Genomic DNA, 225,306 nt, shown 5'->3' on the forward strand with positions numbered 1-225,306 from the left:
TTACTAGGATACTAACCGAAGTTCCCTCTGGGGAAAAAATAAATAAATGTAAATAAAGTTATTATATTCTGTACTATTATTTTCTATTCTATTCTATTCTATAATATTAAGCAGGGGCACAACTTTCACTGGGGAATGTCCCAATTTTGAAATTGCGTTTTTGTCCCCCCCAGTTTTATCATTGGAATGTGATACAAATCCGATTGAAAAAAATTAAATAATAATAATATTATGTCCCCCGCACTTCTAAAACCAAAGTTGAGCCCCTGATATTAAGGACAGATAGTATACATTATTATTATGCTGTAATAACTTGCACCAGTAGCTGAACTATATGTAGTGGTCTGCAAAACAGAATATTACAGACTGTTTGTTTTTTTAGTGCATTTTGCCTAATGGCAAATTCACTTATGCATATACCAGCAGACCATGCCCTACCTACACTGTCACTCATTATGTAAAGGCTGGTTCCCTTTCTAGGATTTGTAGATGTTTCTCTCGTAGATGGTCTGTCGCACCAATCAAATACACCTTTGGTGACATGTAACCACTAACAGATAGCAGAGGGCGGGTTCTAAAGGCATTCCAGACTGCTCTTTGCGCATGTTTGCTTGGATTACCAATTGGTACCAGTGAAATTGAGAGAATCCTGTGGACATTCTCACTCACTGGGATTAGGTTGAATGAGTTGGCTATAAAGAGTTTGGTTTACATAATAGCTAGTAGCCTAATTCAGTTAGAACTGTGAGCGCTAACTGTCTCATATGTATTGTGAAAACGAAATACATCATTTAAAATAGCCTACATTCTCGCATAGTGGAATATTTTATTTTTCTAATTGGAAAAGTGTCAAGTGTCAATCGTTACGGAAAATTGCACAAACTAACAGCTACACTCATTATGTCAGTAGTAGGTATTGATGTGGGTTTCCAAAATTGTTACATAGCTGTTGCCAGAAGCGGCGGCATTGAAACCATTGCCAATGAATACAGCGACAGATGTACGCCGTAAGTATACCATTGAAATCAATATATAGAATGTGATTTGGTACACAATGTTTGCGACTGGGGATCCGCGCTGTAACCTACCCTACCCTGATGGCGTAGAGAAAAAAAAGGCTCCAACAATGGATGTTTCTTGTGTTATGATGAATATCTTACATTGGATGACATTACATTGGATTGTATTTTTTCTTCCATGTAAATGCATAGTTTATTTATAGGAATATTTTGGTTATTACAACGTTATAACGTCTACATTCTCAGAAGTCTTTTTTGCATATTCATTTACCTAATGACCTCTCTTAGTAATTGCAGCCGTCTACGTAGTGCTTGGAATGTGGCCTTTTTAGTTTAATCTTACACTTTTCTATCATATTCTGTGAGACATGATTTTTAAGGCATCGTCATAGCCTATACCGAAATTTGAACAAGTTGTTCAGAATAAGAATGTATTGTACTATATCTCATGTCATATAGTTGATATTTTTTTTGAATATCCCTGCATTACTCTATTTTTCAAATAAGATTTGTTGTGTTGTCTTTTTCTCTCAAAGCAGGCCCATGCGATGTCAGCAAACTGTATCGTTCATTTTATTTCTTGCGAGCATCATTTGAATTTGCTGGGACTTGACTGCTGTCATAAAATTCTTGCTCTCAGACTTAAGAGTACTGTATGACAAATTGCCATATGATCTGAAAAATTGAAACAAATATAAATATAGGCTATAGATGAGCTGCTTGTAGTGCCTACTGTATGTAGCCTATGTGAATGTAATGATCATTCACAAATGTTATTACATTGGAATAGGTGACTGTGAATACAGTCGTGGTCAAACGTTTTGAGAATGACACAAGTATTGGTCTTCACAAAGTTCACTGCTTCAGTGTTATGAGATATTTTTGTCAGATGTTACCATGGTATACTGAAGTATAATTACAAGCATTCCATAAGTGTCAAAGGCTTTTATTGACAATTACATTACGTTTATGCAAAGAGTCAATATTTGCAGTGTTGACCCTTCTTTTTCAAGACCTCTGCAATCCGCCCTGGCATGCTGTCAATTAACTTCTGGGCCACATCCTGACTGATGGCAGCCCATTCTTGCATAATTAATGCTTGGAGTTTGTCAGAATTTGTGGGGTTTTGTTTGTTGAGGATCGACCACAAGTTCTCAATGGGATTAAGGTCTGTGGAGTTTCCTGGCCATGGACCCAAAATTTCGATGTTTTGTTCCCCGAGCCACTTAGTTATCACTTTTGCCTTATGGCAAGGTGCTCCATCATGCTGGAAAAGGCATTGGTCGTTACCAAACTGTTCTTGGATGGTTGGGAGAAGTTGCTCTCGGAGGATGTGTTGGTACCATTCTTTATTCATGGCTGTGTTCTTAGGCAAAATTGTGAGTGAGCCCACTCCCTTGGCTGAGAAGCAACCCCACACATGAATGGTTTCTGGATGCTTTACTGTTGGCATGACACAGGACTGATGGTAGCGGTCACCTTGTCTTCTCCGGACAAGCTTTTTTCCGGATGCCCCAAACAATCGGAAAGGGGATTCATCAGAGAAAATTACTTTACCCCAGTCCTCAGCAGTCCAATCCCTGTACCTTTTGCAGAATATCAGTCTATCCCTGATGTTTTTCCTGGAGAGAAGTGGCTTCCTCAATGCCCTTCTTGACACCAGGCCATCCTCCAAAAGTCTTTGCCTCACTGTGCGTGCAGATGCACTCACACCTGCCTGCTGCCATTCTTGAGCAAGCTCTGCACTGGTGGTGCCCCGATCCCGCAGCTGAATCAACTATAGGAGACGGTCCTGGCGCTTGCTGGACTTTCTTGGGCTCCCTGACGCCTTCTTCACAACAATTGAACCTCTCTCCTTGAAGTTCTTGATGATCCGATAAATGGTTGATTTAGGTGCAATCTTACTAGCAGCAATATCCTTGCCTGTGAAGCCCTTTTTGTGCAAAGCAATGATGACGGCACGTGTTTCCTTGCAGGTAACCATGGTTAACAGAGGAAGAACAATGATTTCAAGCACCACCCTCCCTTTAAAGCTTCCCGTCTGTTATTCTAACTCAATCAGCATGACAGAGTGATCTCCATCCTTGTCCTCGTCAACACTCTCACCTGTGTTAACAAGAGAATCACTGACATGATGGCAGCTGGTCCTTTTGTGGCAGGGCTGAAATGCAGTGGAAATGTTTTTTGGGGATTAAGTTCATTTTCATGGCAATGAGGGACTTTGCAATTAATTGCAATTCATCTGATCACTCTTCATGACATTCTGGAGTATATGCAAATTGCCATCATCAAAACTGAGGCAGCAGACTTTGTGAAAATTAGTATTTGTCTCATTCACAACTCATTTTCCAAATAACTTAACATCTGACATCAGACCAACGGCAGGCATCTTTTCCTATGCATAGCCCACAATCACATTGCCAATTGGGAATAACCTCAGACATAACATTGCAGTGTACAGCTCTCTTAAAATGAATTTATGATGAGGAGAAGGAGGAGGGGGAAGATGGGGAGGTGGAGCAGTGAGAACTTCAATGCCAGTTGATGGAATTGAGACTTTCATTCAAGGAACCTGGATCACTCTGTGTCAGCAAGACAATGAGCTGATGGAGGAAGTGAGTCAGTTAAATGAGTTTAAAAAGTGATATTTTAATTGTGGATCTTCCTTACTTTTTGAAGGTGAACTGTTCTGTTTTACTGTCCTAATTTGTAGTTTCTTCATAGACTCCGTTGTGAAATTCACTTAATAATCTGCAGATTCTCAACCTCCGTTGTTCTAAACTGGCATTCTTCTTTCTATGTCAATCCACCTTGTAGCCTACTATTAACCATTAGGCCTATATTTTCTTTTTAATGTGTTTATTTGTTTTGGTTCCCCAGGGCTTGGGTGTCTCTGGCCTCCAAAAACCGAACCATTGGAAATGCAGCCAAGGGTCAAGTAAAATGATCAAATGAGAACAGTTTTTATAATGTAGTATTATTATTGTGAAAATGTAATTTTGCAGATCAATAGTTTTTTGGAAATGGTCAAATTGGTCAGCATCAAATCCTATGACTAAAAAAACAATTTATTTCAGATTATAACAAACTTCAAAAACACAGTCCATGGCTTCAAGAAGTTCCATGGCAGAGCGTTTGACGACCCATATGTCCAGGGGGAGAAACCCAAGTTGCCTTACAGCTTGCACAAGCTGGCCAGTGGCAACACTGGAATCAAGGTAACACCATTGTAGACTTTTCCACTGTGTTCCTTTTTCACTGCACTCCATTTTGAATGTGTTCCCTTTAGCTCCATCACCCCAAGCTCCATTGTCATTATGTAAATTACCATTGTTATTTTGCTCAATTGTTTGTATTTTCCAATGTGTTTGACCTCCAAACCATCTTTTTTAAACAGCACTGACACCAACCCTCCTCTGGTTTCATCTGGTTTTGATATTGTCTAAATAGTCTCAACTAAAACTGTGTCTCATTCATAGGTCCGTTACCTGGATGAGGACAAAGTGTTCACAATTGAGCAGGTAACAGCAATGTTGCTGACCAAGCTGAAGGAAACTTCTGAGAGTGCCCTGAAGAAGCCAGTTGTGGACTGTGTGATTTCTGTGAGTGACAACAATATATATACTGTAATACACTGCAAATGAAACGAGTCAACGTAATATCAATATGCTACACGTGAGTATACCATGAAATTAGCCATAGTAATTTTTTCATCCCATTTCAAGTTTATCATTTTCTAACAAGAGTTTTGTTTCACAAGGTCCCAAGTTTTTTCACCGATGCAGAGAGGAGCTCTGTGATGGACTCCACCCAAATTGCAGGGTTGAACTGTCTGCGTCTGATCAATGACACCACGGCAGGTCAGTGATTCCCACAGAGTCATTAAGGTCATATTCTGTGGTCCTCTGTAGCTCAGCTGGTAGAGCACGGCGCTTGTAACGCCAAGGTAGTGGGTTCGATCCCCGGGACCACCCATACACAAAAAAAAATGTATGCACGCATGACTGTAAGTCGCTTTGGATAAAAGCGTCTGCTAAATGGCATATTATTATTATTCTGTGATGGATATGACTATAGTACAGGAGGTTGGTGGCACCTTAATTGGGGAGGACAGGCTCGTGGTAATAGCATCAAATGATTTCCATGTGTTTGATGCCATTCTGTTCCCTCCGTTCCAGCCATTATTTTGAGCCGTCTTCCCCTCAGCAGCCTCCACTGGTCAACACACATATTTTATAGGCCTACTAAGAATATAATGGAATATAACAGAATGAAATACAACATGTATTTTTTATAGGTGATTTGAAGGAGTCAGGCGCAGGAGGGTAAATCACAGAATACAGAGTTTATTCCATAGCACAGAGTTACGCTGGATAGCGTCAAACAGTCCAGTGCGCAAAACAGGCGCACTGGAACAAAACAAGCACACAGGGAAAATATACCCCGGCAATACAAAATACACGTAGCTCAACCGAGCTACTCTCTCCTCACAATAAACAATCACCCACAAGGACAAGGGGGGCAGAGGGAACACTTGTAAATGTACTAATGAGGGGATTTGAACCAGGTGTGTGTAATAGACAAGAAAAAACAAATGGAATGATGAGATATGGAGCGGCAGTGGCTAGAAGGCCAGTGATGATTAACGCCGAAGCCTGCCCGAACAAGGAGAGGAGGCAGCTTCGGAGGAAGTTGTGACACCATGTGTTTGATGCCATTCCATTTGCTCCGTTCCAGCCATTATTATGAGCCGTCCTCCCCTCAGCAGCCTCCACTGGTCTATAGATTTATTGGTGGTAGTTGTCTAAATCCTTAATGTGTATTTAATTGTTTCACAAAAAATGTTTTATTTCTACCAACAACTTTAGTTGTTTAGGGAATATCATTATCCCAAAATAAGCTGGGGATCCCTAGAGACAGCTGTTTTCAAGTCTTTGTTTTCTCACCTGTAATCAGCAGGCACTGATATTCACAGAGTGTACTTGAAAAGGCCTATAAACTGCACAAACATCATTGTATAAAAAAATATATTTTTTTGCAGTGAAATGTGTTGTTTTACAGGGTTAACCGTAGTAGTACGGCGCCTCTGGAGCAAATTAGGGTTAAGTGCCTTGCTCAAGGGCACATTGCCAAATTTTCCACCTTGACGGGTCGGGTATTCAAACCAGCGACCTTTCGATTACTGGCCGAACGCTCTAACCGCTAGGCAACCTATTATGTTATATTAGGTTTAGGGGACCAAAATGACTTGATAACACATACATTACTTCTAGTCATTTCCATCCACTAAGATGCTCTTATTCATAATATAATAATAATAATGCAGTGCTGTAGGGTTATTCATTAGAGCAGGGGTCCCCAATTACATTCAGTCGTGGGCCGATTTTTACACTGCAAATTGACTGCAAGAATCCCAAAAAGATATAGTAATAATTTCAAACCTTGTTTACATTGGGATACGATCACATATAATAATAATAATAATAATAATAATAATAATAATAAAATGAAAACATTTTGTTTGTATAGCGCTTTTCAGTACGGTGTTCTCAAAGCTCTACATAGGCAAAACATTATAATAATGATAGTAAAATAAAATTCAATAAAAACATCATACATTTAGAATCAAGGCAGGAAAAGCAATAGTAGGCTAGGTGCTAAAATTACTTTGCAGATTAGGACTATAAAATAGACAGTCTGTAGAAATGTGTTTCAAGACCCGTTTGAAAAGTTCAGATTGAGATGGTCAGGGAGAGCATTCCATAGAGGAGGGGCAAGGGAGTAGAAGGCTCAGTCCCCCATAGTACGAAGACGTGTCTTGCGGACTCTAAGTAGTATGCCTCTATTTATGCATGGGAATACTTGGGAAAAGATTTCCTCAATTAAAATCACTTTGCGCTCATTTCCTGGTGATTGTACAATCTTTTATGTCCAATATTGTTTTGTTTTTTTACTAAGTTTGCCGCCTATTGAGGAACCCTGCATTAGAGTGTCTGTCTCATATTGTTGTTTCTAAATGGCAGTGGCCCTGGCCTATGGGATCTACAAGCAGGACCTGCCCACCCCAGAGGAGAAGCCACGCAATGTGGTGTTCGTGGACCTGGGACATTCATCATTCCAGGTCTCCATATCAGCCTTCAACAAAGGCAAACTCAAGGTGGGTTCTTCTTCCTAAAGAAGCAGAAGCAGTCTATCACTATCTATCACTATTTATCACCTGTCTTTTTCTTTATCTCGCCCATACAGTATTTTACCCCTAATTGTTTGGTCAATTAACCAGGTACTGGCCACAGCTTTTGACCCCTACCTGGGTGGGCGTAACTTTGATGAGGTACTTGTGGAGCACTTCTGCAAGGAGTTCAAGGCAAGGTACAAGCTGAATGTGAGGGAGAACCCCAGGGCTATTCTGCGGCTGTCTCAGGAATGTGAGAAACTGAAGAAGTTGATGAGCGCCAACTGCTCTGACCTTCCCATTAACATTGAGTGCTTCATGAATGACATTGATGTGACAGGCAAGATGAACAGGTACACATATGGATTTGTGACTCCTTCGTTTAACTTCCTATAGAGATTTATATGCAATAATAATCATTCCACTTTCCCCCTTCTTTTTCATTATCAGAGTCCAGTTTGAAGAACTGTGTGCCCCATTCTTGATAAGAGTAGAGGCGCCATTGAAAGCAGTTATGGAACAATCAAGTATGTCATTTTTATCAAATCTAATTTGATTTAGTTGATGAACATTCAGTGATAGAGACAGTACATTTTCATTCAATGGTAAAACTGAAAATGTATTATTTGACCCTCTGTGTGTGTGTTTTGTGTCAGAGCTGAGCCGGGATGAGATCTATGCAGTGGAGGTGGTAGGAGGAGCCACCAGGATCCCTTCCATTAAAGAGAGAATCTCTAAGTTCTTTGGCAAAGATGTCAGCACCACACTCAACGCAGATGAGGCTGTGGCACGGGGCTGCGCTCTTCAGGTACTCACTCACCTCTTACAGTGATTGAAACTTCAGCCATCAATTTTATATGCAGCTGATGAACAATTTGCTGGAATATTCAGTGTGTAACAAAGTGATTGTGTGTTTGTCCTTGTTTGGGAGTGTGTTTGTTTATGTATGTGTGTAGTGTGCAATTCTGTCCCCAGCATTTAAGGTGCGTGAATTCTCCATTACTGATGTGGTTCCCTTTCCCATAACCCTACGCTGGAAGTCCCCCACAGAAGATGGAGTCGGGTAAGGGCACATACTCAGCTGGCTCTATAGAAATAAACATTAATTTGTGGGTACTGTGTTGTTTGTAATAAGATGAGCAGACATTACAACACAGTGATTGCCTTGACCTCATCCAACACCACTGTCTGTTCTACAGAGAATGTGAGGTGTACAGTAAGAACCATGCAGCGCCCTTCTCCAAAGTCATCACCTTCCACAAGAAGGAGCCCTTTGATTTGGAAGCATTCTACAGCCTCCCACAGGAGCTGCCTTACCCGGACATCAGGATAGGTACACCTGCTTATTCAACTAAGCCCTCTGCAGTTCATAGAGATCTTCTTTAATCTTTGATGTACCTGTTCAAGGAATTGGAAGGCGGTCTCACTGAACGTAAAATATTTAGCTGTAACACCCTGATGGCACTTAGCTATTCTGCCTTGAGATCCCCTTACAAGACAGCTACTATACAGTGGCTTGCAAAAGTATTCACCCCCCTTGGCATTTTTCCTATTTTGTTGCCTTACAACCTGGAATTAAAATGGATTTTTTGGGGGTTTGTATCATTTGATTTACACAACATGCCTACCAATTTGAAGATGCAAAATAATTTTTTGTATGTTTAGGGTCATTATCCTGCTGGAAGGTGAACCTCCGTCCCAGTCTTAAATCTCTGGAAGACTGAAACAGGTTTCCCTCAAGAATTTCCCTGTATTTTGTGGCATCCATCATTCCTTCAATTCTGACCAGTTTCCCAGTCCCTGCCGATGAAAAACATCCCCACCGCATGATGCTGCCACCACCATGCTTCACTGTGGGGATGGTGTTCTTGGGTGATGAGAGGTGTTGAGTTTGCGCCAGACATAGCGTTTTCCTTGATGGCCAAAAAGCTCAATTTTAGTCTCATCTGACCAGAGTACCTTCTTCCATATGTTTGGGGAGTCTCCCACATGCCTTTTGGCGAACACCAAACGTGTTTGCTTATTTTTTTCTTTAAGCAATGGCTTTTTTTCTGGCCACTCTTCTGTAAAGCCCAGCTCTGTGGAGTGTACGGCTTAAAGTGGTCCTATGGACAGATACTCCAATCTCCGCTGTGGAGCTTTGCAGCTCCTTCAGTGTTATCTTTGGTCTCTTTGTTGCCTCTGATTAATGCCCTCCTTGCCTGGTCCGTGAATTTTGGTGGGCGACCCTCTCTTGGCAGGTTTGTTGTGGTGCCATATTCTTTCCATTTTTTAATAATGGATTTAATGGTGCTCCGTGGGATGTTCAAAGTTTCGGATATTGTTTTACAACCCAACCCTGATCTGTACTTCTCCACAACTTTTTCCCTGACCTGTTTGGAGAGCTCCTTGCTCTTCATGGTGCCGCTTGCTTGGTGGTGCCCCTTGCTTAGGGGTGTTGCAGACTCTGGGGCCTTTCAGAATAGGTGTATATATACTGAGATCATGTGACAGATCATGTGACACTTAGATTGCACACAGGTGGACTTTATTCAACTAATTATGTGACTTCTGAAGGTAATTGGTTGCACCAGATCTTATTTAGGGGCTTCATAGCAAAGGGGGTGAATACTTATGCACGCACCACTTTTCCGTAATTTTTTTATTAGAATTTTTCATTTCACTTCACCAATTTGGACTATATTGTGTATGTCCATTACATGGAATCCAAATAAAAATCAATTTAAATTACAGGTTGTAATGCAACAAAATAGAAAAAACGCCAAGGGGGATGAATACTTTTGCAAGGCACTGTCTGTCCTGTGGTTGGCCATCTGCAATTGTTTCTTTTCTTTTTTGGGGTCTTTTTTTTGGGGGCGGGGTAGATCAGCTTTAATATTTCAGATAGATTGTAACTTCCATCAATGTAATTGTCTGCATCACTTCCAATCCCTCATATGTTTTTTTTCTCGCAAATATATAAATATATATACAGTGGGGAGAACAAGTATTTGATACACTGCCGATTTTGCAGGTTTTCCTACTTACAAAGCATGTAGAGTTCTGTAATCTTTATCATAGGTACACTTCAACTGTGAGAGACGGAATCTAAAACAAAAATCCAGAAAATCACATTGTATGATTTTTAGGTAATTAATTTGCATTTTATTGCATGATATAAGTATTTGATCACCTACCAACCAGTAAGAATTCCGGCTCTCACAGACCTGTTAGTTTTTCTTTAAGAAGCCCTCCTGTTCTCCACTCATTATCTGTACTAACTGCACCTGTTTGAACTCGTTACCTGTATAAAAGACACCTGTCCACACACTCAATCAAACAGACTCCAACCTCTCCACAATGGCCAAGACCAGAGAGCTGTGTAAGGACATCAGGGATAAAATTGTAGACCTGCACAAGGCTGGGATGGGCTACAGGACAACAGGCAAGCAGCTTGGTGAGAAGGCAACAACTGTTGGTGCAATTATTAGAAAATGGAAGAAGTTCAAGATGACGGTCAATCAGCCTCGGTCTGGGGCTCCATGCAAGATCTCACCTCGTGGGGCATCAATGATCATGAGGAAGGTGAGGGATCAGCCCAGAACTACACGGCAGGACCTGGTCAATGACCTGAAGAGAGCTGGGACCACAGTCTCAAATAAAACCATTAGTAACACACTACGCCATCATGGATTAAAATCCTGCAGCGCACGCAAGGTCCCCCTGCTCAAGCCAGCGCATGTCCAGGCCCGTCTGAAGTTTGCCAATGACCATCTGAATGATCCAGAGGAGGAATGGGAGAAGGTCATGTGGTCTGATGAGACAAAAATATAGCTTTTTGGTCTAAACTCCACTCGCCGTGTTTGGAGGAAGAAGAAGGATGAGTACAACCCCAAGAACACCATCCCAACCGTGAAGCATGGAGGTGGAAACATCATTCTTTGGGGATGCTTTTCTGCAAAGGGGACAGGACGAATGCACCGTATTGAGGGGAGGATGGATGGGGCCATGTATCGCGAGATCTTGGCCAACAACCTCCTTCCCTCAGTAAGAGCATTGAAGATGGGTCGTGGCTGGGTCTTCCAGCATGACAACGACCCGAAACACACAGCCAGGGCAACTAAGGAGTGGCTCCGTAAGAAGCATCTCAAGGTCCTGGAGTGGCCTAGCCAGTCTCCAGACCTGAACCCAATAGAACATATTTGGAGGGAGCTGAAAGTCCGTATTGCCCAGCGACAGCCCCGAAACCTGAAGGAACTGGAGAAGGTCTGTATGGAGGAGTGGGCCAAAATCCCTTCTGCAGTGTGTGCAAACCTGGTCAAGACCTACAGGAAACGTATGATCTCTGTAATTGCAAACAAAGGTTTCTGTACCAAATATTGAGTTCTGCTTTTCTGATGTATCAAATACTTATGTCATGCAATAAAATGCAAATTAATTACTTAAAAATCATACAATGTGATTTTCTGGATTTTTGTTTTAGATTCCGTCTCTCACAGTTGAAGTGTACCTATGATAACAATTACAGACCTCTACATGCTTTGTAAGTAGGAATACCTGCAAAATCGGCAGTGTATCAAATACTTGTTCTCCCCACTGTATATATATATATATATATATATATATATATCCTGGTCCCTTTGCAGAAAAAACAGCCCCAAAGCATGATGTTTCCACCCCCATGCTTCACAGTAGGTATGGTGTTCTTTGGATGCAACTCAGCATTCTTTGTCCTCCAAACACGACGAGTTGAGTTTTTACCAAAAAATTATATTTTGGTTTCATCTGACATTCTCCCAATCCTCTTCTGGATCATCCAAATGCACTCTAGCAAACTTCAGACGGGCCTGGACATGTACTGGCTTAAGCAGGGGGACACGTCTTGTACTGCAGGATTTGAGTCCCTGGCAGCGTAGTGTGTTACTGATGGTAGGCTTTGTTACTTTGGTCCCAGCTCTCTGCAGGTCATTCACTAGGTCCCCCTATGTGGTTCTGGGATTTTTGCTCACCGTTCTTGTGATCATTTTGACCCCACAGGGTGAGATCTTGCGTGGAACCCCAGATCGAGGGAGATTATCAGTGGTCTTGTATGTCTTCCATTTCCTAATAATTGCTCCCACAGTTGATTTCTTCAAACCAAGCTGCTTACCTATTGCAGATTCAGTCTTCCCAGCCTGGTGCAGGTCTACAATTTTGTTTCTGGTGTCCTTTGACAGCTCTTTGGTCTTGGCCATAGTGGAGTTTGGAGTGTGACTGTTTGAGGTTGTGAACAGGTGTCTTTTATACTGATAACAAGTTCAAACAGGTGCCATTAATACAGGTAACGAGTGGAGGACAGAGGAGCCTCTTAAAGAAGAAGTTACAGGTCTGTGAGAGCCAGAAATCTTGCTTGTTTGTAGGTGACCAAATACTTATTTTCCACCATAATTTGCAAATAAATTCATTAAAAATCCTACAATGTGATTTTCTGGAATTTTTTTTCTCATTTTGTCTGTCATAGTTGACGTGTACCTATGATGAAAATTACAGGCCTCTCTCATCTTTTTAAGTGGAAGAACTTGCACAATTGGTGGCTGACTAAATACTTTTTTTCCCCACTGTATATATATATATATATATATATATATATATATATATATATACATACACAGTTGAAGTCGGAAGTTTACACACATCTTAGCCAAATACATTTAAACTCAGTTTTTCACAATTCCTGACATTTAATCCTAGTAAAGATTCCCTGTCTTAGGTCAGTTAGGATCACCACTTTATTTTAAGAATGTGAAATGTCAGAATAATAGTAGAGAGAATGATTTATTTTAGCTTTTATTTCATTCATCACATTCCCAGTGGGTCAGAAGTTTACATACACTCAATTAGTATTTGGTAGCATTGCCTTTAAATTGTTTAACTTGGGTCAAACATTCCACAAGCTTCCCACAATTAGTTGGGTGAATTTTGGCCCATTCCTTCTGACAGAGCTGGTGTATCTGAGTCAGGTTTGTAGGCCTCCTTGCTCGCACACGCTTTTTCAGTTCTGCCCACAAATGTTCTATAGGATTGAGGTCAGGGCTTTGTGATGGCCACTCCAATACCTTGACTTTGTTATCCTTAAGCCATTTTGCCACAACTTTGGAAGTATGCTTGGGGTCATTGTCCATTTGGAAGACCCATTTGCGACCAAGCTTTAACTTCCTGACTGATGTCTTGAGATGTTGCTTCAATATATCCACATAATTTTCCTTCCTCATGATGCCATCTATTTTGTGAAGTGCACCAGTCCCTCCTGCAGCAAAGCACCCCCACAGCATGATGCTGCCACCCCTGTGCTTCACGGTTGGGATGGTGTTCTTCGGCTTGCAAGCCACCCCCTTTTTCCTTCAAACATAACGATGGTCATTATGGCCAAACAGTTCTATTTTTGTTTCATCAGACCAGAGGACATTTCTCCAAAACGTACAATCTTTGTCCCCATGTGCAGTTGCAAACCGTAGTCTGGCTTTTTTATGGCGGTTTTGGAGCAGTGGCTTCTTCCTTGCTGACCGGCCTTTCAGGTTATGTCGATATAGGACTCGTTTTACTGTGGATATATATACTTTTGTACCTGTTTCCTCCAGCATCTTCACAAGGTCCTTTGCTGTAGTTCTGGGATTGATTTGCACTTTTCGCACCAAAGCACGTTCATCTCCTTCCTGAGCGGTATGACGGCTGCGTGGTAACATGGTGTTTATACTTGCGTACTATTGTTTGTACAGATGAACGTGGTACCTTCAGGTGTTTGGAAATTGCTCCCAAGGATGAACCAGACGTGGAGGTCTACAATATCTTTTCTGAGGTCTTGGCTGAGTTCTTTTGATTTTCCCATGATGTCAAGCAAAGAGGCACTGAGTTTGAAGGTAGGGCTTGAAATACATCCACAGGTACACCTCCAATTGACTCAAATGATGTAAATTAGCCTATCAGAAGATTCTAAAGCCATTACATCATTTTCTGGAATTTTCCAAGCATTCAACTTAGTGTATGTAAACTTTTGACCCACTGGAATTGTGATACAGTGAATTATAAGTGAAATAATTTGTCTGTAAACAATTGTTGGAAAAATGACTTGTGTCATGCACAAAGTAGATGTCCTAACCGACTTGCCAAAACTATAGTTTGTTAACAAGACATTTGAGGAGTGGTTGAAAAACGAGTTTTAATGACTCCAACCTAAGTGTATGTAAACTTCTGACTTCAACTGTACATATATATATATATATTTTTTTAAAATTATTTCACCATTATTTAACCAGGTAAGCCAGTTGAGAACAAGTTCTCATTTACAACTGCGACCTGGCCAAGATAAAGCAAAGCAGTGCGAAAAAAACCAACAACAACACAGAGTTACATATGGAATAAACAAAATGTACAGTCAATAACACAATAGAAAATCTATATACAGTGTGTGCAAATGTAGTAAGTTATGGAGGTAAGGCAATAAATAGGCCATAGGCTTTGTTGCGAAATAGGAAGCCTATTCTAGATTTAACTTTGGATTGGAGATGCTTAATGTGAGTCTGGAAGGAGAGTTTACAGTCTAACCAGACACCTAGGTATTTGTAGTTGTCCACATATTCTAAGTCAGAGCCGCCGAGAGTAGTGATTCTAGTCAGGCAGGCGGGTGCAAGCAGCGTTCGATTGAAGAGCATGCATTTAGTTTTACTAGCGTTTAAGAGCAGTTGGAGGCCACGGAAGGAGTGTTGTATGGAATTGAAGCTTGTTTGGAGGTTTGTTAACACAGTGTCCAATGAAGGGCCAGATGTGTACAAAACGGTGTTGTCTGCGTAGAGGTGGATCTGAGAGTCACCAGCAGCAAGAGCGACATCATTGATATACACAGAGAATAGAGTCGGCCTGAGAATTGAACCCTGTGGCACCCCCGTAGAGACTGCCAGAGGTCCAGACAACAGGAAGCGTTGGGTAAAGATGAAAGAGATAGCATCACTGGAGGCATCGATTGAGCCGGTCTCCGTGTGTGTGGGGGGTGGGACAAAGGATCTATCTGAGACAGGTTGAGCAGGACTGGGGGCTCTACATTGAAAAAGTACAGTTCAAAATAACCGAAACAGCTATAGACAAGGCATATTGACATGGGAGATAGGCATAAAGCAGTCACAGGTGTTATTCGAGAGAGCTAAGACAACAGCTGGTAATGGCAACGAAAGTTTGAGCTGAGGCTAAACAGATCAACAGGATGGGGTAACGTATAAAGGAACAGTCCAGCAGGCATCAGCTGTGTAGCTGAGTGATCATAAGGTCCAGTGAACAGCAATAAGTAAGTCCGGGAGCAGTTCAGTGGCTGCTACGCTACAGGCGAGCTGGAGGCACGGCTGTTGATTGCGTGTGCTAGCGGGCCGGGGCTAGCAGATGGATCTTCGTGGTCGTCGCAACGGGAAGCCTGTTAAAACCACATCAGATGATTACATCGGCAGACCAGTGGTGATGGATCAGCGGGGCTCCGTGTCAACACTAGGAGGTCCCGTCCGGTTGACAGAGAGGTAGATAGCCGGGAGATGGGCCTGGCTCGAGGCTAGCTCAAGGCTAACTGGGGTTAGCTTCAGGACAGTGGTGATTAGCCAACAACGACAACAGCCATTTGGTTGCAGCTAGCTAGTTGCGATGATCCGGTGTTAAGGTCCAGTGATTCAGTGATTCCGGCAGAAAATCTGATATTCTCTGGCTCGATACCGCGATGTGCAGACTGTGCAGACTGGCCGATAATTGTCCAGGCTAGAGCTGGCTGGTAGGTAGTGCAGGCCATGGCCACGTTTCAGCCAGAGGTTCTGGATAAAAATGTATGAAGAAATAATAGAATCCGTTCCACATTGGGTGAGGTGGGTTGCAGGAAAGTATATTTAGTTAAAGGATGGAAAGTGAGATTGAGAAAACAAAAAACAGGCTATTTACATGAGGACACTACAGAAAACACGACCACACTGCTATGCCATCTTGGAACATATATCTATATATATATATATATACATACATATATACACATACACATATACACATACATACACAAACATACACACACATACAGTGGGGAGAACAAGTATTTGATACACTGCCGATTTTGCAGGTTTTCCTACTTACAAAGCATGTAGTGGTCTGTAATTTTTATCATAGGTACACTTCAACTGTGAGAGACGGAATCTAAAACAAAAATCCAGAAAAGCACATTGTATGATTTTTAAGTAATTAATGTGCATTTTATTGCATGACATAAGTATTTGATACGTCAGAAAAGCAGAACTTAATATTTGGTACAGAAACCTTTGTTTGCAATTACAGAGATCATACGTTTACTGTAGGTCTTGACCAGGTTTGCACACACTGCAGCAGGGATTTTGGCCCACTCCTCCATACAGACCTTCTCCAGATCCTTCAGGTTTCGGGGCTGTCGCTGGGCAATACGGACTTTCAGCTCCCTCCAAAGATTTCTATTGGGTTCAGGTCTGGAGACTGGCTAGGCCACTCCAGGACCTTGAGATGCTTCTTACGGAGCCACTCCTTAGTTGCCCTGGCTGTGTGTTTCGGGTCGTTGTCATGCTGGAAGACCCAGCCACGACCCATCTTCAATGCTCTTACTGAGGGAAGGAGGTTGTTGGCCAAGATCTCGCGATACATGGCCCCATCCATCCTCCCCTCAATACGGTGCAGTCGTCCTGTCCCCTTTGCAGAAAAGCATCCCCAAAGAATGATGTTTCCACCTCCATGCTTCATGGTTGGGATGGTGCTTCACGGTTGGGATGGTGTTCTTGGGGTTGTACTCATCCTTCTTCTTCCTCCAAACACGGCGAGTGGAGTTTAGACCAAAAAGCTCTATTTTTGTCTCATCAGACCACATGACCTTCTCCCATTCCTCCTCTGGATCATCCAGATGGTCATTGGCAAACTTCAGACGGGCCTGGACATGCGCTGGCTTGAGCAGGGGGACCTTGCGTGCGCTGCAGGATTTTAATCCATGACGGCGTAGTGTGTTACTAATGGTTTTCTTTGAGACTGTGGTCCCAGCTCTCTTCAGGTCATTGACCAGGTCCTGCCGTGTAGTTCTGGGCTGATCCCTCACCTTCCTCATGATCATTGATGCCCCACAGGGTGAGATCTTGCATTGAGCCCCAGACCGAGGTTGATTGACCGTCATCTTGAACTTCTTCCATTTTCTAATAATTGCGCCAACAGTTGTTGCCTTCTCACCAAGCTGCTTGCCTATTGTCCTGTAGCCCATCCCAGCCTTGTGCAGGTCTACAATTATATCACTGATGTCCTTACACAGCTCTCTGGTCTTGACCTTTGTGGAGAGGTTGGAGTCTGTTTGATTGAGTGTGTGGACAGGTGTCTTTTATACAGGTAACGAGTTCAAACAGGTGCAGTTAATACAGGTAATGAGTGGAGAACAGGAGGGCTTCTTAAAGAAAAACTAACAGGTCTGTGAGAGCCGGTATTCTTACTGGTTGGTAGGTGATCAAATACTTATGTCATGCAATAAAATGCAAATTAATTACTTAAAAATCATACAATGTGATTTTCTGGATTTTTGTTTTAGATTCCGTCTCTCACAGTTGAAGTGTACCTATGATAAAAATTACAGACCTCTACATGCTTTGGAAGTAGGAAAACCTGCAAAATCGGCAGTGTATCAAATACTTGTTCTCCCCACTGTACATCCATCCATACACACACACATATCCTTTTAAAAATTATATTTCCCTTCATTACTTTCCAACCCCACCACCCCTTCCCCAATTGGAGTAAACTAGTGAACAACAACGCTTAGGCCTCTAATTCCAGTCCATACATACTATATACATTTTATGGTAAAATGTAAATGTATGGACACAGTCAAATTATACAATTGTATTTTGTTTGTTTTTACACCTGAACTTCCTCCGATCATTTTCATGATGTCCATCTGGTTTGCTTCTATATGCCATATTTTTCTAACTGCTCTTTCACAAAAGCTCTCAACCTATAACCTATATACTTATTATGGACACAGTATGCTTTACTTTAGTTATTTTGTTGTTATTAGTTGTTGTTATTAGTCCCATCCTTCAGCTCCATTCAACACCTCCCATCTATCTCTTAACACCATCTATATTGGATTTGTATTTGCCATATATTTTTCAACAGTACTGTGATGTTTTACAAAAGTTCTGAACCTTTGTATTCTCATTGTTTCTACAGATCGTAAATTGAAAATAAACATTTTTGCTAAAAGTATTATTATATTATTGATCGATTGACTATGACTTTTCAGATCACCCAATTGTTTTTTGGTGGCCTACCTGATGATGAACATTTAAACCATATAGTGGGGGTCTCCCACCTGGCTGGTAATTAGGACAGGCTTAAATCTCCCATGGAACACTGCTTCCCTATGAGTCACATGAGTATTTACAGAGCAGAGCTGTGTGTGTGTGTGTGTGTGTGTGTGTGTGTGTGTGTGTGTGTGTGTGTGTGTTTGTGTGTGTGTGTGAGAGAGTGTGTGTGTATTATAAGGGGATCTCTCAGGTGGGATTTCAGTTTGGAAGAAGTGCAATGACTAATCAGACCTCATCCTCCTTCCCCTGTCTCTGATGGGCATGTCAATTCTCCAGTGTGTTTGTGTCATTTCATGTGACTCCATCAGGTGTGACATTTGAATGCCTCTCCACCTGCCTCCTTCTCTCTTGCTTTCTCAGGGCATTTTTCTGTTCAGAATGTGGTGCCCCAGCCTGATGGAGACAGCTCCAAAGTGAAGGTCAAAGTGCGCGTAAACGTGCACGGCATCTTCAGTGTTTCCAGCGCCTCCCTGATCGAGAAGCAGAAGGGTGAAGGAGATGATGTTCAGATGGACATGGAACCTACAGTGCAGAATGAAGGAAGGCCAGAGGACCAGGTAACAGAAAGAGAAGGAGTGAGAAGATTCACCTGAATTTCACATTGGTGAAGTTCGTTTTTCAGCCCCTTCACCCTATTTTAAGATTTAAGAACGCATGGCAAAGAAGCCATTGTTTAATCTTCCCATTTGAATGTTGTATGTCTAAGACTTAGAGCACTGATATGACTTCATGTCTATACCTGTGTGGTAAATTTTACTGAAGCCCATTTTCTCTCTATTCCTGGCTCTTGAAGCTCCACCCCTCTCCTCCCATTGAAGATGACATATATACAGTGCCTTGCAAAAGTATTCATCGCCCTTGGCATTTTTCCTATTTTGTTGCATTACAACCTGTAATTTAAATTGATTTTTATTTGTATTTCATGTAATGGACATACACAAAATAGTCCAAATTGGTGAAGTGAAATGAAAAAAATAACTTGTTTCAAAAAATTATAATAAATAAATAATGGAAAAGTGGTGCGTGCATATGTATTCACCCCCTTTGCTATGGAGTCCCTAAATAAGATCTGGTGCAACTAATTACCTTCAGAAGTCACATAATTAGTTAAATAAAGTGTCACATGATCTGTCACATGATCTCAGTATATATACACCTGTTCTGAAAGGCCCCAGAGTCTGCAACACCAGTAAGCAAGGAGCACCACAAAGCAAGCGGCACCATGAAGACCAAGGAGCTCTCCAAACAGATCAGGGACAAAGTTGTGGAGAAGTACAGGTCAAGGTTGGGTTATAAAAAAAAATATCAGAAACTTTCAACATCCCACGGAGCACCATTAAATCCATTATAAAAAAATGGAAAGAATATGGCACCACAACAAACCTGCCAAGAGAGGGCCACCCACCAAAATTCACGGACCAGGCAAGGAGGGCATTAATCAGAGAGGCAACAAAGAGACCAAAGATAACCCTGAAGGAGCTGCAAAGCTCCACAGCGGAGATTGGAGTATCTGTCCATAGGACTACTTTAAGCCATACACTCCACAGAGCTGGGCTTTACAGAAGAGTGGCCAGAAAAAAGCCATTGCTTAAAGAAAAAAATAAGCAAACACGTTTGATGTTTGACACCATCCCCACAGTGAAGCATGGTGGTGGCAGCATCATACTGTGGGGATGTTTTTCATCGGCAGGGACTGGGAAACTGGTCAGAATTGAAGGAATGATGGATGGCGCTAAATACAGGGAAATTCTTGAGGGAAACCTGTTTCAGTCTTCCAGAGATTTGAGACTGGGACGGAGGTTCACCTTCCAGCAGGACAATGACCCTAAGCATACTGCTAAAGCAACACTCGAGTGGTTTAAGGGGAAACATTTAAATGTCTTGGAATGGCCTAGTCAAAGCCCAGACCTCAATCCAAATGAGAATCTGTGGTATGACTTAAAGATTGCTGTACACCAGCGGAACCCATCCAACTTGAAGGAGCTGGAGCAGTTTTGCCTTGAAAAATGGGCAACAATCCCAGTCGCTAGATGTGCCAAACTTATAGAGACATACCCCAAGAGACTTGCAGCTGTAATTGCTGCAAAAGGTGGCTCTACAATGTATTGACTTTGGAGGGGTGAATAGTTATGCACGCTCAAGTTTTCAGTTTTTTTGTCTTATTTCTTGTTTGTTTCACAATAAAAAATATTTTGCATCTTCAAAGTGGTAGGCGTGTTGTGTAAATCAAATTATACAAACCCCCCAAAAATCAATTTTAATTCCAGGTTGTAAGGCAACAAAACAGGAAAAATGCCAAGGGGGTGAATCCTTTCACAAGCCACTGTAACTGTATTAACTATATATGAGGTTTTATGGTCACTATGTGTGATTAGCCCTCACTCCAATCCTTTTTCATACGCTACTTCCCCCTCTGTGATACAATTCTGGTCTCATCTGTGGAGCACTGGTCTCATTAAGGTTAATCACATTGAGCCTGGGAGAACGTGTGTGTTTGTATAACCGGGCTTGGCAGTGTGTGACGCAAGAGGATACATGGAGCCAGTGGAATAGCTATTAAGTTGAAAATGCTTTCCACATCTTCATAGCTCTATCCTTCACAGGCTGTGCTGTACCTGTGTCTGCTACAAAAAAAATAATTCTCCACTCCTTTGATATGATCAATATTTCAGTGTATTTTAATGTGTTACTCATACAGATTATAACATTCTAATTGGCATCCTTGAACAGTATATATTTTGATTAGGTTAACAGGAGGGGTGTGCAGCTTGAAGTAAGCTGGTTTATATAGACGTAGGTGTAACGTAATTAATTACACTACTAAGGTGTCAAAGCTACTGTAAGTAGAGCATGAGAGCAGCCAAGCGTTGATTGTAAGATTTAGGTGATGTGGTTGTGATGGTGTCCTACTGTCTCAGACTAAAATGCAGGTGGACCAGGAGGGTCAAGGCCAGGTGGACCAGCAGAATGAGGATGCCAGCTCCGGCAGTAAGGTGAGCATGTGAATCATAAGGAACTATAATTACATTTAAACTTTTATGTCTTGTGAAACACTGAGAACCAATATAATGGTTTTTTCCCCAACAAAGGACGGAGTCCCTGGGGAGAAGCAGGACCCAGCATCAGGGGGAAGCAAGCCTAAAGTAAAAGTGAAAAGCACTGACCTTCCCATCCTGGCCAACACCATCAGACAGCTGGACAGGGGGGTCCTCAATGAGTTTGTGGAGTATGAGGTGAGTCACTCTAAAGGCCCCGACTCCCCAGCAGCTGAGTCATATTCTCATCGAACCAAGAGAAAATACTTACTGTAAAGTAAAACTTACCTGCCTTGTTTAGTTCAAAGACATAAAACATGAGTAGTAAGGGTTTCTGTAGGAAGGTTAATTATCTGCAGCTTTGGAACTGTAAAGGCAATTTCTGCATTAGTTGTCTCATTCATGTTTGACCTATGTTGTACACTTCTACAAAACTGGCAGATGATGTAGCTCATGTGGCCTATATTTCTGTGGGTCTGGCTTCCATTGAGCCGCCTGGGAGTGGGTATTAGAGGAGGCGGAAGGCTGATTTTGGCTCTCAGTGTAGCCGACGTCAGTGTGCTGCTAACAGTTTAGCTTCCTCCACTGTCCCTTTCCCCATACCGGGCTCGAACCAGTGATCCTCTGCTCCGCAACACACGTGACAGCCCTCCTTGAAAACGTACCAACCGTTTGAGCTATACAAAAGGTACCAATTGGATAGCTCCATTGGCGACATTTCAAGCTAGCTGTGGTGTGAGCTTACGGCATGTTCTTAACTCTGTTACATGTCTCACTCTGTCTCTCCCTCTCTTTCTCTCTGTGTCCCTCAGGGCCAGATGATCATCCAGGACAAGCTGGAAAAAGAGAGGAATGATGCTAAGAATGCTGTGGAGGAGTATGTGTACGACCTGCGGGACAAACTGTGTGGCATCTATGAGAAGTACACCACTGAGGAGGTAAGAACCTAGATGAACAGATTCCTTTTAACTATGAAATAAATACTGCCACATTGAACAAAGAATAAGACTATGCAATACAGAATGTGTTTGCTGATACCTGTTTTGGCCTTTCTCACCTTTCAAAAAGGACAGTAATCGTCTGACGCTGATGCTCGAGGACACAGAGAACTGGCTTTATGAGGAGGGAGAGGACCAAGCCAAACAGGTCTATGTGGACAAGCTGGAAGATCTCAAGGTTAGTGTTTATTTAGCATAAAGGATTTCTATATCCAGCGTCTGCCTGCACCAGTCTGCTATTATGGCAATTCTGAAATCAGGAGAAAGAAACATGAATAATAAACAAATGTATTTGGGGCATTTAGGTGAACAGCCTGAAGGTTTAGGAATGTGACTTGATTTGAGTGATTTATTTGACTGATGTCCTTTTCCAGAGGTTTGGCCAGCCCATTCATGACAGGCACAGGGAGCAGGAAGACAGGCCGAGGGCATTTGAAGAGATTGGCAAGAAGATCCAACTCTATATGAAGGCTGTGGAGCTTTATAAACAGAAGGTAAAAACTGGAATATTTTTATGTTATAGTTCAGCATCCTTTCATCCTTGAGCGTCACTTAGTTTTTTCGATTGTACTACTGTCAGAAAAGGCATTGAGGGAGTTATTTTACGCAGTCCGGGTTGAACTGGGCAATGGCCCCTAATCGGGCGAAAGTGGGGAGGGAGGTGTGCCCTTCTCAAATCGAACAGTAATCTGCGCTGCTTGGTCATGTTGTCAACAAGGCAGCATGGTGCAACTTCCATAAATCTCTTTTCCATTAAATAAATGTTTGCATTTTCAAATTAGTTTTCATTGGGAAGCAGATAAACCGTTTTTATCAAAAGCAATCACTTTTGCATGGGAAAACAAAGAATCCTATTAATTACTGCACGTGCTTAATTACATCACCTTTTTTTTAAGCCGACTTCGCCGTCGGACAGAGCGGGGCACCTGGCTCGCGCCCAGGAGGCAGCCCGGTTCCAAATCGAAGGCAATGAACTTTCAGCCGGTGCATAACACATCTACCCTGGTGCCCTGGCGGGATTAATCGAACCCCCTCATTATCATGCTCTTGCGTGCTTGTTCCCTCCCACTTTAAAAACATTTAACCCTCAGTGGGAACATGGTTTCTGTGGAGTGATGAGACACTAAGAGCCAATTTATGCTTGATCCGAAAATGTGGTCAGAGGCGCCGTATGGTTGGTGTGACGCAATTGTGGAGCCTCCGGAGGCATGCAGAGGCCAAATTCAGCTCCGTACCGCATTGCCATGCACCTCTCAATTTTCTTTGCAATGCGGAGGGCTCCATATAGCTCCGCATTGACATGATTAGTTGACGGTAGGTGAGGGCGGGAGGTCCTGTATAAACACAAACTCACTTCCTTGACAACAGCTCTGCGCTGCTTGGCGAAGTGCAAGAAGTATGAATGCCCTGACTTCTGCAGAGGCCATATCACTGTAAATGCTGCACAGCCAATGCAGACGTCAGATTGACCATGCATCGCCTTTAAATCGGAGGGCCAGTTGTCTGGACCTCTGGCAGTCTCTATGGAGGTGCCACAGGGTTCAATTCTCGGGCCGACTCTATTCTCTGTGTATATCAATGATGTCGCTCTTGCTGCTGGTGACTCTCAGATCCACCTCTACGCAGACGACACCATTTTGTATACATCTGGCCCTTCATTGGACACTGTGTTAACAAACCTCCAAACGAGCTTCAATGCCATACAACACTCCTTCAGTAGCCTCCAACTGCTCTTAAACGCTAGTAAAACTAAATGCATGCTCTTCAGTCGAACACTGCTTGCACCCGACCGCCCGACTAGAATCACTACTCTCGGCGGGTCTGACTTAGAATATGTGAACAACTACAAATAGCTAGGTGTCTGGTTAGACCGTAAACTCTCCTTCCAGACTCACATTAAGCATCTCCAATCCAAAGTTAAATCTAGAATCGGCTTCCTATTTCGCAACAAAGCCTCCTTCACTCATGCTGCCGAACATGCCCTTGTAAAACTGACTATCCTACCAATCCTTGACTTCGGCAATGTCATTTACAAAATAGCCTCCAACACTCTACTCAGCAAATTGGATGTAGTCTTATCACAGTGCCATCCGTTTTTTCACCAAAGCCCCATATACTACCCACCATTGTGACATGTACGCTCTCGTTGGCTGGCCCTCACTACATATTTGACGCCAAACCCACTGGCTCCAGGTCATCTATAAGTCACTGCTAGGCAAATCCCCGCCTTATCTTAGCTCATTGGTCACCATAGCAAAACTCACCCGTAGTATGCGCTCCAGCGGGTATATCTCACTGGTCATCCCCAAAGCCAACACCTCCTTTGGCCGCCATTCCTTCCAGTTCTCTGCTGCCAATGACTGGAACGAACTGCAAAAATCTCTGAAGCTGGAGACTCTTATCTCCCTCACTAACTTTAAGCATCAGTTGTCAGAGCAGCTTACCGATCACTGCACCTGTACACAGCCCATCTGTAATTAGCCCACCCAACTACCTCATCCCCATATTGTTATTTATTTTGCTAATTTGCACCCCAGTATCTCTATTTGCACATCATCTTCTGCACATCTATCACTCCAGTGTTAATACTAAATTGTAATTATTTTGCACTATGGCCTATTTATTGCCTTAACTTACTACATTTGCACACACTGTATATAGATTTTCTATTGTGTTATTGACTGTACGTTTTGTTTATTCCATATGTAACTCTGTTGTTGTTTTTATCGCACTGCTTAGCTTTATCTTGGCCAGGTCGCAGTTGTAAATGAGAACTTGTTCTCAACTGGCTTACCTGGTTAAATAAAGGTGGATTTTTTTTTTTTACAAAAAATTAAAGCTCAGTGTGAGATGCAATGAAATTATGCTGAGCCCATTTACAATGCCTCTATTTCTCTGTGAACTACCACACCACTGCTCTGTTGGGATTGTGCTAGTTACTTTCCTTTTCCATATTCAGGACACTCCTCTGGGGCCTGTACACACTTTTCAAAGCTGGTTAGGTCATTGTCATAGTAATTTTATGAGCAGTTGTGACACTATTGTGACTTAATCTGTCTCTGGGTTTAACCCAGGATGTATGTAATAAACCATCTGTGACATTTTTATTAATTGATTTGTTTGTCCAGAGGCGGGGCTCCTAGTGGCTGGGGACTTTCATGCAGGGAAACTTAAATCCGTTTTACCTCATTTCTACCAGCATGTTAAATGTGCAAACAGAGGAAAATAAACTCTAGACCACCTTTACTCCACACACAGAGATGTGTACAAAGCTCTCCCTCGCCCTCCATTTGGCAAATCTGACCATAACTCTATCCTCCTGATTCCTGCTTACAAACAAAAACTAAAGCAGGAAGCACCAGTCACTCGGTCAATAAAGAAGTGGTCAGGTGACGCAGATGCTAAGCTACAGGACTGTTTGCTAGCACAGACTGGAATATGTTCCGGGATTCTTCCGATGGCATTGAGGAGTACACCACATCATTCAATGGCTTCATCAATAAGTGCATCGATGACGTCGTCCCCACAGTGACTGTACGTACATACCCCAACCAGAAGGCATGGATTACAGGCAACATCCACACTGAGCTAAAGGGTAGAGCTGCTGCTTTCAAGGAGCGGGACTCTAACCCGGACGCTTATAAGAAATCCCGCTATGCCCTCCGACGAACCATCAAACAGGCAAAGCGTCAATACAGGACTAAGATTGAATCGCACTACACCGGCTCCGACGCTCGTCGGATATGGCATGGCTTGCAAACTATTACAGACTACAAAGGGAAGCACAGCCGCGAGGTGCCCAGTGACACGAGCCTACCAGAAGAGCTAAATTACTTCTATGCTCGCTTCGAGGCAAGCAACACTGAAGCATGTATGAGCGCATCAGCTGTTCCAGACGACTGTGTGATCACGCTCTCCTTAGCCGATGTGAGTAAGCCCTTTAAACAGGTCAACATTCACAAGGCCGCAGGGCAAGACGGATTACCAGGACGTGTACTCCGAGCATGCGCTGACCAACTAGCAGTTGTCTTCAACCTGTCCCTAACTGTAATACCAACATGTTTCAAGCAGACCACCATAGTCCCTGTGCCCAAGAACACTAAGGTAACCTGCCTAAATGACTACCGACCCGTAGCGCTCACGTCTGTAGCCATGAAGTGCTTTAAAAACTGGTCATGGCTCACATCAACACCATTATCCCAGAAACCCTAGACCCACAACAATTTGCATACCGCCCCAACAGATCCACAAATGATGCAATTTCTATTTGCACTCCACACTGCCCTTTCCCACCTGGACAAAAGGGACACCTACGTGAGAATGCTATTCATTGACTACAGCTCAGCGTTCAACACCATAGTGCCCTCAATGCTCATCACTAAGCCAAGGACCCTGGGACTAAACACCTCACTCTGCAACTGGATCCTGGACTTCCTGATGGGCCGCCCCCAGGTGGTAAGGGTAGGTAACAACACATCTGCCATGCTGATCCTCAACACGGTGGCCCCTCAGGGGTGCGTGCTCAGTCCCCTCCTGTACTCCCTGTTCACCCATGACTGCATGGCCAGGCACGACTCCAACACCATCATTAAAAGTTTGCAGACGACACAACAGTGGTAGGCCTGATCACCGACAATGATGAGACAGCCTATAGGGTGGAGGTCAGAGACCTGGCCGTGTGGTGCCAGGATAACAACCTCTCCCTCAACGTGATCAAGACAAAGGTGATGATTGTGGACTACAGGAAAAAGAAGAGGACCGAGCATGCCCCCATTCTCATCGACGGGGCTGTAGTGGAGCAGGTTGAGGGCTTTAAGTTCCTTGGTGTCCACATCACTAACAAACTATCATGGTCCAAACACACCAAGACAGTCGTGAAGAGGGCATGACAAAGCCTATTCCCCCTCAGGAGACTGAAAAGATTTGGCATGGGTCCTCAGATCCTCATAAAAGTTCTACAGCTACACCATCGAGAGCATCCTGACTGGTTGCATCACTGCCTGGTATGGCAACTGCTCGGCCTCCGACCGCAAGGCACTACAGAGGGTAGTGCGTACGGCCCAGTACATCACTGGGGCCAAGCTTCCTGACATCCAGGACCTCTATACCAGGCGGTGTCAGAGGAAGGCCCTAAAAATTGTCAAAGACTCCAGCCACCCTAGTCATTGACTGTTCTCTCTGCTACTGCAAGCCAAGCGGTACCGGAGCGCCAAGTCTAGGTCCAAAAGGCTTCTTAACAGCTTTTTCCCCCAAGCCATAAGACTCCTGAACAGCTAATCAAATGGTTACCCGTTTATTTGCATATAATTTCTTTAAATCAATTTTTTACTTAACCCTTATTTTTCTTAAAACTGCATTGCTGGTTAAGGACTTGTAAGTAAGCATTTCACTGTAAGGTCTACACCTGTTGTATTCGGCAAATGTGACAAATAACATTTGATTTTATTTGATTTGTGAGGGCATAGATGAGGTGATTCACTTAATGAGATAGAGGTGTGCCATCTCTAATTGTTTTGTTTCCTATCTACACTCAGGATGAGCGTTACCAGCATCTGAATGCTGAGGAGATTAGCAACGTGGAGAAGTGTTTAAATGAAAGCATGGGCTGGATGAACAGCAAGATGAATGCCCAGAGCCAACTCACCATCGCCCAGGACCCAGTCGTGAAAGTAGCAGACATAATTTCCAAAATACAGGTGTGTGTGATAAGTGTGAATGATTCAATCATATGACATGCTATTGGCCCATCGTCACCAGGTACTGATTATTTTAATAATACTGCATCCTCCTATCTTCCACATATACCTATACTTTAGGAACTGGATGAAGTATGCAACCCAGTGGTCAACCGGCCGAATCCCAAAGCAGAGCATGTGTCAGAGGAGAATGACAAGAGCAATGGGGCTCATAACGGCGGGAGTGGCGCGGCAAACGGTAGCAACCAGACAAAGCCTCCTTCAGGAGAGATGGAGATTGACTGAGTCCCTCTGCCAAACAAGCTCTGCTACCAGCACTCTAGCTCCCATCAGACCATTTAGACAAGGTCTACCCAAACATACAGTACATAGTATATCTGGGACCATTTTTCCATGTCCACCACCACTCAATGGGCTGTTTTGTGCATTTGTATTCAGAGTCCCCCTGTTAGATTGTTTTCCTTTTGATATTTTTTGACTTTCCCTTGTATGTTACAATGGTGTGCTCCTCCCTCAGAGGTTAGACAATACCTTATATAGTCATTAACTGTAAGATTAGATATAGATGAAAACAATGCTGGCTCTCCCAAAAACAGTTTTTATACCTTACGTGTTTGCATTTCAAAAGTCCCATAAGCATCAGATCTCTAAGGTGACTCTTATTGCACATAACCTTGTAGTGGAACATAAGTAGAATTACTGTCTGAACAATCGCTATGGCTGATTAAACTATTAGTAAAATATGTATGCAATAATACATATTATATATATTTGTATTTAATATATGAACTTGAAAGGATGTCTGTATGCCTAGATTCTGTAAATATTATTTTAGTAATTTAAACTGGCCAGTGCCTATAGTTGTGTATATAGAGGATACATTCCTAGTGTTGTTAGCAAAGAGAGAAGAGCAATGGACTGGATGCCTATTTCTTTACTTGTTTTCATGCATTTCCATATTTTCAGTCATAAGATGTGTAGACGGCAAGTAATAAATGTATAAATAAATAAATGTATGCACTCACTACTGTAATTCGCTCTATATAAGAGCGTCTGCTAAATGACTAAAATGTAAATGTAAATGCATTATTTGTCTTTAAGATAAACATTGTACTATGTCATTCTTGATCTAAATGCATTTGACTAAAGTGCTAAAAAAGTGTATTCAAATTATCTTCATCTTATTGAAGGTCTATTATGCTACAAAGCAACTCTAAATGTCAAGTTACTAAATTAGAAAGTTGTTTACACAGAAGGACCCAATGTTATTTTAAGGCATCTAGTGCTTTTTGTTCCTGATAAGCTCCCCTTAGCTTGAGGAGCATTCGAAGTGGGTGTAGCTACATTTGCTTGTTGCCATATGACGTGTACAGTCACGTGACCACGAGGGTAACGGGCGGATATTTTCAAAATGGAAGAAATACCAAAGTTTTGGAGGGGCAACATTCATTTGTTGTATTTAAGGTCGTTTACGGCCGCTGATTAGTTTACCTGGATGAACATGTATTGAGTAATAATTTTGTATCGATTGGGAAGACAAATAAGAAGCAAGATGAGTGTTTCAATCGGCGATAAAATCGAGGTGAGTTGTCGACCTAGCTAACGTTAGCTAGTTAGCTGGCTAACCCGCAGCTAATACAATACAATTAGCTAGCTAAATAGCAAGCTTACGTCAGTTGTCTACAAACGTTACCCACTTAGCATAATTCGTAGTCAGCAAAGCAGACGAGTAACTTTAATTTAGCTAGCTGGTGGCTAAAACTAGTAGCGCTGGCTGCTGCAGCCGAGTTGTTGTTGACTGTTTTGACTGAGACATGCCCCCCTGCGATTTACCGCATCGGTTTATTGTTGCCAGGTGACAGGTACCGCAACGCCTGCTCATTAGCGGGAAGAGAGCCGGGATAATTAAAGGTTTTGGTTGGCCATATGACAGAGACAGATGTTTTGATGTTTTACTTCTGACGGTTGGCTAGCCATAACGACCAAATGGTAACGTTAACGTTAGCTACGGTTGTTGTAGTGTTGTACTCAATCACTGTCTGTCTAGCCAGCTACATGACACATATCAGAGGGAAGATGTTCGATAAAGTTCTAAATTATTTATTTCAAAACCTATCAACAAAATGCAAAGTCAGTGAAGATGAGGAGAGAATCTTGTCTACAGCTGGGGAGCTAAAGATTGAGGTATCACATCAGAATCATCCTCTATCAAAAACAACTGACAGGCAAATCTAGGACATTTTTAGGACATAGGCCTAGCTATAGGACATATTCTAGTCATATTTGTTGTAATGTAAATATTAGCTTATTGATTTTGGACTGATATATTGCATATGTGAAAATGTTTTCTTTCTCTTTATCAGGACTTCAAAGTTCTCACCCTCCTTGGGAAGGGCTCCTTTGCATGTGTTTACCGTGCAAAGTCAGTGAACACTGGCTTGGAGGTGGCGATCAAAATGGTAAGAACGTACAATTTTTTAAAGTTGCTATACAGTCCACATCCCAGTACTTTTATGGTGTAAGCTTGTTTCATGCTGTTCCTGTACCATGGGATAAAAACACATGTAAGAATTAATCAGTAAGAGCTCATCAGCACAAAGTGTTTATTGTCAAGTGCAAGCAGACAAATCACAGGTTTAGAAATGTTGACATAGCCTACACAGTGAATAATTATCCACTCATCATCCTCTCACTACCAGGTGGTGTTTAGCAGAGCCTTGTATTTTCCCTAAGCTCCACTCCCAGGGGTCCCCTGTGGACTGTTGGAAGTCCAGACAGTCTGTTCTGTTTCTGGATAGCTCTCAGACTCTCTTTGTGGAAGACCGATCGTTTGTTTACCACAAGACTAAAGCAGTGTATTATAAAGCTCACTGTGTAATTATCTCTATCGTTGCCTTCTCTGTGCAGATTGACAAAAAAGCCATGCACAAATCTGGTATGGTCCAGCGCGTGAGTAACGAAGTGGAGATTCAGTGTCGATTGAAGCATCCATCAATACTAGAGGTAAGCATGGTTGAACTTTGTTGGGCCTGTTATGGCTTATCTGATCATTGTAGTGCTGAAATTGGTGCTACTTTAATAAGGTCTTATTTACTAATTTACAGAACTGCGTTAACCCTGATATAACGTTTTGGCTTGTAATTTTGCTATTTTGCAGCTGTACAACTACTTTGAAGACAGTAACTATGTGTACTTGGTGTTGGAGATGTGCCATAATGGAGAGATGAGTCGATACCTGAAAGACAGGAAGATGCCCCTCTCAGAGGATGATGGTGAGTCTCATGGTTTAACTGAGAGTGCATTAGGCTTGGGCGATATACCATATACCGGGGTATTTCAAAATACCAACGGTATGATTTTCAATACCGTTTAAAAAATATAATTAAAAAATACACTACTATAGCCCTTTGTAGCTCAGTTGGTAGAGCATGGCGCTTGCAATGCCAGGGTTGTGAGTTCGATTCCCATGGGGGGCCAGTATGAAAATAAAATGTATGGATAAGAGCGTCTGCTAAATGACTAAAATGTAAAAAATGTAAAATGTAGGTCAAAAGTTTTAGAACACCTACTCATTCAAGGGTTTTTCTTAATTTTTACTATTTTCTACATTGTAGAATAATAGTGAAGACATCAAAACTATGAAATAACACTTATGGAATCATGTAGTAACCAAAAAAGTGTTAAACAAATCAAAATATATGTGAGATTCTTCAAATAGCCACCCTTTGCCTTGATGACAGCTTTGCACACTCTTGGCATTCTCTCAACCAGCTTCATGAGGTAGTCACCTGGAATGCATTTCAATTAACAGGTGTGCCTTCTTAAAAGTTAATTTGTGGAATTTCTTTCCTTCTTAATGCGTTTGAGCCAATCAGTTGTGTTGTGACAAGGTAGGGGGGGTATACAGAAGATAGCCCTATTTGGTAAAAGACCAAGTCCATATTATGTCAAGAACAGCTCAAATAAGCAAAGAGAAACGACAGTCCTTCATTACTTTAAGACATGAAGGTCAGTCAATACGGAACATTTCAAGAACTTTGAACGTTTCTTCAAGTGCCGTCGCAAAAACCATCAAGCGCTATGATGAAACTGGCTCTCATGAGGACCACCACAGGAATGGAAGACCCAGAGTTACCTCTGCTGCAGAGGATAAGTTCATTAGAGTTACCAGCCTCAGAAATTGCAGCCCAAATAAATGTTTCACAGAGTTCAAGTAACAGACACATCTCAACATCAACTGTTCAGAGGAGACTGTGTGAATCAGGCCTTCATGGTCAAATTGCTGCAAAGAAACCACTACTAAAGGACACCAGTAAGACGAAGAGACTTGCTTGAGCCAAGAAACACGAGCAATGGACATCAGACCGGTGGAAATGTGTCCTTTGGTCTGGAGTCCAAATGTGAGATTTTTGGTTCCAACCGCTGTGTCTTTGTGAGACGCAGTGTGGTGAACGGATGATCTTCTGCATGTGTATTTTGCTACCTTCAGCATGGAGGAGGTGGTGTTATTGTTTCTGGTGTCCTTTGACAGCTCTTTGGTCTTGGCCATAGTGGAGTTTGGAGTGTGACTGTTTGAGGTTGTGGACAGGTGTCTTTTATACTGATAGAAGTCCAAACAGGTGCCATTAATACAGGTAACGAGTGGAGGACAGAGGAGCCTCTTAAAGAAGAAGTTACAGGTCTGTGAGAGCCAGAAATCTTGCTTGTTTGTGGGTGACCAAATGCTTATTTTCCACCATGATTTGCAAATGAATTCATGGAAGATCCTACAATGTGATTTTCTGGAGTTTTTTTCCTCAGTTTGTCTGTCATAGTTGACGTGTACCTATGGTGGAAGTTGCGGGCCTCTCTCGTCTTTTTGGGTGGGAGAACTTGCACAGTTGGTGGCTGACTAAGTGCTTTTTCCCCCCACTGTATATATATATATTCCCCTTTATTACTTTCCAACCCTGCCACCCTTTCCCACTACTCCTGAGTGGCGCAGTGGTCTAAGGCACTGCAGGCTCTGTCGCAGCCGGCCGCGACCGGGAGACTCATGGGCGGCGCACAATTGGCCCAGCGTCGTCCAGGGTAGGGGAGGGAATGGCCGGCAGGGATGTAGCTCAGTTGATAGAGTGTGGCGTTTGCAACGCCAGGGTTGTGGGTACGATTCCCACGGGGGGCCAGTATAAAAAAAAGATGTATTCACTAACTGTAAGTCGCTCTGGATAAGAGCGTCTGCTAAATGACTAAAATGTAAAATGTAAATGTAATGGTGTGGGGGCGCTTTGCTGGTGACACTGTCAGTGATTTATTTAGAATTAAAGGCACACTTAACCAGCATGGCTACCACAGCATTCTGCAGCGATAAGCCATCCCATCTGGTTTGCGCTTAGTGGGACTATCATTTGTTTTTCAACAGGACAATGACCCAACACACCTCCAGGCTGTGTAAGGGCTATTTGACCAAGAAGGAGAGAGATGGAGTTCTGCATCAGATGACATGGCCTCCACAATCACCCGACCTCAAGTCAATTGAGATGGTTTGGGATGAGTTGGACCGCAGAGTGAAGGAAAAGCAGCCAACAAGTGCTCAGCATATGTGGGAACTCCTTCAAGATTGTTGGAAAAGCATTCCAGGTGAAGCTGGTTGAGAGAATGCCAAGAGTCTGCAAAGCTGTCATCAAGGCAAAAGGTGGCTATTTGAAGAATCTCAAATATAAAATATATCTTGATTTGTTTAACACTTTTTTGGTTACAACATGATTCCATATGTGTTATTTCATAGTTTTGATGTCTTCACTATTATTCTACAATGTAGAAAATAGTAAAAATGAAGAAAAACCCTTGAATGAGTAGGTGTTCTAAAACTTTTGACCGGTAGTGTATATACTTTTTTTTGTTGGGGACCGTGCATTAAGTATAACTATAAGAAATCTAAGATGTGTCAAATAAATTATATCCAGCTCAGGACTCCAGCTATGCATTTGGTTTGCTAGCTAAGTGGCTAGATGTCATGATCAAGCTTCTTGGTTACAGCAGAGACATTCAATCCCCTCCTGGATCAAGATCCCTGTTGCCTAAATTGTTTTATTTGTCAACGTATTTTTTTATTTTTTTTTACTTCGTTTTTTAAATTAGCGCCCCTTGTGTTCACATTCGGTAATACCCTATCCCCCGGTATAGGGCTGGGCGATACACTGCATTTAAAACAGTCAGCAATAATCTAATGAATTCAGAGCTTGTGAAATTGTACCTAAGCTGAATATTCCTTCCACAACCACAAGACCCACTAATAATTTAATTATTTTATCATAATAGTTGTACCTGTTTTTTTTTTTTGCAAGAATCATTGATCTGGCTTTCAGGTCTGTCTATAAAAATGCTATTTTTGTAACAAATTTAACCAAAACCATGCATAATGCACACTCACTAATAATGTAGCAGGCGTAATAGAAAATTAACACCAGTCTCATAAACAATCTCTCAAGCACAAGCCCACGTGCTAGTGAGTAGCCAGCTAATATTTATATTTCAAGTTTAGCCAACTTGGATCTAGGTATAATTTCACAAGCTCTGAATTCAGCTAACAAGGCGAAACAGTTGAATTGTTATGAACACAACCTTCTGTTTGTCTCCAACTGTTTGAACAGCATGCTCTTCTGTCCACTTTGTTCAGATGTTGAAATCAAGTGGCCTACCTTATTTCTCAGAATGAGAACGAGTTGCTAATTCCTTATATAATAGTTTTATGCTTATTGCACATTTATAAAACAGACTAAACAGCTAGTATAACAATATGTATTTGACTAAAATGCTGCTAGCAATACGTGGTACCGTAATGCGCGCGCGATAAACTGAGCATTAATTGTCCAGAATAAATGTTCATTGGTACATCCGTTTTAGTAGTATCTGCTCTGCTCGAAATTTGAGTAGTTGAAACATAAACAGGGTATGGTTCGAAAGGTTAACTTCTCCTATATTACAGTAAAATTGTATCTCTGTGTGTTTCGGTGTCCATATGACCGATTCTGTTCGACCAAACCTCAAATGCAAATAGCGAGTTGAAACCGTTTGTCAGAGAGGAAGAAGTGATCTCTCATCTTTGTTGTTGTTAGTGTTAGGGGGAGGGGCTTGGGAGAAAGAGGAGAAGCGAGAGGTTTCACTCTCTCCAAAATCTGTCAAAAATAAGCCAAGTGCGTTTCTATGCTCTTATTTTGAACCTAAGCTTGTCGCTTGCCTTCCCGCCTTTGGGACGACGACTCCCATTGTTAGGGTGGAGACATGAGCATCTCGTCATTATATACAGATCTCTGGTGTAAATGGGAAGACGCACAGCACAGAAGGAGCGAACGAGACGAGACCAAAAAGACAACATGAGAACAAGCGGACATAAACGCTCATAAAACCAAAAATATCAAAAACCTTGATTCTGCAATACAGGTATTTGGAATATCGCTCAAGAACATAAATTAGAATTAATCGAATTAATTCGATATATATTGCCCAGCCCTACCCCAGTATGGTACCGAAACGGTATGAAGGAATGAAAATCTGGATACCACCCAACCCTAGAGTGCATCAGTGATACTTCTCTTAACATGATATGAAATCTACGTTAACATGTCTTGACACCTGTCCTCATTTCCTTTTATAACTGTTGTTTTCATTTGGTTTTTTCACATTACAGCACAGCACTTCATGCATCAAATAGTGAAAGGTATGCTGTACTTGCATACACATGGCATCATGCATCGGGACCTGACCTTGTCCAACCTGCTGCTGACGAGCAATATGAACCTTAAAATAGCTGACTTTGGCCTGGCCACCCAGCTCAAGCTCCCCAGTGAGAAGCACTTCACCATGTGTGGCACACCCAACTATATCTCCCCAGAGGTGGCCACCCGCAGTGCCCACGGCCTGGAGTCTGATGTCTGGTCTCTGGGCTGCATGTTCTACGCCTTCCTGATGGGCCGGCCCCCGTTTGACACAGACACGGTGAAGCACACCCTTAACAAGGTGGTCCTGGGGGAGTATGACATGCCCAGCCACGTGTCCCAGGAGGCCCAGGACCTAATCCGCCAGCTGCTGAGGAAGGACCCTGCGCAGCGGCCCAGCCTGTCTGCCGTACTGGACCACCCCTTCATGACCCAAAGCCTGCTGGCCAGGACCAAGGAGCTGGGCCTTGGGGAGCCAGGCTCCATGGACAGCGGCATCGCCACCATCTCCACAGCCTGCACCTCATCCACCTCAGGCAGCAGCCGTCTCCAGAGGAGAGCCAGACATGTGATTGGACCTGCCCTACCCAACCGCATGGCACCTATCCCCACACTGCCCCGGCCGCCCAGCAGCGCCTGCTTTGAGGGGGTTGAGGAGTGGCAGCAGCACTCCGACAGAGTAGGCAGGAGCAGGGTAGTTCCGGGCGGGGAGAGTGGACGGCCCCACTCCAGGTACCTACGGAGGACTCACTCCTCAGACCGGTCTAGCTCCTCTGTCATTCCAGCCCAAGGGATGGGGCAGGCAGAGCTGGAGAGATGCCACTCTGAGGAGATGCTGACTGGGTCGGGGAGACTGGCCTTTCCCATGTCCTCCAGCTACAAGGACACTCCACAACCCTTCACAGAGCATGGAAGGCTCCCATCACTGCCTGTCAAACAGACAGCTAGGTAAGATGTGGTCCCAGTGTGATGTAATTAATAGAATGTGATTTTTATTAAGATGGCTGTGTCTGTCTGACTAACTGATACGTGTATGTACCCTTTATTTCCTCAGCTCAGGATGTTCATATTCCATACAGCCACCACATCCACTAAACGTGCAGTTACAAGAGTCAGAAGGTGTACAGAATTGGTTCACTAAAGAAGGTATAGTACACCTACTATTTTCTTTGCTGTATCTTAATCTTACATCCCAATGTAAAGATTTAAAAGCTCTAAAATAAAGATTTTCACACATGAGCTTGACCGTGTTTGTTTACCCTGCCTCACCAGGCCCGTTTCCGAGGCACACGGATGTCACCTCTCACAACAGCAGTGCCAGTTTCCATAGTGGCAGGGAGCCTCTAGGTGTACACAACTCCTGGAGTGACAAACCAGCAGGCAGAGGCACCAGTCCTCACCTCCACCACAACCAGCACCACCTCCACACCTCAAACACTGAGTCCTACAGGGAGAATGGGCAACCAGGTCATGGGGAAGAGCTGCAGAGTCTGTCCAAACCAAGTGTAGAAAAGGAGAAGAAGTCCCTGAGAAATGTGCTCCCTCCCTTGTGTGCCTCCAGACTGAAATCCATCAGACAGAAGACAAAAAATGCTGTGGTAAGACAGACATACACCCTAGTTATCCCCCTGTATATATTCATCTGATCTGCTTTCAATGACAGTGCTATGCATGCCTGCTCTACAGCTGCGGTTTCTGTCTCCTTCTCCCCAGGTGAGCATTCTGGATACAGGAGAGGTGTGTATGGAGCTGCTCAAGGGCCAGGGCCCACAGGAGAGGGGCAAAGAGGTCCTCAGGATATCCTGTGATGGTTTGATGGTGAGTTTCAGGAATAACACAACACTTCATAACCTTCAGAGAGGATGTATCATGGTATCTGTCTGTGAAATAATGGCAAAACACTAATGTCACCCTTTGACCATGCTCCTGTAGGTCACTATTTACCAGCCCAATGAGGGGAAGGGGTTTCCTGTGCTAGACTGTCCCCCTGCTCCTCCTGAGGATATCCTGATCTGCAGCTATGAGGACCTACCGGGTACACCTCAATACCAGACAGTGACGTCTCGCAGTGACATGATTTAAAAACCACAGTTTGATAAATATGTTGGAAATCTGATTTCAACTAACCTTTGTCTCCTCTGTCTTCAATAGAGAAGTACTGGAAGAAATACCAGTATGCCTCCAAGTTTGTGCAGCTGGTGAAATCCAAGACTCCCAAAGTCACCCTCTATACCAAGTATGCAAAGTGTATGCTGATGGAGAACTCCCCCAATGCAGACCTGGAGGTGTGCTTCTACGATGGTGAGGATCATTTAGAAAGCATCAATTCTATGAAACATAATGACCTTGAAGGATAAAGTGTATTTTCCTTCTGAGATTGAAATGTTATTGTTGCACAGTTAAACTAAATCATCCTGACCTGTGGTTCCCCTCTGTGCTGTGACAGGAGCAAAGACCCACAAGACGTCGGAGCTGGTCCGTGTGGTGGAGAAGAGTGGGAAGTCGTATACGGTGAAGGGAGAGGTGGGTCTGAGTGGCCTCAGCCCAGAGAGCAGGCTGTACGTGGAGCTGTCTGACGAGGGCCACAGCATCTGTCTGTCTCTAGAGGCGGCAATCACTGCAGAGGAGCAGCACTGTGCCATGAGCACTCACTTCTTCCCCATCACCATCGGCAGGTGAGCGAGACTATGTCTGTTGTCTGTGTTAATGCTGAAAATTGTCACGTTTGGAAGCACTTAAAGGGACATTTCAAAAAATGTCTACTTCATATTCAGAATTTATAGCACCACCCCAATATCAACATATGCAAAAATGGTGCGTGTCTATGTTTTGTAGTTTAAAAAAGTAGAAAATTAGTTGGCATGCCTTCTCATAATTGGTTAAAATCACATGACGCACACTGAGGATGTCATTGTAAACACTTATCTCCCTCTTATCTTTTTTTCCACAAAACATAGAAATGCGCCATTTTCACATGTTGATGTTGGGGTGGTGCTGGAGATTATAAATATGAAGTTGACATTTTTTTAAATGTTCATTTAAAGAAAGCACCATGTTGCAGAATGCAGACACTTACTATTTCAGTTATAATCAGTCAGTCATACTTTGCCTCCAAACAGTTTGTTGCGATATTCAGTCTCAGGTCAGTCCCAGTCCTTGTGTCACTAATCTTGCTCCTCTATTTGTCCCTCCCAGGAGACCTGCCAACCCAGCCTCCCCCTGCCCGTCGTTCCAGCCTGCCCCTACGGATGTGGCATCACCGCCCAAGCCCCCACACATTACTCCTTCTGTGAGTTTCTCCAGACGCAACATTTCACATTCTATCAAATAAGCTGTTTATTCCATCCATTTTTATTTAGGAAGTGTAAGATATTTCTGGTGTTTTGTTGAATATTTATTTTTTCTTCTCTAATCTTCAGATGATCTCCTATGATGGGTCTGACTTCACCTCGACTAGCGTGAACAAAAACTGCTCTCCGCTATCGGTCAAACAGGACCACACAACCAACACAGGGAAAGTGCTCAAGTCTGTCTTTGTGCCAAACATTGGTTGGGCATCACAGCTGACCAGTGGAGAGGTGTGGGTGCAGTTCAACGATGGCTCCCAGCTGGTGGTGCAGGCAGGGGTCTCTTGTATTACCTACACGTCCCCAGAGGGACAGACCACCAGGTACTGAACACTTACACAGCACCTATAACAAATACAATAAACTGACCCATGGCTTCACCACCCTTTCATACAGTCCTATGTCAATCTTTTGTCATTTTGATAATTTTCTGTATTTGAGGAATGGTAGTTGTCAACACCTTTTTGCTGACATGTTCCTGCTTGTGTTGCTCCAGGTACAAAGAGAATGAGAAGTTGCCAGAGCTTGTGAAGGAGAAGCTGCACTGTCTCTCCACCATCCTGGGCCTGTTGGCCAGTCCAGCAGCATGCCGCTAATCAAACAACCTCCGCAGCATTGCAACGTCCCAGTACAATGCTGTTGCAGGGAGGAGACACTTTTATAGGCTTTATACAGTGACATACATACATACCTCAAGTGTGCTTGTAAATATTGTTTTTTATGTACAGATGACAAATTATGAAAATATATATATTTTATAGTGCCCATGTTGTACAGTACCATCTTGTGTTGAAATGGTGTGCATGTAAACTTGAGTCTTTTGTAATTTTCTACACTGTCAGTTGTCAAACCATAATCTCCATGAAATGTCAGATGCATAAAAGCTGAAGCAATAAACATCTGCAGGCTGGGTAGAGTTCAGTCACACTTTGGTGTTCAGGGGGCTTTTGTTCTTTCTCACTTTTGCAACAGCATGAATGGGTAAAAGTAAATGTTTTGTTTGCATTCCTTACTGGTGTATGGTATAAAAATAAAACTAACACACTAACTGTAAGTCGCTCTGAATAAGAGCGTCTGCTAAATGACTAAAATGTAAATGGTATCGATATGCAGTACATGAACATGAGGTCTATCAAGTGTGAGAAACCCAATACACAACATTGGGGGAATTAATTTAAGAACTTCACAAATGTTCATGAATTTACATTCTCATTATCTGGGCTAAAGCACTAGAACAGTAATGGCAATTTCTCACGAAGGATATTGGTGACATTTACCACATTTTACCATTTTAAATATATATCTATTTTTTTAAAGGGGGTTTATTTTTTTGCCCAGTTGGTTTAGCATTTAATAACAAAGATCAAATTGTGGATTAGAATTAGTTTCTTTAAAGGACTGATACCAAACATATACAATAACATTTCCAAGTGAACATTCAGGTGGAAGCTGAAAGCACAATGACATTGTCAGGGTGGAGAAATGATAAAGGTAATATTTATTTCCCATTTAGAAGCACAATGAAGAACACAATGCAAGACACTGTATAGTTGTGTACAGAGATGTCAGTGTTTTCACAACATACTGGGCATGGCTTGGTTAAGACATCCTCTCCTTGGTCACGGTTCACCCACACAGGATTGAGGATCTGTGTTTTTCGCTAGGAAACGCTAGTCCTGGAGGGCTGCAGGTGGAATGCCTACACCGTTTAGATTGTCAGTCATTGTCACTAGGCCATTGGGGCTAAGTACCCTCTGTGTCGATTCAGTTTGCAAGCCTACTTACTCTACGTATATGCGGAATCTGATGCTTGCTCCTCCAGGACTAAGAGCCTGTGCTCAAGTAAATGCCCTATTCTTTTTACATTGAGTTGTCAGCCCTGCACTTCAACTGGATGCGTACTAAGGCCGAAGACAGTGGCATCTAAGCTGCTCTGGCTCCTTGAAGTTCTGAAGATAGTTTCATTTGCCAACCAACCATTTCACTACTCGTCTGACAAAAATCCATTGTTTGTTCGACTCACCCGCGCTTCTCCATCTTATAAAAAAATAATTCCCCCCCCCCATAAAATCTCAAAATAAATTGCTCTTAGGAAATCAGGACAAAGATGTTATCATTTACATTTTAGTCAAATAGAAGTGAAAAAAATATTTTTTATCCCTCTATTATTTTAACCTCATTTTGCGGCACCTCTAAAAGGACACAGCAGCTGGACAATAGGATGCTTACAGGGAGTTTGGCGTCTGTCGATACCAGCTATGCAAGAGCGCACCAGGTGGACTACAGGGTGTTTCACGGTTTAATAGGTGCCAGCAGTCTGCTTGCAATTATGTAATGTCAATAAGACTGAAAGTAAAAACGAAATAAAGAATCCTTAGCATTGTAATCAAGACATAACAATTAATTTAATGTTCACAAAAATAATTTGCCGATTTAGTGGGATGGATATATATATATATATATATATATAATCATTACATTTGAAATGAGTGGAGTAACAGTTTTCTGAACACAATACCAATTGAACACCGTTTTTAAAGAGGCCCAGAGGTTCCATTTAGTTTTGAATGAGTCGTAATGGAGGGAGAGAGTTTCCTATGCCCAGTCATTTAAAGTCTATAAAACAATACTGTCTGACAGTCAGGTTATTTTCACTAAAGCATTGGAATTCTTCTCGAAAACACACACATACACAAACGGAATGTGATCATCTTTCAGCTGGAGGAACGCAAATCAAGTTAAGAGAGGCAGGGACATGGACTTGTTAGTACTTGCATAAAACACCTGTATAAACCTCAACCACATCTGACATAAACACTCAAAAGGCCTTTATAAACAGTCCATATTTAACTTGGTCACATGAACAGAGGTTCATTTTTTTTCTTTTACTGCTGACAAATGTTTATAATCAGGTGTGATCAAAGGATTATTCAGGCATTTTCAGCCTTTCCTGCTACATATATCTTGATATAAATCAAATCTATTTTGTTTCTGCAGTTGTGAAGACTATGAAATCCACATGACAAGAGCCTTGCACTACTGTACACAGAGCACATTGTCAATAAGATGGCACACAGGAAAGTAAACAGCGTTCAATTTAATCGTCTCTAATGTAGGGCTGGGCGATTTGGCCAATACATATTATCACAATATTTTTCTCAATTTTGATGGTATGGCGGTATTTGGCTGCATTTTAGTTTCTGAATAATAAAAGTTCTAAATATGTTATGAGTAGTGCATGACCCTAGGATGGCAACAAATGAATTTTTCTCCATGCTGATTGTTTTATACTCAACTAAACTAGGACAACACTGACAGTGAAGTAGTCCAACTCTTCATTTATTTAGCACTGTATCAACATATCATTATAGACCAGGGGTGTCAAACTCATTCCACAGAGGGTAGTGTCTGCAGGTTTTTGTTTTTTCCTTTCAATTAAGACCTTGACAACCAGGTGAGGGGAGTTCCTTACTAATCACTGACTTTAATTCAACAATCAAGTACAAGGGTGGAGCAAAAACCTGCAGACACCAGCCCTCCATAGAATGAGTTTGACACGTGTTATAGACGGTATTGTAAAAATCCATACCGGTATACCTTAAAAGTCGATAGATATAGCCCAGCCCTAATCTAATGTCGACCAAGATCCCAAACTTTGGAAATGATAGTGGGCTCTTCTGCTTTAAGTCAGTTTACCCGAGTGTGATTAGCACAGGCAGCTGCTCCAAACCAGTGGAGGAGTGTTAGAATACCCAGACAATCCTCTAGCCATACATTCCTTCTACACTAACTCTACATATGAGAGTGGCATTCAAACACACATCACTGGTGAGTTTAAATGCAGGAAACTTGTGAATGTGCCTGTGTGTGTGTCTGGAGCATATGTTACATTACCCTTTTATTCACTGCTGCAGTCAAAGGTCAGACATGGCTATTCCCCCAACCACCTCATGTGGACCACTTGATTAGAGAGAGAAACTAAAATCAGCAATTAAGCAGAGTTCCCAAAAGTTCACATTACAGTACTGTAAGTCTTATTAAAGCAAACCAAAAAATCCAAAAGGCAGAAAATAAAAAAAGACCCAATCACCATCATCAAGATCTATATAGAAAAAAGTTGGTTTTAGATTACAGATATTATAATGAATATCATAATTATTATGACTTATTAATTATCGTCACCATCATCTGTTTTTGTTCGCGGTTAGAACAGGGTGGGGGCTAAGGGGGAAGAGGAGGGCAGTCATTGGGAGGAAGCCTTGGTGGCTATCGTGGACACACAGTGTTGCTGGAAGTTGGGGGACATGGCTGAGTTACAGCCCAGTCTCTGGCGGGGGCCCTTCAGGCTCCCATCCCCCTCCACAATCCAGGGGCTGCTGCTGGCCTCCTTCCCCAGCATGCTGCAGCAGCCTGGGGAGTCCGGGATCGGGGCTGTGGGCACCGTAGTGCTGGGGGTATGGCTGGATGCCAGGCCTTTGGGCTGCCCGCTGCCTGGGGGGCTGTCGGGGGCGTGAGCCTGGAGCACACTGGTGATGTGGGTCAGGAGGTCGTTGAAGAACTCCGGGACACCCTCGTAACCTGGAGACAGAAGAGGGTGAGCCTTGAGACATGGCTGACAGATGCTTATATCCCATCTCCAATACAGAAGGCAACTGATGGTAACAGTACAGTAGAGGTAAACGAGTGAGGACTTCTTGCTTGTATTTTGACTGCCTAGCTTCTGTCCTTGAGGCACAAAGGGTGAATGTTTGTGAGAGTAGGGATTAGCTCACTACCATTCTCCTCACACTCCAACCGTCAAAGGTGGCAACAGAGTGCAACCCGAGAACAGTGTTACCATAGCGACAGCACTTGTCAAGAGAGGCATGCTAGACTCGCCTCTGAGCATGCTCAATGCTCATTTAAGACTGTGCTGATGACAGATTTTGTTGAGCTTACTCTCTGAGACGCCTAGTCTCGGTCTCCAAGCAAGACCATGTCACGCAGACTATCTGCCCACTAGATTATATCAATGCCTAAAAGCAAATCTCTCAAAGATTTGAAATGACTTACTGGTAGAGATGGTAAAACTGAGTTGTATGGCTACACAGGTAGTATAAATGCCCATCCACCATAGACTTCAACAGAAACGCACATCTACTCCTATTCCGTACGGCAGAGGAACAAACCACTCACCAGGGAATGCATTGATGTCGATGACTGCGTGTTGGCCCGTGAGGTTGTTGATGATGACGTCGATGCCAAACAAGGACACGCCCAGCGCCTGTCGCAAGGACCTGGACAGCTCTCTGATGACATCATCACTGGGTGGCTGGGACACCCCCACCACGTTGTCCCTCTGTGGCAGGAAGAAAACTAAGTCTGAGTATACTGTACTAGGGGCATTTAATAACCCACTGGTTATGAACAGAAATAGGTGATATGATTTTTTAAAAGCATGTTAGTGTATTGAACTTACAGATGTCAGGTCTGAAGAGGACTCTGGCTTTGATACGTTGTGACTGTTGAAGAAAATTGCTTTTCTGTCTGTAATGGAGGAACCATGTACTTTAGTCAGATGAAGACGCATTACATTTCTCATCTACTGAACTATTTGTTATGAATGTACAGTTCTCATCTCTGGCACTAGGAGGTAGCAAAAACTAATTTGAGTGACAAATGTCCAGCAAAGTCCACTGGTTGATGGAAACAGAGGCACAAGAGCAGCCATAAACAATGAATGAGGTGTACCATTATCACATTCAAGTTCAAGTGCATTTATGGGAAGATACCGCTCAATAAAAAATTGACAGTGATGTTAACATAAAATAAATTCTAGGCTTGCGTATATTTACTGCCGTTGGCCTTGCGTGCATGTGTCCTTAAGATTACTTTACCAGAAATCCCAAGAATAATACACTGCTCAAAAAAATAAAGGGAACACTAAAATAACACATCCTAGATCTGAATGAATGAAATAATCTTATTAAATACTTTTTTCTTTACATAGTTGAATGTGCTGACAACAAAATCACACAAAAATTATCAATGGAAATCAAATGTATCAACCCATGGAGGTCTGGATTTGGAGTCACCCTCAAAATTAAAGTGGAAAATCACACTACAGGCTGATCCAACTTTGATGTGATGTCCTTAAAACAAGTCAAAATGAGGCTCAGTAGTGTGTGTGGCCTCCACGTGCCTGTATGACCTCCCTACAACGCCTGGGCATGCTCCTGATGAGGTGGCGGATGGTCTCCTGAGGGATCTCCTCCCAGACCTGGACTAAAGCATCCGCCAACTCCTGGACAGTCTGTGATGATGATGTCCCAGATGTGCTCAATTGGATTCAGGTCTGGGGAACGGGAGGGCCAGTCCATAGCATCAATGCCTTCCTCTTGCAGGAACTGCTGACACACTCCAGCCACATGAGGTCTAGCATTGTCTTGCATTAGGAGGAACCCAGGGCCAACCGCACCAGCATATGGTCTCACAAGGGGTCTGAGGATCTCATCTCGGTACCTAATGGCAGTCAGGCTACCTCTGGCGAGCACATGGAGGGCTGTGCGGCCCCCCAAAGAAATGCCACCCCACACCATGACTGACCCACCGCCAAACCGGTCATGCTGGAGGATGTTGCAGGCAGCAGAACGTTCTCCACGGCGTCTCCAGACTCTCACGTCTGTCACGTGCTCAGTGTGAACCTGCTTTCATCTGTGAAGAGCACAGGGCGCCAGTGGCGAATTTGCCAATCTTGGTGTTCCCTGGCAAATGCCAAACGTCCTGCACGGTGTTGGGCTGTAAGCTCAACCCCCACCTGTGGACGTCGGGCCCTCATACCACCCTCATGGAGTCTGTTTCTGACCGTTTGAGCAGACACATGCACATTTGTGGCCTGCTGGAGGTCATTTTGCAGGGCTCTGGCAGTGCTCCTCCTGCTCCTCCTTGCACAAAGGCGGAGGTAGCAGTCCTGCTGCTGGGTTGTTGCCCTCCTACGGCCTCCTCCACGTCTCCTGATGTACTGGCCTGTCTCCTGGTAGCGCCTCCATGCTCTGGACACTACGCTGACAGACACAGCAAACCTTCTTGCCACAGCTCGCATTGATGTGCCATCATGGATGAGCTGCACTACCTGAGCCACTTGTGTGGGTTGTAGACTCCGTCTCATGCTACCACTAGAGTGAAAGCACCGCCAGCATTCAAAAGTGACCAAAACATCAGCCAGGAAGCATAGGAACTGAGAAGTGGTCTGTGGTCACCACCTGCAGAACCACTTCTTTATTGGGGGTGTCTTGCTAATTGCCTATAATTTCCACCTGTTGTCTATTCCATTTGCACAACAGCATGTGAAATGTATTGTCAATCAGTGTTGCTTCCTAAGTGGACAGTTTGATTTCACAGAAGTGTGATTGACTTGGAGTTACATTGTGTTGTTTAAGTGTTCCCTTTATTTTTTTGAGCAGTGTATGCATTCCTCACATTGGTTGATAGACAGTGGCATATGTATTCACATGTGCTGCTCAATTATCTTAACCATCTCTAATGATAATAAAAACAAACTACAGCCAAAGTAAAGCCTCATGATGAAGAATTTGGATAATTTAACCCGAAAATAAACTCAACGTCTGGCAAAAAAAAGAAATATCTTACACACGCAACTCCTACTTGTAATGGTCATATATCACACCATATCAATGGCCTTCATACACGGAGTGTACAAAACATTAAGGGCACTTGCTCTTTCCATGACAGACTGATCCAGTGACAGCTATGATCCCTTATTGAGGTCACTTGTTAAATCCACTTCAGAATCAGTGAAGGGGAGGAGACAGGTTAAAGAAGGATTTTTAAGCCTTGAGACAATTGAGACATGGATTGTGTATGTGTGCCATTCAGAGGGTTAATGGGCAAGGCAAAATATTTAAGTGCCTTTGAACAGGGTTTGGTAGTAGGTGCCAGGCACATCGGTTTGAGTGTGTCAAGAACTGCAACGCTGCTGGGGTTTTCACGCTCAACAGTTTCCTGTGTGTATCAAGAATGGTCTAGCCAAATTCACACAACTGTAGGAAGAATTGGAGTCAACATGGGCCAGCATCCCTGTGGAATGCTTTCAACGTCGAATTGAGGCTGTTTCATTATTTATTTTAGACAGGTCTAAAGAAGCATGATATGAAGAAAATGTAGTCTATTTCAGAAGAAAATAATAGCATACTGATGGTTGTCCTTATGTGGCTATGCCAAATGTCTGTGGGCTACACTAGTTCATGTAGCAGACAAGATTTGCTTATACAATGAGGGAAAAAAGTATTTGATCCCCTGCTGATTTTGTACGTTTGCCCACTGACAAAGACATGATCAGTCTATAATTTTAATGGTAGGTTTATTTGAACAGTGAGAGAGAGAATAACAACAACAAAATCCAGAAAAACGCATGTCAAAAATGTTATAAATTGATTTGCATTTTAATGAGGGAAATAAGTATTTGACCCCTCTGCAAAACATGACTTAGTACTTGGTGGCAAAACCCTTGTTGGCAATCACAGAGGTCAGACGTTGCTTGTAGTTGGCCACCAGTTTTGCACACATCTCAGGAGGGATTTTGTCCCACTCCTCTTTGCAGATCTTCTCCAAGTCATTAAGGTTTCGAGGCTGACGTTTGGCAACTCGAACCTTCAGATCCCTCCACAGATTTTCTATGGGATTAAGGTCTGGAGACTGGCTAGGCCATTCCAGGACCTTAATGTGCTTCTTCTTGAGCCACTCCTTTGTTGCCTTGGCCGTGTGTTTTGGGTCATTGTCATGCTGGAATACCCATCCACGACCCATTTTCAATGCCCTGGCTGAGGGAAGGAGGTTCTCACCCAAGAGTTGACGGTACATGGCCCCGTCCATCGTCCCTTTGATGCGGTGAAGTTGTTCTGTCCCCTTAGCAGAAAAACACCCCCAAAGCATAATGTTTCCACCTCCATGTTTGACGGTGGGGATGGTGTTCTTGGGGTCATAGGCAGCATTCCTCCTCCTCCAAACACGGCGAGTTGAGTTGATGCCAAAGAGCTCAATTTTGGTCTCATCTGACCACAACACTTTCACCCAGTTCTCCTCTGAATCATTCAGATGTTCATTGGCAAACTTCAGACGGGCCTGTATATGTGCTTTCTTGAGCAGGGGGACCTTGTGGGCGCTGCAGGATTTCAGTCCTTCACGGCGTAGTGTGTTACCAATTGTTTTCTTGGTGACTATGGTCCCAGCTGCCTTGAGATCATTGACAAGATCCTCCCGTGTAGTTCTGGGCTGATTCCTAACCGTTCTCATGAGTTCTTTAGTGTTTCTTCCATTTGCAAATAATCGAACCAACTGTTGTCACCTTCTCACCAAGCTGCTTGGCGATGGTCTTGTAGCCCATTCCAGCCTTGTGTAAGTCTACAATCTTGTCCCTGACATCCTTGGAGAGCTCTTTGGTCTTGGCCATGGTGGAGAGTTTGGAATCTGATTGATTGATTACTTCTGTGGACAGGTGTCTTTTATAGAGGTAACAAGCTGAGATTAGGAGCACTCCCTTTAAGAGTGTGCTCCTAATCTCAGCTCGTTACCTGTATAAAAGACACCTGGGAGCCAGAAATCTTTGTGATTGAGAGGGGGTCAAATACTTATTTCCCTCATTAAAATGCAAATCAATTTATAACATTTTTGACATGGTTTTTTCTGGATTTTGTTGTTGTTTTTCTGTCTCTCACTGTTCAAATAAACCTACCATTAAAATTATAGACTGATCATTTCTCTGTCAGTGGGCAAACGTACAAAATCAGCAGGGGATCAAATACTTTTTTCCCTTCACTGTATCACCTCTGCTGGGAGCGTGGGCGGTGGGATGGGACCTTATCTTCTCCTGACACCAGGATCTCTTACACAACACTGAGGTCCTTAAACACCCAACCCCTCCCTCCTTACCTAACCCAGTCCTCCCTTCTCTACCACCCTTTGTCTGTTTATAATCCATTTAGTCTGCTCTATACATAGTGTGGGTTTATGTTTTAACTCCGGACAATGCCCTGGACGGCACTCTGTGTATACAGTAGTATAGGTGTGTTGCGTGTGTCAAGTTGGGGCACTTTACTGCATGTTTCATTGTGCTGGAGCACACAGGGATGACCCTAGTCTCTTTCATAAGGTAAAAGCAGACGATTCCGCTGAAGCCCAGACTGGTTTGCATGAGGGCTTTTACTGTAGTGGATGCAAATGGTGCAGCTTATCCTGTCAGGGCAAAGGGCCACATTCAGATTACTTCAGCCTATTCAATGTGCTGATTGCCTCATGATGTTTGTTATCGAAAACGACTGGTTGCCATACACAAGACAGGAATAAGCTATCAATCTGACTGTACACCATGCTTTTCCTCTAGAAAATGGAAAAAAATAAAAAAAATAAGTTGACCAACATTTATAAACAACCAAATCAACTGCACTCCGCTCCCTTTTTTAAAAGAGAGAGGGAGTACAGTTTCAAAGATGTTAAAAAGCCTTTATGGAGGTATTTTATTGGGCCTGTCAGGGGGACAAAAGTGCTATAGGCCTTCCTCAGCATGGCACACTGTGTGCCCATAAACAGACAGGGTCTCCTGGGTCCTCCTCACCTGCTGGTCCAGCGGGGAAGTTCTTGAGGGAGGGTCTCTCCACCAGTGTGTAGGACTCCCCCACCACAAACACCTTGTAGAGCACCGCGTTGTGGTTGATGAAGCTCTGGATCACACACGGAGGCTTAACATCCTTCAGGTCCTCCTCACTGAAGATGATGGCCATCTGTGGAGGGGGAGAAAAGGTCATCAATACATTTATCATTTAATCTAATTTCATCCATAAACTTGTCCATATACCATAACATCATCCAACCCGTTTCCACAGACTTGACTGGTTCAATGACATACACATACAGTGCATTCGGAAAGTATTCAGACCCCTTCACTTTTCCCACATTTTGTTACGTTATAGCCTTATTCTAAAATGGACAATTATTTTCCCCCCTCATCAATCTACTCACAACACCCCATAATGACAAAGTGAAAACAGGTTTAGAAAATTTAGCAATGTATTAAAAATAAAACAGAAATACCTTATTTACATAAGTATTCAGACCCTTTGCTATGAGACTCGAAATTGAGCTCAGGTGCATCCTGTTTCCATTGATCATCATTGAGATGTTTCTACAACTTGATTGGAGTCCACCTTTGGTCAATTCAATTGATTGGACATGATTTGGAAAAGGCACACACCTGTCTATATAGGGTCCCACAGTTGACAGTGCATGTCAGAGCAAAAACCAAGCCATGGAGGTCGAAGGAATTGTCCGTAGAGCCCCGAGACAGGATTGTGTCAAGGCACAGTAAAATACATGACAGCCTGCTTGGAGTTTGCCAAAAGGCACCTCAAACCATGAGAAACAAGACTCTCTGGTCTGATGAAACCAAGATTGAACTCTTTGGCCTGAATGCCAAACATCACGTCTGGAGGAAACCTGGCACCATCCCTACGGTGAAGCATGGTGGTGGCAGCATCATGATGTGGGGATGTTTTTCAGCGGCAGGGACTGAGGGACTAGTCAGGATCGAGGGAAAGATGAACGGAGCAAAGTACAGAGAGATCCTTGATGAAAACCTGCTCCAGACCTCAGACTGGGGCGAAGGTTCACCTTCCAACAGGACAACGACCCTAAGCACACAGCCAACACAATGCAGGAGTGGCTTCGGGACAAGTCTCTGAATGTCCTTGAGTGGCCCAGCCAGAGCCCGGACTTGAACCCGATCGAACATCTCTGGAGAGACCTGAAAATAGCTGTGCAACGCTCCCCATCCAACCTGACAGAGCTAGAGAGGATCTGCAGAGAAGAATGGGAGAAACTCCCCAAATACAGGTGTGCCAAGCTTGTAGTGTTATACCCAAGAAGACTCGAGGCTGTAATCGCTGCCAAAGGAGCTTCAACAAAGTACTGAGTAAAGGGTCTGAATACTAATGTAAATGTAATTTCATTCTTTTATTTTTTTTTTTTAAATCAGTTTTTGCTTTGTCATTATGGGGTGGTGTGTAGATTGATGAGGGAATACATTTAAAAAATATATATTTTAGATCAAGGCTGTAATGTAACAAAATGTGGAAAAAGTCAAGGGGTCTGAATACTTTCCGAATGCACTGTATATGAATGTTGACCATATGGGCTGACGGAGAAGCGGCTATTGATTGGGCTGATACAGTCAGAGTACTGTAGGCTGTTTGATGTAGTTAGGTGCAGTGTTAAATGATTATCTAGTTAGACACTGTAATGGATTACAGGGATTTAGCTAACGATCGAGGGTGTGATTAATCTGTGACCCTAAGCTCAGGTAGCCTAGCGGTTAAGAGCGTTGGGCCAGTAACCGAAAGGCCTAGTTCGAAACCCTGAGCAGGCAAGGTGGAATGAGCAAGGCAGTTAACCACTACAACAACTGCTCCCCAAGCGCTGATGACGTGGACGTCGATTAAGGCAGCCCCGCACACCTCTCTGATTCAGAGGGGTTGGGTTAAATGTGAAAGACACATTTCGGTTGAATGCATTGAGTTGTGCAACTGACTAAATGTCCCGCTTTCCCTTTCCCACCACGACCCTGGTGGCACTCTTACCTCGTGGGAGTTGGTTCCATGGGCTACTCTTGTTTTGCAAACTGAGAGATGGAGGGAGAGAAAGAAGAACAGGTTGAAAATGTTTGTGAGGAAACCACACTTCCCCAACGGCATCCGTGTTGAGAAAAAACATGACTGTCACAAGATGACAGCAGGTTATTTTTCACACTGACCACAACTTTCAAAACCCCCCTCCATTAATGGCTGTCTGCAGACAAGAAAGCTAGGTAAATTGGACATACAAGGTAGCTTAAAAGTAGCAGAGGGTTTGAAAATAATTATGCTAAAAATGAACTTCTCAGAAGTTAAACCAAGATAGTTATAGTTCAACACTGAAGAGTAATCATATCAGGATTAAACCACACCACACTCCTAAATAATAAACTAAATGCTGTGTAGCTAATATGTGTGGATACTAAAACCAGGTTTGTTTAGAGTGTTGGGCAGTTTCCCCCTCACCGTAAATTGTTTCCTAATGTCAACCCCTAAACAAAGCTAGGAGGAGGAAGGACCCTGTGTAATCATCTGGATCAAGTGACAATTCCTCTTTCTCTATCAAACAGGAAAGGGAGGGACTTACTAAATGGGAATGTGAGTCCATGCTTCTCAATCTGCTCCAGTGTGTCTGGACCACACTCTGTGTTCAGAACCATGAACGGGGGAGAGCAGATTCTCGCATCTAGTGAGAAAGGGAGATAAAGAGAGGGAGGGGGGACAGAGGAAGGAAAGGAGAGGAGTAAGAGAGTAGGAACTAGGAAGGAAAACCCCATCTTAATATCAGTGAATCTGTTGAAGGAAAAAAATCCCTAAGCATGTCATTCGGAAGTCTCTCACGCACACAGAAACTCAAACACACCGACTGATGTATTCTCTCAAAGATGGCTAGGTTACCTGTGACGCCAAACATACCCTATTCATACAGCCAAAACACTGACAAGAGAGCTACTTGTCATCTGATGACAGAGACAGAAGGCCATCCAATTTTAGACAAACATACATAAACACAACACACCACCTGTGTGCGTGTCAGTTCGCCAACGTCACTCCCTTCATACAGCTGGATTAGAGAACACCAAAACACACAGCCCCCACCTGAGGGAGGAGCAGAGGAGGTAGCGAGGAGCACAGTCTCCTGTTCAAATAAATAAACCAGGAAGCTGCCAACCCTGCCTGGCCTGTTCTGCCCAGAGAACACACAAGGAAACATCCCTTAACAGAGAGACACCACAGCACCAGCCAACACCCAGATCAGGACCAGACAGAAAACAACAGACTAATAAACAGACAGACATTATACACCAGACAAGTCCACAGCTCTTCCAAAACCGTGTACAGTACAAATACTCAGGATGGGAGTGTTTGTCACACAGACTGTAGCACTTTGGAGAATCGAATCAGAACTTAATTGTCATTGTTTACATTGTGGCCTGCATCGGTGGCTGTCAATCTCCTCTGATAAGACTTGATGTAAGAGGTTCTGCCACCCCAGGAAATAACTGACAAACATCCTGCAGCTAGAACACAGTAAATCTGCCCTCATTTGTAAGCCGATACAGGGCTCCAGACTAACGTTTTCCCCTGGTGGCACTGGTGCCACTAACTTTTTCAATTGGTGGCACCAGCCCATGATTTGGCCGCACCAAAAATGTTGTGGCGTAACGCAATAGAACAAATTAGTAATCATCTTATAAAAGTAATCTTTATTGAAAGAAAAAGACTACGGAGTGATTATGGTATGATTAAATATATATTTGTTTTATCAAACATGTCCAAGTAGGAATGCATGATTTTGATGTGCAACATAAACCAGTGATTGCCATGAATTTTGGGTTGACAATTAGGCTATTGTTGCTATATTTCTGTCCAAATAGGGCTCCAGAATTCTCTGATTTTGCAAATGGCCAATGTGCGCCTCGCGTGCTCCCATCTCAAAGATATACCAGAAACATACATATATATATATATTTTTTTTTTAAGGTGGCAATCGCCCATAATTGAGTTCATAACATTCATACCCCAAGAAAGTGGAAACCCTCCTATCTTCAGCTAGAAAACAGCATACCAGTTTTCAAAACTGTGTTTTAGTGTTTTACCTGCAAATGTTATTTTGAAATAACGCATTTCTCTCACCCTCTTAATAGAGTACACAGCTGGAGTGAGAGGGAGTGCCAGTGAGCCACAGAAGCCGGCCGGCCCCAGCGAAACGGGCACTGCAGGGGCAGGGAAGGCACTTTCATGGCAGAAATCAATGCTCTTTATTTTAGGTGTACTGTTTGACCAAATCATTGTTTTAGCCACCAACATTTTTTTACGTTTTGAGTGAGGCGACCAGCTAGAATTTGCAACTCATAATGATGCGACTAATTAAAAATCAAACTCGCACAACCAAGTCAAAGGGTCGCAAAATTCGACTAAATGGTCACAGTCTGGAGCCCTGCTATATTAAAGTTATGGGGCTGTGCAGTGATTTCCTGGCTATCGGAGTTAAGGCAGCTCGTCTGAGATATCGCCACAGGAAATCAGTGTCCGGGCCAAACCAAGCGCTGGCATATTGCTGCTGATGACAAAAACACAATAGAAACACTACAGTGTTTGTGTTGTGTGGGTAATGTGATGTCAGGGCTTCCAGTGAGTTGTGCTGAGGTTAGGAGAAACCCACAGGCCTTTATTACACTGGCTAGTGTCTACACCACTGACTGCTGCTGAGCTGTGGTCGCAGATAGGCTGCACAGACACACAGCTCAATGATCACATTGTGGAAGTGGGGAGCATACACCAAAGACGTAAGAGGTAGAGAGAAATCTCACTTTTTTCTGGGTAAGTCAATGAACCATTTTTTAATTCTATGGTAAATGTAAACATCTTCATTTATCCACCATCTTTGCATACACTACACAAGATGAATTGCGCTTCTGACCAGTCAGGGAGTGAAAGTCCAGGCACTCATGAGCAGCTGACTCAGGAGGGGAGGAGTGATTGGCGGAAGTAGGGGATCACCAAGGTGTCAAAGCCATGGGCCGCTTCCTGTTTTGCTGGTCCCGTTGTTCAGCATGTGATTGCCACTATATGTAATGTAGCCAATCACAATCCACTGATACCGATAGGGTTGGTTCTTATCAAAACAAACATTACACAGCCTGTCTTTTGTTAGAATAATCAACAAAAAAGGAAGCAATAAATCACCAACAGAACATTTAACAACAGAACGATCAACTCAAAGAATACAAGTTAAAATAAATATGTAAGTCTAGAATGCTATCAGACTGATTTTAAGGTAGCTAAACATACAACATAAAAAAAGAACCCAGGCACAACAAACATCACTTGATTGTTAATACAAGACAAATGTGATTGTGCTCTGTGCTCCTTAACTTGTATTTGTCTGCGGTGTTCCTGTTCTGTCAGTGGCTATCAACGGAGATGTGGCAGCAGCCTAGGAGTGTGGCGTGGTGAGTGAGAGAGGCCTGGAGGGTTTACCCATCACATCACCCCACTGAGCTGAGCTCTGAATTCACACTGCTATTGTGGGAGGGAGGGGATAGGAATGTCGGACTAACATTCAAAAACAACCCAAAGACCCAACACGTATTTGAATTGTGAGAATAAACAAAAACACACTGTAAATCCAAAAAGACCACCATCACATGTTCCCATACCCGTGGATCTCTCGTGACTTGAGCAAACAAAGACTAAAAAGGCCCAGTTGGAAGCCTCGGGCCCAGATAAAGAGACTGGAGGGGATATGATGATGGTGGTGATGGTGAGTGTAGCACACGGTCTGTGTGTTATGCGTTGCTGTCGTGCTTGGCCCTGGCCGTTTGGCTTTGAGTGCAGGGGATCAATCTCCTCCTCTGTCTAAACACTGTGTGCACTCAGCAGACGTTTACGGGATGTCAGTCCGACTCGAGGCAGCACAGCATACAGCACTGGCTGGCCTGACGCCGTGGAACCGCTCAGGGTTTAGGAATCCGGACTAGGACAGTACTATACCAGACCCAATACTACCATGACAAAACACCCAATTAAAATAAGAGATTCTCATCTTAAAAGGATGTCATCACTAGGGTTTGATCCATAAGGGACAGAGCAGGACAGTCTTAAGGAGCCCTGGCTGATTGGAATGTTCATACCGGGCACTGGTGAACTCTTTCCATTAAGGCAAGCAGCCATCAGTGAAACTGACCCTCACATTTCTTTGCAAAAGTTATTATCAGCATTATCAGATGATTACCAAGTAGGCCTATACTGGTGCAAGTCCAGTGTTGACAGTAGATTGAAATCTAAATGTTGCTATTCAGGGCTACATTCTTAGTAGCACCAGCCTCCTCATCTATACCCTTGCTTAGAGCAAACCAGGGATGTTTTCAATATTTCTAATTGAACTCCAAACTCTGTGTGCCCTGCAAGTAACCCCATAATTCTCCATATCCCGCTGTAAGGAGTTTACAGTCAAAATATAATTATATATATATATATATATATATATAAAAATACATTAATCTTTGTGAGAGAACAACCTCTTCAACTCGGCGTCGTAGAGCACCTCTGCTGATGTCTTGATTAACCTCCGCAGATCAATCGGACAGAACAGGTCCATAAAGGAACAGTGAACTTCTTTGAAGGCAGTCTTTATGTAAGCAAGGAAATCAATCATAGTCGTTTTTATTCAGCCCATGCTGACTGCCCTGTGCTGGGGATGGTTTAGGGCCTGGATGTGTCTGTGCGGTCCTCAGCAGTCACAGCTGTTTTTCTTTAATCTGATGAGCCTTTGTTTAAATATTGATTACTTGCATCAGCAGGACGTTTGTTATTGTTGGTTGAGTTTGAACCACAGAAACATAGGATTTATGTGGACACCAAATACTGCCCACATAACAAAGCACTACCATAATCCAGTTAAACAAATACCTCAAGAGTCTGGTTCAGTTTGATTCCACAAAAACATCTCTTCATTTAAGGGTGTCCTAGTCCCAGTCCCTTTCTTTTGAAGTGGAAAGGAAATACCAAGACAAAGAGCCCAGAATGAGATACTTCACATTATACAGCCTGACGACCGTTGCCATCTTTACAAACACCAAGTCAAACATCAAGGCAGCAAGGCTGACTTATAAATGGAAAAAAGTGGATTCCACCACCTAAAGTAAACAACTGCCCTGCCAAAACAGACTTCAACAACACTCTGGAAAGCTGATGACCGGAACAATGAGTCATGTGGTGGAGAGGAGACTAGTGGGGCCAGGAGGACTAACCCATGTGTAGTTAGACAACCCCTGTGTAGTTAGACAAACATTTCACAGGGCTGTCTACTGATCACCAAATTCTCCAGGTACAGTTATGGTAGTTTAAAATGTACCAGCTTACACACAAACAAGCACAAAGCTCTAGTGTCTCCTCCCATTGAGTACTACTCTCAGCCACTCAGGCAGCCCTCAGACCATAGCAGGCTCTCCACAGCCTCTGGTACTGGGCAGCCAGCACTGCACTGGGGGGGGGGCTACATGGTCTCCACTGATAAGGAGGAGGAAGTGGCCGTGCCAGAGTGTGCGCTTTGGACTTTCCACTCTCATTACAACACGACAGGAAGAGGAGAAGCGAGAGGTTTTACGCCGGAAAAAATCTGTCCGCGAAAATAAGACCACGAAGTGAGGAATTATTTGTAGAGGTCCATGAGAGTGTCAAATTTGGTCAACAATAAAATGTAATTGCTAATTTGCTACGTGAGGCTTATTTGATCGAACAGAAGTTCTGTAATGGTTAGATTGTTACGAATGCACTGATAAGTGGACGCACCGACTTTATATCGGAGTTGTGCCTGTTGTTCACATGCGTATCTGCCCTCTCATTGGCTAGAATGGTCCCACCTGATCTTGCCTCCACCGTCGAGGACATGTATTTCATTTCCATTGTTAGAGCGGTCACAACTATCTTGTCAACATAATAGAAAATCTTTGCTACAACACCCCTCCCCTCCATGCTCCCACTTCACTCCCTACCAGCACCAGCCACGGTTGTTGACTACTAGCGCTGAGTGATTTTAAGTCCGTTCGGTTTCGGCTTGATTATAAAAAAAATAATCACAGTTTTCTGCAATTTTTTTAGACATTAAATGCACTATGCATTATGTGGGTTAAATGTTGTAACACTGAATAAAACAATTAATAAAAGTCCCATGATGGTAGTGACTGCCCATTACTGCATAATTTATTCACATTACTTTAATAAAATTTGTTTTATTTACTTATTTAATCTCACCTCTATAGCGCTGCTGCCTATGCTGTCTGTCAATCACTACTTTAGTAGTTCTTCAAAGTAAATAAGGCATCCTTTTATGACTGCTGAATACCAACTATCAATCACTTAGCTCATATATTTTCAGGTTTGAAGCAACTGCTTTCTATCCCTCTCCATCAAGTGTTTGCTCTTCTCTCAGTGACTGTTCCTCACAGACTGGACAAGTTAAAGCAGGCGCGCAAAGCATTATGGTCATTGTAGTTAATTACCACTTTCTCTACACTAAACTATGTAGAATATCGGCCTATTAGAAACTACAACTCCCTACTACATCGCACAGTTCAGGCTTGATCTGATTTATCTCAAATAAACTGCACATCGAGCTCACAGAAAAAAATACGAACTAAATGGAATTCAAATAATTTAACTGACGTTGGTCAATTAGTTGTTAAAAAACACAAAAGAATAACCTACATTTCGGTTAATCGCTCAGCACTATTGACTACAGAAACGAACACTTTAATCCTCGATCACAAACAGTTATTTTCTTGTCATGGTGTGATGCGATCTAGGATGATGACGGTTTACATTTCATCATCCCAGTATCTTCTGGGAGAAAACCACAGCATCAGGAGCATTCAAAAGGTACACCACTTCAGTCACTCAATAGCAGATGCATCACATCCTTATAGCAGGCCCCTTATTCAACCATGTCTGATGAGTAAGCGCCAGCGTGCTCCCCCCACACACACACACACACACACACAGAGGCTTTCCTCAATTCAGACAGCTTACAGACCTTGATACATAACCACCAACATTTCTATTTGGAAACTGCAATTTTCTGTGTTCCATTTTAAGCCGCTGATGCCACTTTACATTGTGAGAAATCTCTGATCTATTCCTCTGACACAGGGCTACACTGAATCATTCCATGTACAGTGAGGGAAAAAAGTATTTGATCCCCTGCTGATTTTGTACGTTTGCCCACTGACAGAGAAATGATCAGTCTATAATTTTAATGGTAGGTTTATTTGAACAGTGAGAGAGAGTGGGGCGGCAGGTAGCTTAGTGGGTAAGAGCGTTGTGCCAGTAACCGAAAGGTCGCTGGTTCTAATCCCCGAGCCGACTAGGTGAAAAATCTGTCGCTGTGCCCTTAAGCAAGGCACTTAACCCTAATTGCTCCTGTAAGTCGCTCTGGATAAGAGCGTCTGCTAAATGACTAAAATGTAAAATGTAAAATGTAGAATAACAACAAAAAAATCCAGAAAAACGCATGTCCAAAATGTTATAAATTGATTTGCATTTTAATGAGGGAAATAAGTATTTGACCCCTCTGCAAAACATGACTTAGTACTTGGTGGCAAAACCCTTGTTGGCAATCACAGAGGTCAGATGTTTCTTGTAGTTGGCCACCAGGTTTGCACACATCTCAGGAGGGATTTTGTCCCACTCCTCTTTGCAGATCTTCTCCAAGTCATTAAGGTTTTGAGGCTGACGTTTGGCAACTCAAACCTTCAGCTCCCTCCACAGATTTTCTATGGGATTAAGGTCTGGAGACTGGCTAGGCCATTCCAGGACCTTAATGTGCTTCTTCTTGAGCCACTCCTTTGTTGCCTTGGCCGTGTGTTTTGGGTCGTTGTCATGCTGGAATACCCATCCACGACCCATTTTCAATGCCCTGGCTGAAGGAAGGAGGTTCTCACCCAAGATTTGACAGTACATGGCCCGTCCATCGTCCCTTTGATGCGGTGAAGTTGTCCTGTCCCCTTAGCAGAAAAACATCCCCAAAGCATAATGTTTCCACCTCCATGTTTGACGGTGGGGATGGTGTTCTTGGGGTCATAGGCAGCATTCCTCCTCCTCCAAACACGGCGAGTTGAGTTGATGCCAAAGAGCTCGATTTTGGTCTCATCTGACCACAACACTTTCACCCAGTTCTCCTCTGAATCTTTCAGATGTTCATTGGCAAACTTCAGACGGCCCTGTACATGTGCTTTCTTGAGCAGGGGGACCTTGCGGGCACTGCAGGATTTCAGTCCTTCACGGCGTAGTGTGTTACCAATTGTTTTCTTGTTGACTATGGTCCCAGCTGCCTTGAGATCATTGACAAGATCCTCCCGTGTAGTTCTGGGCTGATTCCTCACCATTCTCATGATCATTGCAACTCCACGAGGTGAAATCTTGCATGGAGCCCCAGGCCGAGGGAGACTGACAGTTATTTTGTGTTTCTTCCATTTGTGAATAATCGTACCAACTGTTGTCACCTTCTCACCAAGCTGCTTGGCGACGGTCTTGTAGCCCATTCCAGCCTTGTGTAGGTCTACAATCTTGTCCCTGACATCCTTGGAGAGCTCTTTGGTCTTGGCCATGGTGGAGAGTTTGGAATCTGATTGATTGATTGCTTCTGTGGACAGGTGTCTTTTATACAGCTAATAAACGGAGATTAGGAGCACTCCCTTTAAGAGTGTGCTCCTAATCTCAGCTCGTTACCTGTATAAAAGACACCTGGGAGCCAGAAATCTTTCTGATTGAGAGGGGGTCAAATACTTATTTCCCTCATTAAAATGCAAATCAATTTATTACATTTTTGACATGCGTTTTTCTGGATTTTTTTGTTGTTATTCTGTCTCTCATTGTTCAAATAAACCTACCATTAAAATTATAGATTGATCATTTAATAATATGCCATTTAGCAGACGCTTTTATCCAAAGTGACACTGTCATGCGTGCATAATTTTTTTTTTTGTGTATGGGTGGTCCCGGGGATCGAACCCACTACCTTGGCATTACAAGCGCCGTGCTCTACCAGCTGAGCTACAGAGGACCACAGGAATGTGCCATCATTCCATTTCTTTGTCAGTGGGCAAACGTACAAAATCAGCAGGGGATCAAATACTTTTTTCCCCTCACTGTAGCTGAACATGCCACCCACGAGCACTACACAACTACACACACACGCGAGTACAGTACGCATCACACACAAAAATGTGTACTCAAGTGGGCACACATGCGCACACACTCTTTCGGTCTCCGTCTCTCTCGCCACCTGTGTGGGGTGCGTGCGAGTACGGAAGGGTTTGCATGTAATGGCTCCAGGTTTATGTCCCATGCCATGTTCTCAGTAAATGAACAGCGGATGGGTCACGTGTGTTTACAGTAGAGAAAAGCTCTCCTGTTGTTAATGTGCCATCATTCCATTGCTCTGCTCCAGTCTCTGGACCCAGACAGACTACACAGCCAGGCCATTGGGGAGCATATGGTTCCTGTGACAGAAGATCTAGGTGCTGCTGGCCTGCTGGATGACAGCCTCTAGCTAATAGAGCTTTAGTCCATCACTGGATACAATACACACTCTGGCAGAGGCAGGAGCCAGGTTCACTAGGGGTTCACAGAGGGAAGAGAGGAGGAGGGATGGTGCTGTCATAGTGAGAGGAATACAATTATGGTGTTATGCTCCTCTAGTGCATGCATAAAGCATCTGGTAGGAAGCAGAACATGATATTATTGAACTACAGGGTGACACGATCCACCACTGAAATACGTCACACCACCACCTCCTGGATACTTTCTCAGAAACTAAACCAAAACGATCTGTTATCACAACCAATCCTTGACACAACAGATCACTCACTCAATAATTCCCACATACACACTCCTGTGGGATCTTTTGTGGTCTAGGACTGGCAGTGGCACTGGGGATATTGGGAGTTAAATCATACTTAGCCCAGTGCGTAACAGTGCCAGTGTTGTGTGAGTGGCTACCTTGCATGCAGTCCTCTATCCTGTGGATGAGCTGGTAGGACTTGCAGCGGTCCAGCAGGGTCCTGATGGCTGGGAGGGGATCCAGCACGATGGTCTCAGGGTGGGCATCAATGTAGTCCTGAAACAAGGCGCCACACACACACACGGGAGATTATGAGGGAGCACAAATATCACAGCTAATGTAGGCAGTTTGGACACTGTGCAACACTGACACGTCACAGTAGGACATGGATCATGTGCATTTCCATTTTGGTACCCTGCTCATTTCCTTCATGCCCACTGTGTTGTTGTGTGTCATCATCATGCTCGCAGGCCAGTGGGTTACATCACTGTGCCCTACATGGCAGGCTGTTAGGTCAGCTGATTTATATAACCACACCCCCATCTCTCTATCCTCCTCTCCCCTCCCTGTCTCTACACTCCAGTCTCCTCTCCAAGCCATCTTCATCCTCCATCTCCCAATCTCTCCATTTTCATTCTTCCTGCCAGCCTCTCATGTCAGTCTTTTAGCTGGCAGATGCTTTGGCCTACACATTATGCAAAGAGTCAACCCCTCCAACATCAGTGAAATCTCCATTTTCCATAAACACATTTTTAGACATAGGCAAAGAGGTCTAATGTAGCCTAACATAAACACACACACAAAAATGTTGCCTACACACACATTTTCCTTGAGACAGAACATCCATCTGTGGAGAGAGTTTGACTCCTGCCAGTGCTGATCAAAACAGTCGTGCGGTTACATAAGACAAACATGTTGCCATCAAAAACTAAAGCCAAACTAATCTTCCAGTGGTTTAAAATAACTTACAACTCCTCTGTATTTGGGCCATCAATTTGCTTTAAAAATATATATCTCCTACAAATATGTGTGAGAGAAAAAAAGGGTGTGACAGACAGTGGATCCTCCATGGGGATTTGAGTATTGGCAGAGTGTGCTAGGTAATAATGGAGACAGATGTCTACCTACAGGTAGCTGCCAAAATAAAGGAAACACTTTAGTAAATGAGGGTTCTGGCAGCTCTTTTATGGTGTGGGGTGCATTTTCCTGGCATGGTTTAGGTCCACTCACGGTTCGGAAGAGTTTGTGCATACATGACGACATTTTGTGATCTTTTTGTTCGTTTCGGATTTCAGTAAGGGTTTCTTCGGCTATTCGGGTACACATTTTTTTCAAGGCAAGCCAAAATCGGTAGCTGAAGTCTATGCCCCTTCGTCTGTGATTGGTCAACAGTAGGGATTCTTCATAAAAGTATTTGTCATTTAACGAGAGACGACTCGTTTTCATGCACATTTTTTCATTGAGAAATACTGCACCAAACATATATGCTAGATGTAAAATTGTGCGACTAAGATCTCCTAAGCAAAAAACTTCAAAATTAAATGATTTCTTGAGTCATCTTAGATCAATTCTGACTATTATAAGGAAGTGTATACTGTATACAAGCGAAGGTCTTTTAAGGGAGTATGCGAGCACACTCGCTAGGCGCCAGCCAAACTGAAGCATGCTGATGCCTTTAGAGGGCAAGGTAAACGCCAATAAATACACAGCCATTCTGAGGGATCACCTTCAACCTATGGTGAAGCATTTCTATTCTGATGGGATTGGTCTCTTCCAGGATGAAAATGCCCCCATCCACAGGGTACAAGCGGTCACTGAATGATTTGATGAGCATTTAAAACGATGTAAAGCATATGCCATGGACGCCCAAGCAACCAGATCTCAACCCAATTGAACACTTATAGGAGATTCTGGAGTGGCGCCTAAGACACCGTTTTCCACGACCATCAACAGAACACCAAATGATGGAATCTCTGGTGGAAAAATGGTGTTGCATCCCTTCAATAGAGTTCCAGACACTTGTAGACTCTATGGCATGGTGCATTGAAGCTGTTCTGGCTCATGGTGGCCCAACACCCTATTAAAACACTTTATGTTGGTGTTTCCTTTATTATGGCAGTTTCCTGTACATATGCAAATGAAATGGGCCAACATATTCATTACGTATAACCCAAATCATAGGCCTATACTTGATTTACAGAAGGCCACACAAGTCCAAGTGTTTATTTGTGGTATTCTTCCCAATACACAAGCACTACCAGTGGTTGCCTCTTTTGCAAAAGAAGGCTGTTGTGGTATTCCCTCTACAAGTCCTCTAAAGAAAATAATACCACATTCACCTAAATCCACAGGATATGGTTGGGTGCCGTTTAAGACTTAAACAAAGCCTTATACAGTTAGAGAAAATATAATTAAGTTATGGTCAAAAGGAAGTATGCAAACTATCAGGCAATGTTTGCACAATGAAGTCCTCATTCCCTAAACTACAGGATGCAGTGACAGTTCTGATCATTAATGCTGTTTGTTTCCATGCCAATGAATGACGGACTGACTGAATGCAAGACTATGTTGTGTTATGTTATATGCGACGTTCAGTGGCAGGGTCAAAGTTAAATTCTAATCTCCCTGAAAGAAAACCTGCCTGCTTGTTATATTGCTGTGTGGCGTTTCTGATAGCAATACTTACTAGCCCTTCACACAGCAAGATGGAGATATTCTGAGTCATAAAATACCGACAGGAGGGAGTTTACCAACCATCCCAGTCATCTACTGCCAAGATCTATATCATTTCAGGTGGAGTCCCTGACAGGTACAATAGGCTTGATCCCCACTCTTTTAAAATAGCATAAAAGAAAAGGAAAGGAACATTTCGTGCTGATGTGACATTAAGATGAATAGATTAAAATCTGAGAAGCATTTTGTTCTGTTGATTATCTGTCCCTTTTGAACATCCCCATCTTTCCTTTCCAAATAAGCAGTCAGCAGCGGCACAGTGTCAGTCCCTGGCAATGAGGATGGCGTGACTGAGTGACTCTGCACACGATAACAGCAGAGCCCTCTGAGTCATCCAGAGACAGAGGAGGAGGAGAGGGGGGGGTAAGAGAAGGAGGAGGGTATCGCATCTAACACCTTTTAAAGCACTGCCAGATCGATTTACACAAGAACAAACACACAGACAACCATCACCACACACACACCTGCATGTCCTCACATTTCAAAACACATTCATTTCAAACTGTTCCCTCTAAGATGAGACACAAAATGAGTGCACAACATTCACAACACTGGCTGTTCCTGTGAGATACAGAAATACATTACCACTTCCCCCTCTAATTAGCAAAACCACTAATTACCAGACGTGTTGTAGTGGTGAAATCTGTCTGTGGTATTGTGGAATCATAGTCTGTTGGCCGTTGTAACTCTGTTCCTCCCTCCCTCTTTCCACTTCCCTCCCTCCCTCACCTGCACTCTCTGCACCAGCAGGACTGACTGGGTGTCGTTCTGGTCGGCCTCCAGGATCAGGTCGGTCAGCTTGTGGATGATGACGTCCAGGGGACCTTGCTCCTCCAGGGGCTGGCTCAGGTCCAGCTGGGGATAGACACGTCAGGGGTTAGAGGTCAACAAGGTAATAAATAATAAACAAGGAAAGCTACTGTACCACCACTATAGCCATAACCAATGTATTTTTGTTTTGTATGTTTTAGGTAACACTCTTGGTAAACCATGTAGCGTGAGGCAGCAGGGTTGTTTCCTTCCTGTAGAGATAACTAGCTCCGCGTCAGCAGGCATAGAGTTATATGACAGGTCTGGCTGCTGTGGTCAACAGTGTACAGTAGGTCGATACTGATGTTGTGAAGCCACTGGGGGAGTTATGTGGGTCAGCACATAAACCCAGAGGACGGACACGCAAGCACACACACTCTCTAGAAGAGGAGACAGGCTTTGGGGCACAATGGTCACTCTTCTACTGGGGTACATGCTGTGTCCAAATCACAAGGAGCCTCTATTGTGATCTAAGCTGAATGGATCCACTGTGGTGTAAGAGGGAGGGAGTGGTCCAATGTGTGTGTATGAGTGTGAGAGAGTGTGCATGAGTGAGTGTGTATTCCGATTCACTCCATCTCTGGGTTTGTGCGCTTTAGACCGTACCCATTTCTAAGACCCTTTTGTCAGCATGTCTGAGTCCCCATTATGTTTGTATGCCTGCCTGCGCGCATGTGTGTGTGTGTGTGTGTGTGTCCGTCCTTCAGTAGGCTCGTCTCCAGCAGAGGGGCCATGCATTTCTTAACTGAAGAAATGGCTCACTGATAGTGAAGGGCTATTTTGAGACACACAAATCAGCAGAAAAAAAAAGAACTCAGACTGAGTCCAGAACTGTCTAATAGTGAAGGATACAGGAAGGCTCTTTCTTTCCTATGATTAACGATAGGCTTTCAGCAGACTCCAACAGCAATACTTTCTAAATGCAAAATAACATGCAAATAAATAGGAATACATGGTATGGAATGACCATTTGTTACACTTTATGAAACCTATTGGTACAGTAAAATGGGTGCTCTAGGCATTGGCCTTATACACACAGAATATATTTTCCCCAGGTACCGGACTGGTCGAGCAGGTAGCCTCTATCTTGATTCTGCACTAGACAAGAATATTGCCCGTCTTCTATATCTGCGTTTACACAGGTAGCCCATTTCTGATATTTTTTTCACATTGGTATTTTGACCAATCAGATCAGCTGTGAAAAATATCTGGATGACAAAAGATCTTATGTGATTGGCCAAAAGACCAAATAGTGGAAAACATATCAGAATTGGTCTGCCTGTGTAAAGGCAGCCAATGTAAAAATACAAAAAGAGCACTTTTGAAGGCATTGTGTGGATTGAAAGCATTAGGAGGGCTATACGTCTTTAAAAAGGAACGTTAGGCCATTAGCCATTGCTGCTGTGCACTCATTATCATCCACTTTATCAGTAACTGGAGATCTGTCAATAAAATACATTTAGCTAGCAGGGCTAGTCCAAGCAGCTTCGAGAGGCCCCATTGGTTCATCTGAGTAATTTGTGTTCAGTATGGGAGGAAAATACAGACACACCTTAACAGCACACAGTGGGTCAGACAGGACAGGTGAACAGTAACGTTCAGCACAGAGAGCTGCTGAACACTAGCATGGTCTGGCAGTGTAGGCTAGAGGACCGGGCTTAGCGCTGGGCAGAGCCAGTCAGTCAGAGTACAGGGCAGGCTGTTTAATCATTTTAGGAAAAGTGATGGATAGATGACTCATTAGCCTAACCTTGGTCCTGCTCTTGTAAATGTAAGTCGCTTTGGATAAAAGCGTCTGCTAAATGGCTTATTATTATTATTATTAAATGCTTAAAAAAATTAAAAATAAACACCATCTAAGAAAGACCAACCTGTACTGTATTAATCGAAACAAAATTATTCCATGCCTTTATCCAAGTTTGGTTCAAGATTCTGAACTAAATTTGTCAGTAACACTAACCAGTCAAGTAGTTTACTGTAAAGTATGTCATGTATGTAAAGGTGACACTCCTTTCCATTATGTTAGGGATTAACTTGAATCTCAGACAATACAATGTAGATCTACTGTATGCTGTATGTATGAGAACCTTTATGCAGAGCAGGGAACACTAATCTCTGTTAACCCAGAAGTAGAATCTAGCATAATTTGGTCAGCTACGTGATTAACTTCTGTGTTCATACATGTAAAGTCCTGTGTAGCTCAGTTGGTAAAGCATGGCGTTTGCAACGCCAGGGTTGTGGGTTCGATTCCCACGGGGGGCCAGTATGAAAATGTATGCACTCACTAACTGTAAGTCGCTCTGGATAAGAGTGTCTGCTAAATGACTAAAATGTAATGTTAGAAATTGACAGACCTGGCAAAAACGAAGTATCCACCCTCACAATAGGAAACTCAGCCAAAGCCCCCCTTCCAATCGACACACTGAAGCAGTTTAAGCACTGCCTTTGCCCAATCCTGATACGTCCAAATAACCAGTGATGAAAACCCCAAAAACTGTAACTAATGCTGCTCGTTAGCTCATGCATCCCATTCAGTCCTGGCAGATTATTCGGTCTGCATGCAGAATCTGCCCACGGGAGATTAAGGAAGGGTGCATGACACACACGCCTGGGTGTTCCTCTTATTTACAATTACATTTTAGTAATTTAGCAGACACTCTTATCCAGAGTGACTTACAGTTCGTGCACTCATCTTAAGATATAAAACATGGTTGTTCCACCTAGCTAACTGCCTTCCCCTCATGACCTCATTATCTTCCATAATTTTACATGCACTTCTCTTTACCTCACACCCCCCCCCCATTCATCTTAAAAGGGTTGAATAACATTGTAAAATGCCCCTGTGACACAAGGGGATATAGGCACTGTATATACACTATACTGCAACACAAACCATTACAGAGACAGGGCACACAACACTAAAGGAGTAGTCGAAGCACACAGGGACAAAGTTGTCAGTACCGAGACAGAGGTAGCTAGAGGTGAAGAGGACACACTGCTCCAAGGGCTCGCCCTCCAGCCTCAGTCTCCTTCTCTCGCTCGCCATCTCTGTAGAGTGGGGGTGGAGGGTGGAGAGCAGCCAGAGGGGATTTGGCTGTGCACCACTGAGGCGCAGCTCCTAATCTCCTACATCCACAACAGAGAGGTCCTGTCAACAGCCTGCCCCCGCCCCCCACACACACACTTCACACCATACACACACCAGAAAGGACATGGACGTCTGTCCCATGCTGCTACGCACGTCATAGCTGGAGCATGACCTCGCTCCAGAGCGTCCACAGAACTTGGTGCAAAGCCGTTGATGTTATGCTAAACAATGCTAAAATCAGAAACGGCAACTGACGTCTTTTGGAGCCCCCCAGGGACAGGAGTACTGGTGCTAGGCCATGCCTGTGACAGACATCACAGAAAATACCCACAACACTGCAGGCAGAACCATTCAAGGGCAGAATGTTTCGAGCTTTCATGCTCGTTCTACTGAGGGGATTTGTGTTGTGGATGCTTGAGTAATCGTCCACTGGATCATTGCATGTTCATCATATAAGCCTAGATGACCAATGTGCAGTTTGTCTCGTTTCATCATGGAGTCAGTTTACCCAAAGCATACAGTGACTCAGAATTGCATCAGCTGGCAGTCAGTCTCACCTGGCATCCCCTTGTTCTCCAGCCTGGCTCAGACAGAGACTTTCTGTGCAGACAGACGCATGATAAATGATTTATTTAGGCTACACTATGGCACCTGACACCCTGGCCTGCTGTAAGAGAACATGGGTGTGTAGGCCAAAGGGTGGCCGAGGGATACATCTTACACACAGAGGGAGACATCGGAAGAGGAGGGTGAGAATAAGGAGAGACTCCAGCCAAATTGTGAGTTGGGGGCAAAGTGGGAGCCAATGAAGCTAGCGCCAGGCTCCTGCACCTCCCTGGAGTACATTGGGTAATTAGACATGTCTCAGCAGTGTCTCTCGCCAGCCTCACAGGGAGTGTGGAGGCACCCAACCAGGCCATCTGCCTTGACCTCTCATCTTCTTTATGACAGACCATGTTTAGGTATGCACTGCTTTTTGAGTCCAGTACTCATTCCTCTTCACTGCAAGTTTGAGATCACTGAGTAGAGAGGATATGAACTCCATGGCGAAGTGAAGATGACAGCTGCTGAGCCTATGCTCCAGTGACTCTCCGAAAGCCTGGGAGAGAAAGAGAAAGTTAGGGAGACTACTGCTGCGCTGCTCTCTCATCTGAGGCTTCATTACTGAAGGCCTGCTGCTCCCAGCCTACTCTCACGCCAACTCCAGATGGCTGGGGTGATACCATGCTCTAGAGGTCCGAGAGATGAGCATCTCTGTCAGAGATATAGATAAAAGGCCAGAGTTTTTCCTCACCATGAGTCCCATTCAGGAAAAAGACTCTTAGCACTCCCAAGATCATCCTACAGAGGGATGGGACTGGGGGGAGGAACAGAGTAGAATGATCTTCCCTGAAGTGATGTAACACTTAATGTTCTGTGCTCATAAAATATCGATGAGCGCTGCAGCCTTACTCATTATGCATTCTTTATCTTGGCTTGGAGGTCGATTTGGATTTGGACATGATTAGGAAAGGCACACACCGGTCTATATAAGGTCCCACAGTTGACAGTGCATGTCAGAGCAAAAACCCAACCATGAGGTCAAAAGGAATTGTACGTACAGCTCCCGAGACAGGATTGTGTCGAGGCACAGATCTGGGGAAGGGTACCAAAAAATTTCTGCAGCATTGAAGGTCCCCAAGAACACAGCGGCCTCCATCATTCTTAAATGGAAGAAGTTTGGAACCACCAAGACTTTTCCTAGAGCTGGCCGCCAGGCCCAACCGAGCAATCGAGGGAGAAGGGCCTTGCTCAGGGAGGTGATCAAGAACCCGATCGTCACTTGGACAGAGCTCCTCTGTGGAGATGGGAGAAACTTCCAGAAGGACAACCATCTCTGCAGCACTCAACCAATCAGGCCTTTATGGGAGATTGGCCAGACGGAAGCCACTCCTCAGTAAAAAGGCACATGACAGCCCGCTTGGAGTTTGCCAAAAACGCACCTAAAGGACTCAGACCATGAGAAACAAGATTCTCTGGTCTGATGAAACCAAGATTGAACTCTTTGGCCTGAAAGCCAAGCGTCGTCTGGAGGAAACCTGGCACCATCCCTACGGTGAAGCATGGTGGTGGCAGTATCATGCTGTGGGGATGTTTTTCACCGGCAGGGAATGGGAGACTAGTCAGGATCGAGGGAAAGATTAACGGAGCAAAGTACAGAGATCCTTGATGAAAATCTGCTCCAGAGCGCTCAGGACCTCAGACTGGTGCGAAGGTTCACCTTCCAACAGGACAACGACCCTAAGCACACAGCCAAGACAACGCAGGAGTGGCTTCGGGACAAGTCTCTGAATGTCCTTGAGTGGCCCAGCCAGAGCCCGGACTTGAACCTGATCGAACATCTCTGGAGAGAAAATAGCTGTGCAGCGACGCTCCCCATCCAACCTGACAGAGATTGAGAGGCTCTGCAGAGAAGAATGGGAGAAAACTCCCCAAATACAGGTGTGCCAAGCTTGTAGCGTCATACCCAAGAAGAATTGAGGCTGTAATCGCTGCCAAAGGTGCTTCAACAAAGTACTGAGTAAAGGGTCTGAATACTTACGTAAATGTGATGTTTTTTTTGTTTGTTTTTTACATTTGCAAATATGTCTAAAAACCTGCTTTGTCATTATGGGGGTATTGTGTGTAGATTGATGATGGAAACAAACAATTGAATCAATTTTAGAAGAAGGCTGTAATGTAACAAAATGTGGAAAAAGTCAAGGATTCTGAATACATTTCTGCAGAGCTATCTGACTAAATCAATTGACTAGCCAATCAGAATTAGTTTTTCCCCCATAAAAGGGCTTTATTACAGACATAAATACTCCTCCCACCCCTAATCAGACCATCCTGCAGGTGAAGAAGCCGGATGTGGAAGTCCTGGGATGGCGTGGTAACACGTGGTCTGCGGTTGGGAGACCGGTTGGACGTACTGCCAAATTCTCTAATACGTTGGAGGTGGCTTATGGTAGAGAAATGAACATTAAATTCTCTGGTAACAGCTCTAGGGGACATTTTTGCAGTTGGCTCCCTCAAAATTTGAGACATTTGTCGCATTGTGTTGTGTGACAAAACTGCACATTTTAAAGTCGCCTTTTATTGTCCACAGCACAAGGTGCATCTGTGTAATTTTCATGCTGTTTATTCAGCTTCTTGATATGCCACACCTGTCAGGTGGATGGATTATCTTGGCAAAGGAGAAATGCTCACAAATAAATCACTAACAAGGATGTAAACAAATTTGTGCACAAAATGTGAGAGCAATAACCTTTTTGTGCGTATGGAACATTTCTGGGATCTTTTATTTCAACTCATGAAACATGGGACCAACACTTTACATGTTGTGTTTATATTTTTGTTCAGTGTAGGTTGAATATTTGCTTAATGAAAACTACAACTCCCTTCAGCTCAGCATCCCATACAGTTCTTGACTTAATTTCTCTTGTGAATTATTAGATTTCTCTCTAGAGAAACGGAGCATTGGGCTCACACAAAAAAACTAAACTAAATGGAATGCAAGTAATTGAACAGACGGTCAATTAGTTGTTTAATAACCCCCCCCCATCTTTTATTTTATATATAATCATAAATTGGTTAAATCGCTCAGCACTAGTAAACACCCAATGGGTGGGTTGAAGATACACTTTACAATATAAATTATCAATAAAATCGCTCCGACTCAGTATTCCAAATAACCCCACAGGTATTGTTTAATCACTGCAATAGGTATTAAACTGGTTGCGTCAAGTATGCAGTCGCTTAATCTCCTGAGTCAGGAGTCCCTGAATTAAGCTGCAAAATGAAATCGAAAAGATCTCTCCCATTAGATTTTGGATTCCTCTGGCTAGTAGCTACTCCCAATGGACTAGAGGAGCATTATCAATCTCGATGGGCTTCAATAAAAACGATCTGTGGGAGAGATACAGTAACAACCAGGAAATTAACTTGAAATTCCCTAGCACGCATTATAAAAATGTAACTACAATTTCCTGGACAGCAATGGCCATTTCCCTTGATCAGTTCCACTTGATAGCAGATAACATTGGCTTCCCCTAAGTCTAGTGGGTTAATTTGATCAGCTCTGAATAATAGACAGACAGACTAATGTATGGAGCTCTAGGAGGCGGCTGCTCTCTCATAAGCTCAGGGCAAACAGGTCAATATTGATGAGGTTGTGGAAATCGCTTAGAGGATGATCAGCATGAATGGAGGGAGGACGACGACAAGAGGGAGAGAGAGAGAGAGAGCGCAAGAAAGGACGGATTGGACGGATTGTGGATACATGAAAAGGATAAAGATCGAGGAATCTTTGTTACTCCTCAGACTCCCCCCAGACAGGCTGAAGTTTTTCCCACACTAGAAATGGAAATATGAAATGAGCTCCCTAAGGGCCGACCGATTTAGGTCTGTTCACAGAGCATGATGTCACAACCGCTGCCATGCTCTCTAGTCCTACATCTGTCATTGACATTACTGAACTTTGACTTTCAAAACAGGGACATAAATGTTGCTTTATTGCAAGCTCTGCTCCAATAAATGAGTGATATTGAGATTAGTGGGCCTAGGGAGGAAATGGTCTATCATGGCCCCAGAAAGGTTCTCAGCAACAAAACTCCTTCCCTTTGCTTAAAATACAGCAACAATATTCTCTAGCCATTTTTTGTCAGCATTTAAAATCAGTGAGGTAAGTCCCATGAATTAGGTAACAGAAAATGAAAAGTTACCAAGACTGCATCAAAGGGAACCAAAAAGCCCTGTTCAAAGGAAAGTAAACTTAGCAGATGTTTATGCAAGGCATGATGGAGTATAGAATATTATTATTTTGGTTGCCATTATTGACCTTGTTTACCACCAGAAGAGACTCAGACATTATCAACAGGGTCAGCTTGAAGACTACAAGGACATAAGTGAAGGCTGTGAGCCTGAAGCCGATCTGGAACAGGAGGTGTGTGGTGGAGTGGGTTTTAACCTTGATCAGACCACAGCCTCTTCCTTAGATTCACCACACATCCAGACAGACATAGTAACAGATAGCGTCGTCCTTGTACAGTAACACACACACTCTACAAAATAGTCTAGAAGACAACATCCCAATCAAAACATATAGGCATATCATAACCAGACTGGCTCACTATTGTGACTGATTCCTTATATCTACGGATGTTACTGATTCCTCTGGGAAGCACACAGACCTGTAAGAGGACATTGTAATGTTTCTCTGGCTCATGGCTTAGGCTAGTGTGTCACATTTCATTTGAAAGGGTTCATCTCATCCAACTGTTCCTAAAATGTTTGCAAATATCAGGATCAGAAGTCGGTATTAAACAGCACATTATAAAACAGGGGATTTAGCTAAATATATGAGGAATGTGTTCTTTATCCTGTAAACATAATGTGAAAACACTGTTTGGGAACCTCTTTTTGACCCTCTGTGCCCCACTCTCCCAACAGAGAATCTCTCTCCCTCCTTATAATAGGGGTTGACAGCTTTATACATGGACAATGTACCAACACCAGAGCATGTCAATGGATGCCATGGTCTCCCATGCGAGGACGCCGTGCCACAAGAGCCACTGACTGGCACAGGGCTCACCTTCCAGGTAGCTCTCACCAGCACAGACTCAAAAATAAAACTTACAGTGGGGAAAAAAAGTATTTAGTCAGCCACCAATTGTGCAAGTTCTCCCACTTAAAAAGATGAGAGAGGCCTGTAATTTTCATCATAGGTACACGTCAACTATGACAGACAAATTGAGAAAAAAAATCCAGAAACTCACATTTGAGGAATTTTTTATGAATTTATTTGCAAATTATGGTGGAAAATAAGTATTTGGTCACCTACAAACAAGCAAGATTTCTGGCTCTCACAGACCTGTAACTTCTTCGTTAAGAGGCTCCTCTGTCCTCCACTTGTTACCTGTATTAATGGCACCTGTTTGAACTTGTTATCAGTATAAAAGACACCTGTCCACAACCTCAAACAGTCACACTCCAAACTCCACTATGGCCAAGACCAAAGAGCTGTCAAAGGACACCAGAAACAAAATGGTAGACCTGCACCAGGCTGGGAAGACTGAATCTGCAATAGGTAAGCAGCTTGGTTTCAAGAAATCAACTGTGGGAGCAATTATTAGGAAATGGAAGACAACTGATAATCTCCCTCGATCTGGGGCTCCACGCAAGATCTCACCCCGTGGGGTCAAAATGATCACAAGAACGGTGAGCAAAAATCCCAGAACCACACGGGGGGACCTAGTGAATGACCTGCAGAGAGCTGGGACCAAAGTAACAAAGCCTACCATCAGTAACACACTAAGCCACCAGGGACTCAAATCCTGCAGTGCAAGACGTGCCTCCCTGCTTAAGCCAGTACATGTCCAGGCCCGTCTGAAGTTTGCTAGAGTGCATTTGGATGATCCAGAAGAGGATTGGGAGAATGTCATATGGTCAGATGAAACCAAAATAGAACTTTTTGGTAAAAACTCAACTCGTCGTGTTTGGAGGACAAAGAATGCTGAGTTGCATCCAAAGAACACCATACCTACTGTGAAGCATGGGGGTGGAAACATCATGCTTTGGGGCTGTTTTTCTGCAAAGGGACCAGGACGACTGATCCGTGTAAAGGAAAGAATGAATGGGGCCATGTTTCGTGAGATTTTGAGTGAAAACCTTCTTCCATCAGCAAGGGCATTGAAGATGAAACGTGGCTGGGTCTTTCAGCATGACAATGATCCCAAACACACCGCCCGGGCAACGAAGGAGTGGCTTCGTAAGAAGCATTTCAAGGTCCTAGAGTGGCCTAGCCAGTCTCCAGATCTCAACCCCATAGAAAATCTTTGGAGGGAGTTGAAAGTCTGTGCTGACCAGCGACAGCCCCAAAACATCACTGCTCTAGAGGAGATCTGCATGGAGGAATGGGCCAAAATACCAGCAACAGTGTGTGAAAACCTTGTGAAGACTTACAGAAAACGTTTGACCTGTGTCATTGCCAACAAAGGGTATATAACAAAGTATTGAGAAACTTTTGTTATTGACCAAATACTTATTTTCCACCATAATTTGCAAATAAATTCATTAAAAATCCTACAATGTGATTTTCTGGATTTTCTTTTCTCATTTTGTCTGTTATAGTTGACGTGTACCTATAATGAAAATTACAGGCCTCTCACATCTTTTTAAGTGGGAGAACTTGCACAATTGGTGGCTGACTAAATACATTTTTCCCCCACTGTACATATTGTGCTCTCCCAATTGGCATTGACAGCACAGCAAAAAGTCTGAGCATGGGAGAGGCCAGATATAGCCCTGGTGGTTGTATAGACCTGTGTGTGTGTGTGTGTTAGGAGGGGAAGGTTGGGAGAGGGGTGTGGGTGCCACAGGCTCTGGGCTGTAAGGATCTGCTGGCCTTCCAGGAGGGATGAGAGCTCTCTGAGAAACAAAGCACTGCTTACTTTGGGACCATTCCCGGGACATCTTCCTGTCTGGGATTGCTGGAGATATCTCCAGAAGAAAGAAAAAAAAGTGAAAGAACATAAGACTGCATAGAAAAAGAGTGAAATGCACCACAAACATGAGAGGCAGAGAAATAAATGGCTCTCGATTTCCTCCTCAAGCTTTTTGGGTTAACTAACAGATTGCAGAGAGCTATTCAGAGCCCTGGGACAGACACACACACACACACACACTCATACAACACAACCTTCATTCCTCACTGCACATTTGCGTGCACATTACAAAAGGTTGATTAACTGTCAGTGTTTCTCTCAATGAAAGACAAAAGATAATGTCCTCCCCGATGTGAATACAGACATTTGGTTGTTGAAATGACCCGAGATGTGATGCCCCAGGCAGGAAGCCCATTATTGGTGGTGTTCATGTTGCATCCTCCCAGACATACAGAACAGGGGCCTGGGGAGCATCTACATGAGGCGTCTATGAGGAGACGGTGGAAATATGGACACCGTTTCCACCACCGGCCGTTTACAATAGAATATCTGTGGAATATCTGGGAGTAGGGAGACATGAAGGGCTGTGCCATATCCTAAAGAAGCTGAAACGTCCACCCTGTGACAGGCCAGGCTACTGGATGGATGCGTGGACGAGGGGGATGGGGGGGGGCTAACGGTGCTCATCAGTTTATTCTTCCCTCAGTACTTCCTTTCTTCCCTCCCACCCTTGTGATATGAACCATGCACTCTCTGCCTCAAAGTTAAAACCCAAGTAACATAATGTACTAATTCTCTGAATTTCAACAGCTTTAGACAGGTGTTGCTCAATACAATACTCAATTTTAAAGCATGGACATACAGTGGGCACACAAACACCAGATCTCTGTCAGGCAACAGGAACAAACTAGAATCAAACAGTGTGTTCAAACATAGATCAAAGTTCATAGAGAGATTGGAACTAGGGATAGGCTATTCATTGGCATTCTTTTCTGGATAACTGCTTTCCAAGCGTGTTAAAACCGCATGACAAAATCTGTAGAATTGCAAGAAATATGCTTCAGACCTGCAAAATTCTCTCCACCAATAAGAGGGGTGTGAACAGTTTGTGTCATGAACAGTGCTTGTGCCCACAGAAATAGACATGGCGCGGGCTCGCAGGGGGGCGCGGACGCGCAGGGGGGCGCAGGTTGTTCCCCAATGCTGGAAGAGCCCCCCCCCCCGAGTGAAAAAGTTTGGGAACCCCTGATCTAGTTTATATAGAAATCATTGGTTGAAACCAATGAGTTCAAGAATCATTTAAATCTCAACTTAAAAAAGGCACAAATGAATGTTTTTGGGTAATGGTTCATAGTCTTATTGAACTTACCTGGACCACTTCTATTCCTCTTTTCCTGAAAGACAGATGAGAAGAAAAAAAACAATCAGAATACATACATTCATTATTCAATTATCCTAAAATGTAGAGGTGGGGAAGAGATACAGCACTGCCTTAACTCCAACAGATTACCCTGACACATCTGCAGACATTAAAACAAATTGACAACCATTTGCCAGCGTATATTCAAGCTCTCTGTAGTGGTGAACCCAAATGGCTCCCAATCACAAGGTGAATCTCACACACCATTACAAAGGTTATTGCTGTTTTGAAGGGCAGAGAGATGGTTGGCAAAGAAACCAAGATAGTGCATGCACCTCGCCACTTTAAGGGTCCGGAGTCTGTCTCACATAAAACATATTGACAGTGGTATACTTAACTGTTCCACTTATGCATGTACTGGATAGAATTCAATCTAACAGACTTTGGCATCATTGTTTAAATTCAAAACACACATAAATCTTATGAAATTTTGGGAATGAAAACCGCAGTGGCATAACATTCAAGAATAGAATGTGAATTTGTTCTAGGAATTCATAAATATGGTCATTAAGGCTCAATTAAATAAGCTCTGACTGCTTTAGTCTGGGAGTCCAGGGCCAGGGAATGTCTTTACTTTTCAAAGACACGAGATTGAGCTTTGTGTAAAAATCGGTTGCTTGGCAACGCACAGACCACTACAAGAGAGAAGTTCTCAGTAGCGTTTGTGTAAGAGACTTCCAGCTGCTCTAACGTAATAAATCACAATGCTTTCCGACGACCACTGAAGGACTTGACTGTCTTTCAAATCCACCCCAGTCTGCCCAAACAAACAGAAGTAGTATAAAAGGCACGTTCACACTGCACCTTAGCTCAGGGCTAAGAGCCTCCTTAGTGTTCACACGTGCACATTCTAAAGTCGGCTAGCACCAACCTTAGCCCAGGGCTAGCTGGCCCTGCTCCGGAGCAGGGTTAGCACAGACATTTCGGTTAGCTCCAGAAACACGGTGCCAAAATAGCCAGTGTGAAACGGGGTCAAGAACAATGCCTAGAATGCTCACTGTCCAATCACAAAAAGTGGCACTTCCACTTAATTTACATATGCTCGATGCCTGTAATGTGTTCCGCGCGTTATTTTGATAAGTAAATTCATACTACTAAATCCTTCCAAAAACCGAAATACTTTCATCGTGCAAAAACATTGGTTGCTATGCTTAACAGAAATGGTTGCTATGCAGGCTGGCTAAAGTCTTCTCACTTAGCAAAGTAAAGCTACAAACTCTACAGCTGGAATGGCAGCAAACACTCAATATTCCTCAGTTTTCATAGATTTCTATTGACATTTAATTGCATATATCTATGACAGTAATTTTGTCACATTATTTCGCCTGGATCAGAAAAGTTGATGTCCCATTCGTTCACAGCATTCGTTGTACAGGGGGCGTGATAGAATTTAAAAAGTGAAACAATGTTTACGATGTCGGACAGGAAGACAGCAAGATTTACACAAACCATCACTGTTGGAAGTCAAATGCTAGGCCAGAAGCAAGATGAAATAATGTGTTAATAAATGTCTTACTGTTTATAACATTGGCTGCGTGTCAGAGATAGTCGCATGTTGTGTTTGTCCGTTATCCCAGGGCTTTGGAATACAAGTGTGGATCCTTAGCCCAGGGCTAAAGCTTAGTCTCCCGAGTGGCGCAGTGGTCACTGTGCCACTAGAGATCCTGGTTCGAATCCAGGCTCTGTCATAGCCGGCCGCGACCGGGAGACCCATGGGGCGGCGCACAATTGGCCCAGCGTCGTCCAGGGTAGGGGAGGGAATGGCCGGCAGGGATGTAGCTCAGTTGGTAGAGCATGGCGTTTGCAACGCCAGGGTTGTGGGTTCGATTCCCACGGGGGGCCAGTATAAAAAATAATGTATGCACTCACTAACTGTAAGTCGCTCTGGATAAGAGCGTCTGCTAAATGACTAAAATGTAATGTAAAATGTAGTCTAGGGCCAGTCTAGCCCCGGGCTAAGAACAATGCAGTATGAAAAGGCCTTAAAAGGTAAAGTGGTTAAGAGCGTTGTGCCAGTAACCGAAATGTCGCTGGCTCTAATCCCCGAGCCGACTAGGTGAAAAATCTGTCGATGTGCCCTTGAGCAAGGCACTTAACCCTAATTGCTCCTGTAAGTCGCTCTGGATAAGAGCGTCTGCTAAATGACTAAAAAAAAATATGAACGTTTTTTAAAACAATTTTTTTAAAAGGGGTGTTTTCCGTACTATTAAAAACAGTGATCAAAACAATCTTAAAGGTCGTCAAGTAGTGAGGACATGCAAGTCCTAATCATCTGAACATACAGACAAAACAATGCATGGGGGAGGGAATGAACACCAAGCTAGGCTATGTGGAAAAACAGTGAACTTTCAGTGGCACGATGTCAGAATGCTTGAAGATATTTGTTTCAATAGAAGCTGTTCAGCTTCCTAGAAATCTGTCAAGGCAGTGAGAGTGATGGGACATGTAGAAACCTGCTGGTTCTATGGGAGCGGTTGTCTAGATCAGATATTTCCCCATTATGAAAGCATGAGGTCCAAACGCAAACACGGAAGAGAGATGGCATCTTCCACAGAGCTGGAGATTTTATAGTGATTAGCGGCCTCAATGAGACCGGGCTTTCTGATGACTGTAAACATAATGACATGCTTAGTTCATACAGAAGGAGATGACAACTGTCACAAGATTAGGTATTTTCGGAGTAAGGCAGAACAATTAATTAAACATTTGAGTGAACCGGTGATTCCTAATGTTTGAAATCTGCTTTCTTACCGATGCATGTTTCATTTAGATCGGTTTGGCCTCCTGCAGACCGATGCACTCTCATTTTAAACATTTGAACCGGGGACTAATGCCTATTGGTGAATCGTTACATCCCTAGTGACCATATAATGAAACCAGACAGGAAGTCCTACTATAGTGGACACATTTTATCTTCGTAAAACTGAAACGATACTTCAGGCTATTGACAGCAATAGAACCTACAGCTAGCAACCACGAAGCCTGTGTATGTTAGGCCAATGGCACCATGCACACTCCAAACAAACCTTGGCAAAAAATCTCACTCCTGAATAGGGATGGGCACGGTTATTCCAATATCCAAACTGACATTAGCATTTGATTACCTCGGAGAGCATTCATATGAACGAAAACATTTAAAGTCTAAAATTCAATCAAATGATCTATGCGACATGTAGGCGACATGCCTACAAGGATAGACCATTACATTTGAAATGTTAATAAAACAGTTAAATGACCGTTTTTACAAGTGTGCCACATAAAAAAAAGACTAATCCGTTTCACACGTGTACCTTGTTATTGTCGGTCAATCAAAGCGGCGCTACAGTCAGACACTCCATGTGTAGCAAGTGAAGTGGGAGATTTCTAATCAATACTAAATGGAATTAAAGTTACAGAATTAAGTTGGCTAAATGACGAGTAGGCTACAATGATCAACCAACAGGTAGGCTGTTGTTTGATATGAATGGAGATGTTGTAGACATTGGACAGGGAGCGCAGCAAAATAGCCTCAATTAGCCTTGCTACTTTAGCTACCTAGTTAGCTGACTACTGTAGCTAGCTAGCTTCTTTACAACGATTTGATGCAGTCAAGACAGGCACTACCAGATGGTATGATAGACAAACGTGTTGCTGCCATAGGTTATCTATCTAACTAGTGCGAGTCGGTTTGGCTACTTTCTGTCCCTTTCTCCGTGCCACAGACTGTCAGAGAGCAGCGCACAGGCTTTCCCGAGTCGCACAAGCAAGTCTCCATTTAAAACATGTATTTCTACTATCTGGATATCTGAAAAAATATCATGGTATTTTTCGAATACTGAAATCATTTCAAATGACCAACCCTATTCCTGAACTATATTTTCCAAGAGTAGGCAAGACACAGAACATTTCATTGTTCAAACTAGTCCAAACCCACCCCCCCCACACACACACAACAGCCCATCCCCACCCCACCCTATAACCTATATATACATTCCGAGCCATCCTCCAGAGGGAGTCATTTGGTTGGAGGGTTATGAAGAGATTAAAAATATTTGGAGGATTACATTGTCGTAATCTGTGCTGGCTCAATCAGGTTGCTTTATGAGTCAACAGCTCCCTTGGCAAGGTGAAAATCCCTCACCACTGCTATCAGCAGAGAGAATCCACTCTGAAAAAATATCCTACGTAACCTACAGAGAGAGAGAGAGAGACCTGCCCTAGTTGAATCCCCTAGAGCTCCAAAATGGTTTTTGGTCATTTCACATTGTCTGCCCTTTAGGCGTTTTTCACATAGGCTTTGAGTGCGACACTCCTAAAACACGGGCAGCGTCAGAGCAACAGAGAGAAAGGATTGATTAAGCCAGTTTGCCTGAGTGTTGTGGGTCCCATCCCTGCTTGTTGATACCAAATACAGCACTCTTTGTCCATCAGCAGGCAGGGTTTACCATCAGTTCTGCTGAGGAAATCCAACGCAATCCCTGCCCCACTTTACAGCGCCTTATATAATCATTCACTCTGCTGGAGACTGATACAGCAAGGCACAATGTAAAGTAAGGTAAGAGATAATATCTCCCTCTACTCGAGAGTCAAGCGCGTCGCATGCACATACGCACACACACCTACTAGGTGCTTTAGTAAAGCCTCTTACTTTTCCAAATTCCAGTTGCTCAGGTTTCACAAACCTAACACACCCATGTTATAAGAGGCACCTGGAGCCACAAACCGCACCCACATACCCCCATCTTACACACACACACACACGCACACGCACACGTGTGTGGTAGTAGATTAGTGGCCTGAGGGCACACAATGTGTTGTGAAATCTGTTGTGAATGTATTGCAATGTTTTTAAAATTGTATAACTGCCTTAATGTTGCTGGACCCCAGGAAGAGTAGCTGCTGCCTTGGCAGTAGTGAATGGAGATCCATAATAAATACAAACACTAATCGCTCCTCCCCCTATCTGCTGGTGTAACACTAAGGCCTAGATTCACCACAACCACTCTGGTCGTCTAATGATTTCACTAAAAAGGCATAGACACAGCTAGGCAAATTCATACATTTCTCTCACTGAGGACTCAGAAACAGTAACAATGGTGAGAGCCTCCTCCACACTACAGTGCCACAAAACTCCTCTGTGCCCACACATACTCTCTCTGCGTGATGCTGAGTTCTGTAATTCTCACGTCACAGGAGACCAATCAGAGGTCTAATTAACTATGCTTCAAGGGGGACTCAAGAGACAGGAGAGTAAAGGGTAGGCGGATGGAGACCACATCTCTAACGAGAGAGCCTCTGAACAAACCATGAAAAGGACCAATTTAAATATGCTTCTTAAAAAGGACACAAGTCACAGAGCACAGGATTAATAAAATGAGTCATAACCATAGTCTAAAACATATCCAACTGTCACTTATTTAGTCTGTAAATCAATCACTAAATGAGAAAGTTTACACCTTACAAGGCTGGGGCTGGAGACCACAACACCACAAACATCAATTCTGCCACACACACAGTTGGCCAGAATGAACAACCAGAGATCAAGGAAAGTAATTTAATAATAATCAGGGATTGACATCAAGGTCTGAAAGGCACTTGCTCATTGGGCAAGTCAGGAGTATTTTTTGGTTGCCAGAATATTATAATCACTTGCCCGACAATGTAAATTTATAAATTTTCAACTTTACACAGTGGAGGAACAAGAAAGACCAGATTAATGGAATTATTAGCATTTTGGTTATTGTCAGTAACAACAAATCACGTGCCCAATGATGAAACCTCAGAACAGGCTCAACTACTTGCACAACTGTTCCGGCCCAGGCAATAGTGAAACCCTTTTGATGTCAATCCCTGTAATTCTGTTTCATATATAAAAGGCTGTCTCTTCAGAGACATTGAGAAATGAACTTGGCCCAGAAACAGTTACATGATAGATGCAAATTGAGCTCGAGCTCACATTGGTTCCATTATTTGAATGTGTGTGACATCTACCACAGACTCTGGGGCTTAGCCTACACAATGTAAGCAAGCAAAGTGATCCCTACAGGCCACAGAGTTTGTGTCATATCCTCTTCAATTAATGTTCAAAATGCGTATTCCAAAATATATCAGTTAAAACAAGAAAAGACTGATGCAATTCTTGGTTCTTGCAGTCATTAAATGGAGTAGACATTGGGCACAGTTAAAGAGATGATAATCTAACTATATTTTCAAGACTGGATATGTGTTTCATAGCTACATGCTGTAGCTACACCGCTACAATGCATCTCTTCAAGATTGCTGTCTGTATGCCTTCACGACTGTAACTACTGTACAGTGGACTGAAAATGTAACCACCAGTAGCTGCATTGTTCTCAGCACATACCTGCACAAATCAGCGAAGGCCTGAAAATTCAGCTTTTTCATCTTCTTCTCGCTGAGCCAGTAGCCCACTTTCCTGCCTTTCAAAAAAGTCTGCATCTCTCCACCTCACGTATGTTCTTAATCCAGATGTTAACAGTTACTGTCGATTCAACCTGGAAAACAGGAAACCGTCGTCTCACACGAACCTAGACGGAAGGGATAAATTACTTAGCTAGCTAATATTTTGTATTATGTGAGGAAACCGGATAAATTGACTCTCCTCAATTCTTCCAACAACTTCTTTAGTTAGCAAGCAAACTAGCCAGCCATAACAACAATATTCAGTTTATGACAGTGCTAGCTTATGTTAGATATACAACTAACTTGACTGAATATCAAATAACCATTAGCTACCTAAATTAACGTTTACCAGATATATATCAATTTTTTTCCCGTAGATAAATCGTCTGCCCCCCTGATTGGCTAGCTGCATTTCCCGAAAAGAGACTAATTTCTAGAAATGCGCCATAACATAAACCAAATCAATACCAATAATATACATAGCTAGTTAGCTACAATGTGGTTTCTGGATAGATTCGCGAGCTTTATGACAAAGCTCGAGGAGAAGCAGAAATGCACAGCTAATAAATATATCAGAAGTTCAATTAAATGTATAGCTACCAGCTAGCTAGCACATTTCCTCCCTAAATGTCGTTGTCCTAGTAAGGATAGCCACCTAGCTAGCCTGATAGCTGTCCATTCTCCGTTCCGCTGGATGTTCAAGCTGAAGTTGTGATGACCAAGCACTGCGCTGAAGTCTTCTCTTCAATCTAGACTGGTCGAAATTGGAACCTAATTGACAGTGCACACACCCTCGAGTCGTGCTCATTTAGGTTGCCCTAGCGCGTGCACCCTAAACAACTATGCATTCCGTTAACTAGCTTGCTGTCAAACAGGGCAGCGTTTTTCACCCTCGTTAGAAAATAAAAGAGCACGTCAGCACAGCTTCTAAACCATACTGTACTGTCCTGTCCTTGACGTCAGTTTAAACAACAGCCCTTCTTCTTTTTCTTCTTCTTCGATGAGGTTTAACGGCGGTTGGCATCCAATTTGTTGCATTACCGCCACCTACTAGACTGGAGTAATAATAAATAATAATAATATGCCATTTAGCAGACGCTTTTATCCAAAGCGACTTACAGTCGTGCGTGCATACATTTTTGAGTACAACTCCCTTATATTTTGCTAGAAAAATAAAATAAAGAAATACCCTAACATCTAACACTACACTCACAAATTCAAAAATATGATTAATAATTAACACCACCCTACTAAATATATTCATTCCTACCTCATGCCCTCAACCTGAAATGATGGGACATCACCACTTAACACTCCCTATAACTCTTCTGATGTCAAGTCTCGCACACCCAAATACCTCTCTGCAGCTGCCACCACAACCTCAATTTTCTTCGACTTATGTTCCATCCCTGCAGTACAATTAAAAACCATTGCTATAAATGCTAAAAATCCAATCTTACTGAAACATATATCACTTGTTGGCCTATCCCTCTGTACTGGTACTACTCTCACCACTCCCTCCCCCTTGACCCATCTTCCTCTACTTTCTTCACTGCCTCAGCATATGGCAACTTCTTCACTACTCTTACCCTGGAAACCGCAACCTGCCTCTCTCACATTTCTGATCCCCAGCCCCATGGGCACCCCTACAATTAGCACATACCACTACTCTCCCCAATGCTACACATTCCTTTGTCTCATGCCTTTCGGCATACTTCTCACACCTTGGAACCTCCCTTCTACACACTGCTGCCACATGCCCATAACTTTGACACCTGTAACATCGTAATGTATTCGGCACATAAGCTCGTACAGGATAATTTATATATCCTAACTTCACTTTGTCAGGCAAAGACTCAACTTCAAAACTCAAAAGAACAGACAATTACTCTTCTGTTTCCCCACTCTCGCCACCCTGTTTGCGTCGCACCAAACGACGAGCATCACAAACACCGGGAATCTTCCCCTTCAGTTGGTCAACTTTTACATTTACTGCTACCCCAGTAATCACTCCTTTCAGTGGCGCCCTTTTAAACAACAGCCCCCCTAGGTGGCAGCAAGAAATAGTTAACACTTAAAGGGAAAGCGGTCTTATTTTTTGGTAAAATGTGTGAATTCCATTTTTTATTTTATATTTTTACTACCTCTGAAAAAACGACTTCACTTTTGAAATGAAACCCATTATATTTAGACTGCATGCCTCAACTCCCCCTTACACTTATGACCTGCCTTTAAACCTAATGATACAGAACAGATACATTATCATTCAAACTGGCTAATGTTTCTAGGAATTTGGCACTACCATTGCACCATCTGCTGGTAAAACATTTTGAATGTTGAAGCTGGTTTTGTCTCAGAAGTCCTAAAGCAGATTTTACCAAACTCGGTCCTGATTTTTTGTGTGTCTGCTTCCCAGATGGCGACGGCGCTACACATTTCGCGACTCAGGATGATAGCTGTGTCCTGCTTCGTCACTGGGGTGACGTTGAGTGTTGAGGTGGATCGAATGAAGTTGAGGATCCCTGGTGTCTGTGATGCACGCTGTTCGGTGTAACAAAGACCCACTGGCGAGTACGAGACTGAGGAGACCCTGTCTGTCCTTCTGAGTTTTGATTCAGAGTGTTTGCCAGATAACGTTATGATAGGGTATATACGTTTTCCCATGACAGCTTTTGTTATGAACACACTACGGTGTTTCAGGTGCCAAGTTTATGGTCATGTTGCAGCAGTATGTAGGAGGGAGATTCCGAGGTGTGAGAAGTGTGCAGGAGGGCATGGGACAAAGGAGTGTGTAGTTTTGGTGGGAAAAGTGTAGTGTTTCAATTGTGGGGGTAGCTATGTTGCTGGGGATCAGAAATGTCCTGTGCGAGTGAGACAGGTTGAAGTTTCCAGGGTAAGAGCAGTGCATAAAGTGTCATATGCAGAGGCAGTGGGGAAAGTAGAGAATGGTGGGCAAAGGGTGAGGGAGCCTGAGAGGATCCCTGTGAGTAGTAGGCCAGGGTCATTAATTGTACCGCTGTTGTGACTTTTGGCTAATTATAATTTAAGATAATTTATTGATTAATTACTGGAATCATTAATTAACCGTTTTACCATTAATTCTATATCAACAATATGACCACAGTCAATTTGACTATATTCTCATTCTGAACAGTCGAGAAGCTCTGGAACCTCAAGAATCCAATCGCTTGCAAATTAACTCAATGCCACAAATAATTAATTCAAGGTTTTATTTACTTGACTAAATAAGTTGGAAAAGGAGGTAGTTAACAGATACAATATAAAGGCAGGGTATCAACACAGTTATTGAGGTGAGTCTCCACAGGTCAATATGAATGGCTTCCGTACCGTCTTATTAATTGAAAGAGAAAATGTGAGAGGCTACACCGACACAGGCTTTCACAACCACAAAATTATAGAGAGCTTCAGGAATAGACAATGAACTAGGCTATCAGTTAGCATCCGAATGTAGACAATGCCAGGACAGTATTGACCATGGCCTCGTAGATTAGACATGCCTTCTTACAATTACTCAATGACTTCCACCACGTTACACACAACACCACTTCACTTGTGGGCTCTCGTTACAACACCGCACAGATGGAAAGGAAATCCCAGAAGATTGAATTGGTAGTAGCAGCAGCAAAGTTTTTGGGTGTCAGAGATTTTAGTGCAGAAGTACTACATGGGGTTTTGAGAGAAGGGGTTCCAGCCTCCCAGGCCGACGTCCAGGTGTAGGATCTGTTAGGGCTAAAGCAGTGGGAAGGGGTGGTGGGGTGTGTTGGGGATAGTGGTATATACAGTATATAGGGTTAAATGGCGGTGCAATTTCATTTTCCCCCATTTCTCTTTTCTGTGAACAAATGTGCAATGCACTTTCCAAACTGTGAAAGGCAGCAATACGCACAAAGCATCTAGTCTGCCGGAAAACCTCACAAAGAAGAAGACACGCAGTGATGGCGGCGAGTAGTGAGGCTGCAGCTATGGAGGATATGGAGAGAAGGTTGGAGAAGCAACAGCTGCGCTGGAATGCGATCAATATGGTTGATAGTTCTGATGATATGGGTAGGGAGGATGAGGGTCAAGAACCTGCATGGTCTGTAGTGGAAAGTAATAGGAAAAAGAGAGACCATGCTACTGAAAGCAGTGGTGCTTCTAGTGCAGAGAGCGTGAAGAGGGTGAAGGTAGGGAACAAGAGCAATGATGTGTCTCAGTGGAAAGTTGTGAAAGTTTTGATGGTGTTTGATGTGACCACAGGGCCGCATCTACACCCTATCCGATTAACCAATGACGTAAAGAAAGAGATAAGTGAAGTAAAACTAGCCCGATTTATTGGAAATGGTAAACTGCTAATATTCCCATGCTCAGCAGGGGTAGATTATTACATTTACATTTTACATTTTAGTCATTTAGCAGACGCTCTTCATTAGCTTGAACAAATCTGGAAAATACTGCCAATCACTGAGCTCAGAGACCAACATTATTTTTTACATTTTTTTCATACATTAGCTTGAACAAATCTGGAAAATACTGCCAATCACTGAGCTCAGAGACCAACATTATTTTTTTATTTTTTTCATACTGGCCCCCCGTGGGAATCGAACCCACAACCCTGGTGTGGGGCCCATATTCAAATGGTAACTCTCAATGGGAAGAACATCAAAAGCCATGTCCCTCGAGCTTATGCTAAGTTGAGGGGAGTCATTTCTGGGGTCCCACTATCTACACTATATATACAAAAATATGTGGACACCCCTTCAAATTAGTGGATGTGGCCATTTCAGCCACACCCGTTACTGACAGCAAAATCAAGCACACAGTCATGCAATCTCCATAGACAAACATTGGCACTAAAATGGCCTTACTGAAGAGTTCAGTGACCTTCAAAGTAGCACCGTCATAGGATGCCACCTTCCCAACAAGTCAGTTCGTCAAATTTCTGCCCTGCTAGAGCTTCCCCGGTCAACTGTAAGTGCTGTTATTGTGAGGTGGAAATGTCTAGGAGCAACAACAGCTCAGCCGTGAAGTGGAAGGCCACACAAGCTCACAGAACGGGACCGCTGAGCGCTGAAGCGCGTAATGTGTAAAAATCATCTGTCCTCGGTTGCAACACTCACTACCGAGTTCCAAACTGCCTCTGGAAGCAACGTCAGCCCAATAACTGTTCGTCGGGAGCTTCATGAAATGGGTTTCTATGGCCGAGCAGCCGCACACAAGCCTAAGATCACCATGCGCAATGCCAAGCGTCGGCTGGAGTGGTGTAAAGCACACTGCCATTGGACTCTGGAGCAGTGGAAAGGCGTTCCCTGGAGTGATGAATCATGCTTCACCATCTGGCAGTCCAACGGACGAATCTCAGTTTGGCGGATGCCAGGAGAACGCTACCTGCCCGAATGCATAGTGCCAACTCTAAGGTTTGGTGGAGGAGGAATAATGGTCTGGGGCAGTTTTTTATGGTTCGGGCTAGGCCTCTTAGTTCCAGTGAAGGGAAATCGTAACGCTACAGCATAAAATGACATTCTAGACAATTCTGTGCTTCCAACTTTGTGGCAACAGTTTGGGGAAGGCCCTTTGCTGTTTCAGCATGACAATGCCCCCTGTGCACAAAGTGAGGTCCATACAGAAATTGTTTGTCGAGATCAGTGTGGAAGAACTTGACTGGCCTGCACAAACCCCTGACCTCAACTCCATCGAACATCTTTGGGATGAATTTGAATGCCGACTGCGAGCCAGGCCCAATCGCTCATGGTTTGGGGGGAGGGGGAGGGTTTGTTAGAAATTAGTAGGGATTTGTTTATTTATTTTTTCTTAGTAGTACAGAATTAGGCAAACCATGATTGCTCGCAGACTCCAGCACAGTAGGTGGCGGCATGCACCTTAAACGTTTGTTTGCGGACCGCCATTATACCATAGAAGAAGAGTGAATCTACAGGTGAGACACAATTCCCTTTGTCCGAAGAGTTAAAAGGTTCCCGGCTATGGCTTTCAATCAGAGACTTTGGCATGATCCATTGTTGACCCAAGGTATAATCAAATAAAATGTATTCGTCACATGCTTTGTAAACAACAGGTGTGGACTAACAGTGAAATGCTTACTTACGGGCCCTTCCCAACAATGCAGAGAGAAAGAAAATAGAGAAATAATAGAAAAGTAAAACATGTAATAATAAAAGTAATAATAGATACATAATGAGTAACGATAACTTGGCTATATACAAGAGGTACCAGTACCGAGTCGATGTGCTGGGGTATGAGGTAATTGAGGTAGATATGTACATATAACTAGGAATAAAGTGACAGATAGTAACAGTAGCAGCAGCATATATGATGAGTCAAAACATTTTAGTGCAAAAAGGGTCAATGCAGATAGTCCGGGTAGCTATTTGGTTAACTATTTACCAGTCTTATGGCTTGGGGGAAGAAGCTGTTCAGGGTCCTGTTGTATCCAGACTTGGACCATCGGTACCACTTGCCATGCGGTAGCAGAGAGAACAGTCTATGACTTGGGTGGTTGGAGTCTTTGACAATTTTTAAGGCCTTCCTCTGACACCGCCTGGTATAGAGGTCCCAAAAACTGACTAGGTATCCCCCTTTCCCTTTTCCTGGATGGCAGGGAGCTTGGCCCCAGTGATGTACTGGGCCGTCTGCAATACCCTCTGTAGCACCTTGCGGTCGGATGCCAAGCAGTTGCCTTCCAAGCGGTGATGCAGCGTCAAGATGCTCTCAATGGTGCAGCTGATGTGAATGGGGGCATACTCGGCCCGCCATTCCATGTAGTCCACGATCAGCTCCTTTGTTTTGCTGACATTGAGGGAGAGATTGTTGTCCTGGCACCACACTCCCAGGTCTCTGACCTCCTCCCTATAGGCTGTCTCGTCGTTGTCAGTTTTCGTTTGCAAACTTAAATGGTGTTGGTCCAGGAGGGGACTAAGCACACAACCCTGAGGGGCCCACATGTTGAGGGTCAGTGTGGCGGATGTGTTGCTGCCTACCCTCACCACCTGGGGGCATCCCGTCAGGAAGTCCAGGATCCAGTTGCAGAGAGAGATGTTCAGTCCCAGGGTCCTTAGCTTAGTAATGAGCTTGGAGGGCACTATGGTTCTGAACGCTGAGCTGTAGTCAATGAACAGCATTCTCACGTTGGTGTTCCTTTTGTCCAAGTGGGAAAGGGGTCGTTACATGTCATTTCAGAAAGCCATTACACCCACCATCTCAGATTGTTCTGAAATTATTTCTGTAGTTAGAAGCAGATAAGATTAGCATTCCTGCAACATTATTTTGTTGAAATACAATTTGATCTGAGAAATTAAGCTAATTGATTGCACCCAAACTGGCCATTTAAATTGATAGGATTCCTATAATATTTAATAAATATACACTACCAGTCAAAAGTTTGGACATACTGTAACATTGACGCTGTGAGTCGAGAAGCAGGTGCAGGTGAAACATTCAATAAAACAAACATGAAACGAGACAGTGTAACAGTGGCGATATAGCACATACACAGGAACAATACTGACTGAGGACTAAACGTAAGGGAGGGTTAAAAGGGGAGGTAATGAGGAAGGTAATGGAGTCCAGGTGTGAATCATAATGATCTGCAGATGCGCGTAATGATGGATGCCAGGTGTGAGTAATGATGAATCCCAGGACCGGTGGTTAGTATTCCGGCGATGTCGCACGCCGGAGGTGAGGAGCAGGAGGTGGACGTGACAGTACCCCCCTCTGACGCGCGGCTCCCGCCGCAGGCCGACAGCAACCAGAGGGACGACCCCGAGGGCGAGGAGTGGGTCGGTCAGCGAAGGTGGAAATCACTGATGATGTTGGGATCCAGAATGTCCTCCAACGGAACCCAACACTTCTCCTCTGGGCCATACCCCTCCCAGTCCACCAGGTACTGGAGCCGACCCCCACGACGCCAGGATTCCAGTAGGGATCTGACAGCATATGCCGGACACTCCTCGATGTCCGGGGGGGTGTGTGTCGTGGGGGACAGCTTCAGCTAGGAGACCAGGAACCACCGGCCTGAGAAGGGAGACATGAAAAGAGGGTGAGATACGATAGTGACTGGGCAGCTGTAACCTATACGTCACCTCGTTGACCCTCCGGAGAACCTTGAACAGCCCCACAAACAGGGCAGGCGGGTTGGGAGGTTCCTGGTAGAAAGCCAGACGCGATCCCCAGGGAGGAACACAGGGGTCTCATAGCGGTGGCGGTCTGCCTGTTCCTTTTGACGATGGACGGAGAACTGGAGTCTCACGTGAGCGTCGCCCCACACCTCTTCTGCGCGCCGGAACACATCATCAATCAATCAATTTTCAATTTTAATTTTATTTTATTTTTTATTTATATAGCCCTTCTTACATCAGCTAATATCTCGAAGTGCTGTACAGAAACCCAGCCTAAAACCCCAAACAGCTAGTAATGCAGGTGTAGAAGCACGGTGGCTAGGAAAAACTCCCTAGAAAGGCGAAAGCCTAGGAAGAAACCTAGAGAGGAACCAGGCTATGAGGGGTGGCCAGTCCTCTTCTGGCTGTGCCGGGTGGAGATTATAACAGAACCATGCCAAGATGTTCAAAAATGTTCATAAGTGACAAGCATGGTCAAATAATAATCAGGAATAAATCTCAGTTGGCTTTTCATAGCCGATCATTAAGAGTTGAAAACAGCAGGTCTGGGACAGGTAGGGGTTCCATAACCGCAGGCAGAACAGTTGAAACTGGAATAGCAGCAAGGCCAGGCGGACTGGGGACAGCAAGGAGTCACCACAGCCGGTAGTCCCGACGTATGGTCCTAGGGCTCAGGTCTCTCAGTTGGCTTTTCATAGCCGATCATTAAGAGTTGAAAACAGCAGGTCTGGGACAGGTAGGGGTTTCGTAACCGCAGGCAGAACAGTTGAAACTGGAATAGCAGCAAGGCCAGGCGGACTGGGGACAGCAAGGTGTCAGCATGCCCGGTAGTCCTGACGTATGGTCCTAGGGGCTCAGGTTCTCAGAGAGAAAGAGAGAACGAGAGAATTAGAGAGAGCATACTTAAATTCACACAGGACACTGGATAAGACAGGAGAAGTACTCCAGGTATAACCAACTAACCCCAGCCCCCGACACATAAACTACTGCAGCATAAATACTGGAGGCTGAGACAGGAGCGGTCCGGAGACACTGTGGCCCCATCCGAAGAAACCCCGGACAGGGCCAAACAGGAAGGATATAACCCCACCCACTCTGCCAAAGCACAGCCCCCGCACCACTAGAGGGATATCCTCAACCACCAACTTACAATCCTGAGACAAGGCCGAGTATAGCCCACAGAGGTCTCCACCACAGCACAAACCAAGGGGGGCGCCAGCCCAGACAGGAAGATCACGTCAGTAACTCAACCCACTCAAGTGACGCACCCCTCCTAGGGACAGCATGAAAGAGCACCAGCAAGCCAGTGACTCAGCCCCTGTAACAGGGTTAGAGGCAGAGAACCCCAGTGGAGAGAGGGGAACCGGCCTGGCAGAGACAGCAAGGGCTGTTCGTTGCTCCAGAGCCTTTCCGTTCACCTTCACACTCCTGGGCCAGACTACACTCAATCATATGACCTACTGAAGAGATAAGTCTTCAGTAAAGACTTAAAGGTTGAGACCGAGTCTGCGTCTCTCACATGGGTAGGCAGACTGTTCCATAAAAATGGAGATCTATAGGAGAAAGCCCTGCCTCCCGCTGTTTGCTTAGAAATTCTAGGGACAATTAGGAGGCCTGCGTCTTGTGACCGTAGCGTACGTATTGGTATGTACGGCAGGACCAACTCGGAAAGATAGGTAGGAGCAAGCCCATGTAACGCTTTATAGGTTAACAGTAAAACCTTGAAATCAGCCCTTGCCTTAACAGGAAGCCAGTGTAGGGAAGCTAGCACTGGAGTAATATGATCAAATTTCTTGGTTCTAGTCAGGATTCTAGCAGCCGTATTTAGCACTAACTGAAGTTTATTTAGTGCTTTATCCGGTAGCCGGAAAGTAGAGCATTGCAGTAGTCTAACCTAGAAGTAACAAATGCATGGATTAATTTTTCTGCATCATTTTTGGACAGAAAATTTCTGATTTTTGCAATGTTACGTAGATGGAAAAAAAGCTGTCCTTGAAACAGTCTTGATATGTTCGTCAAAAGAGAGATCAGGGTCAAGAGTAACGCCGAGGTCCTTCACAGTTTTATTTGAGACGACTTTACAACCATCAAGATGAATTGTCAGATTTAACAGAAGATCTCTTTGTTTCTTGGGACCTAGAACAAGCATCTCTGTTTTGTCCGAGTTTAAAAGTAGAAAGTTTTCAGCCATCCACTTCCTTATGTCTGAAACACAGGCTTCTAGCGAGGGCAATTTTGAGGCTTCACCATGTTTCATTGAAATGTACAGCTGTGTGTCATCCGCATAGCAGTGAAAGTTAACATTATGTTTTCGAATAACATCCCCAAGAGGTAAAATATATAGTGAAAACAATAGTGGTCCTAAACGGAACCTTGAGGAACACCGAAATGTACAGTTGATTTGTCGGAGGACAGACCATTTACAGAGACAAACTGATATCTTTCCGACAGGTAAGATCTAAACCAGGCCAGAACTTGTCCGTGTAGACCAATTTGGGTTTCCAGTCTCTCCAAAAGAATGTGGTGATCGATGGTGTCAAAGGCAGCACTAAGGTCTAGTAGCACGAGGACAGATGCAGAGCCTCGGTCTGACGCCATTAAAAGGTCATTTACCACCTTCACAAGTGCAGTCTCAGTGCTATGATGGGGTCTAAAACCAGACTGAAGCATTTCGTATACATTGTTTGTCTTCAGAAAGGCAGTGAGTTGCTGCGCAACAGCTTTTCTAAAATTTTGAGAGGAATGGAAGATTCGATATAGGCCGATAGTTTTTATATTTTCCGGGTCAAGGTTTGGCTTTTTCAAGAGAGGCTTTATCACTGCCACTTTTAGTGAGTTTGGTACACATCCGGTGGATAGAGAGCTGTTTATTATGTTCAACATAGGAGGGCCAAGCACAGGAAGCAGCTCCTTCAGCAGTTTAGTAGGAATAGGATCCAGTATGCAGCTTGAAGGTTTAGAGGCCATGATTATTTTCATCATTGTGTCAAGAGATATAGTACTAAAACACTTAAGTGTCTCTCTCCCGATCCCAGGCCCTCGCAGAGTCTGTGCAGATCCAGGACAGCTAAGCCCTGGAGGAATACGCAGATTCAAAGAGGAGTCCATAATTTGCTTTCTAATGGTCATGATCTTTTCCTCAAAGAAGTTCATGAATTTATTACTGCTGAAGTGAAAGCCATCCTCTCTTGGGGAATGCTGCTTTTTAGTTAGCTTTGCAACAGTATCAAAAAGAAATTTTGGATTGTTCTTATTTTCCTCGATTAAGTTGGAAAAGTAGGATGATCGAGCAGCAGTGAGGGCTCTTCGGTACTGCACGGTACTGTCTTTCCAAGCTAGTCGGAAGACTTCCAGTTTGGTGTGGCGCCATTTCCGTTCCAATTTCCTGGAAGCTTGCTTCAAAGCTCGGGTATTTTCTGTATACCAGGGAGCTAGTTTCTTATGACAAATGTTTTTCGTTTTTAGGGTGCAACTGCATCTAGGGTATTGCGCAAGGTTAAATTGAGTTCCTCAGTTAAGTGGTTAACTGATTTTTTGTCCTCTGACGTCCTTGGGTAGGCAGAAGGAGTCTGGAAGGGCATCAAGGAATTTTTGTGTTGTCTGAGAATTTATAGCACGACTTTTGATGCTCCTTGGTTGGGGTCTGAGCAGATTATTTGTTGCGATTGCAAACGTAATAAAATGGTGGTCCGATAGTCCAGGATTTTGTGGAAAAACATTAAGATCTACAACATTTATTCTATGGGACAAAACTAGGTCCAGAGTATGACTGTGGCAGTGAGTAGGTCCAGAGACATGTTGGACAAAACCCACTGAGTCGATGATGGCTCCGAAAGACTTTTGGAGTGGGTCTGTGGACTTCTCCATGTGAATATTAAAATCACCAAAAATTAGAATATGATCTGCTATGACTACAAGGTCTGATAGGAATTCAGGAAACTCAGAGAGGAACGCTGTATATGGCCCAGGAGGCCTGTAAACAGTAGCTATAAAAAGTGATTGAGTAGGCTGCATAGATTTCATGACTAGAAGCTCAAAAGACGAAACGCCATTTTTTTTTTGTAAATTGAAATTTGCTATCGTAAATGTTAGCAACACCTCCGCCTTTGCGGGATGCACGGGGAATATGGTCACTAGTGTAACCAGGAGGTGAGGCCTCATTTAACACAGTAAATTCATCAGGCTTAAGCCATGTTTCAGTCAGGCCAATCACATCAAGATTATGATCAGTGATTCGTTCATTGACTATGACTGCCTTTGAAGTGAGGGATCTAACATTAAGTAACCCTATTTTGAGATGTGAGGTATCACGATCTCTTTCAATAATGGCAGGAATGGAGGAGGTCTTTATCCTAATAAGATTGCTAAGGCGAACACCGCCATGTTTAGTTTTGCCCAACCTAGGTCGAGGCACAGACCCAGTCTCAATGGGTATGGCTGAGCTGACTACACTGACTGTGCTATTGGCAGACTCCACTAAGCTGGCAGGTTGGCTAACAGCCTGCTGCCTGGCCTGCACCCTATTTCACTGTGGGGCTAGAGGAGTTAGAGCCCTATCTATGTTGGTAGATAAGATGAGAGCACCCCTCCAGCTAGGATGGAGTCTTTCACTCCTCAGCAGGTCAGGCTTGGTCCTGTTTGTGGGTGAGTCCCAGAAAGAGGGCCAATTATCTACAAATTCTATCTTTTGGGAGGGGCAGAAAACAGTTTTCAACCAGCGATTGAGTGCTGAGACTCTGCTGTAGAGCTCGTCACTCCCCCTAACTGGGAGGGGGCCAGAGACAATTACTCGATGCCGACACATCTTTCTAGCTGATTTACACGCTGAAGCTATGTTGCACTTGGTGACCTCTGACTGTTTCATCCTAACATCGTTGGTGCCGACGTGGATAACAATATCTCTATACTCTCTACACTCGCCAGTTTTAGCTTTAGCCAGCACCATCTTTAGATTAGCCTTAACGTCGGTAGCCCTGCCCCCTGGTAAACAGTGTATGATCGCTGGGTGATTCGTTTTAAGTCTAATACTGCGGGTAATGGAGTCGCCAATGACTAGGGTTTTCAATTTGTCAGAGCTAATGGTGGGAGCCTTCGGCGTCTCAGACCCCGTAACGGGAGGAGTAGAGACAAGAGAAGACTCAGACTCAGACTCCGACTCGCTACATAATGGGGAAAACCGGTTGAAAGTTTCTGTCGGCTGAATGAGCGACACCGGTTGAGCATTCCAACAGTATTTCCCTCCAGAAGCCATGAGAAAGTTGTCCGGCTGCGGGGACTGTGCGGGGGGATTTATACTAACGTTACTATCTGTACTTACTGGTGGCACAGACGCTGTTTCTTCCTTTCCTACACTGAAATTACCCTTGCCTAACGATTGCGTCTGAAGCTGGGCTTGTAGCACAGCTATTCTCGCCGTAAGGCGATCGTTCTCCTGTATATTATGAGTACAGCGACTGCAATTAGAAGACATCATGTTAATGTTACTACTTAGCTTCGGCTGTTGAAGATGTTGACGAACCATGTCCAGATAAAGCGTCCGGAGTGAAAAAGTTGAATGAGGGAAAAAAGTTGCGATGGAAAAACTAAAAATATAAACGGTAATTAAAAAAACAACAAAAAAAAAACAAACAAAGTTGTCAGCTAGCAAAATAAAGTAAAGTTGGCAGCAAAAACGCACAGCAACAAAACGCACAGCAACACGTCTGATGGATCAACCGCAGGAGTGTCGGTCTGGCCCGGGGTCCAGGGGGCCAGGGCCGGCTGAAAACCCAGAACACACTGGAAGGGGTTCAACCCAGTGGAGGAGTGATGTAGCGAGTTCTGGGCATACTCTGCCCATGGAAGGAATCGTGCCCACTCACCCTGCCGGTCCTGACAGTGACTCCTCAGGAACCTCCCCAGCTCCTGGTTCATCCTCTCCACCTGCCCGTTGGACTGAGGCCGGTACCCGGAAGTGAGGCTGACCGTGACCCTGAGCTTCTCCATAAAGGCCCTCCATACTTGTGATGTGAATTGGGGCCCAGGGTCAGAAACGATGTCCTCCGGTAGGCCATAATGCCGGAAGACCTGCTGGAAGATTGCCTCAGCGACCTGGAGAGCAGTGGGGAGACCAGGAAGAGGGATTAAACGACAGGACTTTTAAATCTATCCACTACCACCATTTTGGTGGTGAAACCATCAGAGATGTGACCAGGGTCGCTGAGGCATGGGAAGTGTCAGGATCTTCCCTGCTGGAGCATTCCGGGGGTACTTGGTTTGAGCACATACGGAACAGGAGTTGACATAGCGAGTGACGTCCTGCGCTAAGGTGGGCCACCAGTATTTCCCAGAGATGGATTGGGTAGTGCGAGAAATACCTGGATGTCCAGCGACAACAGCTGTATGCGCCCAGGTCAGCAGCCGATCCCTTATCCCTGTGGGAACGTAAATGCGCTCCGGAGGACAATTAGTGGGTGCGGGCTCCCTCTCCAGAGCCTGGCGGATGTCCTCATCTACGTCCCAGACGACAGGAGCTACAACTCGGGAGGATGGAATTATGGGCGCATTCTGGACAGGACCCTCACCCGAATCGTAGAGATGGGACAGAGCATTGGCCTTGGTGTTCTTAGAACCTGGGTGATAGATCAGCGTGAAGTCAAACCTTGTGAAGAAAAGTGCCCACCTTGCTTGGCATGGATTCAGCCTCCTCGCTGTCCGTATGTACTCCAGGTTCCGATGGTCGTGAGAATGACGAATGGTTCCTCGGCGTCCTCCAGCCAGTGACTCCACTCCTCTAATGCCAACTTCACCGCCAGCAACTCATGATCACTGACGTTGTAATTCCTCTCTGCCCCCATGCATACCTCTGAAGCATCCACCTCCACCACAAAGGATGTCGTGGGATCTGGGTGTTTGAGCACTGAGACAGAGGTGAAACGTCCTTTGAGTAGACAGAAGGCCTCATCGGCTGCTGGGTTCCACACCAACCTACAGGGCCCTCCATTAAGGAGAGAGGAGCGGCGACAGAGCTGAAGTTCCTGATGAAGCGGTGGTAGAAGTTGGCAAACCCCCAGAAACGTTGTAACCCCTTTAAGGTGGTTGGAACTGGCCATGACCTGACTGCATCTACCTTCTTGTCGTCCATCTTCACACCCTGCGGACTGATTTGGTAGCCTAAGAAGGACACCATTCTCTGGTGAAATTGGCACTTCTCAGCCTTGACGAACAGGTGGTTGGCGAGAAGGCGTTCCAGGACTGCTCAAACGTGAATGATGTGATCCTCCAAGGTAGCTGAGTAGATCAGGATGTCATCGATATACACGACCACTTGGCGGCCGAGCATGTCCCTGAACACCTCGTTAACGAATGCCTGGAACACTGATGGAGCATTGGCTAAGCCATATGGCATTACCAAGTACTCGTAGTGACCAGACATCGTGCTAAATGCAATCTTCCACTCATCCCCCTCCCAGATGCGGATGAGATTGTATGCACTCCGCAGGTCCAGTTTGGTAAAGAACCAGGACCCGGGGAGCTGCTCGATGGCTGACGGCACCAATGGGAGAGGGTACCGATACTTTGAGGTGATTTCGTTGAGTCCTCTGTAGTCAATGCAGGGACGTAACCCTCCATCCTTCTTGGCCACGAAGAAGAAACCAGCCGAAGCAGGGAAAGTGGACGTGCGGATGAAACCTTGTTGGAGCGCCTCTTGGATGTAATCCTCCATGGCCCGGGTCTCAGCCACCGACAGAGGGTAGCTGCGTCTGCGCGGAGGCGCAGAACCTGAAAGCAGGTTGATGGTACAGTCCCAGGGGCGATGTGGAGGAAGACAGGTGGCCTTGGAGAATACCTCCCGCAGGTCCTGGTATACCTCCGGGATGTTGGGCTGAAGGGCAACCACAGGACTCTCAACTGACGTGGAACCACAGGGGACAGGGCAGCAGGTCCTCCGGCATTTGAGTGACCAGTCTGTAATTCTCATTCTCGACCATGAGATGGTAGGGTTCTGGCGTTGAAGCAAAGGGAGGCCGAGGATGATCTTGTGGACTTGTGCACTGGTAATGAAGAAGGGAATGTTCTCCTGATGAATGGCCTCCACGGTGAGGGCGAGTGGTTGAGTGATGTGGGTGACGGTTCCGGATCCTAAAGGCCGACTATCCAGGGCTTGAACCGGAAAAGGAGAGGAGAGCGGGCATGAGTTGATGTTAAGAGAGGAGGCAAGGGTCTGGTCAATAAAATTCCCCGCAGCACCGGAATCCACTAAATTTGTAGACACAGTACATGAGGGACAGTCAGATAGTGTAATGGACACCAAAAAGAGCCTAGCAGACAGTGATGAAGCTGGAATACTCACTCCTGCCCTAGGGGGTGGAAGATCACGTGACTGTCCCTCTGCTCTTGTGGATCCCGGATTCGGACATGCCGGACACCTCTGGAGCTTGTGCCCTCCCACTCCACAGTACATACAGAAACCCAGCTGTATCCGTCAGTGGCGCTTTGCCACGGGGAGTGACCCCTACCTCCATGGGTTCAGACTCTGATTCCGAGAGTTCAATGAGGGAGGGAAAGAAGCGATGAGAGTACCGGCGCTCCCGAATTAGGTTATCCAGATGGATGGCCATCGCAATGAGTGCGTCCAAGGAGAGGTTGTTGTCTCGACAGGCCAGTTCCGTCTGGACCTCTTCACACAAACCTCTTCTAAATAGCGTACGAAGCGCCGGCTCATTCCATCCACTGGATGCTGCTACTGTCCGAAAGGTGAGCGCGTACTCAGCAGCCATCTGGTTACCCTGCCGTAATTGCAGTAGCCGCTCACCTCCCTCTCTGCCTCCGGGAATGATCAAAAAGACATTTAAACAGAGCCAACCCCTCATAAGAATCAAGCTCCTCCTCTCCTCTCTCCCAGACGGCCATAGCCCACTCCAACGCCCGCACAGTCAGCAGAGAAATCACGGTGGGAACCCTGGACCTCTCGGTGGTGGGAGCTCCCCTCTGATGCGAAAAATAGAGAGAGCACTGAAGTAGGAAGCCACAGCATTTTGATGGTGTACCGTCATACTTATCCGGGAGGGATAAATGGGCATCGCTGACCTGAGCGGATTGCTGAATGGGCTGATGTGCTGGCTCATTGGGTCGACTGGTTGTAGCGTATCCTTTGCTGGATGAAGACAACGCCTCCTGGGTGTGTTCGAGACGTTGCACACTGCGAAGAACCTCCTCCATAACCGATCCCAGTTGTGCCAGCTGGTCATGGTGTTGACGTAGAAGATAACCCTGTTCATCGACCGTCTGAAAGATATTCGAATTTCCTGCTGCTTCCATGGTTTGAGTCGGTATTCTGTAACAATGACGCTGTGAGTCGAGAAGCAGGTGAAACGTTAAATAAAACAACAAACATGAAATGAGACAACATAACAGTGGTGATACAGCATAAATAGTGGAACAATACCGACTGAGGACCAGGTGTGAATCATAATAATCTGCAGGTGCGCGTAATGATGGATGCCAGGTGTGCGTAATGATGAATCCCAGGACCGGTGGTTAGTATTCCGGCGACGTCGCATACTGGAGAGGAGGAGCAGGAGTAGACTTGTCCCATACCTACTCATTCAAGGGTTTTTCTTTATTTTTACAATTTTTTACATTGTAGAATAATTGACAGATTAATTTGTATGTTTATTTTAATGACTAAAGTGTTCCACCCCGATAGTGTATAAATGTGTAAACTGTGTTAGAGTTATAAGAAAATAGAACCACTAACAGGGAAGCGGAGGAACAATTTATAGAGATAAAGAAGTTGCTAACTTACCCAAACAGTCTTAAGCTTTTCCTAAATATGACAGGCCTTTTACCCAAACGGTAGACTGTAGGGAGGGATATATGACATTAGTCTTGACATGGTGATGAAGGAGATTTTTTAGTGGACTATGAGATAACTGGGTGAAGTGGGAATCTGACCTAGGGTCGAATTACTCGCTCTTACTTAAATCCATGGCTGTACTATGTTATCAGTGACTGAAAGCAGACTGTGGCCTTTTGCTTCTCTCCTCAAACAAAGTGGAATAAGTGGCCTGGAATGAGCAGAGTTAAACCTTTGTGTCTCCTTGGCTATCTTCTTGATTGATTACAGCATGATGGGGTGGGGTTTGAGTATGTTTGAAAGATTTAAGTATAGACCTGTGATGTCCAACAATCAGTCTTCAGGTCAAGCCCGGGAGAGCCGGGGTTGAACAGAGTTTAAACTAAACATGAGTGTTTTTACAAGATAAGGGATTGATTGATTGTATTACTATTGATTCTGAACTGAATAAAAGTCGAATTTAGCCGCCATAATGCACAAAAGAAGTAGGCGGAGCGATAAAGAAGCAAGGGGCAGTCTCGAAAGAAGGGATATGGCATAAGGATAATTTACCAATATTACCTAAGTGATTGTTTAGAGATGTGGCAATATTGACACATGGGCAAAGCCATGTGTCAACAGGGGGGATGATGGTAGATGTTAGGATTAAAGATAACTAGATGGAGGAGAGGACTAAATACTTTAAAGATATATTTAGATACAGTCTAGAAAGAAAATACTAATATGAACGGTATGATTAGAGAGGGGTTAAGGAAAACACACAGGAGCACAGGAAGAAATTGGGTACAATGTCTACCGATAGTGTTAATGTCGATCAAGATAACTCCAGATAAAGAAGGGTTATTGCCATTTGAGAAAGTATTTGGTAGACCATACAGAATGCCAGAGTTAGGAGGACAATAGCAGGCAGAGATAGAGACTGAGAGCACTCTAGCCGAACACATGAGAAGGTTGGTTATTAACCACACCCGTATGTCAAAGGTTTTGTGCCCCACAGGTGAACTAAAGGAGAAGGTGACCCACTCTATCCAACCAGGTGACTGGTGTGGATCCAGTCCCTAAAGAAGAAAGACTGGAAGCAGGCCTGTTGGGAAGGGCCCTATCATGTTATATTAGTCACCGCCTTTGCCATTAGAATAGCAGAAAGAGCAACCTGGGTCCACATTACCCACTGCAAAAAGGTAAGAACACATGCAAGCACCACTGAACACACGCAGAGTTAGAGAGAAGAACTCGCCCAATAAGTCCGGGGATCACCTCTGATAACGAAGATCTCCTACCCCGACCTATCATTACTGTAGTGTGTTCTTAGGGTGTGAGTATGGGGTAGTACCAAGCAGAAAAAACAAGGGCAGGAGAGGGTTGGCGGTTTTTGGGAATATGGATAACCCTGAGCTGCATCATAGTCTTGGCAATGTCAAGATCCACCACCACCCCGCACCAATTACGCTATGCCCTTACCATTGTTGAGAAGTAAAAGAGAAGCGACCCGACATACTGACCGTCAAGGACGAGTAACCTACAAAATAGGAGTCAGAGAAGGGCAGACATTAGGATTCAAAATAAGGGTTAGGGACGTAGCCAACGGGTGGGGTACATGTCAACAAGCAACAGAATGGAATAATACCCCATCATATTTGTGTTTGGGCCCCATGGCGATTGTTCTTGGACTCAAGTGTTTAAACACACTTGGGGACGGGGATATGAGACCGGCCGGGACTGGACATCCAGATGGGGGTTAAAGAGAAACAAAGACATCACGAATTGTCAATTGGAAATAGTAGTAATGTGACTTACTTAGGTTCGGAAGCACAGGAGAGAATTCCGAACCTTACAGCCCCTGTAACCGATGTGTGGTGGGCGTGTACCAGTAAAGGCAGTATAAGGCAGACAAGGCCTGCGCCCAGGTTCTACTGGTTCAGCCAGTTAGAATTAGTGACCGGAAACCAAGGAGAGGGTTAAACAGACGTAGGAGGAGTTTTGACCAGAAGGAGAATAGCCCTATTTGGATGGATACAATTGGGATACCAAGGGGGTTACCGGATGAATACAAAGCTATGAATCAAGTATGGGAAGGATTTACTACAACGTTCTTTTGGTGGGTAACAATCAATAAAAATGTGGATTGGATTAATTATATATATTACAGCCAACAACGGTTTGTGAACCAGACTAGAGATGCAGTGAGGGGAATCTCAGATTAATTATCCGCCACCTCGCTCATGACTTGGCAAAATAGGTTGGCTCTAGATATGTTGCTGGCAGAAAAGGGTGTCTGTAGAATGTTGGGGGGCCATAATTGCACATTTATCCCCAACAACACAACACCAGACGATGCTGTGGCAAGAGCTCTGATGGGGTTAACTCATCAGAGCTCATCAGACCCTCACAGTTCTGGGTGACATTAACCTCCCTACGTCTACCTTTGACTCATTTCTCTCTGCCTCCTTCTTTCCACTCCTCTCCTCTTTTGACCTCACCCTCTCACCCCCCCTACTCACAAGGCAGGCAATACGCTTGACCTCATCTTTACTAGATGCTGTTCTTCTACTAATCTCACTGCAACTCCCCTCCAAGTCTCCGACCACTACTTTGTATCCTTTTCTCTCTCGCTCTCCTCCAACACTACTCACTCTGCCCCTACTCAGATGGTAATGCGCCGTCGCAACCTTCGCTCTCTCTCTCCCGCTACTCTCTCCTCTTCCATCCTATCATCTCTTCCCTCTGCTCAGTCCTTCTCCCTCCAATCTCCTGATTCTGCCTTCTCAACCCTCCTCTCCTCCCTTTCTGCATCCTTTAACTCTCTATGTACCCTATCCTCCCGGCCGGCTCCGTCCTCCCCTCCTGCTCTGTGGCTTGACGACTCATTGCGAGCTCACAGAACAGGGCTCCGGGCAGCCGAGTGGAAATGGAGGAAAACTAGACTCCCTGCGGACCTGGCATCTTTTCACTCCCTCCTCTCTACATTTTCTTCCTCTGTTTCTGCTGCTAAAGCCACTTTCTACCACTAAATTCCAAGCATCTGCCTCTAACCCTAGGAAGCTCTTTGCCACCTTCTCCTCCCTGCTGAATCCTCCTCCCCCTCCCACCCCCCCCCCTCCCTCTCTGTGGATGACTTCGTCAACCATTTTGAAAAGAAGGTTGACGACATCCGATCCTCGTTTGGGAAGTCAAATGACACCGCTGGTCCTGCTCACACTGCCCTACCCTATGCTTTGACTTCTTTCTCCCCTCTCTCTCCAGATGAAATCTTGCGACTTGTGATGGCCGGCCGCTCAACAACCTGCCCGCTTGACCCTATCCCCTCCTCTCTTCTCCAGACCATTTCCGGAGACCTTCTCCCTTACCTCACCTCGCTCATCAACTCATCCTTGACCGCTGGCTATGTCCCTTCCGTCTTCAAGAGAGCGAGAGTTGCACCCCTTCTCAAAAAACCTACACTCGATCCCTCCGATGTCAACAACTACAGACCAGTATCCCTTCTTTCTTTTCTCTCCAAAACTCTTGAGCGTGCCGTCTTTAGCCAACTCTCTTGCTATCTCTCTCAGAATGACCTTCTTGATCCAAACCAGTCAGGTTTCAAGACTGGTCATTCAACTGAGACTGCTCTTCTCTGTGTCACGGAGGCTCTCCGCACTGCTAAAGCTAACTCTCTCTCCTCTGCTCTCATCCTTCTAGACCTATCTGCTGCCTTTGATACTGTGAACCATCAGATCCTCCTCTCCACCCTCTCCGAGTTGGGCATCTCCGGCGCGGCTCACTCTTGGATTGCGTCCTACCTGACAGGTCGCTCCTACCAGGTGGCGTGGCTAGAATCTGTCTCCGCACCACGTGCTCTCACCACTGGTGTCCCCCAGGGCTCAGTTCTAGGCCCTCTCCTATTCTCTCTATACACCAAGTCACTTGGCTCTGTCATATCCTCACATGGCCTCTCCTATCATTGCTACGCAGACGACACACAATTTATCTTCTCCTTTCCCCCTTCTGATAACCAGGTGGCGAATCGCATCTCTGCATGTCTGGCAGACATATCAGTTTGGATGACGGATCACCACCTCAAGCTGAACCTCGGCAAGACGGAGCTGCTCTTCCTCCCGGGAAAGGACTGCCCGTTCCATGATCTCGCCATCGGAGTTGTCAACCGTGATCTCGCCATCACGGTTGACAACTCCGTTGTGTCCTCCTCCCTATCAGACTTTTCATCCTTCTACAAAATATACTTTCCTGCAACCCGCCTCACTCAATGTGGAACGGATTCTATTATTGACTTACCTTTTATCTAGAATCTCCAGTTGAAACTAGCTAGCCAGCTAACTAGCTACTTGCTATTAGCCACAGTTAGCGGTATTTCACCCAGAACATTGGATTTTTCTGCCGGAATAATTTAATCACTGGACATTAATCACCGGATCGCAACTAGCTAGCCGCAACCGAATGGATGTTGCTGTTTGGCTAATCACCACTGCCCCCGATGCAAGCACCAGTTAGCCTCGAGCTAGCCTAGAGCCAGGCCCATATCCCGGCTATCTACCTCTCGGTCTACCGGACGGGAGTAGCCAGCTAACTAGCTACTTGCTATTAGCTACCGCTAGCAGTTTTTCACCATTGTCCGTGGCCTGCACCACCTACCAGCCAGCTCTAGCCTGGACTATTATTCGGCCAGTCTGCACTGTCTGCACAGCGCGTTATCGACCCAGAACATATCAGTTTTTCTGCCGGAATCACTGAATCACTGGACCTTTAACTCTGGATGTATCGCTACCAGCTAGCTGCAACAAAATGGACGTTGTGGTTTGGCTAATCATCCTGAGCTAGGCCCATCTCCCGGCTATCTACCTCTCTGTCAACCGGACGGGACCACCTAGTGTTGACACGGAGCCCCGCCGATCCTACACGACTGGTCTGCCGACGAAATCGTCTGATGTGGTTACAACAGGCTTCCCGTTACGACGTCGACCATGAAGATTCCATCTGCTAGCCCCGGCCCGCTAGCACACGCTAGCCGTGGCCTCTTGCTCGCTAGTGCTTTAGCAGCCCCCGAACTACCTCCGACCTATCCTATTGCTGTTCACCGGACCTTATGATAACTCAGCTACACAGCTGATGCCTGCTGGACTGTTCCTTTTTACGGTACCGCATCCTGTTTATGTTTAGCCTCAGCCCAAACTGTGTCGTCATTACCAGCTGTTGTCTTAGCTCTCTCAAATTACACCTGTGATTGCTTTATGCCTCTCTCCCATGTCAATATGGTTTGCTTATTGCTGTTTCGGTTATTTCTAATTGTACTATTTCACTGTAGATCCCCCAGCCCAGCTCAACCTGCCTTAGATAGCTCCTTTGTCCCACCCCCCATACACGCGGAGACCAACTCAATCAGTGCCTCCAGTGATGCTATCTCTTTCATTGTTACCTAACGCTTAGGTTTACCTCCACTTTACTCATATCCTTCCATATCCTTGTCTGTACATAATGCCCTGAATCTTTTCTACAACGCCCGGAAATCGGCCCCCTTTATTCTATGTACCCAACGCACTAGAAGACCAGTTCTTAAAGCCTTTAGCCGTATCCTTATTCTAGTCCTCCTCTGTTCCTCTGGTGATGTAGAGGCTAACCCAGGCCCTGCAGCCCTCAGTATCACTCCTACTCCCCAGGCTCTATCATTTGTTGACTTCTGTAATCGCAAAAGCCTTGGTTTCTTGCATGTTAATATCAGAAGTCTACTTCCTAAGTTTGAGTTATTCACTGCGTTAGCACACTCCGCCAACCCTGATGTTCTAGCAGTGTCTGAATCCTGGCTTAAGAAGGCCACCAAAAATTCTGAAATTTCCATCCCCAACTATAAAATTTTCCGTCTAGATAGAACTGCCAAAGGGGGTGGAGTTGCAATCTACTGTAGAGATAGCCTGCAGAGCTCTATCATACTATCCAGGTCTGTGCCCAAACAGTTTGAGCTTCTACTTCTAAAAATCCACCTTTCCAGAAATAAGTCTCTCACTGTTGCCGCTTGCTACAGACCCCCCTCAGCCCCCAGCTGTGCCCTGGACACCATATGTGAATTGATTGCCCCCCATTTATCCTCAGAGTTCGTACTGCTTGGTGACCTAAATTGGGATATGCTTAACACCCCGGCCATCCTACAATCCAAACTAGATGCCCTCAATCTCACACAAATTATCAACGAACCTACCAGGTACAACCCTAAATCCGTAAACATGGGTACCCTCATAGATATCATCCTGACTAACTTACCCTCTAAATACACCTCCGCTGTCTTCAACCAGGATCTCAGCGATCACTGCCTTATTGCCTGCGTCCGTAGACGGGTCCGCGGTCAAACGACCACCCCTCATCACTGTCAAACGCTCCCTAAAACACTTTAGCGAGCAGGCCTTCCTAATTCACCTGGCCCAGGTATCCTGGATGGATATAGATCTCATTCCGTCAGTAGAGGATGCCTGGTTGTTCTTTAAAAGTAATTTCCTCTCAATCTTAAATAAACATGCCCCATTCAAAAAATACAGAACTAAGAACAGATATAGCCCCTGGTTCTCCTCAGACTTGACTGCCCTTGACCAGCACAAAAACATCCTGTGGCGTACTGCATTAGCATCAAATAGCCCCCGCGATATGCAATTTTTCAGGGAAGTTAGGAACCAATATACACAAGCAGTCAGGAAAGCAAAGGCTAACTTTTTCAAACAGAAATTTGCATCCTGTAGCACTAACTCCAAAAGGTTTTGGGACACTGTAAAGTCCATGGAGAATACGAGCACTTCCTCCCAGCTGCCCACTGCACTGAGGCTAGGAAACACTATCACCACCGATAAATCTACAATAATCGAGAATTTCAACAAGCATTTTGCTACGGCTGGCCATGCTTTCCACCTGGCTACCACTACCCCAGCCACCAACTCTGCACCCTCCGCTGCAACTTGCCCATGCCCCCCCCCGCTTCTCCTTCACACAAATTCAGACAGCTGATGTTCTGAAAGAGCTGCAAAATCTGGACCCCTACAAATCAGCTGGGCTAGACAATCTGGACCCTTTCTTTCTAAAACTAGCCACCGAAATTGTCGCAACCCCTATTACTAGCCTGTTCAACCTCTCTTTCGTAACGTCTGAGATCCCCAGAGATTGGAAAGCAGCCGCGGTCATCCCCCTCTTCAAAGGGGGTGACACTCTAGATCCGAACTGTTACAGACCTATATCCATCCTGCCCTGCCTTTCGAAAGTATTTGAAAGCCAAGTTAACAAACAGATCACCGACCATTTCGAATCCCACCGTACCTTCTCCGCTATGCAATCCGGTTTCCGAGCTGGTCATGGGTGCACTTCAGCCACGCTCAAGGTCCTAAACAATATTATAACCGCGATCGATAATAGACAGTACTGTGCAGCCGTCTTCATCAACCTGGCCAAGGCTTTCGACTCTGTCAACCACCGCATTCTTATTGGCAGACTAAATAGCCTTGGTTTCTCAAATGACTGCCTCGCCTGGTTCACCAACTACTTCTCAGATAGAGTTCAATGTGTCAAATCGGAGGGCCTGTTGTCTGGACCTATGGTAGTCTCTATGGGGGTGCCACAGGGTTCAATTCTTGGGCCGACTCTTTTCTCTGTGTATATCAATGATGTCGCTCTTGCTGCTGGTGACTCTCAGATCCACCTCTACGCAGACGACACCATTTTGTATACATCTGGCCCTTCATTGGACACTGTGTTAACAAACCTCCAAACGAGCTTCAATGCCATACAACACTCCTTCAGTAGCCTCCAACTGCTCTTAAACACTAGTAAAACTAAATGCATGCTCTTCAATCGAAGGCTGCTGGCACCCGCCCACCCGACTAGAATAACTACTCTCGACGGGTCTGACCTAGAGTATGTGGACAACTACAAATACCTAGGTGCCTGGTTAGACTGTAAACTCTCCTTCCAGACTCACATTAAGAATCTCCAATCCAAAGTTAAATCTAGAATCGGCTTCCTATTTCGCAACAAAGCCTCCTTCACTCATGCTGCCAAACATGCCCTCGGAAAACTGACTATCCTACCGATCCTTGACTTCGGCGATGTCATTTACAAAATAGCCTCCAACACTCTACTCAGCAAATTGGATGTAGTCTATCACAGTGCCATCCGTTTTGTCTCCAAAGCCCCATACACTACCCACCACTGTGACCTGTACGCTCTTGTTGGCTGGTCCTCACTACATGTTCGTCGTCAAACCCACTGGCTCCAGGCCATCTATAAATCACTGCTAGGCAAATCCCTGCCTTATCTTAGCTCATTGGTCACCGTAGCAGCACCCACCCGTAGTCTGCGCTCCAGCAGGCATATCTCACTGGTCATCCCCAAAGCCAACACCTCCTTTGGCCGCCATTCCTTCCAGTTCTCTGCTGCCAATGACTGGAACTAATTGCAAAAATCTCTGAAGCTGGAGACTCTTATCTCCCTCACTAACTTTAAGCATCAGTTGTCAGAGCACCTTACCGATCACTGCACCTGTACACAGCCCATCTGAAATTAGCCCACCCAACTACCTCATCCCTATATTGTTATTTATTTTGCTCTTTTGCACCCCAGTATCTCTATTTGCACATCATCTCTTGCACATCTAGCATTCCAGTGTTAATACTCATTGTAATTATTTTGCACTATAGCCTATTTATTGCCTTACCTCCATAACTTGCTACATTTGCACACACTGTATATATATTTTCTGTTGTATTTTTTGACTTTATGTTTTTTTACCCCATATGTAACTCGGTGTTGTTGTTTTTATCGCACTGTTTTGCTTTATCTTGGCCAGGTCGCAGTTGTAAATGAGAACTTGTTCTCAACTTGCTTACCTGGTTAAATAAAGGTGAAATAAAAAAATAGTTTTTTTAAAAAAAGAGTGCAAAGAACCTTGGCGTGACCCTGGACAACACCCTGTCGTTCTCCGCTAACATCAAGGCGGTGACCCGATCCTGTAGGTTCATGCTCTACAACGTTCGCAGAGTACGACCCTGCCTTACACAGGAAGCGGCACAGGTCCTAATCCAGGCACTTGTCATCTCCCGTCTGGATTACTGCAACTCGCTGTTGGCTGGGCTCCCTGCCTGTGCCATTAAACCCCTACAACTCATCCAGAACGCCGCAGCCCGTCTGGTTTTCAAACTTCCCAAGTTCTCTCACGTCACCCCGCTCCTCCGCACACTCCACTGTCTTCCAGTTGAAGCCTGCATCTGCTACAAGACCATGGTGCTTGCCTACGGAGCTGTGAGGGGAACGGCACCTTCGTACCTTCAGGCTCTGATCATTCCCTACACCCAAACGAGGGCATTGTGTTAATCAACCTCTGGCCTGCTGGCCCCCCTACCTCTGCGGAAGCACAGTTCCCGCTCAGCCCAGTCAAAACTGTTCGCTGCTCTGGCACCCCAATGGTGGAACAAGCTCCCTCACGACGCCAGGACAGCGGAGTCACTCACCACCTTCCGGAGACACTTGAAACCCCACCTCTTTAAGGAATACCTGGGATAGGATAAAGTAATCCTTCTACCCCCCCTTACCCCACCCCAAAGAAAAAAAAAAAAAAATTGTAAAGTGGTTGTCTCACTGGCTATCATAAGGTGAATGCACCAATTTGTAAGTCGCTCTGGATAAGAGCGTCTGCTAAATGACGAAAATGTAAATGTAAATGTTAACATCTTTAAGCAATGAGTGGGCTGAGAATTCTGGAATCAATACCTCTGCGACCGGATGGTTTGATGAAATGTTTGGGAAATGGAAAACTATAGTAGCCACAATTTTGGGGGCAGTTATTGCCTGTATGGGTACACTTGTATTATGTGGTTGTTGTCTTATTCCCTGTGTCCGAGGGTTGGTGAGTAAGGAGTTGGAGATGCAGTGTCTCAACAGATGATGAGATATGGACCGACTCTGGACTCTGACCAGTGGAATGTGAAAAACGATCCTCCAGGCTTGGTGGATAATGAGGACTTTGACCCTGATAATCTGCAATTAGATAAAACTGTTATTGGTTCTGACGTGTGAAGGTCATAGGGAAAATCTCAAAAAGAGGACCTATGATTGGAAGTAGATAATAGAACTAATCTCTGAGGTTAATCATGCTTGTAAATACATTCATCCTGATGGTGTAAACATTTAGTCATGTTTACACCATCACATGACTAAAGTGTTCCACCCCGATAGTGTATAAATGTGTAAACTGTGTTAGAGTTATAAGAAAATAGAACCACTAACAGGGAAGATGTTAGAAACTGTTGGAGACGAGCATTCCATAGTAAGGGGTCCACCTAGAAACTGCTGAAACATTCTATACTGTGGAAAGTTACAGGCCGCCTAAAGGTGGGCGGAGCAAAGTCCTTTGTGTGGACGCATATAAAAAGGCTGTGTGTTTTTTTTTAGCGGGAGAGCGCTCTCATGAATAAAATGGCTGATCCCTTGCAGACTGGAGAATTTGTTTAATTCATTCTTAACTAGAGTCTTACACCCTCTGGGGATTATTCAATATACAGAAGATAGCCCTATTTGGTAAAAGACCAAGTCCATATTATGGCAAGAACAGCTCAAATAAGCAAAGAGAAACGACAGTCCATCATTACTTTAAGACATGAAGGTCAGTCAATACGGAACATTTCAAGAACTTTGAAAGTTTCTTCAAATGCAGTCACAAAAACCATCAAGCGCTATGATGAAACTGGCTCTCATGAGGACCGCCACAGGAATGGAAGACCCAGAGTTACCTCTGCTGCAGAGGATAATTAGAGTTCATTAGAGTTACCAGCCTCAGAAATTGCAGCCCAGATAAATGCTTCACAGAGTTCAAGTAACAGACACATCTCAACATCAACTGTTCAGAGGAGACTGTGTGAATCAGGCCTTCATGGTCAAATTGCTGCAAAGATACCACTGCTAAAGGACACCAATAAGAAGAGACTTGCTTGGGCCAAGAAAAACAAACAATGGACATTAGACCGGTGGAAATGTGTCCTTTGGTCTGGAGTCCAAATTTGAGATTTTTGGTTCAAACCGCTGTGTCTTTGTGAGACGCGGTGTGGATGAACGGATGATCTCCGCATGTGTAGTTCCCACCGTAAAGTATGGAGGAGGAGGTGTTATGGTGTGGGGGTGCTTTGCTGGTGACACTGTCTGTGATTTATTTAGAATTCAAGGCACACTTAACCAGCATGGCTACCACAGCATTCTGCAGCGATAAGCCATCCCATCTGGTTTGCGCTTAGTGGGACTATCATTTGTTTTTCAACAGGACAATGACCCAACACACCTCCAGGCTGTGTAAGGGCTATTTGACCAAGAAGGAGAGTGATGGAGTGCTGCATCAGATGACCTGGCCTCCACAATCCCCCGACCTCAACCCAATTGAGATGGTTTGGGATGAGTCGGACGGCAGAGGGAAGGAAAAGCAGCCAACAAGTGCTCAGCATATGTGGGAACTCCTTCAAGACTGTTGGAAAAGCATTCCAGGTGAAGCTGGTTGAGAGAATGCCAAGAGTGTGCAAAGCTGTCATCAAGGCAAAGGGTGGCTATTTGAAGAATCTCAAATATAAAATATATTTTGATTTGTTTAACACTTTTTTTGGTTACTACATGGTTCCATATGTCTTATTTTATAGTTTGATGTCTTCACTATTATTCTACAATGTAAAAATAAAGAAAAACCCTTGAATGAGTAGGTGTGTCCAAACTTTTGACTGGTACTGTAGTACCTAACATCTGATTTGGACCAAACTCTTTTCTAACAATGACTAAAGAAATGGTCAAAAGCCACCCACGGACCCCCCACACCAAACCCACCCCAACAACCAGTATACAGTATCAGTTCTCTATGTCTGGCAAGTAGTATGGAGCTGCTGCTCTGAGTTTTGTTTCTGAGGCTCTGAGTATTGCTTCTTCATCCTATATAATGTATTCTCCGTGAATTTGGTGATGTTTCCCCCCCTCTGTTCAGAGAAATTAGTCATTGAATTTAGGTTGATGTCCCATCCGATATCCTGATATTACCACGTTCTGACCACTAGATGGTGCTGTTCCTGCTAGTAGGTGTTTTCTTTTTTAGTATATTCAGAATTATCCTGCAGATTGGGGTTTATTGTTTGATAGAGAAGTCAGAGACTGGCAGTTGATATATGTTTTACTTTATTTATTGTGGAACTAAATTATCTATTTCTCATGTTGTGCATGGCCATATATTTCAGCATGTCTGTAATTACAGTTCCAGTAGTCTCACATATTATGAGGAAGGTACTGTCCTGTTTAAAATACTCAAGAAGCTATGCTTGCTTACTTTTTACTTCATGTAATCATGAAACAAACACAGGGGAATTCTACAAGAAATGTAATCTTGTTTAGACTGATTGAGCATCATTGTAATGCCGTACAAAATAATTACGTTACTCATCGACGTCACAGTTGCGTGACTTCACTTGGCCAACGTCGCAGTCACAATACAGCCTGAAAAATCTTTGTTCTGTCGCAGACTTGCAAGTGTCTTATAAGCCATTTCGCTCGCCAGGTAAGTAGCTACTAGCAAGTAAGTAGCTCTCTTTAGTTAGTAGCTATATAATTCAAAGTTATCTCCAAATACTACTATAAAGATGACAACGAAGCATGCTTCTAGTCGAATAATTGAATGTTAGCTAGCATAATCTGTTGTTAGTTAGCTAGCTAAATTAGCTAGCTTGTCTGACAATGTTTTGAACATCCCAGCAGACAGTTGGATGTTATTTTGTTGCAATCAGTCAGGTGAGATGGCTACAAGTGTGGCAGAGTTCAAATGTATGTACACTACATTGTTTGTGACTTTGGCCGTAGTGTTGATATCCTTACTTCCCCCACGTGGTCCCTGACTGAAGAATGTAGTTATGTGCATATGTACATCCATTTGTGTGTTTGAGTGGGTTTTTATTTTGTTCCAAGGATGTCGGTGAACGAGGAGCGCACTGTGACCATACAGGACATACTGGAAGACGAGGAGCTGCAAGAGGCTTATGCAGTGTTGGCTGGAAGTGATCCAGATAATTGTTCCTATCCCCAGGTAAAGATGCTGCCTGCCCCACATCTGTAGTGTGTATCGCCACATCCAGAGAACTGCCACTGACCCCAGGTTCAGTGTGGCCTTTTGTGTCTTTTTTCTGTTACTATGATATGTCATCAGGGACCTCAACCAATCGAGCCACGACCTGTTCTCCCCGCTTCCATCACTCAGATGCGGGCAGTACAGGAGCATCATGGCTAAAACTAACAGACTGACAAATAGCTTCTACCCCCAGACCATCAAGCTGCTGAATAGACACCACTAGTCCGCTACCTGCAACTCCTGCACCCTCCATTTTATTTTCTTCCCCCACCCTAAACTGACAATTACCCTGCCCACACCCCAATGGGCATTTATATTTATCATTGTCACAGTTGTAAATATGTATACATTATTTTTTATTATTATATCATTCACACCTGCACTGTTGGAGCTCAGAGCTTAAGCATTTCACAGTACACTGCAATTACATCTGTGACCCTGTGCGTGTGACTAAATAAAAAATACAATATCTATTCTATTGTGTTACAGGGATACTTGAAGAGACAGGCTGTTTTTTCCTGCAACACTTGCACACCCAGAGGGGTAGAACCTGCTGGGCTCTGCCTTGCCTGCACCAACCATTGCCATGATGGGCATGACATATTTGAGCTCTACACAAAAAGGTATGAACCTGATGCAAAGGGACGTTCACAAATTCCAGGAGTACAAATAACACTAGGGGTCAGGTAGCTGTTTACATTTCCATACTCATTGTAGGACTTGTTGAGGTCTTGACGTTGCATATTCCTTATTTGCTTCTATTTGTTTGCATGTAGGAATTTCCGCTGTGATTGTGGAAACAGCAAGTTTGGCGAGTTTAAGTGCCAGCTAAGTCCTGTAAGTGTCCTAATGTCCTATCTACCCCTCAGCCATGTCATCCTGACAGCTGAAAACATTGTTGCTTGATTTCCATTGTTCCTTTTCTCTTTGCAGGGCAAAGACCAACAAAACACTAAAAACCATTACAATCACAACTTCCATGGCTGTTACTGTACCTGTGACAGACCTTACCCAGACACTGACGATCAGGTATGGATTTAATTCCAGAATTACGAATCATTCCCTTTCTCCATCCCTTCACATTTTGCTGTTGATAAATTAATACATGTTTTAATTCTGTCTGAATCATAGGCTTTGTTGATATGCTTGGTCTCTAGGATTCAGTTCATGTGTTGTTGAAAGAATGATGGATATGTCATTCCTCATCACAAAACACCCTCTCATGCTTCCCACCCCACCCATAAGGTTAATGAGGATATGATTCAGTGCATCATCTGTGAGGACTGGTATCATCCCAGGGTATGTATCGGGGGCAACATCATGATTGTTTACATGTGTCTTTCGAGATCTAAACTATGTTCGCTGGGATAATGGTTTTGATACAAAGACAGGAATGATTACTCCTCCTTGACAATGTGGGCATTCTCTGTGACAGCACCTGGGTTGTACGGTGGAAGACTCGGAGGAACTGCAGGAGATGGTGTGTGAGACCTGCATGAACAAAGCCCCCTTCCTCTGGACATACGCCGCCCACTTCGCAGGTGTGTTATATCCCTCCCACTGACGGAGGCAGCTAGGGATCCAGAGCACTGGGCTTGGGTTACACCTCCCCCCACCATAAATGGGTACTACTTATGAAAGTAAATCTCTTCCCCCTTCGAACTAGCTAAAGATGGGAGATATCAGTCTTCTTCATCTAGGGATAATTTGGGTTAGGTTTTTAGTGCACAGACAGTGACAATGAATTGGACCTGATCACTATACAATGTCATACCCTTTATGAACATCCTGCAGTTAAAACAATGGCAATGTATGCTTTTTTTTCTGCCAAGAACCTCCCGTGGTCAAAGTGAGCCCCTGTAAAGAGGAGGTTGAAGTGAACGTGGAGGAAGATAAGGAGCCAGAGGAGAAGAGGGATGAGCCCTGTAAGAACGGGGGCGAGGGGTCCTCCACCAGCCCCAGCTGTCAGAAACAGGAGAAGGTAAGGAGAGCCAAGCTTTGACTTCTACAATTGCGTTTGAAACCCAGACTCCTAAGTGCATGACTCACCACTTGCACCAAGCAAATGGGAATGACATCAGGGTGAGGAGAGGAACTCTCTCTGTACTGTTGGGTGTGTTTCCATTGAAGGCAGACATAAACACACATCTATACTTAAGCAGACATTTGGTTAACACTGCCTGCTAAACCAATTCATACATTCTTCAAGAGTCATCCACTCAGCTATTTGGTGTGATTTGCAGTGCATGTCACCTGACTCTCAGCAGATGGCGGTGGAGGGTAATGTATTGGGCGGATGCAGACAGTGGACTCCTGTTCCTGTTGTGCTGCCCTCTCCTCTGGGTAATTAGGGAAGAAATTATCCATGGGACACAGATTCCCCTGCTCTGGGGACTGGCTTGGCCAGGCTTCACAGCTCAGCTTACTGTAAACAAGACTGATTTCATCAGCCCACCCTCTCATCGTGTCAACTCCTATTAGAGAGCTTGTGTGTCACCAGAGTGTCGCCTCCACGGGGGATCGGTCCCTCTCTTCCTCCTCGTTCTCCAGTAACACAATCCTGAAAAGCCTAAAATGTAATGCATGTTTTCTCCCTTGCTGTCTTCTGTCCAGAAGCAGGCTATAAATGGGAGGACTGCCTGCAAACGGACTCACCAGGAGATGACAGGCCTTCCTGTGAAGAGCCAGGCCAAGACTGTGTACTGCAGGCTGAGGGAGCTGAAGACCCAGGGCCTGGAGAGAGCTAGGGAAGGGGCTGTGTTCTGGCCTTACCACTGGAGAGCCAAGCTGTGCACCTGCGTCAGCTGCAAGGTGGGTCACTAAAGATGCTTCTCTCTTGAGTGTTTTTTGCCGTGACTGATTTCAAACACAGTGCAGCCACTGTTTTTAGCTATTTGATGTGGAACAAATAGATTGCTGTAGCTAACTGTTTCATTGAGTTGTATTTGAGGTAGTTATAGACTTTACTGACCGTTCAGCACATTGTAGTGTCAGCCCTTTGGATTGGATAAAGAGCTGTTTCCATTGTATGTTTGGTGTTTCTGCTCAGAGGGCCTACGTCGATGCGGGAGTGCAGTTCCTGCTGGATGAGTCAGACACTGTCCTGGCCTACGAGAACAGAGGCACTATAGAGCAAGGAACTGCTAGTCTCGACAGTCTACTCATGTCAGGCCTGAGTACTCTGGACCGTGTGCAGCAACTGGAGATAGTTTACCGTAAGGATGGGGACCATCTTTTTCATTCCTTTTGTTTGGCAGTTATTAACTGTAGATGTAACCTAACACGGTGGGTTTCTAACCATTTGATGAAGTAAAATGTTCCTTCATTCAGAGTTCAATGAGATGCAGACTGAACTGATGGCGTTCCTACGGCAGATTGCTGATGAAGGAAAGGTGAGGATCTGTATGTTTGTTTGCAGAGGACAAAATGTCTGGCGGTAATTCCAGAATGTTTCCAATAATTCTGAGAGCACATGAACCCAGCATAGGAAACCAATATAATTTATGAGCAGCAGTCCAGAGGTTACTTGTCACGTCAGCTCTTGCTTGATTGTCATTGATCTGCTTGGGCCCAAACAATAGCTGAAAAGCCGAACAAGCACTGCTGACAAGTACTTTGGTCATTTACCTCTAACCTCGATTGAACCACTCCTCCCCTCTCCCTCAGGTTGTCACAGCAGAGGCCATCCACCAGTTCTTTGGGGAGCTGATGTCCAGGAAGAGGCGGCAGATGAACAGCTGATGTCATTCTGCCCCTCAGTGTCCTGTTGTCTACTTGTTTTTTAATGTTACTTTGGGGTCATAGCAAAACAATTCTATGTCCCTCAAACATCTTCTGCTTTAAATAAAAGTGCTGCTATAAAATATGCTGTTACTGAGGTTTGAAGTTGAACAATTTGCTAAAAGGTTGTTCTCGAATGGGTCTCCATGGATTTCAAATGGTGTTCCTTGTCTTGTGAGAAGCTGAACGACCGTGCAAGTTAGCATGCTGTCAGCGGGCTTGGAGAGTAGCTGATGGAATTTAGTCATTTTAATCATGGACTTAGACTTAATGTACCTAATAACAAAGTTTTCATTAGACTTTCATAATGTGACACCCGATGAGGATGCACTGCCATTCATATTGAAACGTAACCATTTGATGGTGTCACTGGTATTCCTGAAAATTAAACATTTTGGAATAGTTCATCCAGCATACTGTGTGATGTGATTCTACAGCTACCGATCATCCAAATACCAGAAGGTACTCGTAGATGCTTTACAAGGTTGAACTAAATGATTTACCAGTCCAGAATTATAATGAAGCAGTTTATTTCGAAGATGCCCAAGTTCATCACTGTTATGCACCTTTTGAGTTAACAGTAGAAAAATAGAACCAGTAAAACCAAATACAATTTAGTACAGGGATCTACAAAAGTCTTTACATAGATCGTACAGTGGACCTGTTCAATTAGAAAGTTCAACATACAATCAACCACAAAGTTCCAGAGGCTTCAATTTCAAAGGTACCTAAACACAAAGACAACGTACACAAATAACTAGCTACATGACTTTTACCAAGGGCTATTTGATGCAGGCTGGTAAGCTGGTAGAAAAGGCTTGCATAGGACATCAGTCACTTCTCCAATAAAAGCCCAGCCTCTGGCAGGGGAAGGCACTGACTTCTACAGTAAAGAGCAAACAGAGGATGTGGAGTTTTTTTATTCATGGGAACACTGTCCTGGAAAATAAAGCAACTAACCAACATGAACATGAGGAGGAATCTAAAGTTTTGCATTTTTTCCCCCCATGAAGCAAACTGGATGGAAGAAAGGGTTCTCTGCCCAGCAGCTTCATTACCACAATGCAGAGCGAATATCCAGTGAAAATCTCACTTTTAAAAGTGCATACTGTTAACTCGTATCCAAATAATGTTGTTGACTTGTCCTACAGTGGGGGAAGAAAGTAGTTGATCCCCTGCTGATTTTTTTTTGGTATGTTTTCCCACTGACAAAGAAATGATCAGTCTATAAATGGTAGGTTTATTTGAACTGTGAGAGACAGAATAACAACAACAAAATCCAGAAAAACGCATGTCAAAAATGTTATAAACAGATTTGCATTTTAATGAGGGAAATAAGTATTTGACCCCCTCTCAATCACAAAGATTTCTGGCTCCCAGGTGTCTTTTATACAGGTAACGAGCTGAGATTAGGAGCACACTCTTAAAGGGAGTGCTCCTAATCTCAGTTTGTTACCTGTATAAAAGACACCTGTCCACAGAATCAATCAATCAGATTCCAAACTCTCCACCATGGCCAAGACCAAAGAGCTCTACAAGGATGTCAGGGACAAGATTGTAGACCTACACAAGGCTGGAATGGGCTACAAGACCATTGCCAAGCAGCTTGGTGAGAAGGTGACAACAGTTGATGCGATTATTCGCAAATGGAAGAAACACAAAAGAACTGTCAATCTCCCTCAGCCTGGGGCTCCATGCAAGATCTCACCTCGTGGAGTTGCAATGATCATGAGAACGGTGAGGAATCAGCCCAGAACTACACGGGAGGATCTTGTCATTGATCTCAAGGCAGCTGGGACCATATTCACAAAGAAAACAAATGGTAACACACTACGCCGTGAAGGACTGAAATCCTGCAGCGCCTGCAAGGTCCCGCTGCTCAAGAAAGCACATATACATGCCCGTCTGAAGTTTGCCAATGAACATCTGAATGATTCAGAAGAGAACTGGGTGAAAGTGTTGTGGTCAGATGAGACCAAAATCGAGCTCTTTGGCATCAACTCAACTCGCCGTGTTTGGAGGAGGAGGAACGCTGCCTCTGACCCCAAGAACACCATCCCCACCGTCAAACATGGAGGTGGAAACATTATGATTTGGGGGTGTTTTTCTGCTAAGGGGACAGGACAACTTCACCGCATCAAAGGGACGATGGACGGGGCCATGTACCGTCAAATCTTGGGTGAGAACCTCCTTCCCTCAGCCAGGGCATTGAAAATGGGTCGTGGATGGGTATTCCAGCATGACAATGACCCAAAACACACGGCCAAGGCAACAAAGGAGTGGCTCAAGAAGAAGCACATTAAGGTCCTGGAGTGGCCTAGCCAGTCTCCAGACCTTAATCCCATAGAAAATCTGTGGAGGGAGCTGAAGGTTCGAGTTGCCAAACGTCAGCCTCGAAACCTTAATGACTTGGAGAAGATCTGCAAAGAGGAGTGGGACAAAATCCCTCCTGAGATGTGTGCAAACCTGGTGGCCAACTACAAAAAACGTCTGACCTCTGTGATTGCCAACAAGGGTTTTGCCACCAAGTACTAAGTCATGTTTTGCAGAGGGGTCAAATACTTATTTCCCTCATTAAAATGCAAATCAATTTATAACATTTTTGACATGCGTTTTTCTGGATTTTTTTGTTTGTTATTCTGTCTCTCACTGTTCAAATAAACCTACCATTAAAATTATAGACTGATCATGTCTTTGTCAGTGGGCAAACGTACAAAATCTGCAGGGGATCAAATACTTTTTTTCCCCTCACTGTATACTCATGTGGCAAAAGCATAAAAAAAAAAACACAAAACCCCACCTGAAACTTTTCACAGGCTGTTTAAAAAATGCTTGCTATTTCCTTATAGGACATGTCATCTCCCTGAGGAGGATGAGTTGGCCAATCAGCGGTCTACTCGCGCAATATTATTAATGACTGGTATACGCCAAAACCATTCCAACACAAAGCTGCTTTTTAACATACTTAATTATCATTTTTTTGGAAGGAAAACTCATATTGTAAGTAATTATAGGTCATATTTCATAGAAATCTGGAAACACTGGGCGGTTTAAAAAACAAATGGTATAAAACCTACAACTTAATGGTATTCCACACCAATAACAATATTAAAACATTTTCCTAAAATAAAACATTTTAAGAACAAAAATAAAAAATACAAAGTTTGAGCCTAACCATCTTTCCGACTATCCTTTCTAGGTGAAATGTGGTGCTGAACAACCTCACAGTGTAGTCCACCACAGCTACTAAACAGCTGACTAATTCATTTATAGTACCACCACTAAGATATAATAAGGATTTCTGTTTGTACAGTATATTAAAATATTAAATGATTATTTATGATTCCTGCTCAGGATTTCTGAATGGTAGAAATGCACGTGACAGAGGCCATCAGATTGTATTTATTTAAGAATTATGCAGTTGTTCTGGAGCTCTTTAGTTCTAAATTCATTTGTTCCTATTTCCCCCCATGTGAAATTGATCATTCCTACAGTGCAATGTTGCCTATGTTATGTATCATGGGTTTGTCCGTTTTTGTCAGAGGAGACAGGTGTGGCTGATCTTACAGGATCTGATGGGTGCACTTTGGTTTCTATAGCAACAGCCCCAGTAGCTCTCATACAGTATGCCATCACCTGACAACAGAGAGCAGGTCTTTGCAGGTCCAGGATTGGCCAAAAGGTGGCGTGACGGTGGTCACATAGGACATGGGAACAACACAAATGAACATCAGACTGAGGACATGTGAATGGATAGTGTGTTTAGAGAGTGAACAGAAGAGTCACACAACTAGGAGAGCCAGTGGTGGCATCACGCTTGTGATGGATCCCTTATGGTCACTTCAAAAAGTGGATTAAGGCTTCTAATTGTTTATGCCATTAAAAGAGCAAAGTGTTTTCAAGCATATTGACCACAGCATTATATGGTCGGTCTCTGGTTAATCATCTCAGAGCCTCGTGTTGATATGTAAATACAGACCTGATTAAAGATGGATAGTGAGTGTACAGTACTGAGATTGTTTATACAGTTACCTGGGAGTACGAAACGACACACATACAACCACACACACGTTCAGCTGAAATTAAACATCTGACTAGCGTGTTCATTGCACCCTTATCTTCCCAGTGTACCTCAGTCATGAACCTCTGCTCCCACCCTCCTGTCTCATTCCAAAAAACCCCAGGCTCATATTTTTGAGAACAACAGTGGTATCCAAAGAGAACAATGACAGCCTGCACAGACCTACTTCCAGCCTGAGTCTATTACTCATCAGCATTCCTGTGTAACGTGCAGCACCAGGAAGGAGAAATCAAATGTAACCAGTCAGGTGAGGTACGTACTGGAGGAATGCTACAGGAAGAGAGACGAAATACAAATGAGAGGAGCAAGAAAATAGACATGTTTTTATCATGAAGATAACGCTGATTGGAGCTATGTGCTGGTGTTCACTAGTTTACACTGAGATCCTATTTATATATCTCCCAGTTAAAGTATATGCTGAGGACTACAGTCCTTCTGTATATTACACATCCTCAGCACATCTGAACTACATTACATGGTTACGATCATAATATCTTTGTTATGATCTTCTTTATGATATGATCTTCGTTCCCGATTCCCACAACAAACCTGTGGTGCAACAAGGCTCAAGCGAAATAGACAAAACCCCTCCTAAACAGTACTGCTGGAGTTATATTGTAAAACTGCAGTATTGAGGTTGGCTTCAGCAAGCTTCAATTCAACAGTCTGACAGTCACTGCGGTTTCTCTAACTAACCTACAGTCCTGATGCTGCTTATCTGTAGCACTCAGAGGAGACGTGAGGTGAAGACAGCACTATGTCATGGAGGGAGGGCTGGAGGAGGTGGGGTACTTACACATACACACACAGTCTATACATAGAAACCATTAGCCACCCCTTCACACACACTCATTAGTGCTTTGCTGTCCATGACAGAGGGTTGTTTCCCTCACTTTCCCTTTTGACAACTCAACCCCAGGTCCTCCCCGAGGGTTATAGTGCAGACTTCTTGTAAGGGTAATCAGGGTTGTTGGGTGACCTGTGGTCTCTGTTAGCCTCCTCGCTAACACTGTTCCTATGAGGCTGCTGGGCCCCTGCACCTGGGGACTCGCCAGTAACCCCCATCTCCTTCGGGCCTTCCCTGTGGGCCGACGACCGCTCCTCATACCCATCTAGGTTTCCACTGGGGGAGCCACACAAGTGGCCAAGACCGTGAGTAAGGTCAGTCTCATTGTTTGATCGTCCTCTGGGGACGTGTCCTGCCTCGGCCTGGGGACCAGAGGAATTAGCCAGAGCTCCATCCTGCCGCTGGGGTGGCAGGCCTAGGACATCCAGGCGCAGGGGGTCCGAGCGTACCTCGGCTGCCTGTCCCTGGGTGTCAGACACGTAAGATGGAGGGAGGCTGCTGGAGGAGCTGCGACTGTGGCTGTAGAGGTCTGGCCCTGCGTAGGGGGGCAGGGGGTGGCTGGAGGTTGCGGTGGTTGGTCGGCAGGAGAAGTCATACAGGTCAGGGAACTCTGCCTGGGCCTCCAGCTTAGGCTCTGGAGCGTGCCTCTTACAGGAGTGACCATGGCCGAGGCTGAGGCGAGTGGAGGGACAGGGTCCAGGGGGGAGGTGTGAGGCCATGGGGCCGTGAGGGTTGTGACCGTCCCTGTCCACCATATGGTGCTCCCTCAGGGTCATGACAGAGACGCCCAGAGCGATGTCAGGCATGAACTCCCTCATCACAGGCTCCATGCTCAGCTGGAGAGACAGACAGAAGCACACAAACACTGCTAGTTAGAGCTATACATGACCACAGCACAATACACTTCTACAGCTACAATGACCAAAAGCAACACAAACACAGCATGACATGTTGACCTTCACCTGTGGTTCTGCGAGCAGGGCTCGGCCCATGGCCTGGGGGTTGCTGCAGTCTGGAGGTGGAGGCCTAGGGGCGGAGGGGTAGTCTGGGCTGCCATGCTTGGCTGTAGTGTGGAGCTGGAGCAGGGTGTGGTTACAGGGGTAAGAGAAAGAGCGGGTGGGGGGTGGGATGGGCACACGGGGCCTCCAGGCCCCCTTCAGCTGGGCATGGCTGGGGGTGGCAGGGGGGTGGTACGGGGGTGGAGGGGGAGGCAGCGGGGGGTGAAACCCAGCCATGCCCTCCAGGTCTGAGAACATGCTGTCCATCGCTGGGCTGCTGTTGACCCGACAACGACCCGCCTGGCGCAGGGCCAGAACAGGACTCTCGTCTCCAAAACGCTCCTCTGGGAAGAACTTGTAAGGGTTCTGAGAATAAACAAACAAAACATTTAGTATCCCAAAAACCTTCTACTATAAACACACACAAGTCATTACATAGTACACTAAGTGAGATATACTTTTGTCTTTCAGGGCGAAGGTCTTTAGGACTGAGGTCTCCCTCTATCAAGTCTACAGCCTAGTCCTCCCTGTACCCAAGGGTGTTTCCCCTCACCTGCAGTAGCTCAGTGGCCCCGTCCGCCAGGCCGAACTCCCTCAGCACACGCAGCTGCAGCTCATAGCTGACGGTGGCCCCCTCGCCACAGTTGAGAGCATAGGCCCTCTGGACCTGGTCTGTGTGACTCAGCTCCTGCAGCCTCCGGATCATCTCCTTCACCACCGCCAGTCTGGGTACTGACAGCACAGACCGACACACAGAGGATTAGTGGACCATGTCAATGTTTCTAATATGTTATACAAAATGGCTTCCTTATTGGCACCAGTCTTCTCCTCTTACCTGGGATCTCATTGGCTACCACGGATGGGGCGGTGGTCTGCTTGCTGGCCATCTGCTGATGGTTGATCATGTGACAGCACTGTGGCACGGCGTTGTTGACCATGTAGAGGGTGTCGGGCACGTTGGACATGCGCACCAAACGCAGACGCACCAGATCTGTCTGCTCCACCATCATCTCATCCAGCACAGACTGAGGGGAGAAGGAGACGGGTTAGGAGTCTGTCATACCCTGGCCCAAACCCTCTCATAGAGATGAGATAGAAGAGAGATAAAATGCTCTCTGTTAACCGTGCTGATTGTCATTAAGCCCTAGATGTGGAGTGTCCTACCTTGGCCTCCTCCACGTAGGGAGAGAAGAGACGTGGTCGCACATAGATGCCAGCGTTCTTCTGCCGTAACCACGAGTTGGCCTTGCCCCCCTCAGTCGTGGGCAGCATGTCCGAGGGAGGGGTGCTGATCAGACCCCTCTTTGTCTGTGGATGGAAAGTGGGTCATTTAAAGAGAACACACCCAGAAGGACAGGTCAATCAACAACTAAGCCATTAATAGGGCATCCATGATAGATCGATAGATTGATTGCACAATATGTATTGGCAGCAGAAACTGTATTGAAACATCCATATGACGCATCATCCATGACTACTAACCGTGTCAGAGAGGACGTCGCTGTTGGCAGGGAGGATGTGCTCGGTGCGGATGAAGGGAAGCAGGGGGGACAGGATATCCTTTAGCTCCTCCACATCCAGGTCCTTCCTCTTCACCCCCCGCTTGTTCACGCTGTGGGCTGTTCCGCTCAGCACGTTGGGCTCTGGGAAAAGAACCCGCCCCCAAAACACACACAGTTAGTAGGGACTCTATATATAATTATATGGTTAGTAAGGCCAACACACACACTCGTTCTTTTTTTATGATACAGTATTTTCAGTTGGGTTCAGAGTCACACAAAAACAAAATACTGCAATCTACGATCGAGGTGCTTCAGAGTCTCCCATTTTAAGGATAAAACTTGGCTTCTTTTATAGTCTTTTAGAGTGTATTTTGGAGGCGCTGGTACTGTAAGTGGGTGATTTTCCAAGAGCCATTAGAAGGCTTGCTCGGAGGGTAATTATAGAGTGTATCATCTTACCCCTGTCTGCCATCCTCTTAATAAGCTGCTGCTCGCCCCACTTCACAACGTACTTGAGAATGTCCTGCTCACTCGCCTGTGAGAGAGAAGAGGGCAGGGGAGGGGTGCGAGAGAAAAAAGATAGCGGGATGAGAGGGGGATGGTGATAGGAAAGGAAAGGAAAGGTTAAACATTGCAGTGTGGAGCAACATCTGAAGAGGCGGTTCAGTGAGGAGACTTGAATATTTGGTTGATGGTGTGACATGGTGTAGTTGTGGCTGAGAGTTGTATTTGTCTGATTGGATTACAGCGTTTCACCTCAGCCGTCCTGTGTGACACCCAGGGAGCTTGGCACAGCAGAGCAGACCAGAGCTCAGCTTCAATTAGAGGCCATGTTAGAAGGCAATGCCTCCAGGGAATGTTCTCACTGTCTGTGCTCCAGACCCTGTGTGTTTGGGTTTGTGTTTATGCATCTGTGTGCGTGTTGCCACTCTTCACTAAATAATTTTGTCAAACCAATCATGCCCTAGCTGCCTAGTCAGCCATTGTAATCAAAGCACTGACTACAGCGTCATTTGGACAGGATTAGGGATGGGCATTTGACATGTTTTGACTGTTCAAGTACTGGCATAGTACGAGTGGAAAAATATATGCCAACAGTGAGCAACAATACCTAATTTATCATAACCATTACAGATAACAAATCCTAATTGCTAAATTGCCCCAAACATACATACATTCAGTCAATAAAAAAACAAATGCCATTTAAGATTAATTTATTGAAACCGTAATATCAACTGGTTATATTATATCGTGGAACACAATCTTCAAAAAGGCAGTAACCTCAGCAGTAACCTCCGCATTGGCGCTTGCTTATAGAAGCCTATGGTGCAATGGCATAGCCTTGTTTTGTTAATTTAGCAGACAAGAGGCTCTTATTTCCAGAGCCCTATTCACAGTCAAGACACACCTATGTTATAGTAAAAAAACATGATGTAATATAACAGACTAAAATAGAACATAATATTTTTCCAGTGCGAAGTGATGCGCATCTCACGTCTGGAACAATTATTCTCAATGAGTGATAATTTGAAACAGGAATCAAGTTGAAAGACAATTATTTCAGGGTTACAAACCAAAATCGGTTTTCTTTTCGATATATATTCCGCCTGTTCTTTGGATTTTTCCAAATGAATTAACAATTCCACATTGAACACGGCATGTGGATGAATTATGGCTACGCCATCAGTTTGGTGAGTAGGCCTACGCTCAGTCTTTATCAAACTAATGTGTTTGCGTATTTTCAGTGTGGAACCTGTATGTTTAGGGGGCTTATAGCCTAGGCTAACCAATTCTAAATGGCACTAGCAGTTCACAAAGTAGCCTAAGCAGAAAATAGACAGGATGCAATTATTCCAAAACTGCAGCTCATTGTTGAAACACATTTTCCCAACTTCAATTTGTGATAAAGCTGACGTCATTTGGCAAGGAATGTGGCTTGTGTATCCCATCAGTTAAATATGTTTTTATAGGCATTTATTTATTTAGGCCTAACGGGAGCTTGTGTGTTGAGGGAGCGTTCAGAACGCAATTGAGTGAGAGAGAAACAGAGGGGAAAGGGAATTTAGGGAGAAGAACTGTGTGATGCTTGGCTTGGTTTCTTTTTTGTTGTACCCCGCAAATGCACATGTACAAATGGAACACTAGAGTCAAAGCAAATTAACGTCGTCTTCAGGACAATATGTAATTTTCTTTTGGGACAACATTTCACTTGCCCATTGGGCAGACACAAAGCACATTCCACCAAATAGTTTTACAGTATTTGAAAAGGAAAAGTGATCTCTGCTTAAAAATCAGGTTTTGTACGTCCGTTCGAGTACTCGATTACTCATGCCCATCCCTAGACAGGATATGATCTTTGGACTCTGTGGAGATACATCCAGTCCAATCACACAGACAGCGGCGTGGGTCTCACCTGTAGGTAGTCTGACTGGATAGCTGTGAGCAGGTGCTCCTTGCTGAGCTCGTAGAGTACGTCAGAGGTCATGACCTGGCTGAACTCCTCACACAGGAAGTGCAGGGCCTGGCGGTGGACCCACTTAGAGCCATAGGGCTGAGAGCTCCACTTCAGGATGGGGACCAGGCAGTCCAGGGACAGGCTCTCCACCACAATGTCCTCACAGCCTGGGTGAGGAGACAGGAACACAGACCACAGGGGTCATATACAGTTGAAGTCGGATGTTTACATACACTTAGGTTGGAGTCATTAAAACTTGTTTTTCAACCACGCCACAAATGTCTTGTTAACAAACTATAGTTTTGGCAAGTCGGTTAGGACATCTACTTTGTGCATGACACAAGTCATTTTTCCAACAATTGTTTACAGACAGATTATTTCACTTATAATTCACTGTATCACAATTCTAGAAGGGTCAGAAGTTTACATACACTAAGTTGACTGTGCCTTTAAACAGCTTGGAAAATTCCAGAAAATGATGTCATGGCATTAGAAGCTTCTGATAGGCTAATTGACATCATTTGAGTCAATTGGAGGTGTACCTGTGGATGTATTTCAAGACCTACCTTCAAACTCAGTGCCTCTTTGCTTGACATCATGGGAAAATCAAAAGAAATCAGCCAAGACCTCAGAAAACAAATTGTAGACCTCCACAAGTCTGGTTCATCCTTGGGAGCAATTTCCAAACACCTGAAGGTACCACGTTAATCTGTACAAACAATAGTACGCAAGTATAAACACCATGGGACCCCGCAGCCGTCATACCGCTCAGGAAGGAGACGCGTTTTGTCTCCTTCCTGAGTGCAAATCAATCCCAGAACAACAGCAAAGGACCTTGTGAAGATGCTGGAGGAAACAGGTACAAAAGTATCTATATCCACAGTAAAACAAGTCCTATATCGACATAACCTGAAAGGCCGCTCAGCAAGGAAGAAACCACTGCTCCAAAACCGCCATAATAATAATATAATATATAATAATAATAAATAATAATATGCCATTTAGCAGACGCTTTTATCCAAAGCGACTTACAGTCATGCGTGCATACATTTTCTTTTTTGTGTATGGGTGGTCCCGGGGATCGAACCCACTACCTTGGCGTTACAAGCGCCGTGCTCTACCAGCTGAGCTACAGAGGACCACATGGGGACAACTGCACATGGGGACAAAGATCGTACTTTTTGGATAAATGTCCTCTGGTCTGATGAAACCAAAATATAACTGTTTGGCCATAATGACCATCGTTATGTTTGGAGGAAAAAGGGGGTGCCTAGCAAGCTGAAGAACACCATCCCAACCGTGAAGCACGGGGGTGGCAGCATCATGCTGTGGGGGTGCTTTGCTGCAGGAGAGACTGGTGCACTTCACAAAATAGATGGCATCATCTATTTTGTGGAAGGAAAAGTATGTGGATATATTGAAGCAACATCTCAAGACATCAGTCAGGAAGTTAAAGCTTGGTCGCAAATGGGTCTTCCAAATGGACAATGACCCCAAGCATACTTCCAAAGTTGTGGAAAAATGGTTTAAGGACAACAAAGTCAAGGTATTGGCCATCACAAAGCCCTGACCTCAATCCTATAGAAAATGTATGGGCAGAACTGAAAAAGCGTGTGCGAGCAAGGAGGCCTACAAACCTGACTCAGTTACACCAGCTCTGTCAGGAGGAATGGGCCAAAATTCACCCAACCTATTGTGGGAAGCTTGTGGAAGGCTACCTGAAACATTCGACCCAAGTTAAACAATTTAAAGGCAATGCTACCAAATACTAATTGAGTGTATGCAAACTTCTGACCCACTGGGAATGTGATGAAAGAAATAAAAGCTGAAATAAATCATTCTCTCTACTATTATTCTGACATCTCACATTCTTAAAATAAAGTGGTGATCCTAACTGACCTAAGACAGGGAATTTTTACTAGGATTAAATGTCAGGAATTGTGAAAAACTGAGTTTAAATGTATTTGGCTAAGGTGTATGTAAACTTCCGACTTCAACTGTACCTCTAACACTCATATCACCGAGTGAACAGCCCCTTTAATAGCCTGGTGGTCCAGTCAGTTCGTGCTTCAGCCAACTCCTCTCTGTGTCATGCTAAATATGTATTGCTTGAGTTGGCTACAGCACAGTATGGGCCCAGGCTACATTTTTTATATCTATTGTATGGGAAGTCATACTCTGTCAGAACAGTAGTAAGAGTATTAATGGGGGATTTAATTGAACCATAAATATCCCGCCACACAGTCACACAGCGGTCACTTCTGGAGCCATTCTGAAGCCTACAGTAGTTTCCCTCCTATTCATCACTACAGGGAGCATTCCTCCTTTCCCCCTGCCCCCTGCACCCCGACCCCCCTCCATGCGTTTCCTAAATCAGAGCACATACCAGAACAGCAGGCAGTGGTTTAACACTGTTACCCACCCCCCACAGAAATGCCTTTGATACCTTCACGTGTTCCAGTCGCTCTACCTCCCATTCACCACACTGAGTAAACACAGCAGCCAGAGGGAAGTATGCTGCACACACACACATCATACACGGACACACAGAAACACATGCACACACTCTCATGCACTCATATGCATACGCGAGAACACACACGCATTAATCAAAAACTCATTAAAAAGGTTGCAGAGGGTTTATTAATTATTACTTGATATACTGTAGGCATTCGAACACATCTTGGGTGAGATGGAATTTCAGAAATGGCTATAGTGGCAGTCCTAGCAATAGCAATTGAGATAGAACTAAAATAAAACATCAAACAATCAAATAATATCAACTTGGATAGGAAACTAGTGCATGTCCACAAGGGTACATCAATAATTTGGCTTCACTTTTTGACAGTCAACTCAGGGGAAAATGAGAGCAGACAGTATGTTGCCAGTGATAGAGCCACACAGTGTGCCTCGGAGGCAGACAGAGATACTGGCCTGCTTTGAAGTGGCCCCTGCCCAGCCCTGCCCTGGCCCCCTGCTGCTGGCTCTGTATTGGGCTTGTGAAAAAGAGCGGAGCAGGCTGCCTTGCCCTGGGCTTAGCTGGGTTATGAGCTCCAGTACCAGCGCTCCTCTGGGACTCTTATCTGAGGGCTGCGTGAGATCTGCTGCACTGCCTTTCCCTTTGAAACTGTACTCTGGGAAATTGGACACTGACGCTCAGGGAGATGACGCCTGCCCTCCTCTTTAAAATGTTTATTTCCCTTCAACCGACACACACACACACACACACAGTTAAAGCTACATTTTCCTACATTTTTGGTCCCTTCCTTAACTTTTATTTGCTAGGCAAAGAGATGCAAAGCAGACCTCCACAGTGTTAAACGCAGGATGGAAATCCTGTGTCATTAAGAGGACAGATGAAGTTGAAACGTGGACACAGACATTTTGCCTTTTTATCTGCCATAAACAGCCTGGAAGAGGGAATGGATTCCACACTTCCTTCTCTTCCCTTCCTTCCCGTATCTCTTCTCTCCTTATTCTGCTCATTCTATCCTCACTTCTCGCACTCTCTGAGCAGGGGTAGACACGTAGACAGACACACACGCACACAGACAAGTTCCTTTGAAAGGTAAAGCTTCCCCAGTGGGGACCAGCAGCACATGAAAGCAGACAGCTCTGTTCTCTATTAGCCCATTAGAATTCACAGCACCATTCAGCCTTTTAAAGCTCTGCACTCTTATTATGAGCCAGAGATTAGACTCAGCATTATATGTAATACTAAAGCAATTTTTCCCCTTCCTCTTTCCCCTCCTCTCTCTCTGGCACTATGCATTCACTGCAGCCTAGCAGACTGACTAGAATATCAACACAATGAGCATTATGGCAACTGCATCTGTGAGATGGCAATAACTGAGGATGTGTGCATCTTTTCTTGCTGTTTTTTTTTAGCTCCGTGTTTATGAAACAATGTTTCCAAACCCACTTAAGACATCAGCAGCACTCAGGACCTGTAAACACTGTGCTGGACTTGAATCATGTCTGATTACTCAAGTAACTAGAGCTTTATTTTTAGCTGAGGTCTCAAACAAAACAAAAAGGAAGGAGGAGAGACTAAAGAAGAATGATGGGCTCTGCTCCGACCGCCTGAGGTCTAAGGCCAACTTCCAAGCAAACCGATAAGCTGAAGTTCTGCCAAGGAGCAACTGGAAATCCCCCTCTGCTTGGAACCATTAGGGTTCACTCACGTCATAGGTCAAGCTCTGCCTGTAACCAAAGATATGATTTGATTTGACAGCAATATCACAGACCAAGACTTATCCTTAAAACGCAACAGGAGAAAGTTGAACGTCTGACAGATTCTCCTAATGGAAGGTGCTATGACAGAACTAAGGCTGTTAGTCAAACAGGACCTAGCAACAGCCTCTTAAATGCAATGGCAAGTTAAGATTTCAATTCTGATCCCATTCACTACCACTCTAAACACTTTCACATCAGCAAGCAACTCTGAAGACTGACCGACTAACGTTATTTGTTTCCCCCCTAAGGTGTGCGGAGGTGTGGTCATTCATGGTATTAATCAATCAATGACTAAAACTTACTGCATATGAATTATGATTGTAATGGGCTGTATGTCTCCACAGATGAGTCATTACTCTCCCTCTCTCTGTGTGTATGTGTGTGTGTGTGTGTGTGTGTGTGTGTGTGTGTGTGTGTGTAGAAAGAGAGAAGACGTAGAGAGAAAATCTGCATTGGTATACTGATCCACTCATTATCATCCCTCTCACTGTGATTGAAAGATTAATACGGCTTTTAATATCGGTCAGAGTAAGTGAGAGTGAGTAAAAGAGTGAGTGAGTGAGTGATCTCCTCTGGCTAGGGAGCTAATAAGGTTGATAACTGCCGATGGAGAGAGAGGCTCTCAGATTGAATCCTACCACCAGTGAGAGTACCCTGGCCTGGCCTCAGCTCAACCAGATGGAGGGGGAGCAGTTGAGGCACATGGAGGAGGAGAAGGAAGGGACTGCCAGACCCTGACATCAGCCTGCCACGTGTCTCCGGAGATAGCACGATGAGCATGACAGCTACCCAGGTCTCTGACAGGAGGCGGAGGTCACTCAAGGTTGTCACATAGAAATGAAATCATGGGCCTTCCCAGTTCATTTGACACATGGGTGAGCAAGCGTTTTGGCGGCCAACAGCGTGTGTGCGTGTCAGTGGAGGCTCCTCACAGGATGATGGGGAGGACCATCCTACTCAGTGAATTTCAGAAAGATACAAATTGTGAAACACAAAAAAATATCATTTTTAGATACAACTATACTAAATATATTCACGTCACCAAATATTAAAAAGGTCTATAGTTGCCCCAACAGCACTCCGTAGGGTAGAACCATGCTGTAGCCAGGGGACAGCTTTTTCCGTCATCCTCCTTGTGGTACATTGACTTCAATACAAAACCAAGGAGGCTCATGGTTCTCAACCCCTTCCATAGACTTACACAGTAATTATGATGACTTCCGGAGGACGTCCTTCAGAGCTCTTGCAGCATGAACTGACGTGCCCACCCAATCAAAGGATCATGAATTTAGTACTGAAAGCATAAGCTACAGCTAGCTAGCACTGCAGTGAATATAATGTGGTGAGTAATTGACTCAAAGACAAAGAACGGCAACAGTTGAGAGAGAGCTATAATTAGTTGTATTTTTTTCCAATTTCAATTACTTAGCTAGCTAATGCAGCTAACTTAGCCTACTCAACAACCTGACTCAGAGAGGAATGTTATTTATGTTAGCTAGCTGGCTAAGGCTATCCAACGCTCCAACTCTTCCAAGTCAAGGTAAACTTTCGGTTTGATTAATTTATTGCCACCAGGGCTCACCGGTGTAACTGCTAAACTGATTGCTGTACACTGTACTGCGTGATTGTACACATGGATTGTATTGTGGGTTTACTAATGCGTTAGTTTTAGTAGCTATGTTGACTATGATGTTAGCTAATACGGTGACAACAATGTAGACTGTGTGTAGCGGTTATGGTATGAAGGTTTGGCTTGTAGAGGTTTGTTCGCCTGGTCACAGACAGCTGTTGTGTTGTGCACTGAAGTCCACAAGAGAAGGGAAAATGTGAGAGGAGGAGAGCGCGTAGATGCGGGAAGGAACTATACAACAAGCAAAGTGATGATGCTGTTTTTATGTGGCTGCTGAAAGTGAACTGTGTGTGCGGGTGATCAGGGGTGTATTCATTCTGCCGATTCTGTTGCAATACGTTTCTTAAACAAAAGCAAACGGAACAAAATGGGAATGGACCTACCTGAATTTGTCCAATAGAAACTCTAATTTAGTTTTGCAACTGTTTGGAATCATTATTACACCCTAGATCAGCTAGATGCAGGCAAGAGTGTGCAAGGCGGTATTGAATGTGTCACTGTCTGTCACCTTGATTATTCCAATTTGTCTCTCGACCTAAGTTATAAACTTTCATTTGTAGGCTAGGTTGTAGCAACCTCATGATGGGTTTAGGGCAAATTTGAGTATCATGTAGTAGCCTAAACCTAACATTGAGCTGGGTGAATGGAATATGAATGACAGTCATCCAATATGCTGCAATAGAAATATGGCCATGATCATAAAAATTTAATAAAAATGTCCTGCCTAATCTTAAAACGGCACCGACCGCCAGGTGCGTATATGTGTGAGCGTGCATGCGTGTTAAAAAGGTTAGGGGTGTCATTGAGAGGAGGTTAACTAACAGAGGAAAGAGAAAAGAGAGAGAAAGAAAAGAAGATGGAGAGATGGAAATGTAATTAACTTAATAAGAGAGGGCTATCGTACAGACAAAATGAGAGGTCCTTGATACACAAGATACACCACAACCATCCCACACATGGGGTTTCATGGGAACTGATGAGATTGTTGCTTCTCTGTGGTCAAGAGAGAAGAGAGGGGATTAAAATACCCTAGAGTAGGGGCTTGGAGTAGGGGGAGGGGAGGTTTGAGGGGATGACAGTTTGCCTGGTGCTAAGCTGCCTTGGTGACCCTGAGAGGCATGATGTAGGGAGTAGTTATGGGGGGGGAATCAATACTGTCACTTATCAGGATATTATTTGACAATATCGCAATATTAGTTTTGCGTAAGTCAGCTGTACCTGCACCAAAATTCCAGTATTTTTCCTTCATAGCTTGTAAATAGTATTTTTCCTTCATCTTCTTTGAAAATAGTGAGCCGATTTGTTTTCAGCACTTTTATTTCCATGACTGATCAAAATGAGTTATTTTCTGATGGCTCTCTCTTGTCCCTCTGCAGCAATATGTTTGGAACATCGAATCGCAATATCGAATCTCAATACATATACACAGAGTGTACAAAACATTAGGAACACCTAATATTGAGTTGCACCCCCTTTAGCCCTCAAAACAGCCTCAATTCGTCAGGGACTCTACAAGGTGTCAAAAGCGTTCCACAGGGATGCTGGCCCATGTTGACACCAATGCCTCCACAGTTGTCAAGTTGGCTGGATGTCCTTTGGGTGGGGGACCATCCTTGATACACACGGGGAACTGTTGAGCATGGAAAACCCAGCAGTGTTGCAGTTCTTGACACACTCAAACCGGTGCGCCTGGCATCTACTACCATACCCCGTTCAAAGGCAGTTAAATCTTTTGTCTTGGCACACATACACAATCCATGTCTCAATTGTCTCAAGGCTTAAAAATCCTTCTTTATCCCGTCTCCTCCCCTTCATCTACTCTGAAGTGAATTGAACAGGTGACATCAATAAAGGATCATAGCGTTCACCTGGATTCACCTGGTCAGTCTGTCATGGAAAGAGCAGGTGTTCCTAATGTTTTGTACACTCAGTGTAGCATCGTGAGACTTGCAATACATATTGTATCGGCACCTAAGTACCATGAAATCGTATCGTGAGGTCCCTGGCAATTCCCAGCCCTAGTAGGGGGTGTGAGGAAGATCTGGCCAGCTGTGTGTGTGTGAGCAGGCAAACATGGAGTTTTTTGTGCCCTATGCTCTTTTATCTGTTTTACATGATTTACATGAAAAGCTTAAAAATAATAATTGTTAATAACGTGTTTTTATTGTATGACAGATAGAGGTTGTAATCTTCCCACTGTCTCGACGGCCCAGTAGTACATCGTTTCCGGTCTGTGATGCTGCTAGTGACAAGAGGCACTAATGTCTGTGTCTGTATGTATATGATGGAGTGGGCGGGCAACAGCCATGATCAGTGTCTTCTTTACTACCGAATATGTAATACAGTCAAAATCCCACTGATCTCCAGCAGAGATGGAATGTAGCTGTTGAAGACAGATGGGCAAATGGACAGAATTCTTTGACACATTAACCACAGGCCTCTCTCATATACACTACCGTTCAAAAGTTTGGGGTCACTTAGAAATGTCCTTGTTTTCGAAAGAAAAGCAATTTTTTTGTCCATTAAAATAACATCAAATTGATCAGAAATACAGTGGACATTGTTAATGTTGTAAATGGCTATTGTAGCTGGAAACAGCAGATTTTTAATGGAATATCTACATAGGCGTACAGAGGCCCATTATCAGCAACCATCAGTCCCGTGTTCCAATGGCACGTTGTGTTTGCTAATCCAAGTTTATCATTTTAAAAAGGCTAATTGATAATTAGAAAACCCTTTTTAATTATGTTAGCACAGCTGAAAACTGTTGTGCTGATTAAAGAAGCAATAAAACTGGCCTTCTTGAGACTAGTTGAGTATCTGGGGCGTCAGCAATTGTGGGTTCGATTACAGAATCAAAATGGATTGAAACAAATAACTTTCTTCTGAAACTTGTCAGTCTATTCTTGTTCTGAGAAATGAAGGCTATTCCATGCGAGAAATTGCCAAGAAACGGAAGATCTCATACAACTCTGTGTACTACTCCATTCACAGAACAGCGCAAACTGGCTCTAACCAGAATATAAAGAGGAGTGGGAGGCCCTGGTGCACAACTGAGCAAGTGGACAAATACATTAGAATGTCTAGTTTGAGAAACAGACGCCTCACAGGTCCTCAACCGGCAGCTTCATTAAATAGCACCCGCAAAACACCAGTCTCAACGTCAACAGTGAAGAGGCGACTCCGGGATGCTGACCTACTAGGCAGACTTGCAAAGAAAAAGCCATATCTCAGACTGGCCAATAAAAAGAAAAGATTAAGATGGGCAAAAGAACACAGACACTGGACAGAGGAAGATTGGAAAAAAGTGTTATGGACTGCTGCAAATGGAGGATTCTTTGACGAGAGCAAAGTTTGAAGGACACAATTATTATTTATATTCAAAATCATTATTTCTAACCTTGTCAATGACTACATTTCCTATGCATTTTGCTATATTCCCTATTCAAACTGATTTCATGTATGTTTTCATGGAAAACAAGGACATTTCTAAGTGACCCCAAACTTTTGAACGGTAGTATATATATACAGTTGAAGTCGGATGTTTACATACACTTAGGTTGGAGTCATTAAAACTTGTTTTTCAACCACTCCACACATTTCTTGTTAACAAACTATAGTTTTGGCAAGTCGGTTAGGACATCTACTTTGTGCATGACACAAGTCATTTTTCCAACAATTGTTTACAGACAGATTATTTCACTTATAATTCACTGTATCACAATTCCAGTGGGTCAGAAGTTTACATACACTAAGTTGACTGTGCCTTTAAACAGCTTGGAAAATTCAAGAAAATGATGTCATGGCTTTAGAAGCTTCTGATAGGCTAATTGACATCATTTGAGTCAATTGGAGGTGTACCTGTGGATGTATTTCAAGGCCTACCTTCAAACTCAGTGCCTCTTTGCTTGACATCATGGGAAAATCAAAAGAAATCAGCCAAGACCTCAGAAAACAAATTGTAGACCTCCACAAGTCTGGTTCATCCTTGGGAGCAATTTCCAAACTCCTGAAGGTACCATGTTCATCTGTACAAACAATAGTACGCAAGTATAAACCCCATGGGACCACGCAGCCATCATACCGCTCAGGAAGGAGACGCGTTCTGTCTCCTAGAGATTAACGTACTTTGGTGCGAAAAGTGCAAATCAATCCCAGAACAACAGCAAAGGACCTTGTGAAGATGCTGGAGGAAACAGGTACAAAAGTCTCTATATCCACAGTAAAACAAGTCCTATATCGACATAACCTGAAAGAACGCTCAGCAAGGAAGAAGCCACTGCTCCAAAACCGCCATAAAAAAGCCACACTACGGTTTGCAACTGCACATGGGGACAAATATCGTACTTTTTGGAGAAATGTCCTCTTGTCTGATGAAACAAAAATAGAACTGTTTGGCCATAATGACCATCGTTATGTTTGGAGGAAAAAGGGGAACGCTTGCAAGCCGAAGAACACCATCCCAACCGTGAAGCACGGGGGTGGCAGCATCATGCTGTGGGGGTGCTTTGCTGCAGGAGGGACTGGTGCACTTCACAAAATAGATGGCATCATGAGGAAGGGAAATGATGTGGATATATTGAAGCAACATCTCAAGACATCAGTCAGGAAGTTAAAGCTTGGTCGCAAATGGGTCTTCCAAATGGACAATGACCCCAAGCATACTTCCAAAGTTGTGGCAAAATGGCTTAAGGACATCAAAGTCAAGGTACTGGAGTGGCCATCACAAAACCCTGACCTCAATCATATAGAATATTTGTGGGAAGAACTGAAAAAGCGTGTGCGAGCAAGGAGGCCTACAAACCTGACTCAGTTACACCAGCTCTGTCAGGAGGAATGGGCCAAAATTCACCCAACTTATTGTGGGAAGCTTTTGGAAGTCTACCCAAAACGTTTGACCCAAGTTAAACAATTTAAAGGCAATGCTACCAAATACTAATTGAGTGTATGTACATTTCTGACCCGCTGGGAATGTGATGAAAGAATTCTTAAAATAAAGTGGTAATCCTAACTGACCTAAAACAGGGCATTTTTACTAGGATTAAATGTCAGGAATTGTGAAAAACTGAGTTTAAATGTATTTGGCTAAGGTGTATGTAAACTTCCGACTTCAACTATAATATATATATCGATAATTCAAGGATTATTTTAACAGAGGGGCAAGTTTCTCAAGTAACTCAACCTGTCACTCAGCTGTCAGAGAATGGTTTGAGGGGTCTCTGTTAGCAGCACACCTCACATCATGACCGCTGCCTAGCGGAGGTGGGAAACAACATGCCTCCCATGTGTGACTTAGTACATTTATATTAAATTGAACCTGTGGTCCTCTGTAGCTCAATTGGTAGAGCATGGCGCTTGTAACGCCAGGGTAGTGGGTTCGATCCCCGGGACTACCCATACGTAAAAATGTATGCGCACATGACTAAGTCGCTTTGGTTAAAAGCGTCTGCTAAATGGCATATTATTAGATTATATTATTATGAAGAGAGCAATGCCCCCCTCAGGTTTAAAATCCCATTGCTCATTGGAATGGGAGGTGATGGTAATAAACTGACAACGGCTCCGCTCTCGGCTCCATCTGACCTTCTAGGGAGCTCTGGGAGCCAACTCCAGTACTCAGAGTGACAGCAGCCAGAGAGAGGGAGAGCGAGGGAGAGAGGGCTGCTATCTTGTGATAAATAAAGGAGTGATAGAGCCCTGACAGGAGCGCTCGCTGGCTCTGCTCTGTCACTGGAGACTTCTACAACCCCCTGCCTGGAGCGGGCGGGAGGACAGAGGAACAGTCCTGAACCTCCCATGCTTTTTCCATTTACACTGGCCTAGCGTCTGCAGCTGACAAAAACACAATTTGCACTAAAACAAGCGATCAATATGAGATGGGGACATATGGAGAATATAGGCCTAGGGATTCTGTATATAGAGATGTAACCTCCTGGTTACTTTTAGCTCTTTCTTGCATGGACTAATTTAGTTACATTGTTGCATTGGGGACATATTTTGGAAATGGACCCATTGCTAGGCAACAGTCTGAGGCGTGAGAGAGGGAGAAGGTTAACCCCACGAACTTCGTGAGCTTTCAAGACGGCTAGTTACAGAAAGTATTCACACCCCTTGACCTTTTCCACATTTTGTTGTGCTAACAGGGTGGGATTAAAATGGAATGAATTACAGTTCCTAAGGAAATTAGTCAGTCAATTGAAATAAATTCATTAGGCCCTAATCTATGGATTTCACATGCATCTGTTGGTCAGATACTCTACATTACATTTTACATTTTAGTCATTTAGCAGACGCTCTTATCCAGAGCGACTTACAGTTAGTGAGTGCATACATTTTCTATACTGGCCCCCTGTGGGAATCGAACCCACAACCCTGGCATTGCAAGCGCCATGCTCTACCAACTGAGCTACATGACCAAAAGTATGTGGACACCTGCTCATCGAACATCTCATTCCATGGGCATTAATATGGAGTTGGTCCCCCTTTGCTGCTATAACAGCCTCCACTCTTCTGGGAAGGCTTTCCACTAGATGTTGGAACATTGCTGCGGGGACTTGCTTCCATTCAGCTACAAGAGCATTAATGTGGTCGGGCACTGATGTTGGGCGATTAGGCCTGGCTCGCAGTCGGTGTTCCAATTCATCCCAAAGGTGTTCGATGGGGTTGAGGTCAGGGCTCTGTCCAGGCCAGTCAAGTTCTTCCACACCGAACTTGACTTACCATTTCTGTATGGACCTCGCTTTGTGCATGGGGGCATTGTCATGCTGAAACAGGAAAGGGCCTTCCCCAAACTGTTGCCACAAAGTCGGAAGCACATAATCGTCTAGAATGTCATTGTATGCAGTAGCGTTAAGATTACCCTTCAATGGAACTAAGGGGCCTAGCCCAAACCATGAAAAACAGCCCCAGACCATTATTCCTTCTCCAACAAACATTACAGTTGGCACTATGCATTCGGACAGGTAGCGTTTTCCTGGCATCCGCCAAACCCAGATTTGTCCATTGGACTGCCAGATGGTGAAGCGTGATTCATTACTCCAGAGAATACGTTTCCACTGCTCCAGAGTCCAATGGCGACGAGTGATACGCCACTCCAGCAGACGCTTGGCAATGCACATCTTAGGCTTGTGTGCGGCTGCTCGGCCATGGAAATCCATTTCATGAAGCTCCCGACGAACAGTTATTGTGCTGACATTGCTTCCAGAGGCAGTTTGGAACTCAGTAGTGAGTGTTGCAACCGAGGACAGACAATTTTTATGCGCTACGCACTTCAGCACTCGGCGGTCCCGTTCTGTGAGCTTGTGTGGCCTACCACTTCGCGGCTGAGCCGTTGTTCCTAGACGTTTCCACTTCACAATAACAGCACTTACAGTTGACCGGGGCATCTCTAGCAGGGCAGAAATTTAGCGAACTGACTTGTTGGAAAGGTGACATCCTATGACGGTGCCGCGTTGAAAGTCACTGAGCTCTTCAGTACGGGCCATTCTACTGCCAATGTTTGTCTATGGATATTGCATGGCTGTATGCTTGCTTTTATACACCTGTCAGTAACTGGTGTGGCTGAAATAGCCAAATCCACTAATTTGAAGGGGTGTCCACATACACTACATTGCCAAAAGTATCTTGATTACATAAGTATTCAACCCCATGAGTCAATACATGTTAGAATCACTTTTGACAGCGATTACAGCAGTGGGTCTTTCTGGGTACGTCTCTAAGAGCTTTGCACACCTGGATTGTACAATATTTGCACATCATTATCAAGTTCATTGTTGATCATTGCTAGACAGCCATTTTCAGATTTTGCCATAGATTTTTAAGCCGATTGTAGTCAAAACTGTAACTAGGCAACTCAGGAACATTCAATGTCATCTTGGTAAGCAACTCCTGTGTTTATTTGGCCTTGTGTTTTAGGTTATTGTCCTGCTGAAAGGTGAATTTTACTCCCAGTTTCTATTGGAAAGCAGACAACCAGGTTTTCCTCTAGGATTTTTCCTGTGCTTAGCAATTCCATGTATTTTTATCCCCCCAAAAACCTAGTTCTCCCTAGTTAATTTCTTTGCCACAATTTTTGCAGTTTTACTTTAGTGCCTTATTGCAAACAGGATGCATGTTTTGGAATATGTTTATTCTGTACAGGCTTCCTTCTGTTGTTGATCCATCCTCAGTTTTCCCCTCCATCACAGCATTAAACTCTGTTTTAAAGTCACCATTGACCTCATGGTGAAATCCCTAAGCAGTTTCCTTCCTCTCTGGCAACTGAGTTAGGAAGGACGCCTGTATCTTTGTAGTGACTGGGTGTATTGATACACCATCTAAAGTGTAATTAATAACTTCACCATGCTCAAAGGGATATCCAATGTCTGCTTTTTATTTTTTACCAATCTAACAATAGGTGCCCTTCTTTGTGGTTGAATCTATGTTTGAAATTCACTGCTCAACTGAGGGACTTTACAGATAATTGTATGAGTGGGGTACAGAGATGAGGTAGACATAAATAAAATTATGTTAAACACTATTATTGCACACAGAGTGAATCCATGCAAATTATTGTGACTTAAGCACATTTTTACTCCTGAACTTATTTAGGCTTGCCATAACAAAGGGGTTGAATACTTATTGACTCAACACATTTCAGCTTTTCATTTTCTATTAATATGTTTTTAAAAATGGGGGTAGGCCAGTGTGTAGGCCAGTGACACAAAATCTAAATTTAATTCATTTTAAATTCAGGCTGTAACACAACAAAATACTTTCTGAAGGCACTGTAATGGTTTTATTGTTTTGAAAGTTAGTTGAACTCGGTCTGAGTAACCCCAGTAATGAACGGTTAGCCCTGCATCCCCGACCACGTGAGGACGGCGTAAGATATATAGATATATATATATATTTTTTTATTCGGGTTCTACTGGCATCGGAAGACCTCTGTTTTTGCTCTCCTCCCGCTCGGAGGCTCGACCGTTGGAGATGATGTGAGAGACTGAGCTCTGAGTGACAGGCCCATTGGACTGTTTGCACTGGTGCGCTTCTCATCAGTCACGCACAGGTGACCTGGATTCCGGACCGTGAGTTTCATTGGATTGGGGACTAATTACTTTGCTATTTCTTTTATTGGTTTGAAGGGGATCCCCATTGTATAAAATGAGCGCTTTTCGGTATTAAACCCTGGTACCAGGTCCTTCCTAAATAAGTGTATATCTGTGACTTATTTGAGTATTGAAATGTGTTAAATAATAATTGTTGGGTTACATATGATTCCAGTTTGAGCTTTCTATTGAGACTGATTTTATTGCGATTACACTGACATGTCTTCATAACTCATAACTTCATTTCTTGTTTGGTGTGTAGTTCTATATACTGTGTGGGCATATCTCCTAGTGGGTCAACTATATATTCTTTAGGGATATATTACTTACTAGGTGGAGGCACTGCGCTACTTTATGGTTAGGCCCACACATACATATACATTTTCACATGCTGCCTACTTACAGACCAAATAGTTTCATATTGCCACACACCTAGATACTAGGTCCAAACTGATAGGAACTCAGGTCCCTCAGAAGAGAGGGACAGAGATTATAGGGATAGAAAGATACATTGAGATAGCTTTTGCAGTTGTGCCAATGCTCAGTCTACATTAAAGCCTTGATGTTGGCTCACACTCCTGCCCTGCTAACCTATGATAGATTTCAGTATGCAGAGATGCAGTTATATGAGGATATCCATCCCCAGTCAGACCTATACTGTCACAAAGCTAAGGGCAATACCACAGGGACACCAACGCCATTAAAATAACACTCTTTGCATGAAAGATTGACTTTCAAATTCATGATGCATCCCATTTATCCACCTTGGCAGACCTGATTTAAATTATTTAAACCATTGAAGCATATTCTCACTAGCTGATACAGGCAGTCTCCCAGACTACCATTCATCTACACACACTGAACAGATTATAAAGGTATCTGGGATGACCTCGACATGTACCCCCAGGCTGAATGTGAACACCAGCTCTCTATTGAGAACCATTCATTCATATCTACTCTGAGCTGGAGTGTGACTGTGGACAGGACAGGGATGGTTGGTACTATAGCTTACCTTGTGCCAGCATGCTGAACTCAAGGAAGAGCGCGATGTGGTAGAGCTCCATGGCCTCCTCAGTGCGGGTGCTGGCTCCTCCCCTGCCCCCTGCCACCAGGACCTGCACCTCCCCCAGGCTACCGGCCGAGGGGCTCCCCCTCAGCACCAGCCCCAGCTCCACCACATCCGTGTACATGCAGTGAAGGATGACCCGCACATACTTCCGCGGGATGATGGACTCGTCCAGCACGATGCGTGTGGGTGTCTGCAGCGTGCGCTCCGTCATCTCCTCCCCCGTGCGGATGCGCCGCTGCAGAAGGTTCCGGAAAAAGGGTGAGCGGGCCGAGAGCACGGCCTTATGGGCCCTCAGGTCCTCGTCTGGGGAACCCAGCCCCCGGCAGCCCCCTGTGGCAACACCCCCTCCAGCCCCCCCACTGCTGTAGGCCTCCACCAGCTCCGCGTCGGAAGAGAAGCTGAGTAGGGCGTCGTAGTAACACATGTAGTCAAATAGCCCTCTCATGTCTGCCTCCAGGGAGTTGGGCGTGCCAAACTCCTTGCTCAGTTGCACCAGCACGTCCACGTTCTGCAGCCTGGAGTCCTCCACCCCACCCACCCCAAACTCCCCTGTGTACAGGTAGTGCAGTAGTGCAGAGAACATGGGCACATCGATGCCCACCGTCTCAATGTCCATAAGGACCTCAGCGCCGTACCCTGGAGAGGAGGACAGTAGGGTCTTGAAGAAGGGGCAGCGGGAAGCCAGCACGGCGCGGTGGGCGGGGAAACAGGAGTCCTGGAAGATGAGGTCCACGTCGGTGCAGTACTTGTGCTGGTAAAGGGCAGCCAGGTCACGCTGTAGGCTGGGTGCCTTGGCCCGCGCTAAGCTGGCATGAAAGCTCAGCTCTTTGAGGGAGGCTGTGCCCTCATACTCCTCCACTAGGGCGTTGGCATCACGCACATCCCACCCCGACAGGAGCTCCTTCATCTGGCGGGCATGGTCTGCAGAACGGCTGGACTTACGGCGCTTGATGAACCTCCTCTTGAGAGTGGCCAGACCCAGGCTCTTCTTCTTCCTGTCATGGGGCTTGTCGTGACCCTGCTCCAGGCTGTACAGCTTGGACTCCCAGCCATAGCCCTGCTGGGAGTATGACGACGTCCCTGCAACACACACATAACATAACATAACACAGAGGTCAGCTGGTTCAAATGTCGTGGTTATTTCTGAACAGGGAAATAAGTTATGCTAGGATTTTATTCATATGATACATGTATCTTGTTTTTCCACAGCTGTTTTCTAAATGCAGTCAATTCCTCTGGCTTGATAGCATTTAGAGTTTTCCATTTCTAGTCTGAAAGCATGACCCTAGGAAACCCAATCTGTCTTTTCTCCTAGCCCAGTCATGTGACCTGTTAAGACTGTCCAGACACACCACTCTGCTCTAGGTCCCCCACAGCGTGCTTGGCTCTCCCATGATCTAGGGCCTCATGTCTCTCATTTCACAGATAATTCAACTCTCTGTTAAGAAAGGAACAGGCCATCATTATCTGACTTTGATTAAGGTTTGGTTGGAATTAGACGGCAACAGGAAGTTAAACATGGACTAAAACGTTTTGTATTGTGTCAGTTTGGGGGGGTAGGAAAGTCCCCCTTCCCCTGTAGTCTTCTGCAATGCACTTGACCACCCATACACTAATGAACTACCCCGAATATCAGTGATGTTTGGCTGGAGAGAGGGGACTCGCATCAGAGGCAGCACTGCCAAATAGAAAAGTCTCTCTCTGCCCTTCCTTCCCTGAGCATCCATCACTGTGACCCACATAATAGTAATTCTAATATTGTGACTCATCCTCCGTCTACGCCTGCACAGCCAAGCTTACAACCAACAAACGTTAGAACTGTGAAGCCATCCTGATATTTTTTGCAATCTACAGGGCTTTCAACCCAATCAAATCTCCCTGAGCTGGGACTACAGACAAGAAACGTGTATAAAAGCAATCAATCAATCAATCAATTTTATTTTATATAGCCCTTCTTACATCAGCTAATATCTCGAAGTGCTGTACAGAAACCCAGCCTAAAACCCCAAACAGCTAGTAATGCAGGTGTAGAAGCACGGTGGCTAGGAAAAACTCCCTAGAAAGGCGAAAACCTAGGAAGAAACCTAGAGAGGAACCAGGCTATGAGGGGTGGCCAGTCCTCTTCTGGCTGTGCCGGGTGAAGATTATAACAGAACCATGCCAAGATGTTCAAAAATGTCCTGAGCTGGGACTACAGACAAGAAACGTGTATAAAAGCCTGGGGGTTTTCGTTAAGCAGACAAAAACTACTCTCTAAATAAATTAATAAGCAGCCACTCATAAATGGTGACTTTCATTTCATAAGTCAAGACTGACAGAACTCTTCTTGTAAAAATGAGAACCTAAATCAGTTGCTGATTGAAATGTTACACTGGAACTGAAAAGAAACTCCAACCAACCACCCTCCACAATGACTTGCACATTCCTGTATCATGCATCACATTTTAAGCATATAATTTATCTATGTTCATATCCTTGCCATGAAGGTCTGTTGAGGTCACTGATGATCTACACATGTCCCAGTGAGGACTTTCAAGATACATACACTAGAGTATTATGGTGAAGTAAGAACATTGAGAACTTACCTATGAAGGTCTGCTGTATCTGTGTGTTTCCCCCTATACGAGGGGAGCATGAGTGCGAGTAGCTGGATGCATTGGCACCCATCGTCGCTCCTCTTCACTTGCTGTTCAGGGATCTCCCCTCTTGCATGGTAATTCTGCCCAGGCGAAGCACTTCATTCCTCAGCCTTCGGCTCCCTTTCTCAGGGCCGGGTCCTCTGGAGCCTCCTTTGACACCCAAGCCCAGTCTGCCATGCCTGAAAAGGGGAGATAGAGCAGGGGGGGTTAGCCATGGAGTGATTTGATTGTTTTTGAGTAACTCTGTTACTGAGTAAAGTGCCATGGGGATTAAGGCCTGATGAGACTGTTTATACAATTCAAAACAGACCAGTCTTAATGCATAACCATACATCCTGGCCAATTTCAGACTGATCTCAATTTCCAGATAGAGGATGGACAGAGTTAGTTTTTGCCCCTAAAATACCAGAAATTCCTTTTGAAAATCAAATCATTAATTTCCTCTTGTATAACACTACACATATTTGCTATACATGCAGAGGCTATATGAAGAATAAAAACATGAAAATGTTGATATCATTTTCTAAACCATTCAAAGGTGCTTATGCTTAGCACCACTTGAGACTGGTGCACTTTCTCTGCCTGCCCCTCAGGAAATGTTGATTGGCAGGCAATAATAAATGCAATACAGATATATGGCGATCTTTGTAGGGAACCAGACCCCAGCCCTGTCCAGCCTACCTCTTTTAAACCAAAAGCCCCATACAAACCCCAGCTCAACCCATCTCTGCAGGCCCAGCCCTAGCTCCAGTTTGCCCCTGCACCCAACCTCACTCTCTGTTAGCTCCTCCATTGACCCAACCTGACCCTCTGGGAGGCTGGCGGGAAGTTCCAATGCAATGGGAGATCTGCTTTATCTCAGATGGATGTTTTTACCCCCGGCACTATAACCAGCCTCCCAGGGGCTCACAGTAACACCACACGCTCTTCACTCACACATTGGGAAACCAAACATTCACACTGGAATACACTCAAACCTAATAAAACTGTTTCACATATACTAAGTTATGGTTGATCTTTGTTTCATCAGAGGGATGGATATGTAACTAAAAATAAGCCAGGCTTCAGGGAGAATATGGACTGGATTTGTGTAGAGAATTTTAATATCTAGTATAGAGAAGAAGAAAAAAACAGATGTACCGTCTTGTTTACAAAAGAAGGTCCTCTGAGGTGCAGTAGAAAAGCAGAGCAACAATGCATCCATCACATCAGCCAAACAATACACTCCCAGCTTTACACAGCCAGAGTCCAAAACAATCATCTTCAAGAACCACATTTTCAACTAGGATCCTGGAAGCATATCTTAATGTTTGTAAAACAACAATTTCTTTGAGACCTGGACACTCAGCATCCCAAGTCTAACTCCACTCTCTCTGATGTTGAATAGGCAGAGGAAGGATGTCTGGGGGTGTGGGGGAGGGACACAGCTGGGCTGGATCAGGGTGTTGGGACTGGGACTGGGTTGGGCCTGTGGTGGGTTTGGGGAGGGGAGTGGCAAGATGAGGAAAGGCAAGGCTAGCTGGGCTATGTGTCACTAATGAGAGGTGACAGGGGAAAGGCTTCACGCCATGGCACTCCCCATCCCCTATCTTTCACTACAGCAGGCTGGGTCGCTGTATTTAATCAGCCACTTAGACTCTTAGAAAAAAAGGTTCTGGATAGAACCAAAAAAGGGTTATATTGCTTGCTTCATCTATGGCACCCCAAAAGGGTTCTTTGATCGGAACCCCAGGGGTTTGTCTTCACGGAACCAAAATTAGTTCCATATAGAACCCTTGGATTCCATATATGGAACCAATTTGTGTATATATATATATAGAACCTTAAGGGGTGCCATATATGAAGCAAGCATAGAACCCTTTTTGGTTCTATCCAGAACCTTTTTTCTTAAGAGTGTACAGAGCAGACGGAGTACCTCAGCCTCCCACAGCACATTACCATACAAAACGCCAGGCGGGAATAGGACCAATCTATTATTCAAATGACAGTCAAGTCACTTTATCAATCATTTATATGGATTTTTTTTATCAGAGTGCGTAGGAAGAGAAAAGAGGAGACAGGGATATCTCTGGGTCCTACTCATATCCTCCTAAAATTCCAGCTCGCCCAAACCCCTCCTGTTCAGCCTTCATCAGATCATCAACAGTGGCGGTCATCCCACACCAGTCCAGCTCACACGTGCACACAGCCATGAATTTACATAAGGGAGACAGTAACAATTGGGATAACTTGACCTACTAAGTACTCTATAGTCAAAGCAGATGCAAAATGGCCATTTGACTTCTGTTATTACAATGAACCTATAGTCCAGAGTTGCAGATTGGTCTAGTTTTTCAAATGGTTACTGTGCCCATTAGTTCTACGATCCAGAAAGCACTGCGCATTGACCAATCACCATGTCATTGACACAAAGATAGACAGTGGATGACAAACACCAGCAGCAGAAAGAGACACACATTCACTTCATTGCAAGTTACCTAATAGCATATCGGTAGCATATTTTATCCTCTTTGAAAAGTGTCAAGGAGAAGGTTCTCTTTCAGCATCGTATCAAATTTATGCTAGGTTATATTCATTTTCCTGGCATCAATAAAGTACCAAGGACTTGAATTGATAGTACACTATACCAGTTCAATCATTCACAAGGCAATATATGAGCCTTTAGCGCTCCATACCCCACAGGGAGTTTCTCTTCATTTACTTACAATGAAGATGTAGAAGAAGGCTATTGATTTCTAAAGTCTTCTCTATTCATTTGGGTTGCCCTACTAATTCATAGCTCAAACATCCAATTACCATTATCATAAAACAAAGCCGTCCCAAGACACCATCAAAAAGGTCAGGATGTGTGACTCCCTGAGCTGGAAATGGAGGTTTGGGACATCACAATGCCATTCTAATAATAAACTCTGTAATGGTCTTCTACCAACACATCTCAGCCAATTGTTGACCAGGAGAGTGAAAGGTGAATAACAAGTAGGCTCTCTGCGTCATTTTCATTGTGTGCTTTACTACTGTGCTAACTAATAAGACAGACTCACACTGTCTGAGACAGCATGTCCCCTCCCCTCTCCATGTCCCTATACCTGTGTCCTTTGCTACTGTATCAGAGGCATAATAAAGCCTTCTAATGAAGGGCTGGGATAGCTTGGGAGGTTGACTATAGAGCAGGACACTGAGCTTGTTAGTATGATGACCACAGGGCTGGCCGTCAAATTGATATGTCTCGGCACCTTCTGCTGAGCTCAGACCTGACCTAGCCACCTTTGCCCAACCTGACATAATGGATCAATCACCATTCAGTCAGTGATAGGATACACTCGTTCACTCATTTTGTGACTATGTCCAGTATATCTTGACATTGGACTACTTTCCTTGTCGTTCTGAAACATTGCCATAAAATGTCTGTTTCACTATGTTGGCCAGATTTGGGCCAGAGCCCAGCGCTCTAAAGAAAGATGTGAGAGCTGACCTTGATTTGATTATTTTCCCTACTTTTTCCTCAGGTTTATGGTCTTTCATTTGAGGCTCTGCTGAGTCGACAGACCTAAATGTTTTTGCAGGATAAACTCACTAATCAGGAACAGAACTCTATACATTTTACTCTAAAGGGCAGTAAGAAACATCCAACTATTTGTTTATGTAGTCTGTGAATCACTGGGACAGACTTACAGGGGCATGTAACAAACTGCTTAGCTCTGCAGTGCTTTGGTCCATCAGGCCAATCAGTTGAGCAGTGCATCCGTTCATTCTACTGATTACAGCCGCTGTTAGGACAGCTACCATAAACGACCGGAACAGACCAGAAAACAGAAGCGCAGTGGTGCGCGGGTCAGCTGTTTGTTCACCCGCACCCGCCCACAATTGCTAATAACCCATCTGCAACCACCGACTGACTATATGTGATAAAGTGAAAATCTGAGGCCTGCACCCAACCCTAACCTGCAAATATAGAAGTTGCGCTATAGGCTACAGTCAAAGACTTCATAACGATTTTTTTGACAGGAAAGAAAGTTGTGAAAACGACCCAATGTGTTTCTGATAAAATGTCAGTTCGGCTTAGATGCATATTTTATGTGGTCGAAATACTATCATCTTTTATGATGCTTTTATGGATGAAGACAGCACCTCTACAGATCATATCTAACTGAGCATTACATTCTCTTAAGATGCAGGAAGATAGAAATCATATTTCTCCACTCTTGTTCCCAAGTCCAAATTTTGCCTACATTTGGTGTATCATTTTACTGCAAGAAATGCTTAATTCTGCAGGACTTATTAAGACTATAGCCCTATTCGCCCGGAACTAGTATTACTAGAGGACGTTGGTTATGTGTATTTATTACCCCAGAATGTCCGTTATTCCAGAGGACGATTCAGATGGGATACTGTTTTTTCCAAAACTGCCCCCTGTAATTCTTTATTTCGTTTATTTTGTATAAATTGACAGTGATGACGGAAACCTGGATGTTTTTTTTCTAAGTGTGAAGATATTTCAAGTCCAGGTGATAACAGGCTACACTGATCAAATCAAATCAAATGTTATTGGTCACATGCGCCGAATACAACAGGTGCAGACATTACAGTGAAATGCTTACTTACAGCCCTTAACCAACAGTGCATTTATTTTAAACAAAAAAAGTAAAAATAAAACAACAACAAAAAAAAGTGTTGAGAAAAAAAGAGCAGAAGTAAAATAAAGTGACAGTAGGGGAGGCTATATATACAGGGGGTACCGTTGCAGAGTCAATGTGCGGGGGCACCGGCTAGTTGAGGTAGTTGAGGTAATATGTACATGTGGGTAGAGTTAAAGTGACTATGCATAAATACTTAACAGAGTAGCAGCAGCGTAAAAAGGATGGGGTGGGGGGGCAGTGCAAATAGTCCGGGTAGCCATGATTAGCTGTTCAGGAGTCTTATGGCTTGGGGGTAGAAGCTGTTGAGAAGTCTTTTGGACCTAGACTTGGCACTCCGGTACCGCTTGCCGTGCGGTAGCAGAGAGAACAGTCTATGACTAGGGTGGCTGGAGTCTTTGACAATTTTGAGGTTGGTTCCCAAGTTTCTAAACCAATCAATCAATCAATCAATTTTATTTTATATAGCCCTTCTTACATCAGCTAATATCTCGAAGTGCTGTACAGAAACCCAGCCTAAAACCCCAAACAGCTAGTAATGCAGGTGTAGAAGCACGGTGGCTAGGAAAAACTCCCTAGAAAGGCGAAAGCCTAGGAAGAAACCTAGAGAGGAACCAGGCTATGAGGGGTGGCCAGTCCTCTTCTGGCTGTGCCGGGTGGAGATTATAACAGAACCATGCCAAGATGTTCAAAAATGTTCATAAGTGACAAGCATGGTCAAATAATAATCAGGAATAAATCTCAGTTGGCTTTTCATAGCCGATCATTAAGAGTTGAAAACAGCAGGTCTGGGACAGGTAGGGGTTCCATAACCGCAGGCAGAACAGTTGAAACTGGAATAGCAGCAAGGCCAGGCGGACTGGGGACAGCAAGGAGTCACCACGGCCGGTAGTCCCGACGTATGGTCCTAGGGCTCAGGTCTCTCAGTTGGCTTTTCATAGCCGATCATTAAAGAGTTGAAAACAGCATACCAAACCATACCAAACCATCTTTGGTATAGTGTTGCCATAATATTTGAATTGAGGAAGTGTGATCATAAACTAGCACACTGACAAAACAAAAAAACTAAGGACACAAAAGGTGGTCTTCATGTCAACACAACTCATGGAAGCTAGTGAGCCTCTGTTATGCTGTGTGTGCATATTAATGACTGCATCATTCAACAGTCTGCCTTGGCATTACAAACAATGAAGGAACTGGATGTCTGTGGTAAACAGGCCTGAGCCTGATAGTCTTCAACCAGACTCTCAGGGTGACATTCAACATCTTGGGAAACAAAGGCACTGACCTGCTTTTCTCAAATATGGGTCAGCGTTTAACAGGAACTTTATTTGAGAATAAATCCAGTGTCAATACCTTACCACCTTCAGCTCAATCTCTCCAATTCAGATGACTCACTTCTATTACTTTGGCGAATTTCCTTGTGACAGAGGATATGTAGACCATGCGCTTCAATATTGTGGGATATTTCTCACTTTATACAATAGTTGTCATTTCTGAGTGTAACTGTCTACATTTTACTCTGTTGCCCAGATAAAATAATACATTTATTTATCTAAAAGGAAGCAAAGCAGGCACCTCAAGGACACAAAGCCATGGAAGCAGATAACTAATGGGCTTTGCCATGTCATAATTTGTATTGGCTTTAGGCCACAGAGTAATTGAGTAAACATAGTTTCATTGATATTTAGGCTCTACACATTCATCATCACGTTGCAAGAAGGATGCAAGTGCCTTACTCAAGAAACCATAAGCAGTTTTTGATAAGAGTTTTCTTTTTAAGAAAACATTGTCCCAGTTTCTTTAGGACAATATAGGGCAAATGAGTCCTGGCATCATTCTAATCAGATGCCTGTGTGAGCCATTCTGATGCGACTCAATGACATACGGATGGATTTCACACTACATAGGGTTCTATACACTAAACATCCTATAGTTATAGGATACAGACTAAACATTCTGCTACCTAAAATAAACCCAAACAGACTAAATTCAAGTTGCCATAGTAGAGGTTCTTATAATGTTGTTACTGTTGCAGTCAAATTCAAGTTTAATACATTGATCTGCCAACGTTGACAAAAAACAACAACAACATTCGAATGTTTAACATTGACAGAATTGGAATACCTCTCATTTCAAAGCAGCATCAGTCACTTCAACAGTAGGCTAAAAAGGAAATGTAGGCTAGGCTACATTGTTGCTATAGCGCGATCCGCCAACAACTAATTGGATAGGCTTACAATAGCAATAAATAGCAACAATGTATAACTATTTGTTAAATTAGTTTATTTTTATTTTTACAATTTGCAATTTAACAAGTGGTGTTCTTGTTAGAGGAATGGCATATGGATCGGACCTTTCAGGGTAGCTGCAACGTAGCCTACAAATAGGCTATATAACTTAAACCATAATATGAATGTCGTGGAAAGGCTTTGTTAGTATCGTAAGCCATAACACGGAGCCATTGTTGCCTTGCTGACAGCCCGTCGCATGCCAGCGTCGTATCATGGTATAGCCTAGGTTCGACTGAATCGGAAACAATGACTCACAGTAAAAGTGGGCATTATAGCAAACAAGTTGAGTGATACAAATACAAATAAACATTTCGGTAGCACGTTAGCCATGTTCATAACCCTGTAATTAGACTACATGTCGGTTGCTACGTCTGCTTTGACTTGCTCCTCGGAGACTTGACAAGTTCTGTAAAATAAAATCTGGTCAAAAAGGGATATGGACCTGCGATAGATCGTTGATTGAATAGTTTAAGATGTCACTGTACCTTGAGAAGACTTCGATTCTTTCAGAAATTATTCTCCCTTTTAAGTGGATTCCCGACTGAAGTTATGATGATTTCCTAGAAGAAATAGTCTAACCTACCGCACAACTCCCCTTTGTAACACCGATCATTAAGCATAAATCGACGCCATATCCACATAGAGAATCCTGCATGTGCCTTTAGATCCACTTTGCCGCGACTTTTCACCAAATTGCATGTCTTTTTTCCCCCCGAGAATAGAAACTCAAGACGTGTTCCTTAGCTTGGCTTGATTTTCCTTAAAAACCCTCATCCTTGCGCGGCGCCTGGTTGGGTGGGTGGTGTGGCCTATCTAGACGCGGTTTGCTGACTGGTTCGAGTCTGGAATGAGTAGAGAATTGTCAGCTTGCGAGCGCCGTCTAGCTGTTTGTGCGAGCTTAAAGGCTGATATGATGATATGCCTCCGCTCCAGTATTCATGACATACATTTTTTAAAAGTGTGCCAAAAGGCTCAGACTTTTCTGTTTCCATGCTCTGGCCGGCACCCTAGTCTCACTGGGCCATGGCTCCGGCGGACTTGCACTTGGGGCCAAAGCCAGGCCACCTTGAATTTTCAGCCTGCATTTACATAACACTTGCTAACTGTGAACATTAACACCTTTTCAAAAAAGCAACAGTTTTGATTATGCAGAGGTTGTTGATTCTGTGCTTCACAAGTCCTCACTGTCAGCCCTAGCTATGGAAACACATTTTCCCTAGTATAACATAAGGGTGTGTATACACTACTGTAACACTGGTGTTACAGTCAAAAAGCAGCAAAAGTGCAGTTTATTAATATTTTAAAGACACAGTCTGTAAGATGTGCAAAGGGTACCATCAATGAGTGGGTCACCAAAATGTTAACAATGGAGCAAATGCATCCCATGATGACATCTATACATGCACATTTTTACATGATTTCTAAGCCAACTCTATCTGTTTTGCTACATAGATGTGCACGCGTCGGTTTTGTTAACCCACCTAGATTATTTACTGGCATGCAGTTGTGGTGTGAAGATTGTTTGAAAAGTGATCTATAATCAATCAAGCCTATAAATTATTCAATAATAGGCTATATACCTAATCAATTAGGCTATTTCCTGGTGTGTTTGGTCTTATGTGTATTTTTAGGCTACAAAATAGGTAGGCTGCATTGATAGTTGATTGTTGCACTGTAGGCTAGGCCAGGGTTTCCCAAAGTCAGACCTGGCGTCAGTCATCACTAAAGTACAAATGTCCTCCAACAGAGGGCGATATGTTATATAAAATGTATTCAGACCATAGATTCTGGTGAAATCTCTTTTATAAATATGCATTTTTCCCTGATTACTTTAGTTAATTTGTTATCATAGTAGCCTAGGTGATTATTCAAATATTAAATATTTACAATGATTCTCATGTGGTTGGTATAGGCCATCAGTTCCTAAATCTTGTAGGCCTATTTCTCTTTTGCACTTTTCTATTTGCACTGACATCCTATAAACATTTTCTGAATGACAATATTAATGTGCATTGAGAGTAATCCACTCTGGTCAAATTTGTTGTCATGGATGTCACATCTTTCAGTTGGACCTCACAAACTGTAGCATATGCCCTGAGAATAGAGCTCTCTAACTGGAGTGCATCATACTAGACCTTTAGATAAGTATGTTCATGGTAACCAGGCTGTATATTTACTCTTTATGAGTCTCATATAAGGAACATCTGTTTCAGCAATACCCACAACCTCCTGCTTCCTAGTGACCTATGACACAACACAGCTCGCTGTTATTTTTGTTGTGTGTTTATTTTAATGTTTGCTGCTGACCTTATTTCCTCCCATGTAATCTGATTATACACTACAAATGTGATATGGCTGATTCTGCACCAGCTAAATATTGATGTAGACTTCATCAACTGTGATTAAACCATTGTCATAGTGGGCTACAGTCAGTGTCACTGGTTTTATTTTCTCAAGGTGTCACTACTTCCTCCGAAGCTGCCTCCCCTCCTTGTTTCATGCAGGCTTCGGCGTTCGTCGTCACCGGCCTTCTAGCCACTGCCGCTCCATATCTCATCATTCCATTTATCTTGTCTTGTCAATTACACACACCTGGTTCATATTCCCCTCATTAGTACGTGTTTAAGTGTTGCCTCTGCCTCCTTGTCCTTGTGGGTGATTGTTCATTGTGAGGATTAGTAGCTCGGTAGAGCTCAGTATTTTATATTGCCGGGGTATTTTCCCCATGTGCATGTTTGTTCCAGTGCGCCTGTTTTGCGCACTGGACTGGTTAAGCTTGATTACGGAATACATTCGGTATACTGTGATTTACCCTCCTGCGCCTTACTCCTTCAAATCACGCATCACAAAATCACCCACCCGCTATGGAGTCAGCGGGAGAGGAGCCCATGCCTGGAGTCGTGGCACGGGTCCAGGAGCATTCAACAATGCTAGCCAGCATGGTTCGGGTTCTCCAGGTCGTCCAACGCCTAGAGAGGAGAGGACCCAATCTGTTGAGGCCAGCTGGGCAACCGGATCCAGCCACCCGCACCCAGAGGGATCCATATATCCCGACCACGGGAGTTCGACGGGACAGCTGCTCTCTGCCAGGGATTCCTTCTCTAACTGGAGCTCTACTTCTCCAGCATCAGGCCGGCCCCATCGGAGCGGGAGAAGGTGTCCGCCCTCGTCTCCTGCCTCTCGGGGAAAGCCCTGGAGTGGGCCAACGCAGTCTGGAACGAAGGAGGAGCCGCGTTGGACAACTACGGGGAGTTCACTCGCCTCTTTCAGGCTGTTTTCGATCACCCGCCTGAAGGTCGAGAGGTGGGCGAGCGTCTGGTCCACTTGAAGCAGGGGACGAGGATTGCACAGCACTTCGCCTTGGAGTTTCGGACTCTAGCAGCTGGGTCCGGGTGGAACGAGCGGGCCCTTATCGACCACTTCCGGTGCCATCTGCGGGAGGACGTCCGAAGGGAGCTAGCCTGCCGGGACACCATGTTGTCCTTCACGCAACTGGTGGTCATGGCCATCCGTTTGGACAACCTGCTGGCGGCCAGAGGACGTCCTGGAGGGGGTCTGCCCGTTCCAACCCCAGCGGAGCTGATGGAGCCGTGATCCGAGAGAGCCGAGGACGACAGCGCCAGTGTCACTCTGGTGGCACGAAGGGACATTACACCGCACAATGTCGTCAGCGTTCTTTTGGGTCTGGAGGCGGCAGGCAGGGCACTCTCGCATCACCCCAGGTATCGAACACCCACACTTGTTCTGAGCCCCCTGCTGCGCACTGTACCCTACCCATTCACTTTCCTGATCACATTGTAGTTCCCCAGTGTAAGGCGCTAGTCGATTCAGGCGCACCTGGGAACTTTATGGACAGGGCATTCTCACACAGTCTAGGCATTTCATTGGTTCCCCTATCCATTCCACTCCCCATCAGAGCACTTGACAGTCGACCATTAGGGTCCGGGTTTGTTAGGGAAGTTACCGCACCAATCACCATGGCTACCCACGAGACTCATTGCGAGCAAGTCACGTTTTTTATCATTGAGTCTCCTGCTTTCCCTGTGGTACTAGGTACAGTGAGGGAAAAAAGTATTTGATCCCCTGCTGATTTTGTACGTTTGCCCACTGACAAAGACATGATCAGTCTATAATTTTAATGGTGGGTTTATTTGAACAGTGAGAGACAGAATAACAACAACAAATCCAGAAAACCGCATGTCAAAAATGTTATAAATTATTTGCATTTTAATGAGGGAAATAAGTATTTGACCCCTCTGCAAAACATGACTTAGTACTTGGTGGCAAAACCCTTGTTGGCAATCACAGAGGTCAGACGTTTCTTGTAGTTGGCCACCAGGTTTGCACACATCTCAGGAGGGCTTTTGTCCCACTCCTCTTTGCAGATCTTCTCCAAGTCATTAAGGTTTCGAGGCTGACGTTTGGCAACTCAAACCTTCAGCTCGCTCCACAGATTTTCTATGGGATTAAGGTCTGGAGACTGGCTAGGCCACTCCAGGACCTTAATGTGCTTCTTCTTGAGCCACTCCTTTGTTGCCTTGGCCGTGTGTTTTGGGTCATTGTCATGCTGGAATACCCATCCACGACCCATGTTCAATGCCCTGGCTGAGGGAAGGAGGTTCTCACCCAAGATTTGACGGTACATGGCCCCGTCCATCGTCCCTTTGTTGCGGTGAAGTTGTCCTGTCCCCTTAGCAGAAAAACACCCCCAAAGCATAATGTTTCCACCTGCGTGTTTGACGGTGGGGATGGTGTTCTTGGGGTCATAGGCAGCATTCCTCCTCCAAACACGGCGAGTTGAGTTGACGCCAAAGAGCTCGATTTTGGTCTCATCTGACCACAACACTTTCACCCAGTTCTCCTCTGAATCATTCAGATGTTCATTGGCAAACTTCAGACGGGCCTGCATATGTGCTTTCTTGAGCAGGGGAACCTTGAGGGCGCTGCAGGATTTCAGTCCTTCACGGCGTAGTGTGTTACCAATTGTTTTCTTGGTGACTATGGTCCCAGCTGCCTTGAAATCATTGACAAGATCCTCCTGTGTAGTTCTGGGCAGATTCCTCACCGTTCTCATGATCATTGCAACTCCACGAGGGGAGCTCTTGCATGGAGCCCCAGGCCGAGGGAGATTGACAGTTATTTTGTGTTTCTTCCATTTGCAAATAATCGCACCAACTGTTGTCACCTTCTCACCAAGATGCTTGGCGATGGTCTTGTAGCCCATTCCAGCCTTGTGTAGGTCTACAATCTTGTCACTGACATCCTTGGAGAGCTCTTTGGTCTTGGCCATGGTGGAGAGTTTGGAATCTGATTGATTGCTTCTGTGGACAGGTGTCTTTTATAGAGGTAACAAGCTGAGATTAGAGCACTCCCTTTTAAGTGTGCTCCTAATCTCAGCTCGTTACCTGTATAAAAGACTCCTGGGAGCCAGAAACCTTTCTGATTGAGAGGGGGTGAAATACTTATTTCCCTCATTAAAATGCAAATCAATTTATAACATTTTTGACATGCGTTTTTCTGGATTTTGTTGTTGTTATTCGGTCTCTCACTGTTCAAATAAACCTACCATTAAAATTATAGACTGATCATTTCTTTGTCAGTGGGCAAACGTACAAAATCAGCAGGGGATCAAATACTTTTTTCCCTCACTGTATCCCTTGGTTAGCACTCCATAACCCCACATTATCATGGCCGCAGAGGGTTCTCACGGGGTGGTTGTGAGAGTGTCAAGGTAGGTGTCTCTGTGTTTCCGTTGGTGCAACCACGGTGGAAAGTCCAGACAGTACCTCCACCGTGCGCATTCCCCCCGAATACCTCGATTTGGCGCACACGTTTTCCAAAACGCAGGCGACCAAGTTACCACCTCATCGGGCGGGGGATTGCGCGATAAACCTCCGGGTAGACGCTGTGCCTCCCAGGAGTCATGTGTATCCCCTGTCACAGGCTGAAACGGAGGCTATGGAAACATACGTCGCAGAGTCCCTGTGCCAGGGGTATATACGTCCCTCCACTTCATCCGCCTCCTCAAGTTTATTTTTTGTGAAGAAGGACAGAGGTCTGCGCCCGTGCATTGATTATCGACCACTGAACAGGGAGACGATAAGATTTTGTTATCCTCTCCCCCTCATTCCTTCAGTGATCGAGTCAATGCATGGGGCGCGCTTCTTCACCAAATTAGATCTCTGGAGTGCGTACAACCTGGTGCGTGTCCAAGAGGGGGATGAGTGGAAGACAGCATTCAGCACAACCACGGGGCATTATGAAAACCTGGTGATGCCCTACGGTTTGATGAATGCTCCATCCGTCTTCCAGTCCTTTGTGAACGACGTGTTTCGGGACATGCTTGGTCTCGGTGTAGTGGTCTACATCGATGACATTCTGGTGTATTCCATTACGCGCGCCGAGCATGTGTCCACGGCATGCGCCGAGCAAGTGCTGGCCCAACTGTTGGAAAATGACCTTTATGCCAAGGCAGAAAAGTGTCTGTTTTTCCAGAAGTCCGTCTCCTTCCTCGGATACCGCATTACCACCTCAGGTGTGGAGATGGAGGGAGATCGCATTTCAGCCGTTCGTAATTGGCCGACTCCAACCACGGTTAAGGAGGTGCCGCGCTTTATTGGCTTCGCCAACTACCATCGGAGGTTTATCCAGGGCTTTGGCAAGGTCGCAGCTCCCATTACATCTCTGTTGAAGGGTGGGCTGTCCCAGCTCCGCTGGTCTGCTGAGGCTGACAGGGCCTTCAGTAACTTGAGGGGTCTGTTCACCTCAGCCCTGGTACTGACCCACCCCGATCCATCACTACCATTCGTAGTGGAGGTGGATGCGTCCTAGGTAGGGATAGGCGCTGTCCTATCTCAACGCTCGGGCACGCCACCCAAGCTCCGCCCCTGTGCCGTCTTCTCTATGAAGCTCAGCCCGGCGGAGCAGAACTACGACGTTGGTGATCGGGAGCTGTTGGCTGTTGTCCGAGCCCTGACCGTGTGGAGGCATTGGCTCGAAGGGGCGAAACACCCTTTCCTCGTCTGGACGGACCACCGTAACCTGAAGTACATCCGGGCAGCGAGGAGGCTGAATCCTCGCCAGGCCAGGTGGGCCCTATTCTTCACCCGGTTTGATTTTACACTGTCATACATCCCAGGTACGAAGAACGTGAAGGCAGACGCATTGTCATGGCTGTATGACACAGTGGAGAGTCCCAGAGACAACACCCCCATACTCCTGGCCTCCTGCATTGTGGCGCCGGTAGTATGGGTGATGGACGCAGATATAGAGCAGGCGTTACACACAGAGCCATCTCCACCTCAGTGTCCAGCTGGGCTGCAGTACGTGCCTGCTCTTATCTGTGACCGTCTGATCTACTGGGCACACACGTCACCCTCCTCTGGTCACCCAGGTATTGGTCATACAGTGCCCTGCCTGACCGGAAAGTACTGGTGGCCTACCTTGGCTAAGGACGTGAGGGTGTATGTCTCCTCCTGCTCGGTTTGCGCCCAGAGTAAGGCACCTAGGCACCTCCCAGTGGGTAAGTTACAACCTTTACCAGTTCCACAACGACCATGGTCTCACCTGAGTGTTGATTTCCTTACCGATCTTCCCCTCTCCCAAGGTAACACCACCATCCTGGTCATTGTGGACCGCTTTTCCAAGGCCTGCCACCTTCTTCCTCTGCCCGGTCTCCCCACGGCCCTGCAAACTGCGGAGGCCCTGTTTACACACATCTTCCGGCACTACGGGGTACCAGAGGATATAGTGTCTGACCGGGGTCCCCAATTCACATCCAAGGTCTGGAAGGTGTTCATGGAACGTCTGGGGGTCTCGGTCAGCCTGACCTCTGGTTTCCACCCTGAGTCTAATGGGCAGGTGGAACTGGTAAATCAGGATGTGGGTAGGTTCCTGCGGTCCTACTGCCAGGACCGGCCGGGGGAGTGGTCGTTGTTCTTGCCATGGGCCGAATATGCCCAGAACTCTCTTTGTCACTCCTCCACTAACCTAACGCCATTTCAATGTATTTTAGGTTACCAACCGGTTCTGGCACCGTGGCACCAGAGCCAGACCGAGGCTCCTGCGGTGGATGACTGGTTTCGGCGCGCAGAGGAGACGTGGGACGCTGCCCACGTCCACCTCCAACCCGCCGTGCGTCGTCAGAAGGCCAACGTTGACCGCCACCGCAGTGAGGCCCCGGTACGAATTACCGGGTGATTGGGTCTGGCTCTCGACCCGGAATCTGCCCCTCCACCTGCCCTGCCGGAAGTTCGGGTGGGGGGCCTCAGTACCTCGTGGAGTGGGAGGGGTACGGTCCGGCGGAACGGTGCTGGGTCCCGGTGAGGGATATTCTCAATCTCTCCCTGTTGCGGGATTTCCACTGTCGCCATACGGCTCGCGCGTCCTCCTGGCCGTCCCCGAGGCCTGGGTCAACGCGCTGCTGGAGCTGCGCGTCAAGGGTGGGGTACTGTCACGACTTCCTCTGAAGCTGCCTCCCCTCCTTGTTCGGGCAGGCTTCGGCGTTCATCGTCACCAGCCTTCTAGCCACTGCCGCTCCATATCTCATCATTCCATTTGTCTTGTCTTGTCAATTACACACACCTGGTTCATATTCCCCTCATTAGTACGTGTTTAAGTGTTCCCTCTGTCCCCTTGTCCTTGTGGGTGATGTTCATTGTGAGGATTAGTAGCTCGGTTGAGCTCAGTAGTTTATATTGCCGGGGTATTTTCCCCGTGTGCATGTTTGTTCCACTGCGCCTGTTTTGCTCACTGGACTGGTTACGCTGGATTACGGAATAAACTCTGTATACTGTGATTTACCCTCCTGCGCCTGACTCCTTCAAATCACGCATCACACAAGGTGTCAAGCAAGTAGGATTAATTTTATGGTGAAACATTTCTATATATTTATTCTGTACAATTTGATTGCAATTAAACCCAATCATATAAAACTCTATCATACCAGTCCTCAATACATTTGTCCAGCCTCTATGATTGCATGTATAGTATGTTCTTTGACAATGGTGTGTTTTGGAGTCTGGGCCCTGTTGTAGTGACTCCTCCCTTTGGATGATAATAATGGGAAGGCTTGATGAAAGCCCAGTGTCTCTATCTCACAGGATGTGCTGCTGGGAAGTTTTCCAGTGTTACTGAGATCAGATCTGCTGTCCAGAAGCTGTGAACCTGACGTTAGCCACACAGGACTAAGTAGAGCGATGTTTGCTCTTTTTAGGGGACCAACTGGGTTCCTTGTACGGACAAAGGCGGTTCTGCAGGACTACAGATCAAATATCTACAGCAAGCCACCCAAGGACAAGATTGGGCCTGGGGTAGGAACCAAAGCTCCTCTCTGTCCAACTTCTTTTTTGCAATCAGAAAAATATTGTTTTGGAAGTGTCCCATATGGCAATTGTTTCGTTAGGGCCATGTTACCAATTTCTTTAACTTTTGCGTTCTTTTTTTTGTTGGCTGCAAATGTTTGAAAGTGTATGGTATCCTATATTACCATTCAATGTCAGAATTGAGTGGTCAGGCTGGTCTAGGCAAAGCTCATAGCAATTGAACTAAAACAAAGTAAATTCTGAGAAGTTGCTGCCCACTGAACTCCTAAAATCACACGAAACTACAACACTACAACAAAGTTACAGTCTGAGGCAGCCATATCTTTAACACATTCCATTACATTCTCTAATGTGGTGAATTCAAGCGAAGGGGGTTTTCCAGCTGAAAGAGAAATATGTTATATTTATTTATTTATTTTTTAATTATTTTTATTTAAGTTAGTAGTGCCAAGCTTTCTCCTCTGATAATAAATCTGATGACAGAGTTGTGAGACAGAACCTAGTGTCGGTGCAGCCGTCCACTCAACTTTCCTCAGGGACATCCACAGGGTTTTTAACTGATCATTTATGGGTGTAGCTATGAAGCCCAACAGTGCCAGGGGAGGATGCTGTGGAGGCAGGGGGATGGAGACTGTGCTAGGGAGACCATGATGTAATATAATCACAGCAAAGGATCATGACCCTCTGGGGGGCAGGTCAATTGGTCGGCCCAGCTGTAAACCTACATACAGCATGAAGGAGAGAGGGCTTGATAAATAGGAAGAGACAGAAAGTTGGTGTCTATGAGAGAGAGAGAGAGAGAGAGAGAGAGAGAGAGAGAGGGAGAGAGAGATGGGTTTTACACAAATGCATAAAAACTTGACCCAGGTAATTAGTGTTATTACGTGACCAAGGAGTTACATTCAGCTGTTGCCTGTTGGCCATTTGATTCAGTATTTCTGTACAGCAATGTTTTATATTCTAAATGTGTATGTGGTTTCCTTGTTTCCCTCACAGCAATCTCTCTTCACAATTTCAGTGTTTGCGTTCGCTCTCCTGGCCCCGGCTGGATGGATCATGCACTGTATACCAGTTTACCGCCAAAGACCCCCTCCAGAACCCTGACTGTGCTCCACCACCATGCATAGTATGACATCAGTGAAACATCAGTGAAAGACAAAAACGTTGCCTAAATGTATCTTATCTTAATAATGTATAAGATGAATGAATATATAAACAGATAAATTAAACCACAATAATTTACCAGGTGGATGGTATAATGTTTAATATTTGCCATTTATTTATTTTCTAAAGAGGTGGGATCATGAAATGTGAATGGATTATGGATTGGGCCATTAAATTAGCACTGCTTCTATTTGTAATCATACCTTTGCAGTAAGTGCCATCCTATCTGACTCAGATCAATAAAGACAAAGTTGGCACACTGTTGCATTGTTGTTTGTCTTTATTGCAGACATGAAACATTGTTTCAGCAGGCTGGCCCACGTCACACTCAGTTTTTAGCTCAACAATTCCAATCTGTATGTGACTTCAGTTAAATACGTGATTTTTGACATGTCTTCTAGTGGACAAGGAGTACCAGGAGCCAGTGGGTCAGCCCAGGACCAGGCTCCAGAGACAGGATGTTGTTACTTTATCAGCTGGAGATGGGAATGGGAATACTTTAGTCTTGGTTCTTGGCACACACTGAGATCCATTCTCTTAGCCTCAGAACTGAAAATCTTGTTTATCTTTGGAACATCTTGTTTATCTTGTTTTAGCTGGGGTGAGCTGGGAAGAATTCCAATTACTTTCTGTAAAGAAAAGAAAACTATTCATGATATAAATAGTCAGTTGCCATAACCCCCCAGTGATGATGGAAAGACTTGGAAAAGCAAGAATATAGGAGCAATTCCTTCTCACCACTAACTAATGTGGATCAAATGGCCTATGTTTACCACAAATAAGTACAGTAGTTTGATAGTATATGGTTTTTGTGCATACTGTCACAATACATTGTTTAAAAATGCGACCCCTGATACTTTATACGTTAACCATCTGTTGCTTGATTATAAATTAGTCTATATAAAATAGTGATTATAAATTAGCCTATATAAAATAGTGATATATAGCCTAAGAGGAGTAAGTATGCCACGACGTTCGAACTTCTCACTTTGAATCTCAGCTGATGCTGAATTGTGAAAAGAGCATTAGCAGCCTCATGTTGAGGCGGGTGTTAAAAATCACTTTTTTGAATGACAATTTGTCATAGTCGGACCAGTCCATTTGGAAGAGTATGTGCTGATTTGGGTCCGGCTTTTTCTATCAGCACATTGACATATACATATACAATGACATATATAACATATACACGAAACACACCAAATGCATTTAAATTACTTACAAGCCCAATGCAATAGATTTCAATTGCTGTTAACCTGCTTTCATGGCAGCAGTGGTACAACCAAAGCGAGCCTGTGCGCGAGGGGGTTTATTCACTTTTCTCAAGACAACACCGTAGGGGAGAAAAAACATTTGACAATTGACAGTGTTTGTTTTATGATTCGTGAAGTATTTCCACAATGTCTACGAAAGCAGAGCAATGTAAGTACTATTATTTAAGATTTTCCTATTAGATCCTCCCATTTTTAGGTGTAATTTTATAGTAAGAAAGCGAATGAGGGGAGCTGTCCTTGGTGATGAAACCGCGGTTGCTAAGGCAGGTTGCAACACGTCCTCGCGTTGCAGAGGATGGCTCTAGGGGCTGGTGTCTAGGGGATGCGCTATGTTCTGGCGGTGGTCAACAAAAATACATGGGGAAAACATACTAACAGATATTAAGCATTCATCTTTGATTGACACGCTGAAAGAAAGGTTGGTGCAGCAGCGAGATGTATTGGTTTCAAGGTCGATTTGACAAATTCTCCACTAAACAATATGGTGGCATTGGTGATCAATAATGTGGTTGATTTGCTTGTTTACATCACATCTTTTACTTGCATAATAAAATACGAGTTTTTTCTTCATCATTTGCCTCTGAACAGGTGGATAAACAGACTGCAGTTACACTATTTGATAAACTATCAGATTATTTACTCTAGAAATGGAGAGTGAATCAATGCATAGTGTAATAAACAATTGGTGTTTATTGGCCCAGCGTCGTCCAGGGTAGGGGAGGGAATGGCCGGCAGGGATGTAGCTCAGTTGGTAGAGCATGGTGTTTGCAACGCCAGGGTTGTGGGTTCGATTCCCAAGGGGGGCCAGTATGAAAAATAAACTAACTGTAAGTCGCTCTGGATAAGAGCGTCTGCTAAATGACTAAAATGTAATGTAATGTGTTTTTTTGTTGTTGTCAATCAACACACCTTGAAAGAACTCAACATTTCTCAAATAGGCATATGTGTTTTGAATAGGCCTATAATAATAAATGGAAGGAACAAAGTTCCTATATCTACATTTATCTGTGATAAAGCCGTCTTAAACGACTTTAAATCTATTTGGCCATGTTTGGGGCAACATAGAATGTACTACATGCTACCTTATGGTACCATGTATAAACACCCACTAGGTAGCTTTGACGATTTGTGTTGTTTCTCCTGCATTCGGTAGGCTACATTGACATTACTGAATTGGTCAGACATTAGTTTGCACAAGTATCACAAGTTTTAGCCCTTAAAAACAAGCGTTCATATTTTGTTTTGGCAGGAAAAAACAATAGTTTTTTGGGCCTTTACTAAGCTTATCCACCCAGTTGGCTCTAGCAATTGAGCCTGTGGACGAGGTAACACTTTTGCTTACATTTCTGCTTTTGCAAAGTGTGTCTGAAGGAAGCCCTGCTGATTCTATTTACAGAACCACTGTGTTGTAGCCGACTCATATTGGCCATGTATTCATTGGTATGAAATGAGCAAAAAATGAACACACTTCTACACCCACGTATAAAGCCTACACACACTAATTTACTTACACACACACACCCTGCCCCACACAAACACAAAGCCTGTGGGTGTTATTGTTATTTTTGGGACTTGTCATTTGCAGTTCAGCGAGCACTAAACACTACCAGCACGAGTCACAAAATGGATGGCACCAAAATGACCCACTCCAGGGCTGGTTGTGACCTAGCTGGCCAAACACAAAGGTCACTTAAAGAGAGACAGTGAAGATGCCACAGGGACCCTGACCCTTTGCTATGCTTGGGGCAGCATATCAATGACCAGGCTTATACTGTACCAACCATAGCCCATTGCCCCCACCCCCCTGATTTGATAAAGGCTTCAACAGACTTCTTTTGTTTGTCACTCTGCTCTTTATTTTGTTTAGTTGCCTCTAAGATACGATACTTGCAAGAGTATCACAACCGTGTGCAACACAATATTTACCCCGTGCCCTCCGGAACAGACATTGCAAACACACTGAAATACTTTTCCCAAACCCTGCTCAGGTAAGTACCCTGCGCTGGAACCACAGGTGAAGTAACAGAGTATAACAGTATTTGATGTTTAGTTTCAGAGGAGAGGTGACTGGGGTGTAGCCTAATTCTAATACATGCACAGCAATATGACAGCATTATTGCTGGTAGGAAGTCAGTTGAAATTAGAAGATAGAAGTGGAAATATGGGAAATGGTTTCCAACAGTGCAAGTGTATCATCATTTAAGATTCCTAGTTGATAACCACCCAGGTCCTTTTTAGAGAGGGAATTGGGTTGCTCCATCCTCTGCCTTTGTGACACCATATGTTTCAAGTTGCTATACGAGGACCATGATCCTACAGGATATCAACAACAAGAGTCAACAATACGATCAACTCGTATCGCTCCATGGCTGTTTGATATTGTAGTACCCTATTTTGAAATAAAATAGAGAAGGTTTGTTGGGCTCCAACCAATAAATCAAATCTGCCAAGATTGCCATTACTGAGTATTTCCAATGTGGGTGTGCCTCAAAGGGATTTTAATTGTGTTGATGTTGTAAGTAGGAGGTTATGAATAATAATGTGAATAACAATGTTATTTTGCAGAGTGTACCTGGTATGGTTGGTATTATATTGGAGAAAAAGTACCAAAAAGAAATAGGCAATTTCAACCCCTCTGTAGGTTCAGTGGTAGCTTTGTAGATGCACATGTCCCTGGGATGGCCTGTAGTCTCACTCCCAGAGGGGCTAGGGGAGGTCTGGTCCTCTGGCTCCTTGGGTCTGACAGTTCCCAGTGTGCTGTGACAGAAGGCCTGTGGAGGGAACAACACGTCCCCTCAGAACAGGTCAAGAAGCCAGGGCAGCCATTATGGCCACAACCAGTATGTGACATTTATTTGTTGAGTTTGAGCAGAGCTCTCTGTGAGAATCAGCTGTGCTTTGATCATTGGCTACATAAATCATCATCATTAGGGAGACAGAACTTTCATGTTCCACTTTTATGAAAATTATTGGATTATGACGATCATTTTCATTTCATCACACGGTGGACATAGTAGTGAAAAAAAATTTGTGGCTAAATTACGATAATTTTCAAGTCAATATTGGCAAAGTATCTTGGATCTTTCTGACTTTGTTGAGAGAATGATCTAGCTAGATGTGGTAGCTAGTGTATTGTTACAAGCCTGGCATCCTATTGGTCCTTGGCACAGATGGAGCGTGACAGGGGCTGTGATTGTATAAGCCTATGTTGTGGTGGCATGTTAACGCTAATGACAATTGTGTCTGTGAGGCTCAGTATCGCTGGGGTGTGAAGGGAATCACGCGGGTATGATACTGTAACATTCGCCTCATGTTTTCCTTGAGCCAAATCTCCTCCCTCCCAACTCACACAACAAACCATGCCTCCCATATTGAAACCACTCTGCACTGCTCAGTAGACTCTCAGACATTCAGACAGGCACCTGTGTTTCATTGGCCTGGGGTGAACAGAGGGAGAGAGAGAGTGTGAGCTAAAGAGAGGGCGCACTGAGACTTGCATATGTCAGGTTCCTGGAAAAAAAAGAGTCCCGCACAGACAGAGGATGGAGCGCCAAATTAATATTTAATTAATTCTGCAGCATAGAGCGCTATCAGTGTAAGACTATTACGATATTGGTGTAAAGGGATGGGGCTACCTGGGCTCAATTTAAGGGGGCTTACCCAAAGGGGGTGCTATGTAACATGTCATATATTAGTAAAGTATTATGTAGTTGCCAGCTTTGCCTCCCAGCCAGTCATCTAGAAAGTAACACATACCAGCCAAGCTGTCTAGCTCTCTGCATCAGTGAACCATGGATTCACAGTTGCCCTGACCCCATGCCAAATTCCATCACTCATTAGAGTGACTGTGAGGAACCAAGATGCAGTCTGACACTGAATCAAGATAATTTCATGTATCGTAGTATAATGTGATGTACTTCATTCCTAGTTCCTCTTGGACCTTGCCTGGCATGAACAAGTCACACTCAAAGGAAATTAAATATCTCACTTCTAGCTGAAGAAACAGTGGTTATTATGGTATTATATCCCCTAGTTAATGCTTATTTACGGTAATGTAATTTATAATCTGTGGCTCAGTTAGTGAAAACATTTAGAAGATAGCGAAAGTGTAGGTTGTTTTAATCTGATCTAAGATGTGTTTTACTGTGTGTGCATAACGTATGTGTGTTTATTTGTCTGTGTGTCTCTGTGTGTCTCTGTGCGTCTGTGTGTGTGTGTGTTCAATTCAATTCTGCAGTTTAATATATGCAACGAGGGCAGTGATATTAAGTCATACTCCGCAAGATATAAAGCTAATCCCCCCCATTGTTGTAAACTGACTATCCTTTTCAACTGCCTGAGAGAATGTTTTTTACACTTTGGTTTCTGATATTTAAAATTGTCCAACATGCGGCCAAATTCTTACGGAGTATAACTTTCAGGGGAATAGTCAGAGTAAGAAAAGTTTTAAATGATTTTGATCTTGTAAAACGTCATAATAGTAGGCTATTCTGTATTGCTACACTAAAATCCTCTTATTCACTGCCCCTGTAGAAATTCTATACCTCTGCCTCTATGAATGACCTTTCAAAAACAATACATCAGAATTTGTAATCTGGGCTCTCATGCTCCAAGTCATTTTACTGATAGCACAGCTTAGTGCTTTTAGATCATCTTTAGTAAAAGAGCAAGGCTCGCTGTCTCCCCCCACGCCCCACCCCCACCCCCCTTCCCCTCCCCACCCCTAGAATCCTCACACACAAACCAACCAACTAGTTCTCCCTTCTCTCTAAATGGTGAGATATCCACCTTCCCAGGGGACAGCAAACACAAACGTCCATCCCCCATTAGCTCACAAACATAATGCTACCGGTCATCCCGTTTGAAACAACCTATTCCTTTGTCATTATAGTTTCTCCCCTACCGTAGATTAGTTCTTACATTTATTTTAGAGACTTGAATCCATATGCCTGTTGGATCTCATTATTTCTCCTGATGATACTGATACAGTATCATAATGTATGCATACGGACATTTTGTCTCTGGTGCAATAAACATGTGCTGTGACCTAGGAATTCTTATCTAACCTCACACACATGTTTATTACTAGCTGAAGCATGTTTCAAAAGTGTCACCTCTGTATTTTCCCTAACCGATTTGGTGTCACTCCCATCCTTGACGACAGCCCTACAAAACAGGATATTTATCCCTGAGAAACATCATGGCCCATTGGCCTCTCGGTATGACTGCTGCTGAATTTATCTTTTTGGAATGTGGCAGCCATAGAGGGAAAACCATTTGCAGTTTCCCCTTTGGAGAAGTATGGGGTTGCCACTGAAAACATGCAATTATTTTTATTTTTTTTCCTTGTCACCAGATACGCATGAGATGCAGTGATCATTGAAGTTTTTGCAAACGTTTCTGTTCATGTTTTTTTGTTTTCAGAAGACAAAGATGTACAAAAAGTGAAATAGAAAATTAAAGTCATTGTATGTCACACTGAACGGATAAAGCAGGGAACAATTCCCCATGCCTTCAGTGAAATATTAGAGACACTGCATCCTATGTGGGGTCTATCTGGGTTTGTTTTCTTCTATTTACCCTGTCTCTGTAGTGCCATTTCAATGTAATGTGCTGTTTCTTTGTGTCTTTGTTGTCTCTTTTTTTCCCTTGTTCCCCCTCCCCTCTCCCCCCTCACCCCCGGAGCAGCATTCTGTCCCGCACAGGCAGGAAGGAGAACCAGGAAGCTTCCAATTTGGCCGTGCCCATGACCATGTGTCTTTTTCCTGTGCCATTCCCACTCACCCCATCTCTAAGACCACAAGTCAGTTCCATCAACCCTACAGTTACTCGCTCCCTCCTTTACAGCGTTCTGCGTGATGCCCCGTCAGACCGTGGGGGGCAGGGGCAGCAGAGTCGGGACGCTCAGCTCTCAGAGTACCCCTCTCTGGACTATCAGGGGCTCTATGCGACCCTCGTGACCCTGCTTGACCTGGTGCCCCTGCTGCAGCACGGTCAGCATGGTGAGTGAAACCAGGACACACCTTTGTACGTGTCAGTCGCCCCACGACCCGTCTTGACCACATGAAGCTGCCTTTTCTGGCCTCATTCCCTTCAAGAGACGAGTCCCACAGAAGATCTAAAGGGATGCATGGGGTGATGGGGAACATGCTGAATCCTGTCAGCTAACTTTGTTGATAACTTACTGGAATTTACAGACATATTGTAGTATTGTACACATGTATTAACTATTTGCAATCTCTTTTTAAAAAATGCATTGAAAATTGAAATGTATCTGTAAAAAAGCTATTTTAAAGGTTAAATTGCTATGGTTAGCATATGTTGTGTATCTATTAACTGCACCAGGGAATCGTAATCTGTAAATAGCAAGTCTGTGAATATATCTGAATATATGGAATAAGCATGAAAGTACATCTTCTTGATTAGAAAGCACTACCCTTTGCTGAGGGCAAACATCAGTGCAGTATTAATGGGTTTTACTGAAACCGCACTGACCTAAACTGAGTTTCACAATACTCTCTTAGGATTTTGTTGTATTTATACACATTGTATATTTATGTATTTTCTTTAGGTTTTAATGGTATGTTTTTATTTACTTACATATGTTTGCAACATATGTACATTTCATTGAATTACTGTCTCTCTCTCTGTGTCTGTGCGTCTTGGCTCTCCCTTCTCCCATCAGATCTGGGACAGTCCATATTTTACACAACAACTTGCCTCCTGCCCTTTCTCAGTGACGATATTCTCAGCACTTTACCCTACACTATGATCTCCACTTTAGCTACATTCCCCCCATTCCTGCACAAAGACATCATTGAGTACCTGAGCACCTCTTTCCTCCCCATGGCTGTATGTGAGTACAGCCACTCTGTATCTAACATCTATCTACTTGCATGTGAAAAAGAACACCTTTTCAATTCAACACAAAGTTAACAAGTCATTAAGTGGGATAAGTCTCATTCAATATCAGCAGTCATTACCATATCAAAGGAACTGCTCGGTTGGTGTCCCACAGTATGCAATCCTTCATGAGGTTAAGGTTCTTCATTTGTCTTTTGTGCCCTTCTTTAGTGGGTTCCACTAGAAGAGAAGGGGGTGTCCCAGCATATGTCAATCTCTCTGCGTCCTCTATGCTAATGATTGCTATGCAGTACACCTCCAACCCAGGTAATCCTTTAACTCACGTTATCCCCAACCAATACAGTACATCACAGTGTCTCTGTCCAGTGTAGCACAGCCTGTCTTTTGATTAATGTACTGTACACTATGTTGTACCTGCCGCCTGCCTGACTTTAGCCTCTACCTCTTTGTTTCCAGTATACCACTGTCAGTTGTTGGAGTGTCTTATGAAGCACAAGCAGGAAGTGTGGAAGGTATATGTTCGTGAAATGCACGTGCCATTTTCACATAGGTTAGATGTCCAAACAACTCTCTTGTAGATATGGAAAGTGTCAGTGAATAGCTTTGAGAGGTTCTTACAGTTTAGTTCACTATGGCGTGTGTTGTGTTGTGTCAGGACCTACTGTATGTCATATCCTACGGACCATCCCAAGTGAAGCCTCCAGCTGTGCAGATGCTCTTTCATTACTGGCCTAACCTAAAGCCCCCAGGAGCCATCAGTGAATACAGAGGACTGCAGTACACTGGTGAGGGGCTTATGGTCTACCTGTCAGGCTGGTCTTGTGTGCAACAAACCTTTAGATTACAGCAGTCTAATCCTCCTCCCACCTCTCCATCTCTCCCCTCTCCTTTTTTCCCTCTATTCTATTTTCCCCAGCCTGGAACCCCATCCACTGCCAACACATTGAGTGTCACAATGCCATCAATAAACCTGCCGTCAAGGTAATATCTGAGTAACTACTGTGCACTGTGTACACAAACATAAAGTGAATACATAAAGTATGTGCCAGATTGCCATGGTGTGTTAAAGTGTCTTTGTGTTTGCTGCTGTAAGCACAACATTAAAGGAACCAGGGAATGCTTGAGTGACTTTTGTAGTTCTGTGGTGTAATGATATCACTGGCCACGCAACTTGAGGCCTGTTTGCGCTACTCTGCCTGTCTCTGCTAAACTATGCTCAAAACAGACAAGTTGAGCAGAGATAGGAACAGGAGTAGGGACAGGGGCAAGATTTCAATTACCTAGGAGCACAGAGGGGGTGTGTGTGGGGGAGGGGGGGCTAATTGGAAGCCATGACCCCATGCTGCCCCTGAGGATAGTGCGCCTGTAAACGAAAGCAGTAAATTACAGAACACCATCTGAGCATCTAGGCCATAAGCACTGTGGCCTAATACAGGGCCATGCACAGATCATAGATAACAGAACAGAGACATATGCATGCAGCCAATCACAGACTAAAGGCAAGCAGAGACAGGTAGACTTATTTGTGTTTGAGGTGTTATCACGTGTCAGGGCACAAGCGTTGGAGAAATAGGGTGTGGTATGCACTTCTTAGGACCCCTACAATCAGATATCACTGCTATTATTGTACTGTATATTCCATCTGGATCCTGTAACTGTCTGTTGTCGGCCTAAAGATGTGCATCGACCCCACCCTCTCCGTTGCCCTGGGAGACAAGCCCCCTCCTCTATACATCTGTGAGGAGTGCAGCCAAAGGATATCAGGGTATGTTATTGTAAAACCTTAATCTCCACCAAGATGCCATTCCAAACATACATCACCTGCTGTCTGCTTCATTATTCTGGTCTTTATCCCGAGGGAGAGGCATCACCATGGTTACATAATTCCCTTGAGCAGATAATGAGATTGCCATCACTAAACAACTTGCTCTCATTTCCTCTGACTTGTGGCATACTGTAACCAATGGCTATGTCTTGCTCAATAGGGTACAATGTCTCTTCCTTGATCCTCACTAAAGACTCACAATATATAATGAAACAGTCATGCAGACTACTGTATATGTTTGTGTATCTGCTGTAAGTGTATTTATAACTCTGAAGTAGTCTCAGCTAACTATAATTTGATTTATGATTGATATATTTGTGTGACCTTTACAGAGATCATGCAGAATGGCTTGTTGATGTGCTCTTGCCCCAAGGTGAGTGTTAGCAAATTAGTCTCTCTCTCTCTCTCTCTCTCTCTCTCTCTCTCTCTCTCTCTCTCTCTCTCTCTCTCTCTCTCTCTCTCTCTCTCTCTCGTCAATCAGAGGGGAGTTGGAGTTAAGACTGTAGGGAGGGAGGTGGAAGTTATTTAGGCTGAGTGCCCACATGAAAAAAATTAACTACAGTTTACAATAGAATACTACAGTATTTACTATAGAATTCTATAGTAAACTGTAGTATACTGTAGAATACTATACTACACGCTGTAGTATCTCTCGATCATGTGAAGTACTTACTATAGAATGTTGTGGTATACTGTAGAATACTATAGTAATTGTCACGTTGTATAATGATTAGAAGACGTATTAGGGTTTTTTATTACTCCACCCAACACAAGGTACGTCATGAAAAACGACGGGGACGAAGCCCAAAACAAGCACGTATATTGTAGTGTCTGAACAATTTATGACTTTGCTGACGGTTGTAAATGGTCTTAGGATGTTGACTCAGCTTGAGAAAGCATCTGGAGAGTATTTCTATAGGGGCACCCTAAAACAGAGGAAGTCTGTTAGGTGGAGTCCTGGGATTGGTCTGTAGGGGAAAACACCCATATCTGGTTACATAGGATATATATACTATGGTTTGGGACAAAGGAGGGGAGAATAACATATTAGAGATTGGGGCCGGGTATTCTCCAGATGTCTGCAGATGTCTGTAAATTGACGCTGAAATCCTTTGATATACAGTTTTTCTCGATTGCTAAGACACATTTCTTGAAAGCTGCTCTCCTTTTCTCTTAACTGTGAACACAAAACCCAATTTTCAAGCTACATTCACAAAACCTCAGACTCTTCTTGCAAAACCAAACTTTCACCTCAAAACAGTTCAATCTGTGCTCAAAACTGAACTATGTTGTCAAATCGTGCCCCGAGTCAATCAAAATTAAAAACACTACTGAACAGTCACTAAACACTACGTAGAAAAATAGAAAACACAATGCTCAGGACATGAAGCTGGAGAAATAAATGTTTATTGTTCACTGTAGGCTAAATGCATGTTGCAAAACAAAAAAAACCTGTGCATTTAGCACTTGTACAAAAAGACAAAACAGAAATCTTGTGCATTTACATGTAGCACTTGTAAAAACAAACAGAAATCTTATGCGTTTGCCACTTGTGTACAGTAAGCCCATGTAAAAATAAAGTACAAAAATATACAAATAAGTGCATTACTCAGCCACAGCATCATGTCTCCGTACTGGGTCAGGCCACAGGACTTCATCCACATCACAGGCCACATTTTGTCTGGCATGCCGTATCCAGGCTTGGCATGCCTCCACACCTATGTCACCACAGGCAAGTCCCATGGCTTGCAGGAGATTTACCCTGGTGTAAGGTTGGCGTTCATATACCTTCCACCGCCATGAGGAGAAGAATTCCTCAATGGGGTTTAGGAAAGGGGAGTACGGTGGAAGGCAAAGATTGATAAAACCTTGGTTCATATTGTACCACTCTCTAACCTGGAGGGCTCTGTGAAAACTCACATTGTCCCAAACAACAACATAGATGGGATGCTCATCCTGCTGCCCTAACAAAGCATCTCGCATGTGATTGAGGAAAATGAGGAGCTGGTGAGTGTTGTAGGGCCCCAGGTTGGCATGATGGTGGACAACCCCATGATTGCTGATGGCAGCACATAATGTGACATTGCCACCACGCTGCCCAGGAACACCAACAATGGCCCGATGGCCAATCACATTACGGCCTCTCCTTCTCCTTTTGGTGAGATTAAACCCAGCTTCATCCATGTAGATGTATTGATGGGGTCTTTCCATTGCATCCAGTTGAAAAACCCTCTGTAGAAATAGATATAGTTTTGTAAGTGATACGGAAAAGTGATTTAGGCCACTACAGTAAATCACTACTTAGAGTAATCAACATTGAATGTGTCTGGATATATGCCAACCTGTACATACTGGAATCTTTGCTCTTTGACTCTGTCTGAGTTGCGATCAAAGGGCACTCTGTATAGCTGTTTCATGCGCAGTCTGTTGCGCTTGAGGACACGATCAACAGTAGAGAGGCTGACACTGTTGATACCCTCAAAATTTAAATGGTCCTCAATGATCTTCTGCTGAATTTCGCTCAGTTTAATGGCATTGTTCTCACGGACCATATCAACAATTAGGGTCTCTTGGTGTGGGGAGAACATACCTGTCCTCCCACCCCCATGTGGCAGTCTTTCAATTCTACAAAAAGAGAACATGGAGTTACAAAAAATATACATGGAATACTAGGCCTACAAACAGTTAGACCAACCCTCCATTACAATACTACTGTCTCGCCCTGGCTCTGGGGACGCTTGTATGTTGAGCCAGGGTGTGAGTGTTCTTTGTGTTGTTCTAGTTTTGTGTTTCTAGGGTGTTCTAGTTATTGTGTTTCTATGTTGGCCAGAGTGGTTGTCAATCAGAGGCAACGAGTGTCAGCTGTTGCTGGTTGTCTCTGATTGGGAACCATATTTAAACAGTCTGTTTTTCCACAGTATTTGTGGGATCTTGTTCCTGTTGTAGGTTTGTGTTTTGCACCTTTGGACGTCACATATCGTTTTTGTTATTTTGTTCGTGTATCAATAATAAAAGCATGTTCGCAAATAACGCTGCGCATTGGTCCTCTGTATACGACGATCGTGACAACTACAGTACATTGGTACAGTGATGTACTGAAACATATATTTACTTACAGTATTCTGTGGTACAGTATATAGTATGTCATACAGTAATTGCTGTCAACATTTACATACTGTACTATAATGTCAAAAAAAGGTAATTACCTGTTCTCTTCTCTAAATCTTCGGATTATGGTGGACACAGTGAATCTACTGATGTTTGGTTGTACCCTTTGTCCAGCCTCTCTCATGCTCATACCATGGACAAGAACATGGTCAATCACAGTAGCTCTGATTTCATCAGATATTACTGTTCTTTGTCTTCGCTGACCACCTCGACCACCTCGACCTCCTCTCACACGAACTCTTCCTCTCAGATTTCTATCCATTGTAGGGCCTCACAAACCAGTGCTCTTTGAACTGGCTTACTGTATATGTTCCCTCACATCATTAGCCACAAGTGTGATCAATTTTGAGTTGTTGTGTTCAAGTGGTGACACCTGTGCTCTAATTGTGTTTGACTTTTGTCACCTGTGCTCACCATTATGCAGCACGGGTGCATCACAATGAAAATGTGTTGGCAAGTTATGTCTAAACAGGTGAAAAGTGCTTATGGTTTTGCCAAAAGAGTGATTGATTCAATCAGTGGGTTCAGGCAACTGAGCATTTGGTTCAGACAATAGGGTTTAGTGTTTTAGCAATTGAGAAAACTGTAATAAACCTTTATAATCAAAGTACAGTGTCAGCGGACTCCTTGTTCTCACAGCATCTCAGCATCGTTTTCTCGACACTACATTAAACACTACCGTTCAAAAGTTTGGGGTCACTTAGAGATTTCCTTGTTTTCCATGAAAACATACACGAAATGAGTTTGAATAGGAAACATAGCAAAATGCATAGGAAATGTAGTCATTGACAAGGAAAGAATGATTTTGAATAGAAATAATAATTGTGTCCTTCAAACTTTGCTTTCGTCAAAGAATCCTCCATTTGCAGCAATTACAGCCTTGCAGACCTTTGGCATTCTAGTTGTCCATTTGTTGAGGTAATTTTAAGAGATTTCACCCCATGCTTCCTGAAGCACCTCCCACAAGTTGGATTGGCTTGATGGGCACTTCTTACGTACCATACGGTCAAGCTGCTCCCACAACAGTTCAATAGGGTTGAGATCCGGTGACTGTGCTGGCCACTCCATTATAGACAGAATACCAGCTGACTGCTTCTTCCCTAAATAGTTATTGCATAGTTTGGAGCTGTGCTTTGGGTCATTGTCTTGTTGTAGGAGGAAATTGGCTCCAATCAAGCACAGGGTATGGCATGGCGTTGCAAAATGGAGTGATAGCCTTCCTTCTTCAAGATCCCTTTTACCCTGTACAAATCTCCCACTTTACCTCCACCAAAGCACCTTCAGACCATCACATTGCCTCCACCATGCTTGACAGATGGCATCAAGCACTCCTCCAGCATCTTTTCATTTGGTCTGCGTCTCACAAATGTTCTCCTTTGTGATCCAAACACCTCAAACTCTTCCTCTGTCCAGTGTCTGTGTTCTTTTTGCCCATCTTAATCTTTTCTTTTTATTGGCCAGTCTGAGATATGGCTTTTTCTTTGCAACTCTCCCTAGAAGGTCAGCATCCCGGAGTCACTTCTTCACTGTTGACATTGAGACTGGTGTTTTGCGGGTACTATTTAATGAAGCTACCAGTTGAGGACCTGTGAGGCGTCTGTTTCTCAAACTAGACATTCTAATGTATTTGTCCTCTTGCTCAGTTGTGCACCGTGGCCTCCCACTCCTCTTTCTATTCTGGTTAGAGCCAGTTTGCGCTGTTCTGTGAAGGGAGTAGTACACAGCGAATAGTTCTTGGCAATTTCTCGCATAGAATAGCCTTCATTTCTCAGAACAAGAATAGACTGATGAGTTTCAGAAGAAAGTTCATTGTTTTTGGCCATTTTGAGCCTGTAATTGAACCCATAATTGCTGATGCTCCAGATACTCAACTCGTCTCAAGAAGGCCAGTTAGTCGGGTTAATGCGGTAATCAGCAGGGAGTTGCAAACGGTACGTTACCTCATTAACCCTCCTCAGAACTTTAAATGGCCCCACAAACTGCAGGCTCAGCTTCCGGCAGGGCAAGCGGAGAAGCAGGTTCTGGGTGGAGAGCCAAACCCGGTCGCCTGGAGAGAAAACAGGTGCCCCTCTGCGGTGGAGATCCCATAGTGCCGGAAGAAGCGTAAAAAGAGCCTCCGCAGTTTGCATGGCCGACGGGAGCCTAGGCACAGGAAGAAGGCGACAAGCTTTGGAAAACCGGTCCACAACAACGAGAATGGTGGTGTTCCCCTGGGAGGGGGGAAGGTCAGTGACAAAGTCCACCGAGAGGTGAGACCAGGGTCATTGTGGAACCGGCAGGGGAAGGAGCTTTCCATAGGGAGGTGTCTGGGTGTCTTAGACTGGGCACAGATGGAGCAGGACGAGACGTAAACCCTGGTGGGCCACCAGTACTTTTCAGTCAGGCAGGCGATGGTATGGCCTATCCCAGGATGGCCCGACACAGGCAGCGTGTGCGCCCAGGAAAGGAGGCGGTCCCACACACCCATGGGCACGTAGGCGCAGTTCTCCGGGCACTGTGCAGGTGCGGATTCTGTACGCAGGGCCTGCCGTATGTCGCCGTCCACATCCCACACCACTGGCGCGATGATACGGAATGGAGGGATGATGGGGGTCTCCTCTCCCTGCCTCTCCTCTGTGTCATAGAGGCGAGACAGGGCGTCCGCCTTCACGTTCCTCGAGCCTGGCCTATAGGAAAGCGTGAATTGGAACCTGGCAAGGAATAGAGCCCACCTGGCCTATCTCGGTTTAAGCCTCCTCGCTGCCCTGATGTACTCCAGGTTGCGGTGGTCCGTCCACACCAGGAAAGGGTGTTTGGACCCCTCCAGCCAGTGCCTCCACACCTTCAGAGCCTTCTTGACCGCCAAGAGTTGCCGGTCCCCTATGTCGTAGTTCCTCTGGGCGGGGCTCAGCTGTTTGGAGTAGAAGGCGCAGGGTCGCAGTTTTGGAGGGGTTCCGGTGCCCTGGGACAGCACTGCCCCGACTCCTACTTCGGAGGCATCCACCTCGACGATGAAGGGGAGTGAGGGGTCAGGATGTGCCAGCACGAGAGCAGTGTTGAAACGTGCCTTCAGCGCCTCGAACGCCCTCTCCACCTCCGCCTTCCAACGAAGCCACTGGGGACCTCTTCTCAGAAGAGAGGTAAGAGGCGCGACCACCATGCTGAAGCCCCGGATGAACCTCCGGAAATAGTTGGCGAACCCCAGGAATCGCTGGACTGCTTTCACAGAGTTGGGGATGGGCCATGACCTGACTGCGCTGACGCGTTGCTCCTCCATCTCCACTCCCTCCATGGATATGAGGTAGCCCAAGAAGGACACGGACCGCTGGACAAACAAACACTTTTCTTGTTTGACATAGAGATTATGCTCCAACAGTCTTCCCAGCACAGACCTGACTAACAAGACATGCTGGGCTCGGTCAGCAGAATAGACCAAAATGTTGTCTATATAGACCACTACACCCCGTCCCAGCATGTCACGAAACACTTAGTTAATAAAGCCCTGGAAGACTGAAGGAGCATTAGACAGGCCAAAGGGCATTACGAGATACTCGTAATGCCCCGTGGTCATGGAAAAGGCTGTTTTCCATTCGTCGCCTGCACGTATGCGCACCAGATTGTAGGCGCTCCTCAAGTCCAGTTTCGTGAAGTACTGCGCCCGTGCATTTTTTCGATGATGGTTGGGATGAGGGGTAAAGGATAGCTGAACTTAACGGTGGCTTTGTTTAGTGTTCGATAATCAATGCAGGGGCGCAGTCCCCCATCTTTGTTCTTAACAAAAAAGAAGCTTGAGGAGGCTGGTGACGTAGAGGGGCGGATAAAACCCTGCTGGAGGCTCTCCTGTACGTAGGTCTCCATGGCCTCGGTCTCCACGTAGGAGAGGGGATAGACGTGTCCTCTTGGGAGGACTGCGTCAGACAGCAGGTCAATGGCACAGTCCCAGGGGCGATGAGGAGGCAGGCGTGTAGCCTGGGTCTTAGAGAAAACCCGGTCCAGATCCTGGTATTCCTCCGGTAAATTCACTTGAGTGGCATGGTCCAGACTTTCCACCATAGTGGTGTTGACAGACACCGCGAGACACCTCCCCTGACCAACCCAGCAGTCTCCTCTTGGACCAGGAAATAACAGGGTTATGCCAACTCAACCAGGGGAGGCCTAAAACAACGAGGGTGCATGGGGGTGTCTATAATCAAAAAGGTGATCTGTTCTAAATGAGTGTCGTGGGTCAGCAGAGAAACGGGAACAGTGATGTGATGTACGAGCCCTGTCCCTATTGGACGATTATCCAGGGCTCGAACCGGAATGGGTGACTGTAGGGGAATCAAAGGAATGCGTAATGCAGTGGCCAGTGCGCTATCTTAAAGATTCCCGGCAGCTACGGAATCAATCAGAGCTAACGGGAGTGAGGGGCTAGAGTATTCAGGGAATTTAATGGAAAAACACACTGGTTGAGTTGACAGAAAAGGAGAGGAGATATTGCATCCTCCTTGGGTTGGAGCAGGGGAATTCCCTGGCTTGTCACCTCCTCGCCTCTTAGTGGATAGAGGGCAGGTCGGGGAGAAATGACCCCTGAGCAGAGGCCCAGATTCCTCCTTCTCCTACGCTCTGCCTCGGGCAAACGTGCAGAGCCCACCTCCATCGGCTCTGGCCACTGAGCAGGTGTAGCCATGGGCTCCGGATTCCACGCAGGTCTTCGTCGGGCCCGCAGGAGGTTGTCCAACCGGATCGCCATGCTGATGAGCTGGTTGAGTGACAGGTTGTCATCACGGCAGGCTAACTCCATCTGTACCTCCTCCTGCAATCCGCTGTGGAAAACGGTGACCAGAGCTGACTCGTTCCATCCGGTGGAGGCCGCGATGGTCCGGAACTCCAGGGCGAACTCCGAGGCGGTCCTAGATCCCTGGCGTAGTCGGAGTAGACGCTCACCCCCCTCTCGGCCCTCCACAGGATGATCAAACACCGAGCGGAAGAGGAGGGTGAAGCGCTCGTAGGACTCGACCTCGGGTCAGACCGCGGCACCTCAGTCCAGGGCCCGTCCAGTCAGTGCCGAGATGACTGTGGCAACCCTGTCTCTCCCGGAGACAGCCTCAGCGTAGCGAGCGAGGTACAGGTCGGATTGCAGAAGGAATCCCTTGCATCTCGCTGGCGCGCCATTAAAGCTCTCCGGGAGGGACAGGGGTATTCCGCGGACCGGCTCAGATGGGATGGAGGCAGGTAGTGGTGGTGTGGGGGCTGGTGCCGGAACCGGTGCTGGAGACTGGAGGAACTGCACTTTCCCCTCCAACCACAGGATGGTTGCCAGCACGCTGTCCATGGCACTGCCGAGTCTGGAGAGACAGTCCTCGTGATGCTGGACTGTCGCTACGATGGTCGCCAGCTTGACCTTTCCCGCTGTCTCCATTTTTATGGGTTGATTATTCTGTCACAATGTATAATGATTAGAAGACAGGCGCAGGAATATGTATTAGGGTTTTTTATTACTCCACCCAACACAAGGTACATCATGAAAAACGACAGGGACGAAGCCAAAAACAAACATGTATATATATAACACAGGGATGTAACCCAAACAAAAGAGCGAGGTGTAAACCTCCAAACAATACACGGGACGAGACCCGTAATACCAAGAGCACAATATACGGTACTCACAAGACCAACAGACATGGGACAATAATCGACAAGGACAATGGGGAACAGAGGGCACATACAGTGGCTTGCGAAAGTATTCACCCCCCTTGGCATTTTCCCTATTTTGTTGCCTTACAACTTGGAATTAAAATGGATTTTTGGGGAGTTTGTATCATTTGATTTATACAACATGCCTACCACTTTGAAGATGCAAAATAATTTTTTGGGGTGAAACAAACAAGAAAAAAAGAAAAAAAAAAAGAAAACTTGAGCGTGCATAACTATTCACCCCCCCAAAGTCAATACTTTGTAGAGCCACCTTTTGCAGCAATTACAGCTGCAAGTCTCTTGGGGAATGTCTCTATAAGCTTGGCACATCAAGCCACTGGGATTTTTGCCCATTCTTCAAGGCAAAACTGCTCCAGCTCCTTCTAGTTGGATGGGTTCCGCTGGTGTACAGCAATCTTTAAGTCATTCCAAGATATTTAAATGTTTCCCTTAAACCCCTCGAGTGTTGCTTTAGCAGTATGCTTAGGGTCATTGTCCTGCTGGAAGGTGAATCTCCGTCCCAGTCTCAAATCTCTGGAAGACTGAAACAGGTTTCCCTCAAGAATTTCCCTGTATTTAGCGCCATCCATCATTCCTTCAATTCTGACCAGTTTCCCAGTCCCTGCCTATGAAAAACATCCTCACAGCGATGATGCTGCCACCACCATGTTTCATTGTGGGGATGGTGTTCTCAGGGTGATGAGAGGTGTTGGGTTTGCGTCAGACATAGCGTTTTCCTTGATGGCCAAAAAGCTCAATATTAGTCTCATCTGACCAGAGTACCTTCTTCCATATGTTTGGGGAGTCTCCCACATGCCTTTTGGCGAACACCACACCAAACGTGTTTGCTTATTTTTTTTCTTTAAGCAATGGCTTTTTTCTGGCCACTCTTCCGTAAAGCCCAGCTCTGAGGAGTGTACAGCTTAAACTGGTCCTATGGACAGATACTCCAATCTCCGCTGTGGAGCTTTGCAGCTCCTTCAGGGTTATCTTTGGTCTCTTTGTTGCCTCTCTGATTAATGCCCTCCTTGCATGGTCCGTGAGTTTTGGTGGGCGGCCCTCTCTTGGCAGGTTTGTTGTGGTGCCATATTCTTTCAAATTTTTAATAATGGATTTAATGGTGCTCCGTGGGATGTTCAAAGTTTCAGATATTTTTTTATAATCCAACCCTGATCTGTACTTCTCCACAACTTTGTCCCTGACCTGTTTGAAGAGCTCCTTGGTCTTCATGGTGCCACTTGCTTGGTGGTGCCCATTGCTTAGTAGTGTTGCAGACTCTGGGGCCTTGCAGAACAGGTGTATACATACTGAGATCATGTGACCGATCATGTGACACTTAGATTGCACACAGGTTGACTTTATTTAACTAATTATGTGACTTTTGAAGGTAATTGGTTGCACCATATCTTATTTAGGGGCTTCATAGCAAAGGGGGGGAATACATATGCACGCACCACTTTTCTGTTATTTATTTTTTAGAATGTTTTGAAATAAGTAATTTTTTTCATTTCACTTCACCAATTTGGACTATTTTGTGTATGTCCATTTAAATTACAGGTTGTAATGCAACAAAATAGGAAAAACGCCAAGGGGGATGAATACTTTTGCAAGGCACATACTAATCAGGGGGAATGTACCTTGCCCACTCCCCTCCCCATATCCCAGTTTGTGCCACCCATAAGTGAGAAACCTACATGCCAAGTATAGACCAAATATTGTGTTCCCTACAGGTTACAGAAAAGAGCAGAAGCGCTGAACTACCCGTTCAGAACTACTTACGTTCAGGTTATGGAAAATGTGCTATTTTAGTATTTCTCCAGTAGTTTTCCTTAAGGAGAAAGCCTCCACTTCTATGTCAAAGATAATAAAACAAAAACAGTATAGTAAATACTACAGTAAGGTCCGCAAAAACACTACAGTAAATACCACAGTATACTACAGTCCTCAAAAACACGGCAGCAGGTAGCTTAGTGGTTAAGAGCGTTGTGCCTGTTACGAACCCCGTGGCTCTAAACATCTAGGGTGGATGGACATGAGACCCGTAACATAAATTCATGTAAATTATAAGTGTGACATGGAATAGTGAGAACAAATAAGACACAACTACCATGAACTACCGTCAAACACAAAGTGTTTATTTATGAACACACGGTAAGGGTTTGGGAAAAAGGGCTGAGCAGGACCCAAGAAATGAAACAATAGTGTAAAACCCCCTAAACTGATCTAGCCTGCCTAACGAACCGCTAGGCTACTGCTACCATACAAAAATACAGTGGGTGGTCCGCTCAGGTCTAACTGGTGTTTATAGACAGATTTCGTCCTACGGGTAATGTACGCCCAAGGGCATCTAGCTTAAACCCCCCTTTCCCAAAAAACACACAAAGCTACTAAACAGGGTAATCATCAACTAGCGAGTACACAACACACAGGACACCACCGTGTCCATACTCACATATGGCAAAAAGTCTCTCTCTCCTCCAACAAACACAAGTCTGGTTTTTATAAAATGGGATGTGTGATTGAACAAACGAATAACAGGTGGTGCAATTAACAGGAATGTTCACTGATTGGTCCAATCAGCAGACACCTCAACGACCACCAATCAGGAACATACAGGACACCTGTGATTAGGGCAGAAAGAGTAGAAACACACAAAAACACAGGATACCTGTATCCGTAACACTCCCACCCTTAAAAGAGCAAACCACAATGGTTTGCGACACACGTACTATCACAACCCCCAAATTCACAAATCATCCTACCGGGATAAAAAAAAACCTAGATCATTACACACGAGACAAAGCATCTGCCAACACATTATCCAACCCCTTTTTGTGGCGGATCTCCAAATTATAATTTTGCACGACAAGTGCCCAACGCATAAGGCGTTGGTTCTGGTTGTACATCCGGTGGAGAAAAACTAAGGGGTTATGGTCAGTATACACTACCACTGGTAATGCACTGGAACCAACATAAACTTCAAAGTACTGCAGAGCTAACAACAAAGCTAGAGCTTCTTGTTCAATGGTGGAATAGTTTGTCTGACATTTGTTAAATTTCCGTGAAAAATAACAGACAGGATGGTCCACTCCACTCTGGTCTTGCTGCAGTAGAACAGCACCAGCACCTCTGGCACTTGCATCTACCTCCAGTTTAAACGGCCGCTCAAAATCTGGCGCAGCAAGAACAGGAGTACTACACAAGAGTGCTTTAGCAGTGTTGAAAGCAGTACAACAATCTTCAGACCATACAAATTTTCTCGCCGGACTGAGCAAATCCGTTAATGGAGCAACTACCGCAGAGAAATTTTTACAGAAACTACGGTAGTAGCCAACCATCCCTAAAAACGGCGTAGCTCTCTTCTGGTGGTAGGTGCGGGAAATGCGTTTATAGCTGAGACCTTGGCATCTACAGGGCGCACCTGACCATGGCCGACCTGTTTACCAAGATAAGTAACAGTAGCCTTCCCAAACTCGCACTTTGCTAAGTTCAGGGTTAGAGAAGCGGTTGCTAGACGTTCACACACTACCCTTAGAGTGTTAACATGATCAGACCACTCAGTTGAATAAATGACCAGATCATCAAGGTAAGCACTACAATTAGGAACTCCAGCCAATACTGTGTTAACCAGGCGTTGGAAAGTGGCTGGTGCGTTCCGCATCCCAAATGCCATGACAGCATATTGTAGGAAGTGATCTGGGGTCACAAATGCAGAGATGTCGGAGGCACGTGGGGTTAACGGCACCTGCCAGTAACCTTTAGAAGATCTAATTTGGTTACATAGGTAGCAGCACCAACAGTATCAATACAGTCATCCAGTCTGGGTAACGGGAACGAGTCGGGCACTGTGACAGCATTGACTTTCCGATAGTCCGTACATAATCTGGATGTCCCATCAGGTTTAGGAACCAGAATGCACGGAGAACTCCAAGGACTTGAACTTGGCATAGCCAGGTTATTCTCCAGCAAATAACCGACCTCACCCCTCATTATCTTTCTCTTAGCGACGTTGACACGATAAGGATGTTGCTTGATAGGTGCAGCGTTTCCAACATTAATGTCATGTTCTAACACATTTGTACATGTAGGAACATCATTAAAAAGACATGGAAAGCTGTGTAATAGTCTCACAATATCATCTGACTGTCTGTCCGTTAAATGAATCAGGCTTGACGGGAGAGACAGCAGCATCTCTGAATTGGGCAATCTAGCACACTGCTGCTGAGTATTGCGCAACTCCAAACCATCTCCGTCCACATCATTAACATGACCTCCCACTACAGCCGTAGCAGCAACAGAGACAGCCGACTCGGCCAGTTTCTCTGGACTGTCTACCTGAGTAACGGGTCTGTTGTGGTATGTCTTCAACATGTTAACGTGGCACACCCGAGATTGGCGTTTTCTATCAGGAGTCTGTATCACATAGTCAGTTTCAGTTAGTTTCTTTTCAATGACATAAGGACCAGAGAAACGTGCTGACAATGACGCTCCTGGCACAGGCAACAACACAAGAACTCCGGTCACCTGGCTGCAGTGAACGAGAAACAGCCTGTGTGTCATAGTGTCGTTTCATCCGTTTCTGTGAGGAAGACAGCGCTTCCTTTGCTAGAGCACAGGCAGCATGTAGGCGCTCACGAAAGCGACTAACGTAGTCCAACACATTTTCTTTCACACACAACTCTTGTGACAAAAACTGATCCTTAAGGACTTTCATAGGTCCTCTCATGGTGTGTCCAAACACCAGTTCAGCTGGGCTGAACCCTAGGGATTCCTGTACTGTCTCACGGACAGCAAACAACACTAGAGGAACTCCCTCATCCCAATCTTTCTCAGATTCCAAGCAATATTTACGGAGCATAGACTTCAGGGTCTGATGCCAACGTTCAAGCGCACCCTGAGACTCTGGGTGATATGCGCTTGACACACGGTGTATAACTGACAAGGATTTTAACACTTGTTTGAAAAGTTTAGAAAGGAAATTCGTACCTGATCAGTTTGTATCACCTTAGGTAATCCAAAAGTTGAGAAGAATTTGATCAACGCTTTACTCACCACCGGAGCAGTAATCCTTCGCAGAGGAATGGCCTCTGGGTACCTGGTGGCCACACACATAATTGTCAACATAAACTGGTTACCAGATTTTGTTTTTGGTAATGGTCCAACACAATCAACCATCACATGTTCGAATGGTTCACCTATGGCCGGTATGGGACAAAGAGGCGCGGGGAAATAACCTGGTTCGGTTTCCCAACTACTTGACAGGTGTGGCAAGTCCGACAGAACTGAGCCACATCTTGTTTTAAACCAGGCCAAAAGAAATGTCGCAAAACACGATCATAAGTCTTGGTGACTCCCAGATGTCCGGACCACTGGTGATCATGAGCGAGGGATAAAACATTTTGTCGAAAGGCTGTAGGAATCACTATTTGGTAAACAGCATTCCAATCTCCGCCAGCGTCAACATGGGATGTCCATTTACGTATGAGGAGATTACCATCAATGAAGTATGCCATGTTTTTCTTCTTTAGCTCGTCTTTTGAGACAACACTAGAAAAACATTTAGCCAGGCTAATGTCAACCTGTTGGTTAGCGATCAGCTGCTCACGAGTAACTGGTAACTGTATTGCTTCAGCAACAAGTTCCACATCCTTCTTCCTTTCTCTGGGCTGTTGGTCAGACTGCACCAGCTTACCAGAGGTAGCACCCGAACTATCCTCTGGGTCACACTCTCTGAATAGAATCGTGTCTGACAAATCTACCACTTCACCCACTTGTCGTGCTTGAGCACGTGTGACAGCACAAGCGGGGAACACATCTGGATAACCCTGTGCCAGCTCCTCGGAGAGAGACTGGTCACTTTTATCCAATACCTCCAATATGGGTATTACCTTTCCTCCGGCAATATCATTGCCCATTATAAATGTCACACCTTTTACTGGCAACATAGGACGTACGCCCACTCTGAACAATCCACTGACTAACTCAGAGTGTACGTTCACAAAGTGCAATGGCACTGGGACGAAACCCATTTCAATTCCTTGTACTAACACACTGGAACCACAATATGTATTACTGGACAAGGGCAACACATCAGCTAGTATGAACGACTGCGCCCGCACCAGTATCTCTGAGGATTCTAACTGGACACTGAGACGCTTCATCATCTGATATAGAAACAAACCCCTCAAAAATGAACGGTTCATAACTGTGATCTGGGACAGGGCCTTTCAAACCACATTCACTATGAGGCTTCTGTCTTGATTCCGGCCCTACAACCGCATGAATCAGCCCAACACCCGTTGGCGGCCTGGCGTGCTGAGGCATCCCCGGGTTTGCGTTTTAGCAGAAAGCAATCATTAACTATATGTCCCACCTTATGACAATAGAAACAGTGACGCACATCTTTTGGGCGCGCTGGATGTACTGCTGGTCGACTAGGATTAAAAGTTAGCAACTCCGCAGCCCGGCTCTCCGTACGAGCCGAAAACACGCTCTTATGCGTCAACACAAACTCGTCTGCCAATACAGACGCTTCCGACAGTGAGGATACTTTCTGTTCGTTCAGATAAACTACAATGCGTTCCGGTAAGCAATTTTTAAACTCTTCTAACAAGATTAACTCCCGTAGAGAGTTAAAATCAGTTACTTTACTAGCACTGTGCCATTTGTCAAACAGATTTCCTTTGTCTCTAGCAAACTCCACATAAGTCTGAGTAGGAGACTTTTTATGAGACCTAAATCTCTGTCGATATGCCTCAGGAACAAGCTCATAGGCACGAAGAACAGTAGCTTTGACCACTTCATAATTCAAACTGTCTTCAAGAGGTAGCGCTGCCAGAACCTCTTGGGCTTTACCTGTTAGTTTACACTGAAGTAATAGGCACCATACCTCTTCGGGCCATTTCAATGCTACCGCTATACGTTCAAACACACTGAAATAGGAATCAACCTCTGACTCCCTGAACACAGGTACCAAGGTGATCTGTCTACTAATATCAAATGTAGCAGACGACACCGCTGGTGAGGCTGGCTCACTAGCAGGCATAGTATGAGCAGAGACTAACCTCGCTGTTTCTGCCTCTAGTTCCATTTACGCATCTCCAGTTCCATCTTACGCGTCTCCAGTTCTTGATCAAGCCTACGCTGCCTCCAGTTCCATCTTACGCGTCTCCTGTTCTGCCTCTAGCTTACGCGTCTCCTGTTCTGCCTCTAGCTTACGCGTCTCCTGTTCTGCCTCTAGCTCCATTTTACGCATCTCCAGCTTGTCTTGCCTGATTTGTGCCCGCTCTTCCGCCTCCATTTGGAGCCGTGTCGAGCGGACATCCATCCTGGCATCACTGTCAGTCAGTGGGGAGAGTGGGTCATAACGGGGCAATGTGGCTGGAGCCTTAGCCTCGTCCTCAGACACTGATGGGCTTACAGGAACAGCAACCACATCCCCTACAGGAGCAGCAGACTCAGGCGGCGGTAACTCAAGCACTCGCTCGTTTAACAATATCGCTAACACTACTTCCCTAACTTCTGCTTTCACTAAACCCCTCGGTATGGGTACAGAAAAGTGGTCAGCCAAAGCCTGTAGATCCACTCTACGGCAATTATCAAAAACCTCCCACGTAGGGTTTTCCAAAAACGCCTCCAACTCAAAAGTAGCCATCCTACTAGCAACACGAGCCGTCGACTACTGAACACACAAAAAAACAGGTAGTTACAGCTGCTAAGCTCAACACTGAACCAGACACTAACTAATTTACATGAGTAGCATGGGATAGATAGGATCCCAGACGAGCCCCCACTTTATGTTACGAACCCCGTGGCTCTAAACATCTAGGGTGGATGGACATGAGACCCGTAACATAAATTCATGTAAATTATAAGTGTGACATGGAATAGTGAGAACAAATAAGACACAACTACCATGAACTACCGTCAAACACAAAGTGTTTATTTATGAACACACGGTAAGGGTTTGGGAAAAAGGGCTGAGCAGGACCCAAGAAATGAAACAATAGTGTAAAACCCCCTAAACTGATCTAGCCTGCCTAACGAACCGCTAGGCTACTGCTACCATACAAAAATACAGTGGGTGGTCCGCTCAGGTCTAACTGGTGTTTATAGACAGATTTCGTCCTACGGGTAATGTACGCCCAAGGGCATCTAGCTTAAACCCCCTTTCCCAAAAAACACACAAAGCTACTAAACAGGGTAATCATCAACTAGCGAGTACACAACACACAGGACACCACCGTGTCCATACTCACATATGGCAAAAAGTCTCTCTCTCCTCCAACAAACACAAGTCTGGTTTTTATAAAATGGGATGTGTGATTGAACAAACGAATAACAGGTGGTGCAATTAACAGGAATGTTCACTGATTGGTCCAATCAGCAGACACCTCAACGACCACCAATCAGGAACATACAGGACACCTGTGATTAGGGCAGAAAGAGTAGAAACACACAAAAACACAGGATACCTGTATCCGTAACAGTGCCAGTAACCGAAAGGTCACTGGTTCTAATCCCCGAGCCGACTAGGTGAAAAATCTGCCGATGTGCCCTTGAGCAAGGCACTTAACCCTAATTGCTCCTGTAAGGCGCTCTGGATAAGAGCGTCTGCTAAAAAAATAAAGTAATTACTATAGTATATACTACAGTATTTATACTATAGTTAACTGTAAATACTACAGTATACTACAGAAAATACTGTACTAAAGTATTCACTGTAGTGTTTTTGCAGACTTTAGTCCACAAAAACACCACAATGAATACTAAAGTATTTATACCATAGTATACTACAGTATTTGTATGTGGGTGAATCCATTGTCTGTCTGTATGTTATGTTGAATATCTCTGTGGCCTCATCTTTACAGCTGAGATATCTGCTATTTGTCAAAAGAAGGTAAGGCCTGAACGTTGGTGCATTCATATGTGTCTGTGTTTGCTCGTTTTTGTATTTGTTTGTGCTCTCATCAGTTCATGCAGAATTCATAGTAGTATATTTCATGGCTAAAAATACATGGCTAAAAATGAGTACCCCTTTCTTCTACATATTAGACCAACAAGTGAAGTAGAGTGGTGGAGTGGAATTGTTTGCTAGTTTGTTTGCTTTTTTGGATGGCTTTGCTTACCTAATCATGGACAGTGGCTGTGCCGCCCTTGCTATGTCGTTGCTGGTTAATGTGTTGGTTAATATATACAGTATCAGTCGAAAGTTTGGACACACCTACTCATTCAAGGGTTTTTCTTTATGTTTACTATTTTCTACATTATAGAATAATAGTGAAGACATCAAAACTATGAAATAACACATATGGAATCATGTAGTAACCAAAAAAGTATTAAACAAATCAAAATATATTTTATAATTTAGATTCTTCAAAGTAGCCAACCTTTGCCTTGATGACAGCTTTGCACACTCTTGGCATTCTCTCAACCAGCTTCATGAGGAATGCTTTTCCAACAGTCTTGAAGGAGTTCCCTCATATGCTGAGCACTTGTTGGCTGCTTTTCCTTCACTCTGCGCTCCAACTCATCCCAAACCATCTCAATTGGGTTGAGGTCGGGTGATTGTGGAGGCCAGGTCATCTGATACAGCAATCTATCACTCTCCTTCTTGGTCAAATAGTCCTTTCACAGCCTGGAGGTGTGTTTTGGGTCATTGTCCTGTTGAAAAACAAATGATAGTCCCACTAAGCGCAAACCAGATGGGATGGCGTATCGCTGCAGAATGCTGTGGTAGCCATGCTGGTTAAGTGTGCCTTGAATTCTAAATAAATCTCAGACAGGGTCACCAGCAAAGCACCCCCACACCATCACACCTCCTCCTCCATGCTTCATGATGGGAACCACACATGCGGCGATCATCCGTTCACCTACTCTGCATCTCACAAAGACACAGCGGTTGGAACCAAAAATCTCAAATTTTGACTCATCAGACCATAGCACAGATTTCTACTGGTCTGATGTCCATTGCTTGTGTTTCTTGGCCCAAGCAAGTCTCTTCTTCTGATTGGTGTCCTTTAGTTGCGGTTTCTTTGCAGGCCAGATTCACGCAGTCTCCTCTGAACAGTTGATGTTGAGATGTGTCTGTGACTTGAACTCTGTGAAGCATTTATTTGGGCTGCAATTTCTGAGGCTTGTAATTCTAATGAACTTAACCTCTGCAGCAGAGGTAACTCTGGGTCTTCCTTTCTTGTGGCGATCCTCATGAGAGACAGTTTCATCATAGCACTTGATGGTTTTTGCGACTGCACTTGAAGAAACTTTCAAAGTTCTTGAAATGTTCCGTATTGACTGACCTTCATGTCTTAAAGTAATGCTGGACTGTCATTTCTCTTTGCTTATTTGAGCTGTTCTGGCCATAATATGGACTTGGTCTTTTACCAAATAGGAATATCTTCTGTATACCCCCCCCCCTACCTTGTCACAACCCAACTGATTGGCTCAAACGCATTAAGAAGGAAAGAAATTCCACAAATTAACTTTTAACAAGGCACACCTGTTAATTGAAATGCATTCCAGGTGACTACCTCATGAAGCTGGTTGAGAGAATGCCAAGAGTGTGCAAAGCTGTCATCAAGGCTATCACGTTTCAGGAGAAGACCCAGATGCAGACAAGTGTCGAAGTAACAAAAGTTTATTACAAAAACAGGGGGCAGGCAAACAACAGGTCAACGGCAGGCAGAGGTCAGTAATCCAGATCAGAGTCCAAAAGGTACAGAACGGCAGGCAGTCTCAGGGTCAGGGCAGGCAGAGGTCAATAATCCAGGGTGGTGTGACAAGGTACGGAACGGCAGGCAGGCTCAGGGTCAGGGTAGGCAGAATGGTCAAAACCAGGAAAACTAGAAAACAGGAACTTGAGAAAGACAGGTGCAAGGGGAAAACCGCTGGTAGGCTTGACGAAACAAAACGAACTGGCAACAGACAAACAGAGAACACAGGTATAAATACACTGGGGATAATGGGGAAGATGGGCGACACCTGGAGGGGGGTGGAGACAATCACAGACAGGTGAAACAGATCAGGGTGTGACAAAGGCAAAGTGTGGCTATTTGAAGAATCTCAAATATAAAATATATTTTGATTTGTTTAACACTTTTGTAGTTACTACATGATTCCATATGTGTTATTTCATAGTTTTGATGTCTTCACTATTATTCTACAATGTAAAAAATATTAAAAATAAAGAAAAACCCTTGAATGAGTAGGTGTGTCCAAAATGTTGACTGGTAGTGTATATATATATATCATGCCTTCATGCCAACATCCACCCAGTGTTTACCAATGACTAGTAAAAGTGCTTTATTTGATTTGAGGAGAGGAGAGAGGTAACCACTTGTGTCTTTTCAAGTGCTGTAGAAAGAAACACTATGCTAGCCTGCTACAGGCTACAGGGGCCTAAAGTGGAACACTACCTTCATTACTTGTCGGATGGATGGCCCAGTCTTAATGGAACTGGCAGGGCATGATGTTTGTTCCGGAGCACAGTCCCAAGGACATAAAAGTGCCCCCTTGGTTCCCACAGAGACTGACATACAAATCACATTTCTCAGGTAGTGGATCAAGCTGAGCAGCCACCCAGGTTTGTCATAGGAAACAACTGTCCTCCATCCCAGTTCATCCAGCAGCAATTTTAATCCTCACACAGCCTTTTAAATAGGCTTTGTCCCACTGCAGAAAGCTCTTTAAACTCTTACCTGGACCCATGCCAGCTCTCTCATTACTAGCACATTGTTGTTCTATCTGAGAGGTGATTGCTAGTTACAGCTAGACTAGGGTTTCCTTCACAGTGCTCTGCAGTTACAGTATAAAACACTCATATACTGTGTAGAGTATAGTCCATTAACCAGGTTTTCAGCATAATGTGCAAGAAGTTACGGATTGCATGCAGCTGTGGTTTTTTGTTGAAAGACAGAATTGTCCGTTTTATGTTTTTGTAAAGAACAGAGAAAGAGGGGGAAGGGAGGAAGAGAGGAAGGAATCAGAGAAGGGGAAGATCTGTTAATTTGATAGGTGGTAATGCATCTCTGTAAAGCTTTCAGTGGCTGATCAGATTAAACCAATCCCCAATTGCCACAATTTTTTTGGAGAAATGAGACACCATAGGGACATGTACATTATCTATCTAAGAATGTTGCTATCTGTCCCGTGGCAGCGTATACATTAGTATACACACACAAATATACTCAAAAGTGAAAGAACACCTCATTCATTTAATTTGGCATGTCTAAACATCAATGTATTTATTGAGTCATGTGAGTATTTTAGCTCATTTCTACTACATATTCATCATCTCCAGCACCACCCCAACATCAACATATGTGAAAATTGCACATTTCTATGTTTTGTAGTAAAAAATATAGAGGAACTGAGTATACAAAACGTTAAGAACACCTGCTCTTTCCATGACATAGACTAACCAGGTGAATCCAGGTGGAAGCTATGATCCCTTATTGATGTTTCTTGTTAAATCCACTTAAATCAGTGTAAAGGAAGGGAAGGAGGCAGGTTAAAGAAGGCTTTTTAAGCCTTGAGACAATTGAGACATGGATTGTGTATGTGTGCCATTCAGATGGTGAATGGGCAAGACAAAAGATTTAAGTGCCGTTGAACGGGGTATGGTAGTAGGTGCCAGGCGCACCAGTTTGTGTTAAGAACTGCAACGCTGCTGGGTTGTTCACACTCAACAGTTTCCCGTGTGTATCAAGAATGGTCCACCACTCAAAGGACATCCAGCCAACTTGACACAACTGTGGGAAGCATTGGAGTCAACATGGGCCAACATCCCTATGGAACGTTTCGATGTGCATCGTCTGATTTTAACCAATTATGAGTAGGCATTGCCAACTAATTGTCTACTAATTGGTTGATGATGTCATTGGAAACACTTATCTTCCTCTATCTTTTTACTACAAAACATAGAAACACCATTTTCAAATATGTTGATGTTGTGGTGGTGCTGGAGATTAAGTTGAAAATGTTTGAAATTTCCCCTTAAATGGTGCAAACAGTTGAGATTTCTGTAGCCTAAATAATTAAGATTCTTATATTTCCTAAGTTGATAAATGATACGAGGAGTTGTTGTCCTCTCATTGCCCCCGCTCTGTCTTGTAGAACTGTAGCTCTCATGTCAGGAGGGCGGTTGTCACCTGCTTCTCAGCTGGCTGCTGTGGGCGCCATGGCAACCGGCCCGTCCGCTACTGCAAGCGTTGCCATGTCAACCACCACAGCAGCGAGGTGGGGGCTGCGGCGGAGACCCATCTCTACCAAACCTCTCCCCCTCCCATCAACACCCGCGAGTGTGGGGCAGAGGAGTTGGTGTGCACTGTGGAGGCTGTTATCAGGTAAACACCACAGCATCACAGACAACACAGGCAACCAACCGTATGCTTCACAGTAGCACTGTATTCAACCACAGTCATCTTTCTCTCTATCACTATCCATCTCTCTATCTCCCTCTGTCTTTCTGTCTGTCTCATTCTTGATTCCCCCTCTCTCTCCAACCATCTGTCAACGTCAGCCTACTGAAGGAGGCAGAGATCCACGCGGAGCTACGTGAGTTTGAGCTGAACAGGCGTCGTCAGATGGGCCTGTCTGCCTCCCACCACTCCCTGGACAACATCGACTTCGACAACAAGGAGGACGACCAGCATGACCAGAGGCTCCTCAGTCAGTTTGGCATCTGGTTCCTGGTGCGTGGCTCGCTGGTCTATCACTCACTATCGCAGTAGTGAGATTAGGATGTTGACACACCTGTCTGGGCTTTTATTACCAGCCCTTCATAGTGCAACATTATATGACAAAAAAAATGTATGCACTCACTAACTGTAAGTCGCTCTGGATAAGAGCGTCTGCTAAATGACTAAAATGTAAAACATGTAAACGTAATGCTTTAACCGTATCTCTCTCCAATCTTGGAAGCCCCTGACTGACCATGATACCCCGCATCCTTGCCCCCACCTCTGTAGGTGAGCCTGTGCACCCCCAGTGAGAACACGCCCACAGAGAGTCTGGCGCGGCTGGTGAGCATGGTGTTCCAGTGGTTCCACTCCACAGCCTACATGATGGACGACGAGGTGGGCTCCCTGGTGGAGAAGCTCAAACCCCAGTTCGTCACCAAGTGGCTGAAGACCGTGTGTGACGTGCGCTTCGACGTCATGGTGATGTGCCTGCTGCCCAAGCCGGTGGAGTTTGCCAGGGTGAGGAGGAGTGGGGGAGGGGTGGAGAGGGGGAGGTGGAGAGGTGTTGGAGGGTTAAGGTGGTTGAGCTTCAGGGAGTGTTCATGAGGGGTTGTAGGGTATAATGGTGGGTGTAGGGTAGTATGAGTTTAGGACTGTTTTTCTAGGGACAATGCACACTGTAGGGACAACGAGTGATGGTTGTGTTTCTTGGTGAATATCCCCCATGGTTATAACTGACCTTGTGTATGTGTCTATGTACTCATATCCCCAGGTGGGGGGTTACTGGGATAGGTCTTGCAGCACAGTGACCCAGCTGAAGGAGGGGCTGAACCGGATCCTGTGCCTGATACCCTACAACGTAATCAGCCAGCCGCTGTGGGAGTGCTTCATGCCAGAGTGGCTGGAGGCCATCCGGACTGAGGTGCCTGACCAGCAGCTCAAGGAGTTCAGAGAGGTGCTCAGGTACTGTATACTGGACTTCCTCCAAGTCGCCCAGTTCACTGTACCACCTCCTCTACGTCAATGGGTTCCTATGGTTACTGTTGATGCAGAAATTATTTTCTCTTATGAGAAAAATAGAATGTTATGTGAAATGTAATGTGACTATGTGAAACACACAGTCATAGGTAGACAGTGAAAACAGACTTGTTTAGTTACCATTGTTACACCTGAGAGAGATGCTATACTAAGCCTCAGCTCTAAAAGCATGTCCCCACCTCTCCCCTCTGTTCTCCCTGCAGCAAGATGTTTGACATTGAGCTGTGCCCTCTGCCCTTCTCCATGGAGGAGATGTTTGGGTTCATTAGCTGCAGGTTCTCAGGCTATCCAGCCTCTGTGCAGGAGCAGGCTCTGCTCTGGCTGCATGTGAGTATAAGGCCTGTGGCTTTTTATGAGTGTCCATTTCATATCGAGTGGTTGATTTCATGTGTGAAATGAACAAGTTGTCATGATGTGTGAGTGCCTGGGCAGGGGCTCTACTGAATATCGAACTGGGTCACACGGCTAACATGAGACCGGAGTTCTGAGAGGGAGAGAGGAGGGATTTTGCTTTTGATTCCATATGCACTCACAGCCTGCTGTCCTATTTGTACATGGATGGGTTTTCAAGTTTTCTGTCACGACTGTGATTACAGAAACCAAAGTAATTCAATCTGACGATATAGGTCACATTCAAAGCAGCACTAAAGGAGTATGTGTACTACATTCTAGTGTCTTCTCTTTTGCCTCTCTTAATGTCTCTGTTGTTTGTTTGTGTGTTTCATATGTGCGTGTATAAACCTATTTTTGTCATGAATGTGTCTTGTGGGTGCGTATGAGTTTGGTGTGTATCTTTGTGTGTTCTCTTGTGTGTTTGTGTATCTGTTGGTGTGTGTGTGTTTGTGTGTATGTGTGTCTGGATGGACTCAGGTGTTGTCAGAGTTGGACATTGTGGTGCCTCTGCAGCTGTTGGTTGGGATGTTCTCTGATGGGGTGAACTCTGTGAAGGAACTGGCCAATCAGAGAAAGGCTCACATCTCAGCTCTAACTGGGGAAAATACTGAGCCTCGGAGGGTGAGATATCATACTATGTCATCAACTCTCATGCAAAACAACCTCAATGCCACAGAAATAAGCTCTTATTGCTCATATATTTCCTCTCTCTCAATGAAACAGTAACAGCAGAACAAATGAGCTCAGGACAGATACAGTTTACATCCACAATAGGAAAATGCTTGTTATCTAGCTACCCTCTATTGTCAACCATCCACAGGCCTGTGCGTTGCCATGGTAACTGCTGAAGTCTAAATATAGTCCTGTTTAAGGGGCTTAATTGAGTTTTGCCATCGTTCAGATTAATAATTGAAAGTTAAAGCCTTCAGCTCATCTATCCACAGAATATTTCTAGTATATTTCTACACCTGAATACACCTTGATAACTTGGAGGGTAGTTCTCAGGATAGTACAAATATGAAACAATTTTTTGTTTGTGTGCGTGTGTTTGTGTGTGTGTGGATGTGTGTGTGTTTGTGTGTGTGTGTGTGTGGGTGTTTGTGTGTGTGGGTGTGTGTGTGTGTGTTTGTGTGTGTATGTGTGTGTGTTTGTGTGTGTGTGGGTGTGTGTGTGTTTGTGTGTGTTTGTGTGTGTGGGTGTGTGTGTGTGTTTGTGTGTGTTTGTGTGTGTGTGTGGGTGTGTGGGTGTGTGTGTGTGTTTGTGTGTGTGTGTGTGTGTGTGTGGGTGTTTGTGTGTGTGGGTGTGTGTGTGTGTGTGTGTTTGTGTGTGTATGTGTGTGTGTTTGTGTGTGTGTGGGTGTGTGTGTGGGTGTGTGTGTGTGTGGGTGTGTGTGTGTTTGTGTGTGTGTGTGTGTGTTTGTGTGTGTTTGTGTGTGTGTGGGTGTGTGTGTGTGTGTGTGTGTGTTTGTGTGTGTGTGGGTGTGTGGGTGTGTGTGTGTTTGTGTGTGTGTGTGTGAGTGTGGGTGTTTGTGTGTGTGGGTGTGTGTGTGTGTGTTTGTGTGTGTATGTGTGTGTGTTTGTGTGTGTGTGGGTGTGTGGGTGTGTGGGTGTGTGTGTGTTTGTGTGTGTGTGGGTGCGTGTGTGCATGATGTCCCTAGGAAAGCGTGGTTTCAGATCCAGGCCGTCTTGGGCAACACAACACCCTGAGCCCATTCCCTAGTCCGTTCCGGAGCCCATTCCGGAGTCCCCTGCACTGCAGCCCCTTTAAGAACCTGGGCCATGCTACGGGACACTGTGCCCTGGACCTGGACTGTGAAGACGATGACATGAACCTGAGCTGCTTCATCCTCATGTTCGACCTCATCCTCAAACAGGTGGCCAAGTCTTTGAGCATGAATGTGCATTTTGTTTGTGTGCTGAATGGGTGTGTTTGTTTGCATGTGAGCAAGGAAGTGTGTGCTGTATATGAATGTATTATTTTGAAGGTCGGAAGGCACATTCCAGACATGGGTTCATTTATACAGTACTGTTTGTTACATTTTACAATGCCTCATTGAATATGTCAGCGCCACCAAGTTGAATTCCGTCCCACTTTCTATTTCTGTGGGTTCTCCTGTTCAACACGTTGTGTTGGTTCCTTGTCCAGATGGAGCTTCAGGATGACGGTGTGATGCTGGTTCTGGAAAGCAGCCTGGGGAAGGACATCGTGGGCATAATCAACAATGTTTTCCAGGCCCCGTGGGGGGGCTCCCACACCTGTCAGAAGGACGAGAAGGCCATGGAGTGCAGCCTGTGCCAGTCTAGCATCTTATGCTACCAGCTGGGCTGTGAGCTCCTGGAGAGACTCACCCCCAGGGAGGAGATACATCTGGTGGTGAGACACACATGCACACACACTCCTGTAAAAACAACATGAAGGATGTCCTGAAGCGTCCCAATAGTTTTTCAGTGGTTGGTAATTCTTACTGTATTTGGTTGTCAATAGACATTATTGTGTCTTCCCTATAGGAGCCAACAGACGGCTTGGAGGACACATTGCTGTTGCCTCAAGTTTTTGGACCAGAACAAGGGACAAAGGGAAGGACAGAGGAAGGGGACAACCCTGCCAGCACACACACTGACAACCCTACCAATCAAAGTGACTCTCCTGACAACCCACGTATGTATCCATGGTGACCTAAGGCTTGGGTTGGAAGGGATTTGAAATTAGTACAGAATGTCTCAATGCATTGATACAAATCTGATGAAACACAAGCAGAACAATGCTCAGTTGTGTCGGTGTAAACACCTCATTATTATAAAAATCCCAAATGTATCGTATGACCTGAAGCCAACAAATGTGAAAAAGATGACATGAACACTTCTCTGTAACAGTTCAGAGGCAGTGTGCAACATGAAAAGGAAACACTGCATCGTTTCTCCTCTGCTGGGTATTTCTCTGTTTTATATCAAAGCTTTCTCTCCTACAGCAATGAAGAATAATGCTGATAAGAAGTTTTCCTACCAGCAGCTCCCTGTGTCTCTCAAGCTAATATACACTATTCTGCAGGTACCTGCCAGTCCACCTTTATCCAGTGTTAAATCATCTTGTAATGTACGGATATAAACTGTCTAAATACTATAATAGATGCGTAATCAAAGAAAATAATCCCCTATCCTCATTAGAAAAGATTGAGAGAGCAAAGGAACTCTACCTTCTGTTCCCTATGTAGGAAATGTCAAAGTTTGAGGAGCCTGATATCCTGTTCAACATGCTGAACTGTCTGAAGACCCTGTGTCTCCACGGAGAGTGTCTGTACCTGGCCCGTAAGGACCACCCCCAATTCCTGGCCTACATCCAGGAAAAGATGCTCATTCCCAGGTCAACACAGTCACCATCACCACATGGGGCCCCGCCTGCAGTTTTACACATACCTTGTTGGTTTTCTACAGATATCTCTGCTAGTACTTTCTTTAAACATGACTTGAGCCATGAGATGTAGCTACATGTATCAACTGAAATTGTTGATCACCATCTTAAGGAAAGTTGTACTTGATCATCAAACACGTGAAGAGCCGCCAGGTGTGTGTGTGTGTGTATATGTGTGTGTCTTATGTGATACCTGTGTGTTCTAGCCTGTGGACCATGCTGAAGTCCGAGTTCTGCCAGCTGGCCTCCCTGGCCGTGCCCCAGCTCCTGCATGCCCTCTCCCTCTCCCATGGAGCAGACATCTTCTGGAACCTGGTGGACAGCAATTTCAACAGCAAGGACTGGAAGATACGCTTTGAAGCAGGTGAATGATATAGGAGTCTCCACCGTACGTGTGTGTGTCTGTGTGTGTGTGTGTTTACGTATGTGTGAGTACTGTATGTAACGACATGAATAAATCATAATCCCCCCCTCAACAAACCTATGTCTACTCCCATGGTTACTACTGTATGTGGCTCTAGCATGTAGCACAGAGGAATTGTGGGATTATTAATCAGGCCCTTCTCGCCCTGTGATTGGCAGAGAGGAGCTGTGTGTGACCTTGGGATGAAGTCAGAGGACAGGGTCTCTGTCTGGTAGCATGGATATACTGTAGATACAGAGGGTGGACCGTTAATGTACATACAGTGCCTTGCAAAAGTATTCATCCCCCTTGGCGTTTTTCCTATTTTGTTGCATTACAACCTGTAGTTTAAATGGATTTTTTATTTGGATTTCATGTAATGGACATACACAAAACAGTCCAAATTGGTGAAATGAAATGAAAAAAAATAAATAACGGAAAAGTGGTGCGTGCATATGTATTCACCCCCTTTGCTATGAAGCCCCTAAATAAGATCTGGTGCAACCAATTACCTTCAGAAGTCACGTAATTAGTTTAATAAAGTCCACCTGTGTGCAATCTAAGTGTCACATGATCTGTCACATGATCTCAGTATATATACACCTGTTCTGAAAGGCCCCAGAGTCTGCAACACCACTAAGCAAGGGGCACCACCAAGCAAGCGGCATCATGAAGACCAAGGAGCTCTCCAAACAGGTCAGGGACAAAATTGTGGAGAAGTACAGATCAGGGTTGGATTATAAAAAAAATATCCGAAACTTTGAACATCCCACGGAGCACCATTAAATCCATTATTAAAAAATTGAAAGAATATGGCACCACAACAAACCTGCCAAGAGAGGGCCACCCACCAAAACTCACGGACCAGGCAAGGAGGCCATTAATCAGAGAGGCAACAAAGAGACCAAAGATAACCCTGAAGGAGCTGCAAAGCTCCACAGCGGAGATAGGAGTATCTGTCCATAGGACCAGTTTAAGCCGTACACTCCACAGAGCTGGGCTTTACGGAAGAGTGGCCAGAAAAAAGCCATTGCTTAAAGAAAAAAATAAGCAAACACGTTTGGTGTTCGCCAAAAAGCATGTGGGAGACTCCCCAAACATATGGAAGAAGGTACTCTGGTCAGATGAGACTAAAATGTAGCTTTTTGGCCATCAAGGAAAATCAATTTTAATTCCAGGTTGTAAGGCAACAAAATAGTGAAAATGCCAAGGGGGGTGAATACTTTCGCAAGCCACTGTATATTTTAAGTTAGATCCAAATATCTTGATTTTATTTTTGTAGTTTTATCGTGACATTGTCACAGAGCACCAATTAGAATATAATATAATAATATCAGTATGCTACATTCACATTAACTAATTTAACAGACTCTGACCATAAACATCATAAAAAGTAGATATTGATTAAATAATATTGCAAAGTAACATTGAAAAATAACAGGAACAATTGCTAAGGGAAATTATGTGTCATGATGACTAAATGTAATGTACACACATGAGCCTTAGGATGATGATGATCATGAATTCTAATGATATTATTATGGCCCCATATTAGCTGTACTGAAACAGATGGTAATTTACTTGTCTGTGTAAATTAACAAAAAAAAGACACCAGTTGGGTGCCAAAGCAGTACTATGACCCACATCATAGATTATCCATTATATTGACCAGATACTCTAGTGGCCGCTCTAACAATGAAAATAAATGTAATCAAAAATGGAAGGCAGTCGGGAGAAGGGCAGATACGCATGTGAACAACAGGCACAACGGTTTCCACTAGTTACCACAGCCACTATGTCAACATTGGCTATATCGTAAGAATTCATGAAAACAAACATTTGCTTTTTGGTGTTAATTTAAGGTTAGGGTTAGGCATACGGTTGGCAGTGTGGTTAAAGTTAGGGTTAGGTTTAAAATCACATTTTAAGAAGAGAAATTGTAGAAATAGGCGGGGTTTATGACTTTGGTTGTGGTATCTAGTGACGACCAGGCACAACGCCGATATAAAGTATTTTTTCTCACAATTGACGGGATGTCCAGTGTACTACCTGTCCTACACTTGTAACAACCTAATCATTATGAAGCTTCTATTCGATCAAATAAGCCACACGTAGCAAATAAGCAATTACATTGTTTGGTTAACCAAATTCGAGTGGGTGGGCGTATAACGCGAACATCTAGCAACCCAAAGGTTGCGTGTTCGAATCTCATCACGGACAACTTGAGCTAATTAGCAACTTTGCAACTATTTACTACTTTTTAGCTACTTTGCAACTACTTAGCATGTTAGCTAACCCTAACTTTAACCCATTAATATAACTCCTAACCTTAACCCTAACCTTAACTCCTAACCCTAACCCCTAGCATTGCTAACGTTAGCCACCTAGTTAACGTTAGCCACAACAAATAGGAATTTGTAACATACTGTATAATGCGTTTTGCAAATTCGTAACATATTGTACGAATTGCAATTGTAACATACTGTACGAATTGCAATTCGTAACATATCACACAAATTGTAATTTGTAACATATCATACGAAATATATAATGGACATCCACAAATGAATACTGTACATGCCATACGAAACATAACATATCATACTAATTGTGGAGTGTCACGGATTTATATTTACTATGATACGTCTAGCCCCTGAGTCCAGGTTGGTTATCCCTCTGGCTTTGCCTCTTGCTCTCTGCCCACAGGCAATCTGGCTAGGATACTGCTGTCTCGCTTCCTTCTCCTGCTAATGCCCATCAGCATTAGAGTGATGCTGCTTTTAACACTATCCTTTGCAATGACAAGAAGAAATAGATCGATAGATTTGCTTGATTTGTTATTGTCCCCGTGGATCTGTCCCTGTCCGTACTTTCATCACACGCGATTTCTCAGACAGCAGTGGCCCCATTTTGACGAAACTTGGGTGAATGATGCCTCTTGCCATATAGATCCGGCATTTACAAAATTGTGGCATTTATGTGTGGGATTGGAAATGATGCAGACAATTACATTGATGGAAGCTACAATCAATCTGCAATATTAAAGCTGATCTACCCCCTAAAAATATATATATATACTGTATATATATACTTTATTTTTACATAATTGCATCGTCCGTGGGGACGACATGTTTACTGATGCATTGTTTGTCATATATATGTATAAGTAAGGTTTACAAGAGAAAAAACGTACAAACAAATAATTAGAGTGTAGAAAGTGGTGTTCTCATTATACCTTTTACTTAGTGACCTATCTATATCGACCTTTATGTGACATGGCGCTGAGATGTTGTCTTGTGCCCTGTCTGTGTTGTCATGGTAACTCCCAGTGGAGAAGGTAGCGGTGCTCTGTCGGTTCCTAGACATTGGTTCTGTGACGAAAAACCACCTGCTGAAGTACTCCCTGGCCCACGCCTTTTGCTGCTTCCTGGCCTCTGTGGAGGATGTCAACCCAGCTGTGGCCACACGCGCCAGGCTGCTGCTGGACACAATCAAGAGCCAAGCACTACAGGTGACTAACATAGATCTATCTAGACCAAGATAAATACTCCTATTCAACTACCATACAACCATTTTTCTTGTAACAATTGAACACGTGTATGGAGTATTTTATGTCAGCAAACAATTTCAGATTGACAAATAAGGCATAAACATGTAAGTGCAGTGCTAACACTTGTGTGTCTGTGTCTGTGTCTGTGTCTGTGTCTGTGTCTGTGTCTGTATCTGTGTGTGTCTGTGTCTGTGTCTGTGTCTGTGTCTGTATCTGTGTGTGTCTGTGTCTGTATCTGTGTGTGTGCCTGCAGGGCTTGTGTCTGTGCCTGGACTTCCAGTTCGACACAGTGGTGAGGGACCGGCCCATCATCCTCAGCAAGCTGCTGATGCTGCACCACCTGAAGCAGGAGGTCCCTGCCCTCAGCTGGGAGTTCTTTGTCAATCGCTTCGAGACGCTCTCCCTGGAGGCCCAGCTCCACCTGGACTGCAACAAGGAGTTCCCTTTCCCAACCAGTACGCCCAGTTGGTTGATTCTCTCTGTTACATAGTCTGCATAATAGAACTTGCACTATGACTTATATTCAATACAACAAACCAAGCATGTAGGGAAACATAAACCTGTGAAATAAGAACATAACTGTTCCAGTTGAGGTGTGTTAAGTGTTATGAGGCACGGTCACAGTGATGTGTGTTATTTATCTTTCCTTCCTTGCATCTCCCTGTCAGCCATCACAGCTGTGCGCACCAACGTGGCCAACCTTAGTGATGCAGCGATGTGGAAAATCAGACGTGCACGCTTTGCCAGGAACCGCCAGAAGAGTGTACGTTCCCTCCGTGACAGCGTCAAGGGCCCGTCCGAGTCCAAGCGGGCCTTCTCCCTCCCAGAGACTCTGTGTAACCGTCTACGTAAGTGTCCAGTTGGTAGTGTCCTTTGGTTGGTTATGCTACTAGTCTGTGGGTCTCAGATTTTCTCTGTCCCATGCTCCTACTGTTTCTCTCCTCATCCATGCACCTCTCTGTTCTGTTAGTACACCTACAAACAGTATCAGTGCTCCTGTTTGTTTTTATTCAATTGTTTTCTCAGTAATTCATTCTCTTGCTGGATGTAAGAGTTCTGTCTTATCTGTGATTTCCTCATTGATTCTGCATAGGATGCGGTCTGAGTTTCTGGGAAAGGGGGTCTACTGTTGGCTTAAGACTGTGTGTGGTTGTTGAGCTTGAGTGCTTCACATTTTTTTTCATGGAAGCAAGTGGAAGCTAAATTATTCATAGAATTACTTGATAAGTCTTAGGATCCACATACGTCTTGGGATCACTTTGTGTGAATGGTGTGAGACATTGGGATGTATAGGGTTGTCTGGTGTGAGACATTGGGATGTATAGGGTTGTCTGGTGTGAGACATTGGGATGTATAGGGTTGTCTGGTGTGAGACATTGGGATGTATAGGGTTGTCTGGTGTGAGACATTGGGATGTATAGGGTTGTCTGGTGTGAGACATTGGGATGTATAGGGTTGTCTGGTGTGAGACATTGGGATGTATAGGGTTGTCTGGTGTGAGCCATTGGGATGTATAGGGTTGTTTGGTGTGAGACATTGGGATGTATAGGGTTGTCTGGTGTGAGACATTGGGATGTATAGGGTTGTCTGGTGTGAGACATTGGGATGTATAGGGTTGTCTGGTGTGAGACATTGGGATGTATAGGGTTGTCTGGTGTGAGACATTGGGATGTATAGGGTTGTCTGGTGTGAGCCATTGGGATGTATAGGGTTGTCTGGTGTGAGACATTGGGATGTATAGGGTTGTCTGGTGTGAGACATTGGGATGTATAGGGTTGTCTGGTGTGAGCCATTGGGATGTATAGGGCTGTCTGGTGTGAGACATTGGGATGTATAGGGTTGTCTGGTGTGAGAATTGGGATGTATAGGGTTGTCTGGTGTGAGACATTGGGATGTATAGGGTTGTCTGGTGTGAGACATTGGGATGTATAGGGTTGTCTGGTGTGAGACATTGGGATGTATAGGGTTGTCTGGTGTGAGACATTGGGATGTATAGGGTTGTCTGGTGTGAGACATTGGGATGTATAGGGTTGTCTGGTGTGAGACATTGGGATGCATAGGGTTGTCTGGTGTGAGACATTGGGATGTATAGGGTTGTCTGGTGTGAGACATTGGGATGTATAGGGTTGTCTGGTGTGAGCCATTGGGATGTATAGGGTTGTTTGGTGTGAGACATTGGGATGTATAGGGTTTTCTAGTGTGAGACATTGGGATGTATAGGGTTGTCTGGAAGCTCAGACGTGTCCTGTGCTACTTTCCCAGAACATTCTCCTAAATTGTGTTCTCATGTGTGGTTTTTAGCTCTAAGGCTTACGAGGCAAGAGCACTCTGCCCCGACTCTGGGAGATATGATAGAGAAAGTCCTGCCAGGTAAATAACAACCCAAATCTGACTCACCTTATTACAACAGAACCAGATCAGCATTCCCTTCAGCATAATCACATCATAGTGGGAGAAATAAATAACTCATGGCTACTGATAAAGTTGATGGGCATCAGGAAACTTGATGAAAAAACAATGTTTGCTCTTTACTGACATTCATTGCTTTTCATCCAGAATTCATAGATTGTGCGTTCTATTTTAGTCTCAGGCAAAAATGGGAGAAAACTGTTACTCTTGCTATCTTGATAGCTTGTCACATTTTCTGTTTGCATTTGACATATTCTATGAATATGTTAAAGTGATGTCCATATATGTAATCACCCTGCTGAATGTAGACCAAATGAGATGACTGTCGTACCATCTCCCTCTCTGTGTTCCCCTGGTTCACTGCCCCTCTCCTCTCCATCCGCTCCCCTGCCTGCAGCACGCTTCCTCCCGCCCTTTAACCCTGACGCTTCAGCCTCTCTCCTAGGCCACAGCCCCTCACCGGAGGACGACTCGGTCATCAGGGACCTGCTCCCAGAGGATGCTGGGATAGATCACCAGACGGTGCACCAGCTCATCATGGTGCTGATGAAGTTCATGGCCAAAGACAAGAGCAGTGCCGAGGCAGACATTGGCAGTGCCAAGGCCTTCAACACGGTGAAGCGCCACCTATATGTACTGCTGGGCTTCGACCAGCAGGAGGGTTGCTTCATGATCGCACCGCAAAAGATGAGGACCTCAACCTCCTTCAATGCTTTCATCGCTGGCATCGCACAGGTCAGAGAATATCAATTAACCCTATGAATGACTCCGCTGTTTTAATGATAATCTTTGAATAAATGTTGAGTTTAATCCCCAGAAAAATCCCTGACTCTCACCTGCTTCAGTTGGGAGTAAATTTAAGATGGGAGTTTTTTGTTGTTGTCTTGTTTCCCTCTGTAAAGTTTAAGTTTCATGTTGCTGCTGCTGATTATGACAATGTGTCAAGCTTCAAGAACAACCTAGCGTGATGTGATGTGATATCTCCTCCAGGTGATGGACTACAATATTGGGCTGGGGAAGCAGCTGCTCCCCCTGGTGGTCCAGGTGTTGAAGTACTGCACATGCCCCCAGCTCAGACACTACTTCCAGCAGCCCCCACGCTGCTCTCTCTGGGCCCTGCGGCCACACATCCGACAGATGTGGCTCAAAGCCTTGCTGGTCATCCTCTACAAGGTAAACACTACCCATGTTTGGAATATAATGAAACCTTATCCACTATGTGAATGTGTTAACATTGAAAACTGTATACAGTGTGTGTATAACTGATTGCCTGCACTTGAAAGTCTGCTTGTGAAATGTTAGTATTGGGAACAACAGCTAATTTATACATATTTTTGTTGCTTTGTACTCTCTTACCCTCCACTTCTACCAATCCTGTGTGTGGTCCCAGTACCCCTACAGGGACATGGATGTGAGTAAAGTGGTTCTGCACCTGATCCACATCACCATCAACACCCTGAATGCCCAGTACCACAGCTGTAGACCCCATGCCACCGCCGGACCCCTCTACAGTGACAACTCCAACATCAGTCGCTACAGCGAGAAAGAGAAAGGTGGGGCTAACAACTACCACCATAAAGATTATTTCATTACTGGACTAGGCTTGAAATGAATCTGGAGTAAGACTTGAGAGATTTGGACATAATGTGTGTGTTTTTTTCTTTTCAGAGGAGGACAGTGTGTTTGATGAGTCTGATGTCCATGACACCCCAACTGGAGCAGGCAACAAGGAGTCCCAGACCTTCTTCGCCCGTCTGAAGAGGATCGGTGGCAGCAAGTCTGTCAAGTACCAGCCAGTGGAGCTGAATGCCCAGAAAAGTATAAAAATAGTCTCAAAGGATGACCTATTTTATCCAGCAATTAAATGAATTGAACTTAAAAGTTTGTGCTGATATGAATTGAGCTTTCACAGATTTTTACAATCAGAAATGATGTATCTTTTGATCCTCCCTCTGTCTGTGTCAGGTGAAATTGAGCTGTCTGAGTACCGTGAGGCCAGTGCGCTGCAGGACAGCATCCTGCACTGTGTGAGGGAGGAAAGCACCAGGAAGAAGCGTCTGCAGGCCATGCACAAGCAGAAGTCCTTGGACATTGCCAACACTGACTCCATCCTCTACAACCTGGACGAGCACCGACGCAAGTCCTGCATAGACCGCTGTGACCTGCAGCATGGTCCCTCCGCACCCCCCTCCTCCACCACCTCCCACCTCAGGCAGAAGGGGGGCCATGGGAAGGGCTCATCAGACGGTTCCTCAGGCCGAGCGGAGGGCAGCGACCACCGGGACCGTCGAGGCTCCCGGGGGGGCCACTCAGACTGCTCCAGGCCTGTCATCCCAGAGGTGCGTCTCAGCTGCATGGAGACGTTTGAGGACAAGGCCGACCTGGACTCCCCTCTGACAGGGGGCTCATCAGCAGAGAAGGAGGACCCGGACCTCATTGACCTCTCCTCCGACTGTACCTCCATCCCAGAGAAGCACTCCATCCTTTCCATGTCCGACAGCGACTCCCTGGTGTTTGAACCCCTGCCACCACTGAGGATTGTGGAGAGTGACGAGGAGTTTGACCTCAACACGGTGATGGGCTCCAGGCTGAATGGGAGTGCCAGGCCCCCAGCCTCCCCTGCCAGGCCCACTTCCTCCCCTGTCAGGCCCCCTTCCTCACCTGCCAGCAGCAGCACCCTGCGCCTGTCCCCGGTGGTGCAAGTGAGCGTGGAGGACTGCTCTAAGGACAAGAAGATCACAGACTCCCCTGCAAAAGAAATCCCTCAACAGCCTTTACAGAGGAGGCCACGCTATGCGACCCCCACCACCTCCCTGGAGCTGCCTGACCGGCCGGAGCACACTGGCCTGGAGAGCCCCATGACCCTCAGCTTACAACAGAAGAGGGACCTGCTGAGGAAGACCCCTGCTGTCCCTGACACCTCCCTGGATGATTTTGTGCACCCCGAGGACCTGAAGGCAGCGGTGGGTCTGGGGACCAGTCCCTCTGGCAGGACTGTCTTCCTGGACATCCCTGAAGACACAGCCGAGCCCCTCAACTCTCTGGAGGGGAACAACAATGATGAAGATGAAGATTATGAAGATGATGATGATGACCTTGATGACAGCGACCTTAAACCTGATGATGATGATGATGACAATGACGAGGCAGAGTTTAAGATCCAGATAGTTCCCCGGCAACGCAAGCAGAGGAAGATAGCTGTGAGTGCCATCCAGAGAGAGTACCTGGACATCTCCTTCAACACCCTGGACAAGCTGGGTGAGCAGCCCACTGAGACAGGTAAGGGAGCAGGGTCAGGGGAGAAAGAGAAGCCTCAGTCCAGAGGTCTCCCTCTGTATGGACCTACAGCTGCTGTATCCTTTTACTGTGCCCCTGAGATACGTATGCTGACTTCATGCACAATATGTATTTTTGATGTATGTGTGTTTCAGTGGTGACATCTCTAAGATTTGAGGGGGTTTAAGAGATATGACTGAAAATCAAGTTTTCTAGAATAGTTATGGAAGTGTCTGCTTAGAAGGGCAGAACCACATGAACAGACTATACATTGTCTAGTCGGATATCCATGCTACCTCAAATCTTCAGTCAACTGGTCACCACTGCTGTCTCCTGTCCTGTGGTGTGGCTTTGTAAGAGTCTCTCCCTTTTCCCATTCCAACCCATGGTAAACACCTGAAAAACAAAACATACTGTGAAATAAAGTCCTAGAAGCTGATAAGTAAATATCAGTACAGCATCTTCAAATTACTGCAACACACTGTCCATAAATAGCTGTCCATATAGGAACAAGTGATAACATAAAATGAGAAGGCAAATTAGTTTTTTTACTAAATAGGGCATCAATAAACAATTGTAATTTCTTCACAAAATCTTCATTTTAGATTGCTGTTGCACTAGGACTTACTCTATACTTGTAGTTAACCACTTGTAGTTCTACACTACATTTGTATTGGCGTTGGGTGTCTGCAGCATCTCATGCCCTAAACAGTTGTCCACATGTGAGGTTATAAGGTGGCTGAGAGCTGAAGCAGCCACTATTGCGCCCCATCACTCACCCACGTTGCCTTGCAGATCACAAGGTTCTGTCTACCCTGGAAAATCCACGGGAATCCGCCTCAGCCCCCACCCTCGAAGCTGCTATCCCAGAAACAAGCAACCGCTCTTCAGTATCAAGTAGGATCCAAATACTTTCTCATTGTCATCTGTTTAAATTCACCAATAAAACAGGGTGTGGTCATCACACCCAGAACATTACACCGTTCAAACATTTGGCCTTGTTTTTTTCAAGGTGTAAAATAGTTTTTCTTCAGTCGTTTTTTCTCAGCATTATGTTTTTGACACCAGTGCAGTGTTTTTTTCTTCTTCTTATCAATAGACCAGGGATTATATCTATCCGACAATATATACAATCTTGAATATATGCAACTAAGCCATTAAATCATTTCATTTTTATATTTACCTCTGTGAGCGTCTTCCACTCCCCATTTTCATGACAGTTTGTTTAAGTAAACCAGACATTGAAATGAAAGTGGAAAGTACCAGGCAACTCAATCCTCTGTGTGTGTGTCACACCCCCAGCTCAGTACCGTCAGTCGAAGCGGGGCTCGTTAGGAGCTCTAACCATGACCCAGCTGATGAAGAGACAGTTGGAGCACCAGTCCAGCGCCCCTCACAACATCAGCACCTGGGAGACAGGTCAGTCACTGGCTGTCTCTGGTCCACCTCTTCAGATTAGTAAATATCAAAACACCTTTTAAATACTGTAATGACTTTGTTTGACTGTGCTAATTGTTGTGTTGCTCTCTAAACAGGCCCCACCAAGTCCAGCCTCTTATCTGCCCCCAGTACAGTCAGCATGTTTGTGCCCGCCCCCGAGGAGTTCATTGATGATCAGCCCACCACCATGACTGACAGGTGAGTGAACCTACCGCCAACCACCAACACTGACTGGTGTGTCATTCAGGACAGTGGACACTTTATGTATTAATGGTTATTCATTGTTATTAATCAGGTGTCGTGACTGTGGTGCGGTGCTAGAGGAGTATGATGAGGAGACCCTGGGCCTGGCAGTGGTGGTGCTCTCCATGTTCATCCACCTCAGCCCTGACCAGGCCGCTCCACTGTTGCTGGACATCATGCAGTCTGTGGGCAGGTCTGGCAACTACAGCATCTCCTGCATCAACCCCTTTATAAATCCCATACACAAACCTGATTGTTCAGTAAAGTTTTAGCACACTTTCTGTCATGTCTCCGATCTTGAATTCAGATTTTTTTCTTACAGGCTGGCGTCTAGTGCTAACTTCTCTGGGCAAGCTGAGAGGTATGACACATCATAACCAGACATACTAAATATATTATTATATTGTGTGTGCTAAACTCAGGTGTACTGTGGATGCTGAGGACTTGTTCACGCTGGCTGTATTCTTGTACACAAATGAGAGAATGGGCCAACATGAGGTGCAAAACGCTCTGTGTGTGAGTTGATGTTTATGTCTCTGTTGGTGTAGTATGCTGATCCCTGGCAACGCAGCAGGTGTGGCTAAGCAGTTCCTCCGCTGTGTGATCCACCAGCTGGCCCCCAATGGCATCCTTCCCCAGCTCTTCCAGAGCAACATCAAAGGTCTACTCATACACACAAAACACAATATGGTTCCTGTTAAGAGCAACTTTCTGAGGGATATGGTTTGATCTTTACCGTCAATTTCTGTGTATTTCCAGATGGAGGTTTTCTGAGAACATTGGCTTCTTCCCTGATTGATTTTAATGAACTGAGTTCTGTGGCTGCACTGAACCAGCTGCTGGAGGTGGGACTTTTACTTGCTTAGTGTAATGATTAAAGCTCAGCACTCAGCTGAAGGAACTATGCCGGTGTGTGTTTGTGGATGTCTTGAATCTCAAGCAAAATGTCCACTTTCATCATGTATCCAGCAGGAGGAGCTCTTGTAAAAGGTGACGACACTATAACATTGCTGTTTGGATAGCGTGATACCAAAGCAAATTAAGAATGCTGCTGAAGAGTATGCCTCTGCATGGTTGTTCACCATATTCACTCTTCTCTATTAACTTGGTTTCTTCTCTTTTGCAATCTTACACTGTTACAATGTTCAAGGAATAGCGCTTGTGACAGTCCACCTCAGTTCACTCCTTTGGCTCATAACATCATTAGTCCAAACCACTTTTAGAATATAATTTGTAAACAATTGAACAGTTGGTAACGGCTCTATGGCAATATATATGTATTATGTAACCCTGTTGTCGTTTATTCCACTATCCTCAGGGTCTGAACAACAAGAAGAGTCTACCAGCAGGGGGCACCATGCTGCATTGCCTGGAGAACATCGCCACCTTCATGGAGGCCCTGCCCATGGACTCCCCCAGCAACCTGTGGACCACCATCTGCAATCAGTTCCAGACCTTCCTCACTAAACTACCCTCTGTGCTGCCTCTGAAGGTACTGGACCTCGCTCTGCATGTAGGCTGCATTGACTGTGACCAATATAGAGCTACAGCCTTATGAAGAATTGTATGATATCTCTTTAACAGTGTCCCCTGGACTCCAGTTTGAGGATCATAATTTGCCTGTTGAAGATCCCCACCACAAGTGCAACCCGGGTGAGTCTGTCTGTGTGTGCTTTAAAATACATTAGGCCTGCTAACCAAATGGTGAGCGCAGTCTTCAATTGAGTGTCATAAATCACACTATCCCAGCCCTTCTCTGATAAGGCCCTGAGCAGGTTATATGATTGTTTACATTCTGACTCTTTAAATCAAAGGACTTACATCTGATAGCATTCAGTTATGTCAGATCTTGTTCAGTGAACAGCTCATTCACGTAGACTGTCATTTGCATGAATGAACTCATAAGTCTTTTTTTTACATATGTATATATTTTTTTTAAGGGGGGGGGGGTAGATCAGCTTAATATTGCAGATATATTGTAACTTCCATCAATGTAATTGTCTGCATCACTTCCAATCCCCCATGTTTATATATATATATATATATATATATATATATACAGTGAGGGGAAAAAAGTATTTGATCCCCTGCTGATTTTGTACGTTTGCCCACTAACAAAGAAATGATCAGTCTATAATTTTAATGGTAGGTTTATTTGAACAGTGAGAGACAGAATAACAGTAAAAAAATCCAGAAAAACGCATGTCAAAAATGTTATTAATTGATTTGCATTTTAATGAGGGAAATAAGTATTTGACCCTTCTGCAAAACATGACTTAGTACTTGGTGGCAAAACCCTTGTTGGCAATCACAGAGGTCAGACGTTTCTTGTAGTTGGCCCCCAGGTTTGCACACATCTCAGGAGGGATTTTGTCCCACTCCTCTTTGCAGATCTTCTCCAAGTCATTATGGTTTCGAGGCTGACGTTTGGCAACTCGAACCTTCAGCTCCCCTCCACAGATTTTCTATGGGATTAAGGTCTGGAGACTGGCTAGGCCACTCCAGGACCTTAATGTGCTTCTTCTTGAGCCACTCCTTTGTTGCCTTGGCCGTGTGTTTTGGGTCATTGTCATGCTGGAATACCCATCCACGACCCATTTTCAATGCCCTAGTTTGAGGGAAGGAGGTTCTCACCCAAGATTTGATGGTACATGGCCCCGTCCATCGTCCCTTTGATGCGGTGAAGTTGTCCTGTCCCCTTAGCAGAAAAACACCCCCAAAGCATAATGTTTCCACCTCCATGTTTGACGGTGGGGATGGTGTTCTTGGGGTCATAGGCAGCATTCCTCCTCCTCCAAACACGGCGAGTTGAGTTGATGCCAAAGAGCTCGATTTTGGTCTCATCTGACCACAACACTTTCACCCAGTTCTCCTCTGAATCATTCAGATGTTCATTGGAAAACTTCAGACGGACCTGTATATGTGCTTTCTTGAGCAGGGGGACCTTGCGGGCGCTGCAGGATTTCAGTCCTTCATATAATATATAATATAATATGCCATTTAGCAGACGCTTTTATCCAAAGCGACTTACAGTCATGCGTGCATACATTTTTTGTGTATGTGTGGTCCCGGGGATCGAACCCACTACCTTGGCGTTACAAGCGCCGCGCTCTACCAGCTGTCATGGCGTAGTGTGTTACCAATTGTTTTCTTGGTGACTATGTTCCCAGCTGCCTTGAGATCATTGACAAGATCCTCCTGTGTAGTTCTGGGCTGATTCCTCACCGTTCTCATGATCATTGCAACTCCACGAGGTGAGATCTTGCATGGAGCCCCAGGCCGAGGGAGATTGACAGTTATTTTGTGTTTCTTCCATTTGCGAATAATCGCACCAACTGTTGTCACCTTCTCACCAAGCTGCTTGGCGATGGTCTTGTAGGCCATTCCAGCCTTGTGTAGGTCTACAATCTTGTCCCTGACATCTTTGGAGAGCTCTTTGGTATTGGCCATGGTGGAGAGTTTGGAATCTGATTGATTGATTACTTCTGTGGATAGGTGTCTTTTATACAGGTAACAAACTGAGAATAGGAGCACTCCCTTTAAGAGTGTGCTCCTAATCTCAGCTCATCACCTGTATAAAAGACACCTGGGAGCCAGAAATCTTTCTGATTGAGAGGGGGTCAAATACTTATTTCTCTCATTAAAATGCAAATCAATTCATAACATTTTTGACAAGCGTTTTTCTGGATTTGTTTGTTGTTATTGTGTCTCTCACTGTTCAAATAAACCTACCATTAAAATTATAGACTGATCATTTCTTTGTCAGTGGGCAAACGTACAAAATCAGCAGGGGATCAAATACTTTTTTTCCTCACTGTATATACATACACATACATATACATACATATATATATACATATAAATACACATATACACACATACATACACACATACATACATACAGATACAGTGCTATGAAAAAGCACCTGCCCCCCTTCCAATCCTCTCCACCTCCGCACACCTGCGACACTGAATGCCACCAGATCCCCAACCAAAACCCAACACTAGACAAAGGGAACATAAGTGAACAAACAACACAACAACCACACATCTACTCCATCCATTTCACAAACAAAGCCATGCAACACCCAATTCCCCCGTGCGAAAAAGCAACCCCCCCCACACTCAACAACTGGCCGTGCCACACCCAGCCGCAACGACCCCAACCAAACGCCCCCTGCAGCTGCCGATCAGTCCCCCACGCCGCTGCGGAGGAACCCCGGCCCACTCCCCCACGCAGAACAGCTTCAACCCAGCGACGCGCGGGCCCCCAAGCACGAACCGCTCGCCCCAAGACCCGCCACAACATCTCAACTGGGACCAGGCCCAGACCCCGACCCCATAAATCTTACTCATTTGGAATAAGCAGGAAGTCTTACAAAATCCCTGTTGTGTTAAGATCCACTCAGCCACCCACCAGGCATGGACCCAGCCTTAACTATGTATTTTCCTCCTCTTCCTCAGAGCTTACTCGAGCCCTTCTCCAAACTGCTGAGCTTTGTCATCCAGTATGGAGTGTTCAGCCTCTCTTACCTGGTGGAGCTGTGTGGCCTCTGTTACAAAGCCTTCAACAAGGTAGATATGTACAGTTTAGCTTACATTTGCTAGTATATTTGTTTATTATGTTTGTAAAAAAAATAATAATAATAAAGAAATGGTAGCATTGCAATGATCTCATGTGAAAGGTCCAATTTGAAAAGCGATACAGAAATATTACTTTGTCCCACATTGTTAAATATGAAACCATGTCTGCATACCTCTGTATACTGTAGTTATTGGTGATAATACTTATCCCCAGCCTCTCCTGCTAGACAGCAAGGTGGCTGTGTGTCACAGATGATTAAGTAGACAATCAGCCAGTATTGATTTACATGGTTAGTTGGGGCTCTGGGCTGAGGATATATGGTGTGCATGAGGGGAAGCCTCCCTCTGTTAGAGCTGGGGCCTGGGCTGTCTCCTGCTGCAGGACGGATGGATCCTCACCCCGCTACTGCTGTCACAGCGCCATGCTTTATGTCTCCAGCTCTATTGATTTCCTCTAGCCTGCTTAATCCCCGCTATATAACATCAATTTCTCCAAACGCGAGTCAACATGACTGATTATGTCTATATAAATGTTTCCTGTGCAGTTAGTCTTATGAGGTGAGCTTTCTCAAATACAAGTTTAAGGAGGATTTTTCAGTGCTTGGGGTATTGTAGACATACAGATGCACTATACATAGAACATTTGAACAAAAATGACCCCTAATTGTTTATTCTGTAATATACCTACCAATGTAGATAATAAAGTGATAATACGGTAACTACTGTATGCTATGCCATAAGTTTACCTACTGAAAACGTGTGTGAAACAACAGTGTTGTAGACATAATGAGAGAGAGAGAGAGAGAGAGAGAGAGAGAGAGAGAGGTTGGTAAGCACGCAGGGCTTTGTATTGAGGGGATGATTTAACAGAGAGAGAGCGGTGGCTCCCCAGGCTGACAGCCTCATCTGAACTGGGCCCCTGGGAGAGAGGAGATCTGGTCTGGGTGCCATGCTAATCAGATCCTCTGTCTCTCTGTCTCTATTCAGACCACAGACAACCTTTATACTCCAGTACACACACACAGGCAACACTGTATGAGCACTGGAGAGGGAGAGAGATACAGTACACAGCCCTGCAATATTAAATAAGACAGTGAGAAAACATCCACCAGGAAAACCTTTTTCCCCCAGTATGCCTAAGAGCTTATCTCACTTGGTTCCTCTAAAATCATTACAACATTTTACACAGTTGTTTTCTATATTCTCTTTCCACCGTCCTCATTTGTCCTCATCCTGAGTTATTTTGTGTATTCATCTCTTTTTGCCCAGGAGAGAGATAAGTTCTATATGTCTCGTATTGTGGTGCTGGAGCTTCTGCAGGCTCTGAAGTTCAAGTCTCCTCTACCCGATACTAACTTGCTACTGCTGGTCCAGGTAAACAGTAGCACAATCAAAACTACTTGTGGAAAAGACTTAAACCCAAAAGATGACTTTACATATTTATTTATGTTAACTACATCCTATGTGTGTATGTTGTCAGTTTGTTTGTTCAGATATTGGTACAAGGCTAGCAGAGTCTACTATTCTCTCAAAGCACATGATCTCATCACTTCCAGGGGTAAGACAGTACATAATACAGTACATTGGTTATCTGGGTTCCTTTATGATGACCTAATGAAATCATATGAAATAAAGATATGGGTTGTTTGATTGTTGCACTATTCTCTCTGTCTTTTTCAGTGCACGACAGCAGCAATGGAATGCATGAGGCAATACATCAGTGAGCTTCTAGACTTCATAGCAGATATGCACACACTGACCAAACTGAAAGTGAGTTTCCTCCTTACTCTGTCTTAAATCATCCACCCATTTTACATAAGTCTCATCTCTAACCATATTGTCATGTGGAGGGTCCTGAGTTTCTCCTGGTCAAGTGATCAGGGAAAACACAGGGTTGTAGTCATGTGACCTGTCCTGTGATCATGTGACTCTGTCCAGAACCATATGAAGGCGTGTTGTCAGCCGCTGCATGAGGACACGTTCGGAGGGAACCTGAAAGTGGGCCTGGCACAGCTGGCTGCCATGGAGATCAGCAAAGGCAATCACCGTGACAACAAGGCAGTGATCCGTTATCTTCCCTGGCTCTACCATCCCCCGTCCACCATGCAGCAGGGGTGAGAGGCACCGACAGTTACAGCACAGATGTCACTTTCAGTGATCTCACTGTCTATAACCATGAACATATTACAAGAAGTGCTTTTATTAGAATTAATGGTGAGTCTAATAACACTGTAATGTTTGTTCAAAAAGCGTTTAACCTTTGTCTCCTCCTCAGACCTAAGGAGTTCATAGAGTGTGTGTCCCACATCCGCCAGCTGTCCTGGCTGCTCCTGGGCTCCCTGACCCACTATGCCCTGCACCAGGGCTCCACCTGCTGTATGCCCATCCCCCTGGACGCTGGCTCACACATCGCTGACCACCTCATCGTCATCCTCATCGGCTTCCCTGAGCAATCCAAGGTCAGGAAAATGTCTACATTTACATTTTATATTTTCGTCATTTAGCAGACGCTCTTATCCAGAGCGACTTACAAATTGGTGCATTCACCTTATGATAGCCAGTGGGACAACCACTTTATTTTTTTTTGGGGGGGTGGGGTAGGGGGAGGGTAGAATGATTACTTTTATCCTATCACAGGTATTCCTTAAAGGAGGTGGGGTTTCAAGTGTCTCCGGAAGGTGGGGAGTGACTCCTCTGTCCTGGCGTCGTGAGGGAGCTTTTTCCACCATTGGGGTGCCAGAGCAGCGAACAGTTTTGACTGGGCTGAGCGGGAACTGTGCTTCCGCAGAGGTAGGGGGGCCAGCAGGCCAGAGGTGGATGAACGCAATGCCCTCGTTTGGGTGTAGGGACTGATCAGAGCCTGAAGGTACGGAGGTGCCGTTCCCCTCACAGCTCCGTAGGCAAGCAACATGGTCTTGTAGCAGATGCAGGCTTCAACTGGAAGCCAGTGGAGTGTGCGGAGGAGCGGGGTGACGTGAGAGAACTTGGGAAGGTTGAACACCAGACGGGCTGCAGCGTTCTGGATTAGTTGTAGGGGTTTAATGGCACAGGCAGGGAGCCCAGACAACAGCGAGTTGCAGTAATCCAGACGGGAGATGACAAGTGCCTGGATTAGGACCTGTGCCGCTTCCTGTGTAAGGTAGGGTCGTACTCTGCGAATGTTGTAGAGCATGAACCTACAGGATCAGGTCACGCTTTGATGTTAGCGGAGAACGACAGGGTGTTGTCCAGGGTCACGCCAAGGTTCTTTGCACTCTGGGAGGAGGACACAACGGAGTTGTCAACCGTGATGGCGAGATCATGGAGCAGGCAGTCCTTCCCCGGGAGGAAGAGCAGCTCCGTCTTGCCGAGGTTCAGCTTGAGGTGGTGATCCGTCATCCACGCTGATATGTCTGCCAGACATGCAGAGATGCGATTCGCCACCTGGTTATCAGAAGGGGGAAAGGAGAAGATTAATTGTGTGTCGTCTGCGTAGCAATGATAGGAGAGACCATGTGAGGATATGACAGAGCCAAGTGACTTGGTGTATAGAGAGAATAGGAGAGGGCCTAGAACTGAGCCCTGGGGGACACCAGTGGTGAGAGCACGTGGTGCGGAGACAGATTCTCGCCACGCCACCTGGTAGGAGCGACCTGTGAGGTAGGACGCGCAATCCAAGAGTGAGCCGCGCCGGAGATGCCCAACTCGGAGAGGGTGGAGAGGAGGATCTGATGGTTCACAGTATCAAAGGCAGCAGATAGGTCTAGAAGGATGAGAGCAGAGGAGAGAGAGTTAGCTTTAGCAGTGCGGAGAGCCTCCGTGACACAGAGAAGAGCAGTCTCAGTTGAATGACCAGTCTTGAAACATGATTGGTTTGGATCAAGAAGGTCATTCTGAGAGAGATAACAAGAGAGTTGGCTAAAGAAGGCACGCTCAAGAGTTTTGGAGAGAAAAGAAAGAAGGGATACTGGTCTGTAGTTGTTGACATCGGAGGGATCGAGTGTAGGTTTTTTGAGAAGGGGTGCAACTCTCGCTCTCTTGAAGACGGAAGGGACATATGGTCAAGGATGAGTTGATGAGCGAGGTGAGGTAAGGGAGAAGGTCTCTGGAAATGGTCTGGAGAGAGAGGGGAGAAAGAAGTCAAACCATAGGGTAGGGCAGTGTGAGCAGGACCAGCGGTTTCATTTGACTTAATAAATGAGGATCGGATGTCGTCAACCTTCTTTTCAAAATGGTTGACGAAGTCATCCACAGAGAGGGAGGAGGGAGGGGGAGGAGGAGGAGGATTCAGCAGGGAGGAGAAGGTGGCAAAGCGCTTCCTAGGGTTAGAGGCAGAGGCTTGAAATTTAGAGTGGTAGAAAGTGGCTTTAGCAGCAGAAACAGAGGAAGAAAATGTAGAGAGGAGGGAGTGAAAAGATGACAGGTTTCCTCCATTCCGCTCGGCTGCCCGGAGCCCTGTTCTGTGAGCTCGCAATGAGTCGTCAAGCCACGGAGCAGGAGTGGAGGACCGAGCCGGCCGGGAGGATAGGGGACATAGAGAGTCAAAAGATGCAGAAAGGGAGGAGAGGAGGGTTGAGGAGGCAGAATCAGGAGATTGGAGGGAGAAGGATTGAGCAGAGGGAAGAGATGATAGGATGGAAGAGGAGAGAGTAGCGGGAGAGAGAGAGCGAAGGTCGCGACGGCGCATTACCGTCTGAGTAGGGGCAGAGTGAGTAGTGTTGGAGGAGAGGGAGAGAGAAAAGGATACAAAGTAGTGGTCGGAGACTTGGAGGGGAGTTGCAGTGAGATTAGTAGAAGAACAGCATCTAGTAAAGATGAGGTCAAGCGTATTGCCTGCCTTGTGAGTAGGGGGAGAGGGTGAGGTCAAAAGAGGAGAGGAGTGGAAAGAAGGAGGCAGAGAAATGAGTCAAAGGTAGACGTAGGGAGGTTAAAGTCACCCAGAACTGTGAGGGGTGAGCCATCCTCAGGAAAGGAACTTATCAAGGCGTCAAGCTCATTGATGAACTCTCCAAGGAAACCTGGAGGGCGATAAATGATAAGGATGTTAAGCTTGAATGGGCTAGTGACTGTGACAGCATGGAATTCAAATGAGGAGATAGACAGATGGGTCAGGGGAGAAAGAGTGAATGTCCACTTGGGAGAGATGAGGATTCCTGTGCCACCGCCCCACTGACCAGATGCTCTCGGTGTATGTGAGAACACATGGTCAGACGAGGAGAGAGCAGTAGGAGTAGCAGTGTTTTCTGTGGTAATCCATGTTTCCGTCAGCGCCAAGAAGTCGAGGGACTGGAGGGTAGCATAGGCGGAGATGAACTCTGCCTTGTTGGCCGCAGAACGGCAGTTCCAGAGGCTGCCGGAGACCTGGAACTCCTTTCATAACGCAAATGCTAAATGCTATATGCATAAATAATGAAGAAAATGCTACGTAGACCTATGTAGATTTCACATATCTTCCCTCAACCAAAGTCTAGGATAAGATAAAGACCTCTCTCTTCCTTCCCTCCTCTGTCTGCAGACGTCAGTGCTGCACATGTGCTCCCTGTTCCATGCCTTCATGTTTGCCCAGCTGTGGACCATCTACTGTGAGCAGGCGGCGGCCGCCTCGGCCCTGCAAAACCAGAACCAGACAGAGTTCTCTTCCAATGCCATACTGACCGGCCTGGAGTTCTGGAGCCGCGTCACACCCAGCATCTTGCAGCTCATGGCCCACAACAAAGTGGTAAGGAAGATCCACATGCTTATCTCTCCATCAGCTTCAAGAGGGGGTGGGCTGGAAAGAGGATGTGCTTGGAGATGTGTGAAATAAGTTAAGTGTGAAATACTACTCTGACTGTTGTCGTGAATGTGACAGATGAGTTGGTTAAAGCACCAACATATCCTTGTTATGTCTGACAGGACATTGCTGTTTTTTTAAGGCCGAGATTCAATCTGGTCGTGCTTTGTCCACAATGCACGTTTTAAAGGAAATGTTCCTGCATTCACAGAGACCATATTCACGGTAAACGGTGGCTCTATTGGAAATAACCTTTAAATGGCGCATTGTTCAAATCCGCGGTCGTATTGAATCCCGGCCTAAGACGATATATTTTGTTTCATATTTGGATGGGTTAATCATAAGTCAAGTTATGATCCCTTGCAGTAATAAAAACGTGTTCTCTTCAACTTTCCAAGATGGTGGAGATGGTGTGTCTACATGTCATTAGCCTGATGGAGGCTCTACAAGAATGCAACTCAACCATCTTTGTGAAGGTAAGGGGGCCATTCAAAATGTTCCACAAACACTTGATTTTACACTTCATGTTGCTTTCTATTTCAACTAAAAATTAGCATATTCTCTCCATCAGTTAATACCTATGTGGTTGCCCATGATTCAATCCAACCTAAAGGTAAGAATTAAATTGCAATTCAAAAATGATCTGTTTATGTTCGTATATGTATATAGATGCTTGGATTTTCCAGTGAAAAAACTCTCCCCCTGTCCCATGCAGCACCTGTCTGCAGGGCTCCAGCTGCGGCTGCAGGCCATCCAGAACAGGGTGAACCACCAGTGTCTGCAGGGCCAGGCAGCCGGGGCCCTGCCCTTTGCCCTGCGCAAGTGGCTGCAGTGCACCCAGTTCAAGATGGCCCAGGTGGAGATCCAGTCATCAGAGGCCGCCTCACAGTTCTACCCCATGTGACCTGCCCACCTGCCCACCTCACACGAGCTCTTCCAAGACCCAGTCCACCTCAGGACCAGCGTGCATCTGCTTAATGCCTGCCTGCCTGACCATAAACATCAGGAAGTTGACTCCTGCATAAACTGACTCTCGCCGTCTTAAGACTCTGCTTCTGACGTAATCATCTTCAGCACCATCTAAACTTTATATATCTATACTACTCTTTTGTGCAATGAGAGGGATAGGTGAGTACCGGTTGGGCAGGTGTGCAGATGCAGGGGAATAACAGTACAGTAAATAACAGTTTAGGTGCCCAACATGCTGTGTGCAGCATCAGAGGTCAAACTAGATGAAGAGAATATCTATCAGCACTGCAGATGACTGGAGTGGATGGATGGAGAATGCTGTATGCTGAAGCTCAGACTTGTTCACTTGGTGATGCTCATGTTCTATATCGTTATTTTCAGTTGCTTGGTTGCAAGCCTGACAAAAATAATAAAATCAAGCCACATTTTCTAAATATACAGTATGTCTCATTGTCTCTTTGTCATCTCTACAGAGAGCAGAGTGTGATATGATTGTACATCTGCACAGTAAGTACAGTATATCTTGACTAAGGTCTGTGGGAAAACTAAATGACTGCAAGAGGATCTGTTAAAGCCAAAGACTGTATGGGGAACCACCCATACATATCCTAGCTCAGGACAAACCAATATCAATCACATATTCTATTATCAGCAAATCCAATTGGACTTTAGGGCTCCTGTCTCACCCTCTACCCAGTTCAGACAGGTTCAGACAGGTTGCCTCTCGCCATCAGAGCCCAGATCAATCAGACACAATGTGGGACACAGCAGCAGCAGCGTTGTAACTCGATCAGGGTGAAGCCAGACGGCAGAGGTAAACAAGACAAGTGAGTCCGTGTCGACCGCCCCCGTAGAGCCATCATTTGCCACAGACACGGAC

General features: G+C 44.7%; 6 protein-coding genes across 15 annotated transcripts; 4 read left to right on the forward strand and 2 right to left on the reverse strand.

The window, feature by feature from the left end:
- The first annotated feature begins 640 nt into the window (after positions 1-640).
- LOC121539331 (heat shock 70 kDa protein 4L) lies at positions 641-29,424 on the forward strand. 3 transcript variants are annotated; one of them, XM_041847739.1, is made up of 19 exons: positions 641-1,007; positions 3,900-3,957; positions 4,097-4,237; positions 4,499-4,621; positions 4,780-4,879; positions 7,043-7,176; positions 7,300-7,544; positions 7,642-7,718; positions 7,848-7,999; positions 8,148-8,254; positions 8,391-8,524; positions 18,894-19,090; positions 21,452-21,526; positions 21,623-21,766; positions 22,381-22,506; positions 22,637-22,744; positions 22,941-23,060; positions 28,101-28,262; positions 28,383-29,424. In XM_041847739.1, the coding sequence occupies exons 1-19, from the start codon at positions 901-903 to the stop codon at positions 28,545-28,547; spliced, it is 2,475 nt and encodes an 824-aa protein (XP_041703673.1). In that variant the 5' UTR covers positions 641-900; the 3' UTR covers positions 28,548-29,424. The 3 variants fall into 3 exon arrangements, with proteins under 3 accessions (XP_041703673.1, XP_041703674.1, XP_041703675.1); XM_041847740.1 differs by lacking the exon at positions 641-1,007 and adding an exon at positions 3,278-3,634 and having other exon boundaries at positions 3,900-4,237; XM_041847741.1 differs by lacking the exons at positions 641-1,007; positions 3,900-3,957; positions 4,097-4,237; positions 4,499-4,621 and adding an exon at positions 4,671-4,694.
- Positions 29,425-29,655: 231 nt separating this feature from the next.
- LOC121539330 (serine/threonine-protein kinase PLK4) lies at positions 29,656-41,930 on the forward strand. Of its 3 annotated transcripts, XM_041847736.2 has the most exons (14): positions 29,656-29,844; positions 30,626-30,721; positions 31,170-31,265; positions 31,420-31,534; positions 35,932-36,907; positions 37,014-37,105; positions 37,232-37,557; positions 37,673-37,777; positions 37,892-37,994; positions 38,111-38,260; positions 38,406-38,634; positions 39,155-39,248; positions 39,379-39,629; positions 39,803-41,930. In XM_041847736.2, the coding sequence occupies exons 1-14, from the start codon at positions 29,815-29,817 to the stop codon at positions 39,900-39,902; spliced, it is 2,763 nt and encodes a 920-aa protein (XP_041703670.1). In that variant the 5' UTR covers positions 29,656-29,814; the 3' UTR covers positions 39,903-41,930. The 3 variants fall into 3 exon arrangements, with proteins under 3 accessions (XP_041703670.1, XP_041703672.1, XP_041703671.1); XM_041847738.2 differs by lacking the exons at positions 29,656-29,844; positions 30,626-30,721; positions 31,170-31,265; positions 31,420-31,534 and adding an exon at positions 33,908-33,936; XM_041847737.2 differs by lacking the exons at positions 29,656-29,844; positions 30,626-30,721; positions 31,170-31,265; positions 31,420-31,534 and adding an exon at positions 35,595-35,684.
- Positions 41,931-43,317: 1,387 nt separating this feature from the next.
- Positions 43,318-84,662, reverse strand: LOC121539329 (inositol-tetrakisphosphate 1-kinase-like). 3 transcript variants are annotated; one of them, XM_045207478.1, is made up of 11 exons: positions 84,345-84,662; positions 83,631-83,814; positions 77,237-77,261; positions 65,233-65,358; positions 61,929-62,046; positions 52,513-52,611; positions 51,933-51,973; positions 49,916-50,081; positions 44,765-44,832; positions 44,482-44,644; positions 43,318-43,884 (listed from the first exon to the last, which is right to left on the reverse strand). In XM_045207478.1, the coding sequence occupies exons 2-11, from the start codon at positions 83,723-83,725 to the stop codon at positions 43,550-43,552; spliced, it is 1,236 nt and encodes a 411-aa protein (XP_045063413.1). In that variant the 5' UTR covers positions 83,726-83,814; positions 84,345-84,662; the 3' UTR covers positions 43,318-43,549. The 3 variants fall into 3 exon arrangements, with proteins under 3 accessions (XP_045063413.1, XP_045063414.1, XP_041703669.2); XM_045207479.1 differs by having other exon boundaries at positions 83,631-83,781; positions 84,290-84,662; XM_041847735.2 differs by having other exon boundaries at positions 84,290-84,662.
- Positions 84,663-114,108: 29,446 nt separating this feature from the next.
- LOC121539328 (putative E3 ubiquitin-protein ligase UBR7) lies at positions 114,109-118,946 on the forward strand. Its single transcript, XM_041847734.1, has 12 exons — positions 114,109-114,197; positions 114,602-114,719; positions 115,251-115,384; positions 115,538-115,598; positions 115,695-115,790; positions 116,007-116,060; positions 116,197-116,302; positions 116,594-116,742; positions 117,375-117,572; positions 117,811-117,976; positions 118,092-118,153; positions 118,428-118,946. Exons 2-12 carry the CDS (start codon positions 114,603-114,605, stop codon positions 118,500-118,502), a joined length of 1,218 nt encoding a protein of 405 aa, XP_041703668.1. The 5' UTR covers positions 114,109-114,197; position 114,602; the 3' UTR covers positions 118,503-118,946.
- Positions 118,947-122,011: 3,065 nt separating this feature from the next.
- LOC121539327 (BTB/POZ domain-containing protein 7-like) lies at positions 122,012-154,838 on the reverse strand. The gene is made up of 11 exons (XM_045207480.1): positions 154,498-154,838; positions 147,031-147,263; positions 144,389-145,525; positions 128,383-128,591; positions 126,429-126,504; positions 125,950-126,110; positions 125,632-125,775; positions 125,303-125,492; positions 125,021-125,199; positions 124,432-124,833; positions 122,012-124,305 (listed from the first exon to the last, which is right to left on the reverse strand). Exons 2-11 carry the CDS (start codon positions 147,110-147,112, stop codon positions 123,556-123,558), a joined length of 3,330 nt encoding a protein of 1,109 aa, XP_045063415.1. The 5' UTR covers positions 147,113-147,263; positions 154,498-154,838; the 3' UTR covers positions 122,012-123,555.
- A 10,970-nt stretch (positions 154,839-165,808) lies between these two features.
- On the forward strand, positions 165,809-224,864 carry LOC121539326 (protein unc-79 homolog). Of its 4 annotated transcripts, none has more exons than XM_041847729.2 (51): positions 165,809-165,918; positions 167,638-167,758; positions 171,459-171,772; positions 172,456-172,626; positions 172,845-172,940; positions 173,091-173,146; positions 173,290-173,419; positions 173,551-173,615; positions 174,311-174,399; positions 174,792-174,832; positions 192,153-192,181; positions 196,396-196,625; positions 196,802-196,973; positions 197,250-197,480; positions 197,734-197,924; positions 198,203-198,326; positions 198,870-199,013; positions 200,050-200,265; positions 200,538-200,765; positions 200,900-201,050; positions 201,361-201,440; positions 201,604-201,752; positions 202,007-202,164; positions 205,533-205,714; positions 206,007-206,208; positions 206,422-206,601; positions 208,055-208,123; positions 208,608-208,897; positions 209,153-209,335; positions 209,553-209,715; positions 209,831-209,980; positions 210,128-211,441; positions 212,234-212,335; positions 212,741-212,857; positions 212,974-213,076; positions 213,174-213,314; positions 213,444-213,482; positions 213,670-213,782; positions 213,881-213,966; positions 214,440-214,613; positions 214,706-214,774; positions 217,586-217,696; positions 218,975-219,079; positions 219,186-219,263; positions 219,386-219,475; positions 219,644-219,819; positions 219,981-220,164; positions 223,200-223,403; positions 223,856-223,933; positions 224,029-224,070; positions 224,173-224,864. In XM_041847729.2, the coding sequence occupies exons 1-51, from the start codon at positions 165,897-165,899 to the stop codon at positions 224,359-224,361; spliced, it is 8,142 nt and encodes a 2,713-aa protein (XP_041703663.1). In that variant the 5' UTR covers positions 165,809-165,896; the 3' UTR covers positions 224,362-224,864. The 4 variants fall into 4 exon arrangements, with proteins under 4 accessions (XP_041703663.1, XP_041703667.1, XP_041703665.1 ...); XM_041847733.2 differs by having other exon boundaries at positions 171,618-171,772; XM_041847731.2 differs by lacking the exon at positions 212,234-212,335.
- Positions 224,865-225,306: the final 442 nt, after the last annotated feature.

This window comes from Coregonus clupeaformis, chromosome 25 (genome assembly GCF_020615455.1).
Source record: "Coregonus clupeaformis isolate EN_2021a chromosome 25, ASM2061545v1, whole genome shotgun sequence".
NCBI lineage: Eukaryota > Metazoa > Chordata > Actinopteri > Salmoniformes > Salmonidae > Coregonus > Coregonus clupeaformis.

Excerpts from the sequence above, each read along its gene's own strand:
- LOC121539331 (XM_041847739.1), top strand. The coding sequence starts at position 901 with ATGTCAGTAGTAGGTATTGATGTGGGTTTCCAAAATTGTTACATAGCT. Across the intron at positions 4,622-4,779 it reads TTGTGGACTGTGTGATTTCT|GTCCCAAGTTTTTTCACCGA; the intron begins GTGAGTGACAAC and ends TTGTTTCACAAG. Across the intron at positions 23,061-28,100 it reads TGGAGCTTTATAAACAGAAG|GATGAGCGTTACCAGCATCT; the intron begins GTAAAAACTGGA and ends ATCTACACTCAG.
- LOC121539330 (XM_041847736.2), top strand. The coding sequence starts at position 29,815 with ATGAGTGTTTCAATCGGCGATAAAATCGAG. Across the intron at positions 31,535-35,931 it reads GCCCCTCTCAGAGGATGATG|CACAGCACTTCATGCATCAA; the intron begins GTGAGTCTCATG and ends TTCACATTACAG. Across the intron at positions 36,908-37,013 it reads CCTGTCAAACAGACAGCTAG|CTCAGGATGTTCATATTCCA; the intron begins GTAAGATGTGGT and ends TTATTTCCTCAG.
- LOC121539329 (XM_045207478.1), bottom strand. The coding sequence starts at position 83,725 with ATGCAGACTTTTTTGAAAGGCAGGAAAGTGGGCTACTGGCTCAGCGAG. Across the intron at positions 65,359-77,236 it reads GAGGAATAGAAGTGGTCCAG|CTGGACCTGAGCCAGCCCCT; the intron begins GTAAGTTCAATA and ends GTCTATCCCCAG. Across the intron at positions 43,885-44,481 it reads CGACATCAATGCATTCCCTG|GTTACGAGGGTGTCCCGGAG; the intron begins GTGAGTGGTTTG and ends TTCTGTCTCCAG.
- LOC121539328 (XM_041847734.1), top strand. The coding sequence starts at position 114,603 with ATGTCGGTGAACGAGGAGCGCACTGTGACCATACAGGACATACTGGAA. Across the intron at positions 115,791-116,006 it reads ACCCAGACACTGACGATCAG|GTTAATGAGGATATGATTCA; the intron begins GTATGGATTTAA and ends CCCACCCATAAG. Across the intron at positions 116,303-116,593 it reads ATACGCCGCCCACTTCGCAG|AACCTCCCGTGGTCAAAGTG; the intron begins GTGTGTTATATC and ends TTTTCTGCCAAG.
- LOC121539327 (XM_045207480.1), bottom strand. The coding sequence starts at position 147,112 with ATGGGTGCCAATGCATCCAGCTACTCGCACTCATGCTCCCCTCGTATA. Across the intron at positions 126,505-128,382 it reads TCCAGTCAGACTACCTACAG|GCGAGTGAGCAGGACATTCT; the intron begins GTGAGACCCACG and ends TCTCTCTCACAG. Across the intron at positions 124,306-124,431 it reads CCCTGCTCGCAGAACCACAG|CTGAGCATGGAGCCTGTGAT; the intron begins GTGAAGGTCAAC and ends CTGTCTCTCCAG.
- LOC121539326 (XM_041847729.2), top strand. The coding sequence starts at position 165,897 with ATGTCTACGAAAGCAGAGCAAT. Across the intron at positions 173,616-174,310 it reads TCAATAAACCTGCCGTCAAG|ATGTGCATCGACCCCACCCT; the intron begins GTAATATCTGAG and ends GTCGGCCTAAAG. Across the intron at positions 213,315-213,443 it reads ATCATGCAGTCTGTGGGCAG|GCTGGCGTCTAGTGCTAACT; the intron begins GTCTGGCAACTA and ends TTTTTCTTACAG.